Genomic DNA, 282,992 nt, shown 5'->3' with positions numbered 1-282,992 from the left:
TGGTGAGCTGTGCGAGCTGTGGAGCTGAATTAGCTACTTTGTTGGAGAAGCTTTTGTTTCCCTGTTTGCCTGTCAGGCTGCCACTCTGCGGGAAACTTGATTGTCTGCTGGCTTGGGGGTTGCCTAGCAATGCTGAGTCAGATCTCATCTTTCTTATGGAGATTCACTGCTGATTGAAGCTGATAGCTTCATTGTCACCCAGGGGTGTGGAGCCTGGTCTGGCTTGCCAACCATTTTGGTGGCTGCTGGCCCTTCTGGTTGCTCACAGGCTGGTGCTAGGCAGCTGCTGAATTAAGAGCGGCTGGCCACTGCTTGTCAGTTTGATCCAGCAGAATGGGAGAGTCTGTCTCTCTCAGATCATGTACCCAAAAACACCCTGAATGCTTTGAAGGTAGCATTTGGTTGCCATTATTCCTTGAAGGCAGACATGGTTTCATTTATATGCAGCTCGAATAAATCGTGGAGCCTCTGATTCTGTTCCTCTGACTTTGCCATTTCCTTTTCCAATTGAAAAACTTGGTCAAAAATTTTGAATTCCTCCAGCATCTGTAAGATGCAAGATGCCATTAGGGCAGCGTGTTCACTGCTGGGTTTGCTTAGCTTTGCGAAAACGTGATCAGGGTTTTTGCAATTTTGGTTTTGCCCACTCCGAGCCTGGCTGTGTAATTTTGTACCCTGAATTATGGCAACATCGCACTGCTGTGCACCCTGCTCGCCGCACCATCAGTGCGATGGAGAGGTTATTAATTGATTAATATTAAAAGCAAAATATGAAAAATATTTTTTATCAATATAAAAAATTATCAGTAGCTGATTAGTCACTGTTTATATACAGATTCTAGTGCATGATTGTGAGATATAGCCCATAACTGGTTTCGTATTTGCAGATTGAACCCAGTTAGAATATTTACATAATTAATTTAGATTAAAAAACATAAGGCACAATCAGCTTGTCCACCAGATGGTGACTCCACAAGACGCTGTGGCTTTAACTATATACAGGGAGAGTTACAGTCTTTCAGAGGCAATTCAAGTAGAGGCTTAAGCTAGAAATGTCATGCGACTAGGTGCAGGTGCCTTAAACTGAATGGTAGTGGGTGCTGCACACGTGAAAAGATACACTGTGTCTTTGTAGCGAAGTTAGTCGCTAGGTGACAGCAAGGTGCTGCCTGCCCAGCTGGCTCCTGGGCTGGTCAGTTCCACGGGGAGCTCCCTGGGCTGAGGATGCGGCTGCTGGCAGGTCCACAGGGGGGCTTCCATCGCACAGTAACAGGGGCAGCCTTCTCCTCCCATGGTGGTGGGAAGGGGCAAGATGTGATTTCTGCTGTTCCGTAGGGCAGTAAGGCTCAGGCAGTCCCACAGTGTGGCTGCGGCAGCCAGGGGCTGGTCCCTGCCAGAGACTTGGGGCTTGCAGGGCTGGCGCTGGCTCCCTGGGGAGTGGCCCTGAGGGGTAGGGTGGCAATTCCCTGTAGGTGGGCCCAGATGTCTCCAATCCTGTGCTGCAGCAGACAGGGACAGGGTCAGCCCTCATGCAGTGAGCTGGCTGGGGTCAGTCCACACTATGTCGGGGACTGGCCTCTGTGGGTGGTGGCATGAGTGGTCCCAGCAGGATCAGCCCTGGTAGTGTCAGCCCATCACAGCTCTGGATGGAGGTGGGAGCAGCTGCGTGGAGCACCATCTGTCTCCCCTTGGCTCAAAGGAGCTGGCAGGACTCCCTCGGGGTGGTCCCAGCTTTGAGTTACAACCATGGACGGTGCTCTGAATTTCCCTGGCATATATAGGGCTGCAGAGTGGCTAAGCGAATGGAGCAGGGTCATGCAGGATGCGGCTGGGCTCTGTTCCTGCTTGTATGAGCTGGTACACACAAGGTTAGGGCTGCTGCTTTAAGGCTGTGGCAGATGTTTGGACTGACGAAACTCGGGCTAGTCCTCCCACTCTGGGCTAAAGGCTAACCCTCAGGGGTCCAGTCCTCTTTAAGATATGGCAGGCTCTCTTCTGATCTGGTGGGCCTGGTAAATATGATGCTGGCCGTGTGGGGCGTCAGCAATGGACCCTCCTTTGCAGCCTCTCGGGGCTGTCTTCACTTCTCATTGCAGAGGCTGCTAGTTTGCTTGCATGTGGAATGACTTCTTACGAGTAGCTGCAGAGCTTAGGCCTGGATCTTGGTAGCAAAGAGAGAGGGTAACTTGTTTACAACTTGGGCTAATACTTATAAGTTTCTTGAGGCTGGATTTGGCCAATGGGCAATCTTGTCAACAGACAGCTTTAGCCTATAGAAAGCATGATGCTAGAATTATGCCCTTACATGGCAGGAGCACAAGTGTCCCATGCAATGGGCGCATGTTGCTGTTTACCCCTTAGAAGGTAAGTGGGGTTGTTTATTCCATCTGGTTGGTGTCCTGTTTTTTGTTCCCCTCATCTCTGAGCCGAGTACCCACTCCAGAAAAGGAGGGTGGAAAGGGGGAATGTGGCCAAACATGCTGGGACATATTTTACAGTATTTGGGGCATAATTCTGGGCATATGATGCCTTCACCACACCTGCTCCCAGCAGCTTTCATCTTCTCCATGCTGTTGTAACTCCAGCATAGAGGTCTTTCTACCAGTCACAGTTCTGTTCTCTGACTCTCAAGTTCTATCCAGTGAAAGGGCAATAAAGCAGGTCATTGCTACACAAACATTTTCTTTGTCCATGTCCTTTGTCCATGACTGCTGAAAATTTTTATTTAAATGGAAGGAAATATAGGTAGCTCCCATGTCAAAAGCATAATTCCTAGCTGCAGACCTGTAGAAGTATTTGGGCAGGGAATACTGAAGTACAGCGTTAGTAGTTTGAAAGTCTTAAAAACTAACTTGAGAAACTAACGTTTTATGGTTATGTGTTAGCCCCTGATTAGAACAGCCAGCAAGGTCCAGTATTCTTTCCTCTTTTCTGGAACTGGGAGTAACACATACATTACGCCAGTTTGGCTCGGTGCGCGCCAGTTTGGCTCGGTAGCCGGTCAGAACCGCTCCTTCGGGACAGCACCGCTCGCTTTGTGAGTTTCTGCTCGGCTTTTTGCCTTGCTTTCGGGGTTTAGCGGGTCGGGAGGACTCCTCGGGGGCAGGGATTGAGGCGGGCTCGTGCTCTCGCGAGGGTGCACGGGAGCTAGTGCCTGACGTCAGCCGCGGGAGATTTAAATCCCGGGCGGGCTGTGCGCGCGGCGCCATTTTGGCTCGGTAGCCGAGAGCCTTTCAGCTGCTTGGGAGGAAAAAAAAAAAAAAAAAAATAAAATTTTTTTGGTTTTCACCCACACGTTGCACCATGGTCATTACTCGGACCAAGGGTAGAAAAACAGCATCTACCCAGACAGAGTTGTTTCTCCAGCATGCTGGAGTCCAGGCTGCCAGCTGCAGAGAGTGCTTCAGCCTGGCAGTTGGAATAGAGGAAGAGGGAGAGGGTGAGGACACCTGTGTCAGGTGTGAACAGGTGAACTTTCTCCTCAGCCTGGTGGCTGAGCTGAAGGATGAAGTGGCCGAGCTGAAGGAGGAGGTGTCTAGGCTAAGGTCAATAAGGGAAAGTGAAAGGGAGTTAGACTTGTGGGAGAAGGCTCTGCAGATCTCCCCTGCTGAGGGACGGGCCCCTGAAAACGGAGAGGGATGGACACAAGTCCCTGCCAAGGGTGGCAAGAGAAATCCACCCCGGCCATCTCCTCCTCCTCCGCTGCCCTTGCATAATAAGTATGAGGCCCTGCGGGCTGAGGGCGGTGGGGATGAGAGGGCTGAGGAGCAGCCATCCAGAGGGGAGACCAAGGCCAAGCGGTCCCCGCCAGCTGTAATGACCAGCTCCGGAGAGCAGCCTAAGGCCAAGCCTAAGGCCAAGCGGCCACTACCAGCTATAACGACCAGCTCCACAAAGAAAAGGAGAAGGGTTATAGTTGTTGGGGACTCTCTCCTGGGGGGTACTGAGGGACCCATATGTCGTCCCGACCCATCCCACAGGGTGGTCTGCTCTCTACCTGGGGCGCAGGTAAGGGACATTGCAAGGGGAATCCCCAAGCTCATCAGTCCCTCTGACTATTACCCTCTGCTGGTAATACAGGCTGGGAGTGATGAGATCGACAGGAAGGGCACCAGGGCAATTAAGAAGGAGTTCAGGGCCCTTGGACAATTGATTGATGGGGCAGGCGCACAAGTGGTGTTCTGCTCAGTTCCCTCAGTGGCAGGGGAGTACACTGAGAGGAACGGGAGAACCCACACCATCAACAAGTGGCTCAGGGAATGGTGCCAGCGGAGGAACTTTGGTTTCTTTGATCATGGGGCTACTTTTACGGCACCCGACCTCCTGGGTCCTGATGGGGTGCATTTATCTAGAAGGGGCAAGAGAGTCCTAGCACTAGAGTTGGCAGGACTCATTAGGAGGGCTTTAAACTAGGTCTGAAGGGGGTGGGTGAAGACATCGGTCCCTCTGCAGAGGTAAGAGTAGAGCACAAGGTAGGGTCAATTGAGAGCTCAGGAGCCCAGCTGCAGTGCATGTACACCAATGCACGCAGCCTAGGCAATAAGCAAGATGAGCTGGAGGTCCTAATCCACCAGGGCAACTATGATATAGTTGCCATCTCAGAAACATGGTGGGACAACAGGCACAATTGGAGTGCTACACTGGGGGGCTACAGGCTCTTTAGGAGGGATAGGCGAGGGAGGAGAGGAGGAGGGCTGGCTTTGTATATTAGGGAGACACTTTCTGCCTCAGAACTCGAGGTGGAAGATGAGGGAATTGAGAGCCTGTGGGTTAAAATCAGAGGGCAGCCCAACAAATCTGACATCCTGGTTGGAGTCTGTTATAGACCACCCAACCAGGATGAGGAGGCTGATGAATTATTCTATAAACAACTGGAGGCTGTTTCAAGATCATCAGATCTTGTCCTCGTGGGGGACTTCAACCTGCCGGATATCTGCTGGGAACTTAATTCAGCAGAGAGAAGGCAGTCCAGAAGATTCCTGGAGCGGATAGAGGATTGCTTCCTGACGCAGCTGTTAAGTGACCCTACCAGGGGACAGGCGCTGCTTGACTTGCTGCTCTCCAATAGGGAAGGGCTGGTGGGAGATGTGACCGTGGGAGGCTGCCTAGGGTGCAGTGACCACGAGATAGTGAAGTTTTCAATATGCAGGGAGATAGGGAGGAGCACCAACAGAACCTTCACCTTGGACTTCCGGAGGGCAAACTTCAGCCTCTTTAAGAAACTTATTTGTAAAGTTCCCTGGGTACCAACCCTCATGAACCGAGGGGTCCAGGAGGGTTGGACCTACTTCAAACAGGAGCTCTTGAAGGCACAGGAACTGGCGGTTCCCATGTGCCGAAAGATGAGCCGGCGGGGAAGGCGACCGGCCTGGATGGACAAGCAGCTCCTGAAGGATTTAAGGGAAAAAAAGAGGCTGTATCACCTTTGGAAGGAGGGGAAGGCTTCTCGAGGTATGTTTAAGGAAGTGGTTAGACTATGTAGGAATAAAATTAGAGAGGCAAAGGCCCAGTTGGAACTGAAGCTGGCCACCTCTGTGAAAGACAATAAAAAGCAATTTTACAAATATATCAATGCTAAAAAGAAGGGCAAGAAGAACCTCCACTCCTTACTGGACCTGGAGGGGAACATGGTGACCAAAGATGAGGAAAGGGCTGAGGTCCTGAACGCCTTCTTTGCCTCAATGTTTAACAGCAAGGTAGGAGTCCAGGATGAGTGGCCTCCTGAGCTGGGTAATAGGGTCGGGGAGCAGTGTAATGCCCCAGAAATCCATGAGGAATTAGTCCGGGACCTGCTGAGCCACTTGGACACCCATAAGTCCGTGGGACCGGATGGGATCCATCCTAGGGTGCTGAGAGAGCTGGCAGATGAGCTGGCCAAGCCGCTCTCCATCATTTTCCTCCAGTCCTGGCTCACTGGAGAGGTCCCAGGTGACTGGAAACTGGCCAATGTGGTCCCCATCCACAAGAAGGGACGGATGGAGGAACCTGGAAACTACAGACCAGTCAGCCTGACCTCAGTGCCAGGGAAAGTGATGGAGCAGATTATCCTGGCGGCAATAACTGCGCACCTGAAGGATGGCCAAGGGCTCAGGTCCAGCCAACATGGATTTAGGAAGGGCAGGTCCTGCCTCTCCAACCTGATCTCCTTCTATGATCAGGTGACCCGTCTGGTGGACGTGGGGAGGCCTGTGGATGTAGTCTATATGGACTTCAGCAAGGCCTTTGACACCGTCCCCCACAGCAAACTGCTGGCTAAGCTGTCAGCTCGTGGTTTGGACCACAACATTCTGTGCTGGGTTAGGAACTGGCTGGAGGGCCGAGCCCAGAGAGTGGTGGTGAATGGTGCCACATCCGGCTGGCGGCCAGTCACCAGTGGCGTCCCCCAGGGATCAGTGCTGGGCCCCATCCTCTTTAACATCTTCATTGATGATCTGGATGAGGGGATTGAGTCAGTCATCAGCAAGTTTGCAGATGACACCAAGTTGGGAACAGATGTTAGTCAGTTAGAGGGTAGAAAGGCTCTGCAGAGGGACCTTGACCGACTGGACAGATGGGCAGAGTCCAATGGGATGGCATTTAATAAGTCTAAGTGCCGGGTGCTGCACTTTGGCCACGGCAACCCCATGCAGAGCTACAGGCTGGGGTCAGAGTGGCTGGAGAGCTGCCAAACGGAGAGGGACCTGGGGGTGCTGATTGACACCCACCTAAACATGAGCCAGCAGTGTGCCCAGGTGGCCAAGAAGGCCAATGGCATCCTGGCCTGTATTAGGAATAGTGTGGCCAGCAGGAGCAGGGAGGTCATTGTGCCCCTGTACTCTGCATTGGTTAGGCCACACCTTGAGTACTGTGTCCAGTTCTGGGCCCCTCAGTTTAGGAAGGACATCGAGACACTTGAACGTGTCCAGAGAAGGGCAACAAGGCTGGTGAGAGGCCTTGAGCACAAGCCCTATGAGGAGAGGCTGAGGGAGCTGGGATTGTTTAGCCTGGAGAAGAGAAGGATCAGAGGCGACCTCATTGCCCTCTACAACTACCTGAAGGGTGGTTGTAGCCAGGTGGGGGTTGGTCTCTTCTCCCAGGCAACCAGCACCAGAACAAGGGGACACAGTCTCAAGTTGTGTCAGGGGAGGTTTAGACTCGAGGTGAGGAAAAAGTTCTTCACTGAGCGAGTCATTCGTCATTGGAATGGGCTGCCCAGGGAGGTGGTGGAGTCACCGTCCCTGGAGGTGTTCAAGGGGAGATTGGACGTGGCACTTGGTGCTATGATCTAGTTGTGAGGTCTGTTGGAACAGGTTGGACTTGATGATCCTTGGGGTCTCTTCCAACCTTAGTTACTGTGATACTGTGATACTGTGATACTGTGATACATTATCCTGCATATTTTATGAGATCTGGATTCTCCATTAAACTGACCTTCATTTTGTTTTCAAACTCGACCAGGACCCATGACTTACAGCAAGGAATCCTGTAATTTTCTAGCATTTGCCAGATTTGGGTTTGACTGATGATGCCTTTCATAACTTCCACTGTCTCTCGCACTTGCACATAGTCTGTTTGGGTGATGGACTAGCTTTTAGGAGTTCCAGGACATAACTAAGGTGATTAAAACATCTGCTCAAAGAAAATCCCGTTACTCTCTTCATGTCCTTCTTAATATTGATAACCTCAGAAACTGCAAGGTTATTAATTCTCCAGGGCATTTTCTTTCTTATTTTCTAAGCATTAAGTCTGAACAAGCCCCAGTGGTACCTGTTTAGGGAAATGATTGTCCCTGTAACTTTAACACAATGATTTCTTAGCTTAATTTAAACACGTTTCAGATACTCATTTGGATAAGAAGGCAGAAGCTTATTATTAATCTTCAGAAAAGGATCCTCCTTTGGCCAGATTTATGTACATGAATGAGCTCATGAAAGAGCCTGGCACTTCACTTAGGTTATCCATTATCCATAGTCACGATGTTCATGTAATGGGTGCAAGCCTTTTCACTTGTGTGAAGGAGAGCAGACAGAAAGGAGCTGATGAAACATTAATATTCAGGACTACAACGACCAAGTGACCGACAGGTAAGGCTGGTGTCTGTAACAGTTTCTAAGATCAGAAGAGGATAAAATATTTTAGATCATCTGCTTTACAAGCCTGCCAAATTGTGGTTCACTATGCACTCAGCAGGAAACAGGCTGAACCCTGGAATTAGTGGATATTTATGTTATGTGCATTGAATATGATCTCTGATTCTCTCCCCTGACTGCAGTAACAGGCAGACCAAATCAGTCATGCTATCATGGGTGAGACAGCAGTAGGCACATAAAACTGAGATGCTGTAGGCAATGCTCCACAGTTCTCTGTAGTAGCCCTGCATCATATTTAGTGGTTGACTTGTATTCAGTTGAGATGATTGTATAATATCCAAATCCAAAATACCAAATATTTTCAACTTGATCATAAGTTTGTATCAAGATAACTACAGTACAATCTGCTAGGTGCTACACAAAGGTATATTTGAGGTGTAGTTTGAGAGTGTAGGCTGATGCCTCTTAGAGCAAGGAAGATACTAAGATATTCTGTTATCCTGAAAATATTTTACAAACTATTAGGTAGCAGCTGTTGTCTAGAGTTTACTTCTGAGAATGTGAAGTAGCAAGTTCTTTATAATTCTCTTCTTAAGTGAAAATAAAATTGCCCATGGTTTTTTGAGTGATTTTATTCTTAGTTGATGGGCAGATCACGGTCTTTTTTTTCCTCAAGATTAATGGTTTTCCTTACCTGTCTTTCTTCCCACTGTGTTTTTCCTCTTCCCTCCTCCTGCAGAGCCATATTACTAAAATGCAGCAGATGCCAACAAATAAAAAGAACCCTTTATGCATTTTATTTATCGTGAAAGTACTAAAATTTTAGCTTTTTAGCCCACTTAATCATTTTGACAGGATGACAATACAATGTCTCATCACCAGAGAGATGACACTAGAGAGATGACAATACTAATCCTGCAGCAGGGTCTCAAGGGAAATTTTTATTGTAAAAATTGACATACATTGTATCAAGGCGATCATAATACACTTAGGAAAACAGCAATTTGCTACTCTGTGCAGTTCAGTGTATCTCTAGATCTTTATCACTGTTGAGTCAGAGCTTCTGCTAATCTCAGCTGCCTCAGAATTTGGGATCTGGTAAAGCTGGCAGGTCCTTCATGTCAGCCTCCACTTCTGAAGCTGTTGAAATGCTGACAGATAGGAAGTACACAGATGTTTGCTTCATGGTTATTTCCCCAGGGGCTCCTATCTGAGCTGTTAGCAGGGAAATAGGGGAATTACCTTGAAAATTGCTAACTCACTTTCACTGAATGATAGACTGGTGCATTACAGAATAAATCTGACCAGTTTGTGAATGTATGAACTGCCTCCAGGAAGAGAGGAAACTATTCCTAGCATAGATGTTGTCACCCATCTGCTGCTCTGTCAGATCAGTTCTGTTGCTGTTGGCAGGGACTGGTGTCTGATGTCTCAATTGAAGGGAGAGTTCTGTAAAACACACACGACCTGTTGAGTGGTCCTGGACAGAAGATAAAGTCTGAGGAAGCAATTCCTAGGAGATGAGGTGGAAGAGGGTAGGGTGAGAAAAAACCCCAACAGTTTAATTTTTATTTAAAGTGCATTTTCACAAGGCATGGTGATCAGCATAGTGTAAGATTCAGGCAAAGAGAAGTTCTAATTATCCCTTCATGTGATGACTGATTTTCCTGCAATATGAGGCCTGATTACTGTTTTCTTCATAACACAAATACTGGTGGTCAGCAGACCCAGCTGTCTGTATCCTTGGGGCTGCAATCAGGCGTTAGAAGCGTCAGCTTGCATTATACTATGCTACTCGTTTTGCTCCATGGATTACTTGCTGTGCTCACATGTTGAGCTGCTTTTAACTCCTGCAAACTTTGATCTTCCACATTTTCTTCCTGGCATTAGCATTTTTTTTCTGTGACCTGTGCAAGAAACACACAGACCAAGCTGAGAGTGTCTAAGCCTTGCTGATGCCTACCATATGCTGGATTATCCTGAGATACATTTTTCTTGATTTCTCTGATATATTTGATATCACAATCCCCATATGGTTATTGCTTCTTTGTATATCCCAGTGGGAGTATTTCTTTTGCTTTTCAAAGATCTGCCACACAGACTATTCTTAGTGGAATGTCTTGTGCTTGGTTCATCTAATTATCCTCCCTAGTTAGAGATGCATCAGGAGTTGGGGAAGGCTTTTAAAGTTGAAGATCTGAATACTGAACACTGTAGAAACACCAAAGAGTGAACAGAAGGCATCATGTATTGAACAGCAGAGTTCAGAGATGGGAGCTACTGCAAGCAGACAGCTTTGACTTAGTGCTACCTGCAGCTGACTATGCCACAGCAAAATTTGGGGAATCACAGTAAAGAGACCTACCCTCCTCTACAGTAACCCATTACAGCAAACTTATGACATGCTATATGCTTAAGGATCTTTGCTGAGCTATTACAGTAATGTAGTTCCACCCATGCAATATGAAACTGTAAGTTTCTAAACGATACTGACACAAAAAAACCTGGGTGCTCAGGCTTTCAATAAAAGAAAAAAAAAAATCAACTAACCAACCAACCAACCAAAGAAACCCCCCACCAATTTTAAAACAGTGACTTTTCACAGCATCATACTTGGGTGAATGTCCATGGTAGCGAGGTGGTGGGAGAGAAAAAGGTGTATTGGCTTACTTAAGCTTCATCTTGTGGAGGCCAACAGCAGTCAGCGAAGCTGGAACAAATCCTAAAATACAGTCTACAGAAATGCAAACCAGATGGGACTCTTCAGAATAGAGGCAGCACGCTGCTGCTATGCAGTGGTTTCCAGTGCTGAACAAGAACAAATTCAGAGCTCTGAAGGTGCATTTTTACCTCTCATCAACACAACCCTTATCTCCTGTAATCTGCTTCGATGATAACAATACTTAACAATGCATCTGAGTGTGATGATCCCATCCTAATAGGTGTAAATTCTGGGGAAAACACATTACAATACATTAGCCAAGGAGTAACTTCAGCAAAAAGCTCAGGTGTAAGGTCAATACGAAACTATGACTATGAATCAATTATCTTACCCCCTGGAGAATGGCCAGGAAGAAAGGGACCTGGGGGTACTGCTCGATAGTAGGCTGAACATGAGCCAGCAGTGTGCCCAGGTGGCCAAGAAGGCCAATGGCATCCTGGCCTGGATCAGGAACAATGTGGCCAGCAGGAGCAGGGAAGTCATTCTGTCCCTGTACTCAGCACTGGTTAGGCCACACCTTGAGTGCTGTGTCCAGTTCTGGGCTCCTCAGTTTAGGAAAGATGATAGAATACATATACATAGAATAAACCAGATTGGAAGAGACCTTCAAGATCATCGTGTCCAACCCATCAACCAATCCAACACCACCTAAACAACTAACCCATGGCACCAAGCACCCCATCAAGTCTCCTCCTGAACACCTTCAATGATGGCGACTCCACCACCTCCCCAGGCAGCCCATTCCAATGGGCAATCACTCTCTCTGTATAGAACTTTTTCCTAACATCTAGCCTGAACCTCCCCTGGTGCCGCCTGAGACTGTGTCCTCTTGTTCTGGTACTGGCTGCCTGGGAGAAGAGACCAACATCTGTCTGTCCCTTCAGGTAGTTGTAGAGAGTAATAAGGTCACCCTTGAGCCTCCTCTTCTCCAGGCTAAGCAACCCCAGCCCCCTCAGCCTCTCCTCATAGGGCTTGTGTTCCAAGCCCCTCACCAACTTTGTTGCTCTTCTCTGGACTCGTTCCAGCAAGTCAACCTCCTTCCTAAACTGAGGGGCCCAGAACTGGACACAGGACTCAAGGTGTGGCCTAACCAGTGCAGTGCACAGGGGCAGAATCACCTCCCTGCTCCTGCTGGCCACACTGTTCCTGATGCTGGCCAGGATGCCATTGGCCCTCTTGGCTGCCTGGGCACACTGCAGGCTCATGTTCAGCCTACCATCAACCAGCACCCCCAGGTCCCTCTCTGCCTGGCTGCTCTCCAGCCACTCTGACCCCAGCCTGTAGCTCTGCATGGGGTTGCTGTGGCCAATGTGCAGAACCCGGCACTTGGATGTGTTCAATCTCATGCCGTTGGACTCTGCCCATCTGCCCAGCCTGTCGAGGTCCCTCTGCAGAGCCTCTCTACCCTCCAGCAGATCAACTCCTGCGCCCAGCTTGGTGTTGTCAGCAAATTTACTGATGATGGACTCGATGCCCTCGTCCAGATCATCAATAAAGATGTTAAAGAGCATGGGGCCCAGCACTGATCCCTGGGGCACACCACTAGTGACTGGCTGCCAGCTGGATGTGGCACCATTCACCACCACTCTCTGGGCTTGGCCCTCCAGCCAGTTCCACTGGAATTTGTCCAGAGAAGGGCAACAAAGCTGGGGAGGGGTTTGGAGCACAAGCCCTATGAGGAGAGGCTGAGGGAGCTGGGGTTGCTTAGCCTGCAGAAGAGGAGGCTCAGGGGAGACATTATTACTGTCTACAATACATGAAGGGAGGTTGTAGCCAGGTGGGGGTTGGTCTCTTCTCCCAGGCAACCAGCACCAGAACAAGAGGACACAGGCTGAAGCTGTACCAGGGGAGGTTTAGGCTGGATGTTAGGAAGAAGTTCTTCCCAGAAAGGGTAATTGGTCATTGGAATGGGCTGCCCAGGGAGGTGGTGGAGTCACCATTATTGGAGGTGTTTAGGAAGAGACTTGATGGGGTGCTTGGTGCCATGGTTTAGTTAATTAGATGGTGTTGGCTGATAGGCTGGACTCAATCTCAGAGGTCTTTTCCAACCTGGTTAATTCTATTCTATTCTATTCTATTCTATTCTATTCTATTCTATTCTATTCTATTCTATTCTATTCTATTCTATTCTATTCTAAGTAGTGGGCAGCCCAAGAGCCCTTTGAGGGCAGCATGGCAGCTGGCTGTACCTCAGGATCTTGCCTGGAGCAGGGACACCTCTCAAGGGTGCTCCTTGAAGCTGAGATATTCCTTGCTGCAACAGAACCTCGGCAAGTGGCCAACAGCATGCTAAAATTTTGAACTTTCATTAATGGTGTGTAAATTACAATTAATTGTGCACATAATCTCTTAACATAAACCATTGTTTTACTCTGTCCTCCATGCAGTAAACAATCCAGTGTACCTCACCACTGAATCTATTTACAAGTCACATTTACTGTTTCTGACTTTGGAACACTGTTTTATACCAATAAATATATTGTTGCTTCTCTCTTGTGAGTGAAGTGCATAACTCCATCCATGACAAGACCACTGCCGAAAATGAAAACAACAAACCCAACCCACATAGATGCTGCTTTTTCCAGTTCCTGGTAAACACATGACAGTCTGTTTTGTAGCATGGTTTCTTGCATTAAATATTTATCATGCACATCCCCATTAGATTTTTCTATTGTTAGCCATAGTAATAAAGGAATTTCATATAATGTCTTATTGCAATGGCATCAGATGTTGGGAAACAACGCTATGAAAGATGTGACCATGATTTTGAGAGGTACAGGGCATGTGTATCATCCACAAAGATGAGTGTCCAAATTTTGAGCCACAAGCTGCCCAGGGCAGAAGGATAGAAAAGTGATTTTACCCCTTTCCCAGGGAGTAAAAATAAAGATTGCTCCACACTGGGTGGAAGTTTAAATGAAAATTCTATTTACAAGTATACACAAAAGGTATTTACTTGCAGGGATCCATTAAAAAACTAGGCTCAGTCCTTCCCCCAAGCCTACCAGGCCAAAACCTTCCAGAGCCTACCAGAAACCTACTAACACCCTCCCCCCGCCCCTTAGCCTCAGCAGGACCAAGAGCAGGCCAAAACTGCACCACCCCCACCCCAACAGGCCTACTGCAGGCTTCTATTCTATTCTATTCTATTCTATTCTATTCTATTCTATTCTATTCTATTTTACAGGCCTTGTGGTATTGTGGTGGCTAGAAATACCCCCCACCCACCACATTATCTTTACCAGCCCAGCCCAGTTGGAAGGAAATGAAAGCTGTATTCACAAGCAAAACTACAATCTACAATGGAATGCAGTGAATGTGTAGAAAAGATACAGGATTTACAATATTGACAGGTATTTACAATTAACAAACAGAACAAGAACCCCCCTGGTCAAAGACCAGGGGAAGCTATTAGCTTCTCCTTCCCGGCCTCCCCAGACCCCCCTGTACCAAAGGGAGAAAAGAGCAGAGGAATGTTAATACCAAAACAATGCAGCCAAGGTCAAGCAGAAGCAAGTTAGTATCTCTCCAGAGCAAAGAAGTGAGAAGAGAAGAAGAAATTGTTTTGGTGCAGCCAGTTTAAGTTCCTTATCTCTCCAAAGGAGTTGTTTAGCCTGGGGAAGAGGAGGCTCAGGGGAGACATCATTGCTCTCTACAACTACCTGAGGAAGCTGGTCTCTAATCTCAAGCATTCAGCACCAGAACAAGAGGACACAGTCTCAAGCTGCACCAGGGGAAGTTTAGGCTCAAGGTGAGGAGAAAGTTCTTCATGGAGAGAGTCATTCATCATTGGAATGTGCTGCTCAGGGAGGTGGTGGAGTCACTGTCCCTGGATGTGTTCAAGTGGGGATTGGATGTGGCACTTGGTGCCATGGTCCAGTCATGAGGTCTGTGGTGATGGTGACAGGTTGGACTTGATGATCTTTGAGGTCTCTTCCAACCTTGGTGATACTGTGATATTTAGATTTACCTTTATTTTCCTTTTTACACCCAATAGTGATTTATTTACATTTTCACTACTTTTCTGTTCAAGATCTGTGAAAAATTTTAAAGGCATAGCCTAAAACTACCACAGGCGTAGCTAGAAATCCCCTGCCAACCAGAAAGGCATCTCCCCCACAAACCATGAGACAACATCATGTGCTCTTCCCAGGAGGAGAGAGAAGTGAGCTGTTCACCCTCCTTAACTAGTGAGGTACCAGGCAACAGAATAGAATAACAAATTACAATATCCTGGGGCAAAATGTACGCCCCCTTGGGACTTTCAGTCCTTTGGAGGGCTTTTTCTTTGTGATTCTTAAAGGCACCAAGCCTCAAACTGCCACAATGAGTCAATGGAAATAAATGACATCGGTGTGAGAAATTTATTACCTTAACTGCCTCTGGATTATCATCCATATACTTTCAAACCAGAAAATACATAGACAACAGTTATGTTCTGCCCCTCAATGCCCAAATCCACACTTCTTCTTTCCTCCCTTCTATTAGTCAAAATCAGGTGGATACCCAAAGGCTGTAAATCGGGAAAAGGCATGGCCTAAGGTCTGTGGTAAATGCAGTATTTATAGCTATTGCTTGTACTTTATTAGTACTTCACACCTCTAAAGCACCAGATTACAGCAGCATTAAGATAACAATAGTAGGAATAGTAGAGTAATAATAACCATTTTTAAAAGCCCTCCAGAGGTTTTTTTGAGTATAATCAACTGGTTGTAGGTATGGATTGTACAACTACTACTGTGTAAGCTTGTGTAACTCTTCACCAACTTTTGTAGATAAATAAGGTTACAAACACATGAATATATGTGCATGTATGTATGAAAAAATGGAGGTGCAAACACACACATGAGAGCTTTCTTCAATCCAACTCCCCAAGTCTCTCAGCTAACTGGCAAATACGTATCAAAGCTCTAAGAAAGTAGCTAAAAGAAGCAAAGACAATGTATTATATTTACCCATGGTTTCTAGCCTTCCAGTTCTGCCTCGCACAAATCACAGTGTTCGGCAATGTTCTCGCACAGTGTGAGCTGCTGTAAATCCTGCAGTTCTGTATTAAAGCTACACAGTAAGCGCTGGAGTATTACACACTAAATCACAGAGTTTTACCAAAGAAGCTGCAGTATCAGCTGCTTTCCTGCATTGTTTCTATTTATGGGGAGCGCTCATCGGTGATAGATAAGGTCAGTTTGTGCTGCTGTTGTCACTGCCCGGAGACTGAGAGTGCAGTGATTTCTCTGAAATTCTTTTTGCTTCTTGCTGTCCCACTGTCACCTGGAAAATGAAGTCTGACAAAAGCAATCAACAGAGTGGCACAGCCAGGGCAGATTCTAGGCACGTTTGAGAAGGACTTGATCTCATAACTGCACAGTTGTCTGGCTTACTCTTTTTAACGCTTAAGGAAAACTGTTGTGCCTGGGTACTCAGGCACCCTAGAAATGAACACTGCCTGTGCCTAGCTGGGTTAGATAGGTGTAGAATTAAGAGTGTAGCATCACACTGTATGGCTGAATCAACATTAGTTTTATAATGTAGAATGATAGAAAACCCCATTTAAAACCAGAAGGAGGTATCAATGTCAAAGCAATGGCAAAATTAGGTCCGAAAGACAGACATGGTTGGTAAGGAATGTAGTGCTCCTTAATTTATAAATGACATGGCAAATATTGATAAAAATATTATTAACCTTTTATTGATATGAAAATTGCCCAAAGGTATTAGATAGGTTCTATGTACAGTTAGAATATATACATTTACAATGGGATGTAGAGTTTTGAGGCAACTTTAACAATTTTTTGCAAACTGGGAGGAAATAACAGAAAGAGAGAACCCTGGGAGGGAACCAGAGCTTGAGCACGGGGGGGTAGACTCGACAAGAACTGTTAAGCCAAAGAGGCAATGCATTAATTACTCACAGCTGGTTCCACCCAGGTGGGGAGCGCTGCTGCTGTATATTAGAGGCTTTGGGGTGTTCTCATGCACCAGGCACGGCAGGTTGCCAGCTGGAAGGCCACACAGTCATTGATGGCTTCAGCGGATGGCGGGCTGGTTACAACGCTATCGTGACAGCCATGTGCTTTGTCCTGGGGAAACTGAGGCATGGCAAAATCCTGGTTGCAAGGGGAAGCAGGCTTGGCTCTGACTCCTAAGCTTGTGGCTTCTCTCGTAGCTTGCAGTGTGTAGGTTCGTGGCTTTATCTCGGGCTCTCGACTGGGCAGTCAAGCCAATGCAACTTGAGGCAACTTCAAGCCAGACAAGTCCAAGCAGGCTCAAGCAAGGCAAGGCTTAAGCAAGGCAAGGCAACTAGAAATCAGCCTGTATATAAATCTTGCCCGAGATGTGATTGGACCAGTAGGGCAACTGAAACCAGCATATAGTTCCCCAATGAGAAGGGGTTCTGCCAGGCTGTGGCCATAAAAGGCAGAAACAGAAGCCTGGTCAGGCAGGAGCTGTGGCCAGTACACATGGCTCTTACCCCAGAAGGAGAGTTGTTTGCCATACATGCATCACAGTATCACCAAGGTTGGAAGAGACTTCAAAGAGACCTCAAAGATCATCAAGTCCAAACTGTCACCACAGACCTCCTGACTAGACCATGGCACCAAGTACCAAGTCCAGCTGAACCAGCCAATGGGTACTGGATACCATCATGGCTGCTGCATAAGGGCATGATGGTATCCAGTGGGGCTGGGGCGAGTGGGGGTGCTTTGAGCAGGTGACTGTCATGTAGTGGTGAATGGGCTGGGCAGGGTACTGCATTTTTTATCACTTGTTTCATTAGTGGTCTTGCTCTCCCTGATTATTGTTATATCTCTGTGCTTTTCTGTTTAACTCTGCTCATGTCAATCGATGGGGCTTTACCTTTCTTTCCTAGTTCTCCTCCCCATCCCACCAGGGGATGTGGGTTGATGCAGTTGTGTGAGTGGCCGTGTGGGGTTCAGCTGCATCAGGGCCTGAACCATGACACTTATATTAGCAGACAGAGAAGATCTGTATAACTGAAATATTGTAAAAACATTCTGCTTATAGTCTTTTGTGGTGGTGAGAGAAAGTTCAGTTCTCCCACACACACAAAGAAACCATGGCTAACTCAGTCAGAGAAGCAGAACTGAATAAGCTATATTTGCGTAATTAGGAGGAGCAAGTTTGATGAGCTTTTTAGCAAGACCAGTTCCTACAGGAATTTCATCAGGATTCAGAGTTTCATGGTTGCCATAGAGTACCTCTCTGACAGCAAATTCTCTCAGACGCTTAATTCCCTCATCCATGGTAGTCCAGGGTTTAGGATTCCATGGAAGATCATCTCGGGAAGGGTATCTCATGAGAGCTGCCAATAAAAGGCGTATCCACAGAGTAACCTTACCAAGAGACCTGCCTAGATGTCTATCTATTCCATTATCCTTCAAGACAGTTCCTAGTTGAGCTGCTGACTTGTCTCCAACCATTAGAGCTGGAACACCTGAACTGAAACATCTACCAAGCCAAGCTAGAATTGGCTCATTCCCTGCTCTGATATAATCCTTCTGCACATGTCTAAGCTCTTTGTGCGGCGCTGAACAATGCTGAATATCATCTGCCTCCTCCTCTGCCTCCTCTTCCTGAACTTGTCCCCATAATCCTGCTGACACTCTCCTAAGGATCTCTTTAAGCTCAGAAGCACCACCACTAGCTGTTGTCCTACCAGGCCCTGCAATTTGCCTTGCATCTCCATCCAGTGATGGTCTCAATAACTCAGCTATATCTTTAAGACAAACTTTCTCCTCCTTCTCAGCAGACTCTTTTTTAGCAGAAGTTCCCTCACCAGCAGTAGTATCTTGCTGTTTTCCCCCATCAGCTCCTGGATCAGCTTTGCGCTTTCTACTTCTCGTATCTAAAACTGCTACTTGCTTAATTGGACCTGTGTTTGAATTTACATCTGCCTTAACAGAAGCTGACAGGTTTTGAGACGGACCAGCTGCTGTGGAGGACACTTCGGTCCTGCCGAAGAAGCAGTAAATGTCTTTGCCTCTCTAATGGCTGCCAAGGACGTGGGAGCCACCATGTTAGTAGCTGCCGCTGTCGCTGGCTGATTGCCAGAATCACCAACAGCACCGTTCAAGGCAGCCTCCCCGACAGCCTTTTTAGCTCTATCTTTAACTGATACAGATTCTCCATTCTCCTCATCACTAGAAATCTCTGGGGTCGAATTAGAACTATGCTTCCTTCTCTTTGGTCTACGCTTGATAACGAAACAAGCCTTAGATACATTCTTCTCCCAGTGCAGTGCATATAACAAGTACATAATCACTATCACCAGCAGCAGATTCACACACATCAAATAAATCAGCTTTGGATCCCAGCCATCACTTAAAATTACTCTTTCACCTACTGGAATCTTAAACTCCCTTATCTCGATGGGAAGAGTGCTCACTGCTACATTTCCGTACTTATTAAGCCAAAAGAATCCCAGACACCGCTCACAGAGAAGCTGAATCTTATACTTAAACCATAAATATAATTTATACATTAAATATCTACCTAAGCGATCACAAATTAATCCTAGAAGATACTTATAGATCAGGACACTACACATTGAAAAGACTGGATGCTCTAAAATCCAAAACACTTTCATGTTTGCAACTCCAACTCGAGCAGACAATAAATCAAACAAATTTTGCCCTGCTTCTAGACAGCAATTATCTATAAGCCCCGAATTGAGCTGCCAATAAATTGTGTGGCGGTGAGAGAAAGTTCAGTTCTCCCCCACACACAAAGAAACCACCACTAACTCAGTTGGAGAAGCAGAAATGAATAAGCTATATTTACAAGCAGGATGAAATGCAGATTAATATATGCACAATATACAATATTTACAATCTGTACAGAAATATACAGCAAAGAATGTAATACAGAACACCTTTCCCTCCTCCAAGAAGAGGGTTGCCCCCCAACTTTACCTCCCTTCTCCCCCTTCCTCCCTTTTTTCCCAAAAAGGGTTAGAGAGAGAGAAAAAGTTAATTATTAAGGAGGAAATTCTGTTAGCTCAAAGCGTATGCAAGAATCAGTTTCTTATCTGTTAGTTGAAGGTCAGCACCTGCCAGCATGGACAGAAAACAGCTGTTGCTCAGAGAGACTGAAACAGACAGACTGAACTGACTGAGATTCAAACTGAACTACAGCTAAAAGTTTAAAGTTGCATTCTACCAATCTACCAATGAAATTTGTTTAGACTTAGCTTTGTTTTCATTTTACACCAAAACATTCAGACAGAGTGTTCCAGTGACTGTCCCTTTCTTAGAGGCACAGCCTAAAACGGTCACAGTCTTTGCTCATGGTTCACACATATGCAAGCTTTAGAATACATAGAATACATAGAATAAACCAGGTTGGAAGAGACCTTCAAGATCATCGCATCCAACCCATCAACCAATCCAACACTGCCCAAACAACTAACCCACGGCACCAAGCACCCCGTCAAGTCTTCTCCTAAAAACCTCCAATGATGGCGACTCCACCACCTCCCCAGGCAGCCCATTCCAATGGCCAATCACTCTTTCTGTATAGAACTTTTTTCTAACATCCAGCCTGAACCTCCCCTGGCGCAGCCTGAGACTGTGTCCTCTTGTTCTGGTACTGCTTGCCTGGGAGGAGAGACCAACATCCGTCTGTCTACAACCTCCCTTCAGGTAGTTGTAGAGAGTAATAAGGTCACCCCTGAGTCTCCTCTTCTCCAGGCTAAGCAACCCCAGCTCCCTCAGCCTCTCCTCATAGGGCTTATGTTCCAAACCCCTCACCAACTTTGTTGCTCTTCTCTGGACTCGTTCCAGCAAGTCAACATCCTTCCTAAACTGAGGGGCCCAGAACTGGACACAGTACTCGAGGTGCTTTAATTCCAAGTCTAACCCAGAATCCTTTGTACAAGAGGAAAAACTAACGGAGATGAGCCGTAATGAAGGCCCATGGCATTCAGAATCATTGCCAAGTTATGTTCTCTTCTTTTTTCTACCTATTTTTAAGTCACCTCAATGTATTCTAACCACCAGTGCAGTGCAAAATACACTATGGGATTCCTGTCTCAAGAAACTAAATGAAACGACAATTACAGGAAAATGGAAACCTTAGAACAGTGGTCTCTCTCAGTAGAAAACTGTATCACAGTTTCACTGCAGTTTTAAATAAAAAAAAAGCAGGTAGCATGTTTCATCCTGGGATGGCTTTCACTCAAGAAGTTGCAACTATGCAATGACATAAGAAACTTAACTTAGAGTGTTTTTTCTTTGGGTTTGTTTCTTCATTTGTATCTAGAGGCAAGAGAGATTGAAACAGCTGTCTTTCATTTTTCACTGTTGTACTGTTTTGTCTAAATTTCCCTTCAGCAGGATTTAGATTATCAAACAAGACTTATGGTTTCACAAGAGAAAAAACACCCAACAAGACATTTACAGAAGTCTGTGTATTTATACTGATGCTCAGCCTGGTGTGCTTCCAGTAAACATCACAATGACATTCATTCTGGGATGTCAGATTTGCAGTTCATGTAGGTGGAAAAGAACATCTATTTTAAGGAAAGCAAACAAACAAACAAACAAAAACAGGGGAGGAAAAACCAACAAGTGAAATAGGGTAGATTGGATGAATAAATTCTAATCTCTAAACATTTTTGTCTCCTCCTTCCTGGCCCTTGCTACTACTATTTTTTCATGTATTTGGTGCAAGTGTCTCTTTGGCACTAGTATGTGTCAGGAAAGACACATATAACCAGCAAGGATCAATATGATAAGCTGTTTCACCACAAATGGGGTAGCTAAAACATGCCAGATAAACACCTGAAAGGCTCTCAAGGCTGGCAATCACTACATTCAGAAGAGCATTGGATTTTATAAGAATCTTTTTGCTTGACAAGTGCACTAATTCATGATTAAAGGAAATGAGAAGGCTTAGCACATGAAGCAGAGTGGGAGGAAACTGCTGGCATGATTAACAGCTGTTAAAATATGAACTCAAAGTAATTGCACTGTTCTCCATGTTCATGGCCTCTTTCTAATTATGCTGTACGCTTCTTTTGATGACAGAAAGAGAAGCAGCTAACTAACCCACCAGCTAGCCTGAGATCTGTAGGAAATAATTTTGTGGACTCTGATTAAGAGAAAGCACTCTAATGGTTGTAGCAGGGAAACAGCAAACTAGTATCCCTCACCACAGGAATTTACAATCCACAGTTTAAATTCTCTGTAGGATACAAGCTGAGAAGAGGTAAAGCTATACATCATCTGACAGAAGCAAGAGTGAAACTCAAACTTGCATTTCTGACTACCAGACTGGTCTCTGCAAGTCAGGTAGAGGATCTTGGGTGACTGTAATTTGGCTGCAGATGAAAAGTTACAAGCTTCCACTTCATAGATGTAAATTTTACTTGTCAAAATATAGTTTTAATTTTAAACACCCACTCCTGAGATGTCCTGTTTGTTGAATCTGTGTCCGTACTTCTGCCTTCAGACAGGTTTCTCAGCCCATTACCTTATCTAGTACAGCGCTAAGCCAGATCCGAGTTTGCAGCTACTTCATGGTTTGAATGAACAAGCCCTGGAAACAGAAGCACAGAGCTGCAGGTGCAAAGGTGCATGGTATTAGCTCGGATCCAGCTTGGCCAGAGCTTCTGCATACAGCTGTACTCCATCTTACTCTTTTGGCTCTTGAAGTTGTCCTTGCACACTATTCCTGGCAGCCTACCTGGTCCTGCCAGTGTGGTGCAGGCACTGGGATAGCCTGAATCTGGCAAGGTTTATAGCTGAGGCTCCATGCAACACAGAGCAGCTCTGTGATTTCTAAATTTGTAGGTGATATGCTCATGTTCTCCACTACTGCACCTAAAGCTATAATATAAAGCAGATGACGGTCAGCTACTTCTGCAGCCATAGTGTAGATAAACCACAATTTAAATAATCCAGTCTCAGAAAACAGAGAGGTGATTGTGTAGTCATGTCCATGGTATTAATTTCTGCAAATTACAGCTCTGCAAGGCTGAGTAGGTAGAGGAGAAAGAAGATGGATTGCAAAGATATCTTGAGCTGAGCATGGAAAAGTGCTTGTCTTATGTCTTTTGTGAGAGTAAATCAGATACATGACTATGAGTATTTTCAGCAGAAAAACTGGATGAGCTTCTTAGGTCAACTGAAGCATATATGTAGAAGAAGAGGCAGCTAAGTTAAAAACCCTTGAAGGGAATCCCAGGTACTCAAATATTTAGAGAGAACCAAAGCAGGTTTCATTCGCCTCCTAGATACATTCATCTCCCCGGGAGAACATGGAAAGCTACAGGGACATCAGTAATCTGAAACATTTCCCTTCTTGTCTAATGAGTGAGGAAGGAAAATTCCATTAAAATGAATATGTAATCCACCACTAAAATGAGCTCCTTTGTAATTCTACAGACTTTGAAGGAGAGCAGTATTTTCACTACAACAGCTCTAATAGACTATCCTGATTCTCTAATAGGTAAAAGAAAACTGAACACCAGCATGTCTTCCTCCAGAATTACTCCATTTTTCCATCTCCTTGACATCATAGAGAAAGGAACAAGAGGAGATTTTTAGTGAGCAATGAGCTAAATCAAATAGCTCTCAGACAAAGCAAACATTCCAAAATGTTATGGATTACAAGTCTTAGATGTTCTTGGAAAAACACAGAAGCTGAAATTAAAAGTGGAGGTGTTTTTCCCTAATAAAGGACTAATTATGCTAGTTTCATGGAGCCTGACTGGGGAGTACAATTTTCTTTCCTCCTTTGGACTCAGGATGAACTAGTGCAAAAGACTTTCATGTGTCCCACTTTAGGTACTTCAGACCAACATTATACCTGCAGAAAACAAAATCAAAACCAGCCTCCTTTTCCAGTGCAAGTCCAATCGTGGGAACATGAAAAGCCACTGGAGACTTTATTTTCCCCTTTAATGAATACCCAGAATTGTAATATCCAGAGAGATGAACCAGACACAACAGGTGTAGGGCCTCATCAGGCCTTAACAGGAATAGAGTGGCCAGCAGGAGCAGGGAAGTCATTCTGCCCCTGTACTCAGCACTGGTTAGGCCACACCTTGAGTCCTGTGTCCAGATCTGGGCCCCTCAATTTAAGAAGGACATTGAGACTCTTGAACGTGTCCAGAGAAGGGCAACAAGGCTGGGGAGAGGCCTCGAGCACAAGCCCTATGAGGAGAGGCTGAGGGAGCTGGGGTTGCTTAGCCTGGAGAAGAGGAGGTTCAGGGGAGACCTTATTGCTGTCTACAACTCCCTGAAGGGAAGTTGTAGCCAGGAGGGGGTTGGTCTCTTCACCCAGGCAAGCAGCACCAGAACAAGGGGACACAGTCTCGAGATATGCCAGAGAAAGTTTAGGCTGGAGGTGAGGAGAAAGTTCTTCACAGAGAGAGTTGTTAGCCATTGGAATGTGCTGCCCAGGGAGGTGGTGGAGTCACCATCCCAGTATCACAGTATCACAGTATCACAGTAACTAAGGTTGGAAGAGACCCCAAGGATCATCAAGTCCAACCTGTTCCAACAGACCTCACAACTAGATCATGGCACCAAGTGCCACGTCCAATCTCCCCTTGAACACCTCCAGGGACGGCGACTCCACCACCTCCCTGGGCAGCACATTCCAATGACGAATGACTCGCTCAGTGAAGAACTTTTTCCTCGCCTCGAGTCTAAACCTCCCCTGGCACAGCTTGAGACTGTGTCCCCTTGTTCTGGTGCTGGTTGCCTGGGAGAAGAGACCAACCCCCTCCTGTCTACAACCACCTTTCAGGTAGTTGTAGAGGGCAATGAGGTCGCCTCTGATCCTTCTCTTCTCCAGGCTAAACAACCCCAGCTCCCTCAGCCTCTCCTCATAGGGCTTATGCTCAAGGCTTCTCACCAGCCTTGTTGCCCTTCTCTGGACACGTTCAAGTGTCTCGATGTCCTTCCTAAACTGAGGGGCCCAGAACTGGACACAGTACTCAAGGTGTGGCCTAACCAATGCAGAGTACAGGGGCACAATGACCTCCCTGCTCCTGCTGGCCACACTATTCCTAATACAGGCCAGGATGCCATTGGCCCTCTTGGCCACCTGGGCACACTGCTGGCTCATTCATGTTTAGGCGGGTGTCAATCAGCACCCCCAGGTCCCTCTCTGTTTGGCAGCTCTCCAGCCACTGTGACCCCAGCCTGTAGCTCTGCATGGGGTTGTCGTGGCCAAAGTGCAGCACCCGGCACTTGGACTTATTAAATGCCATCCCATTGGACTCTGCCCATCTGTGCAGTCGGTCAAGGTCCCTCTGCAGAGCCTTTCTACCCTCTAACTGACTAACATCTGTTCCCAACTTGGTGTCATCTGCAAACTTGCTGATGACTGACTCAACCCCCTCATCCAGACCATCAATGAAGATGTTAAAGAGGATGGGGCCCAGCACTGATCCCTGGGGGACACCACTGGTGACTGGCCGCCAGCCGGATGTGGCACCATTCACCACCACTCTCTGGGCTCGGCCCTCCAGCCAGTTCCTAACCCAGCACAGAGTGTTGTGGTCCAAACCACGAGCTGACAGCTTAGCCAGCAGTTTACTGTGGGGGACGGTGTCAAAGGCCTTGCTGAAGTCCAGATAGACTACATCCACAGGCCTCCCCACGTCCACCAGACGGGTCACCTGATCATAGAAGGAGATCAGGTTGGAGAGGCAGGACCTGCCCTTCCTAAATCCATGTTGGCTGGACCTGAGCCCTTGGCCATCCTTCAGGTGCGCAGTTATTGCTGCCAGGATAATCTGCTCCATCACTTTCCAAGGCACTGAGGTCAGGCTGACTGGTCTGTAGTTTCCAGGTTCCTCCATCCGTCCCTTCTTGTGGATGGGGACCACATTGGCCAGTTTCCAGTCATCTGGGACCTCTCCAGTGAGCCAGGACTGGAGGAAAATGATGGAGAGCGGCTTGGCCAGCTCATCTGCCAGCTCTCTCAGCACCCTAGGATGGATCCCATCCGGTCCCACGGACTTGTGGGTGTCCAAGTGGCTCAGCAGGTCCCGGACTAATTCCTCATGGATTTCTGGGGCATTACACTGCTCCCCGACCCTATTACCCAGCTCAGGAGGCCACTCATCCTGGACTCCTACCTTGCTGTTAAACATTGAGGCAAAGAAGGTGTTCAGGACCTCAGCCTTTTCCTCATCTTTGGTCACCATGTTCCCCTCCAGGTGCAGTAAGGAGTGGAGGTTCTTCTTGCCCTTCTTTTTAGCGTTGATATATTTGTAAAATTGCTTTTTATTGTCTTTCACAGAGGTGTTCAGTTTCAGTTCCAACTGGGCCTTTGCCTCTCTAATTTTATTCCTACATAGTCTAACCACTTCCTTAAACATACCTGGAGAAGCCTTCCCCTCCTTCCAAAGGTGATACAGCCTCTTTTTTTCCCTTAAATCCTCCAGGAGCTGCTTGTCCATCCAGGCCGGTCGCCTTCCCCGCCGGCTCATCTTTCGGCACATGGGGACCGCCAGTTCCTGTGCCTTCAAGAGCTCCTGTTTGAAGTAGGTCCAACCCTCCTGGACCCCTCGGTTCATGAGGGTTGGTACCCAGGGAACTTTACAAATAAGTTTCTTAAAGAGGCTGAAGTTTGCCCTCCGGAAGTCCAAGGTGAAGGTTCTGTTGGTTCTCCTCCCTATCTCCCTGCAGATTGAAAACTTCACTATCTCGTGGTCACTGCACCCTAGGCAGCCTCCCACGGTCACATCTCCCACCAGCCCTTCCCTATTGGAGAGCAGCAGGTCAAGCAGAGCCTGTCCCCTGGTAGGCTCACTTAACAGCTGCATCAGGAAGCAATCCTCTATCCGCTCCAGGAATCTTCTGGACTGCCTTCTCTCTGCTGAATTAAGTTCCCAGCAGATATCTGGCAGGTTGAAGTCCCCCACGAGGACAAGATCTGATGATCTTGAAACAGCCTCCAGTTGTTTATAGAATAATTCATCAACCTCCTCATCCTGGTTGGGTGGTCTATAACAGACTCCAACCAGGATGTCAGATTTGTTGGGCTGCCCTCTGATTTTAACCCACAGGCTCTCAATTCCCTCATCTTCCACCTCGAGTTCTGAGGCAGAAAGTGTCTCCCTAATATACAAAGCCACCCCTCCTCCTCTCCTCCCTCACCTATCCCTCCTAAAGAGCCTGTAGCCCCCCAGTGTAGCACTCCAATCATGCCTGTTGTCCCACCATGTTTCTGAGATGGCAACTATATCATAGTTGCCCTGGTGGATTAGGACCTCCAGCTCCTCTTGCTTATTGCCCAGGCTGCGTGCATTGGTGTACATGCACTGCAGCTGGGCTCCTGAGCTCTCAATTGACCCTACCTTGTGCTCTACTCTTACCTCTGCAGAGGGACCGATGTCTTCACCCACTCCCTGGAGGTGTTCAAGAGGGGATTGGATGTGGCACTTGGTGCCATGGTTTAGTAGTCATGAGGTGTCAGGTGACAGGTTGGACTTGATGACCTTTAAGGTCTTTTCCAAACTTATTGATTCTGTGATTCTATGATTCTATGATTCTATGATCTAGAAGTCACCAAGGATAAATACTAACAGAAATCGCCCTGGGTTCAGTACTGAGTTCTAAAGTCATAATTTTATTAAAATGTTGTTGTTATGATGATGCCTCTAATTTTTACTTTTAATAGACAGTTATATATCTTATCTAGGAACCTGGATAGCCAAGCTTCTTTATCTAAAGGACTCATGGTTATCTTCCAGGAGGATGCCATAAGATGCCATAAAGAAAGCTGTAGGAACAACACACCCTTCTCTACTCTGTTAAAGCTTGGATGCTGTGCAGCTAACATGTAAGGTATGTGCAGCAAGTAAGCAAGAAAGAGACAGTGTTTTTAATACAGTGATTCGTGTGTGTCTTGGAAATGATGGGATTTTATGCCCTGGAATTTTACACCTTCCTCTGATTTACCTGGCAATGGCAACTGCCAGTACGTGACCAACAGCACTAAGCTAAGCAGGCACACTGTTCTGGAGTTCAGTAAGAAGGGGGGCTGAGCCTTCATGCACCAGTCTGTCCTGATGCAGCAGTTCATGTTTCTAAGGTGCCTTCCTGAATCAAACAAAGTCACAGCCTTTCACCCTGTCTCAGATTCCTCATATTTAAAAATTTAAAAAATGGCTCCAGTCTATCTCACAGGGGGTTCTGAGACTGAATTAGCAATTATGAAGTGTTATAAAATCTCTGGAGAGCTGCTAGACACAGTATTTTAATTAGTTTTCTGCTGTCTTAAGTACTGGATTTGGATAACTCGGCGTGCGCGTGTTCTGCTGCCCTGCTTCAAAGCCACAAAAGAGTGAAGAGCAAGTCAGATACAGGTCTGGAAAATCTTCCACGTTGCTATATAATGAAGGGTAAAAGGACAATGATTCTTTTGACACCATCTTCTGGTTCACGCATGCTAACACAGTTGTGGGTTAGAGATGAGGATTTTGATTGATACCTCTGTGCCAGTATGTCCCTTCCATGAAGAATCAATTGTTTTACTTAACATGAGGCAATAAACTGTAGGAGCCCAGCATTTCACCTTCGTGGACAGGGATTCAGGATGAATGTTAATAGAAAAGTCCTGGTTAAAAGTCCCCAGTTTCAGTGAATGCCCATTTGCTGTTATGTTTGTGATAACAAAAAGATGGTTCAGGAACTGGTAGAAAAATGGGAGTTTTCCTTGGAGGGTGCAAAAGCCAAGTGTGCTCGGAGGGCTGGCAGGAGTGGACCACAGATACCAGTGGCAAGATCCCCACTGATCAGTATCTACTTCACCTTGCTGCCAAGGCTGCCGGAGGCTTCAGGTTTTCTGCAGTGGTCAGATAAAGGAGTTATATTCCTTTTCTGGGTGAGGATGATGGAGGGGAGTCAATAATCATCCCTCCTGTATAGTCAACTGCCTTCACAGCAAGAACCTGTGCACTGGGATCATAGCCAGGCACGATCAGCATGAAACAAGTTTCAAATCACCAAGGTTAGGAAGTACAGTAAGCAACAGGCTAATCACATAGCAGTTCTCTCCGTAGCCTGCCTGGAAGCTTCAGCTGCTTCTAAAAGCTCTGGAAAAGTAAGTTGTATCATGGATACCACCTAATGTGACAATGACACTGATACAGATGTAGACTAGGTTGTTTACCTCTAGCTTCTCTATCTATTTCCCTTTCCCCCGTATCTTCCTCAATCCCCTTCCTCAAAATAAAACCAAGCTTATTCTATCCCACTCAAGCACACAGCCCTTGTTTTTGGCCAGCTTGCAGCTAGCTTATGGCCAGCAACAAGGGTGTTCATACATGTTAGTCCCTAATACTGACATTACTGTGTCTTACAGCAAATACTTCACATTCCCGAGTCACCCTGGTTTTTAATGAGCCATATTAATGCAACTCTCCAGCATCACAATCTCTGCTATTATTTCAGCTGTGTCTCAGAGATAAGGCAGGTGGTAAACAGATCCAGCTGGACAGCACATTTGCCTGCAAAATGTGTGCTTGTTCTTTTGGAAAATTTGGAGAGCACTTGCTTGACTTGCCCTTTAGAAAAGCTTTGTTCTATCAGAGCTTCCTATTTCCTGCCCACAGATTCATGTCATCTACTGGAAGCAGCTGACAAAAGCATCATGTTCACTTTTTCCATAAAGAAAATGTTTGATGCTCTGCTTGTCCTTTATGTTGATCTGCAACATGTAGCCGGACAAGTGGGTTTTATGGGCACAGAGTAGAACAGTGACAGTCTACCCAGCCTGCCGCTGTTGATCTACCCAAGCTATCTGCAACAATTCATTTACCCACTGAGTCTGAGTTTTGTTTCTGAACAGGTGATGGTTTCTATAAGCTGATCTCACACACAGAGCTACTGATTGAGTAGCTTTGTGTGAAGACATTTTAGCAGATACTGCACTTAGGCATTGCTGTTGGGCACTGTAACATTTGCAATCTGAAAACTAGATTGGGATGGGCTTGCTCCATGAGGTCATACAGCTGCTGGAAAACAGCTAGTATCTATATACCAGCTCTCACAAACTAATCATTAGCAAATACTATAAGCGTGGTTTAACTATCTATCTCTAGTGCAGAATGCTCTTTGTGCCTCACAAGTGTGAGGTAGGTCAAAGCAGCCACATTCCCTGTCAGCTGCCATCTGTCAGCTGGCTTTGTAATGTGAAATTTTGAAAACAACTGTTTTTCTTCATTTTGCTTTTTAAAAGGCCATCCTGTAGTGAGAGGTGAGAGTCACTGATCTAATTCCTTGTTAGTAGAGCTTGCATGATAGAAAGGACCTTTGTGAGTGGTTACAACATTCAGTGGAGACTAAGATGCTCCTCTTCTGCCAGCTTCTCTGCTAATGCCTTCCCCAACATGGTGGGATGCTCAAGGTGGTGGTGTTTACAAAGCTGCTTTTCCTAGCGTGAGAGCAATGCCTTAATAAAATAAACTTTATTTTTGTGCTTGTAATGCTCTATCTTGTTGGGAAAGGTGTTGAAATCAGCAGGAGATTTTTGTTTTCTGATTCGGTGTCTAACTAGAGTGAATTCTTACAAATAGACAAGCTCCCATTTTTGTGCTGTTATGAAGTTTTTAAAATGTTTTTGGCACTTTCAAACATTTTCTGTTCTTGTTCTCTGTTTAGCACTGTTGCATTCTCTGCAACATCCTCTGCATAGTATTAATCATAATTATCAGATTCAGCAGTACTGTGCTAGGTAGCCAGAAAAGGTTTGGGAGCTGTTCCTCTTCCTTATATAAACTCCAGAAAGTGTGCTGTTCACCTAACAACTACAGTGAGAAAGAGTATCCCAGAAATCTGTACAGATGGGAGTGCAAGAATAAAATCAACTCCTCATGGTTCAAAAATAAGGGTATTACTGTAAGCATTTGTGGTGGTTTGAAAGGAAAGACTCTGCTTTCCCTCCCCCACTGAGAAAGAGACCACGGCTAAACCCAGTCGGAGAAATGAGATTATATTTTACAAGGAAACAGATTCTATGTAACACAACAAACACAGGTATTTTACAATATATACAGGAATATACAGCAAATAAACTCAACCAGAAACCAGACCCCCCACAGAGGGGGCTTCCCCCTGTGCCCCCCTTCACCCCCTACCTCCCTTCTCCCCCCGAGAGGTAGAAGAAGAGACGAGGATGGTTAGCAGGACAGGGGAAGAAGCGGACAGGCCTGTTACAGGCAGTGAGTTATTGCTTATCTCTTGGCAAGAAGCCCAGAAGCAGATCCAGCCAAAAGGGACAGCGAAGGAAGGAAGACTGAGAGAAAGTTCTCAGCTCCCCTGGGTCCAATCTCACCTCCCACAATCCTACCAATGAAATTCGTTTAGAATACCAAAATATTTTTATAAACATTTAGCCAGTGTGCCCCTTTCTTAAAGGCACAGCGTCAAACGGCCACAGCATTCATGTTGCTTTAAGAGACAGTTTATTGAGCTTCACCTGTGCATTTTGCTACAGAACTCTTGACAAATGGGGCCTTTCTCCTCCCTCACCCTGTTGTTCACCAGGTCCTGCTGCTGTGATGGGATGAGTTGGCATTAGGGGCTGGATTATCATCTGGGGTTTCCACTGAGCCAGTAAAACCACACACAAATCGTTCAGGAGCCAGCAGCAGTCTGTTCCTTAGAAACATCTGTATGTGAAAAATGAATGAGTTTCAGATAAAAGAGAGGATGTTACCTCCTCTAAGTGAATTATTTAAACTCGCAACCTTTTTCTATCTTTTCCATATGAAAAATTAATGTACCACAGGCCCGTTTGCATTTCATGGTAAAACAAACCTTTTTATAGGTTTTTTGCTCTCAAGGAAGAGAGAAAGGGGCTTTCCACAGCCAGTGTCAGAAATTTTAGCTGTCAGTCCTCAGGGCCTGCTGAGTATCTAGGATATTAACATAACAGAGCAGGCCCATTAATCTCCAGAGCACCACATGCTACTGAGAAATAAAACCTGAGCAGAAATTTCTGCTCTTAACGTTTGTGAAGACACGAGGATATTTTTTTCCCCCATGTACCACACAGATCTTGGCCTTAGACGGATATTTGATAATTATCATGGTCAAAACCTTCAACCTGGGTGTGAAAACTATGCTTTTATTTTCAAATTGATTCACTACCTGAAAAATCCACTCTAGTTTTCAGCAGTGCTGAGCAAATGCCCCTCTGATTCATTTCACTGGCAGTTAAGAAGTCCCTGTACCTCTGAAAATGGAATAGTTCTCAAATTTACAGCTCCTCCACTTGAAAATATCCCACTCAGTCTCCATGCATTTAAATGGAGGAATGCAAAGCCAAGGACACAGAGTGATCTAGGCAGCTAATAATGTTTTTTAGCAATGTAACAAATCAATGAAATGCTTAGGAATAATGGCATCAATTGGGATTTAAGTTTCATGGCAGCATCACTTTCCAACAAATGGATGTTGGGCTTTTTCCCAATGTAATTCTGTACCTATCAGGTCTGGCAGGTTACAGTCATGTCTGGCCCTCCACTTCCATCTTCACTTTAATGCTTCTTATGAACCAGCAAGCAGCCTGGGCACCTTACTCACAGCCCATTCTGCAAAGGTTTAGAAGTCCTGCATAACATCTTTGACTTTCTGGAAACATAGCACTAGGGAGAGGTGAGTGTTGCCACTCCTCTCTTGGGGGAAAGGAAAGGAAGAAGGGACAGTTCTATTGAGCAACATCATAGATTTTCTGTGAACTGAAATGGCAGACTGTTTGATCCCTCAAGGGCAGTTGCATGGAGCTCATAATTCAAGTTGGAACTGATTCTCCTTTCCCTCATGACCTGCAGTAAGTATCCATCTGACTACTTCTATGTAAAGCATAGCCCTGGAAATGCCTATGCCTGCATTTGGAGTCTTGCTGTATCTGCCCCAAGCAGTGGTAGCTTTTCTCTTCCACATCCTCCATGCTACACGGCTGTCTGGGAGCAAAGCTGTTTGCTCTTCCACAAGACTGCTCTCTTGGGCATTCCCACATCTTTATGGGCCCATCTTTCAGGACCTTCTGCTTCCTCTTGTTACTTATTTATTGCATTTAGCTGCTTATTTGGCTGACGGTGCACTTTCTGTCCTTGTACACCTTGTCCCCTCCAATGCACCTCATACATTTTAAAGACAATTTTATTAAAAACTAAAAGCAGGTGACTTAAATAACAGTTTGTCTGGCCAAGACCTCAAAGGAAGATTTAGCTGAGCTACAGTATGAGCTTCATGCTGTTATGGAAGCTGAGGCAATATCTGGGTTTGATTCTTTCACATAATTTGTTGCAGAGTATCCCAAGAAAATGCTGGCAACTGCTGGGCAAGCAAAGAATGAAGGGAAAGCAACCTCCAAACTACCTACATACTTTCTGATCTCCACACACCCGGCTAGATAGGTATCAGTAACACACAAGGCTGACGTTGTGAGCTTAATGCCATCACCTCTTTACATAGAATACATAGAATAAACCAGGTTGGAAGAGACCTTCAAGATCACCGCATCCAACCCATCAACCAATCCAACACCACCCAAACAACTAACCCACGGCACCAAGCACCCCATCAAGTCTTCTCCTGAAAACCTCCAGTGATGGCGACTCCACCACCTCCCCAGGCAGCCCATTCCAATGGGCAATCACTCTTTCTGTATAGAACTTTTTCCTAACATCTAGCCTGATCCCCTGGCGCAGCCTGAGACTGTGTCCTCTTGTTCTGGTACTGGTTAAAGGGTTACTATTTTGTTCTAGGATCTTCAGCACAGCGCTGCTGAAAGAACCCACTGGGACTTTTTGGGCACCAGATGAAATTTTACATATAAACTTGCTGTGGAAAGTCCTGTTCTCTCTGGAGATGAATGACCTACAATGGTTATCTATTTCTTTCCTGGGTATTAACAATATGGAGTGTATATTGAGTATTGCTTTGTAGGAAACCTTTTGATATCTTTGTTAAACATTGTCCTTTGCTTTATCTCTAGCGGCAAACCTGGTGTGTTTTGTAGAGACAGAATAAATGCTAAACCAACTTACTCTATTGAAGAACACCATTCAAATTTAAAATGAGATTACTTTTTACAAGAAAGGTGGTTTATCTGTCCCGGGGAGACGTATCTTTACTCTGATCAGATATCACTGTGAACGGCGTAACACAGCAGCACTTCTTAAGAATCCAAGGCGAGGGCCAGGCGGAGCGAAGGGAAGTCCCCGGCGAGGCGATTTCCTGACCTCCAGCACTAGCCGCAGCTTCACAGCAGAGCTGGGGCCGTGCCCAGGAACGCTGGAGCGCCACTCCCATGAGGGGTGCCCCTCGGAGCAGCCCCACTCCCGGCAGCGCTGACCCCCCCTCAGGCGGTGCGCCGCACACCCCCGCTCACCGCCCCCCCCGCTTCCGGGCGCCCGCAGCATTCCCAAACGCGCCACGCGCCGCCGTCCTCGCCCACGCCTCCAGGGCCCGCTCCTGTCCCCGCGGCCGCACACCGCTCGTTTCCACATCAACCGGCAGACCCTACGGCCGCCGTCGCCTCAGAGGGTCTCCCTCACATCCCCCGGAGTGCCTTGCCCGGCACCTCTCCTCTTTTTCCTTCGGCGCTTCGACGGCTGGCGCCGCGCCCGTGCCAGGGCAGGGCGCAGGTGCGGCCCGTTGCTGTAGAGCGTCCATGCAGGGGGCTGCAGCTGTGGAGCCAGCACGGCGCTGCCCTTGTCCGCGGCGCTGTCGGTGGTGCGGCCCCACCAGAGGGAGCTGGAGACCGCCGGCCCAGCGGCTGAGGTAAAGGCGGCGCCGCTGGGGTGAGGGTGTAGTGGCTCCGAGGCTCTTCAGTTTTAACTCTCTTGGTTAAATAAGCGTTTGTCCCTTTTCCAGCCTAAGCAGCTCTACCGTGGCAGCTCCGGGCAGGTGTTCGCAGTCGGTCGCTGTCCCATAGCCTGCACTTTTTGCTTAACACACCATCCCTGCCCCTGATTTCCAAATCGGGTAATTGCACCCGTGCCCAAGGACTGCACCGCACCGAACAGAAACAACACCTGAAAGTGATGTGTCATCTGCTAATGTCACGCTGTAAATGGAGTTGCCTCGGGGGTTCATCCCCAGCTCGCTCCTGGGCCTGTCCGTGCTGCTGTAGCCGCAGCTGGCGGGTGAGGAGCTGCTTGATATGCCGGAGGTGTCCTCCTCCCGCTTCTCGCTTCGTTTTGAGTAATCAATCAGGCTGCTTTGGAGCTACAGTTTACAATCTGTAATTTGTATAATTTGATTTGACAGTAATTCCATCGTTGTTATGTTTATTTACAAGAGATGCCCTGTGATTAGTTCAGTTTTTATCTGTAGTTTTCCTTGCTCTCCCAATCATGGTTTAAAAATTTCTCATCTAATCCTTGAGGGCTGCCACGTGTTATGGCTCCTGAGGTAGTATTCACTTCTTTGTGCTATGCTCCAGGGAAGAAGATGGGTCTGTACAGGACATCATCACCCTTGCATAGATAAAACTACTAAGGTCTAGCCTGAAATATCTTGTTTTATTCTAACATTACAGGTATTTTCTGCTTTTCATCAATTTAGTTTTGCACCCTTTGGCCACTACTTTCATCTTCTTCTTTTTTTTTTTTTTTTTCCTTTTAAAGGATAATCCTAATTTGCTGTGTTTACCTTCAGATGCTTGTTAATCTACAGGAAGGCAAGTAAGTACAGCTTCATTATGTCAGTTTCTAAGAGCTAGGTAGCAGAGCCAATTCAGCATAATGAAGTATGACAGTTTAAATGCCAGAATGCTTTCATTTTTAATCACCTATCCCTGGATTTAAATCTGAAACCTTTAGCAAATCCACTTGCAGTCTTATAAGAAAAGCTAAGTATGTCAAATGACTTCCAGAACAGTGTTTTGAATGCAGGACAGAGCTAACCAGTAGGAAATTCTGAGTAGACGCATTTATTATCCATCCTGTTCCTCTCTAGAATTCAAGTACTTAATTTGGAAAGACTTGGGATATCATCTGGAGTTCTTCACTGAGCAGAGATGCCTACAAATAAAAGAGTGTTTTGTTGTTTGTTTCCCCCCTCGTTGTAGGAGAAAAGATGGAGGTGTCATCTTGGCATACAACACCTTGTCAGAAAAAACATGCAGAAAGTGAGAGATTGTTTTCTTTGCAACCTCATGACTTTCAAAATCACATCTTTGCCCCCAGAAATACTCTTAGCCTGTAGCTTACTGGGAGAGAGGTGGAGCACTTGTTACCGGTGTTACTGAAGCTGTGTCATCGTGCAGAAAATAATACATGGGGAAAAGGAGATGCAGCTCTCACATTGAGTACTTCAATCACCTGGGAGTTCAGAGTTCTGATTCCTGTCTCAGGGAGCACAGCTGTTTTACCAGTTAATAACGGCACTTGGAGCAAAGCTTAAAACTGAATGCTGCCTTCCCCCAGGTGCATATTTGAAGTCCTCAGGTGTTCTATAAAAGCAGACCAGTGGCATCTGGTGTTGATTAGTAATTTGGGATCTTGATGCATTAATTGTGCCCAAGACCAAATTAGGTGGCTGTCATTGTTTTCCTCTTTAAAAGATCAAAGAACTAATGATGTGATCCTGCTTTTAAATATTTCCTGTAAATGTAAATATTTCTGCATGTATCTTCTGCTAGGTATGAAGATAAAAGGTACAGAAAGAACTTCTAAAGTGGGATTTACATACATTAACTTTGTAATTGTATGCACAACAGGCAATTACACAAGAGTTAATAAAATAATAGTAGTAATGATTTGTACCGGGTAATTGAAATTTATGAAGCGGTTTTGGTGTCTCTAATAAAGCTGTGAAGTCTTCAAGTAGAGCTAATGAGTATGGCAGAAATTACTACCATGAACAAACTTAATGTTTCATTTGTCAAAGGTAGTACAGTGTTTTTAAAAGGTGTCTGAATATCAGTGTCAATATATAAGTGGGAAACTGAGGTAGGAATGTAAGTCACACTTTGTTTTGCTGTGCCACTTCAGTCAGGTATTTCAGTCTTTCGTCTAAATAGCCTTTTCTCCTACTCAGTAAAACTTTGGCTATTATTCAGAAATACCATGTAAAGTGCTGGTGTGCTTCAGCATGACTTCCATGCCCGTGGCGTGTTTCCCAAACCACTGTGTATTTAGCAATTTGAATTCCTCTCTCATGTTTGCATCACTTCAGCTGTAACTGCTTGTTACTGTTGAGTTCAGGTGTGTCTGCCTATTGCTTCTGGATCAGGGTGTCACTGTGTGTGCCTGCCTTTTGAGGTCTGTGAAGAAAGAAGAAAATGAGATCTCTGAATGTGAGAATGTTTTTGTTTGAGTGTGGATTACTTTGTAAAGCACTGTTCTTGTGCTTAAGGTTCACATTAAGGTTGGTTTCTTTATCTGAGGGTTTTCAATATGTATTATTTATTTTCTTCCATAAATCCTACCATAGGCTATATTTTCAAGGTGAAAGCAAGTGCTTTTTGTCACTAAAAAATGCTGCAATTTACCATCCACTTTGAATGGTTCTTGCTTCATGTGTTTTGTGGGAGCTTCACCTGGACAGAGTGTTAAGACCTTTGTGCTGTGAAAGATTCACTTCTCCTTATGTTCTTGTTTTATTGCAATGTCAGTCTCCTAAAAAAAGTATGTTTACTGTAGGATAGAATGAAACAGTGTCTGGGTTTGAGGAGACAGAAGCTCTTTTACCCCGTCTCCAGCTGAGTAAAAGAAAAACAGGATAGGAAAGAATCGGAGATTTAAATGGAAGTGCTACTCACAACTATATATAACAGTACAAAACCATACAAAATACACAAATTCATATTCAGCCTCAGCCCAGGTCTCTCCAACCTGAGCTTTACCAAGACTACTTACTAGGCCAACATTGTCCAAAACCTACCCTCCAACCAGTCTGAAGCCCCAGGTCTCAATGCCCACCCCCCAATACTTCCCCATCCCCACACACCAGCTGGGCCTGAACTACATGCAAAAATTGGCCAGGTTGCTCAAGGCCAAAAAGCTTCAACTTCCCCAAGAAAATACCAGAGAGATAAGAGCTCAGTACACTGAGAAGAGAGCAGAGAGAGGAAAGGCAGAACAAATAATTATCCCCATTTATATGGGGGAATAGATGCAGGATTATGGGAATGAAAATAATAAGGATTACACTTTTTCTGGTGTCCATCCACTGAGCTATTTGGTCCTTCTGGAGGACCTCTCTGTGCTTAAGACATCTAGTCTTAAACCTACAACAAACAGCTCTCTTACTGATCACTTTCTCTTGCTTCAGAGAAGTATTGGATTGTAATGGTATGGATGATTGGTGACGAGTGATATGGGGGATGCATTTAAGAGGGACAGGGGAAAACTCCAGGAATTAGATAGTAGAAGAAGTGGCAAGCAAGTCAAATTGTTTTGAGGATGTGGTGATAATAGTTTGGAGCTCTGCTGTCAGCAATGAGTAAGGACTACAGGGGGCACAGAAGTTATAAGGCAAGGTTGACACATTGACAGAATTATGCATCAGTATTTTGAGAACAAGGAACTGGTTTATGGAATTATGTTCTGCTTCCCTTTTCCATTCTTTCCTTGCCTCCAGCTGAGCTCCTAATGGAGAAAGGCTGGGGGAAGGAGAATGGGAAGCAGCAGAAGGATGTTTATTGCTGCTCGGTAGGAATGTAAATTAAGTAACTAATGATGTGCATTGAATAAATGGGTTTGATGGGTTTGGTTTTCTTGTCTTGCTTCTTACTGTGTATTGCTACAAACTCCCCATTTCTGCCTGTCACTTACAGATAAGCATGTGTAAATGTGACCTTTTCCTGGGAAAGTCTCACCAAACTGAGTCCATTTTAAGCCTCTTCCACTTCTTACAGGAGCTCTGTTTCCTGAATCAGGTGTGACGTGGCAAATCTCCACCAACACTTGTCATGTTTAGGACTACAGTGCAGTGTGGGAAAGATGGATCTGGTTGCTAAAGCTCTGGGAACTACACCTTTTTTTTAAAGTAAGAAGGTGGGATTTGAAAGCAGATGGGATGGTGGTGCTCCTCCACTACTCTTTTTATTTCTTGATAAATTCTGACATTTCTGTGGGTGCAAGTCTGGATGATGGTCATCCACTCCAAATGGTCCCCGTACATAAGGAGTGACCTACAGTAAAGGTGTACTGACATACCCCTTTTCCACAACACACCCCACACCCCCCCCCCCCTTTTCTTTAAGCTCCATTTCTGGTGAGAGTTTGAGCTGTCATGAAGGCATTGAAGTGGGAAGGTTCCACACCCTCCTTTGGCAGGAGGAAACTAAAGGAGGGCTTCAGCAGGGTTAATTACTAGGCATGCTGTATTTGGCAAATGACAGAAAAAAGAAGCCGAAGGGTGATGGCAGTAGGTGAGATCAGCTCTAGTCTAGCCACTGATCCTGAGAAGCCAAGCGAATAACTGGACTGAAATGAGCAGTAAAAATGAGTGAAGCTACACATCACTCCAGCTGACCTTGGAATTTAACCTAGGACTTTGCCAGTTTAACCTAGGAATGAGGAAGGAGTGGTTCAGTTCTTTCTGAAAACTGGAGGAGGTGTCAGAGTCCTGTCCCGTAGAGTGAGAAATACAGGTCACCAGTCGGTGTTGTAAAGTGAACATAATTCTTGCTTCAACCACTTTAAGTTCAATATAAGAAGGTATTGTGACACAATATTGGAGTGTAGTCTCATGACTGAGTTATCTCAAACAGCCTTTTTGGAAAGTCAGGCTCAGATAGCTTTCTGATTGGCATCTGTTGCAGGTTCACTCTTATGTAAGATTCTCATTTTTCCTGCTGAGCAATCCAGCCTGTTTCCACCATGACTACACCAGTCAAGCTCAAACCTTCCTTGCTCATGTACACAGGAAACTGGGGCAGTATCTTAAGATTGGGAGCTGCCTGCTGAAAACTGCTTGGCTTCATTCAGTACAAAGACTTGGAAAACACAGTATGAAGCACGTGATTGCTTTAAGGCAAGTGCTACAAAAACATTTTACTAGATGTTTGGTTTGGTTTTGGGGGTGTTTTTGTTGTTGCTTTTAAATCATTTCTTTTCAATTCATTGTTTTTATCTTCTTTCCATGCTTGTTTTACCCCCATGCACAAGATGACCCTGAGAAGCAGGGATTATCTGTTTCTTCCTAAACCACTCTTATAATCCTCACTGTCTCTGTGAGGATCACTGAAGCAGGAAAGTGTAAAGAGAAATAGTGGTGAGAAGGTGTGAAGATGAGAGGAAAGAGTTGTAACAAAGATGCCTGTGCTTTGGCATAAACAGTTACCCTCTCTTCCTGCTTGTTTCATTTCTTTATAAACACTCTGATCCTTGAACTGTGTATTCTGGACAGCATGGCACTTAATTATTTTTTACTGGATGGAAAAAAAAAATAATTCCACTAAATTAAAAATAGAGCTGAAAATGGGCTTGGTTTGATCTCTGTGGCATCTGAGGCAGAGGAACAAGATTAATTCCTGCAATTAGATGTTAATTGATGTCTGAGCATGTCTATTCCTAGAAACAGCAAGACCACGTATAGTATAACTAGCACCATTAAAACAGCATAGCCTACCCTCTGTGCTCAGCAAGTGACGAACTGGAGGAGGTGAAACCTTACTAGGGACCTGAATAGAGCAGTGGGGGATGATGTGATATGAGCAGAACTTGTGATGAGGACAAGGGAGTGCAGCCTGGCTGAATGGTTATGATCTGGTGGTTAAATGCGCAGAGCGAACTGTGGTTTTGTTTGTTAAACATACATCCACTTTATTTTCATTTGGTTGCCGGTCAAGCCTGCTTGAGATTCACATCATAAGCAACTATAAAGGTTTAATACAAACTGATGAAATATCTGATAAAGAAAAAAAACCACCACAGACATTTTCTTTGGCCTTTGGAAAACCATATACTAACAGTTTTTATTAAATGAAATAAGAGGTCACTGAATCTGGTCTTTTACCCACTGTGTGTAACAGCTTCAGCTACATCCATTTCAATAATGAAATTCTGTTTCTGCACTGCCTATGCCTTATATATAACCACCATGCACTGTATATATTTCATTTTGTTTCCACTTTACAATACTGTAAAAATCTTTTTCAACTAGAATAGATGCTAGCCTTGGATTCTGAAGTGTTGAATAGAATAATAAATCCTCTGCATCACTAGCTTGACTTTCATCCAAGAGTTTCAAAGAGCTTTATAAACATCAAGTAATATCTCCGGCATGCCCATCACAACTGGAGAGTATTACCACTGTTCTGCAGCTATTATTACTAGTTTGTATCATTGCATCTAAGAACTCCAACCAGACTCAAGACTCTACTGTGCATGTAATGAAAAGTTAAGACCTGTCCCAAAGACCTTTGAACAATTGTAGAAAAATAGGAGAGGGATACAAGAGGCCTGAGGAATACAGGGCAGCAGTAGAAGGGGAAAGAAAATTGGAACTTGGGAAGTGACCAGTGTTGGAACAGCATGGTCTGTCTGACTGTTGTCATCTATCTTGTGGGCAGTGCAGCAGGGATGAGACCTGAAGAATTGTTTTCAGTGGCTCTGTGGATGTTACTGTGTGACCGCTTCCATGTTCAAAGGCAGCTCAGCAAGGGTATGCCCGAGGCAAACTTGGCTTGATGAGTGATTAAGTTTGCCTCAATATCAGGAGAAAAATTTGTAGCGTGGAGGTAACTGAACTGTGAAGAAGTGGAATGTCTCTCAGTTTACAGCTCCTCTGCTGCGGAGTTAACTGGGGTTATGCTTTCTGGTTTGGGTCTCTCAAGATAAGAATCTACGGGAGCATCTACAGCAGTTATTCATCTTACCCTGGCTACGTCTTCCCACTTCTGAGATGCTCTAATAAATGGCAGAGACTGCACCCCTGCTTCCAGCTATTGAGCACAAAGCATCTGGAAAAGGGAAGTGTTTGTGATCTTTTTGCTCAGCTTCTGTTGGACTAGACTCCTCCAGTTTCATCCTGTGATCCCACCTCTGTTTTTCTTATACTTTCCAGTCACTGGACTGATCTTGGTAACGATGAGGCAGAATTTGGGTTACAGTCCAAGGCTAGACAGTGTCCTGCTTTTTGAGTAGGTTGCCTGTAATACCTAGCTCCTTTCAGTGGTGTAGGCAGGCTGAGGTCATCCCTTGTGTGCACCTGTGCAGAAAGCTGTATCGCTGAAAGTACATCTCTGTACCACTGAAAGTACAGCTGTCTGTAGACTATAAGCACCTATGTTTAAAAACAAAAGGACACCCTCGGAGCACTCACACTGCTTCTGCCAACCAGTCTGCTAGGTCCCAGGTGTATCTTAGGTACATATCATGCTGATGCTTCCATTCACCACACCACCCAGGATTCTCACAGTATATGAGGCTTCCTTTTTGCCATGACTCCAGCTGTGGATGCTGACATTGCCCATACACTCTCACACTGCCAGTCACAGCTTGTTAGCTCAAGTTTATTAGTGTGGACCCCTTTGCCATTCTACAACATCTGCTGTTGGAGAACCCAGATGTTAAGGCCTGCCTCAGTGGCAGGCCTGTGGGTTGGGCAGTGCATACACCTGCTGCAATTGTTGTGCAGGTCTAGCTCTTTGTGCTTTTCTTAAGTATTGTCAGTGGGCTTAGCTGGCTGCTGTGTCAGAGAGCTGGGATTTGTGAATCCTGGTTTGTGATTCTCTGCATGCATTGTATAAAGTAACTGTTTTTAAGTAATTAATCTTGTGAAGTTTGTGTTCCTTGTTTTCTGCCCTGTTTCCTGTCTTCTGCCCTGTAATCTAGAATTCCAGAGATTTTGTCATCTAAGGAGGTGTCTTCCAACCCAAGAATGATGAGCATGATACAAACATGGGACTGTCTTGAATGTAACAAGTCTGCCTGACTTAGACTCTGGTGCTTGGTTCATTCTCATCCTCACTAGTGACTTCACAGAAAGCTACTGCATCTGGATGGAACTTGCACTGCTTAAGGAAAAGAGAAGCGATGCTGTGGGTGACTACTCTTTAACATCAGCAAATGCTGTATTGCTTTTGTGTGTCTTGTTTGTTCATTCCAGTTCAGATCTCCCTGTTGGGTTATAGTATCTGTGTGTTATTCTGAAGCAGTGAGATTTCACAGCCACTTTAGTGCTAGTCTGAGGTAGTGATCAGTGCAGTGCCTGGCTGTTGTTGGTCTCTTTGAAGATGTCAGTAGAGCTGAGGATCCAGCTCAGAAGAAATCAGCCAAGGCTGGAAAAAAAGCCACTGACTGCACAGATGAGAATTCTACCTGACATGGTAGCAAACTGCCACAGGTTGCAATTCTGCTAACTTACATGAAGTAATGCAGGTTCAGGCTTGGTCAGTTCTGAGGTGAGGAGAATGCTAAGGGACAATCTTATGCTGCAACGAGCGTTTAGTTTTGTTTTTTGATGGAGGAGCTGGCATTCCTCCCTCTTTGAAGACTGACACCACTTCAGTGTGATAGCAGGGGACATTGTCCTCCTGGAAGTGCCATTATTCATACATGATGTGAAAACTGCATTGGTTGCTGGTGCAGTTGAAAACCTGCAAGGCTCTGAAAGTCTTACTCTGCACAGCCTGTTCAAATTTACATGTAAACAACTTCAGTGCTGCCTCCCTAAATCTGCGGTCATGTAACAAATGTTTGAGGTATTGTGTGTGAGTAACTGTGTTTGCAAGATGGGGAGAATGCACACAGTGCCTTTCTGGTGATAAATAACAACTTAGTACAGGATTTTAGCTTAAACTGGGTGGAAGTGGTTTTACTTAGCATTTGCAATGGGTTAAGGGCACACGTAGCCTTGCTGTTGTTGCTCAGTGGACAAGCTGTGATTTGTTGTATGCCACAGTAACTCAGTCACTTGTGTTTTTATTCTGGATAGAGACAGCAATCTCATTTGAACATGACTGGGCTTTTCCATGCCAAAGAAATGGGTAGTGTTGCCAGTGTGCTCAGAGGGAGAGCAATTAATCTGTATTTAATCCATGCATTTGACGATTTTTCAGTGTGAGAAGAGTTGGGCTTTGCTTACTTCAGCGTAGGAAACTGAGAGTAAGAAAAGTACTCTATGTATCTGAGGTTTTCTTTCTGCAAAAACAAATTCTTTGTGGTTGGGCCCTTTCCACATGAGGCTAGGTCTAGCAGTAAAATTTCAGTAGTGGAGTGAACCTTTTCTACATTTTTCTACTGTAAAGAATGAGATATACTGGTGCCTCATATCATCTCCAAGAGCATGTCTCGGAGGGTTGTGGCATTCTGATTCCCATGCGTAGTATTTCAGTTCTCTGGTCTGTAACTGTTGGGCACTTAGGGTTTGCATAGGATTTCTTACACTTCTTTGCTTCATTTAGACTTTGGTATGACTGTAGAGAGTCATAGCAAGTACTTCTGATGATGTTTTAAGAATTTTTTGGCTGCCTTTTAAAATCTAAGATGAAAAAGAATGTAATGAGCCATCTATCTGTGCAGTACATGCTGTCCCCTTCATATATACAAAAGGAACTGGATTTTTTAGTTCTCACCACTAATTGACTTGATCCTCCTTTTATACTGCTGAAGGTAAGATGCTGTTATGCATTTGGAACTAGGAGGAAAAATGGCTCACACAATATAGCACAGTTCAGCTACCACTGAGAAATACGTACTAATTACCCTGTTTTTTCCCCCTGCCTCAGAGAGACAGAGGGTGGAGACTCAAGATTAACCATTGTAACTTGTCTTGCCTTTGAATGGGAAGCCTTCTGGGTAATTGTTTTACCTGCTGGGTGACTGTTACACAAAGTCAGTGAAATTATTCCAAATGAGAGAAAAGAGTTGAGCCCAAACACATCATCTCAGACATCCTATTTGATGGTGGCAAGATAGAGGGACGCTGCATAGCTGTAATTAACCAGAAAGTTATGTTTTTTCACAGTATCACAGTATCACCAAGGTTGGAAGAAACCTCAAAGATCATCGAGTCCAACCTGTCACCGCAGACCTCATGACTAGACCATGGCACCAAGTGCCACGTCCAATCAATCCCCTCTTGAACACCTCCAGGGATGGTTTTGGTATTCAAAAGGCACTTCTTAAATTTTGTCTGCTGGGTTCAGAATTTGACAGTGATTGGTTTGTGTGGTTTGTTTCTGGCATTCTGTTCTCTGTGGAAATGTGTTGGAGAAGGCAGAAATGGACCAATTAGGAACCCAAGCCAGCTCCATGCTAACTAATTGATTGTATCTATAAGCAGGGAACAACCCCACTATTGCTGGTGATGCTGCTGCATCAAACAATCATGAAACTTCTCAAAGCTTGTAGATATAAAACATGATGGCAGCTGGGAAAGGAAGCTGTGGAACAGGAGAGATTTAAAAAATGCTTGGATTACAGGTTCACACATCTAATTTAAAAACAAACTGAAAAAATAGGTCTGTTACACAAACCATCTCCCTCTGATTCCCACATGGTACTGAACACAAACCATTTACACTCTTCAGTAAGGAGAGCTCATTCTGAAGGAGCTGTGCCACTGCACTGGTTTTAAGGCCATCCATCACCAAGTGCTCAACTGTCCATCACTTGAGACCTGATGTTACCTCTCAGCTCATGGAGACCTACTGTTATCTCAGTTTCTCCATTACTGTCATGTGTTGACTTCAAGAAATGGAGGTTATGTGAGATGTGTCTAAAACAAACACTACACTTATTGGCAGCTGCCTTCTATTTAGCTCCTTTGTAAAGGAAAGAATATTGTCTTTGCAGTTCTTCATGGCTCGTTCTTAAGTTGTGTATCAAATCTGACAACAAAAATCAAGGTTTAACACTCTCAAATTAAGATAGCTCATTGTTAGCAAGTCTTCTCTTCATGCTAAATGACTTTCTAGTTACTCTTGGCTGCAGGAAATTCATGTTCTTGGGTGTAGTACAGTAATGCAGATTTCGGGCTGTGGTAGGCCAATTCTTGTTGTTTTGGTCATTTTTTGGTAGATGCAAATAGTACCAGATGGAGGGCTTATGCAGCAGAAGTATGGCTGATTGATTTGTTTAGTTTGTTTCAAGCACTGTGTGTTGTAGCAGAATAGCAGTGCCTGTTTATCTTATAGCTGCTGCACTTAGCTGCAATATTGTGGAAGTACTGGCACTGTCTCTCAGAAAAAGAGAAAATGAGCTGTTGTCAGTCAGGAGAATCTTTCAGAGGGGAGGAAGTGCAGTGACATGGGTAGGGATACTCCAGCAGAAGAGACAGAGTCCCTCTCTCTTTCCACAAGGACAGAGTGATAAGGAAGGGAGGATTTACTTTGAAACTCTTTTATTGACTGCCTTACCAAGCACATCTGGTTTTTATCTATTTGAAGAGAGGGCTTACTTTAGAGCCTAGTAAACTAGAACATATTCTAGTTTAGAGACTGGGAGCTTCTCGCTGTACTTTGGTGTGCTCCTTTGAAAGAGAAGATGGGGAGTAGTTCCACATGAATACTCTAACTGATCCAGGGTCCTGTCACAGCTTGTTTTTCTTTGCTCCTTTTACATTAATTGGATAAATGGAAAATAATGAAGAGGGGACATAGAACAGGCTACCTGGATCAATAAATATGTCAAGTTTGGCTGCATCAATGCAATAGGCAGAGCTAATGCCATTTGGCTAAATAAATGAGTGTGTTTTGTGTGGCATCATGGTCATCCAGAGTTCTTTAAAAGCAAAGATGATGACAGAGCTCAGCAGCTGCAGGCTAGTGTGGCCCGGTGATCTTAAAGCAGAAGAGACCTTGCCCAGTTTTCAATAAGAAATGATCTTTATGCCAGTACATTGCCTATACTGAGGTTGGAGAGTGGGTCATGAAGCTTGGTAGGGCAGGGCTGGGCACAGTTTAGCTGTCAAAATGGCAATTCTACCAGTATAAGAAATAATACAAAGATTTTACTGGTCTGATCAGTGCTGCTGCTCCTGTCCTTTTTGCATGGTGGTAGTGTGTTGACACTGAGGCGTTGAGCACTGTTTGACTAGCAAATTTGTAGACAGGAGGTCTCAGCATTGTATTTATCCACGACCCACACATTTAGACCAGCAGCAAGGATTCAACCAGACTTAATGTACACAACTGCAGCCCTAGCACTATTGGCCAGGTTTGCAGTCTAGCTTGGTTGATGCTTTTTGCAAGCCAAGTAATGCATGCTGGGCAATACTCCAGTGACATGCAGATCTGGGTTTGCATCTGAATGGACAGAAGGATGGGCAGCCAACCGTACCTGCACAGACGGTTGGTGTGCCCTTAGGATGGCTGCTTCTCTCCTGGTATCACATCCTCTTGCTGCTATAAAGAAGTGCTTCTGTTTTTGCTTGCTTTATTTCTCACAGCACTTTAAGTAGAGTTCCTTATACTGAAGTGTTGTAACAGCATAATATTGTGCAAATTCAACCTACAGAATTGTTGTTAGTGATATCAGACTAAACCTGTGTGGTCTTTGCTGCCTGATGAGATGGTATAAATTCATTTTCATGGCACTTAGTGTCTATTCATTTATTTTTTTTTAAGTTCAACTAGCCCAGAAATTTACAAAAATCTTGCAAAATATCTCTGATGCTGTACCATTCCCAGAGAGGTTTTCTTTAAATACCAATGGAAGGGGAAAGAACCTTAATGGTCAAACTGAAGGAGCTGCTAGTTTGTCTCAGAACAAGTTTCATTTCAGCCAGCTACCAGAAGCCTTCACAGTTATTTGATGCATCTCTCTCTTCTCAGGTGCTGTAGTTCAATAACTTTGCCCATTGATCATTAGATAAATACAGATGTGAAAGTGGAGTGCTAACAAAGACCTGATCTATGGAAGAAGCAGCCATGTGAGATGGAGAATTTCTGCTTTCAAGGCTGCTAAAACTTAAATGAAAGGAAAATCCTTTAAACCCTGACCTTCAGCTTCTGGGTTTACTTTGTTCACATTCTCCTTCAGGAGCCACATACTGGCTTTATTTATGCTTAACTAAAATAAATACATGTGTGATCCTTTCTTCTACACACAGCTTTTTTTTTCTCTTTTGCCTTTTGTGTGTGTGTGTGGTAGAAAAGGTTCTTTATGCTATCCTGAAATTAATACTGAAGGACAGCCTTTTAATTGTAACAGTTTTTTACAAGTATTTCAGTGCTTTACAAATATGATGGCATGCTTTGATCACTTTCCCAAAGGGCAAATACTTCTGGAAGGAAACAGCTATATTTGCAACATTGCAAGCAAAACAAAATGCTCTCTTAGTGCAAGAAAGAGGAGGATAGTACCCCAGATAACCTTAGGAAACTTAAATGGTGGTAAGAAGTCAGTCTAGTGTAGTCACCATGGCTAGTGACCTGTCCTTTCAGTAACCTTCTGCACCTATTTGTTTTCATTTCTTGTGAGAATCAAATACTGGGCCAAAGCATTAGTTCAGCATGGAGTCAGCGATGTCATACCTTGGCATTGTGCAGTTACTGATGCAGTACAAAATGAAACTGTGGCAGAGAGATCTACAATTTCTATTCCTCATCACAGGTTGGGTCAGCAACTAAAACTAGCTTCTGCAAGAACCTCTGTCTGAGATGATAAAATGAACACTGTCAGTTCACTAAATGAACTGCTAGATTTTGCTCTCAGCCTGGCTTCCAAGAAAGGCTGGTTGTGCTAATCCTAAAAAACAGCAGAGCAATGTCTCCAGTTGCATTCTACCCAAGTCTTGCATCCTCCTCCATACCATCAAACACCAAGCCACCACTGCAACTCTGGACAGGAGTTGATGGAATGTAGGAAGGATTCTTGTGTCAGTCATGTGTCCCCTCACTGATCTCTGCTTGCCAACTATTCAGGACCTGGAACAAGACTGGGGGATGGGAAGACTGAAGGTTTCATCATGGACTTCATCAGTCCAAGCTGGCACAGAGACTCCTACTCTTTTCCCTTCCCTAACATTTGACATAGCATTTTCCAGTCTTGATCAGCCACTTGTATGAGGAGAAAAAGTATGTGGACGGTATTGCAGAGGAGGCCATAGGACTTTTCTTACTGCCAGAGGATTTGGTTTGCAGAGTACAGGCAGATTGGAACAAGTGATGAAGGGGCACAGCATGACACTAATACAGGAGATGCCTCTCTGGATGCAGCGCTGCATAAGTACTTTGCTGTCAGTATCTTACACATCATTCACTCCACTCTTCTCCCGGCTGTCTACCAAAGACAGCACAGCAAATCTTAAAGTGACTCCTCAGCACAGTAGCAGGGTTTTGTGCTCTTCTCCTTGCAGAGAGGTTTGAGCACAGGCTTCAGTCTGGCCCAGGGACTCTGAACTTCTTGTTGTTGCCTATGACTTTGGAGTGATGAGGAACTTGTATGCCAGTCACACTGGGCATTGGTTCAGCATAGTCAGTAGGGACAAACACACAAATGGGGCTTGATTCTTGTATGTATGTGGGCTTGGACTGTAACTCTCTATCAGGGCTGGCTTTCAAATATACTTGGGATCATGGGATACTTTAAAACCCAGTATTATTTGTCCAATTACATGAACAAATTGCTGAACTGCTTTCAGGTGATCTCTGATCAAATAATGCCTCTGTGTGAGACTATCCTCTGAGTGTTCTAGTCCTGTTGCAATTCATGGAATATGACAAGGTTCTGATGTTCTTTCTTTTTATTTTGGGGAGTTTTGGTGGGGGGGTTTGTATGTTTGTTTGTTGTTTGTTTTTTCCCCTCAGTATTTGACTAAATCTTATTTACTGTCTCACCAATACAAAAGTAGTTGTTCTGCTTTCTCCTTAAGTCCTTAATTTCAGCAGAGATGTAATACAAAAGACTGATTAGGATATCATTACCTAAACTCTTTTATCTGTTGTGAACCTTTGAAGTTCAGCTGCCTTTGTGACTGCAAGAGTTGGTGTGCAATGCTTGTAGTTTTACTTGTCTGGTAATGTTAGCACAGGTAGGGCTCCAGTAGTCATGGACAGCAACCTGAATAATTTGTACACAGTAGAAGCATAGCATGAAGAATATGCTTCTGGCTGGAGTGAGTAAGTGCCTTTATCATTGGGGGTTTTGTTGTTGCAGTGGTGTTTTGTTTTATTCTTTTTTTTAAATGAAGACTATTTGCTGGCAGCTCTGAATTAACATACTGATGAATTCTGTGCAGTAAGAGTTTATACAGGTTCCTTGGAAGAATTTACTGATTTTAGATTTCCCTGGTTTTCTCTGTTTAGAGGATCAACCCCTTAGCCATATACTCTACAATAAAGGATAAAAAATAGCCATTCCAAGACTTAATGCTTTCATTCTTCTCACATGCTTTGGAGTAGCAGTTATCTAGTAATGGAATCACACAGAATCCATAAACTGTAGTTCATAGTTAAGCTCTCTCAAACATAAAATTACACTAAGAAATCCATAAGCAGTAAGAACAGCAAGGGTCAGACTGTATTACTGTGAAGAAGCCTCTGGTGTGGGAAGCCTAATGCCTTTTGTTCTTTCTGCTGTTAAATGCCCCAAGCTCAGCTCCCACGGTTCCTTCTGAGAAATGAGAAATGTAGTGTTGTATTCAAAACATTTCAGTATTAGAATTTCATTTTGGTGCATTTTACACAACACTGTAATCCCTATAGTAGATACTTAGCTCTATCTGAGTCATCGTCAGACTGCTCCGAAAATATTCATCCTTCTTGTCTTTAGACTAGAAAGGTGCTGAATGTTGGCTAAGGATGAGCGATCCATGTTGATGTTAACCAAATCAGGGCTGGTGTGAAACAAACAGTTAAAGACTCCATTAATCTTTCTGCCTTGCTGGATGTATACAAACTGCACAGGACCTAATGTTCGTTTTGGTTCCTGTGAAGTGATTCAAGTTCCACAGACTTTCCACAGAATTTCCTTCCCTACCTTTCTGCTATCAGCCAAAGGCTGGTAAGATAAAGCTACCCCAGAAAGCACAATTCAATCACAGATCAGCACTGTCCTGTTTAATACATTATATCTCTTTATAAACAAATTTATAGCTATTTTTATTGTTTCACACAACAAACAAGTTTAGAAAGAGCTGGTACAATATACAACTCGATTGCCTTCAGGGACTTGTGGATGATTGGTTCTGTGAATCTTGAGATCTTTTAGGGCTCGGGATAACAGTGCTGCTGAATTGCACATGCATACAGCTGGGGCAGCGTATGCACATGCAAACAACCGGGGCTTTAACATTATTATCCAGACTGAGAATAGCAAAGGCAATGAACTGAGTCTGATTTATGGAAGAGGTCTGACTTGCAACTATTTGACCCATGGTTTCTATGTCAGTCAAATCTGGCCATTTCAGTAGTTGTGGCATTTGAGGATTGTCTTCGTGAAGCTTGATGTAAAGAAACCAACCCAACCCATAGTATCAACTACATGCCAATAATTTTAACTCAGTCAGTCAAGGAGATTGATAAAGATTTATCATTATGTGGCAAGCGAGTCATAGATTTATATTTTATCCACAGAATAACAACATTAGGCTAACAATAGAAAGGAAAAAAGGCAGAACAAACATGTTTCTGTTTCAGTCTGGATAGTTGTTTGGTACCCGTAGAAGTACTATTAAACACCGCTTGCCTGTCTCTAGTGGCTGCAGTATGAAGCTAGTTGCTCCTTGTGCTGAGAAAGTCCACAGAAAAAGTTAAGAGCAGTGAAGAAGGGGTTTAAATTGGAAGTACAACTCACTCTTAATGTTATTTGCTACAGTGTATTAAGACAGTTCTAGGAATTTCATATACAGCAGTCATTTCACACTTAAAAATAGCATTTTCATTACAGATGGAAGCAGCTACTGGCAGTACAAGCCTCATCTCTACTGCTAGGCTGTGTTCACATAGGCTCTGCCTTTGAACATGGTAATATGGGGGGAAGCACATTGTAGTTGAGGAGGACTTTTAAAAAGGGATGATGGAGAAAGCCTACAGAAATTACAGGAAAGAGAAAAGCCAGAGGACTAAAGGCCTCCATGGGCACTGCAACACTGGCACACTGCCAGAGGTATCAGATAATAAATTTCAAATAGCATGTATTTGCCTGCTTCTACTCATTTAGAAGGAGTTGCTGCCTCAAAGTACTGCTATTAAGGTAGGAGTATGGTCAGTAGCACCTAGGTTACCCTATACATACTCATAAACCTTTCACCCACCCCTTTAACAGAGTTCTATGCCCCTAGAAACAATATGAGACACACTATTAAAAATGTTAGTAACCCAACTGTTAGCATTCACCCAAACTTCTCATCTGTTAGGAGGGAGTATTGTTAAACGGAAGTGCAAATGAGCGTGATGACTCTATGGTAGCTGGTAGTGATAAACTACAGACACTATTACACAGGAAAATGGAGATATTTCCCCACAAGCCAAGCCAGACAAGGAGTGATGATTACATGTAGGTGTGCAGGAAGTGAAAGCTGTTTTTAGCCCAGCAGCATCATTCTGCATCAGCCATTTGATGTCCCAGATTTGTGGGTGCACATGTTGCTGTATGGACAGATCTGTTTGGAACTATTATTTTTGACAGGCTCTGAGACCAAACAGTCAAAAACAGAGAAAACAATGGGTGTGCAATGGGACTTGAAGAAATCTATAGAATTTTTAATTAACTGCTGCTTACTTGATTAATAATTTAATCTCTACAGACATGGTGGGTAATGAAGGGGAAGGCCTCCACACAGGCAGAATAAAGGTAACACCTCTGGCTGCTGCGCACACGTGGCAGGCTATCCAAAGGAGCAGGATTCATGCAAAGCTGATATGTGTGGGTCACAAAAAACATTTTTAGCTGGCCATTACTTTACTGTAGACAAGAACAGTTGTGCTAGCCAGCAGTGGTTAACTTACAGTTTAACTTATGCTTGGAGATGACCAGCTTCTTCACGCTGCTGCTAATACAGAAAATACTATAGCTAAAGCTTTCGGGTATCTAAAGCAAACATACTTAAAACACTGCACTAAAAGAAAGAAAGGAAAACAAAGAGAGACAAAGTATTGCTAGAACGAACTCTGACTTTAGATTATCTTACAGAATGCTCAGCCTCTCTTCACCCTCTCCTGAGTCTTACCTTTATTTGCTCCTTTGAAAAGCAGAGAGATGAGACTAAGCAATTCAGGAGTTAACAATGGAACTTTAATTTAGCTTCTGTAAGGCAGAAGTGCTGACCATGCAGGCCTGCCTTTCACAAGATGATACAAAAAAAAAAAACAGATACACAAAGGCCTGGCTTTAAGGATTATTGGTACTCTGCTGCAGAGACCCTGAACAATCTAAGAGAAAAATCCCCAATATCTTCAAGTGTGCTTAGAACCCTAAAAGGAACTCGCTCCTCCTGGTGTTGCATCTCTTGATACAGCGGATGACTGCAGCACTTTGCTTTCAGAGATGTCAACTTTTCATTTTTTTCTCCCATCATTTTTTAAAAATGCCTGCAGTGTTTAGAACTCTGCAATGTGGTTTTCCATCCTCCCTGAGCATACTTGGTACGGGGAAGGAAAGCGTGGAAGGAAAGTGTCTTCTGCGACTCAGTTAAGACTAAAAGGGACGAAGCGATGAGGAAATAGCGAGTGCCATCTTCTGCCCTCCCATGTGAAGGGAGAGCCGACAGGCAAGAGTAGGTATCTTTAATTTTATTCTCATTACTTACACAGTCACTGCACCATGCTACAAGTTATTAACTCACAGCATCCTATTGCATGTTATTAGCTTTGCACAAACCTAGCAGAAAGGAACATTCTGCTTACGGTTAAACCGTTGCTGATCAACACTTGCGGCTATCAAACCCCCATTTGTTAGAGGATGCAATCACCATCCTTATAATTTCAGTAATTTCCTAATGCTTCAGATATGTTTTGAATTTGAAATCACTCACAGTTAGTCTTGCAAAGTTCTGCTTGTTTTTCTACCAAAGATAATAGCAGCACATTGCAAAATAGGAAAGTCTTGCAGCAAAATAGATATTACTACTAAATGATCAAAACCTTTTTGTAATGATGACAGTCCTGCTTCATTTCTTTGTGTAACATTGCAGAACTGACTCAGACAAACTCTACACAGGTATATCCACAAAGATACAGCAATACAGTTTTCTGCAGTACCGGGTTAATAAAGTCGATGCTACTTGTCGAGAAATGATTTGCCTCTCTACCATTTTATGATCTGAGTTGATGTGAAGAGGAATGTGGATGCGATCTGTAAGCTGTTAGCCTCTATGGCTCTCTCAAAGGACAGCAGAATAGATAAGCATTTAGGCACTTGCCTTGGTAAAGTTTCTCTGGGGACACGCCTCCTATTGGCTGTCTTAATGAGATACCTGGCCAGGGATGACCTGGCCAGTACTTTATGGAAGTCACAGTACCCTGAATCCTGATGAAATTCCTGTGGGAATAGGTCTTGCCAAGAAGCTCATCAAACTTGCTCCTCCTAATTATGCCACTATTCCGGCAAGCAGAATTGTGGCAAGAAATTATGGTGGAGCGCCTCCTACGCTCGGTCATTTTACTGACCAAATGAGACAATTGGAGGATAGTCTCACACGTGTTTCTTTGGTCTCAGCCATTGAAACTCTGTCTGGAGTGATAAAGAATTGCATGAAAAAGCTGAAGGAGGAACTTAAAACCTCCATATCCAAATTGGCGAAGGGAGATGATCTCAATTCTTCTTCTTCCAGATGGATACAAGTTTCAGCTGTTAGAAACAGCTGTCCTCCTAGAAGGCCATTTCAAACTAGATCAAACAAAAAGAGACAATAGAAGCAATCACATGGGAGTATTTGGATAACTCTGTGTGATCAGTTTGGTGAAAACATGAACAGATAGGAAGGTCAACCAACTTCTGCTCTTTTCAGGAGATTACAGGAACTGCAGAGTGGCAGAGCCCGAGGTAGCAATACCAGAAGGGTAGCTGTCACTTCCTCTGTTTCCCAGAACAACTCCATTTGCTCCAACAGTGATTCTGACACTAACACTAGGTCCTGTGTCAACTGTACATGCAGATGTATTCCCCATTATTAGGGGTGCCCTGCCTTCCACCAGGGAGAGGAGAGGAATAATGGAGGTAACAGAATCTATTAGGATGTATACATCCAGTGGCCTGGCACTTCAAAATTTCAGAAGTACAGGGCCTTGGTTGACACAGGAGCTCAGTGCACCATAATGCCATCAAACTATCAAGGATCAGAACCTGTAACTATTCTGGGAGTCATTGGTGGATCTCAAGATTTGAGTAAGTTGCAGGTTGATATAAGTTTAATTGGGAAGGAGTGGAAGAAACACACTGTTGTAACAGGACCAGATGCACCTTGTATTTTGGGATTTGACTTTCTGAGAGAAGGGCCTTTCAAAGACCCTAAGGGTTACAAATGGGCTTTTGGAATAGCAACTGTGGAAATTGATGGAGGAAAGTTGAAGCTGTCCATTAGACCTCAGCTTTTGGATGAATCTGCAGTTGTGGGACAAAATGAGATAGAGGATGTGAAGCTGCCAGTTGCTTCTCAAACTGTGCATCACAGGCAATACAGAACCAACTGTGACTCTTTGGTGCCCATTCACAACTTGATTTGTCAATTGGAAGGTCAGAATATCATCAGCAAGACTCATTCAACAGTCTGACTTGGCCTGTGCAAAAGCCAAATGGAGAACAGTGCCTGACAGTTGACTTCCGTGCCCTGAACAAAGTAACTGCACCCATGAGTATGGCTGTACCAGACATGATGGAAGTCCAGAATGAGCTGGAATCCAAGGAGGGCAAATGGTATGCTACCACAGACATTGCTAATGCTTTCTTCGCTATTCCCATAGCAGAGGAATGCAGGCCTCAGTTTGCCTTTACCTGGAGGGGAATCCAATACACATCTGCGCTGGGTTAGGAACTGGCTGGAGGGCTGAGCCCAGAGAGTGGTGGTGAATGGTGCCACATCCAGCTGGCGGCCAGGCACCAGTGGCGTCCCCCAGGGATCAGTGCTGGGCGCCATCCTGTTCCATATCTTTATTGATCATCTGGATGAGGGGATTGAGTCAGCCATCAGTAAATTTGCAGATGACATCAATTGGGAGCAGGTGTTGATCTGTTAGAGGGTAGAAGGGCTCTCCAGAGGGACCCTGACCAGCTGGACAGATGGGCAGAGTCCAACAGGATGGTATTCAACAAGTCCAAGTGCCGGTGCTGCACTTTGGCCACAACAACCCCACGCAGCACTACAGGCTGGGGTCAGAGTGGCTGGAGAGTTGCCAAACAGAAAGGGATGTAGGGGTACTGATTAACAGGCAGTTGAACACAAGCCAGCAGTGTGCCCAGGTGGCCAAGAAGGCAAATGACATCCTGGCCTGCATCAGAAATAGTGTGGCCAGCAGGAGCAGGGAAGTCATTGTGCTCTTGTACTCAGCACTGGTTAGGCCACACCTTGAGTCCTGTGTCCAGTTCTGGGCCCCTCAATTTAAGAAGGACATTGAGACTCTTGAACGTGTCCAGAGAAGGGCAACGAGGCTGGGGAGAGGCCTCAAGCACAAGCCCTATGAGGAGAGGCTGAGGGAGCTGAGGTTGTTTAGCCTGGAGAAGAGGAGGCTCAGGGGAGACCTTACTGCTGTCTACAACTACCTGAAGGGAGGTTGTAGACAAGTGGGGGGGTTGATCTCTTCTCCCAGGCAATCTGCACCAGAACAAGAGGACACAGTCTCAAACTGTGCCAGGGGAGGTTCAGGCTCGAGGTGAGGAGCAAGTTCTTCACAGAGAGTTGTTGGCCATTGGAATGTGCTGCCCAGGGAGGTGGTGGAGTCACCATCCCTGCAGGTGTTCAAGAGGGGATTGGATGTGGCACTTGATGCCATGCTTTAGTGGTCGTGAGGTCTTGGGTGACAGGTTGGAGTTGATGATCTTTGAGGTCTTTTCCAACCTTATTGATTCCAATGATTCTATGATTTTATTGTTTGCCCCAGGGATGGATTCACAGTTGAAGCATCTGTCATGCAGTGATCCATGCTTTGGAGAAAGGTGGAGCTCCAGAACACATTCAGTTCATTGATGACATCATCATCTGGGGTAAAACTGCTGAAGAAGTCTTCAAGAAAGGTTAACAAAATCATTGGTATTCTCTTGAGAGCAGGTTTCACCATCAAGCGAGACAAGGGCCTGCCAGGAGATCCAGTTTCTGGGAGTGCAGTCGCAGGATGGTCGCCATCACATTCCAATGGATGTGATAAACAAAGTGTCTACCATGGCAAATCCCATAAATAAAAAGGAAACTCTTAGGTTTCTTAGGTACAGTGGGATTTTGGACACTGCACATTCCTGGATACAGTCAGTCTATGAAACCTCTTTATGATGTGACTCAAAACAGTTTTCAGTGGGGTCCTGAACAACAAGCAGCCTTTGACCAGATAAAACAAGAAGTAGTCCATGTAATGCGTTTGGGACCTGTTCGAACTAGTCGGGACATTAAGAACATTTTGTACATGGCTGCAAGTGACATTGGTCCAACCTGGTGCTTGTGGCAAAGAGCTCCGGGTGAGACACACAGATGTCCACTTGGTTTCTGGAGCCATGGCTACAAAGCCTCAGAGGCAAACTATACTCCAACAGAGAAAGAGATACTAGCTGCTTATAAAGGAGTAAAAGCTGCTTCTGAAGTAATTGAAACTGAGTCACAACGCCTTTTAGCTCCCAGATTACCAGTTTTGAATGGGATTTTCAAAGGTAAAGGTTCTTCACCACATCATGCAGCAGATGCCACCTGGTCTAAGTGGATGGCTCTGATAACAGAGCTCAAATGGGAAATCTTAAAACACCTGGTCTGGTGGAGGTGATCACAAATTGGCCAGAAGAGACTGACTGTACAAAACCTCCAGAGGAGAGAGTAACTCGTGCTGAGAAAGCTCCTCCTTAGTTATCTTTCAGACAATGAGAAGAAATATGCTTTGTTCACAGACGGTTCCTGTCGTCTCGTCGGGAACAAGCGAAGGTGGAAGTCTGCCGTGTGGAGTCCAACACGCTGAGTTGCAGAGGCGAAGGATGGAGAAGGTGAATCCAGTGAGTTTGCAGAGGTAAAAGCTGTCCAGCTAGCTCTTGATGTAGCTGAACATGAGAGATGGCCAAAGCTTTATCTCTACACTGATTAATGGATGGTAGCCAATGCTAAAGGACTGGAAAAAATGGTTTGGCTAAAGGACTAGAAAAAAGAATGGATGGCAGAGAAAAGGAAAACCTATTTGGGCTGCTGGTCTGTGGCAGGACATTGCTGCTCGCATGGAGAGAATTCCAGTGAAGGTGAGACACATCAATGCTCACATACCTAAGAGCAAAGCTACTTGGGAACAGCAACACAACCATCAGGCAGATCTAGCTGCAAAAGTTTCTCAAGTAGATGCAAACTCTGATCTCTGTCTTGACTGGAAGCACTGAGCTGAGATGTTCTGAGCTCAGTGGGCTCATGATTTATCAGGACATCTAGGCAGAAATGCAACCTACCAGTGGGCTCTTGACAGATCCGTTGACATTTCCATGGAAGCTATCACACAGGTCATTCATGACCTGTGACATTTGTGCTGCTATTAAGCAGGCAAAGTGAATTAAGCCCTTGTGGTGTGGTGATTGATGGTCCAAGTACAAGTATGGTGAGGCCTGGCAGGTTGACTACATTGCTATCTCATTCTCTTATCTGGTAAACAGTATATGCTGACTATGGTAGAGGCAAGCACTGGATGATTGGAAACTTATCCAGTTCCTCATGCAACTGCATGTAATACCATTCTTGGTCTGGAGACTCACAGAACTCCAGAGAGGATTGAGTCAGACAACGGAACTCATTTAAAAAACAATCTTGTAAAGAACTGGGCCAAAGAGCACGGCATTGAGTGGATATTCCACATTCCCTACTATGCACCAACTGCTGGGAAGATCGAATGCTACAACAGCTTGCTGAAAAGCACTCTCAAAGCCATGAGAGGTGCATCTCTGAAAAACTGGGAGGAACATCTAGCATGAGCAACCTGGCTGGTGAATAGTAGAGGTTTAGTAAATTGAGCTGGACCTGCACACTCAGATTTGCTACAAAATGTAGAAGGCATTCCTGTTATTTGAGAAAAGTATCTGCCAGGGAAAACTGTTTGGGTATCTTCTCCTTCAGGAAAGGCTAAACCTATCCAAGGGGTGGTTTCTGCTGAAGGGCCTGGTCACACTTCCTGGGTAATGCAAGAGAACAGTGAAATTTAGTGTATGCCACAAATCTAACTTAGCTGAGAGAGTTTAAATTCAGAGTGTATAGTACAGATACACCATTGTGCCCAAAGGAAGAATTCATGAGGAATCTACAGTGCACGAACCCTGAGACCCCTGAGAGTCCCTCTTCCTTTTCTTAGTTTCATCTGTGAAGAAAAAAACCTGTTTTCTTATTTCCTCTTTTTAGGACTTTTGAATCCTCTATATCTGAGATAGCCAGAGCAGACTATGAACTTTATTTAATCATTATTGTAGACACTGTTTTAGATTAGATGGATAGTATTAGCAGCCAATGGAATTGTTTAGAAGGGGGTCAACTGTGGCAGTTTTGGGCTATGCCTTTAACATTTTTCACAGATCTTGAACAGAAAAGTAGTAAAATGTAAATAAATCACTACTGGGTGTAAAAAGGGAAAACAAAGATAATTCTAAACAATCCCATTGGAGAGATATCTACCATAAGATCTTGTTCCCCAAAACAATTCTCTTCTGACTTCTTGCCTCTGGGAGAGGTATTACCTTGCTTCTGTTTGACCTTGGCTGCATTGTTTTGGTATTAACTTCTCTGCCTCTGTCCCTTCTTTTGTACAGGGGAGTCTGGGGGAGGCAGGGAAGGAGGGGCTAGTAGCTTCCCCTGGTCTTTGACCAGGGTGGTTCTTGTGCTGTTTGTTGTTGTACACATTCATTGCATTCCATTGTAAATTGTAGCTTTGCTTGTAAATACAGCTTTCATTTGCTTCCAACTGAGAGCTGGTCAGGCAAAGTTAATGTGTGTGTGTGTGTGACTTTCAGCCCACCACAACACCACAAGGCCTTCTGTTTTCATGCCGTCTTTCCTCCTGACTCAACTTCAGATTGGAACATGAGGCAACACGGTTTATTGGATGGTGCATATGAACATCACAGAAGTGACGTTTAAAAAACCTTCACATCCAGAACAAGTAGATCCTCTCTGCATTAAGCTTGTTAATTGAGGAAGTAGCCTGTCACTGTAGTAAAATATGTAAGGAGTTTATCACTTCTGTAGACCAATGTTTGTATTTGATGGGTTGGACGTGATGATCTTGAAGGTCTCTTCCAACCTGGTTTATTCTATGTATGTATTCTATGTATTTATATTGGCTTGAACTAACGTGCAGGGGCTTGCTAGAAGAACAAGGTTGATGCTTTTTTTCACCTGAGGCGAGTACTGAAAAACCCAAAGTAGCAACATTCAAGTATAACTACTTTCAAATGCTCAGATGCACATGCTGACAACCTCAACAAAGGAAAACTGAATGAAGACTAGGAAGGGGAAGAAAAGTATGTCTCCTCACTGATGGCTTTTAAGAGTGACTTTTCTTCAGCAGCACTGAGGTTTGTTCTCCTGGAGAAGCTGCTGATAGTGAGATATAAATCTCACTATGGCACAAGTTGCCATGTTGAATGTGCACTCTGAATACTTTTGAGCAGTTTAATCTTATGCGCTGTTTTTCCAGGGCAGTCCTTTGTGTGGTAAAGTATATACAGACTCAGTTTCAGCTAAGCATAATCTTATGCACTGTATCCTCACACAGCAGCTCCTGCCACGTCAGCTTTTGTTGAACCTCAGCTTACCACTGCTTCTATTGTTTTTGTTCTGTGTGCAGAATTCTAATCAGGTATTTTTGAGTGATGACATAAACATCTGGTACCAATAAATACATTTCAGTTTAATAGTGTTGTCTTAAATGTTTCCATTTGTTTTCTAGGTATAAAAGTTCCCAGGAGCATACAAAACTATTTCCAGTCTGAATTTGCCATCTCTTCATTGTGACATTAAGAGATTACTTCGATTAGACCTTCTCTTTACTGTTCCACTGATGACAACTACACTACAACAAAGAGAATGCTAATTCATTTGTCTGGGCAGTTCGCTGTGTATGCAGCCAGGGTGAGCATTTTATCAATTATAAAAGCTGTATTTTCATGATACCATTAGTGCGAACTTTCTTCCCTGGCGTGTCTTTTATACTGAAATAATCAATGTTAAGATTCTTTTTTTCTTGAAAAAAAAGTGCTTTTATCCCTTAGCGACATGCCTATGCTGGAGCAGAGTTGGAGAAGGAACTGCCGTGATTGCAGGATGAACTGAACACCACAACGAGCACAAAGTTAAATATAAACAGAACATTGTGTTCAAGAGGCCAGGGCGTCATACCTTGTCCAAAAGAAGAAAGTCATGCAAAATACAAGTTTTGAATGTAGATATCATGTTCCATAGAGTAAATAAGCACAGTTAATATTACTTTTGGACAGCTAGGGTATTGCCTGCACTGTTGAAGAGGAGTTCGTATTCTCAGGTACCTCATTTTACAGTTAATGTAGCTTCTCATTCAAGATACTAAACTGCTTCAAAAGAGAAATCACAGCAATTAAGGGCAGGCTCTGGTATAGCAACCTTCATGGGCAATTCATATTTTTCCTTGAAGCCTTGCCTTGGAATTTAATGAAAAGGCAGAGCTGCTTCACATAACTTACCTGTACTACAACACGGCCACCTTGTTTTAAGAATCACACACAGTGCTAGAATTGAAAGTACCATCTGAACTTGAGAAAAAATGGGTAATGGGTGTAGGTGTCCAAGGAATCAGGCACACAGTCGATTCCTAACAACTTTCAAATGGTTTTAAAATAACCACTTTGATATTCTCTTGTCTTTTTAAATTAGCTTTGTGTTTCTAGCATCTAAATGATCAAGAAACGTTTCTTTTATTCGTCTACTTAGCCATTACAAATACAGCCCGCTCTGATTTGGAACACAGCTACTCTAGATGCAGGAGTTGTCAAAATGCACGAAAGAACATTTAAGACATTTTAAAACTTTGATGCCAGGGATACAGTGCACAGTATGCATTTGACTTAAGAGTATGAACAACCTGTTTATTTATCTAATGTCAAAATTAAATTGACCAATATCCAGGCTACAGCAGATTTAGCCAGATCTGCTTACAAAATAAATCATTAAACTCGAACCCATCAGACATCTCTTCCCGTTCCAAACTGACAAAGTACTGCCCGCCTTCCACCAACTGTAAATTCAGCTTTAAGTTACTGGCCTAACATTGGCATTTCTCCCCATTCTTATTTCTTACATGAACTTGCAACAGAAATGGTGTGAAACAGTAAGACCTGTTAGAATAGGCAGAAAGGAATTCAAACTTTAATCTGATCGGTTTAATTATTATTATTGTTTGTTTGTTGTTTTGTTTTTTAGCAGGAGGGAAAAGAATAAAGTTACAAGATTCTTTTAATATTTTCACAATGTTAAACTAAAACTGAGCTCTAGGCTACATGTGTAAGTAAATCTAGAACACAAAAGGGTTAAATAAGATCTTCTTTTAAGATACAAGAACTTAAGCTTTGTTTACGTTTAACAAACTTCACAGAACAGATACTGCAAAGGAACAACCCCCTCCCCAACTTTTTGTTTAAAGTGAACATCGTCCATAATTCACATGAACTTTAAGTAGTGTTCTCTCAAGAGCCAACTTGAAGCGATCTGTGCACTTATAAGAAGATTAAAGAGAATAGTAAGGAGGAACAAAATAGCATCTTCAGTATTAACGCAGAAAGTCTCGTGTATCAATCAGAATGCCCATCAAATGCTATGGTAGGATTTCGTAGGAAAAGAAAGTGCGTATCACAGCAGCCGCCAAAATCCACGGTTTCTTAAACTCCTCACAGCAAATGTAAGTAACATCCTTGGACAGTCCCTGTCACCAGGACCATTTCCTGGAAACACAGCATCTTAACAGAGGATTTTGCTGCTGGTTTCATATTCTTGAATAATAACAATAATAAACAATAACAACAACAACAAAAAAAAACAACAACCCCAAAACAAAACCAGCTTGCACTTTATAATGATGGGACACTTTGATTTGCTTCATGGTTAATTAATGCTTATACAGTCAGATGCTGAGTGTGTGTGTGTGGAGAGACATATATATTATTCCTTTCTTTTCTTTTTTTTAAATTAGTTGTCTCCTTGTTAAATGCTCCTAGCTGGCTAGCAAAGTAACAATATAATTTGGCCTGTAAGGAGTTAGTTACCTGTAACATATAGAACAGAGGATGACTCATACAAGTTTAGTCCTAAAACGCTGGGGTTTTTCACGTGACATGTTACTTCACCCTATCTGCCCAGTATTTGAAGATGCAACAAAAGTATTTCCCTCCCTCAGGTTTTCTAACAACTTTCCCTGATTGTTAATACCTTACTAATAGACTGAGAAGCTAAATTCACTCAGGATTAAGCTGGGCCACATCAGTACAAATCCTTGTGTGCAGCAGGAGATGTGCCCATTATTATGTTTGCTGTTTCGTGCGTCCAAACTGACAAGCCTGGTGCAATCCCGCTCAGCTCAGCGTGACACCGTAACACAGAACCGCAGGTGGAAACGGATCCAAAGCATCCTACTCCATGTAATGCTTTTCACATTCACTTGCTATGCTTGCTTTGCTTGCTTTGCAATCGATGTGGGCAGAGATTTTCATGGGAGCATTCAGCTGCATAGAAAGAGGGCTGACAGAGCCCATTTGATTATCTCATTGACACTCTGGCAGTGAGGAACACAAACTCATCTGATAAAGGGTGTTTTTTTACCGGTTGTTCCCCAATACTGTTACTGAATTCCGTTTGCTACAAAATGTCCTTTTTTTTTTTCCCCAATATATAACTCTAGCTACAGAAAGTCAGTCTGTAGAATCCAGCCATGGCTACTGTGCTGTGAATTAGCCTTATTTGATCAATTATCAGATACCTGCACTTAGCAAAAGGCAAACAAGAGCCAATCAGGTTTCGGGCGGTGGGAATGGCTGCACTGCTTAAGTTATGCGTAATCTGTTCACATAACTCATAGAATCTCTGTGGATGCCATGTAAAAAGTATGCACCATTTACTGCTCTGGGATGGAGTTGGCTTTAAAGTGAGGTCATAATTTAACTGAGAAGGAAAAAAACCAAATGAACAACAACAACAAAAAAAACCCACAACCAAACCCTGATAGGTTCTCTATAGTAAGATAGATATAAAAATTTTTCATAAGAATCTCTGTCCCCTTTTCTTTTTTGGCTTCCTGGGAAGAACCAGAAAGATGTTCCTACCCCAACAGAATCCCTGATGCTGGTGACACTGCCTAACTCAAAAGCCACACGCGATGAAGGCACGAGTGACCAGTCAGGTCTTCTGGGCTTAAGCAGCTGCAGTTGCTGCTCTCAGTAGTATTTCACCTCCTCAGGATTCACTAGCAATGAAGAAGTGAAAGGCTGCACATTAAACAGTTTGTCCAAAAGCCATGTGCATAGCAAACTTTTACACCAGCTTCTATATAACTATTTGTTTTAACTCTGCAGCTGGAATGTTTCCAGCATAAGGCTTTTAGAGTGACTCCAGCAGTAACAAGAAGCCTTTGGATTTTTCTTGTTTTGTTTAAATCCACTAGCCATGCTCAAAAATAATATTTCTTCATGTTTTTTGTTTGTTTGTTTGTTTGAATACGGTGGCTAGCAGGCACCTTAGTAACCAGCCAGAAATCAATTTCAACCACCATCAACCCCTAAACTACAGTACCAGGACGGTTGGCTAAAGAAAGGAAACTGATTGGCTGTAGTCTGAAACTTGCCTAGTACAAGGTGTCTGGCTGACTTTGTCCTAAATAAGGCTAACATTAGTGAACTAAGAGAACAGCATTTGGTTGCAGTCTTGCACTCAGGAACATCCTTCGCCAATGCGCTGGCAAGATCTCCCTACTTTCCGATCCAGTTTCACCATTTTCATAATGGCTTCCTCACGCCCACGTCCCATGTGGTCAAACGTGCAGTCATGTTGTTCAGGCAGGCGATGTAACATACAGAACACATAACCTACCACAGAAAGGGAGAACAAAAAAACAACAAAAACAAGTTAGGGACTTGGTTACAGCGGCAGAATCTTACCTGAATCGGGAGCGTAGGATCACCTACTGTGGGACTACTCGCTTCTCAAGAATTAATGCCACCTTTACGTTTTTATTTACCTTTCTTACAGGCAATAATATCAGATAAAATACTCAAGAGAATTCAGTAATTATCAACACAGGATCAAAGCTCCAGTCACACTAGGTTTGGAATTTTTTTTGCCATGCTCTCATCACACAGGGGAAGCCCCCAGATTATCCACATTAGATATGCCCAGATAGCAGCAAAGCTAACATTGGAAAAAGGCAAAAAAAAAAAAAAAAGGGGGGGGGGGGGGGGGGGGGCAAACCCACCAGAAAACAAAACAAAACAACCCCCCCCCCCCCCCAACAGAAAAACACTGATCACCTTCAGGGAAACTGTTTCTACTTTATGTGGAGTTGGTTGTCGTTTCTTACATTCATGCCAACAGTATCAGGTTGAGCTCCCAACCAGATATTCAAATCAGAAGTATTAAATCTAAACATCTTGCTTCCTCCTCACTGCCATCACCCCAGTTGGCAGCTGCTGCAGGAGTGGTCACTGCTCCACTACTATTCCAGTTTTCAGAAGCTTCTCTTTATGAACTGTTCTGACACTAATGACGGGAGACAAACAGGCATTTGATGTAGGAACATGTCATGCCACATCATCTTACTCTGCAGCTGAAAAGATGTATGCTATTGTCCCTTTTTCTAAAGTTAGTCAATGTTAGTCGGTTTTCCAGGGACCATGTGATCCAGAAACACATCAACTCTTTTTCCTGCAGGTGAAGAGGGCATCTTCAGTAGCTGCCTCTTTCTGGTCTACAAAGAAAATCAGCTTTTTTCTTATTTGGCCATAACACTTTATAACAGTAAAGAAATTACCACTCATTTCCTACCTCTAAAAATGAATGTTATACAGCAGTAAGTAGTATTAAGATGATAATTACAGGGCTTGTGTCGGCCGCCATACATGAAATCAAGCTTGGCATTGCCGTTGCTGCAGTATTTATTCCTGCCTGATGACTCAAAGAGCATCACTCTCCCTCTCACTGACTGCTCTACATTGCTCCTGCTGCTGCTTGAATGCACAAAATATATTAAACCCACAAAATCATGGTATGTGACAGATGGTAAAGGGTAAAAAAGGGGTGAACAACTAAGAGTGTGTGTTTGTGCACATATACACACGCATATATGTATGTGTGTATGAAGCATTTCAAGCTCCTGGACACATGAATTGCAGGGGAATATGGAATTATTGGAAAAAAAAAAAAAGGAAGAAGAAGAGGAGAAATTCATTTGTCTTTGCTCTTTGTTTCAATAGCACCAGCTATGGAAAAACTTGTCTGTTATCTGTGGCTGGCTTTGAAACTCAGTTCCAGGAACAAAGGGAAAAAAAGACAGGTTTTCTGTAGTGGTATATGTGATTCAGAAATACGGATGGAAAGATACAGATTGAATTGATATCTATCTTCTCTTGTGATCATTGCCTCTGCTTCAGTCTCAGTTTGGGTCATACCACGCTCAAATGTGACAAATATCTTTCTTGAGGTGCCCAAAATTCAAGGTCTGATTGTTCAAATGAAAATATCCTTGGACTATAGTTTTAATACTAAACAGGCATTTCGCTCAATTCTCTCTTACAGAAGGCACGGACTGAAGGCTTCCCTTAGTTCTTGAAATAAGATTTCAAATTACTGAACCAACGTCCACTGCACGCACAAGAATACATAAATACCTGACTAGATGAGCTGAAAAATCCAGTTCATCATCTTACCTGCAATGCATGTGTAAGGAGCAGATGGAAGAAACTGCAGATACAGACTGAGCTGAAGTAGTTTCAGTCCCTTGTAAGTAAAAACTAGTTTTAAATGCCAGTGGTTTTACAGGTCCTCTTCACATGTTTAACAAGTGTATGTGGAAATGCTCTTTAATGCTATCTAAAAGAGACCTTGAACATGTACACAATCTTCTACACAGCTTCAGCAAGACCCTTTTGACAGTTCTATGAATCTAGTAAGGAAAATGCATATACAACACGATTTATCACTTTTGAACATGACATTTTAATTGCCCCATCTGTTTACTTTCTACAAAGCCTCCTGCCTTTTGTAGACCAGTGTAACTTCATTATGTTCTTTTCTATCTTGCCACATCCTCCCAATACAATATATTCTGTGCTTTGACATAGCGGCAAGAACTGCGCACCTGAAGGATGGCCAAGGGCTCAGGTCCAGCCAACATGGATTTAGGAAGGGCAGGTCCTGCCTCTCCAACCTGATCTCCTTCTATGATCAGGTGACCCATCTGGTGGACGTGGGGAGGCCTGTGGATGTGGTCTACCTGGACTTCAGCAAGGCCTTTGACACCGTCCCCCACAGCAAACTGCTTGCTAAGCTGTCAGCTCATGGCTTGGACAGCAACACTCTGTGCTGGGTTAGGAACTGGCTGGAGGGCCGAGCCCAGAGAGTGGTGGTGAATGGCGGCCAGTCACCAGTGGCTGGGCCCCATCCTCTTTTAATATCCTCATCGATGATCTGGATGAGGGGATTGAGTCAGTCATCAGCAAATTTGCAGATGACACCAAGTTGGGAGCAGTTGTTGATCAGTTAGAGGGCAGAAGGGCTCTGCAGAGGGACCTCGACCGACTGGACAGATGGGCAGAGTCCAACAGGATGGCATTCAACAAGTCCAAGTGCCGGGTGCTGCACTTTGGCTACAACAACCCCATGCAGAGCTACAGGCTGGGGTCAGAGTGGCTGGAGAGCTGCCAAACAGAAAAGGACCTGGGGGTGATGATTGACAGCTGCCTAAACATGAGCCAGCAGTGTGCCCAGGTGGCCAAGAAGGCCAATGGCATCCTGGCCTGTATTAGGAATAGTGTGGCCAGCAGGAGCAGGGAAGTCATTGTGCCCCTGTACACTGCACTGGTTAGGCCACACCTTGAGTCCTGTGTCCAGTTCTGGGCCCCTCAGTTTAAGAAGGCCCAGTGAAAAGTTCTAAACTTTTTTCATTAGTTAAGAGTGGATATAGTTAATTAAATTGCTACTGCTATATTCACTCCTTCCTTCTTCACTGGTCTGGAAGTCAGAATGGACTTTCTGTGGTCTGCATGAGCACAAGAGCCTGATGTTTTCACAACAGTTCCATTATTAATTTTTGTGTGCTGGGGCAGAAGGCCAATATATATACTTCTATTTTGATCCTTCAAACCAATCCATACTTAGAGGTGAAACCTTCTCTTCTGAGAACTCTGCTTTTATGGTTATAAAGCAAGTTAGATAAATGAACTCATGGTGTATTTACTGTTAAGTTCATCATAGGAAAGTATCAAAACCAGGTTGTTACCCCTAAAGGACATTATTGCAGAAATGCCTCTTTTAGCACACTGTAACTAAAAGACAAATAACTTTCTGCTAGGGGGAAGAGCATTGGAAAATGGAATCCATCTGCCAACTGAAGTTAGTTTACCCTAGTCATCAACCAAAAGTATAGCAGACTTCTACTCCAAGCATAGAAAATGTCAATCTAGAAAATGTAATAAATATATCTCACAGCTTTGCAATTGCTGTTTTCTGATGTTAGAACTATGAATCATCAGCTCCTCAGGCTTCTAATGTAAACATCTTGCAAAACCATTATTAGTGCCTCAAAAGTTCTGAGCTCCTCTAAGCATCTCAGAAACTACTTCACAATGTATTATCAAAAATTCACTTCCATTTCATCACCAGAGCACAAACATATGCCTAAAACCATAAAGCAGTGTACTGTCTCTGCCTTACTTTTACACAGATAGATGAGTCTTTTGCATAGGGCATGCAAAACCCCATCACTTAAAAGAGGTCTAAGATCACACGCAAGCAACTGTGAAGTTGCTTTCATCAAACTGGAGAGGACAGAAACTGAAATAATTTTCAAGACCAGAGGACATCACAGACCTACAGTTTGCTCTGTGTGGGTGATGATGAGAAATGACCTCATTTTCCTCATTGTTATATTCAAGAGTACTTGCTAGGTGGATGCATGGAATGACAATAAGCGAATGTTTCAACTAAACACTACATTTAATTGTCAACTTTCTACCTTCAATTCTGCAAATAGAAAGCCACTAAAATACCAATACAGTTGTAAGTGAAGCGCCAGAAACAATTCAACTGACTGGCATAATAATCCAGAACATTTAAAAGCAAAATTGTAATTTTGGAGGGGTCCTTGATTTTATTAATTTCTTGTCTTTGTTAACTAAACGGAAAGTGGTCAGACCTTGTCATCAGGGGAGTCAAAGTTGAAGGCAGCCTGGGCTGCAGTGATCATGCACTAGTGCAGTTCACTGTCCTAAGGGGTATGAAGCTCATGAGAGGCATAGTTAGGACTCTAAATTTTAGGAAAGCAAACTTCAAGCTCTGCAAGGAGTTAGTAAATAGGACCCTGTAGGAAACAGCCCTCAGGGACAAAGGAGCAGAATACAGCTGGCAAATCCTTAAAGATGCTTTTTATAGAACACAAGAGATCTCAATCCCCACATGTAATAAATCAGGCAAGGAAGGAAAGAGACCACCATGGCTGAGTGGAGACCTGCTGGTTAAAATAAAGGACAAGTTGGGACTACACAGCAAAGGGAAGAAAGGACAGGCATCCTGGGAAGAGTGTACAGATGTTGACTGGTTGTGTAGGGAGGAGGTCAGGAAGGCCAAGGCACAGCTGGAACTGAACTTGGCAAGGGATGTAAAGATAAACAAAATAGGCTTCTACAGGTAGGTTAACCAGAAAAGGAAGGTTAAAGGCAATGTAACCCCCTGATGAGCAACAGTGGGGAACTAGTGACAACAGATGAGGAAAAGACTGAAATTCTCAACAACTTTTTTGCCTCAGTCTTCACTGGCAACCCCTCTCCTCATGGCTCTCATGTTGATGGCCCACAAAAGGGAGACCAGGGAGACAAAGTCTCTCCCACTGGAAGTGAAGACAAGGTTCATGATCATCTGAGGAACCTGAAGCTATACGAGTCCATGGGACCTGATGAAATGCATCCCAGAGACCCAAGGGAATAGCTGATGTGGTTGCCAGGCCACTCTCCATGATATTTGAAAAGTGCTGGCAGTCAGGTGAAGTCAGGGACTGGAAGAAAGGAAACATTACACTGGTTTTTAAAAAGGGTAGAAAAGAAGACCTGTCAGCCTCACCTCTGTGCCTGGGAAGATGATGGAACAGATCCTCCTAGATGCCATACTGGGGCACATGGAGGACAGGGAGGTGATTCAAGACAGCCAGCATGGCTTTTACCAGGGGCAAATCCTGCCTGACCAACCTAGTGGCTTTCTATGAGAAAGTGACTGTGTCAGTAGATAAGAGATGACCTATAGATGTGATCTGTCTGGACTTCTGCAAGACTTTGACACAGTCCCCCACAACATCCTACTTGCCAAGTTGAAGAGAGATGAATTTGATGGGTAGACTGTTCAGTGGATAAGGAATTGGCTGGATGGTCACATCCAGAGGCTGGTGCTCAATGGCTTGAAGTGCAGATGGAGAGCAGTGACAAGTGGTGTCCCTCAGGGGTCTGTACTGGCACCTGTGCTGTTTAATACTTTTATCAATGATATAGGCAGTAGGATTGAGTGCATCATCAGCAAGTTTGCAGATGACACCAAGCTGAGTGGTGCTGTCAATACACCAGAGGGATGAGATGTCATCCAGAGGGACAAGCTGGAGAGGTGGGCCCAGGTGAACTTCATGAAGGTTCTGCACCTGGGCTGGAACAATCCTCACTATCAATACAAACTGGGGGATGAGGTGATAGAAAGCAGCCCTGTGGAAAAGGACTTGGGTGTACTGATGGATGAGAAGATGGACATGAGCAGACAGAGTGCATTTGCAGCCCAGAAGGCCAATCACATCCTGGGCTGCATCAGAAGATGCACTGCCAGCAGATCCAGAGAGGTGATTCTGCCACTTTACTCTGCTCTGGTGAGATCTCACCTGGAGTACTGTGTCCAGGTCTGGAGCCCTGAATACAGGAAGGACATGGACCTGATGAAGTGGGTCCAGAGGAGGGCCACGAAAATGATCAGGGGGATGGAGCACTTCTGCTACACAGACAGGCTGGGGGAGTTGGTGTTATTCAGCCTGGAGAAGAGGAGGCTCTGGGGAGACTTAATAGCAGTCTTCTAGTACCTGACAGGGGCCTACAAGAAGGATGGAGACAGACTGTTCACAAAGGCCTGGAGTGATAGGACGAGGGGCAATGTCTTCAAACTAGAGAAGAGCAGATTTAGACTGGATGTTAGGAACAAGTTCCAACACTGGAACAAGGTTGCTTGGTGAGATAGTCAAAGCGAGGCTTGACAGGGCTCTGAGCAACCTGATCCAGTTGAGGCTGCCCCTGCTTACTGCAGAGGGGGTTGGACTAGATGATCTTCAGAGGGCCCTTCCAACCCCAACCATTCTATGATTCTAGAACATGGCACAAATGCCCAGTAACTGGATTACTGCAATCTACCAATGAAGAAGCACAGCACACTGGTGTGATTAGTCTAGTGGATGTTCTTGGGTAGGCAGAGAGTCCCAGACTCTTCTAATGCACCGCTGGAGAACATCACACTGTTACATAAAATATCTCATAATTATAATGGACCTTGATTCATGAATAGCACTGTGACAGAAAGGAATGTCCTCCTTTTTCTCCCACCTTGAGATACTGGTCCTGATCTCACTGCTGAGACATTCAGAAAGCTGCTAAAAGACAACAGATTTGATTTTGTTTGTGAGCACATTTTGAAAAGTGGTAGAAGTGCCAAACAAGCTTATTTAATACTTACACACCTTACACATTTACCAAGTGACCCACAAACATTTAAAAGCACCCCTGTTTGAAACATTTTGATGTATATTACCTAAAATTAGTCTTCTGCTGTGATGATTACCCTGACATTCAGTGTGTTTGCGTTTGTCTTTTAAGAAGAGAGCGTATTTGGACTTTGCCATACAATGAATGTGTAATGGTTAACATGGCAATTCCATCTATTGAACCTTGTTTATGTAGAGGTACATTTTTGTGCCTCTAGAAGATAAATCTTTCAAATATCATTGCAGACATGAAAAGACAAAGCCCTTCATTACCAAGTACTATCAATCATCTTAACTGTTCAAGCTAGGCATTTAAGTTTTCATTGCAGGCAATAACTGCTCAGAAAGTTTAGCCATCTATACTACAATGACCCCTTCTGATTCATTCAAAGAAGCTCAGATGGGTAGGTCAAAGAAAGTGAAGTCAATATTACCACAGAAAATCAGACATTCCGACACTTTAAATCATCTTACCTGCCCAATAATACTGCTATTTATCATTTTCATCCCCAAATGAAAAGGCAGAACTGACAGAATTTGCAGCTTACAACATTTCCAAATTTTGTTTAATGAACAACTTGCATTTGAATGGATCCCCTACGCAAAGCCTACTCGAAGTCTCAATAATGGCATGGCTGCATGCCTCTGCAGAGTTTTGTGCTGTGTGCTTTGGCTTCTTCACATGCTTCACAAGACATTTTACCTTTCTTGCTAATTTGAAATTCTAATTAACAAAGGTTCAAACAGAACTTAAAAATACCTTGTAACATAAAGAGATGAAGGCACTGCAAAAACTCTCTACCAAAGGTGTATTATCTAACAGCACATGTGCGAGTCTGGTTTCTGTGCAAGAACAGATTTTAATGTATCTTTGAAAGATGAAGATATCTACAGGGTATCAAACACAGCAAAACCAGGCAGATTAGCCAGCAGAGAAAATTAGCTCATGCAGTGAGACATGCTGCTCCAGCACTGTTCCAAATAATTGGGCATCATTTGCCAAGTGTCTATCAATCCTCAAAACAATGTTCATGCATCTCCCCCTTCCAACTGCAAAGATAACTAAAGGTGTTGTAAATAATACTAACAGTAAAGTGCTTTTTAAAATGTGTGGGAGTGAATATTTTTTTCCCAAGGCATGAAATAGGTAAGAAATGAATGTAAGAGTAGAACATACAGCTACCAAGATACAAAGCAAGATCCTAAAGACTTGTACATCAGGTACCTCAGAAAGTGCTCTCTGGATTACAGTATCATCCTGCTTGCTCCCTTAGTACAGTCCAGCCTAGCAAAACTTCCAGTACAGCTTGCATGCACTACTCATTTACAGTATAAAAATATTCTAGTCTGCTGACATCTTGCATTATTCTCCTTCTAGACAGCCTCATTCTCTTCTCTCTACTTCTGTAGATAATGCTCTGCACTGGCACTGTCAGCTTTCATTACACAACTCAAGGAATATTCAGCTTTACATGACACCTATAAACCAAACAAAATCCCAACAAGGTAAACAACAAGCTTTTGGAAACAAGTGAGCTAAACTATTCTCCTGTTTACCATTCCCAGCTTTGCAAGATGCCATGGTGCTAAGTAATCCAAATAACCTGTCTGAGAATCTTGTAATTCCTTCCCAAGGGGAAAGAGGAGTAAGCCACATTATGGTGATGTGTTTTAACCAAAGAGATGCATTTATTAGAACTCCACAAAACATAGCTTGAGGCAGTCCTTTCTACTATTTCCACTCCAGGAAGAATAGAGGGAGATTGTTAACCTCTAAGCATTTAAAGTTTGAGGTCTCTAAATACTAATGCACAATATCCTAAAAACTACCCTATTGAGGCATTTCAGTTCCATGTTCCTTCACAAACAGCAGAGCTGCAAAAGATTCAAGGAACACAGCACCAAGAAGTGACCATAATTTAGCTTAATAATTGATTTTTCTAACCATTTGCTATGGTCACTACAACTTGCCTTTTCACTATTTTCTACAGACTGTCTCTAGTTACTCATGAATTCCAAAGCAATCAATAACTCAATCAAAAAAAGAAATGAAATCTGCCAGTCTGGGACCGGACTTGGGTCTTCTGTCCTGTTCTAAAGGCAATCTGAAGGAAGGTTGTAGCCAGGTGGGGGTTGGTCTTTTCTCCCAGGCAACCAGCACCAGAACAAGAGGACAGAGTCTCAAGCTGCGCCAGGGGAAGTTTAGGCTCAGGTGAGGAGAAAGTTCTTCACAGAGAGAGTTGTTAGCCATTGGAATGTGCTGCCCAGGGAGGTGGTGGAGTCCCCATCCCTGGAGGTGTTCAAGAGGGGACTGGACGTGGCACTTGGTGCCATGGTTTAGTAGTCATGAGGTGTTGGGTGACAGGTTGGACTTGATGATCTTTGAGGTCTTTTCCAACCTTATTGATTCTATGATTCTACGATCATCTCAGGTTTCATACTAGATGCACATGGCTCTGAGACATCTGTCATGCTATATAAAATTTCATGTCTACCGACTCTGAATGCTTATGAGATGCTGCAGATTAATTTTGTAATTTTACTACTGGGTTTATGCTTTGGAGGAAAGCGAACAAGGAGGTTTTTTTCCTTTCTTCCTTAATTCGCTGCCTACCATAAAGAGAGTAAAGCAATATGTATGAGCATGCATTAGAGACAAAAAAGCTATTAGTGAACAAAACTGCCTAAGAAATACACAGAAGAAATTGTATATGGAATAAAGATGATGTCATCATGATCCTGTAACAGCCACTGGTTAAAGATTCTGCAAGAATTTCTCAGATTATAAGGAGAAGACTTTATATTTCCAGGTTTAGTCACGTGTAACCCGTGTTTCAAAGTGTTTTAGGGAGCACACAAGAGATGTGGTTTTCCACTGTAGAGACTCTGCAAACAAATACATTTTACCCCAATTTGTCCTTATTTCAAATTCACTTTGCTGTTTATCTCACTACTTGAACAGAAATCTGTCAAACTGTTTTTTCCTACATTAAATGTGACAGAGTGTTGAATACAACTTACATCACTTGTGGACAGAGCACAGGCTGATTTTTTTAGCCATTTTTTGTTCTGAAATGACAGTTCTTAAGGACGTTCTGCATAAGACACTATTGTACCCCTTGACTTCGGAACTAGGAAGAACTTAAGTACTATCAACACCTCTGTAGGTTAACAATTTTCATTTCAATACATATAAAGGGGCCTGCTTTGCAATAGTAAATTGCAATTAAAAGGTTTCCTGTGGGTCAGGACTTAAAATAACGCAGGTCTCAGTCAAGATCATATGTCAGTTGTGCTGTACAGCAGAAAACAATGCTGGTTAAATCTTTCATTTTGGACCAAGTATTTTTCTTGTTCTACAGAACACACACATAAGAATACTAATTCTGCGTCACAACTTCTTCACTCCACTAGGGATTCATGAGTTAAGGGCAACATCTATCAGATGAGCAACTTAGGTACATAATTATTCCTGTGGATACAGCATGCAATCAATACTCACTTCTAAACTGTTTCATGCCTCAAAAGCCACTGACCTATGCACCAGGGGAGGTTTAGGCTGGATGTTAGGAAGAAGTTCCTCATAGAAAGAGAGACTGGCCATTGGAATGGGCTGCCCAGGGAGGTGGTGGAGTCACCATCACTAGAGGTGTTTAGGAAGAGACTGGATGGGGTGCTTGGTGCCATGGTTTATTTGATTAGATAGCGTTGGATGATAGGTTGGACTCAATGATCTCGAAAGTCTTTTCCAACCTGGTTAACTCCTATTCTATTCTATTCTATTCTATTCTATTCTATTCTATTCTATTCTATTCTATTCTATTCTATTCTATTCTATTCTATTCTATTCTATTTGTCTAGTCTAGTCTAGTCTATGCATTTCATCTGTAGGCTTTCCTTCCAACCTTATATGCTGTCCTCAATATTTTGTCTAAGTTGCAATCCACTGCAGTTAGGCTTAAGCAGTAGTTGTGACACTACTATATTGACTTAGCAGCTAGCAAAAATGGCAGCTCACTGCTGTTGTGAAACCTCTGTAGAATTGGGGTATGATCTTAGTTCATCTACGGTGATAGATACAACTTCACAGAAACTAGACATTTGAATTTGTCACACATTTTCTCAGTATAATGGATGGCAGTATTTTTCTCCAAGACTTGTGCCATTTTTGAAGCACAAAGGCATTAAATGGTTAAAGTTTTACAGGAATTTTCAAAGAAACCACTTTGCTCTCATTGTCTTGCAGCATCCATGGTACTGCCAGAAAGTGAACAGCAATGTATGACTAACCTGAGGGAGATAGGGGAGTTTTCAAATTGTTAAGTTCAAACTTTAGGTAGGTGAAGAGAGTTTGCTTTTTTGAATAACCATGTCATCTTGCAATTATCTAGTCAGGAGGAATTAATATCATGGCTATACTTGTAAGACTGACATAGAGTTACTGATTGACAGCTGGCTGAACATGAGCCAGCAGTGTGCCCAGGTGGCCAAGAAGGCCAAGGGCATCCTGGCATGCATCAAGAATAGTGTGGCCATCAGGAGCAGGGAAGTCATTGTGCCCCTGGACTCAGCACTGGTTAGGCCACACCTTGAGTCCTGTGTCCAGTTCTGGGCCACTCAATTTAAGAAGGACATTGAGATTCTTGAATGTGTCCAGAGAAGGGCAACGAGGCTGGGGAGAGGCCTCGAGCACCAGCCCTATGAGGAGAGGCTGAGGGAGCTGGGGTTGTTTAGCCTGGAGAAGAGGAGGCTCAGGGAAGACCTTACTACTGTCTACAATACATGAAGGGAGGTTGTAGCCAGGTGGGGGTTGGTCTCTTCTCCCAGGCAACCAGCACCAGAACAATGAGGACACAGGCTGAAGCTGTACCAGGGGAGGTTTAGGCTGGATGTTAGGAAGAAGTTCTTCACAGAAAGAGAGATTGGCCATTGGAATGTGCTGCCCAGGGAGGTGGTGGAGTCACCATCCCTGGAGGTGTTCAAAAAGGGATTGGATGTGGCACTTGGAGCCCTGGTTTAGTAGTCATGAGGTGTTGGGTGACAGGTTGGACTTGATGATCTTTGAGGTCTTTTCCAACATTATTGATTCTATGATTCTACGATTCTATGACATTCACTGCCATGTCTGCAGGGCTGAGAACACCAAAACAATGCTGCACCCCCCATACTCCTAGTTTCACAAGGTTATGTCTTATAGGATGTGTGAGAATGAATCCAAAGAATATGCAGTAGAAAAAGAACAGTCATACAAAAAAAGCATGCTAGTGTCCAAGAGCAGACATCTAATAAAGTAGAGGTAAACCATAATAATAGGCAACATTACTGCAAATTGTAGAACTCTCATAAAATTAGATTTTACATAGTCTGTACTAACATATAAAAAAGGATTTGTTTGCTACCCAGAATCATTTGATTTGGATTTGAGAGTGGTATGAAATCTTTGAAGAAGTCTCCTGAGAAAGGGTAAGTGGATGGCAGAGCTATCCCAGTGTCAAAGCAGGGCCTTGTGCAGAGTGCCTGACATTTTAAAAAGAGCTAGATGAGTATTAACACTTCTAGAATTCTCTCCACACCAAGCCCACCTGAGCTAATACCCTTCTCCCAGAAGCTGAGGATTTAATTAAAAGCCAAAGTGTACCCAGTAATTTAATTAAAATAGCAAGCAATACTGAGTGATTCAATAATGTATGTGTATCATTTTGTTTGGCCCAATGAAAATGCAGGAAAGAAGAACTAATAAAGAACTGGAATGAATAATTAAAGGGTATCTACAAACACACTGTACGTGTTGCATTAACTGTTCTTTTGTATGCTACATGTATTTTGACTTCAGATCCTCATATGCTGAATGTGATTCCAGGTTTGACTTCCAGCATATTTCCTGAATTATATTATTTATATCTTGGGTTTAAATAGCTTTCTAGAAGTCACACCATATTGATCCCCGATCTCACAGCAGTGAGGTTAACTGGCCAAATCACTGCAGAGAAGGAGCTCTATTTCTTTAAAGCCTAAATGAAATTTATTTTATGTCTTTACCCCCTGTTTACACCTTATGTCCTGCAGTCTGTTAGATTACAGACTCTGCCCTGTGCAATTCCTGTAGCCTCTTGCAGTCCAGGTCACCAGTAATTCTTCTTCTAACCAAAAGGAAATAGAGATCTGTTATTTATTTATACTATAAAGGAAAACAAATGCTTAGAGCCATATATTAAAATAGAATAGAATAGAATTAACCAGGTTGGAAGAGACCTTTGAGATCATTGAGTCCAACCTATCATCCACCACTATTTAATCAACTAAACCATACACCAAGCACCCCATCCAATCTCTTCCTAAACACCTCTAGTGATGGTGACTCCACCACCTCCCTGGGCAGCACATTTGTGGCCGTTTGACGCTGTGCCTTTAAGGAAGGGGCACACTGGCTAAATGTTTATAAAATATTTTGGTAGTCTAAACGAATTTCATTGGCCAAGGAGGTGGGAGGTGAGATTGGACCCAGGGGAGCTGGGAACTTTCTCTCAGTCTTCCTTCCTTCGCTGTCCCTTTCGGCTGGATCTGCTTCTGGGCTTCTTGCCAAGAGATAAGCACTAACTCACTCCCTGTAACAGGCCTGTCCGCTTCTTCCCCTGTCCTGCTAACCATCCTCGTCTCTTCTTCTACCTCTTTGGGGGAGAAGGGAGGTAGGGCAGTGAAGGGGGCACAGGGGGAAGCCGCCCCCTCTGTGGGGGGTCTGGTTTCTGGTTGAGTTTATTTGCTGTATATTCCTGTATACATTGTAAAATACCTGTGTTTGTTGTGTTACATAGAATCTGTTTCCTTGTAAAATATAATCTCATTTCTCCGACTGAGTTTTAGCTGTGGCCTCTTTCTCAGTGGGGGAGGGAAAGCAGAGCCTTTCCTTTCAAACCACCACAACATTCCAATGGCCAATCTCTCTTTCTGTGAAGAACTTCTTCCTAACATCCAGCCTAAACCTCCCCTGGCGCAGCTTGAGACTGTGTCCTCTTGTTCTGGTGCTGGTTGCCTGGGAGAAGTGACCAACCTCCGCCTGGCTACAACCTCCATCCAGGTAGTTGTGGAGAGCAATAAGGTCTGCCCTGAGCCTCCTCTTCTGCAGGCTAAGCAACCCCAGCTCCCTCAGCCTCTCCTCATAGGGCTTGTGCTCCAAACCCCTCACCAGCTTTCTCTGGACACGTTCCAGCAACTCAACATCTTTCCTAAACTGTACACTTCCCCTGTCCCCCTTTTTATTGAGTGCGAAGACATACACAGCATTCCCTGCCCCAGCTTCTTCAGAGTATGGCAGGGCACCCTGTACACCACTTATGCATATATTTGAGCAACTTTCAGCAAGTCAGAAGCATGTCAGGACTGTGAATGCCTCTGTAGGCAAATACTTTCATTTCAATACAGATAAATATACAGTTAAATAAATGTATTACTTTTTAAAACCTACTGAAGAGAATACTGTACCTCAGTGATTTAAGAATACCTGTAAATGGGAGTTTTTCAGCTCTTGAAGCTTTCCTCCAAGGCCAGAAATACTTATTATCAAAAGCCCCAGACACAGACTAAAACCATTCTTTTAACTTCTGTGAAAACTGATGCACACTGATCTTTATTGCATTTACTTAGAAGGCCCACAGCAACCTAGCAGACAACTAGGGGGAATTAGGTAGTCTCAAGCCCCAGGCCCTACCGTGGTATTTAAGACCATAGCTGGCATTTTCCTTTATACAATATTTTAATTATTTAGTTTGCAGAGAGAAAAATATCTCTAGCCTGGAAATAATCTTGACTTCTCAAAGCAAATTTTGACAATTCCTTCTGATGCAGCAATTGCTGTGATTTCCACCCCCCAGCCCACTTCTTCCTATGAAGAATTTAGACTTTTACCAACAAAGTTCACTGGGCATCATTCTTACCTACCTAAGCCTTACTTCATGGTTGAACTAGCTGGTTCCCTCAGGATTTGTCAGATTGTTGTGGCACGTTTTTGGGCTGTGTTGACTTCATGTATCAAACATGTGAGTAAAATCAGTAACTGTGTGCATAGCTATTTGTTAACATATGGACAAATATGTTTGATTGACTTTGGGGGAACCCTTTCTTGGCATTCTCTTTCCTTTTGAGAACAGGCTGCTGCAGCCTTGTGCCAACCAGCAAAAGCCTTCTAAATGCACAGTCCTGGCAAAGCTGTAGTGTGATGCCTGTGGGAGTCTGGATAAATAAAGACACTGTCTTTATTTAAGTAAAGAAAGAATTTTGATTAGAAAAGGTAAGGAACTTTAACCTTCAAAGATGTTTAGCCTGGATGCCAGCAGGTAGGTGGCTATTATCTTCATTTTTCTGATAAGAAAAAAAAAAAGACTCAAAGACTGAACAAATTACTTCCCTAAAGGTACTGAAAGGGATGGAATTAGAAATAAGGTAGTTTCAGTCAGATTTTTATGTTCAAGTTCAATAGGTTGTATGTCTCTTGTGTATATAAAAGCATTAAAAATTGCATAATCTTTTTATTTATGCATATGCTTCTTTCTTCTGCTAGAATAGAAGAGAAGAGAATAAACCAGATTGGAAGAGACCTTCAAGCTCATTGTGTCCAACCTATCATCCAACACCACCTAATCAACTAAACCATGGCACCAAGCACCCCATCCAGTCTCCTCCTAAGCCTCCAGTGATGGTGACTCCAACACCTCCCTGGGCAGCCCATTCCAATGGGCAGTCACTCTCTCTGTGTAGAATTTCCTCCTAACATCCAGCCTGAACCTCCCGTGGTGCAGCTTGAGACTGTGTCCTCTTGTTCTGGTGCTGGTTGCCTGGGAGAAGAGACCAGTCCCCGCCTCTCTACAGCCACAGTACAGGTATGTATGGAAGAAGAGACTTAATGTGGCACAGCAACAAAATGTTCATTTTTTTCCTCATACTTTAGTTTTCATGCAAAGAACCACCTGAAGTTTATATATTGTAGGACTTAACATATCAGTAGTGCTAAAATAAATTCTATATTGTTTTGTTTTTTAAAAGTAATAAAACAATTTAGTATGTTTAAGGAGAATTTGAGGACCTAAAAGACTGACCCATTTTGATTACATGTGTTGTTTGGGACTATAGGAAGGTAACTAACAGGCTCAGTAAACATTACTAAATCAAGAGAGGTGCCTGTTACAGGACTTTATGTAGCACAGTGGTAGAAATCAAAACCAGCATGTGCTGTAATAAACCCACACCAGTTGAAAAAGCTGGGGAAATCTATGAAAGCCTATTCAAATAGTATCTCATGTTCCCTAATTATAAGCAGATGATAAAGTCTATCTACACTTCTAAACCTCTAGACAACTTTTCTAAAGCCTAAGCACTAAAGTATTTTTTGGGTCCTATCCTTGTGGTGGTGTTAGGTCATAGGCTGGACTTGATGACCTCAGGGGCCCATGATTCTGTGAACCCATGACACACTGATTAATCAACAGCTATCAACTGTTTAATTTCTGGTATTTTCATAATACATATTGTTCAGAGAGATTTAGAAGTTCCTATTCTCTATCAAATTACAATCTTGGGATAACACCTATGTAAAATAAACCAAACCAAAACACCAAATACCCCAAACCAAACTTCAATAATTTTACTTTCTAAATAACCATCTTAGAAGAATAGTCAGCAGAAGATAGCTGAATACTGTATATCTTAAAGCGTGGCAGGAAGATCAGCCAGAATTATAGTATGTACCCAGTTACTAATTTCCCTTTCATTCTTCTTATTGAACTACTTAATTCATAATTTCCAGAAGCAGTGTGTGTATTTGATTTTAACCAATGGAAGTGCTTCTGTCATACCAATACATAATCATGTCCTGAAGCAACTTCGGTTTGCAACAGATAAATCTTACCCATCTAGAAAGCAAATTTACCAGTGCCATTACAAAGTCTGCTCCACAGGAAAAGGTTCCATGGAAACAGAACCATCATTTAATATTTTACCCAGTTTTAAGAGAAACATGACCTTCAATACATGTTCAGCTACTTTGTACAAAGATGAAGCAGCTGTCAGGGTGCTTTTTTTCCCCCCCTTTCTCCTACCCCCCCTTCTTATCTATTCAAGTTTGTTTCTTTCTTCCTGTCCTTTTGAAGATAGTTTCTGAATTAACTGAGTAAATCAAATCTTTCCAAATTTATTCTGGCACAATCCAAACAAATGTCTCATCTCCTGTGTTTATGAACAAGCAGCTCTGTTATACAAGTTAAGAATCTGCAGCTGTTTCTCTTCCACCTGTTACATTACTGAAACAGTGAGACTTGCTGCCACAGTTATCTGTAAGAAAGGTACAGACTCTTCTGTGTGAACACACTTTGTTACTGATGGCCAACAGAACTGCTCAATGCTAGACATAAGTCATCTTTTCTATGCTTAGTGGAAGACCAGAAACATAAAGCAATGCATACTTCAGAATAATCTGAAGAAAAGAATTCTGCCAGGTTCTTACAGTTTTATATAAAACTAAAATAAAAATAGGGATGTGGGAAAATAATGCTAGGAACATACCCAAACTTACTTTTTAATACTTAATAAACATACTTATGTCTGTGTATACATATATAATTTTTTATATCTAAATATATATAATCTGAGACAAGTTTCTGAAATGGCTTAGAAAGTACCTTGGCCAATTATTTTTAAACATTTTGTTCCTGTCCTTGCCAAGACTACAGATTTTTACAACTTGTTTATAATGCTTTCTCCTGACAGCTGGATCTCCTTTAATCTGCATTTACTCATTAATGTTGTCAAAACCTTTCCCCTGTTAATATTTTTCACAGAGATATATATAGGGATATATAAAATTGGGAAGCACCAAATTATCTTTAGAACACAGGAGACTTAAGTCAGGAGATAGTTTAGGATGTAAAATATTTTGTAAGAGACATCATGACAATTTATTTTTAACATTGTCCTACTGCAAGATTAACGTCTTGCCCTTGGGTTTATTCCCTCATCACCTCCAGGCCAGCTTTCCTTTTAGTGACTTTTTTCAAATGACTTCTCAATTGTTCCCTTGAGTAACTTCCCTCATGATCACTATCCACAGACAATGGTATGTGGTGCACTGATATAAATATAAAAATTACACCGAAGACTTCACATGCATTCTTTGGAAATATATTTATCAGCTGCCTTAAGTTTTTTCACTTACTTTAATCGTCAACCAGAGTACCTCTGGTTCTGTCAATAATTCCTTTGAACTAGAATTAACCAGGTTGGAAGCGACCTTGGAGATCATCAAGTCCAACCTAACATCCAACACCATCTAATCAAATAAACCATGGCACCAAGCACCCCATCTGGTCTCTTCCTAAACACCTGCAGTGATGGTGACTCCACCACCTCCCTGGGCAGCACATTCCAATGGCAAATCACTCTTTCTGCGAAGAACTTCTTCCTAACATCCAGCCTAAGCCTCCCCTGGTGCAGCTTGAGACTGTGTCCTCTTGTTCACCAGAACAAGTGACACAGTCTCAAACTGTGCCAGGGGAGGTTTAGGCTGCATGTTAGGAAGAAGTTCTTCGCAGAAAGAGCGACTGGCCATTGAAATGTGCTGCCCAGGGAGATGATAGAGTCACTGTCCCTGGAGGTGTTCAAAAAGGAATTGGACATGGCACTTGAAGCCATGGTTTAGTAGTCATGAGGTGACAGGTTGGACTTGATGATCTTTGAGGTCTTTTCCAACCTTATTGATTCTATGTTTCTGTCTATAAATGTGCTTTAGTAGTTAAGATCTTAATGACAATTGAGCAGTGGACAGTGACCTATATGGATAAGGTTATATTCACATAAAATTCCAGATTAACTAGGCAGGACGGTAATGACTGCATAAAGGAGCAGCCTGTGGTGTGCTCCAACAACATGCTATGCCTGCATTCTACATGTTCAGCACAGCGAGGCAGCACTCTAGCTAACCAGCAACATCAGACTCGGATCCTGATTGCTATAGAAGCTGCTCATGAATGTGCACCCCTTCAAATCAAGAAAGAGACAAAACATCAATACGTGTCAACACCTCACAAAGAAAAAACTGCAAAGCGACACGTTTTGCCTTCACCCATGCCCGAGGTTAGCAGTTACTGCAGAGTCTCCATCAAGAGAGCACTGAATGCATTAACTGTTCAGAGCTATCCACATTCTGGGAAATTGTTGCTTGTTGCAACACAACCTAGGCCAGTAACACTCCAAGACAATCTTTTCTGTCCACATGGCCAAGAAATACTGCTGTCAACGGATCAATCAGATCGCACCACAACCAAGCAGTTCAATGCCGTCTGATCAAACTGGAAAGTTTCAGCATCTTCCCATCCTGTTAAGATCACTCAGGCCAAAGAACCCAAAAAAGTGGAGACTCCTATCTAAGAACCACACAAATCAGCAATAGCTCTCTAAGGTACTGTGGTGGGTTAACACCCATTCTGAAAAGAAACAAAACAGGGTGGAGGGCTTGTGGGTGCTTTGCCCTCCCTGCAGGATGTTTCCCCCCCTGGGAAACGGAGTCTGTTCCACTCCCCCTTCCCTGCTCAACTACTATATAAAAAGCAGGACATTGCAGTCATTAGGCCTCCTTTTGGCTCCTGCCTCTCCTGGATGAGAGCTACTGCAGCTGCCGCCTTCCTGCTCCTCTGCCACGTGGTCAGGCCTGATCCTTCTCCCTGCTGCCTCTGTGCCTCTTCAGAGAGAGAGACTGGTTTTGTATTCTTCTTCTTTGTCCCCCTCCCATCCATCCTTGTTCCTTGCCCTTGTGAAAGCTCTTTACCTCTCTACTTCCAAGCCGACTCCAAATTATTGTTTGGTGGATTTGTTCCTTTCCTTTTTTTACCCCCTCTCTGTTGTGAGGGGGGAGGGGGGAGCAGGGGAGAGATTCTCAGCCTTGCCCCCATCTGAGCTCTTAACTCCCAGTTAAGGCTTAAACCACCACAGGTACTGCTAGTGTGGAAGCTGAAGACAGGCTTACTTTCCAGGGGCCGTTATTTTGGCCAACCCATTGATTGCCAGGAGTTCTGGATAGGTGAAAGCTGAGCTACAGCCGTGTCCATCAGGATGTGACCAACACGTAGCAAACCATTTAACCAAAGCTGGTGAAGAGTTGGCACACTGTACAAATTATTCTTTAATTGCCAACTAGGACTGCAGATGTGAAATTGCTTTACTGATCATCTAGAATATCCTCACACGTCTTCTGCAATTCCAACAGAGTTAAAGACCACTGCAGAATTCTCTGTGCTGGATTTATACAGCAAATGATACCGGAACTACTTTTTGCTGTAGAATACTAAGCCTCTGCCATAAAATTAAACTATGCTTTTCTGTGCAAATGATTTCTATGGCTTTTAAGTTTACAGCTCAGTATCTTTTAAAAATGTACACGACTTTATTTTAATAGTGCTGTAAATCTAGTCAAGTAATTAAGACAAGGCCTATAAATTTATAGTGTGATTTGCAAATAATCAACCTGCCTTTCTCTAAAATACATTTCCAGAACTCTCTGTTATACAGTTATATTTACTCATAAATTTGCTGTCCCTAGTTTTAAAGTAGTGATGCTTATCACATCACTGAACTGACAACTTAATTTTCAGATCAAGGATCATACATGACTGATTTAGGGCTGCTTACACATCCAGAGAAATGCTGTAACAGACTGTAACCTGAAGAATATGATTCCCATAACTCCTGATGATATAACTGCTACTAAGTCTAATATTAAATAATTACATTATTTCAGTATGATAATTACCATCACGAGACACAAAACTATTGGAAGACTCACCAAAACTAGGGGAAAATTGCTGTCTGGAAAGCATGCCTAGTTGTAACTGTCATCTAGAAACGTTTGATAGGAAGCTGGTTTTCTCCTGGTAGTGTTGATTTAAAGGTTACCCAGTCAGATAGGCACAAAATGAGAATTCATTAAAAAATTTCACTTTCTCACTGAAGCTTGCAAAGTGCATCAGCAATTAGCAATTCCTATCACTTTCCCCAGTTCACCACGTGAAAAGGCTCAGAACTCGTCTTACAAATTGCTCTTTTGAAGATCAAAGAGAAGCTGAATTTGTCTGTGTGCGCTCTGGATGAGTTTGTAATTTACTGGAACTTTCAGAGGCAGCTTGGCAGCACACTCATTTGACAGCCCCAGGGTACAGGATTCAGGGGAGCTCTGTGACTCTTCCCTTCTAAGTTCCTTCCTTGCCTTTAATTGGCACCTCATTAGAAATTAATGAAAATGACATCCTCTGTTCTTCCTGCTCCAGGCACAGAATGCTACAAAAAAGCCCATCACAATTCATAACACATTCAATTTATATAGCAATGGCTCTTAAGCATTATTTATGAGATGTGAATTTCTTGTCAGCAGTTAATAACTTGTATAGAGGGGAAGCAGAATAAAAGAAAGATCTTGAGAGTATGAGTGTATGAAAATAAACAAGCCTTTCTGCAGTTGAAAAATGTTGTGTTTGAATTTGAAGAACCCTTGCTAGAACTCCCTTCAAAGTAGGGAATCATTTATCTTTGTGCCAAAGCCTTGCTGCTCTGTCCAATCTGTCTAAAATTCTATGTAGTGTCAAGGGAACAAGTTCAGCAGCATCACCTCCCTGGACAGGTCTTACTGGAGGATAGCAGACCAAATACAACAGGTTCCCAAAGATCTTAGAATTGGTATTAAACCCTTAGGTCTAAGGAAGCAAATCATTCTCTCTGTCCCTCTTTAAAAGGTTGTGCTCCATTGGACAAATCCTAGATACTCTGAATTAATATCTGCAGATTTATCTATATTAAAACATTGTCCAGTACGTATAGATTTGTCTTTCTACTGTGTCCCACATCATCTCACTGGAAGAGTCACCAGAAGACACATCAACAAAAAAGGAGATGATTTCCCAGGCTTTTAACATTAGGACAGCAATAAAATTGCTCTTCTGTGGAGTCTTAAGAGTCAGTTTGGATTTTAACACCAGTGTTTGGAACTATGTAATGTTTATGTGGTTAATCCTTTCTCCGTACATCCAAGCAAATCACATGCATTTGTCCTTTTAAAGATGGCACATGCCTTTCTACTGATTCTATCACAATTTCCTGTGATGTTTGAAATTGAGGTTTTTTTCCTTGCTTTTTTGCATTGCTTTAGTTAAAGATCAATATGCCAATGAATTTGATAGCAGCGGTCCAAAGTCCAGATCAACCCATGTTTTACCTTGGCCATTACTTTCAAGAACATACATGTTTATTTTACACCAGTGGATTGTATTTCCAACACTTCCAGTTAAGCATATGTCATCACCTGTGCTTTTCAATATGAGAAAAAGGCTTACCTGATCCAATATGGATTTACAAACACTTTAAATGAATGAAAATTTAAACACATTTATTCTGTCCTATTTCACATCACGCCCTTCCCAGGGTTTTTGATCTGGCTGGTTGTTCATGACCAAAGCAACCAAATTTTACAGATAGCAGAGTAAAGTTAGTGAGAATGGTGTCTATAAGGCAGCTTCTTTAAAAATGACAAAAGCTACATGCTGCTGAATACTGAAAAAGCAGTTTTGCTGACATGAAGCTGAGAGGACACATTCTGGTCGGTGGTATGGTTTTGTTTGCTGCTTATTATTAAAAGCAAACAGTGCAGGGCATGTCTGTTTTCATGTCACATGAGAGCATTTCATTACAGATAACACAGAAATACTGAATACAGCATTAATGAAACATTACAGCTGCACAGATCATAGAATCATAGAATCAATATGGTTGGAAAAGACCTCAAGGATCATCAAGTTCCACCTGTCACCCAACACCTCATGACTACTAGACCAAGTGCCACATTCAATCCCCTCTTGAACACCTCCAGGGATGGTGACTCCAACACCTCCCTGGGCAGCACATTCCAATGGTTAACAACTCTCTCTGTGAAGAACTTTCTCCTCACCTTGAGCCTAAACTTCCCCTGGAGCAGCTTGAGACTGTGTCCTCTTGTTCTGGTGCTGGATGCACCTATGATCTTCAGACTTTTCAACTGTGTTATAAACCTGGAAATAAGACCCCTGCTTCCCACTTCTCTCATTGACTGTGTGGGATATGAATGTTTATTATACATCCCATATAGGATGTAATACGTAAAGCAGGAATGCAAAGATTCATTTCCTCATTTATTGCTGAGGATCTCATAATTTTGTGTTTCATATTCATGTTTTATTAACACATGTTATGAACGTTAACAGATGTCTTTCCATAAAGCTTTATATATCTAGGAGAAACTACTCAAAGAATGATTTCTACAATAGTCTCAAGCTGTGCCAGGGGAGGTTTAGGCTGGATGTTAGGAAGAAGTTCTTCACAAAAAGAGTGATTGGCCATTGGAATGTGCTGCCCAGGGAGGTGGTGGAGTCACCATCACTGGAGGTGTTTAGGAAGAGGGTGGACGGGGTGCTTGGTGCCATGGATTAGTTGATTAGATAATGTTGGGTGGTAGGTTGGACTCGATGATCTCAAAGGTCTCTTCCAACCTGGTTAATTCAATTCAATTCAATTCAATTCAATTCAATTCAATTCAATTCAATTCAATTCAATTCAATTCAATTCAATTCTGTTCTATTCTAACAATGTTCAATTATGGGACTACTTTCAAGGAAACTTGAGATGATCCAACTAGAAGCATTTATTAAAAATATAAAAGGGCAGGTCAGACACAATGTAGCACCTAAACAAACCTCTCCCAAATGTATGAATACAAGCATGGTCAGAGAGCTTTCAATACATGACTATGAAAAAATAATTAGCAGGTAAAACTACTATGTGCATTTTCTCTGGCTATGACAAGCACATTTAAACGAGTTCTGTACACAATTGTTCCATGAAGGACAGAGCATCTCCTCTGGAATCTAGGCACATTAATTATTGTTTCAGAAAGATTATTTGCATGCAATGTAACCCCCCAAATTAGCTGCCTGCATGAGATTATCAGCCTCAATTCAACCAGCTGAACAGTATCACCAGCGTTTGAAAAGCCGCACTGGATATTTTTAAGTCTTCTACCCCTGCGTCGTTAACTGTGAGAATGAACACATCTTCAGTTAAAGGGCTATTCTTGTTTTAACTTTTTAATAATAACATCATTATAAAATGCAGAATGTAGATGCTGACCTATGTTCCTTTAAGCTCTGTAAAAACTCTGTTATCTTTGCATATTTACTGATGTGCTTTGTGTTTCTTCTCCTGTCAAGTGGGTATGATGCTCTCCCGCCTTACAGGGACTTCTGAAGCTAAATTCATTAACATCTGAGATCTCTTGAGACAAGGCAGTACATCAAGGCCAAAGTTTTAGAGGGGAAATTATACAGGAACTAATTATAACTTTTTACTACCAGTGGAAGCTACAGCTTCTGTTTAAAGTATCTTTGAAAGATTAAAAAAAAGCAGGTGTTCTGTGTATTTCCACCTTTGATACGGATGTGAGCATGGCTGCAAAAAAAAAGCCAGATGCTACTGACAAACAGTACTCACCACAGCGACATGATCCCAGTTCCTGCTGTACTAGCTCCAGTTTTGTTTGGCACTGGAAGCATCGGCGTCTACTCTTCTGTTTGGATCGACTGGTTTCTTCGGGCCTGTCGTTACTGTCATCCAGTAGCCGTGGCCGTTTCACAGGAGAAGCCTCACTCTCCGACTGTGAATCTGTTGTATTCACAACAAATATTTTAGGAAAAATATTAGAACTTCCTTGCTGAGGCATCCCTTTGGGCAGATTGAAGGTATATTGCTTTCAGCTGGGGTCACCACCAAGCAGCACGATACTGTCCATTCTATTGCATACACATTTCTTCTTAACAATCAGAATGAGCATCGAGCAAAGGACAAATTTTCTTTGTTCCCTAAAAGAACCCCTCCTGCTGGCAATATTGAATATAAAATGAACTGAACTGATTAGCTTTCTTCCAGCCATGGCTGGGTCATACAGAGATACATGTAGAGTACACACCATCCTAAACAACGGCAGGCTTCATCTGTCATCTCATTCAGTTTCTCCTCTGTGCCTTCTTCGTTCTCCCTGCACAAACTAACTGAAGTAGCCTGCTGCTGAAAAACAACTCAATACAGGTTTGACCTATTTCCTTCCTAGGCAGAAGGGAGATTTTTAAGGCAGAGAATATAAATTACATCTTTTATGACCATACTGTGCTTTCCTCTATTTCCACATGGGTAACAATTTAAATCTAAATCAGGAAACAACAATACAAGCTCAAACAAAATAAGACCAACTTGTCTGTGCACGCTATAAATTCAAAGCACTCAGCCATTTTCAAAGAATTAGTCAGAATACTATTTGCATTAATAACATCATACATTTCAGCTTATAAGGAAAGTTAAAGTTCAGGACAGTGTTAACTTCAGGTAGTGTAGTGTCTTTTGTCTGTGTTGTCTTTCTTTCACAATGGAGAGTACGTTGACCATGAAACCCACATTACTGAGTGGAATACGGGATACCCAAACCTCATTTTGTGGCATGTCAGAGGCAGTGAATAGACTTTAGGCGTGCAGACTTTGATCGCTTCAGGGATCTGATAGCCAAAGTGTGGTGGGACAAAGCCCTGGAGGGAAGAGGGACCCAGGACAGCTGGTCAGTATTCAAGGACCACCTCCTCTGTGTCTAGCAGCTATGTATACCAACAAAGAGAAAAGCAGGAAAGAATGCTAGGAGGCCTGCCTGGATGAGCAAGGACTACTGGACACACTATTACTTAAAGGAAACTATACAGGAAGTGGAGGGAAGGACAGCTAGAACAGGGGGTATATAAGGAAGCTGCCCGAGCAGCAAGAGGCCTGGTTAGGAAAGCCAAAGCAGAGTTTGAACCAGGGAGGTTAAAGGGAACACTAAGAACTTCTATAGATATATTAATGGGAAGAAGAAGGCTAGGGAAGGTGTGGGCCCCCTCAGAAAGGAAACTGGTGAAATGGTCACAAGTGATGTGGAAAAGGCTGAGGTACTCAATAACTTCTTTACCTCAGTCATCACTGCAAGGGCCTCTAGCCACACTCCTGAAGTAATGGAAGACAATGCCAGGGACGGGGAGGAAGAACTGCCCATCGTAAGTGAAGATCAGGTTTGTGATCACCTGAAGAATATGAAAGTGTTCAAGTCCATGGGACCTGAGGGGATACACCCACAGGTACTGAGAGAACTGGCAGATGAGGTTGCTAAACCCCTCTCTATTATATTCCAAAAGTCATGGCAGTCTGGGGAAGTCCCCACAGACTGGAAAAGGGGAAACATTATTCCCATTTTCAAAAAGGGTAAGAAGGAAGAACCAGGGAACTACTCTGTGCCCGGAAAGATCATGGAGCAGATCCTCCTGGAGGCACTGCTGACTCAGAAGAATAGTGAAGAGGTGATTGGGAACAGTCAGCATGGCTTCACCAAGGGCAAATCCTGCCTGACAAACTTGGTGGCCTTCTATGACAAGGTCACAACATTAATAGATGAGGGGCAAGCAACTGATGTTGTTTACCTGGACCTGAGCAAAGCCTTTGACACTGTCCCGCACCACATCCTGGTCTCCAAACTGGTGACACGTGGGTTTGATGAGTGGACCACTAGATGGATAAAGAACTGGCTTGATGGCTGATGGCTGATCCTTGTGGTTCCTTCCAACCCTGACTGATACTATGATACTATATCAGTGGATCTGCTGCTCTGCAATGTGAGCCAGGTCAAGCTAGAAAAGACCTTTTCCCCTTTCCAAACTTGTGCATAGCAGAATCAGTTCTGGATTCTTCTTAAAAGAAGCTGTAAATAAATTTAACCCATACTAAAAATTAAATCATTTGCAGTTACATTAGTTCAGTTAAATTCATTTTGAAAGAACATAAATGCAACAAATAACCAGATAACAATATCTTTTTGGCAGAAAGATAGCCATATTTTCACCTTTAAGTTTCCACTGTGTGGTATCCTGTGCCTATTGAGAACATGCCTACTTTGTGTTAGCTGTCCTGGATTATCCAGGAAAAGATAACTGCTGAAGCTACAACATTGTCCATATCCTCATTATTTAAATGAGTGTATCTGATCCACTGCTTATGAACATGCTTAAGCAAATCTCTAATGACGTCAGACTAGGAATACTTGGTAATGTCTCCCTCTGAGGTATGCTCTATATGGTTTCTCACATGCAGTATAAACTTTATCCACTTTTCTTACCTGTATTTCAGGCCTTGCCTCACAGTGTTTTTCCAATTACTGGGCTCCAATCTTACAGCCATTTGCGGTGGTTTAGGCTGGGTGCCTTCTGCTGCTACCACAGAAGATACACCTTCAGTGCCCTGGGTGTCCAGCCCAGTGGGTAGACACAGGAAGTAGCATATTTCATTCCCATAATGTCCTGCTTCCTATAAAACCACCCGCAAAGTCTTACGCTTCCTCTTTCTTCCCTCGCTGCCCTCGTGGGAGATGCTCCCTGTCTGGCAATGGAGGGGGAGTTATCTCAAGGCCTTTTTAGGCCTGGCTAGGCTTAATGCCAAGAGGAAAAGGGGGAAGGGAAATCTCAGATCTGGCCAGCTGAGATTAGCCTAACAGTGGAGGGGGGGAAGAAAGAGCCCTGGGGATTTTGGGTGTACCCTCAGGTGGGGAGAGAGGAGTGTTGGGATGCTTCTGGGTATGTTTTGGGATCTCCTTTGTCACTGTGCTTGTGGTTTTCTGTAAAACACTCACTGCTTTTCCCACTTAAACTTTCCGTCACTTCTGCAATCCGTTTGTGTGAGTCTCGGGTTTTTTTTACCCTGGTGGGAGGCAAGGGAGGATTTGTGTCAAACTGCAACACCATTACAAATATGTAACTTGCCACCTTTGGGTTTGCTTTATTTCTGTCACACTGCTCTTAAGATATGCTGAAAATGCACCTGGCTTTACAAGACGTACAAAGTTTCTACACTGTACATCTCATACAAAAGTGCTTTCTGCTCAGTATACAAGTGGTAAGTTTTCATTAGGCTGCAGTGATTTTATCTGACATGTGCCTCAACATAGCCTTCTCTATGATCTATTTCACAGATTACAAAATACATCTATTAGGGCTAAACTAAGATTTGTACATAACATGCTACAATTCTGCATGCCTGAGCATGCAGGAGCTTTGATGAGAAAAATAAAGTAGTGCAAAATGAATTAATACATTTATGGAACAATTACCTCTGTCTTGAATTAAATATCTATGGAAAGTGATTCAAGAGAAAGACCCTCTGAATAGACTGCCCAACTCTCAGAACAGAGGTCCCAACTCATACTCTAAGGCAACAGTCTTATCACACAGACACTCGTTTTCAGAGTGCTAAGAAAAGTTGGCTAGTCTTGAATGTAGTAGGGTGCACCTGTCAACAGACAGCTTGTGTGCTCCAAGCTGGTCAACTTGGAATTCAGCAAAACCCTGTTCCAGTCCACCTTGTTGCCAAATATGGGGAACTATATAATTTGATGTTTATTCATTACTCAGAGAAACAGATATTTGGAAATAGATAGTTCCCAAACATCTTTGCTTCTGGAAAGGTAAGCTGTTCTGGTAGTTCTCACAAGCGTATCTGGCATTCTGAATTAAGCTGATGGAATCCATTGTGGTCTGTTTATAATAAAGGCCAAACAAGGGATTCATGTCTATGACTCAACCAATGTGTAATCACTTAACAAAGCCATATGTTTTAATGAGAAAAATAGCTACCCCATGTTGGGCTAGTAGCCCTATAATTAAAGTACTTCATTACACATTTCCTGTTAATTGGCAATGACTACCTGAACATTAACATAAGTTGGTTAAACAACTAGAAATGAAAATTTAGGTATCTAATTTTTTTTAATGCCCATCTTTTTGTCATAAATTAAGCAATGTTAACACCAAGACACACTTAGCCTGACTCCCAGGGACAATACCAGATATCTGATCAGTGACTGCACAGCACCTTGAACACACCAGCCCAAGCTAATACTCATTATAGAACAGACCAACAGTACACATGCTTGTATTTACTCATGGGCAAGTACAAAGAGCAAGGAGAAAGCACAGAAATCAGAACTTTTAGATTCAATCTTGTATGGATTTATCATGTTGTCAGGGCACAAAGCATCTAGACTCTTGTAATATTACACTTCAGAGATCTGAGAGCAAAAGGAAATTGTTTCGCATGGCTTTACTACCTTGACTGCAGAAGAGAACCGTCTAGGAACATGGTAGAGTGCTGCAACTAGACTCAAGGGCAAATTCTCAGTGTAAACTATAAAACCATAAAAAAACAGCTACAGAGATGAGGATTCCTTCAGCCAGTGACTGACAGTGGCTTCTGTTAGAAGGATGGTTCATCCTTCTAAGGATGCTTTTAAGAAAAATTTTCAACACTCAGCCTGCATTTTAGCATTACACCTAGACCCACAAATACCCAGTCAGACAACAAAAAATAGGAATACTTGCATTTTACCTGCAGACATAAAAACCCAATAGAATAGAATAGAATAGAATTGAATTAACCAGGTTGGAAGAGACCTTTGAGATGAAATGCCCCCAAAATTTCACAAAGAAATTGCTCAGCAGAGTAACTGCTCCAAACACTCTCCAACTGCAATTTTCATTCAGACTTAGGAAATAAGGATTTATCTATACCTGATGACGCAGATTCTTTTAATTGTGGTGATTCTATCAAATTGCCTTTTGGAAGAAGAGAAAATTAATTTAGCTGGCAGAACTAAAACTGGAGAGGCTTCTCCAGCAACAAGAAGTAGAATAGTTTTCTTTAAAGTTCTTTTATGTCTTGGCCAGAAACTCACATTTGTTTCTTACTGTCACAGTTTGTCTTCATTACCTAGGTTTGCCCCTCAAAATAAAATGATGTCACAGCTGCCAGAGCTGAACCGCACTCCTACTCTCCAGCCATGAAGGAATTTTGCAGGCTGCATGCACATGGTTACACTAGCAATCATGTTCTTCCACAGTATTTTGGGAAGAAGTTGGGAAGCTTTAAACCCAGCAAACATATGGGCTGAGAAAATGTAACAGGGAAGGATGAGGATGGAAGAGATGGAAGGAGGAGCCCTCCTCTACTGTTGCTTGCTTCAAGAATGAAATGAATCTGTTTAATCTCTGGTTCAGTGACAGCTTTTGAGGCACTCAGGTTTTTTCTTTTCATAAAGAACACATAACACTGACAGACTGACAGCTGTGATCTCAGCTGCCTGTGCAAACATCAGGAAGAGCAATAATTAATGAACCTTCAAACATCACTGCCATCTCCTCTGAAACTATTTTAAAAGGAGCTCAAGCTGTTAAAATCGCTGGCCATGGAGAAATTTGTACGGTCACAGGCAATAACTATATCACAGGGATTAACTAAAGTCTGAGCAGTATCTTGTTGCCAGTTTCTAGCTTTCAGGGGTTTTTATTTCCTTCATAATTCCATTTTTAGATAAGAGATTACTTAATTTCCTGGCATTTTGACCATGCATTAGAAATTTAATCTAGAAGAAACTGTCTCTTTACAGATATTTCCTATCCCATTTACCAAAATCATAATTTCAAATCATCTCCTCTACTTCACATAAAATGAACACACAGTTGTTTCAAAACCCATTTGCTTGTTGTCTCCTAATGAAAAGAGAGAAATTCATGATTAACATCTTATGAGCCAAGTTTGACAACCATGACCACCTCAGTTCCTCCCCATTACAGGATAACGCCATGGAAATACTTATTTTTGAACTCTGGTAGTTTAATTGAGATTAACACCTCATCCTCTCATGCAATCATGACTATCTCAAAGCTGCATCAGAAACCTAAGTGTGCACCTCTTTGGAAATAGCCATGCTCATAAGAAATTAATTTCTTCTGTGAATTCACCTCAATTTTTCTTAAAACACTATAGACAGATGTCTCAGAAACTCTTACATAAACCCGTTGGTAACATTTAACCAGGCCATCTCTTCAGTATGATGGCAGTGCCCTCAGCATCACCATTTCACTGATTTATGTTTTCCCCTCCATAGAGCTTAACAGCAATTGCACTAAAACTCATCGTCCCTATACAATGAGGAGCAGGGAGACTGCCTAGGAATAGCCCCTGTAGAACTCAAGTCTCATCTTTCACTCACTTGCCTCAGTGTGAAATCACTCTGGAGACCGTAAGTAACTGCCAGAAGTTGCACTACAAAAGTTATTATTTCTTATCAACTATCAAAACCATTCAACAGTAGTTGTTTCCAGCTCTAATAAGTAAAAACAAGCAACCGACGACGACAAAAAAAATCCCACAACTTTTACCCTAGCTGTTTGAGATACCTAATTGAAAGAACTGCTTTAAGACAATCCAAATTCAAGGCATTACAGATGTGTTAAAGATTCTACCAGCAAAATTTACCTCCTCTCTTTGCAACAGAGATGAAGAAAAAGCTTCTGTTACAGACAAGTGACTTAGTGTTGCTTTTTATTTTAATTTGATGAACACCAACAGACAGCAAAAAAAAATTAAATTGAGTATGTGTACTGCTCTGAGTGTGAACAGTGTTTCTGAGCTCAACAATAGTATGGTTTAATTTCCCCAAAATGAGAGATGGCACATTGCAATGAAAGGAGAATCAAACTAATTTGTACCAAGTACTTTGCGGGCACAGTAAACACAGGCATTTGTAAAACACAGAGATGAACTCTGCAGAGCAGCACAAGACTTGTGGACGTGGCCCTGTGTTGTGGGTTTAAGACTGGATGTCAACACCATAGAGAAGAAAAGTCCTCCAGGGCCCAGGCAACACAGGAAGTGGACACTGGAAAAATGTAATCTTTTGTGATTTCATCCCATCATTCCTGCATCTCCCCTATATAAATGGACAGCACAGGCTGTTCTGCCCTTTTCCTGTCTCTATCTCCTCTCAGTGTGCTGAGCTGTTATCTCTCTGGTATTGTGGTGTGTTGAAGTTTCCCCCCAGCATTAACTTTGTATAGGCTCTGATGCTAGATAAGCTGCCAGGGGGAGGAAGGAGATAATGGAGATAACAGAATCACTGTTAGAGCAGAATATATCAAATGCCACAAAACCCAAACCAGCTTCATTTTGCTTCCTTAATCTGAGCAGGAATTAATCAATCAAGCAATTGCCCCATGTTGAATAGGTGCCAATTATTTTTTGTAATGTGGTGGGGTTGAAGTTTCCCCCCAGCATTAACTTTGCCAAACCAACTCAGTTAGAAGCAAATGAAGCTCTATTTACATGCAAAATCTACACTCTACAATGGAATGCAATGAATATGTATAAAATATACAGGATTGACAGGCTCTGGACACAGCCCCCAGCTCTGAGCAAGGAGGCTGAACCACCAAGGAGCTTGAACATGGAGGCCTCTTCCATTATCAACCACGCTGTAAACCCAGAGAGATTCATGGATGGGGAAAAAAACCCACCCCTTCCTACCTCTCCTATTTTTTGTTTTCCTCTAAAGTTCTATTGTTGGTACTACCATCTGTCAATAAAGAACTATAGTGAACTGCAGTGTAACTTAATGAGGCTATTAACTACCATCTCTAACGAAAAAGTGGAGACTAACCTAGTGCCAACAACCTAGATGAATGAAATGCACATTGAAAGCTGTATGATGAATGGTGAACTACAGAGGCTACTGCATGCATTTTAACTAAGTTGTAATTACCAAAAGTATGGAAATGTCTATTATTCTTTCTTGTCAGTAAATTTCAGAATTCCTACATTAAGGGAAAATCTAATTAATTTCCATCTCATACTTAAGCTCCTATACTACATGTTTTATACTCAAATTCTTACATTACTCCCCCCTACAATGTTTGTGAAGTGGGAACAGGTTGTACAGTTCAGCTGAACACTTGGTCTGGTGCTTGCTGTCCATCTCTTGCTACAGGAGTAAGAAGCTGAAGAACACACAGAAGGACACAGTCTCAAGGTGCGCCAGGGGAAGTTTAGGCTAGAGGTGAGGAGAAAGTTCTTGACAGAGAGAGATGTTAGCCATTGGAATGGGCTGCCCAGGGAGGTGGTAGAGTCACCGTCCCTGGAGGGGTTCAAGAGGGGATTGGATGTGGCACTTGGTGCCATGAGGTGTTGGGTGACAGGTTGGACTAGATAATCTTTGAGGTCTTTTCCAACCTTATTGATTTTATGATTCTATGAACATGTTTAGAACCAGCTGCTGACAGTAAAATCATATGCAGACAGTTGACTGCTAGGGCATCCAGACACAAGACTTGATTCCCTTTGTCTTGATTACTCGGGACAGTTTATGCTGTGTAGAAGCTTGATGCTATTCTAAGGATGTTAAAAGAAGTTGGTTTGGGTTGTTTGTTTTTTTTTTTTTTTTTTTTTAAACTGCTGACAAACAGCATCTCAAGCCATTCATACATTCAGACTACTATAAGGAATGAACCTTGAAAAGCCCATGGGAGAAAACAGGCCACAACACTAAAGTCACCAGTTAAAAAAATAAATAAATTAGGGGTATAAATTCAAACTTATGTTCTTCTTATTAAATAATGTCTTTTAGCAGCGCAGGATTAGGGTTGAGAGAGGGTCAAAGGCAGATTCTAATGGCAGTTAAAGCTGGAGAACAAATGATACCATAAGTGGCCTAAATAATCAGAATGGGATTAAGGATTATTGAGTAAAGGAATAATGCACAAATACAGATAGCTAAATGGAAAACCAGAAAAACAAGAAGGTAGAAAAAAAACCCTGTAACATGGGAATACACATAATCAAAAACTTAAGGCAAATCACAAACATTCTGGTCATTCCACACTATCTGAAGACTACTTACCAATATTCCAACATGTGTATTTTTACATGTGAATATGTATATGCAAATACAGAAAAATTTACACTGGTTCTGATAAAACAGGAAATTAAAAAGCATTCAGAAATATCACAGTTTTATTCTTGCTGATTTTAATGAGAGCCCTCTTAGGCTTTGTGAAGTTCCCTAATGCTGGATTAACAAGAATAAATTAGGCTACAAATACTGTATATTCACTAGTCAGCTCAAGAGTGCATAAATAAGTAGTGCTGCTCTGCTTCAAAATCCTAGTAGTATACTCCAGCTATGTCCTCATCAATCAGATGGTTTATGGGATTTGGGAAAGTAATTCTTCAAACTAATAGCCTAAAACCAGTTCTATATAGAAACTACTTGCTCTGTTATTTTTCATTCATACACTGAGTTTTGCTTAGCACATTCTTCCCCCTCATTGGTGTAATGAGGGTTTTCCAAGGCTAAGTCACAGATTCAGAAGAGGAATCATAAAGAACTCTTGCCTGGTAGCAGTGGGGAAAAAAATAAAATACATATTTTCTGTATTTACCTTTCCAAACACTTATTTGTCATTAGCTGCTGAACCTCAGGGATGCCATAAGGAGCAGAAATTTCACAATGAGACTATACTTCCAAGGACTGTAACTGATTAATGTCAAGGAAGATAACTAAGAGCTCATGTATTTTGATAAAGATTTTACTGAATGCATTAAGAGTAGATTCTGAAATTTAGAGCTAATCTAGCTTCAAAATACACTTTCTTTTGATTCAGTTATTTTGAAGCTTAAAAATCAGTTTATGTTTTGATTGTGCTACTTTTTCTAGGTATTTTTGTGAGGGAAAAAGCCCAGCCCTGGCAAAGAAGCCAATTTCTGCACACCTGATTTCTGTCTACAATGCATCAGAAGTCAGGCTGGTTAACTGGGTAGTTCTTATTGTTTTGAATCTAGCTGGAGGAGGAGGTAACGCGTGCTGAAGAGGCCTCGCCTCTACCAGATAATGAAAAATAGTATGCCCTGTTCACTGACGCATCCCATCGTCATTTTGCCCCTGTACTCAGCGCTGGTTAGGCCACATCTTGAGTACTGTGTCCAGGTCTGGGCCCCTCAATTCAAGAGATACTTGTGAATCATCCCCACTAAACTGTATCAAAGACCTGCACAAGAACTGCACAAAGGGCAAGGTAGTATAGTTGATTAGATAGTGTTGGATGATAGGTTGGACTCGATGATCTCAAAGGTCTTTTCCAACCTGGTTTATTCTATTCTAGTCTAGTCTAGTCTAGTCTAGTCTAGTCTATTCACATCTTGTCTCTTACTTGACCCTCTCTGGCCCCAAGATGTTGGTCTCATTGGTTATTCCATGAAGATTATGTTATGGAAAATAATTTGAACAGGAATAGCAAAAAGAGATAACTTGTTTACATACCAATTCAGTGAACATACAAATATTTATAAACCCCTCACTCTGTAGGGAGATTCACTTTCCCCTGTGTATGCACTGGCTTAAGCATATTTCCAAGAGGCTCTATAATTGCTTCCAGGTATTTTTAAGGTCCTTATAAAAATTAACATCTAAATGGAACACAGTGAAAACTTGTACTTAAAGGCTGTCTGATGCTCACTGAAATCTTTAGTCAGAATAGAAGCCTTCAGCAACAGTCAGATGAAAATTTTGGGGCACTGCCCTGAAATCAAAATGCACAGGAGTAACTGGATCATGAATTAGTGTGCTGCAAGATACACATGTCTTAACTTAAGAAATATATATGGCTGTATGATTTTTAAGTGTTATCTCAGGCCAGTTATTTAATGCTAAACTTGTTTTAAAAAATCTTTAGTGAGATAAAATAACAAATTTGGAACTATAAAAAGCTATGTCACATTTGTTAAATCTTACCAGTAAGAAAGTTGCCTGATCTGTACACATCTGATCAAGGTGCTGACAAACAATCTGAAGTAAAATCAGTTCCATTCTTCACACTGACAGGAGCAGAGATCCTCACAGATTTTAGAGTTGTTAAATTCAGCTATTCTTCAGGACATTCTCCATATTGTCTTGCCATTGGACAAGCTCAATTGAAATTAAAGCAAATCCCAAGCTCCCCTGATCTTGTTCCAAGACATACTTTAATTCAGTTTTAGGAAAAAGTTGCAGGTGGGAAATGCAAGACATGCAACCCTGGGAAATGGTTTGGAAGTAGAGAAGAGTGGATTTAGATTGGATGGTAGGAAAAAACGCTTTACACGGGTGGCTGAGCATTGGAACAGGTTGCCCAGAGAGATGGTTGAGGCCCCATCCCTGGAGATATTCAAGGTGAGGCTCCACGGGGCTCTGGGTGATGTGATCTAGTTGAGGATGGCCCTGTTCACTGCAGGGTGGTTGGACTAGATGACCTTCAGAGGTCCCTTCCAATCCAGGTGATTCTATGAACCTTGATTTCTTTGCCTTTGAATTTAATGGAGACACAGTTTATTTGAAGTTCTGAGCTGTGATTTTGTTGCTTGAGAATGGCTAATGGCTTTCCAGCAGTCTGTGCATGGATGGTGGTAATGAAACAGGATATTCAGAGCTTTTGGGAGCATAATGGGAAGTAACCTTAATAGATGTACATTCTCTACTATAAACTATATACCTACTGTCAAAGATCAGTTAAATGATGTTCACAGAGATCCTGATAGTTCTGAAAATTAAACATGGCATGAAACTACTTAAAAAAAAAAAATCAGTGTAGAAGTTGTTTCATTTTAGTTAAAATATACATAAAGAGTTAAATACTTACTTTTCTATTTCAGCAAATTCAAGACCAAATCCTTTCTCATAATTCCCTAGACTTTAATACAATTCTAGTGAAATTTAAAAGATAACAACCTTTAAAGCATGTAATTTTCTATCAGGCAAGAATTTCACAAGCCAGACTGAAAACCATCTTCAAGGACACAGAAAAATATTTATCATATTACATAAAACTAGTTTTAATTCTTAAAGCTAGAATCCTTTCATTAATTACTTCAACAGATTGATTACAAATGGAGTTTTTCCTAAATGAGAATTTTATAAACATCTTCAAAACACTGTCTGTGTAACACTTCTAATTCATCTATACAGCATGTGAAATAGGGCTTCCATAGCCACATTACATTTTTTTTGTCCCTTCAGCCACTTTAACTATCTGGCTTCCTTACTTTATGAACAACACAAAGAAAAGGAACCCCCTGGGAACTAGTAAGCATGAAAGTTAATGTCAAAGAAATACTGACTATGAAAAGGATGAGTTTCCATTCATCTCAGTTTAGTGTACTTTAACACAGGCAGATGTGAGTATTTCTGTCCTAGTATCATAAGATGATAGAAAAACAATCTATTTATTTTATCTTGGCTGTACTGAATAGACAAGATAGGAGTCACTGTTGTCACATCCTCCTGCTGCACACTTTTTAATTTCTGAATGTTGCATTTTTTTCCACTACTCAGAAGAAAATTCTCTTCTGAAGTAAACAGCATGAGTGATCAATGTATGAACTATGAAGATGCTTGCAAAACTGCTCTTTAGATTAAAGAAAGTACAGGCAAAATTTCAAGGCATTTTCTTTCACTACGGTTTAGAAAAGAGATGATTTAGATGTCTAGGACAGAAATGTGCTAGACTGTGATAGATAAAAGATCAAGAAAAGCTTTTGGGGGAATATTACCAATTATCGCGTGCTAACAAGCTCTTAAAAACCTTCCCAGGAACAGCTGAAGTTTTAATAAATCAGAGGCAAGCTCTAGCTGACTTTCATCAAAATGTTTTGATGTAGTGACCCCCCCCAAACCCATCTCTTTAGATTCTCCAACCACATTGGTTTTAACACATTTAGTCTAAAATGCATGGGATGCATTTAATGTAAGAGACCATTCAGGTGACTATATCCACCACTTTTAATGAGTGAGAGTGATTTTGTAAAACTGAACAAGATGATACTGAAAATAAATCCTACAACTAGTGAAAATAAATCCTACAACTGTAGGAAGTCCTTAAGCTTGTTTACAGATGTGACTGTTTTGGTCCTTACCATTAGGAGGTTTTTAACCTACAAAAATCACAATGCTTTGAGAAGGCTCTTACACGGCTAGTACTGGCAATGAATGCAAAGTATACCTGCAAAAAAAAGCAAGCTTGAGTGTATCTCTTCGAGTTCCTTTGAGCAGGAGAGGAAACCAATCTGTCCATCCAGATAGATATAGAAGCACGGAACACATAATACAAACACACCACAGAAATAGGCAATAAGATGAGACAGTAAAAACCCATCAACATACATCATCTGATCATGGTACAGTGTCATCTTCCAGCCTCTGTTTAGCTCTTGCCACATCAGTGCAAGTCCCAGACACTTTATCCTGTTTATAATTGCTGATGAGCAGTAATAGGGCCTCCATGCCTCAGCTCCTGTCCGTTCCACTTCAGCGCCCACCTATTAGGTTATAACTTTTATTTACAGCCTTGCTTGATGCACTGTTCTATTAGTGCAGCTGGAAACTGAGCAGCGGGGGCAGGGAGGGAGGGGAAGAGAAAAAAGAAGAGTGTCCCTAATGGGCACTATTACTGCCAGGACTGGGTGATTTATTGTGTGGCTTGAAGGCTGTTCTATCATTACTTTCCTGTTGGTGAGAGAGCTCCAAGAAGGTTGGATTTCTAACACAATGCCCTCCAGAAGTCAAACACTAAAGAATACCTTAAAAGTCTCTTGGAACACCAATGAAAAACCTATCTCAAAGTGGTTTCAATGTTATAAACTCCCTTCAGTAATCTTTTGTATCATTTTTTTGCTCACATGCTTCACAATCCAGAGTAATTAAGAAATAAAAATAAAATAAAAAAACACCTACTCAGTGGTTTACCAGGTCCCTTTGTCCTTACTTAAACACACAGTGACAGAAAAAAAATTGCAGAATCACAGAATGTTAGGGGTTGGAAGGGACCTCGAAAAATCATCTAGCGCAACGCCCCTGCCAGAGCAGGATCACCTATACCAGCTCACACAGGCACACATCCAGGCCAGTTATACCCTCCTGGGCAGCCTGCTCCAGTCTTCCATCACCCTCACAGTGAACAAATTTTTTGTCATGTTTACATGGAACTTCCTATGGCTCAACTTCCACCCACTGCCCCCTGTCCTGTCATTGGGCATCAGTGAGAAGAACCTGGCTCCATCCTCTTGGCACTCACCCTTTCCATATTTATAAACATGAATGAGGTCACCCCTTTGCTTAGCCTGGAGACGAGGAGGCTCAGAGGACACCTTATTGCTGTCTACACCATAAAGGAGGTTGTAGCCAGGTGGGGGTTGGTCTCTTCTCCCAGGCAACCAGCACCAGAACAAGAGGACATGGTCTCAAGCTGTGCCAGGGGAGGTTTAACCTGGATGTCAGGAAGAAGTTCTTCACAGAAAGAGTGATTGGCCATTGGAATGGGCTGCCCAGGGAGATGGTAGAGTCACCATCCCTGGAGGTGTTTAAGAAGAGGCTGGACAGGGTGCTTGGTGCCATGGTTTAGTTGATTAGATGGAGTTGGATGATAGGTTGGACTTGATGATCTCGAAGGTCTATTCCAACCTGGTTAATTCTATCCTATCCTATCCTATCCTATCCTATCCTATCCTATCCTATCCTATCCTATCCTATCCTATCCTCCAAACTGAAAAGTAATGATTTGTTGGGTTTGGCTCTGGCTCAAAATTTGTGTAGTTCTATTCCCACAACCTGCTCTTTTTGTAACTCCAAAAAGGCTGTCGATTGTCTGGGTACAGCCTCAAAGAAAATTAGATTTCTGGCACTGCAGCAGTCAAGCACACACCTTACTATATGAGCACTGATAAACCCAAAACTTCAAAATGGACCATACAGCTTTGCTTGAACAGTGAAAAAACTGCATCTTCTAGACCCAAGTTTTACACTAGAGAAAGCACAAAGCACCAAGACAGATAATGTAATCATGTACAATATAAATACTACCACACCCAGCTAGGACAGCCTGCCTCATAAAATGTGAGCTATCTGCACAGATACCTATATAAAATATTAAAGATGCACGTTTCTCATAAATAGCTGCTGAGAAATAAAGTACTTAAAACCTCACTGACTTCATGGATATAATGCATGAATTGATTGTGTCATTAAGGCATTTTATCTGACTGTTTCTACCACATTCTCCACTGCACAATTAAAAACCAACTGAGTACACTCACACAGTGCCACCCATTTTTTTCCAGGTATCTCTAATCTGCATGAAAATGGTTCAAAACCTGGGTGTTTAGAATTGTGTATTAAATCATCATTAAAGTTTCAGAGCAGAACAAGAAGAGTGATATGCCATTTTGCACTGCACTTTCACAACATGGGCACTCAGTATAAATGGGATCTGTGTGCCCTACTGACTAGAGTAAGACTCCCAGCATCTGCCGTAAATCATGACATTACCTAAGCATTAAGAACCAAATCAAAACACGTCAGCAGCTATAAGCTAAGCCACACAGTCTCACCATTTTTCCTACAAAGTCTTCAGACTGCTGGCTCCCAAAATCTTTGATGCATCATCCCAGCTAATGATTGTGAGGCTTTATTAATTCTTTTCACTATAATCCTTGTACTATGGGCACATTTTTGAATAGAAATCCTTTTTACCACAGCGATGATTCTGGTGAACAGGAGGGAAAAACTCACTATTTGATGTAATACAACAATTTACCTGAACAGCTCCTTCAGCATGCAGGTTGATAAATGCATGAGGTAGAAACTATTTTTTGTAAAAGAACTTTTCCTGTGTCTTGGCAGATTTATTGTTTTGATCTTTCTTCAATAGTTACATTAATGCTAATAAAATATGAAAGGTTTATATCTTCCTTAATATCCTCTTGACAGGAACCTGCATGCAAGACAAGTAGGTCAAGTTTCTAATTTTCTGTCTCAATGCTGATATATGGCAGACTTCAGGGGAAAAAACTATGTTTGAAGGGGGAACAAAATTACACAGATGAATTCCATCAAAATATTCCTCCTTCAAAGCTCTTCCAAGCAGAAGAAATGTGGAATACTGATAGAAGAGAGGCTTATATGCAATGTGTAGTATTGACAAATACAGCTTGTATCACTCAAATTGCTTCCTGGGAAGGGGCACTAAAGTGAAGTGAATGTAGTGTGAAATAGTCACCTACATAGTCTGCTGCTTATGCCCCTAGATATCACATAATTTCTGAGTCATATTTTGTAGCCAATATTTTCTTGTCAATTCCCACATTTATCCATACTCCAAAATGTGAACTTTGAAAACATGGCCATTTATTTTAAAAACTGAAGTTTTCTCTGGAGAAGAAAGCTGCAACTCCTGGTAACAGGTTTGTTAGTGTAAGGCACTACAAACAAAATATGCATATCACTGAACAAATAATGCAAAACGATTTTGGTGAAATTGAGGCAATATAAAATCATTACATTTAGCTGACTCAGGATGGAGCTTGTGGCGTCAAATCTCCTTATTTTCTTGCTAAACACACAAATGATTAACACACAAGCACGTAGGGACTAAACATTAGCATAAACCAAAACCAAGAGAAGTACTGAGCAACGCCAGCCAACCATTTAATGTGCATTTTTCAGTATGTCCATTAGCCTTATCATCTTTATTCTAACAAGGTTTCACTTTTGCCATTTGCCACTTCACATGGCAGATTGAGTTGCTTTTTTGCTGATGACATTTTTTAAAATAGTCACATAGTAGTCTCTGTATACAGGACCTACCCTACTCCTACAAAGAGAGGTGAATAGAGTTGGCATTGTTCAGCCTGGAGAAGGCTTCGGGGAGACCTTATAGCAGCCTTCTGGTATTTGAATAGGGCCTACAGGATAGTGCAAAAGTGACTTTTTACAAAGGCTTGTAGTGTCAGGATAGAGAGTAATGGCTTCAAACTGGAGGAAGCTAGACTTGCATTAGACATTAGGAAGAAATACTTCACCATAAGGGTAGTGAGATACTGGAACAGGTTGCCCAGAGAAGTTGTGGATGTTTCACCCCTGAAAGTATTCCAAGCCAGGTTGGCTGGAACCTTGAGCAACCTCGTCTAGTACGAGGTGTCCCTGAGCATGTCAGAGGGGTTGAAACTAGATGATCTTTAAGGACTCTTCCAACCCAAACCATTCTTATGACTCTATGACACTCTCAGTTTTCAGTATCCATAGCATCATAGAAAGCTTTTAAATTACCCTGCAATGAAAACAGTTAAGTATCACAAGAGCTAAAATATGAAGAAAATACAATTAAGTAGTATCATGAGCAAAGCAGATTAGTTTGAGTAGCAAACATTTTTGTCTTGCTTAGGTACATCTTCATGGCTACCTAGAAAAGAAAATCCCCAGTTTTCCTGTTCTGGACAAGTTGGATCCAGTATCTTCCAGTGCCAAACATAAAACATCCTTTGACAAACAGTACTCACAGCACTGTCACAGATTATCCAGCATTAATTGACAGATCAGCACCAAATGCAAGGTAATGTAGCTTCTTCATAATCTTCCTTTGCTGCAGACCAAGCCAACTTGAAACATCACAAATTTGCTGCAAGCTAACAACATGCATGCATGGAACAGCTACAATTCAGCTAAAAATACAGTAACTTGAAACACTTTTTGAAAAAATTACTTAAGAGGAAATTTACCTTGAACTTCTGAAAGAGTAAGAGCCCTTAATCAGACAGTAATGTCCTTGCTTTCTGCATACTCAGTATAGCTCCATTGGTACATAAATGCAAGTACTGACCAAAATTATTTTGGAAACAGATGCTAAAAGATTACAACTACCTGCCACTGCCATTCCACAGGTACTTGTGGCTTCCCACAGTGGTGCTGGTGGAAAGGATCATAGGAGGTCTCCTTAATCCACGCAAAACCAGCCTGAAAAAGATCTGAGCCAATGCAGGTAACTTGTCTGCCTGCTTGAATGAGTGCTCATGTGATTCTTTGTAACAGATCTGCTGCAGAAGCAGCAGCTTCAGCCTATCAATGACCTAACACGTCATTAGTAACACTAGCTCGGCAAGAGATCATCCATCTATATCCCCCATGAAGAAATAAAGTCATTGAAAGGATCCAATGAAGGTAGAACTTATTGTCAACACCAAGATCACCTATCTATAACGCATTTTCGATCAGGGAAAGTAAAGACAATATACTCAAAGCAGTTTTCTACACAGTACTTTGCATTTAAAAGCTGAGGATTTTCACTGTCACAATTGTTAGAATTAACACATACAGAAGCAATCAGTTTATGTTTACAAAGACTAACTAAAAACATAGTATATGTGTGAAATTGTTTAAGAGGACTCTGAATTACCTGCCATACGATTCCTTTTATATACACACACTTCTGACAGCAAAGCAACAATATTTATTTTCATTTGACACTTGTCAGATCTAATTAATAGCCTTGACTGCTAAACTATAACCACACAGTTAAATATCACACAAAATTTAATTCCCTGGCCCCCACAAAACACATACCTGAGTCGCAAGATCTTTTGGTTGGTGTGGTTAATGAGGCATGAGCTGTACCTGTGCATGGCCCACCTGGAAACAGAGAAGATCATATGTCTCAAAACACCACCTATATTTAACATTTATAACCACATCAAGATAATACCCAGGAATATAAAACGCTGAGGAGCACTTGGCTTTGGAAAGCACACAGGGAAGTAGTCTACTATGTTCAGTATTTCTGTCCCAGTCAAACCCAAACGTCTTGTGCTGAAAAAAATAGATGAGAAGTTGAGACAAAAAGACAAGTTATGTTATACTTCATAAATATTTCAAGAGTTTTAGGAAAATACAGTACTGCAACTGCAATTTCTCCAGCACTGACAAAGGTATCATTTACGTGGGAATACAGCTAGAAATGAACTTAACTAACCCAAAAGTACTGCAAGAGACAAAGTGATTGCTTCCCTGATGCGAACAGAAACCTCATCATTGACTCCAATGAGATACTGACTTTTTCTCTTATCTTGTACTCAGGATGTTTTCAAAGTGTGGCACAAATCTAACAATCTCTCCACATTTAAGGTGTTTTTGCTGAAATCTGGATTCTTGCCCACTCATCTGGTATCTGCTTGGTAGTAAATTGCTCTCTGGCTTTTTTCTTAACATGCATCATTGTTGAAGAGTTCTCCAGAGATCTTGTTAAAATAGCAACCAATTGAGTGTGCTCAGCAACTTGCAGTAAAAACAGATAAATAAATAAAAATAAACCCCATATAGTGAAGCCAAGACAAATTGACAGGAGCATTGCCAGTGGTAATAACACATCATAGCTTTGATAATTGGATATTATAAATTGGATGATGCTGAGGAGCCTGAAATTAGGTTAGACCTAGTAAAGTTTGGCTATCAAAATACCAGTAATCAAGTTTGCACTGAACTGCTGGTGACATAGTACTATGCTGGCAATAAAGCAGAGATCAGCATGAGAGGATAATCTTCAACATAAGTCTACATGCCCTAAAAATATACTTTCACCCTTAACATTTTTTTTTTTCAGTCTCTGCACATCTGGAAAGTAGCAAAGTGGCTTTGGCAATGCTTTTGTCTTTTCAAACCTTTTCAGGTCTAGCCTGGTAGTAAACTGTTTCTTTTCTCTTCTCTTTGAGATGCTTCTCCTTCAAGTTATTTTCAGTAAGTATCAGATCTTGGGTTACTTCACCTGCACTTTAAAACTTACAGCATGGTAATGCTACCAAAAATGATAAAAAGGAAAGAGATGGGAAAAAAAAATTCTGCAAGTGGGAGAGAAAGACGTGAGGAAATTATTTTGGTGCATTTTCTAGGTGATCCTGCCCTGGCAGGGGGCTTCAACTAGTTTGATCTTTTGATGTCCCTTCCAACCCCAAACATTCTGTGATTCTCTGATTCATTTTTTTTTAAATTATGCACTTGGCAGTAAAGTTCTCACAAGTTTACAATCTGTTTTCTAGAGAAGGACTGATAAACTTCCTGAGCTTTCTTTTTTCCCCAAGAAGTCCCTCGGCAACACACACCATTTCTTAACTGCACAACAGATAATCTTTACAATGGCCAACAAATCAGTTCTTGGCCTGCAGGCAAACACTGAGACCACTTATTAGGGCCTGACCTGATGTTACACAAAGTAAACATGACTACAAAATGTAACGTAAGACATTGCTGCATTGCAATAGGCCACAGCATAAGCAGCGGGTAAGAATTACAGTGTTGTGAGGGACAGCTGCATTTTTGCAGGCTGAGAAGGAGGGGTCTGGTGAGAAATGGGTGAACTCCCCAGGTAAGTGGAAGGCAGCAGTGGGGACTCCTCTGCAGAGGCAAGCCTGTATATGTGAAAAGTGAAGCTTCCTTTTGCAGTGATGACAACTGGGAGGCATGGGGTAGATGCCTTTCCTGGCCAACAGAAAGTGTCCCAGTTGGATGGATCAAACATTCTGGTATTGCTATGTTGGTGCCTGCTCCAGGCCTGACAGCACTGCACTGGCAAACTATTGGTTTGCAACAACCAGGAATGGCCAAATAAGCTCAAATACTTGATTTTATTTTTTTTCCTAGGCTGGAGAAGAGGAGGCTCAGGGGAGACCTTATTGCTCTCTACAGCTACCTGAAGGGAGGTTGTAGCCAGGTGGGGGTTGGTCTCTTCTCCTGGGCAGCCAGCACCAGAACAAGAGGACACAGTCTCAAGCTGCACCAGAGGAGGTTTAACCTGGATGTTCACAGTATCACAGTATAACCAAGGTTGGAAGAGACCCCAAGGATCATCAAGTCCAACCTGTCCCAACAGACCCCACAACTAGACCATGGCACCAAGTGCCACGTCCAATCTCCCCTTGAGCACCTCCAGGGACAGTGACTCCACCACCTCCCTGGGCAGCCCATTCCAATGACGAATGACTCGCTCAGTGAAGAACTTTTTCCTCACCTCGAGTCTAAACCTCCCCTGGCACAGCTTGAGACTGTGTCCCCTCGTTCTGGTGCTGGTTGCCTGGGAGAAGAGACCAACCCCTTCCTGTCTACAACCACCTTTCAGGTAGTTGTAGAGGGCAATGAGGTCACCCCTGATCCTTCTCTTCTCCAGGCTAAACAATCCCAGCTCCCTTAGCCTCTCCTCATAGGGCTTGTGCTCAAGGCCTCTCACCAGCCTTGCTGCCCTTCTCTGGACACGTTCAAGTGTCTCGATGTCCTTCCTAAACTGAGGGGCCCAGAACTGGACACAGGACTCAAGGTGTGGCCTAACCAATGCAGAGTACAGGGGCACAATGACTTCCCTGCTCCTGCTGGCCACACTATTCCTAATACAGGCCAGGATGCCATTGGCCTTCTTGGCCACCTGGGCACACTGCTGGCTCATGTTTAGGCGGGTGTCAATCATCACCCCCAGGTCCCTCTCTGTTTGGCAACTCTCCAGCCACTCTGACCCCAGCCTGTAGCTCTGCATGGGGTTGCCGTGGCCAAAGTGCAGCACCTGGCACTTGGACTTGTTAAATGCCATGCCATTAGACTCTGCCCATCTGTCCAGTTGGTCGAGGTCCCTCTGCAGAGCCTTTCTACCTTCTAACTGACTAACATCCGATCCCAACTTGGTGTCATCTGCAAACTTGCTGATGACTGACTCAATCCCCTCATCCAGATCATCAATGAAGATGTTAAAGAGGATGGGGCCCAGCACTGATCCCTGGGGGATGCCACTGGTGACTGGCCGCCAGCTGGATGTTAGGAAGAAATTCTTCACAGAAAGAGTGATTGGCCATTGGAATGTGCTGCCCAGGGAGGTGGTGGAGTCACCATCACTGGAGGCGTTTAGGAAGAGACTGGATGGGGCACTTGGTGCCATGGTTTAGTTGATTAGATAGTGTTGGATGATAGGTTGGACTGATGATTTCAAAGTTTTCTTCCAACCCGGTCTATTCTATTCTATTCTAGCTGAAAATTCAATCTTGATCTATGTTAGTAATATCATTGTAAAAGGCTCAAACACTGCCTAATCTAGGGTTTGGTGCATTTGGGAAGAAAATCAATACTGTGGCAGAATTCTTACCAAATTTTCTATTGAAGCATTTTTGGATGCTCAGTAAGTTATGCAGCAGGTCTGTTAAATCAGTCTCAGTTTTTGAAGATCAAGTATACAGCACTTGGTTTCAATATAGACTTTGTGTAAATGATACATACAACAGGATATGGAATATATCAAAGTATATACAACAGGGTAGGGAATTACAGTGAACTGAATTTATACCACAGCTGCCTCTTAAGATGAAGCAGCTCTCATTTAAATAGTTTTAGTTACATTCCCCCAGTTTTCACCTAACAGACACCACAGGCATCATCACTGCGGATTATCAAATAAGACTAATCCTGGTAATTATTGTACAGTAAATATTTCCAATAGTTGATACTTTCAGTATTCATCCAAGCAGGATCACACTCTCTGAAGTACAGTAACTTGGTATGTAGTCTGCACTTCCCTATGTCATTTTTTCTTCTATCTTCCCTCATTAGGTATTACATTCATATAGCTTTGATTTGTATAGCACAGCACCAGAGTTTCAACACAGAACATCCTGGGATTTGCATGCACATACACGTGTGCCTAATAACCAGAGAATGCAACATGTCCTTTGCAGCACTGCTTTCTGCTACTGTTTTTGATCCACCATTAAAACCATCATGCATAATTCAGTAATACACAGCATCGGCTTGACTGTGCCATTCTACATGGAAGTCATTATGTTGAATCTTTTGGTACACATAACAGCCAATGCAGGCATGTTTGTAGTGTTTGAAACGGGGCACTGTGTTTCCCACAGCTTTGATAAAATGCAGCATGGAAGAAAAGGGAAGGCAGATAATGTTAGAACACCAGTCCTTGGCTTATAATTTAGTAGGATCCAGGATATATCTGTCCCTTCATTCACAAAAACAACCCCAACCCCACCACCCCCCCAAAAACCAACCAAAACCCAATCAACCAAAAAACCCCACTCCACTCCAAAAAACAACCAAAGAAAAAAATTTCAATTAATTTAACTGTGATATATAAAATACTTCAGGGCAGAGTGAAAAGCCACACATCTAGCTTCTAACATATCCCACTGGGCTGTGTTTCTCAGCACAAACAAGTGACTAAAAAGGAAGAATAAAGATATCTTTATACTCTATATTCAATTAACAGATTAAACAACAGCTTCTGCTCCTATGCTTTTCCAGTACATGGTTTCTGGCATTTGCAACTTCTCTTTCAAACAAAAGAAAACTTGCCTAGAAATAATGTAATCCCAACAGAAGATGATTAACGTGGCAAAAATACTAAAAGCTACTGAAGAAATTGGAAGAATTGTGAGAATCATTGGGTTTGCAAATTCAAACACAGAATTAATGAGGACAAAACAATATCCTTTAATTTGAACATTACTACACATTAAAACAAAAGGTCTTGTTAATATAGCCACCTAGTTTTTGGCTTCTGGTAACCCTATTTTTCTAGAACTTACTGTTAACTGTACTCTAAATATATTGCTTTGGAAAAGCTGGTTCCAGACCAGTTTCTCGTCTAACTCTCTAAAGTGGTAACATTTTATGTATTGCTTATACTTCTCTACATATGTTAATGTTGTTATTTACTATTACAGACTGTTATACTTTCTATATAAAATTTACTTTTAGAGTGTCTTTCTGCATTGTGCATTTGTAAAAATTGCCATGTACCGTTGTCCTGCAGGCCATACCCTGAGGCAACTTCTTGTTGCCCCTTCCTGAAGTCTTTCTCTAAAGTGACTCCACTCAGTCAGAACTTCCTGTGCAAGAGAAAGTGAAAGACTACAGAATAGAATAGAATAGAATAGAATAGAATAGAATAGAATAGAATAGAATAGAATAGAATAGACCAGGTTGGAAAAGACCTTTGATATCATCAAGTCCAACCCATTACCCAACACTATCTAACCAACTAAACCATGGCAGCAAGTGCCTCATCCAGTCCCCTCTTAAACACCTCCAGTGACAGTGACTCTACCACCTCTCCGGGCAGCAGATTCAAATGACAAATCACTCTTTCTGTGAAGAACTTCTTCCTAACATCCAGCCTAAACCTCCCCTGGTGCAGCTTGAGACTGTGTCCTCTCGTTCTGGTGCTGGCTGCCTGGGAGAAGAGACCAACCCCCACCTGGCTTCCCTTCAGGCAGCTTTCTTGCTGTTTGACAAGGGCTAATTTTAAACCCAGAGTATGTGTGTTAGATGTATTTGAACAGGACTTGGAAGCACTTTCCAAGCAGAGGAAGATATGCAGAATAGAATGAACCCTTACAGTAATTACAGTGAACACAGTAATACAGTGAAACAATTACAGATAACACAAAACCAGCAAGTCAGATAATGAGCAAACATGAAAAAATAGTGGAGGAGCCTGAAGCTCAATAATACTTGATCACAGTAACATATACACATCCATACAATACACAACAGAGCTTTCAGCACTGTCATGGTTGCTTCCCTGAAAAGCCATACCAATGCCCTGAATGCAGCGGGAGGGGCTGGAAGAGGCTGGCAAGAGTGAGCTGAATTTCCTTACAACAGCAGTGTTGTTGCTAGAACAGGAACAATTGCATGACTATTGGCAATACAGGAAAGAAATCACCTTTGGAAACCTATCCAAAACAGTATTCAAGTTTTACATCTCCTAAATTGATACACACATAATCTAATTAGTCTACGCAGTTGAGTTTGAAAACAGTCATTGATTACAAACACCAATACATAAATAAATGAGATAAGAAATCTCTAAATTCAGTCTGCAAAGACAAAATACGCTCTCTTCAAGGAAAAAAAAGGCAGACCTTTACAGCACTTAGGAACAGCTTCTTTGCTACAGAATGAATAAGATGCATAATTAATTTATGCCATTATTAAATAGCTAATAGAATAGAAGAGTGGAATTAACCAGGTTGGAAAAGACCTTCAAGATCATCAAGTCCAACCTATCACCCAACACCACCTAATCAACTAAACCATGGCACCAAGCACCCCATCCAATCTCTTTCTAAACACCTCCAGTGATGGTGACTCCACCATCTCCCTGGGTAGCCCATTCCAATGGCCAATCACTCTTTCTATGAAGAACTTCTTCCTAACCTCCAGCCTAAACCTTCCATGGTGCAACTTGAGACTGTGTTCTCTTGTTCTGGTGCTGGTTGCCTGGCAGAACAGACCAACCCCCAATTGGCTATAACCTCCCTTCAGGTAGTTATAGAGAGCAATAAGGTCTGCCCTGAGCCCTGCGGGCTAAGCAACCCCAGCTCCCTCAGCCTCTCCTCATAGGGCTTGTGCTCCAAAGCCCTCCCCAGCTTTGTTACCCTTCTCTGGACACCTTCCAGCAACTCAACATCTTTCCTAAACTGAGGGGCCTGGAACTGGACACAGGACTCAAGGTGTGACCTAACCAGTGCTGAGTACAGGGGCAGAATGACTTCCCTGCTCCTGCTGGCCATGCTATTCCTGATGCAGGCCAGGATGCCATTGGCCTTCTTGGCCACTTGGGCACACTGCTGGCTCATGTTCAGCCAGCTCTCAACCAGTATCCCCAGGTCCCTTTCTGCCTGGCCGCTCTCCAGCCACTCTGACCCCAGCCTGTAGCTCTGCATGGGGTTGTTGTGGCCAATGTGTTGAACCCGGCATTTGGATGTGTTAAATCTCGTGCCCTTGGACTCCATATCACATACAAATGCATACTTTTGAGAATCTAATTTTACAAATTAGCCATTATTTACTTTTGTGGACATCCATCTACATGCAGCTTTTGGAGCAGGAAGGGAAACCTGGCTTGCTTTGCTGCTGCTGAATATCTGGTAAATTTAACTGTAACAAGTAAATGGAGATAGGATTCAGATTCCACTGTCCCCCCTGCTATTGTCTCCTTTTCCTGCTTTCTCTCACTTTCCTCATTTGTAAAATAGACATACTGCTTCCCTACTTTATAGGTGCACAATAAAGTGTAAAAATGTGCTTTTTGAAGCCAGCACTTAAATTACGTTTTTATAAATAATTTTTAGGTAAACTTGATAGCTGTGCAGCTCTAAGCCACGTTTTTCTTACATGACTATGTTTGTGTTTCATGCTCCATGGGGTCCTTGCACTTTAATAAATGGGACCCTAGGATACACTGTCTACTCTGCAGTGTGAAGCGACTATAAATCAGACAGCACAATTAACAGTGGCACTATTCTGCTGCTCTTCATTATAGTTCAAAATTATCATGCCACAGACGTGGAAAGAAGTGTTAATTTCATAAATCCATGTGCCAGATCTTTGCTTAAGATGTTAGAACCACCAGAAATGTTCTTTAAATGAATCTTGGACTGGAGGGATTAGATTGACGCTTAACAGAAAGATGCTCATGCCATGAAACAAAAGGATGAAGGGGACACTTCTACTAGAGACTCTTCTGAGCAAATTTCTGCACTGGCACTTAATACTACTGGCATTTTGCAAAAGATAGCTCAGCCCACAGCTCAGTACAGTTTTATATTTGAGAGGATTCTTGCAAAACACCCTGAAAAAACGTTAGCAACAATACTAAAAAAACTCCAACAAACTCAAAACAAACAAAAAAAACCCCCACAACCCAAACAATAAACAAACAAAAAACCCCAACAAAACAACACCCCCCCCCCCAACAACAATGAAAGATGAATATTAAAGAAAATCCAGGTCTGATGTTAATCCAAATGAATAACTGAATTACCATTAATTTTATCATTAAAACAAGTACCAAAAGCTTATTAATCACAGAATCAACAAGGTTGGAAGAGACCTCAAAGATCATCAAGTCCAACCTGTCACCACAGACCTCATGACTAAACCATGGCACCAAGTGCCACATCCAATCCCCTCTTGAACACCTCCAGGGATGGTGACTCCACCACCTCCCTGGGCAGCACATTCCAATGGCTAATGACTCTCTCAGTGAAGAACTTTCTCCTCACCTCCAGCCTAAACTTCCCCTGGGGCAGTTTGAGACTGTGTTCTGGTGCTGGTTGCCTGGGAGAAGAGACCAACTCCCCCCCGGCTACAACCACCCCTCAGGTAGTTGGAGACGGCAATAAGGTCTCCCCTGAGCCTCTTCTTCTCCAGAGCGTAGTATTTCATAAAAGGAAGGCTAAACCCCCAAACTATTCAGATGTAAAGCATCTTTTACTATTATCTAACTTAAAACAAAAAGCTTGAACAAACAGCTAATTCTTATTCTGCAGCACAGAAATCCAAATGTATCAAAAACCAGACAGGTGCATACTCTATATCAGAGGTATGTCTGTCCTCTATTGCTTTGATACAAGACACACAAAACTGAATGCAAGAAGAAACAACACAGGACAGACAATCTTGTCATCACCTAGCTACAGCTTTCTAGGTTATGTCTGGGTCCAAGTTTAATTGCAGCATTAAACCATGTGGGTCAGGTAGGCTAGTTTTGCAGCACAGCACTTCATGCTTTCTTTTGGATCAAAGGAAAACATGCAAATTTGCAACAGAATAAATCAAGTTAGCAACAAAAGAAATTATTTTCTATGATTATCTACGACAAGCAAGATAAAAAAGGGCCACCAGCTTGGTCAGATTACAAATTTAATACTATATAGAAGTGGGTATACATTTAACTTTCAGTCAAGGATGAGTCAAACCCCAAAGTTTCCCACAGTCAGAACTAGACAAAAAAAAGACAGGACATATAAAACTGACTCCTACTACAATGAGCAACTGAATTCTCAAAGCCATGGCATTCAGAAAAGCAGCCAAGAGCAACTGCCATTATAACAATCATTGCCCTTAGGTAAAATGCAATCAAGGATATCACAATAACAATTCAAAATATGAACTACTTTGAGGGCATGTGTAGGAAAGCTGTGATCCCTGATTCTCTGACAAACAGGCAAAATGCAAAAGCTGTGAAATGTTATAAATTGGTAGAAACCTCTTGCATAGTGTCAGAGAGAAGGCCATTCAATAAAAAATAAAAGAAAGGATGCACTTGTTTATCCATTTTTCATAAGGTTATGTTGAAAAAAAAGGACTGAAGATCAGGTTTTATATTGCAAAGACAGAAAAAAAACCCCAATGTTACTTTTTAATACTATAGCCTATGTGGCTTTTTACCCAGTCATGCTTCAACAAACCATGAAATTCAGAGTATAAGCTTCCAGTAAGTGCACCAGAAAAACAATCTCTCACCTTTCTGCCAGAGATCTTTTACAGAAACTTACTGCATGTCTGCCTCAGATGTAGTGCACTTTATGTACATAAAGTAACTTCACCAAAATAACTTCATAATCAGGGGTATTTCAGTATTTGCAACAAATGCAAATACTTAGTAAAACAATGGCTAAAGCATTTTCCAAACTTACCTTGCAAATTTAAGTGTTAGCTAACAGTTTTTGAACACTTAGCTTGACACAGAACAGTTAAAATTCTGGAGGGTATACAAAAACGAGCCAAAATTTACAGATACTCAGTTATGGGAATTCATATTTAGGAATCTGAAACTCAGCACACACAGAGGTAACTTTTGGCCAGTGATAATCACCTTCTTTCTCATCTGCAATCTACAGTGTCTTTTTGACATTTACAGCAATATCTTAGATCTTTGTGTAGCTTATAAAGTCTTCAATGCAGAAATGTAGAGAGTTGAACAGTTCTACAAAGATCAGATATTTCTTTTGTCCTTTTTTCAGTTGTGGCTCTTACTGATTCAAGGAGGCCAGGAAGAGTTAAGTACATCATTAAAATCACATTGGCCAAGGCTAAGAACTACTGAAATACCAACCCTGAGCCAGCTGCCAGAGCTGGAGTTGTTCATGTTGACATTTCTTCTGTCATATAACACATTTAGTTCTAAAACCTGGGCAGTGTCTACTCATATAGTGACAGGAAAATAATGTGATACCCCCAAAAAAGCAATGAAAGTCTGAAACTAAGCAAAACTATTCCATGTACCGTGTGATCTTTACCAAAATAACAGAAATTTCACTAATAAGCCAGGTTTTTTAAAGACTGCTGGTGGTTAGAGGAGCAGAAGGAAAAGTGAGGGCCATTGTGCTGTCTGTTAAAAATAAACAAAACCCCTACTCACCCAGTAAGAAAAGGAAATCTTTGACGGAGCTACAGTATCATTATTTTCTGTGTGTGCAAAAGTTTGTTTCAGAAAACTTAAGGCAGCTGCCCAGACCTGAAGGCTCTGGATAGAAAAATATTAGAAGGTTTTTTCCTCTCCTAACTTGCAACTGTTTTGTTTTGGTTTTCTTTTTTTTTTTTTTCCCATTAGTGCTAAGTAATACTTCCTATAAACAAAACACATGTGAAGGAGATTAAAAAAAACCCAAACCAACAAAGTCTTGAAGCTTGAGTCACTGTCTCTGGGCATAAACCTTCAACACACTTTGTTGACTATAAGATTGAGAACTACCTTTCATCTACTAGAGGGAGAGAGATTAATCGGCAAAGCAAGCACTGGGGTAGGTGACTGTTCAGAATTTAGGGTAGCAGGAGATAAGTCCCTAGAACCTTGCTGTATATATAAAACACCCAGGAATGCAAATGTAACTCTCACAGAAAATCAAAAGAGTAACAAAAATGGCCTAAATACTTGCACATTGTCAAACCGAGCTTCTGCAAAATCCAGTCCAAGGAAATTTTCTCCTGTGTCATTCATTCTGTGTTAAAAAGGGAAATGGCTACTTGAAACAAGTACAAAACTCACCCTTTCTCTAACACAGAATGAGAATTTTACCACATGAGCTTTCTATGGTTCTCTTTGGTTGCTGTAAGATGAATGGAATTTGTTAACTGCCTAAATGGCTTGCTGCAATTCTGTCCAATTTGTTTACTGTATAGACTCAATTACTGTGGCAAATGCCTTGATGTGAGACTCTCCTCACAAGCTTGAAAGGGAAGTGGAATGCACAATGAGAATCCTTCCTGAGTATTCCACTCTTTTCACACTTCGATAAGGATTATCATAATGACCCCATACATTGATTTCTGGTGAATAACCACTATTCTATGCAGAATGGCACATAGCTGCACATTGTCACATGGCACTGCAAGACACCAGTCTTTGAATAACACAGCTGTAATGAGAGCAATGCATGCTCTGTAGAACTTATTGCAAAATAAATATTGCATAGAAAAAGACATTGTCAAATTAAAAAAGACATTTAAAGTTTGGGTATTCTTCATTACAGGAAAAGCCTCCATGCTGAGGCCATTATCCACCAGAAAAGCTCCATCTGTGTATAATTATTTCTGATAAATGATATTAAGCTTCATTAAAAAGGTAGTGGCGATGTGGGAGAAGATAGAGAGCTCAAGCTATAAATAAATCTCCCCACTGTATTTCACTTAGTATCACCCCAGAAGGAAGTCATGACAATTTTTTTTTATAGGTAATATTTTCAAATGCTCTGCAGGCTGTGCTGCCTAATATCCATCACCTTCAGTGTATGTTCACAAGCTTGCAGCAATTTGGGATGAAGGACACTATTTAATTCCCTGTGCTACTTCCCATCTCTTTAATCACCTTCCTACTCACCCTCAAGTCATTCTCAGCCACAATAAAAACACATTGTTGTAACACAATTTAATTCCTAACTGAACACATTTTCAGAAAACTTGACCCAATAAGCACTGGAGAAGCACCAAACAGGAGATCCTGACTAATATGACAGCAGAGCTGCTGAGGCACCCTGCCCTGTGAAGGCCAAAACGTTTTGCTGAAGCACAGTATTTTGCTGAATTCTCTAAGAAGGTTGTTTTAAGGCCTTGTTTTCACAGCAGACTACAGGTTTCCCATGAAGTTCTGGACAGAAGGAAGAGATGATGGGTGGTCAGCAGGCAACTGTGTATGCGAAGGAGAGACAAGAGTTACATGGGAAGTTTACTCTTTATTACAAGAACTGGTATCAGCACATTCACATTTGAATCCTGATGTATTTCTGACAATATTCTCACATACAGATGGAAAACAATAATTCAGTTAAATTTTATTTTAGTTAGTGTAATAAATTACTACAATCCCAAAACAACACTTTGCATTTTATCCACAGTCAATCTGTTTAGGTAAAAGAATTTATATAAAAGTCTACCTACTTGTAAAGAGGATAAATACTTCAGCAACTCAGCAAAACCATCCTGTGTAAATAGTTAACTGAAAATAGGTGTGGCACATGAAAGGTTTTTTTAGTCCTAGTGTTTTGTGAACAGTATTATTCCCTGCAATGGCCTCAGTGTAGAAGAACCAGAGTAGCTCTTGGAGAGCTCCTACTGACAAATAAGTATGTTTTTCTTGCAATGTTTACAACTATTCACCACAACAAAGTGAAACTCAGCTCTAGTGGCATTCTCCCCATAAAGCACCTTCTAAAAATGAAATTGCACATTTGAGCTTAAGTTGAAGAATGCAGATTTTTAAAGCTCAAAGTATTAGACACAAGATGAACTTTTAACAGAGGTTTAGATTGCTTTGAAACAACTTTTATCTCTTCATCTCCCTGTGTTTGCCAGTTTTTAACCTCTTAGCTTAACTTCAGGGAGAATTTTTGCCTGACAGAGTTCAGTAAAGAAGATGGGTCATGAAAGAAAAGATGGATCATCCCACAAAACTTAAAGTTTTAAGCAATTAAACTAGCAGCAGTCTAGACAAACATGCATTAGACTCAGTACGATGTGCAAGTGCAATAATTGAAAAACTAACGTTTTTAAAGTCAAATTTCACAAGATATTGCTACCTTTCTTTGAATACATACATTAGTTTATCAGTAATGTGAGAAGGAGTATCTCAAAATGACAGTGCTTCAAAATCATGACTGAATTGTATACTGCAGTTCCAATTTGTATACTGCAGTTCCAATTTCCAAGTTGGTTATAAACTCCTGCAACCTCTTTTAATTAGTTCTTTGGTTAAACCATCAATGTCTATTTTGCAAATGACTTCTAGCCTTTCCCTTTGCTGCAGAACCCAGACCACTTACTTCAGAGAAACTTAAAACTAAGAACAAAGATAAATGTTTTTCCCCCCTTTGCTGTCAAGTTATGACTCATGCACTTACATTCCTCTTTGCTCGGTGAAGTCACATTCAGTTCTGTCAAAAGTTGCTGGTTGGAATTAGCGGCCTGTGTGGTTAGAGAGGTATTGCTGTTGTCACTATTCGTTTCTCCAGAGAACAAATCTGACTGGTTGTTGCTTGTGCTGGGAGTAGAGTCATCATCTGGCTGCTTCTTCTGGAAATCTGTCAAAACCAAGATTTCATGTGTCATCCCACTTGCTCAATCTCATCATCCAATTTTATGCTCAAGAGTGTCCAAGAGCTTACAGCACATGGCACCTTACAAAAAACATAGTTCACACAAAGTCTATATGAAAGCACAAAGGAACAAACATCTGATGAGGGAAGAACTAAGGCATTTAATATTAGGAAATGCTATCCTTTTCTGAAAACAGCAATATCAGTTTTGGCAAAGCTAGCATAGACTGCTGTGGTTCCAGGTTAGCATGAGGGAGGTGGTGAGAGACTGCCTTTGCATCACTTGTTTGATGTGTGTGTGTGGACTTGCTCTGTCTTCTTCCCTTCACTTACACAGACATTGCAATGAAAAGTTTCTCCCTGATCTACATTATGATCATATAATTATGATCTCAAAGTTGTTTTGTTTTTTGTTTTGTGTTTTTTTGTTTGTTTGATTGTTTGTTTTATTTTTGGTGAGCAAGTCACACTAAATCTCCAAATTGCTCCCATAGTCCAAATTCCATGTCTTTGATAGATGATTATCATGAGGCTTTACCTTCCCTTCAAAGTAAGACTCAGGTTTGAAGGGAAATATGCTTTTCCTTTACAAGTGCAAATTCTCCCTTGAGGGTTTTCTCCTGAACCCACAGTCCTCATACCTGATCAGTTATAGCATTAGTCTCAGTTCCTACCAGCTACACTACTGAATTTCAGTCCAGCTCTGCCACAGGATGCCTTCAGGGAACACACTACCAGTCAAGTGGCTTTTGGTTTGCTTAACATCCAGTTACTCTCACAATGAAAAGGCACCTTTTCTTTTTACAGAGACAGTTGCAGATGAAGTGCATCACCTTGGTGTGTTTAAATACTTTAAATTACATACAAAGGCAGAATTTATTCATTATGCAAACACAGAAATTGGTACTTGGTTGCTCAATATTATGTTGTGACAGAGAGGAAAAGAGAGCACTCCATAAATACTCACAGATGACAATGTGCTAGAACATGGGTTGCCAAGATGACTCACTGGGATTGGGAAGCACTACAGTGAAACAGTCCCTAAATGCTGATTTAGGTTTTAAGCCATTTGCCAGAGAAAACAAGCTGTAATTTCTGCTGTGGAAGAGTCAGCCAGAAGTCCAGCTTGGAAAGGAACAAGCTCAAAGCCAGACAAGACAAGCTCTTCCCTGAAAAAACAGTGTGATGTTTTTTGTCACAGATGAGTTACTGGACCCAAGACGTCCCACTCAGTTCTTACTAGTTACCAACAAAGCTTCACCCAAGCTGGGTCCCAAATTACAGTGTCTGCACAATCAAGAAAGCTTCAAATACTTGTGCACTAGCCACAGCTGCAGTGATTAGAAGTGGAACCCCCACCCCAAAAGATAAAATGCAACTCTTCATGCATCTACAGTCCTGACAGAAGGGGAGCCCACAGCTAGAGATACATAGAATACATAGAATAAACCAGGTTGGAAGAGACCTTCAAGATCATCACGTCCAACCCATCAACCAATCCAACACCACCTAAACAACTAACCCATGGCACCAAGCACCCCATCAAGTCTCCTCCCGAAAACCTCCAATGACGACGACTCCACCTCCCTGGGCAGCCCATTCCAATGGCCAATCACTCGCTCTGTATAGAACTTTTTCCTAACATCCAGCCTAAACCTCCCCTGGCACAGCCTGAGACTGTGTCCTCGTGTTCAGGTACTGGCTGCCTGGGAGAAGAGACCAACATCCGCCTGCCTACAACCTCCCTTCAGGTAGTTGTAGAGAGTAATAAGGTCACCCCTGAGTCTCCTCCTCTCCAGGCTAAGCAACCCCAGCTCCCTCAGCCTCTCCTCATAGGGCTTGTGTTCCAAACCCCTCACCAACTTTGTTGCTCTTCTCTGGACTCGTTCCAGCAAGTGAACATCCTTCCTAAACTGAGATGTGAAGCACTGGTTGATAAATGAAAAGTACAGAAAATAAATGAAAATCTCACAAGTTGGCTGAAAATATAAGGTGGCTACAAAGACTCTTAAGTTTTATTCTACCCAAGGTAGTTCACAGCAGTAAAGCTGTGTTGTGTGCACCTATCAGAGAAACTCCATCTTCAATGAGCAGGGCAAAAATAATAGTTATGTTCCACATTACACACCATGAGTAACCTACACAATGCATTAAGAAAGCAAGTGTAGAGTTACAGACAGCAATAGATATTATGAAATACATTATAATTCAGCAAGTCAAAAATTCTTAGTGTATTTTGTTTTATTTTCAGGGTTTGTGTTAGGGATTTTTTTCTAAGTAGCTGCACCATCCCGTTGTCATCCATAAAATGTTCTAAATAATGAACATCCAGGCAGTTCTAACCATAGTACAGAAGTACTAGTGCTACACTGCGGCTCCCAAAGCTGCAAGTTTAAGAGCACACTGACCAATGTGGTTTGCTGTTTGTTAGGTTTGGTGGTTTTTTCCTCCTGAAAAAACTATTCACTTTGCAAGCTATCGATAAACTCTCCATCTTCAAAGAGCATAAAAAGCTGACAAAAGTGGTCATTTGGTGACAGCATCTCCCAACAAGCATACTAGTGAAACAGCTCAGCCATCGCACAGCAGCAAAATCCAGCATGGCAGTTAAATGCTCTTTGCCTTCATGAATTCAGCACCTCATGTTCAGAATTAGCATTTACTCAGACTGCAAATCAACTTTCAAAAAGAGCCTTTGCTTGCCCAGTTCTGTGGAACATCTCCCATTCCTGCTCTTTAACCCCTTTTTCACTGTAGACATGAGTACCTGAGGAAAGTGTTGAAACTGCTGATCTCAAGCACCTGAGATATACTAGCTGCAATTGAGCCTGCACTACTTATTTACATTACAGCAATTAACAGCTGCCTTAGCAATATGGTGTCAACAACAACACAGGACCTATTCAGTGACAGAGTTTACATAATGAATTTGACCTAAATTATCAACAGATTTCTGAACATACTGCTTTATGATTTGTAGTCTAGTATTCACCTGGTACAAAGACATATCTAATGATAAACTGGGTGAGCTATATAATATTTCTTCTATGTACTGGTGAGCATCTAGCTTTTGTTTAGCAGCACCCTCATGTAACTTGCAGATCTCCTCTCCAAAGCACAATAAAAGCTGGCAACAACTACATGGATGCAGTGTTTGACTAAACCTAGTTAAACCTTAGCTGCGTAACAAAACTAAAATATACACACAATACAGGCAAGACCCTGGCAAGTTTAGAAGGGGAGGCTTTATACTGATTAAATCAGAATGCAATTTGGTTGTCAGAACAATGGCCTTTCCTCATAATCTTCATGAGGTTCACAGAATCATCAAGGTCGGAAAAGACCTCAAAGATCATCAAGACCTCATGACTAAACGATGGCACCAAGTGCCACATCCAGTCCCCTCTTGAACACCTCCAGGGACGGTGACTCCACCACCTCCCTGGGCAGCACATTCCAATGGTGAACGATTCGCTCAGTGAAGAACTTTCTCCTCACCTCGAGCCTAAACCTCCTCTGGCACAGCCTGAGACTGTGTCCTCTTGTTCTGGTGCTGGTTGCCTGGGAGAAGAGAACAACCTCCTCCTGGCTACAACCTCCCTTCAGGTAGTTGTGGACAGCAATAAGGTCTCCCCTCAGCCTCCTCTTCTCCAGGCTAAGCAACCCCAGCTCCCTCAGCCTCTCCTCATAGGGCTTGTGCTCAAGGCCTCTCCCCAGCCTCGTTGTCCTTCTCTGGACACGTTCAAGTGTCTCAATGTCCTTCCTAAACTGAGGGGCCCAGAACTGGACACAGGACTCAAGGTGTGGTCTAACCAGTGCTGAGTACAGGGGCACAATGACTTCCCTGCTCCTGCTGGCCACACTATTCTTCATGCACGCCAGGATGCCATTGGCCTTCTTGGCCACCTGGGCACACTGCTGGCTCATATTTAGGTGGCTGTCAATCAGCACCCCAAGGTCCCTTTCTGTTTGGTAGCTCTCCAGCCACTCTGACCCCAGCCTGTAGCTCTGCATGGGGTTGTTGTGGCCGAAGTGCAGCACCCGCACTTGGATTTGTTAAATGTCATCTTGTTGGACTCTGCCCATCTGTCCAGTCGGTTGAGGTCCCTCTGCAGAGGTTAAAACAGGACAAGGGGTGGCAAGTTACCATCATCTGCAGAAGACTTTATTTAGGATGCATGCAAAACGCTTTCCTTCCCCCCCCCCCCCCCCCCGAATGTTCACTGATATGCTAGCAAAATCTGTGCCAAACTCCAAAATGACTAACCAAAAATCCATCAATTCTGTGTTCCCCTTTCCCAGTAACTTTTCTTTGTAACTTTTTACAGAAACTTTAACTGGTACAGGGTTTAGTGGAAACAAACTTTCTCCATCTGTCAGATAATATGTTGGGGTTTTTTGTTTTGTTTTCAAGGTTGTCACCTTTTGCCTACTGCCTTCAGATTTGGGTTATTTTTGGTGGCTGTGGTGGCTGGCTTCCTTTTTTTAAGTGCAAGACATCGTGGTGTTAGTTACAAAGTGGAACCAACACCAAAATAAGATGGGAAAATTAGCAGTTTCTTGCATAGGGGAATAAGACAAGAAAAGAGTCTAACAATAAAATGCATGAAATACACCCAATAAATCATTACTGCAAGTAGTAAGCAGTGACACTGCCAGTCTTCCAGCTCCAAAATTCTTTAGCTTTCTTAAGGACTGCACCCAGCATCTCAACTAGCTGAGGTAGGGCTCTGATGCGCTGGATGTTAGTAGTAGGAGTGTTATTTTGGGGTTGCTACTCAGGATTTCTTTGTAAACAAAACAATGACTATGTGCCTATACAGGCATTATAAAAACTGTATATAATTCATGCAAATGGTTTAGAAGGAAAGAAAGGCAAGAAGCCAAATTTGTTTCCAGACTTCAGAAGACTAGTTCTTTTGCAAGACAGTATTTTGTCCGTTTGTGCTCAAAAAAGAACATCAATAACCAAAGTCACTATCTCTACAGCTTCTGACTCTAAGCCATAAAACTAGAGGTGCCACACAAAATCACTTCTGCACAGGACTAAAATTTCCTCATACACTTGTCTGGTTACTGTTACCAGGTTAGGGTAAGCAACCAGAAACAGACTATCTTCCCAATATGATCTTTTCACCCATTACCTCAAGATCCAAATGACAAATATTTAGAATATGTGTCCTGCTTTGAGGCTGGACAGGTCCTCCACTGCCCTGAGAGGGATGAAAGAATGACACTCACACAAATGGACTGGAAAGCGATGGGAAGTTTAAATGGAAAAGTAACTGGTGTTTTACAGAAACTACAAAGCATAGTGGCAAAGATATCCCAATGTGTACAGAATCCCTTACAACACACCCAAAGGTCGCCCAACACTTCCCTTCTCCTCTCCTGAGGGTATACCTAAAACCCCCTGGGCTCTTCTCCCCCCTGCTCCCCACGGCTAGGCTACTCTCAGGCTGGCCAGGTCTGATGCTGACCCTCTCCTTCTCCTCCTGGCATTAGGCCTTACCCGACAGGGAGCATCTCCTACAGGAGCAGAGAGGGAAGGAAGAGGAAGAGAATGACTTTGCAGACAAATTTTTAGGGTGCAGGATTTATGGGTAGGAATACACTGCTTCCTGTGTCCACCTTATTGGGTTGGACCCTCAGGATACTGGAGGTGCAATTTATGTGGCAGTAACAGGAGGCACCTAGCCTGAACTGCCCCAATTTGAGCTCTTCAATCACTTAAAATGCTCCTGAACCTGTGACCCACAAATTTACTTTAGCCATTGAAATCCAACAAAATACCTAAGGAAATAGCAAGTCCTCAACTTTTGATTAACTGTAAGAGGTCTGTAACTAAGCAAGGAACAACCCTCCAGATTCTAGAATGTAATTTCTGTGGTTAAAACTTCAGGGAAATGCAAACCCAAACAATACCAGTGCATCATAAAGCACTTTATTCTGAAAAAGACAGGCATGTCAAACTATTACATGAAATGATTTAATACTAAGCCAGGGCTGCCTCTCATTTGCATTCACGCTATAGTATAAGAAATCATAAAAGTTATGAAACTCTCCAAGGGAGGAACTTTCCTTTGGGCTTATTTTAAGGATCCAGGTTAAAACCCCTTACTATTCTCTGGTCTGTAACAGATTTTTTTAATTAATATGGGTTCATTCAAATAAATTAGGGATGTTGCAAGAAGCATCAGAATAAACAGCATTCCAAGGGGAGAAATTTAAAGCTTTTAAAGTAATTATTTTGGGTGACAGGCAGTATTACACAATTCCTTTGTTTTTCAGTCCTACAGCTCCCATAACTTAGCAGTGTGACTAGCAAATAAGTTATTTACAGAGTGTTCGCCTCTTACACTGCATTATATGTGCAATCTGCACACTTTTTATTAACAAACTATCTTGTTCTTTTACAGAACATAAATTAAGAGTGGCACATCAAATGTCTGCTAGCCCATCAGTCTCTCAATGCACACAATACACCTTTATGTTACTACAGTCTTGTCAGAATACAGTTCCATGCTTAAAAGAACATAATGGTTTGAGTACTCCATGGGAAGTAATACAAATACTGACACTGCTACAGTGAAATGTTTATTTTAAGTTATTGCATCACTTTATTTTACTTCTTCACATGCCTGGAAATAGTACTGACCTGGAAAATAGTACTGACCTGGAAATATTCAGTATTCAGTATCACCAAGGTTGGAAGAGACCTCAAAGATCATCGAGTCCAACCTGTCACCACAGACCCCATGACTAGAGTAGGGAGGACAATAGTGCCCACTGCAGGCTTGAACTCACAAGCTTCCCATTAAGGGTCTTAAATAGTACTTCATGTGACCATGGAATAGAACTGCAAGTCTGAAGATTTTATTTACTTATTTGTTGAGAACTTTCCTGGTTCATAGCTCACTGAAGACACTTCAAATATCATTAATCTATAACTACATTTTGCATAATAAATTACCGCTAAACAGATAAAAGCTTTCCTACAAGGAGATACCTGAATGCAATCTAAAGCTCCAATAATGGTCTGGGAATAAAATTCCACTTGGGAGGAATTACTTATTTTTCTTTTAAAATAACACACAGACAGAAAGATACACTAGCCCACTTGCAGAATAAACACAAATATCCTGCCTTCTGGGGAATGCACTGAAGAATTTGCACAAGTATTTGTATTAGGAGAAGACAACCAAAGCAATAAAACTGAATCAGAGGTAAGTAGTGTACAAAATTGCATTTATAAATACATAATAAATGGCATATACAAAAATATATTTCTTCATACAGCCACAGTAATAATAGCTATAGTAAGTGGATGAATAGAAGATTAGACTGGAGAGTTAAGAAGTAACTATCACAGTATATTGTTGTATGAGCTATCAGCAGAGCTCATCACTTTCACAGTAAGGCACAAAGCACACGGAGAACTAACAAACCAGTAAAAATACTAGAAAGATTACTTTTTGTACAACTGAACTTTAATAAGAATTGTGATCACACATGGTACAGGAAATCCTTTCTGCTCTTAGGGGATTTATTAATAAATACAACTCTTCCATTTTTTCCCATGAAGAAAACCTGAAACGAGTTCTTTATGCTCAGTTATCCTACATGATTGCCATACTTTTTTAAACAGGAGCACATTATTACTATGTCAAATAATATTGGCATTTGGATGTTGCATATACCAAGCTTTTCATATACATATCATATTCTTTTCAAGTAAGCCATAAAAAATACTATAAGAAGGGTACAACAAACATTAAAAAAAGAGATGGATTTCCAAGGGTAGTAAACAGACAGCAAGACCATCACTATAATTACATGTATTATTCAGGAAATTAGGATCACACTACAGTAGGACTGCCACATTTGTAAAATTAACATGGTAAAATTGGTTTTGTTTTCTGGTTGATTTTTGTTGGTTGGTTGGGGTTTTTGGGGGTGTCATCTGTTTGTTTGCTTGTGTTGGGGTTCTTTCAGTTGGTTGCTTGGCAAGAGAAGAATGGAATGGAATGGAATGGAATGGAATGGAATGGAATGGAATGGAATGGAATGGAATGGAATGGAATGGAATGGAATGGAATGGAATGGAATAGAATTAACCAGGTTGGAAAAGACTTTTGAGATCATCAAGTCCAATCTATCATCCAACACCATCTAATCAACTAAACCATGGCACCAAGCACCCCATGCAATCTCTTCCTAAACACCTCCAGTGATGGTGACTCCACCACCTCCCTAGGCAGCCCATTCCAATGGCCAATCACTCTTTCTGTCAGCCTAAACCTCCTGTGGCACAGCCTGAGACTGTGTCCTCTTGTTCTGGTGCTGGTTGCCTGGGAGAAGAGACCAACCTTCACCTGTCTACAACCTCCCTTCAGGTCGTTGCAGACAGCAATAAGGTCTTCCCTGAGCCTCCTCTTCTCCAGGCTAAGCAACCCCAGCTCCCTCAGCCTCTCCTCATAGGGCTTGTGCTCCATACCCCTCCCCAGCTTTGTTGCCCTTCTCTGGACACGTTCCACCAACTGAACGTCTTTCCTAAACTGAGGGGCCGAGTTATAAGTTATAAATAAGTTAAATAAGTTATAAATAAATGCTAGCAAGACAAGAAGCATAAGATTATTACAGATGTCCCTCAACTTAAGATCCAGGTCTTTAATAAATGCATATGCAGACATCTTTTAAAAGAATTTTTTTGTATAGAAGTGAAAAAAATCTATGGCAATCATATTAACCTGGCTTATAAGACCTTAAACTATACTTTCTTTAGCCTGGAGAAGAGGAGACTCAGGGGTGACCTTATTACTCTCTACAACTACCTGAAGGGAGGTTGTAGACAGACAGATCTTGGTCTCTTCTCCCAGGCAGCCAGTACCAGAACAAGAGGACACAGTCTCAGGCTGCGCCAGGGGAGGTTTAGGTTGGATGTTAGGAAAAAGTTCTATACAGAGAGTGATTGGCCACTGGAATGGGCTGCCGGGGGAGGTGGTGGAGTCACCATCACTGGAGGTTTTCAGGAGAAGACTTGATGGGGTGCTTGGTGCCGTGGGTTAGTTGTTTGGGTGGTGTTGGATTGGTTGATGGGTTGGACGTGATGATCTTGAAGGTCTCTTCCAACCTGGTTTATTCTATGTATTCTATGTAAATGATGAGCATGAAAAAATTTGCCATTTTAACAGCCACATGATCTCAGCATCTCCAAAGTAGTTGTGAAATCCTGAATTGATGAAAAATAATTTTATTAGTGTATACAAAAGTATCCTCTGAGGCCAGCTTCCCCACAGAACAAACACTGCTTGATCTGCCAGATAATAACAATTTGCTTGTCATAATTACGTAAGTAGTGAAACCTCACATAAATAATTTAACAAAACCTTTTATCACATTTCCTGTGCTTACTTAAAGTAGCATGTTTACATTGTGTCCACCGAAATTTCATTGTTACATAAAACTCTAAATTTCACTGTTACATAAAACTCAACAACATAAACAAGAAAAAAAAAAAATCATTATCTGTCACCACAGACTCCAAAGTAGTGAGGCTATGAAGAGTAAACTATTTTGACAACTCACTTTAAATTTCCTGGTACATTTAGACTTTAATTCATTTGAGAGCACATAAAGTGAGAAAGCACCACATAGATGTACTATTATATTGCAAAACCTAAACCTAATGAGTGGATAGCTATATAGCACCTGCATCTGACAGTGGAATTACCAAGTGTAGACAATTTATTCCGCAACTAATTGAGACTGTATAGATTCTTGAATCCGTACCAAAGGATATTGGTAATAATCCCACCCAAGGGGAAACTAAGAACATTAAACATACTGTGGAAAATAAAGCAACCACTCCTTGATCACGATTGCAAGAGATACTTTCTTTTTCAGTTATATGTAAAGTGGGAATTCATTAGGAAGAGCATTTACCAAAACAGACTAGCAGTAAACTGAGTAGCAGCTTCCTATATGTTGCGACTGTGAAAGGCAACAATGACAATAATTTGACCAACTCCAATGAGAAACAGGAAGAGAAACTCCAGTACCCAGCAGCCAGGGAAAGTAAACTGATACAAAGCTATGGAGCTAGCCTGTAAATTTAACTGACTGCAGCTATTTGAAGGATCCATTGGGCACTTCAGAAGGACAATCATTTAACATGATCTAAGGGTAATAGAAGAGTGGAGTTTGAGCAGTATCAAACACCAGATGATTTTTTACAAGTACTTAGGGAAAATATCTAAGCAGCTGTGATCGACAGAATTTATTCTAAATGACAACTTGGAAAACATGCAATATGAGCATTTAAAAACAGACAAGGCAAAGCTCTAGAAAACACTCTGAAGTGTAAGCAGCACGTAACCTACAAAAACCACTGCTCTATCACTCCCCTAAACTTATGTCTGGCATTCTTTTAGTACTAGTATCCCTTTATGAAACTAAGCAGATCAATAAGAAATGTCCCACTTCAAATTAAATTCATGGAGTGACATATCCAAATTCATGTTCTGAAAGGAGGAGAAACATTCATTTTGATCAGAAGAATCTGACCCATAAACCAAGCACTCTGCAACCACCATGAGTTATATGAAGCAAACTAATGAACTCAACTTCTTGAGGTATTGTTGTAATAAATGAGACAACCTGAAAATGGAACAGTTAACCGATAGAAACAGAATTTAATTATCATTCATATTTATTCTAGACACTTCATTCACCAGGCACGTAGGAACTAATATTGTTTTAATAAAAGAAATGTTTCAATTAGCTATTCTTGTACTCACCTTATTTCCAATACCTAGAGAACCCTCCAATTTAAAAACTCTTGTCTATCATTTCTAAATTAATTTCTCCAATCTAATTTATATGGTTCCAATTAAAGTGAATATTCGCCTCATTTTCTGTCAGTAAGTCACATTTATAGTTCAAGCATTCCCAAATATTTGACTATACTATATATCATTAGGATTTTCACAAGGAACAGAAAGTCTCTACAGTGAAGAAAGCCTTTCTAGTACTAACCCACAAACTCTTCATTAGCTCCCCTTCCTTCCCCTCCAGTTAATGCACCGTAACTACCATTACCGAAACTCTCAAAACGTCCGTCAGAATTACTCATTCATCAGACTCATTTCCTCAGCCTCCTTTGAATAGCTCAGAGGCAGAGCTAAAAGCATTCTGGAGGAGAAGGAAGAAAAAGCACTCTTATTTCCTGACCTCACTTCCTAACTAGCCAACCTAACCCTCTGAAATGTGTGCCTGTTAGGAAGTATTTTATTGCTATTTAGGTTTTACTAGCAAAGCACTAAATAGCAAACTGAAGTGTAAAGTGCAAGTTTCTTCCAACTCTTCTCTGTCCTACTAGAATCTGAGGTTTTGTCTAATAAATAACTGCCTTTCATATGCAGTAGCTAGAGAAAAGCATGGAGAGGAAACTCGAAGTCTGACAGTCCTCAGTTGTGGCAGCAAAAACTTGGCAATGGTTGTAGTTATGATGAGGAATTTGTGAGTGTAACATACAACAATATGAGAAAACCCAGGTCATGTTTTGACCAAGCAAGTAAGAAAGCTCACTGGAAACTGACACCCTTGTTTACATTTTCACTTCATGTTCCACATTATGCTAACTTCGCAAAGGAGCTGGGGAAGTTAAGGGTCTCCCACTTACCATCCTCTCCATCCTATTCTGTAACCATACAGAAATGCAAAAGAGCGATGCTCAATCTGCCAGCAAAAAACTGCAGAAATTCCAAAGACCAAGGAAAGGAAGGTTCATCTAGATTGAAGAATCCAAAAGGTTAAACCACTCACTTGATGAAGTTGTGGCAAACCACTGTGTTACACTGAATTCTGACTATGAAATACACGGCTCAGAAAGAAAGGAAAATTTACTTATTTTCAGCAAACTTGAAATACATTTATTTCTTTTTCAATCTTTTAGAACAAAAATATTAATAGAATAGAATAGAATTAACCAGGTTGGAAAAGACCTTCGAGTCGAGTCCAACCTATCATCCAACATTATCTAATCAACTAAATCATGGCACCAAGCACCCCATGCAGTCTCCTCCTAAACACCTCCAGTGATGGTGACTCCACCACCTCCCTAATATGTGCAGATGTTAAAGAATTGCCTAGATAAGATAAGCATTGGTTAGGCTTCTCTATGAGTAAAAAGACATGCTGAAATTTTGATTTGATAAAAATACACTTTTCTTTACTCTTACTTATTAAAATTATCTTCTAGAAGATGATAGTTGAAACATGGAATTCAAGTCTCATTTTTTTTTAGCTAATTAATGTCAATTAATGCCGAAGAAAAGAGCTGGAATATATCTCAACATTTGAAATCAGTATAAAATTAGGCTGGATGTTAGGAAGAAGTTCTTCACAGAAAGAGTGATTGGCCATTGGAATGTGCTGCCCAGGGAGATGGTGGAGTCACCATCACTGGAGGTGTTTAGGAAGACTGGATGGGGTGCTTGGTGCCATGGTTTAGTTGATTAGATGGTGTTGGATGATAGGTCGGACTCGATGACCTAAAAGGTCTCTTCCAACCTGGTTAATTTTATTCTATTCTATTCTAAATTGGCTGTAAAAATGTGAGGTCATATCTAACACTTTCGGTTTTTTAATGGCTTTTTTTTGTTTTTCGACAAATGATGACTGATTAATTTTTTAGATGCTTCTCTAGTTTCTTTACATTAAAAAAGTGTAGAAAACCAAAAGGAATGGAAAAACTACTCTCCTCAGATGCATTTTTTTTCCCCCAGTGGAAAAGATGGATAAATACACTTCTCAATTCACTTATTTTTGTCTAGCAAATACATGGGAACTTAAAGCACCTCTTGTGATGATGAAGTGACCCTTTTGCCTGTCAGTTCTGGAGGATCGCTGCTGGAAGTGGCTAAAATACAAATTCTTGTCTGTGCTTTAATATGGAAATAAAGAGAAAGTGCTATAAACAAAGAAGGCATGAGAAGAAAACAATCATTTTGCTTCTCACACCCACAATTTGTGATTTGATCTGATCTGACTTCTTGCGTTGCCATTTGCAAGTTAATGGAGATAAGAAAATTTAGCCCTTCACCAGTGCTGTTTCTAGAGGTTTGGTTTGTAAATTGGTGTTATTGAGCAAAACAGATTTGAAGACCTTTAAAGTGGAGTCCTTGCTAGCAAAGCATAAATCTCTACATCAAAGGAGCCACATGCTAACTTCAAACAGTACATTAATTAAATGTTGGTGACATTGGGGTCCTGCACATGAAAACAGATTCTGTGGCCAGTCTTCCATGTTCAAAGTTGTTGTTTTTTCCTAGCAGTTTAGCAGTGTCACAGGCATGGAATTAGGACTCCTACTCATGGAAAGATTCCTACTAATGGAAAGGTTTCAACGTTTTTGCTTTTCATACAGAGCCTTAAGAGAAGATTTAGGAGGTTTTGTAGATTCTTCTACTAATGACATTACAGAAGAAAGTGAAAATTATTTTGAGGGTTCAATCTTGGAGGGAGCAGGAGGGGGAGAACTGTTTTACTTATGCTCTGAAAGAACAAGTGAAAAACATCCTTAAATGCTTACTAAACAGGAAGGAAAACAGGGATGAAAAATGTTATTCTCACATGGCCATGAAAAACTAAGAACCCAAATAGGCTTTCAAGTACTGTTTGAAAACATTCTTTCAAGCATCTTTTGCTATCCCTAAACAGAGCTAGAAACAGCTATTATATAGCCTCTTCAAGGGCGCACATGCTAAAGATCAATAGATTGAACCCGTCTGTGGAAAACTTATAGAGACTAAAGTCTTACAAATTATCTGTTTCTTGCATTAATAAACTACAAGATAAACAGTTAATAACAATCTTTCTCTTCCTTCTAATTGCAGTTCAAGTACAAGTAATTACAAGCATTACTTCTGAATCTAACTGGGGACCGGCATATAAAATTCAGATCAAACAGCTAAATATGAATAAACTAAAGGATGAATACATTTTTAGGAAAAGTGCCAAATGATTGCTTGAAGCTATTAGCCGTTTCATGCATACTGTTCTGATTACCTCCTTAAAGCACACACATCCATAGAGCCTATCCTTAGAGCCCAGCAAAAACGGCAAAATGCAACTGATCTCAGCAGCTCAAGGGAAGGATAGGAGAAAAATCTGAGTAACTGACAAACTTGGAATAAACCGGGTCAAGCAACCCAACTCTGTCCCACATACTCAACGAGCTTGAGTGGAGAAAACCCTACAACTCAGTTACCTTTAAAAAAAAAGCAACAGTCTGAGAGGCACCTCCCACCATGAAATCGTTCGTTCAGGGTATTGATACAGCAGGTTAAACTATGTCATGTCTACCACTAGAGGGAGATGTTCTATTAGACTCAATTTTCCAAAAACTTCCATTCCTGCACATTGTCTTAAATTTTATTTGATCATCATAGTAGAGAACAGGTTTCCTTCTTTCTGTAAAGGCACTTTAAAGAGTTATGCATATCCACTTTAGATTAATTACTGCTATTTAACAGGAGAAACTTGGCAACTAATGCATTATTTTAATCTCAAACATTCAACAAACCTTTTATCCTCTCTTTCCAGGCCCTAACACAATGACAACAGAAAAGGGCATCTTCCATATCACCAGAGACCATTACAGATTCTTTCCAAAACCAAAACTACTATTGCTTTCTTCAGTGCACAGAAATAAAGAAGTGAAGTGGTATCACCTTGCCATTTGACATGGATCAGTTCAGTGTATCATTAAAGAAATATAAGTAGAAGAAAAAGAGGGAGAATTGCAGAAGCACGACTTTGGTAATTCTGCTGTGGGAATAACCAATAGTACAGTTCCCCCAAAGACAAAGGAGTGGTGCCAACAATGTCTAACTACAAGCATTTGATTTGTGTTTTAGTGAGAGTGGACAGAAGCAGGACATGTCTGGAAAAGATTCAGAGTGCCAACAGGGTAAGAAAAACAACTGCAATATAAAGAGCCTAAATCACTCACTTGAAATTCATGACTGTTGACTACAGCAGGCAACACAGCTGCCCAAGAAAAAGAAAAGAAGAAAAAAATACAAAATCTACAACCCAGCCATCTTGCTTTACAGTGATTCCACCTATTCTGCACACATACGGAAGAAAAGCAACCCCACTGTGTTAGAAAAAAGTGACATACTTCCTCTGCTACAGAGCTGAACAGCTAGTATCTACGAGACTTCAAAAGGCAGCAAATAGATTTGAAAAAAAAAAAAGGCATTAGGTTTTCCTGTGTGTATCACTGCAAACACAGGGTGCACCAACTCCAGTATTCAGGAGAAGAAACCTGCCATCCATTGCACTGGCTATTTTTAATTAAAGCCTGGAAGTTCTAAGATATGTGAACTTTAGCTTGTAGCTTCTATCAAGATACTCTCCACTGCTAAATCTGATCTTGCTGGGGAAACGGAAATATAACTAATAAAAACAGGGAGGGAAGTTTTACCTATTAAATGGGTTTTGCTTGGAAACAGCAACAGTAAATCTAACAGATAGTACGCTGTGGCTGACTTCTCACTGTTCTTCCTCATTTAGATGCTGTAAGGTAACATTTTAATGTTGCTTAATTGTCTATATATTAAAATATCTCTGAGGCAAACAACTTCAGAAATCGTTCTTCTGAAGGATGGATTGTATTCTCATAATCATATAGTAGGACCATAGTGACAGATGGGACACCAAATATGTCTTTATGCCTATATGTAAAATTAACTTCAACAAAATAAATACTTAGTGCAGACCAAAACGAAAGAAAAAAGAATTATTATTTTTTTAAAATATGGAAAAGAAGCACTAAAACCATTCCTTTTGTTAATAGTATGGTCTTGGATTACATCTACGAACACTACACACACACAGACATGGGTTGCACTATATATTGTACAATTCAACTTCAAGGAATATTCACAGAATGACAGAATCACCAAGGTTGGAAGAGACCTCAAAGATCATCAAGTCCATTCTGTCCTCATGACTAAACCATGGCACCAAGTGCCACATCCAATTCCCTCTTGAACACCTCCAGGGATGGTGACTCCACCACCTCCCTGGGAAGCACATTCCAATGGTGAACGACTCTCTCTGTGAAGAACTTTCTCCTCACCTCAAGCCTAAACTTCCCCTGGAGCAGCTTGAGACTGTGTCCTCTTGTTCTGGTGCTGGTTGCTTGAGAGAAGAGACCAACTCCTTCCTGGCTACAACCACCCTTCAGGTAGTAGTAGAGAGCAATGAGGTCTCCCCTGAGCCTCCTCTTCTCCAGGCTAAACAATCCCAGCTCCCTCAGCCTCTCCTCATAGGGCTTGTGCTCAAGGCCTCTCACCAGCCTTGTTGCCCTTCTCAGGACATGTTCAAGTGTCTCGATGTCCTTCTTAAACTGAGGGGCCCAGAACTGGACACAGGACTCAAGGTGTGGCCTAACCAGTGCTGAGTACAGGGGCACAATGACTTCCCTGCTCCTGCTGGCCCCGCTATTCTTGATGCATGCCAGGATGCCATTAGCCTTCTTGGCCACCTGGACACACTGCTGGCTCATGTTTAGGCAGCTGTCAATCAGTATCCCCAGGTCCCTTTCTGTTTGGCAGCTCTCCAGCCCCTCCGACCCCAGCCTGCTTCACTTTCACTTCACGACCCCAGCCTTCATTTCACTTTCTCTTACTTGTTCAATGTTCCTGTAAACACCTATACATTAATATTCTTGGAAAATGATAGTGGCAGCTCAACTGAAAACAGGAGTAAAATGAATGTATTTCAGATGATCGCATCAACACACACCTAATGTTCGAGGGTTTTTTCCCCTAAGAATTAAATTCCAAGTTGATTCATGTTTTTCTCCGAGACTTTAACCATGAATTCTTTGTAGCCTTGCATATTAAGAGCATTGATAGTGCACATGAACTCAAATCGAGTTAGGATTGAACATTTGAAAGTTACATAGTTTCATAAAGGCAAGTCATCTGCAAATCTCCCACACAAGATTTTACAAAGACCCAGGAACATTCCTGGTTATGCCCTCGGTTCTTCCTGCCAAATTCTGCAATGACTAAGAACACATTGGCACTATAAACACTATGGTATGAACCCCATGTATCCAATTCCAGCAATGTATTCCCTTGTTAATTAATTTGTGACCTCTGCCACACACTCTGCAACTTTTATCTACAATCTCCAGTTCCAGTTTCAGAACACAATTCAATCTTGACTGCAACAGTGGTCTGGCTTCCTGCTTATTCCTTGAATTCCAAGCTCCCCAGGCTATATTAGAGCACGTCAGCTGCATCTGGGATACATAGTGTGGTTACAGAAGCTCAAGTTTCGGTTACAAGATTTCAGTATATCACATTTAATTTTAGGAATAATACCCATTTTTATCTTTGTAGACATTTACACTAACAGCTGTGCTAATTCTGTTTCGCCTAGCCTGTTCCAAGTCAAATCCTCCATTATTAAATTATTACCAAACAGAGTTCTGGTTGTGATGCTGCCTGAAATAGATTTAAATTTGCACATTTCAAACTTTTTTTTTGGTTGTTAAACAGAAGAGAATAAATCAGTGCTCTAAAATAGACCATGGTGGCAGAGGTGATATGAAACCCAAGTATGTTCAACTGGATTATTTCAAGCTGCTTTATATGAAACTGTACACCATTTAGAGTGAAAAGTGTCCCATATTACACATCTGACGGTAAAGTTTCTGTTTATTGTTGAGTCATCATCTCAGCATTTGCAAATACAATTCCAATGCTGTCAGCCAGATTTTCATGACCATTTTGTAAGGGTATCCAACTGCCTTTAGAGATAGGAAAAAGCCAAGTATGAAGAAAATTAAGCCACTTGCCCAATTTCATGCTGGAGATGCATGACAAAGTCATGAAGCCTACATTCATTTCACATCTAAGATTTTTTTTGTTGAGTATTTTTAGAAGTTTTCAGAACAGTTTGTACTGTTTTCTTGTAGCCTGGCACCCTTGGACAGTATTGGTGGCATGGTGTGGGCCAGTCATAGCTTTAGCTGGCCCTGTTTAGAAGTTTTTTCATTCAATTTCATGAATTATTTTAGGAATCATTCACTTGTGCACTGGAAACAGTTTGAAGAGAGCAATCAACGCTGTAAAGAGAATAGAGCTGAGGAAAGCAGAACAGAAGGCAAAGAGAGTATATAGCTGAGAGTATACTGTGCCATAAATCCATCCAAATATTCTGGCATTAGCCACTTTGCTTGCCATTTATATCTTGCTTAATCATACTGGTCCTTCTAGACAAACAAAACTTGTTTTTAAAATTTATTTCTGTAAAAGAGCTCACTCAGTCCTTCAGGAAAGAAACAGCACTTAGGACATCTTTATAAACATTGCACAATACCCAAGTAGCTTGTTATTCTGCAACCACCAAAGAGACTAGCATAAATTCAAATAAAGTAATGTCGTGACTGACATCAAGAGCTTTTCAGTCCCTGATTTTGCTCTCTTTCTCCAGAGGACCCTGAAGTAACTCATCAGTGAGAGGCCTCAAGCACAAGCCCTATGAGGAGAGGCTGAGGGAGCTGGGGTTGTTTAGCCTGGAGAAGAGGAGGCTCAGAGGAGACCTTATTGCTGTCTACACCTACATGAAGGGAGGTTGTAGCCAGGAGGGGGTTGTTCTCTTCTCCCAGGCAACCAGCACCAGAATAAGATGACACAGTCTCAAGCTGCTCCAGGGGAGGTTTAGGCTCAAGGTGAGGAGAAAGTTCTTGACAGAAAGAGTTGTTGGCCATTGGAATGTGCTTCCCAGGGAGGTGGTGGAGTCCCCATCCCTGGAGGTGTTCAAGAGGGGATTGGATGTGGCACTTGGTGCCATGGTCTAGTAGTCATGAGGTGTTGGGTGACAGGATGGACTAGATGATCTTTGAGGTCTTTTCCAACCTTGTTGATTCTATGATTCTATCACAATGTATAGAAAAATTACCACTTTCTGATTCTAGAGCTTCTATTATTCTTGCCCATTAAATCTGAAAGCTCTTCCCTTTTTCACACTCACTCACACGAGAAAAAAAAGGTAGGTTTAGAAACATGAAATTTCTACTCTCTGGTCATTTTAAAGATGATTTAAACAGTCTGTGTTACCCACCAGACTTGCTTTACAAGAAAACTGTATAATATTGATTTGCAATGCTGTGAAAATAACTGCATCTGTCTCAAAATCTGCAGCAGTCCTGCAAGTTGAGGACACAGCACTAATATTAAGACTCTTCAGACTTTCAGTTTCACATCATAATTAAGCAGCAGAAAATTAAAGACTTTTTAAAACAGTATTACAGTAAGACTGTTAGGAACAGGCTTGTCTGTCAAATTCATTGCCATGATAGATTATCAAGCTTTCTCTTAAACTGATGCTAAAAACTGAGGCAGTCATTGGTCATTGGGTTGTGATAGCTATACACAGAATCATAGAATGGTTTGATTTGGAAGGTACTTCTAAATGTCATCTCGTCCAACCCCCCTGCAGTGAGCAGGGGCATCCTCCATTAGATCAGGCTGCTCAGAACCTTGTTGAGCCTGATGTTGAATATCTCTGCCAGGGATGGGGTCTCAACTACCTCCCTTGGGAAACTTGCACCAATGTTCCACCACTCTCATCCAATCTAAATCTACTCTTCCCTAATTCAAAAACATTGCCCTTTGTCCTATCACTACAGGCCTTTGTAAATAGTTCCTTTACAGCCTTTGTGTAGGCCTCTTTCAGGTACTGGAAGGATGCTATTAGGTCTCCCCAAAGCCACCTCCTCTTCAGGCTGAACAACCCCAGCTCCCTCAGCCTGTCTTGCTCATCATTTTTGTGGCCCTTCTCTAGACCCACTTCATCAGGCCCATGTCTTTCCTGTGCTGAGGGCTCCAAAGGTGGATGTAGTACTCCAAATGAGGTCTCACCATTGCAGCGTAAAGTGGCAGAATCACCTCGCTCAATCTGCTGGCCCTGCTTCTTCTGAGGTGGCCTAGGATGCAATTGGCCATCTGGGCTGCAAGCCCATAAATGATGTGTCACCAGCTTCTAGACTCAAGAATCATGTTTATGATTTTTTGCATTACTTCTCTAGCAGACTTCTTTCAGTGCTGTAAAAGCTATTTTATCTTAGTGATAAATGCTTTCTTTTTATCACCTATTTTTAGTGAGCCAGTATTAGATCTTATATTGATGAACACTTCCTGCAATTTTTTCCCTTCTTTTTGATGATATGACCTAGCAAATGGTATCTTAAAGATATTCTCCAAAAAGGAAGTTAAGACTGCTGTCGGTCATATTTGTACTGTCTTATCACTGGAAAAAATTCTACTTACTTTTTCTTTAGTCATTCTCTCCTGCTATCAAGCACACAGGGGAAAATAATAAGGCCAGGAGCAAGTAAGAATGACTTTATTCTTAACATGCTGTGTCAGCAAAACATGCTAAATCTAAGCAAATGCAAAGCAGTCCCAATGCCCTCAAATCCTGTCAAAAGCAGAGCATTCTGACAGTACCACATTTAGGAAGACCTGGAAATTCAGTAAAGGTACAGAGCTATATCTCTGTTATGCCAAAGCCATTTTCATAGATCATTTAAGGAAAGAAATCTTAGCCTGCTATTCTGATGCTGAGAAAGTAGCATTTCTGTTACATTCATTATCTGATCAATGACAGCACACTGAAAGGATTCCATCGAATGTCATATGGTGAAAAACAGAAAGCTGTAACTTTCCACCTGGGTGCTTGATTAGTACTAACATATCTTCCAAAACATCTGCTTTTAAAAACAGAAGTTGAAAGCATAGGTCTCTACATTAATACCAAATGACTAAATCAAAGTTCAAATTAAACTGATACAAAACTGCTAAACTACAACTGCTAGGTAGATTTTTGTCTAAACTGACAAAGCTATAAACTATTTTCACATAGCAGTTATTCCAAGAGAAAAACTGTCTCTTTAACATCTTTGTTGATGATTTGGATGAGGGCATTGAGTTGATCATCAGTAAATTTGCAGATGACACCAAGCTGGGGGCAGGAGTTGATCTGTTGGAGGGTAGAGAGGCTCTGCAGAGGGACCTCGACAGGCTGGACAGATGGGCAGAGTCCAAGGGCATGAGATTGAACACATCCAAGTGCCGGGTTCTGCACATCGGCCACAACAACCCCATGCAGAGCTACAGGCTGGGGTCAGAGTGGCTGCAGAGCAGCCAGGCAGAGAGGGACCTTGGGGTACTGGTTAATGGTAGGCTGAACATGAGCCTGCAGTGTGCCCAGGAAGCCAGGAGGGCCAATGGCATCCTGGCCTGCATCAGGAACAGTGTGGCCAGCAGGAGCAGGGAAGTCATTGCGCCTCTGTACACTGCACTGGTTAGGCCACACCTCGAGTACTGTGTCCAGTTCTGGGCCCCTCAGTTTAGGAAAGATGTTGACTTGCTGGAACGAGTCCAGAGAAGAGCAACAAAGTTGGTGAGGGGATTGGAGCACAATCCGTATGAGGAGAGGGTGAGGGAGCTGGGATTGCTTAGCCTGGAGAAGAGGAGACACAGGGGTGAACTTATTGCTCTCTACAACTACCTGAAGGGAGGTTGTAGCCAGGCAGATGTTGGTCTCTTCTCCCAGGCAACCAGCACCAGAACAAGAGGACACAGTCTCAAGCTGCACCAGGGGAGGTTTAGGCTGGATGTTAGGAAGAAATTCTACACAGAGAGAGTGATTGCCCATTGGAATGGGCTGCCCAGGGAGGTGGTGGAGTCGCCACCACTGGAGGTGTTCAGGAGGAGACTAGATGGGGTGCTTGGTGCCATTGGTTTAGTTGATTAGGTGGTGTTGGATGATAGGTTGGACGCGATGATCTTGAAGGTCTCTTCCAATCTGGTTTATTCTATTCTATTCTATTCACAGACCTGTAGCACTGATGCCTAGATGTTCCTCAGGACCTACACTTGCTCATTTTTCCAGGAGTCTCATGCAGCAAGTCTGTAAGTGAGAATTCTGGACATTTTAAAATAGAGGTTGGATGCCTTATTTAGGCAAAGGACAACATGCTGCAAGCAACAGATTTTTTTAAAAATAACATCCAAGATAAAAAACTAGAAGTCACATCAGAAAAGCAAACACTAGAATATACACATATTCAGTTAAGAACAGTCCCTGATTCTTGACAATGTCCAGAGTATGTATCATTATCTTACACAGTTTCATTAACATCCACCAGATTTTACATAATTTAATTATTCATCTCTTAGGAATCTGCAGGTGCAAATAAAAAAAAGTAGTTACATGATAGCAACCTCAAGTATTTTTTCCTACTAAAAATGTTGTAGCAGTTTGGGCTGGGCGCCCCCCTGCTGTGACCACATAAAGACACACAAATACATACATAGAATAAACCAGGTTGGAAGAGACCTTCAAGATCATCGCGTCCAACCCATCAACCAATCCAACACCACCCAAGCAACTAACCCACGGCACCAAGTACCCCGTCAAGTCTTCTCCTAAAAACCTCCAGTGATGGCGACTCCACCACCTCCCCAGGCAGCCCATTCCAATGGGCAATCACTCTCTCTGTATAGAACTTTTTTCTAACATCCAGCCTGAACCTTCCCTGGCGCAGCCTGAGACTGTGTCCTCTTGTTCTGGTACTGCTTGCCTGGGAGAAGAGACCAACATCCGTCTGTCTACAACCTCCCTTCAGGTAGTTGCAGAGAGTAATAAGGTCACCCCTGAGTCTCCTCTTCTCCAGGCTAAGCAACCCCAGCTCCCTCAGCCTCTCCTCGTAGGGCTTATGTTCCAAACCCCTCACCAACTTTGTTGCTCTTCTCTGGACTCGTTCCAGCAACTCAACCTCCTTCCTAAACTGAGGGGCCCAGAACTGGACACAGTACTCAAGGTGCGGCCTAACCAGTGCAGTGTACAGGGGCACAATGACCTCCCTGCTCCTGCTGGCCACACTGTTCCTGATGCAGGCCAGGATGCCATTGGCCCTCTTAGCTGCCTGGGCACACTGCAGGCTCATGTTCAGTCTACCGTCGACCAGCACCCCCAGGTCCCTCTCAGCCTGACTGCTCTCCAGCCACTCTGACCCCAGCCTGTAGCTCTGCATGGGGTTGTTGTGGCCAATGTGCAGAACCCGGCACTTGGATGTGTTCAATCTCATGCCGTTGGACTCTGTCCGTCTGCCCAGCCTGTCGAGGTCCCTCTGCAGAGCCTCTCTACCCTCCAGCAGATCAACTCCTGCCCCCAGCTTGGTGTCGTCAGCAAATTTACTGATGATGGACTCAATGCCCTCGTCCAGATCATCAATAAAGATGTTAAAGAGCATGGGGCCCAGTGTCCCAAGGGTCCAGCCCAGTGGGTGGACACAGGAAGCTGCGTATTTCATCCTATAATGTCCTCCTCCCTACAAAACCACCTGCAAAGTCCTACACTTCCTCTTTCTTCCCTCATTGCTCCTATGGAGATGCTCCCCATCTGGTAATGGAGGGGGAGTCATCTCGAGGTCTCCTGAGGCCTGGCCAGGCCTAATGCCTGAAGGAGAAAAGGGAAGGGCAGTCTCAGATCTGGCCAGCTGAGATTAGCCTGACAGTGGACCGGGCAGGGTGGGGAAGAAAGAGCCCTGGGGGTTTTGGATGTGCCCTCAGGTGGGGAGAAGGGAGTGTTGAGATGCTTCTGGGTATGCTCTGGGATCTCTTTTGTAGCTCTGCTTGTGGTTCTCTGTAAAACATTCACTGCTTTTCCATTCAAACTTTCCACCACTTCTGCAATTCATTTGCCTGAGTCTTTTTTTTTCTGCCCTGGTGGGAGGGAAGGAAGGAAGGATTGTCCTTTGAACCCACCACAAATTTAAGTGTAACCTAAATGTTACATTTACTTAAAATCCCATTCAACAACTAAATATAGGCAAGAGAGAAGAGAATAAACAGAGAGCAATTGACTATGCCAAGACAGAAAAGATGCTCCTTAGGTACTGTGCATCTGAAAGTAATTTTATCAGAAAATAGAAATCAGAATGGGCATCAGAATGAGACACTGCAGTAACAACATTCAATTTACATACTGGTTTTATTTTAAAAATAATAATGTGTCATCTTTAAGAAAGCACTAAATAGTCCTAGGTTAATTACGGTGAAAAAAAATTAAGTGGCGTATATATAAACCCAGCACTCCCTAAACTAGTCAGAAAACCCAATTAGTTTGTTCACTTTGCAGAAAAAGGTACCAATAAATTTATCTTTAATGATGTTTATACATTTCTGTTTCTCCTAAAAATTATCCGGCAAGTAAAATTTTAGTGTGGAAAACAAATCAGTCCATTCTCATCTCTGTTGCCCCTGCAGACTTTGAGCAGGCTGGGACACACATCTCCTTGTCTAAACTCTATCACAGTACTCCTTTTCAAATGCAAATGGGGCATGAGAGCAGAACTATCTAATTCACCCATTTAATCCTCTTAATATTTTAAATATGCCAGAATTCAGTCACAATAAGGAAAGCTTTTCTCCTGTGGCATAGTATTACCTTTATCTGCTGTATTTCAGTATCTATTTTCCATGTTCATTCAGCCTAATTGGGGCTTCACTGAGTAGGAAGGTAACAATTACTGGGTTCTCTAGCTAGCACAGCATTCCTTTTCTAATCAACATGTTATAAAAACATGAGACCCAAAAAAACCCCAAATCCCTGAAAACAAAATATCAAGTGATTCTAACCCAATACCAAGACAGGCAGTTGTTATTGGAGAATGTGATACTGCCAAACCATATTCTTAGTAAATATATGAACTAGAACTACAAGAGATGCGACCCTGCCCTTTTAAAAATCCAACTGCACGCTCCAGTTCAAAACTTGAATTTTCTCACAGAAATAGGAAGCAATGAAAAAGTGCAAGAGAGCGCTGACTTACATCTGGCTTCAGAACTTCTACTACTTGAATTATTTTTGTTTACTTCATGACATCTTACTTTTCCCGATTTAAACCGTCGCCCCTCCAGTTCCTATACTGTTTATATACTTTCCACTGAGAAAAGCTGGTTTTTGCACACATGTGAAGGCAGCAAGCTGCAAAGAATGTTATTGTTGTTTTTTTTCTTCAAAGCTTTATTTTGACTTTCTGTGGCTCCACTCAATATTGCACAAATTGAGTCAGCTACAGAATTCCACTAAGATTTTAACCTTTTACATGTTCATTGATATTTCGTAGTCTTAATTATAGGGAATTTTTAAAAGAAAGCTCTCAAAGTGTTTCTGTGTACACACACAGAAGAAAAGCAAGCTTCAGGGGATAGTGTGTGGCAAAGAACTCTGTAATAACACTAAGCCACTGAGGCAAAACATGCCTCCAGAGTTAAATTATTTCTCCCCACCTCCCCTTTATTTTATCAGGCTCAAAAAAATGAAGCAACTTCTTCACTGCCGCTTATTGTTTCACAACTCACATTGTTCATCTGCAGATTTCTGGAATTTGAGAGCAACTTAACTATCCATAACATCTTCTACCATTTACATTTAACATAGCCATAACATGTTCACAGCACTTGGTGAATCATGGTCTGATGATAAAAAGAGGGAAGGGGAAGAAAAGCAATTTGGAAAACACTCAAGTATTGCGATTATGCTGGCAAAATCTTCAGGACTGACAAGTTACTGATCACACCTGATATTTGGAGTTAATACTTTGCTCTAAGATCTGACTATCAATTTTGAAGTTCAATCAGTAAATACATGGATCTCTGTCACCTATCAGTTAAACATTCCTCAGATTTCAGTTACAAGCACATAAATAAAGACAAGTTAAGTTCAATTAGTATTGAATCAGTACCTTTCAACTATGGAACAAGTCCTTGTACTAGCAAAGCATCTTGCTTCCCAGTGCTACAGTCTCAAAGATCTTTGATTAACATATTTGTAATCTGATGGTTTGCTATTTCCAATGCCTTAACCCCTCTTGCTTAAAGCTTCCAGAGTTCAAAATTTTCCTCAAGTCCTAGTCGCGTTCCGAGCACATGATGTAATCGGCATGCAGCTGAGTACGCATCAAGCTCCAGTTTACACAGCCAGGAGAACAGGCTTGTCATATGGGAAAATAATAAAACTACTTTTTCCTGCTTGATGAGATACTATGCTGCTAAGTGCAAAGAACATTTTATGCTGATTTACGTAGTACTCAGGATAGTTAAATGGCACTGATTCCTCATAAGACACATTTTACAAAGGAGATACAAGCAGAGAAATTAAATAGTTTTATTCAGGGCAGCAGAGACATTTGTGAGAAATTTCAAACTAATCCTTCACCACTGAATCCTTTCCCTACTTGCATTTCTTTCTTCTATTATACTGATTTTAGTACCTCTTTTTACAGACTTAGGTGTCTAGGTAAGAGCCTGATTAGTGTCTACAGTAAATGTAAAAAAATTAAATAGCAGAGAACCTAAACTATTACAAACCCAGTAGTCTTACCAAATCTACCATCTTTAATGCAAAGAAATGTAAAAGTCTCTTGTGAAAACATGACTTTTCTATTCCTAATGGACAATCTGCACATAACAGAGCTCTGCTTTCACCTCTGAGAGACTCAACCAATGGGAAACAGTTACCATGGCCATCCATTGGCTACAAAGGTTTTTTATGTCTAGGTGGAAAACAGTCTTGGTTTTAATTGTATGTAGGTTGAGCAAACTCAAGTAGAAGAGAGTCTACAGATCATGGAAGGAGGGCCTGGCCACTTGGGAGGAGTATAAGACTGTTGTCAGAGGATGTAGGGAGGCAACTAGGAAGGCTAATATCTCCTTGGAATTCAACCCTGCAAGGAAGGTCAAGGACAACAGGACGGGCTTCTTCAAATACATTGCAGTAAAAACTAATACTAGAGGCAATGGAGGTCCACTGCTGAAAGAGGTGGGTGCCTTGGTGACAGATGATACAAAGAAAGCAGGGTTACTGAATGCCTTCTTTGTCTCCATCTATACTGCTGGAGACTGTCCTCAGAAGCCCCAGACCCCGAGGCCCCAGAGGAAGACATGACAAAGGAGGAGCTTTCCTTGGTTGATGAGGACAGGGTTAGGGAAGAGTTAAGTATAGACTATAGAATAAACCAGGTTGGAAGAGACCTTCAAGATCATCGCATCCAACCCATCAACCAATCCAACCCACCTAAACAACTAAACCATGGCACCAAGCACCCCATCAAGTCTCCTCCTGAACACCTCCAATGATGGTGCCTCCACCACCTCCCCAGGCAGCCCACTCCAATGGGCAATCACTCTCTCTGTATAGAACTTCTTCCTAACATCCAGCCTAAACCTCCCCTGGCGCAGCCTGAGACTGTGTCCTCTTGTTCTGGTACTGGCTGCCTGGGAGAAGGGACCAACATCTGCCTGTCTACAACCTCCCTTCAGGTAGTAATCTGAACATCCATAAATCCATGGGTCCTGATGGGATGCACCTGTGGGTGCTGAAGGAGTTGTTGGAGGTCATTGCCAGACCACTCTCCACTGTCTTTGGTAAATCATGGTGGGCAGGAGAGGTGCCTGGGGACTGGAGGAAGGCAAAGGTCACTCCAATCTTCAAAAAGGGTAAGAAGGAGGACCCAAGTAACTATAGACCAGTCAGCCCCAACTCCATCGCCAGAAAGGTAATGGAAGAACTTATCCTCAGTACTGTCCTTAGGCATATCAAGGATTAGAGGGTCAGTAGGAGCAGTCAACATCATTTCACCAAGGGGAATTCATGTTTGACCAACCTGATAGCCTTTTATGAGGATAGGTGATGGTAGAGCAGTGGATGTAGTTTATCTTGATTTCAGTAAAGCATTTGACACTGTCTCCCACAGCATCCTTGCAGCTAAACGGAGGAAGTGTGGTCTTGTTGATCAGGTAGTGAGGTGGATTGAGGACTGCTTGAAGGAAAGAAGTCAGAGAGTTGTGGTCAAAGGGACAGAGTCTAGGTGGAGGCCTGTATCTAGTGGAGTCCCTCAGGGGTCAGTACTGGAACCAGTACTGTTCAATATATTCATCAATAACCTGGATGAAGGAACAGAGAGCACTGTCAGCAAGTTTGCTCATGTCACAAAACTGGGTGGAATGGCTGACAATCCGGAACATTGTTCTGCTATTCAGTTAGACTTAGACAGGCTGGAGAGCTGGGCAGGGAGAAATTGAATGAAATTTAACATGGGTGAGCATAGAGTCTTGCACCTGCGAAGGAATAACCCTATGCATCAGTACAGGCCGGGGACTGACCTGTTGGAGAACCGTGAAGGGGAAAAGGACCTGGGGATACTAGTGGATGGAAAGTTGACCATGAGCCAGCAATGTGCTCTTGTGGCCAAGAAGGCCAATGCTCTTCTGCAGTGTACATCCTGGTTGGAGTCTGTTATAGACCACCCAACCAGGATGAGGAGGTTGATGAATTATTCTACAAACAACTGGAGGCTGTTTCAAGATCATCAGATCTTGTCCTCGTGGGGGACTTCAACCTGCCGGATATCTGCTGGGAACTTAATTCAGCAGAGAGAAGGCAGTCCAGAAGATTCCTGGAGCGAATAGAGGATTGCTTCCTGACGCAGCTGTTAAGCGAGCCTACCAGGGGGCAGGCTCTGCTTGACCTGCTGCTCTCCAATAGGGAAGGGCTGGTGGGAGATGTGACCGTGGGAGGCTGCCTAGGGTGCAGTGACCACGAGATAGTGAAGTTTTCAATATGCAGGGAGATAGGGAGGAGCACCAACAGAACCTTCACCTTGGACTGCAGGAGGACAAACTTCAGCCTCTTTAAGAAACTTATTCGTAAAGTTCCCTGGGTACCAACCCTCATGAACCGAGGGGTCCAGGAGGGTTGGACCTACTTCAAACAGGAGCTCTTGAAGGCACAGGAACTGGCGGTCCCCATGTGCCGAAAGATGAGCCTGCGGGGAAGGCGACCGGCCTAGATGAGCAAGCAGCTCCTGGAGGATTTAAGGGGAAAAAAAAGGACTGTATTACCTTTGGAAGGAGGGGAAGGCTTCTCGAGATATGTTCAAGGAAGTGGTTAGATTATGTAGGAATAAAATTAGAGAGGCAAAGGCCCAGCTGGAACTGAAGCTGAACACCTCTGTGAAAGATAATAAAAAGCAATTTTACAAATATATCAACGCTAAAAAGAAGGGCAAGAAGAACCTCCACTCCTTACTGCACCTGGAGGGGAACATGGTGACCGAAGATGAGGAAAAGGCTGAGGTCCTGAACACCTTCTTTGCCTCGATGTTTAACAGCAAGGCAGGAGTCCAGGATGAGTGGCCTCCTGAGCTGGGTAATAGGGTCGGGGAGCAGTGTAATGCCCCAGAAATCCATGAGGAATTAGTTTGGGACCTGCTGAGCCACTTGGACACCCACAAGTCCATGGGACCGGATAGGATCCATCCTAGGGTGCTGAGAGAGCTGGCAGATGAGCTGGCCAAGCCGCTCTCCATCATTTTCCTCCAGTCCTGGCTCACTGGAGAGGTCCCAGATGACTGGAAACTGGCCAATGTGGTCCCCATCCACAAGAAGGGACGGATGGAGGAACCCGGAAACTCCAGGCCAGTCAGCCTGACCTCAGTGCCAGGGAAAGTGATGGAGCAGATTGTCCTGGCGGCAATAACTGCACACCTGAAGGATGGGCAAGGGCTCAGGTCCAGCCAACATGGATTTAGGAAGGGCAGGTCCTGCCTCTCCAACCTGATATCCTTCTATGATCAGGTGACCCGTCTGGTGGACGTGGGGAGGCCTGTGGATGTAGTCTACCTGGACTTCAGCAAGGCCTTTGACACCGTCCCCCACAGTAAACTGCTGGCTAAGCTGTCAGCTCGTGGTTTGGACAGCAACACTCTGTGCTGGGTTAGGAACTGGCTGGAGGGCCGAGCCCAGAGAGTGGTGGTGAATGGTGCCACATCCAGCTGGCAGCCAGTCACCAGTGGCGTCCCCCAGGGATCGGTGCTGGGCCCCATCCTCTTTAACATCTTCATTGATGATCTGGATGAGGGGGTTGAGTCAGTCATCAGCAAGTTTGCAGATGACACCAAGTTGGGAACAGATGTTAGTCAGTTAGAGGGTAGAAAGGCTCTGCAGAGGGACCTCGACCGACTGGACAGATGGGCAGAGTCCAATGGGATGGCATTTAATAAGTCCAAGTGCCGGGTGCTGCACTTTGGCCACGGCAACCCCATGCAGAGCTACAGACTGGGGTCAGAGTGGCTGGAGAGCTGCCAAACAGAGAGGGACCTGGGGGTGATGATTGACACCCGCCTAAACATGAGCCAGCAGTGTGCCCAGGTGGCCAAGAGGGCCAATGGCATCCTGGCCTGTATTAGGAATAGTGTGGCCAGCAGGAGCAGGGAGGTCATTGTGCCCTGTACTCTGCATTGGTTAGGCCACACCTTGAGTCCTGTGTCCAGTTCTGGGCCCCTCAGTTTAAGAAGGACATCGAGACACTTGAACGTGTCCAGAGAAGGGCAACAAGGCTGGGGAGAGGCCTTGAGCACTGCCCTGTGGGGAGAGGCTGAGGGAGCTGGGATTGTTTAGCCTGGAGAAGAGAAGGATCAGGGGTGACCTCATTGCCCTCTACAACTACCTGAAAGGTGGTTGTAGACAGGAAGGGGTTGGTCTCTTCTGCCAGGCAACCAGCACCAGAACAAGGGGACACAGTCTCAAGCTGTGCCAGGGGAGGTTTAGACTCAAGGTGAGGAAAAAGTTCTTCACTGAGCGAGTCATTCGTCATTGGAATGGGCTGCCCAGGGAGGTGGTGGAGTCACCATCCCTGGAGGTGTTCAAGGGGAGACTGGACGTGGCACTTGGTGCCATGGTCTAGTCGTGAGGTCTGTTGGGACAGGTTGGACTTGATGATCGCTTGGGGTCTCTTCCAACCTTGGTTATACTGTGATACTGTATTGGAAGGGGTGTGGCTAGTAGGTTGAGAGAGGTTCTCCTCCCTCTCTACTCTGCCCTGCTGAGGCCACATCTGCAATATGGTGTCCAGTTCTTGGCTCCTCAGTTCAAGAAGGACAGGGAACTGCTTGCAAAAGTCCAGCGCAGAGCCACAAAAATGATGAAGGGAGTGGAACATCTTCCTTATGAGAAGAGACTGAGGGAGCTGGGGCTAAATAGTTTGGAGAGGAGGAGACTGAGGAGTGACTCCATTTATTTTTATAAATATTTAAAGGGTGAGCACCAAGAGGCTGAAGCCAGGCTCTTCTCTGTGATGCCCAGTGACAGGACATGGGGCAATGGGTGAAAGCTGAGGCAGAGGAAGTTCCATGGAAACAGGAGGAAAAGTTTTTTCACTGTGAGGGTGATAGAATACTGGAACAGGCTGCCCAGGAGGGTTGTTGAGTCTCCTTGTCTGGAGATATTCAAAATGTGCTCAGATGCATTCCTGTATGAGCTGGTATTGGTGATCCTGCTCTGGCAGGGGGGTTGGAGGGGATGATAGTTTGAGGTCCCTTCCAACCCCTAACATTCTGTGACATTTTATAATGCCATTTTCGTTGCCTGCACTGCAACAAAGTTGTGGATACACACAGACACATCTGCTTAAACACATGAGAGTGTTGTAGGATTAAATTGATCTTTGTTCCCCATATAACTTCGAAAATGCAAAATGGCCAGCTTTAAAGGCATTCCACTAAAGACTGCAGTGGCATTGAGGCTGACAGATCTCTGAAAGAACAGAATACTTTTAAAATAAAAACACAGCTGAAATGAAACAGGCAAATCAGTCACCAAGATCTGCAATGAACTCCCTCAGGAACAATGAATACACTATCAGCTCACTTCATTCTGTGATATATGCAAAGTATGGGTTTTTATCCCTTCTAACATTTTACATAAATACACCCTTTCACCTGCCCAATCCCATCCCTTCATACATACAAAGGTTTGGGTTGGGGGACTGTAAAGTCTAGTTCAGATCTTCCTGCCATAGGCAGAGACACCTCCTACTAAAGTAGGTTGCTCAAGGCCCTACCTAACCTGATTTTGTATGTTAGATGCTCTTCCATTTTTTGATGCTTCTTTAGATCAAGTCCACATCGACTCAAACTGCTTGATTTTATCATTTGAATTTTTGAATTATTTGAGTAATTGGTAAAAACCCAGGTATGAACATTTGTCAAATAAGAAAAGTTACTTATTTTAAGTAACCTTGAACTAGTTACTAATGAAATATAACTAAATAATGTATATTACATAGAATCATACAATTGTTTTGCTTGGAAAAGACCTCTAAGATCATCAAGTCCAACTGTTGACCCAACACCAGCATGCCCACCAAATCATGTTCTGAAGTGCCATGTCTACCTTTTTTGTATAACCATAGAACTGTTGAGGTTGGAAAAGACCTCTGAGGTCATGAAGTCCAAAGGCTTGCCTCCAGCTTGCAATCCCAATACTACTACTAAGCTACTACCACTAAGCCATGTCACTCAGCACCACATCAGCTCACCTTTTGAACACATCCAGATGGGGATTTGAGCACCTGCCTGGGCAGCCTGTTCCAATGCCTGATCACTCAGGAAATAACTTTTTCCTAATATTTAACCTAAACCTCCTCTGGTGCAACTTAAGGCCATTTTCTTGCATTCTATCACTTGACACAAGGGAAATGGGACCCACACCCACAACATCTAGCTGTGGTTTGTCTGAAGCAGTTTATTATTATATCAATAATTGAATGGATGCAAATTTCTCATTTCAAGCCCCGAGTCGTCCTTGACTCACACAAAAGCAAGCTGAGAGATGCATGAACTAGTAATGGAGAAGAGGAGGCTCAGCAGAGACCTTATTGATGTCTACAACTACCTGAAGGGAGGTTGTAGCCAGGAAGGGGTTGGTCTCTTCTCCCAGGCAACCAGCACAGAACAAGAGGACACAGTCTCAAGCTGTGCCAGGGGAAGTTTAGGCTTGAGGTGAGGAGAAAGTTCTTCACTGAGAGAGTTGTTAGGCATTGGAATGGGCTGCCCGGGGAGGTGGTGGAGTAACCATCCCTGGAGGTGTTCAAGAGGGGATTGGATGTAGCACTTGGTGCCATGGTCTCATAGTCATGAGGTGTTGGGTGACAGGTTGGACTTGATGATATTTGAGGTCTTTTCCAACCTTGTTGATTCTATGATAGTACTCGGCCTTTCTTGATACGCATCCAACATGACACTGATAAACAGCCACACTCCAAAAGGAAACAAGCTGTGGCCATCACAGTCACAGTGGCTCAGTTTCTACATCCCTCAAAAAATAGGAGAACAGTTTTAGAGTGGAAAAATGACCACAATGTGTAGGCACCATCTCAGGTACAGAATCACCAGCCCAGCAGTGGTTTGCACCTTGCAGCCCTGCAGTTGATAGACCTTGCTGCTCCAGCCTGCAGGCTTCCCAAAACCTTTCGAACAAAGAACAGCTATATTGCCTGCATAAGATTTTACCCCAGACAACGGAGTTTCCAGTAAGACAACAGCATACTTTCCCAGTGTTGTTGGGAAAATGTTCAAAATACATAGTGACATGTGTATAAAACCAAATGTCACACAGATGTGCCCTAGAGCAAATTTAATTCTAATGCAGGACAAGATGGAACAGTAGGCATCCCAGCGCAATATATCCCATTAAAAAGTTTATGAAGTATTAGTCTGCAGCAAAACTTGAAACAGAAAATGGAACAGGTGAATGCTAGCATTTCTTAAAGTGTTGGGGGGGTTTTTTGGTGGGTTTATTGGGGTTTTGTTTAAGTTATACACAAGTAGAGTACACCAGAATTTTTGAGCATGTTCAACAAAATTTAGAAACCCGAAAGGATCTTTTCTGCTGTTATCAGAATCAGAGTACATAATATTCATAAGATTCATTCTTCTAAACTGGTGCATGCACCAGAACATTTTTCTTTATTACCTATCATGTTTCACCCATTAAACTATGAACTTCCTTAGAGGCTAGGAAGTTTAGGGGGTAAAAGCACCAAGAATAATTATGAATGCATACAGAAACTCAAGAAACAGTACATAGACTAGATTAGAATAAACCAGGTTGGAGGAGACATTCAAGATCATCGTGTCCAACCCATCACCCAACACCATCTAATCAACTAAACCATGGCACCAAGCACCCCATCCAGTCTCTTCCTAAACACCTCCAGTGATGGTGACTCCACCACCTCCCTGGGCAGCACATTCCAATGGCCAATGACTCCTTTTGTGAAGAACTTCTTCCTAACCTCCAGCCTAAACGTCCCCTGGTGCAGCTTGAGACTGTGTCCTCTTGTTCTGCTGCTGGCCACCCAGGAGAAGAGCCCAACCCCCACCTGACTACAACCACCCTTCAGGTAGTTGTAGAGAGGAAGAAGGTCTCCTCTGAGCCTCCTCTTCTCCAGGCTAAGCAACCCCAGCTCCCTCAGTCTCTCCTCATAGGCCTTGTGCTCCAAACCCTTCCCCAACTTTGTTGCCCTTCTCTGGACATGTTCCAGCATCTCAACATCTTTCCTAAACTGAGAGGCCCAGAAGTGGACACAACGTGTGGTCTAACCAGTGCTGAGTACAGGGGCACAATGACCTCCCTGCTCCTGCTGGCCACACTAATCCTGATATAGGCCATAGGGATAGAACAAAACTACAAATTGCTATGAGAGATGGTATTGAGGATCTTAATCATTTTTTAAAACTGCTTATTTCACCAATATGCTATAGTCATAAGCAGAAAGCTTACCCCCAGCAGATTTAGCAGGAGGAGAAAAATATTTGATCATTCAATAGTACTCTTCACTTGCTGCTTGAAAGGCAACATTGAACAGCTCTCAAAAGACCAATTCAATGTTCCTCAGCAAGTAATACAAAGAACAGAGATTTTGAGGAGAACATCATTGGGTGAAGAAATTGTGGTCCTGCAGAGTGTAAGAAGACAGAGTAAGCTGAATGAATAGAAGAACTTCTGCTGTAGTAATTTTTAGAAGACTGCACCATCCAGCACAGAGGATGCATAGTTGTATTAAAGCACTTTGTGTTATTCTGCTCTTCAATACTGCCTTCTGGGTGATGTTGCACAAATTGCTTCAACTAAGTTTCTTTCCACTTTTTCCACATGCTGGTCATGTCTAATTAGCTTGCAAACTCATCAGCACAATGACTTGCTCTCAGAATTCACCTATGAAGTATGCTCAGGAAAGTTAATTCAAATTAAAATGAATTTAGCGTGAATTCACAGAGCATAAAGCTAAATATAGTAAGGCCTCACAGAAAATTTGTTAAAGATATCAGATATTTAAACTTCCTACCTCCAGCCAATACACTTCAGTTTTCCCATATTTTGCACTGGCCTTCTATGCATGCTCACCAGCAGATTTCCATAGTATTTTAATAAAAGCCCAGATATACAAAATTACTTAAAATTATTAGTAACTGCTTTTCCTGCTTTGAGTAATACAAAGGAATTTTCACACAAAGGAATTTTCACCCCTTTGTCTTCAGAACTAGAATCAGAAGTTCCTACTTTGCAAAAATACCCCATATTAATGTGCAGTAAACTAGCTGCAGCCCATCAAATTAACATAGCATTCCTTCTCCATTTCAGTACATCTGCTGGAAAGCTTCACACCAATAACCCTACTATATACTGCCTTTCATGGACAAATTCTTAATTTTTTCCCACACTGCTTATCTCAACTAGAATAATGTTTGATCTAATTCTAGCAGATTTTCATTTCAGAACCAATTGTAAATCTCAGCATGAGATTATATACAACTTCAGCGAGCCAGGCTCATCCAAGAATCTGCTGCTGTGAAGTTGTTTAGATATGCAACATTTTCCTTACACAGGTAGGAGTTCAAGGAGAAATGTTAGCTGAAAAAAGAAAATCTAAAAAGAAGTGACACTTCTTTCCTGCTAATCATATTGATATGACTATATATGAAATCTGACTTAACTGCTCATGGCATTTCTATTTACCTTTAGAAATTTCAAGGTAAACTCTGCATTTTCTTTTTATAGATGCTTTTCACTGCATCTAGTGAGTTGCAGCAATTAATGCAAAGCAAGAAAGCAGCTCTGTAAACCTGCTGACAGCTGTTTAATGGGAGAGGTGGCAAGTGGTGGACATGTCCTGGCAGTGTGCTTAATGGATACACAAACACCCACAGTCCTCAAGCTAAACTGATACTGGCAGGAAATTAACTGAGAGATACAAAGCTCATTTAACAATGAGACCCACAGCAATCTGGACAATATAAGACTGTGTAAAGGTTGGAAGAGGGAAAATGAGAAGATGCATTTCTTCAAGGAGGTGGCAGTCTCTAATTTCATAAGTCATTTTACTTAGCCTTGTTGCTCCAGCGCACAAACCGTCACCCCTGCTTTGCAAAGCAAATGCTTTTGTACAGATCTGTAAGCTCCCCGGATAGAGCATGTCACCGACGTGCTTGAGTTAAAAGGAGATTTTCATGTTAATAACACTGCCACCATATCATGTTTTTTTCAGACACTTCAGAACGTGGCTGTAATAGAAATCAGTCTCTCTCTCACATTATGACCATTTCAAAATGCAAACCACAACTACTGTCAGACCTATTACAATTACTGCCAGAAAGGCAAATCACTGTATTGACTTATGTCAACTATTGGCATTGGGAAACAATGAGAGAGACCTACCAATAATGCTTAAATTCCAACCAAAAAATCCACCAAACCAATCTTTTACTACATGCTCAACTAAGAAAAACAAGGATTCTTTATCCTTTCATACTACAGTAATAGCTAGCAGCCCACACATGGCAGGGCTGCTGTTCTGCCATACAAGGTGCAGTACAGTCAGAAACAAGACTGCATAAAGAATATTTAGAATATTCCAGTGGACTTTAAATATTGTAATGAAATCTCAAGCTCAAAACCTTCTGTAACATTTCTATGGGTTTCTGTCTTTGTGGTCACTAAAATAAAACTACACTGGTTTATAATCTAGTATAAAAGGACAATCATCCTGTTGATTAGCATTTCTAAGTAACTTTCTGCTACACTGAGAATATGCTGCCTATTGCAGAGTACTGGAATTTCAAGTCCATGAATGCTTTGCAATAATTAAAGCAAGGGAAATGTCAGGCTGCCTGTTTCGTGGGATCTGACATTTCTCAACAAAGAACAAACTTGAAGAGATCTGTATATCTACTACCTGCTCTACTTCTGTAGACCTTATCTTTGAACTATGTGTATACCAAGAGTTAGAAAGAAGCCTATAACCCCCCAAATACTACAACAGTATAAATAGCCAGCATTCCCTAAACTTTTAGAATTACACAGTTAATGGTAAGCCTTACCATTCTCATTATGCAACATTAAGAAAGAAAGAAAAAGGTTTTACATGCTGCAATAACTACATTTTTTAAAGGTTTTATCCTTAGCAAAAATAAAATGCCTTTGCTTTTAAAACACTTTTCAAACACAGTTCATCCAATTTGTAGGTGAAGATGATACTATTCCTCAAACTGGAAAAACAAACAAATAAATCCCCAAAACACCCAACAAACCAGCTACAAACCTAAATCTATCCCACACGTTTATCTACATGAGCCAAAAGCCTAAAACTCTGTCCAATGCAAAAATACACTAAGCACTAGCCAAACTGAGATGACTGCATCATTTAAAAATCTCATCTTGAGGGGAGAAACACAACACAGCTCAGAAAACATTTCTTTTAACAGCTGCAGCAGTTTAAGGAGCTCTCCCTGGATGTTCCTCAGCCTACCATCCTATCCTGTGCCTTCAACTGTGCCAGTATTACAGTATGATGAAGCACACCAGAAAACTAGTGTGAATTTGGAAAAAATACACCACCTTCTCTCGTCCCAGATAGCCTCTCACACCAGAACAATTACACTTTTGTCACATTTTTCTGACTCTAGTCAGCACCATGTAGTTCCCCGCACAGTTACACAACAGAACTTCAGGCGCAACACTGAGAAGGGATAAAATTTTCAGAGAGTCCTAGAAACTGTATCAATTTCAGAAGAAACCTACTTCAACCCCTGGATTTAGTTTCATGTATCTGGAGAATTACACAATTTTCAGAGTAGTTATATGCTCAGTATCTGAAACTGTTTACAAAAATCCAGCAACTTAGTTATCTTTGCTTCAGTCACTGTATGGGAAAGTTCTCTTAAATTTCACCCTCCTCCTAGACAGACACACCTATTTAATGACAATGAACAGTGCAATACTTGAATGCACTATGTCACAACACCCCTCACCTTTCCCCCTCCCCTCTATGTAGCTCCTAATAGCAAAACTTTAGAATACTTTTACCTTTTGACAGTCTCAAATGAGACCTTAAATGGACTTTTCATTTAGTACTAACTCCACAAACCACAACTTACTGTCTCTGACACAGTCAAGTTCTTGTAAGAAACATTCCAAAATCAGCCATGCAACTTCCACAAATGTCCCTTCTTCCCCTTTTTAACTAAAGGACAAGATTCCTTTCTTTGTAAATATGCATGTCTTTGCCAGAGGTGTCATGGTAATTGACATTTTAGAAAGATTTAAAAGCAGCAACATTGCAATGCTTCTATCTAAAAAAAATAAATAAATTCTAAATGAAACCCTCCTGCTCCAGAGGGAAATCAGCTTCCAAAAGGGTCAAAAACAAGTCTCGTTTTGCAATCAGTTGTGCATTTTGTGCTCTAGATAATTTTTTTTGCCCCTTTTCTTAGTAAAAGTCTGGGATGTCTCCTGCTGTAGACAAGGTTCTGAATGCAGTTCAACTCAGTGTAGTAATATCCATATAAAATATTCCCCAATTTCTTTTGGCAATAGGAAAATAATCAGTAACATTTTACCTTCTGGCTTTCACTACTGTGTTACTTTGGTTGGGAAGCACTCTTAAGCATTGCCCTCTCCATAACATGCCACAACATGTCTGTGTTGATTCCCTTTTTCTAGGATGCAAAGATGACAAAATCAATACACCTCTAGTTATTCCTAAACTGACTTTCTGACAATATAGTCTTAGTTTGTAATTAGCTTATTAATATCCACTGCCTATCCATTCCAATCCATGTCCAATTGTCCCCTCTCTTGTGGTCTCAAAGCTATTGTGGTGTGGTAAAATATACCAAAAATCAAGAATCTTCTCGTTCAGGTGTTTACATTTTGATGGGCTGTTTTCCCCTCAGCTCAGCCAGCTGTGCAGCCCAAACAGCTATACCAGCAGAGGGAAATACCAAGTGAGGCTTTCTAATTCAGTTTACCTATAACCGTTCATATTGGTGGTGAAACTCTACAGTGTACCTAAATTTTGAGTTAAATTTGAGCTAGCTTGACTCTTCAATCATCGAAATATAGAAAGCTTGATCATGTAGTTTCAGGTGAAAATTCCCAGTACTGACCCTGGAGCCAGCTACTGAGAGTAGGATTGGTCCAAATACAGACAAACTTGCCAAAATAAAAAACAAGGCTGAGAAACCTGAAGACTAAAATGGGCAACTTGGCAGATTAAGCATTTTAAAGCACAGTTACTGTTCAGCAAGTAAAAGCAACAAAAACCAATTTATACCATAAATTGTCTTAACTCTATGTGACATGTAAGGTTACGTCCAAAATTAAAGTAAAATCGTAAAAATTACGTCTAGAGTGGAAAGATACTAGATAGAAGCAGCTATTCAATCAGCAGACAGTATAGGCCTTCTCAAAACATCTTACTGAAAAAGTAGTAACCTGAAACATAATATTATGTCTCTAGAAGATGGTCTTATCTTTGAGATTAAAAAAATTGAACACATCATAGTGTCTCTCTGCTGTCTGCTGAGAAATCTATATTCTGTTGTCTGTCCTATTCAGAGAACACCACTAGGTGAAATCTGAGCAGTGTGCTGCAGAGTTTCCAAGAGGTGGTGTGATTTTTCTCTTCTTCCTTTCAGGTTAGGCAGTAACTACAGAGATGTGGAATTTTGTTTTCCTCCCATTCCTCCTGCATTGTCAAGAGACAACAGAAAACGCTTCAAGAATAAATATACATTTCAGAATTTATGTGCAAAGTGAAGAGAGGCAGTTAAGTGTTTTCAAAAACAGGAACATTGATACAGTGGAACTAAGCAGATCAAGCTTTCAGACTTTTTTAACAGTACTGAATACATGGCTGGCTGGTCACACTAATAATCAGCTTCAAATAAAAGATGAAGTAGCTCTATAATGGAAAACCAGCCTAACTAAATAAAATACCAAGCAGAAGAAAACCAGCTTATTTTTCCATTAGTCGCGTTTGTTTGTCTGCAAAAGCCTCTACTAGAAGCTTCTGCTATCTGCTCTCCATCAGTAATCACACAGAAAACTAATGAACACAAACCTGTGTAAGTGAAACTTCAGAACTGTGTTGTGCACTGGGCTAATGACTCAAGTTGTATTTCTCAAAAATACCCTATTGTTTTGGTTACAGTCATCATTTAATTGTCAACATGGGATACCCAAGCATGTTCTTATGGGGTGTTACTGTAGTACCTTTCTCATTAAATCTTTCTCTTTATCTGGGCACAACACACAATCCTGACTATATGGAGTAATCAAAGTCAGAAGAAAAGAATAAAATTGTGAATCCTATGTATCAATGCAAAGTCTAACAGATATGATCACCAAAAAGCACTTTTAAACAATTATGGCAGAGCAGTAGGAATTAAGAGATATACCACTTATGTAGATTACAGCAGAATCCAAAGTACATCTTGCCTCCATAACTGGAAGGCTAATCTTGTCCTCAGAAAACTCTCATATTGTCCTAGACACATAAGAAGCAAGGGAATTATTGGCAAGTAGTGAAAACAACAGGATAGGCTGTTGAACACAGGCATATTCATTTGCACAGAAAGACAATGTCCAGTGCTGGCTGTCACTCAAGTTCTAAACTATGTTTTCAGGGAGAACATGCTGGGATAGAAAGTATATAGCATACGTTTTTTAGCAGTGATAGGAATTAAGGATTTGTAATTACTCGTAGTTAGTGAAATATACTTGTAAGTAGCATAATGCAAAATTAAATGTTCCAAGTAAGAAAAGCAGCAGAGCTTACAAGATTTTGATAACTATCCAAATATTCATCACATTAGTAGTAGGAAGCATGGCAACAAATGAGAAAGCTGTGGTCTCCTGAAGAGAATTAAGAGTTTACAAGATGATAACAGAGATCTGTAAGCATAGAAACCCAATTTGGCAGGTTGCTGCAAAACTGATGTAAAATAGGTATTTTAAAATGTTATATTGTTTCACTTGTTATTACAAACTGCAGTATGTTTGTTTGAGTTGCAATTGATGAGCTGGGAGATCTGTTCTCAACAGATAACATGGCTGTTTTGGAAAGGATATCACTGTGCAGAGATGAATGGTGAAGTATCACATACAACTAACAAACACTAGTTTGTGCAAGAGAGGTTATATAGGACAGTGCTTCTTCCATTTGCACACTAGACATTAGAAAATATTTTTCCCAGTGGCATTATATAAAACACATTCAAACAAACAGCAAGCATTGTCATACCAATAACAGTTGCTTGTTGTTTTGGAAGGCACAGATGCAGCTATTCTCCTTACCCTCTTCTGTTAGTATGACATTAATGTTCAGTACATGAAACTCTGGATAACAAGTGTAAAATAATCAATAGCAATTTCCCTTAAGGGGCTGATAATCTTTGCTCCAGTAAATCAAACAGTACAAGTAATCTTTCATTCTTATAGAACCCCTTAAAAAGCAGCCCTTGGAGCACTTAAACGTCTTCTATATGAGGAAAAAACACAACCAACCCCCAAAAACAGATATGCAAGAATGTTTTTCCCTATCACTTTCCATAAAAAGAGGAATCACAATAAAAATCTGACAGATGTTATCTGAGCTTCTTGATAGGTATTTCTGTTCTTAAAATAGTTTAAGTCCAACAAATTCAAGGTGATTTTGTACTGTAATTCTGCTCAATCAGAAGACAAAATAAGTAACCAAACAAATCCAGCTTAAGAAACACAGTATAGACTTTCTCACTCACAGAATTTGGCACATGCTTTGAACCATCAGAAAAAGATTCCCATTCCTCCTTCAAGAAGATGATTTTATTATGTTTAATACAATCATCAGCTTCTTTGGAAAACAGCCAACACCACATCAGCTTTCCATTAAAAACAGACAAGTCTAATATTTCACACCACTAGTGATCAGTCATTATTAGTGGCACAGCTACCCTGCACTGCTTGAAGTGCTCTCTAGTACATAATGCACACTATCCAGAATTTAGTATTTTTACTATAATTTAGTATTTTTAAAGCTAAGTATCAAGGTACCAAAAGATTATGAGTTCTACCACTCATCATGTGGATAGCCTGTTGTGGTCAGCTGTGTCAGTAATTGACATCCCTAAATGAAGGGTACATCTATTTTGCTCACCCACAACCAGGAACATGATTTTAAAATATTTCCTTCTTGCAGATCCAGTGTTTCTGAACCAAATAGTTTATCTGGAAACAGCTTTCCACATCATGCAGCCAGTTCAGATCTTATCTGACCAACAGTATGTTAGAGCAGTCATAAAAATGATTTAGTACTCCAGCCAAGAATATGGGCTTGTTTTCTTGTTGTTTCCCACCAATTCCTTGATATAGGGGAAAAAAATGCATGTTTTGTTCCTAATAAAACATTATTTGCTCAGTTACAAGTGACCAAACCCCATACAAACGAATACCCAATGAGAACAACAAGGAAACCCCAAACACCAAAAAAATTCCAACTCAATTCAATTCACATTTATGCCACGGCTAGCTCCTATGCATACCAATCCCTTATGTAGCTCACTGCTGTATGTTTGAACCATTAATAAATCAAGTTCAACACTCCATAAACTATGCTCACAGAATATATATATGTACACATATATCATTTTATGGACATGCTTCCATTTAATCCGAGGTCTAAGTATACTCAAGAAATGAACACTATTTTGATTATAATACTTCTAAGGAGACCTTCCAAGTAAAGCATTTCCCCTCCAATACACTGTCAGCTTGAGGTTAGTTTTCAACTAATGTGGAAACCTGAAGTAACTTTGATTTTTTAAAAGTGGTCTTGTATTACAGTTAACAACCACCATCTCTAGAGGGCTCTTATTTATGGTGTATGACTTCATTCTGGAAGTTTTTCAAATTAGCTGACATTAGCTGACACAGTAAGGAAATGCTGTTTATTCCATTAGCATATGGTGCAACCTTTATGCTGTCCATTGAGGAATACAAAAGCTGCCAAGGGATAGGTTCACTTCTTCATTTGTTTGCGACTCTGAAATGAATACCTTCATCACCTTATTTTGTATGTGGACAAAATTCTCCTGAATTCTATTTTCTGGTGATTTCTTCCTGAGGATTAACCCCAGGATCTCAAACAGCAGTTTAAAAAAAATAATTACACTGAAAGGGAAATTATCAAGATTTTTTTAAAACTATGCAAGATATTATGCAACTACTGAAAGTAAACCAAGACAAGTAACCAAGACAAATCAGTCAAGGAACAAGACAGCAGCAACTCACTAGGTACCTCAGAGGCATCACTTGCAATGAGGTCCCAATTCAACTCACTCATGAAGTTACTTATCATCCCTTCAAGTTGTATCACTCAACAGAAGTGAATCTACTTTGGAAATTACTTTGATTAAATCTCTGGATTTATTTAATTTAGAGGGAGCATTCTTTTAATTGCAAGAGCCTTTTCATGCTTTGCATGAAAAAAGAAACAATTAGAACAACCTGAAACAAAGTGAGTGTGAAATTTCTCCACCATCCCACATGCTACTGCAGCAAGTGCAGAGACATGTAACAGATGGTCAATTTAACTAACATTCTCAGTTATTAAACATCACCTGCAGGTCCATTAAACTGCTTTTCTACTGGAAACACTATATAAATTACTTAGTATCCACAATGCAGAGGATTATCTTGACCTTTCTCTAGGGCATGATACATTGCTACTCAAAGACATTCAAATAAAAAATCTAAATTGATATTAGCTGTTCTTCTAGTGCTGAATTTTACAGTTCCATCTTTAGCAGATGAGCTGGACAGTGTCAGTCATCAACCTTATTGTTTCTTTATGACAAACACCATGGAGTAATGGATACTAGAAAAAGCACAGTGACAGATTAAGATAGTATAAAACAGTTGTGTGAATTTAGGAATTGAAAATCCTGTCAGCATAAGGAGAGAGCAAGACTGAAGTATTGTTTTACACTTGCTCTCCATGCCTGTTGCATGCAATTTACACAATAGCTTTTTCCTGTTCTTATAAACATGCTTCAATAGCTCCTGGAAATGACTATACTGGGCCACTGTTCTTTATCCTCTGCCTGTAAAAATTAAAATACTGAGAACTTAATCAAATACTGCTTTTACCTGAAGTCATTGCTTGTCTTATGGCAAGCTACAATTTCTTAACTATGTACATCACATTAATTGTATGTAAATCAAGATGTCTTCTGAAATCTATCTTTACAGCGAGCCTAATTATTTGACTTAATGAATCCAGAATCCTGTAAAGAGTATAGAGACACAGCAAGTGAAAAGGAATACTGCTAGGCATCACAGAAAGATATATTTGGCTAGTATACTATTATGCATCTAGATATGATCCTGTCAAAGCAAAGAGAACTTTTAAGATTTTGTTCTTTCCATGTCATGGCTTCAAAACACAACAGCCCAAGGAAGCAGTAAATATTCCTTGAAGCAATCTGAACAATTTAAAATCTAGCTATATTTTTTCCTCCTTCTTCACAACCAGCTCCAGGTGGCCCTGCTTGAGTAGAAGGGTTTGGATTGCATGACCTCCAGAAGTCCCTTACAACCTCCACTCTTCCGTGAAATACATGTCAGTCTGACCAATGATGAAGAAGCCCCCTCTATGCAAAGCAGTTCTCATGAAGTGCCAGTAGAGCTATCTATCAGTATTAGGATTGTACAACATGTGGAACATCAAGTCAACAGCATCCATGAAAATCAGGTATGATCATAAGGAAAAGCTTCTTTACTTTGAGGGTGACAGAGCAGTTGAACAGGCTGCCCTTTTCCAGAGACTTTCAGAATCTGCCTGGATGTGTTCCAGTGCAACATGATCCAGGAGTCCCTGTCTTAGCAGGGGGATTGGACTAGATTATCTCTGTACATCACTTCCAACTCCTATCATTCTATTATCTCCTATTGTCAACTTAAAAGAGAAAATTATGCCAACATCTATAGGTAAATATGATCGTTAAGAATTGGCTACAGCCACACTACACTAGGGGAAGCTGCATCCCATCTATTGGTGATGATGTGGCCTCAACTACATTCAGCTCTGTCATACTCTGAATGCTCTACAGCAGTACTTACAAACCCAACTGCTCAAGTAACTACACTAGTGCTGAGTTTAGCAGTTGTCATCATACTGTGAGCAGGACATGAAACCTATCCATACCTCTATAGTAGTTTCTCATAGAGGAAATTCAGGTGAGATCTCAGATCTTACAACTTCGAATTAACCAGGTTGGAAAATACCTTTGAGATCATCAAGGCCAACCTATCACCCAACACTATCTAATCAACTACACCCTGGCACCAAGCGCCCCATCCAGTCTCTTCCTAAACACCTCCAGTGAAACCCAGTTATCTGCCAACATGGCATTAGAAAGCATCTGAAGAAAAACATGCAGGGAACCAACACACCACAAATTGTCTCAAAGACGACTGAAGCTCACATGCACAGCACAGACTTTTCGCCACAGTGAATTCAATTCTGCATAATAAATTCCTACAGAACTACTACAAATATTATCAGTATCCTCTCTGGAGGCAAGGTATACTTTGGTGATCTGGCTTTCACCAACATAAATATAGAACAGAGAATAAAATAATGTATTTCCTAACAGCCCTATAGGATTTACCTTGGGGAGAGAACAAACCCCCCACAGCAGATACTGAGCACATTGCTTAATAATTTCAGGCATTACAGTAGGGACAGTTATGTATGAAACAGAAACTCATACCAAGGAGGTAAAGTCATTTCAAAATGTCACATTTGAGCCAACACAATTAACAGTTCCGGACACCATGAAAACACTGTATTTGATGCAGACAAGCAGATATGATGGAACACAATATCCTCTAGAAGATCATGCAATGCCACAGAGAATTATGAGAGCCCCTATGCTGTTGCTGGGTAGAACATTTACATGAAGGACTGCCAAAGGTTTGGAAGCAATATTCTGCAGATATTTAAAAACACAGATAGACACATTATAAACACTTAAGGCAAGAGTATTTGTAATTCTTGAAATATTCCATGATAACAGTATTAAAACAAATATATAGGTAGATATATACACACATAAAAAAAAGGTCAAATACTTTAGTATTGACAGAACGAAAAGTCTCAGGATTTTTCTGAAAAACACCACGTAATATTATTTAATTTCTCTCATGTTTGAAAACACTCCCCTGTTAAAACAGAATTTTATGTATTTTTTTGTTTCATTATCCATTACACTGGAAACTAATTCTCAATTTTGTCTTATAATATTGACAAGCACTAAAAGGAATAAGCATTAAGATTTGAAAGTGCTCACAAAAACAAATTATTTGCATGCTTACACTTCATGACAACAGGCTAGATTCTATTCCAAATTCTACATTCAATACTAGGGTATGACAACCTGGGATTTTTTGCACATGTGGTGACAATGCCTGATACCATCTTCACTACCACTGTCCTTGTCGTTCATCTAATGAAAATTTAACTTTGGGAATAACACCTAACAAACATATAGTTTTAGTTATTCTCAGCTTATTTTAGCAACTCTCATCTGTCGACATGTTTCTATTGTTTAATCAGTACAGCAAAGAGAAGTGTCATGCATAAACTCAAGAAAATATATATTTCTTGGATGAGACATTCACAGCAGAGTAAAAGGAACATTAAAAAAAAGATGCTGTGTATATGAGAATATGTAAGCACTATGCAATAGATTTAAATGCCATACAAGTAGTGTAAGTTTATCTTTTAATTTGCTGCTCAAAATCAACAAGTAAAATGTACAGTTTTAATTACATCATCATCAGTGGGAAAACTGCTTAGAACTAGGTCAATTTCTGTCTAAAGATAGCAGATTCTCATAAAGGAGAATGAAAGTCCAGCTTAATGTTGTGTGTCAAGATTCTTATACAAATAGGAATTGTCTTTTTCTCCTCTCCACTTTTTCACTAAACAATTGTCCAAGGTACATTTTATACATTCTACATACAAATCATATCTTCCAGAAGAGAAAATCCATTAGCAGCTTGGACATACATTCATACACAGCAGAATAAATGCATGCTAGAGAAAGCACCAAACAAAACTCACTGTAGAAATTTTTAGCTTCATTTGCCTAAGCCAACTGAAATAGAGATTTATGCTCAAGAAGTTGAACTAAGATTCTGAATAAATCATCTGATACAAATTAATTTCCTCACACCAACTCAACAGAGGCAAAAGGTCTGTGTGAGGTGAGCAAATTAAATTTCTACTAAGAAGCTTCCAAAACTGAGAAAAATCTGGTTAATGAAATCTGTGCAAGAGTCAATAGCTTCCACTATGGCCCAATCACAGAAACAATGCATCAGTAAACCTAATATTCTTTTAATAATATCTCTAGCATTATCCTGCTGCCAGCTTCCCGTTTGTGTTTTCACCTCTCACTGTCCCATTCATCCACCGACACATCCAATGTAGCTGATCAGTTGTTATTTCACTAGCAGCAAGAGAGCTATATTCTTTTATTTTTTCTTTTCCTAGGGAAGGATAGCCAAAACAGAGTGGGGAAAGAATTTGAGAAGCATCTCTGAATACTCGTGAGGAAAACAAAGATAAACAAATGTGTGCATACACATGGGCATATTCTTCCTTATCACTCCTACATCAGCCACAACAGTCTAGTATATTTTGAAAACCAGAAAGACATCTACTTCATCAAAACATGCCAAATGAGCAGTTGGAAAGAAGATGCTCTCCAACTTAAAAAATATGTTTTATCCTAAGAAGAAATAAAAAGGCAATAGCTTCTGCCTTCAGTGTTTTCAGATGCTATTGCAACCTACGTGGCTTCACAGGACAAACATGCCTCTTAGGCCATTAGGCAGAGAGCAGCCTTCCCCAGTGATAATTTCACCAAGACCTGCACTTCCATTTCCCTGACAAATCCTTGCTTGTGTGAATGCAAGAAAATTTGAACACTTACTAAAGGATCTACTGTTCAGAAATCAAATAAAATAACTTTTTGTTTAAGGCAGCTTACTTTAATAAATCCAAACCATGCTATACATAGGACCATCTGATAAAAAAAAAAAAAAGGAAAAAAACCCCAACCTGATGTGTACATGTTCATAGACTTTAGGAGCACTAGCTCTAGACAATCCAGGGTTTAGCTCATTAGTAAAAATCCTTCATCCATTATACTCTTCAATGAGTTTTGTCCCTTGCTTTAATTCACACATATTTTTCATTAATTGTTCCCCTGTATGACAGCAGAAGTTAAAAAGAGAAAATCATGGAATTATAGAATCAATAAGGTTGGAAAAGATCTCAAGGATCATCAAGTCCAACCTGTCACCCAACACCTCATGACTACTAAACCATGGCACCAAGTGCCACATCCAATCCCTTTTTAAACACCTAGAATACCTCCAGGGATGGTGACTCCACCACCTCCGTGGGCAGCACATTCCAATGGCTAACAACTCTCTCTGTGAAGAACTTTCTCCTCACCTCGAGCCTAAATTTTCCCAGGTGCAGCTTGAGACGGTGTCCTCTTGTTTTGGTGCTGGTTGCCTGGGAGAAGAGACCAACCCCCACCTGGCTACCACCTCCCTTCAGGTAGTTGTAGAGAGCAATGAGGTCTCCCCTGAGCCTCCTCTTCTCCAGGCTACGCAACCCCAGCTCCCTCAGCCTCTCCTCACAGGGCTTGTGCTCAAGGCCTCTCACCAGCCTTGTTGCCCTTCTCTGGACACATTCAAGAGTCTCAATGCTACATCCATTTATAAGAGAGGCAGATGCTGTTGTATAGGTGTTTGAATCACCCTGAACACAGGACAAGATGTAAGCAGGTGAAGATACATAGTCTTTTTGAAAGCACAGGTGTCACATCTTAATTGGCTATTTTCTACTGGCATGTGTGTAATTAAGGCATACAATAGGTTAAAATAACAAAACAATATTTTAACACATCCAAACTCTGCCTATATTTTCTCCTTCAGTTACAAGATGTTTACCTTCTTCTCCGAGTCACAGACTAAACATAGCCTTCTCTAATTTGAACAAAGGTGATATTTCTAACCAAACATACATTTGTGATCAAAACTCATCTTGCTCTCCTGCATTGTGTAGGAAATTCCCTTAAAAGCTCACATGGAGAGGAGGAAACAACTCATGGACTCAAAAAGAAAACTTTTTCCATGTAGTCTCTTCAGTTCTCCATGCTCTTGTTCAGGATCACAACCAAAGATAAGATCAATGGTCATTGAAATATGCCAATGAACGTCTATAAGCAAGGTGAGCACAGACCAAGGTTTAGTAAAGCACCTATCCCTTCCACCCCTTCCAATGACAAGGAAATCTAGTCTGTGCCTCTCAACCCTGAAAGTAAACATAATTCAGTTATTCATGTTCCACAGCAGACAGATAGCTAAAAATATCATATACAAATGCTTTCCACTAAAAATGCAAATGCAGCTTTGATTCAACAGTTGTTTTAAAATTTTATCTTTTAAAAACACTATTTTTCAAAATTCAACTCAAAATTCAATACTCAGAACTTTATTATGCGTGGAATATTTTGCTACTGACATGGAAGAGAGAGAATTTCAAGAAATACAGGACTTTTCTCACTGCAAGAATCCTGTCTCCATATTCCTCCTACCAGTGGCCTCTGCCCCCTCAGCATACTACCAACCAATCTCCTGGCTGGCACACTTGAACTCAGACTGTGAATCATCACTTTTATGGTATAGCAAACAACTCTGCTTTCGACTGAAGCACATGGAAATCACAAAGTCAACTGCCTAAATAGTAGAAAATCCACACAACAAAATTCCATAAACACTACTGCTGTTGTAAAATGAAATTTAAATTGACATTCAGGTTTTACCATTGTTTTTACTGGAGATCATCTAGAAGATTGATTATCATGACTAGAGAGCACTAAGAAGCAATTTTTTCAGGCTTGCTAATAACTTCATCACCAATGGTATCATGTGGTACCACCAATTCCTGTACAGTCAGTTGTTTTTACATTTACTAATTACTGAATAGCTTTAATGGGTTCCAAAAGAAGTGTGGTTTCCCAGCCCAGCTGTCAACCCTACATAAGTGTAAGCAGCACTATTGTTTAAGGCTTTCAAGACATTTGACAGGAGTGGCGTGACATACTGGCATGCTGTAAATAAAAAGCAACTCAGATTTTTGTTACATGATTTAGACTGAATCTGAAGAGTCAGTAGAAATTATCAAAGTTTTTTATTTACATACTTTTTTCTCATCTCTTCTGCCATCAAGCTGCACCAGGGGAGGTTTAGGCTGGATGTTAGGAAGAAGTTCTTCAAAGAAAGAGTGATTGGCCATTGGAATGGGCTGCCCAGGGAGGTGGTGGAGTCACCATCACTGGGGGTGTTTAGGAAGAGACTGGACAAGGCACCTGGTGCCATGGTTTAGTTGATTAGATGGTGTTGGGTGATAGGTTGGACTTGATGATCTCAAAGGTCTCTTCCAACCTGGTTAATTCTATTCTATTCTGTTCTATGAATGAAGTTCTGCATATCCAATTTGCTGAGAAGTGGCAGCAGAGAGACTTCAGCTGTGATTCCCCCAACTGTACCAGAGAGCTGGTACAGGCCACTGAACATAGAGAGGAATTAAGCATTAAAATTTTTCAAAAGTGAGCAAAGTTTCTCTACAGATTCCCCTCCAGTTAGATACTCTGCCTTTCACAATTTGTCTGCCAGTACACAGCAACTTAACCTTACCCTAAATTTTTAATCATGGAAGAGTCAAATATGACACACACATATTATTGCCAGGTGAGTCAAGACTGATTTTCAGTTCCTTTGAAAAAGTAATAAAGAATACACGTAAAAAAGAAAATATTTACCCTACATATAGCCCAGCACATTTCAAGAATGAACATATCTGAAAGCCTTGATCAGAAAGCAAAAGAGTTTTGAAATCTCATTGGAGGAGTTAAAAGGCTTGCTCAATTTAAACACCAGACAGCACAGATGCACAAAACTTCAAAATGAAACTCACATTTACCATTTATACCAACACAGCAGACAATGACGGGGGGGGGGAGGGAGAAGCATTATCACAAACGATTTTCACATTAACAAAGTATAAAAACTGTTAATGCTTCACTTGTTTTCTCTCAGTGAAAAACACTAGGAGCACACACATCTGCTTCTTGGAGAAGTTTCGTAATATTAGTTTTACAATTCTTGAATACAGTGGGTTTGATTTAAAGAGAATGCCTGGTTTGTAAGGAACACTTCCCACTGATCATACAAGACGGGCAATGCATCACACCCCAGGGATTAAAACTGCTTCTCAGAAAGCTATCAGATACAGATGCTTTCCTTTAACCTTCTTGTACTGCAGTCTGTAAGGTATTACCACACTGACAGATGCCTATCTATTGCTGATCTTCAGAAGCAAACCAGAAATCAATAAAAACAAGCAGTGGGACAGTGACATGACAAAGAATCGTCTAGCATAAGGGAACTGTTTCCAGCAGACACCTGTAGCCCTGGCAGCACAAACCATTGCCATCTGGAACACAGAGATCCCAAACTCAGTCTTTCATTTAAATAAAGTGTTGTTGTTTTTTTTCTATTCAAACAGATGGCCCATTTTCTGCCATGCAACTTTGTAGATCCAATTGAAGAATTTAAACTTTCACAAAACTCTTTCAAAATAAATAAATCCAGTCATGAGTACACTCCGCCTAAGGCAGGAGCTATGCTGGCTAGGCACAAAGTTAGAGTGACAGTGCTATGAGAGTACTTGAAAAAATGACACCTCCTAAGTAAGGTACAGACCTCAGATTCTTTAGGTCAGTTGGGAGCCAAGCTATACCAAACATCCTGTGAAGGTCTCACTGCTCAGAAGGAGAAAGATTTTTAAAAACCAAACAAAAATACCCAACACCTCACACTTGTGTCTTGCACATTTTTGGTAGGGTAACATATGCACAAACCTAACTGTTTTTTGGGGGGTTGGGTGTTTTTTGGTTGCTGTTGTTTTGTTGGGGTTTTGTTTGTTTTGTTACAAACTCTCTAAAAGCCTCCAGGACAAAGACTAGATCAAGTGAAAAAAAATCATGGTCTTTGACACGAAAACTAAAGGGGAAGAAAAGCCTTTTTCTTAAAGAAAAATATTAGGATTTTAAGTATATGTATTCCAGTTTCTGGATATGGTATCGCATTGAGGAAATGGGCAATTTTCCTTTGCAAGTCCATTAACTTACTTGCCTTTTATACTCAAAGCAATTTCTGTAGCCCACATCACATGACAAAACTAGATCAGAGAACCTGTATTGTCTGCAGATGGACTAGGTGATTAAACTGGATTTACCTCACCAATTTAGGCCTTCTTACAAGCCAAAGCTTTCTTCTTCATAAATGCCATTACAAGAAGTGAGTCCCACCACATGAGACACAAAACTCAGATTTCTGGCAGAAGGGTTTCCAATTATCTCATTCATGATCTATATTTCAGCACACCAATCAGAAAAAATTAAGCTAACTCTAACTAACCCAAACTTTCATATCTCAACCTACCTCTTGGGATGGTGTGTGACTTCAGTTTAACAAGCAGTTCACATCAGTTTAAAATGTTTAGGGAGAAAAATAATGAAGCTTCTTTACACTGGCTTTACTTTAATGTCTGAGCCAGATGAACATAATTTGAAGACATGAGTTTTAACTGCATGTGTTAAAAAGATATGCAAGATATTCCTGGAAAAACATAACTGTCCCACACAACAAACTGAAGGTAAATTGCTTCTTCCTCAGCTATCATGTGTTCCTGGTCTTTCTACCAGGAAAAAAAAAAAACAACAAAAACACAGAACAGTAAAAGCAAATAATTACTTAACTAATGAATGTAACAGGTTCTGAAAATGGCCAATTTAAAAACCATCTCTCAGAAAATTGCATGCTTACCTCTAGGGCTGTAATTGGTGAAATTACTCGCCATTCACCTATTTTTTGCGTAAGTTCTGGTTTCCTTGCAGTCGTCATGCCTCTTGGCACAAAGTCTGTGCTCTGCTACTTCTGTCAAATTCCAGCTATACCTAAGATTTGTCTGAGGGAATTTAAGTCTCCAAGTAGGGTGTTGGAAATTACCTTAAAGGCAAAACAAAGAACTTCTTTCTCCTTTCCCAACTTCAACCTCTTACTGGGTTATGCTGAGCACTCTAGCTCTGGCTCAGTGGACATACCTCTTTTGCCAAATCGCAAAGCATCACAAGGCAGTTACTGAAAAGGGCATTATAATGCTGACTAAAGGCAGAACTCTCAAAAAAGTTCCTTCTCCTTGCAAAACCCACACAGACAGACACAAATGTCCCCTATTCTGTAGTGTGGCCTTTCCCACTGCAATTTCAAATCATCCATACCTCCTGCAGTCTCCTGACGCCCTCAGTGCTCCAAGAGCACTTCTAATACATGAAAGAAAATCTAAAGCAGAAATTTGCCTTACATTATAATCCTCTACTTCAAGCAAGGTCCTGATTATCAAATAATTAATTTTAATATTCCAGCAGTAAGATTTTTCCCTTTATGCTTCAATCTGAAGACAAGAACAAATCCAGTAACAGAATGTCAACATTAATTTAAGAGGAGGTGAAAAATGACTTAATAACACTGCAGCAGGATAACATTCTCCAACAAGTGATGGAGGCATAAAATCTTCAACACATTTATTCCTGAACTAAAATATATTCCCACTAATATACCAGGGCACAACTGAAAAATTCTTAATACCTTGCTGCACAAACTCTCATAGCAGAAAAACCTGCCAACTTTTATAATCTCGGTTGCCTCAATCAGCAGTGAAACTGGAAAAGAGGCAGGAAGCCTCTTACTTGCTTTCCTGTGAACCAAGGACATAAAATTAGTTCAGCTAACTACAAAATTCAACCCCATATTAAGCTGTTAATTACTACATGACACTAAATAGTGCCACAGAAGAGTTTTAGCAAAGAAAGTTTTAATTAGAGAGACAGAACAGCACAGGCCAAAAAAGCCATGACAGTAATTTGCTACTAGTTTCACCTTCACATGCTACCACTTTTCAAACCAGAAGCTGCGGTACAGTCAAACTCAGGAAGCTTTCCCTTCATTAACCCAATTATGCATGAATAAGTGTTTTGCAAAGGTGCTCACATCCTTACCACAGTACAGCCTTTTGTTGTAGGCCATATAATAATAAAAAATAGAAAACCTAATGTAAAAATATGGATTTCCTAATACCAAGCAGAAAAAATAAAGGGTCAACAGTTTGGACAAAGTAAATGTCATGCCACTGTAACTCCTCCCTTCATCACAAACCTTTCCCAGCACAGGGAGCCAAAGAGAAAGGTTGAGTAGAAACCAGCCAACATCTCAGCCCTTGCACTTAGATGCTTACACAGGTTCTACAACTACTCAGTCTCAGACTTGATGGAGAATGCAGAACAGAACCCAGGATTTCATCACGTGCTCAGTAATAAAATCTCACACTACATTCTGCTTTTCTTCAATTTTCAGGTCCTGAACTTCTAAGAATTTCACTAGGAATTGAGAAATAGAAGAAACTAGCTGTAACCTGGAAAATCTGAAAAGAACCTTCAGGTTTTAAACTTGGTAAATGTTGCAGTATTGTTCTTTCTCAAAAGACTGGTTTAAACCAAAATATTTTATAAATTGAGCATCAGTGTAACGTTACTGTTCATATGTGAACACATCAACTTCCAGTAAAACATGGTTTTACACTAAATTTAGCCATTTTTTTGGTTAACTAAAATAATTAAAGTATATCTACACTTGTAAAATAACGAAGGTTAGTATTTGTCCTGTTTTGTTGGACTTTGTTTGATAGCTTATTTGTCTGGTCATAGTTTAGGAATACATATATGAATGCAAACTGGAAGTCAATAGAAAGTTCACAAATACTTGGTTAAATAAGTTACCTTAGATGCTTTGAATTTAGTTGTTTGGGGTTTTTTAAGACAACATTTTGTATACATATTTGGAGGAACTACTTCTGTTAGTAAAATTGCCTGAGATTGTCACATACTGCATGATATACTTTCCCAATAAAGATTAAAGTACGGAGGCTATGAAAATTTTCTTTCTTACTGCTTTGCTATTTCAAGTTAATCAAAATAATTAATTAAAAATTAGTATTTTCTATGCAGTTAAGAAATAATTTAATATTTCAGTACAAGTGCTTAGCCAGTGACCTCTATAACTTCACACCATATCTGCTCCTATGTAGCATCTGGCCAGTCAAAGATAGTTGATCGAAAATAACGTAGGTGGGACTAGAGGCACCAGGCGAGGCTCAGGCTGGATGCTAGGAGATACTTCCTCACAGAAAGGGTTATCAGACATTGGAGTGGTCCGCCAAGGGCACTGATGGAGTCACCATCCCTGAAGGTGTTTAAGCAGCAGGTGGACCTGGTGCTTATGGACATGGTTTGTTGTTGACCCTTCAGTGCTGTGTCAAAAGTTGGACTGGATGATCTTTGAGGTCTCTTCCAACCAGATGTTTTCTGTAATTCTGTTTAGGACATCACTGAGGTCTTCCAATTTCCAAAGGACTATTTTGATAAGGAATGTGACATGCTAACATAGAAGTCGAAAGAGTAGTTAACTTCATGAAAGGAAATATTTAGCGTATGATGCAGAGGAAAAAAGTAACTTCAAAGCATTTACATAAAATATAGAGCACGTATCTTGAGAGAATGTATATACTTACAAAAATACAGAATACATATGTACATGTGCTACTTGTTTATATAAACATAGACCAACATTTTAGCTTATTTCCCCACTAAATATGCAGACATACAAAACCCATGGTCCAGACTAAAGGAATCTCTATTCTTTCTCATTGGAACAACACCCTAGGGAAGAGAAATCAGCATAGAACTTCACTGTTTTTCTACATGTTGAAAAAGAATAAAAGTCTACATAGACAAGAGCATTTATTATGGCATTATTAAGCGTAGTCTAAGATGATGAAAGACTTCTAACTTGGTAACACAAGTGTTGAAATGCTACCCTCACACACATCTATATGGCTAAATATATTTAACATTTTCAAATTTTGTAATGTTTAGAAAGGCTTCAAAGTTTTCTTCTTAACTAAACCCTTAGAAAATCCATGCAATGGATCCTGATCAATTTTACCGGAGTGTAGAAAGAGTTACAAACTGGTTTTGTTTTTCAAAGAAATCATCTTTGAGTTTTTATGATCTATGTGTCATCACACCAGTAAGATTATCTGGGAGGTTTATTGTGTTGTTTTGTTGTGTTTGGTTTTTTTTTGTTTGTGGGGGTTTTTTAAGTAGCTAGACACTTATTTGAATACCTTGTTAAGCTTAACTATAGAACAGGTTGCCGTAATAGTATAGAATATTTTCTGAAGTCTCCTAAAAGGAGAGACACTTTCAAGTCCTATTGACAATATCATCAAAAGTCAAAAGAGAGTGAGCTAGAAGCTTTCCCTCCCTGAATAGTAAGGCATCATTTAGTTTCTGTGGCTCAGGTGCATGTCCATAAAGAGTCACAACTGAGTAGTCATTCTCTCCACAGGGAGATACTTACTGAATTTTGCTGTGTGGAAGAGATAACTATTTCAAGGTAAAACCAAAACAATTACTTCTGCTCTTCTGTAACTGAACATTTTGTACTTTGCTACAATACCAACAGAAGAGGCTCCAATAAATATCTTAAAATTCCTTTCACCACTTACTAGGGCAGGGTCAGCATAATATGAAGCTGCTCACAACGTCATATGTTTATGCAGTAGTAACTCACATTAAGTATCTTATAAATCAAGAGGAAAATTAGCTTTCACTCTGTCAAAAAGAGCTCAGATGGTAACAAATACATGAAATCTGACCTTTACATCAAAAAAGCTCTTTTGGTTACAACCAAGAAAAAACATGTTCTGTTACAAAAGCTTACAGCACTATGTATTTCTAAGCCTATTTGAATATTCCAATATATTTTTCCCCAACTCAGGTATGCCAAGACCTTTTCTTTTCTTTCATTGGGAAAACAAAACAAACAAAAAGATTAACTGAAATCCACAGCTACCAGATGCACTGGAGACCTACTGCTATCCATTTCTACCAGACATATTGATATGGAGAATATTGCCAGTCATCTTGATTTTGGATTCAGGTACACTTTTTTCAGTTCAGTTGTTCATAGATCCAAAAGCCCAATTAAAACAACCACCAAAAAAACCTACAAACAAGCACAAAACAACAAACAAACCAACCCAGAAAAAGACCAAGCAAACAGAAATCCAACAAAAAACAGTTATAGCTATTCATTTTGGAATCCATCCAGTTACCTCTAACTAGCACCAGTCAGGCATCAACTATGATTTTTACATGTTGATTAATGAAACAGGTTACTGTTATGTTTATCTTAAATGAAATCTTGGGTTATAAAATTACTGTATACATGGAGACTTCTCTCTTTTAAAGTTATAATTACAGACAGTAACAGAAATAGTGCAGAATAAAGACTAATATTTGAGGTACTTCTAGACATCAACTTACCTCTTTCAGCTGGGTAGATGTCAACACCCATTACAGGCTTCTGCATTTCTAGGATTATTTGTATCTATTACAGTTTTCACTATATACTACTGAGTTCATTTAAAAGAAAAAAAAAAGTGCCAATATCCAGCTTTTAAATTGCTGCTCAAAGCTTTTCAGCAGACAGGAGTTCCACAAAGGACATGAAATGATGTAAGGACTCTGCCAAGGCAACATTAAGTGTCAAAGGAGTGCACTCTCCTATACTGGGATCAGCTTTCTCATTCAGGGAAAGCAGCTCCACAGACAAAGACCTTGGAGCCCTAGTGGACAGCAAGTTCTCCATGGGACAGCAATGTGCCATTGTGGCCAAGAGAGCCAATGGTATCCTGGGGTGAATCAAGGAAAGTGTGACCAGCAGGTCTAGGGAAGTTCTTCTCCCCTTCTACTCTGCCCTGGTGAGACCACATGTGGAACAATGTGTCCAGTTTTGGGCTCCCCAGTTCAAGAGTCCAAAGACCACTACTTGAGCTGCTTTTACAATCTCAGAAAGTGGACCATATAGATGACTGCCACCAAACTGTTTATTCAGCTTCAGCACTTCTGATCCCAAGTGAGACAGAGCATTTGAGTCTAACGTGTGACCTGACTGCAGCCCAAGAGTTCAGAATCAACACTCCTGACTCATGGTTTCCAAATGCTTTGTCCTGGTACCAGTTACAGAGCAACATAACTGAGTATTACACTAGATGAAAGTGGGGGAGGAAAGAGTTGTGAAGTGTAGCATTTCATGATGGCAAAAACCCACACTAAGCTTGAGAAGTCAAGCAGTCTGAAATCAGAAAGTATTTGAACTATATTCATTTACTCATAATTGTGATTTGGCCTTTTAAATTTATTTTCATAGTGCATGCAAGCAAGCAATGACTTAACTTTCATTTTAGGGGAGCCCTAATTTGCTTACTAGATTTAAAAAAAAAATAAAAATAAAAGGAAAGAAGCAACCAGAATTTTATAGATAGCAAAGCTCCTTTCTGATGGACTTGACTTTGTTTTAACTCCCAGGAAAATTCTAACAGGAAATAAGTGAGAATTAAATTCTGCCCACTGACTGCCACAGGATTCTTACATGACATTACTCTTATCCTTAATTTCAAGATGTTTAAATAGATATTCTTGGGTCCTCACTAGCAGAAGCATTCAATACTCTTGCAGCTCCATAAACGTAGGGAGTGTTCAGTGGTTTAAGCATCATAAATTATGTATTTCAAGTGAGAGAGATTATGATAGGATTACAGTCCCAAGGCTACTCAAAGTTGATATCCAGTATCTGTGGATGTTTGACATTTGTGCCGTAGATTCTTATCTATATCTAGTAAACCTTGACTCACAGAAATGTCAGGATCGTAAATTAACTTATTTTCTTGAAGCACTAGGGGGCTAATTAGTTTTTTAAAGAAATTCCATAAAGAAAATAATTATTCTCTATTTAGGTCAACGTGCAAGTGCTGTAGTAAGAAGATATAGGGCATGACAATGTCTTAACATTGCTTCCTATTCAGTACAGTGAATGAGTCCAACTCTAAGGAAACATCCTTACAGTGTTGTAACTGGAAATGTGCACCTTATTTTCTAACTTAATAGTGAGGGAAGTTGTTCTTTAGAAATACTACTGACTGCTGTGCATGAACAACCCCCAGTGTCTTTACATTAGAAGAGAACGTGTTTAAAGGAGGTATTTTCAGCAAACAGAGCTAGATGTTACTTAATGACCTGTGATTTAAACCAGGAGATTAGGCCACTAATTGTATGCTTTCTTGTACTATTTTATCCTTTCAGCATAATTAAAACACAATTATAATGCATACACACAGATTGGACTAATTATTATGGCACCATAACCTGTCTTGCGATTTCCTAAATCTTCAGTACCAGATTCAGGCAACAGGCTACACTTTTTGCAAAGGAAATGAACAAAATCTTACACATTCAGTTACCAGAGGTGCAGATAGTTTCAGTATCTTTTCAACAAAGGCCTCATCTACAGTCTTGCAGTCTTCAAGTATAAGGTTCTCTCCTTCCCAGTTATGGAAAATCACCTGCTCACAAGAAAGGTTAAAGCCAGATCCCTTATAGAAACTATTTTAACCTGCTATTACTCTTTTGAACTAATAACTATATGGTATTTTGATGTGACCAAAAGAAAAAAAATAATCTGAAGGAAGACCTTTTTTTCCCCCCTAAACGTTGGCAAATTAGTCCAACAGTTAAAATGCTAACTTTTAAACATTCCCTCTCGTTCGACATCAAATACTAACTTCTCTCTCTCCAAAGAAGACAGGCATTATACTTAGTTTCCACTAGTCAACGCCACGAAGAAACTCTTCACAGACAATACTGTTTTGTTTGGGATTATTTATTTTTTATATAAAAAGTAAAGCTACAGTTGGGTTCACTAAATCTGCATGAGTAGCTTGCCCTCTGGTGACTTTGTGAGAACATACAAGTTTTGTAACAGATACATCAAGGTTGGTATGAATAAAGAATGACTGGAATGTCATACTGCAGGCTCCACAAGAAACAGTATTAAAAGGTTTAAAAGAAACAGTATGCATTAATTGCAACGGCACAATGTGATTTCATTTAAATTAAGAAGAGAAGCAAACTGAACTAAAGAGAAAATGTCAAGAAGATGAAGGACAGAACTGCAACTGTAGAATAGTCACATACCAGAAAGAACTGAAATTCCAGAATGTTGCCTAAGACTTAAGAAAGCTACAACAAAATAAGGAAACCAAAGGTCCCTCATGGCATCTGTCCCTCAAGGTTATAAAAGGAAGTCTTAGTGAAGGCTTAATAGCCAGAAATCCTTGTTCTTTGTGTCTCACACAAGTGATGTTGGCGGACTACTTGAACATAATCACTTTGGAGCTTGTGAGTATATGGGTGTGAACACAGACAAAAATCAACCATATTACAGATTATTTGGGGGAAAAAAATTTCCTTCCTCCTCAGTAAGATCTGACACCAATTTGTTACACTAATTTCCTGCACTATCACTAACACTATGCTAAAGTTGAGGGGTGGGAGTGGTGTGTCAATCTGGATCACATACAGCCAAAGGATGAAGATTCTGTCCCAGGGTTTGGGCAATTTACTCAGCCTGAAGGCCCTGACTGACTTTAAAGGCAGCCAATTTCCATTTTGATCGAATATTAATAGCATGCTAGCTTGAAGTTGATTTGAAAGAGGAAAATACCTCAATATGACCTTTTGTTTCTCAACACAGAGTTCCAGATTTACCTCAGCTCCTTAGATTATCACTGAATGGCACTGAATATCATATATATTTTAGCTTCTAAAACATTCAAGTGAAGCAGGGAAATCATAAGTAACTCATGAGGAAGAAAAATGGAAACCAGAAAAGGGTAACTTGTGTTGTATCGGAAATAAAAGTTCCTAGGCACCTGTATAGCTGCTAGATCACATTCCTTTAATAGAAAATGGATAGACAATTGAAAGTCATCAGTTACATTTTGTTCTACTATGCAAATCATGTTTGTCCTGTACACCTGCTTACCCAACAGCTTAAAACCTTAGCAAACAGCTGTATTTCCCTTACACCTAGCTTCTGAGCTAAAAGGTTTTCACAAGAGAGGAATTTCTTGATCTTCCCTTGCTTGTGTAGCAAGGACTGTTGAAATGTCTGAGTTAATTGCTATGACTGTTCATCTCAATTCTTTCTCAAGTGTCCTTAGCTGAAAGTTGGTGGACGGTAACTTCTCTCTGAAGATACACAAGCATGTAGAGTTAGCTTCCAAAAGTGTAATTGTGTCTTTTCTTGTATTCACCAGGAAACTTACTTACTGTAAAGACCAGCAGAATTCTAAATAATTTCTGCAGCAATCACAAATGTTGATGGTCATACATGTACCCTTTCCCAGTTACCTCCAAACGCTAGAATAACAATGAGCCCCTCCTCACACGTCACCTAGACCACAACCTTTGCACTTTTATTTAGTTAAGTATTGCTTATGGATTCTTTCCCTTGTCAAATACATTTTGAAACTACCTCTTCTACCATCTGGCACTATTCCTGTCCTACATCAGCCTCTTGGGCAGCAGAACAAGCAGAAAAAGAAAGGCTACCTGCTAGTCTTGCACAATTTTCATATGGCATTAGTGATTAGAATCCTAGACGACGTGCGGTCAACTCAACAGCTTCCTTGTGCATTCTTAAATATCCTGCATGCAGTACTGCATAACACTTGCCAATGGTAAATCAAATTGTATTTACAAGGTGAAATATGAATCTGCATTGTACTTCTCGAAGGAATAACTTGAATGTTTCTAAAATATGCTCCCTAATATGACCTCTCTTCTCAGAGAGAAAGAGTTAAACAACCATTTTTTTACTCCCCAAAGGCTGCTGGTCCCACAAAGAGGTGGCATGTTTTATTTAAAACAGGCTCTCTCTCAGTAACCACTTGTTCTAATTGGCAAGGCAAGGCTGGGTCCCCAAAGCACACAGCTCGTTACATTCAGTTTGGATTACAAAAACACAGTGAAACAAACTGCATCAAAATGTACAAATTAACAGCTCAGGAGTGCACGACACGGACACGGAATTAGATTGTAATATGGAACAAACTCCACAGGGAGGCTAAGGAACAAATCACTAGTGTTTCTATAAACTAGAGAAGGTTTCCAAATGAGCAAATACACAAAACTGAGCACAAACTTTTTCTATAAATCAAGCAAATTGCTAAATGGGAAAAAAAGAAAAAAACTTTCCCTCTCCTATCTTATCCATGCATTTATAGGAGAACAGAGCTACAAGAAAGTTTAATAAATTAAACCTATGGGTTGCAAATTGTAAATCTGTAACTCCACTTCCATGCTCTCAGTGTGCAAACATCATGGCAATTAAGACATACTTCTAAACTTTTTTTTTTACATCAGAGAACATATACACAAGAGACTAAAATACAGCTGGTGTTTCAATGAGTCATTTGGAAAGGTAACAAGTTAAAAGGTGAACAGCATATTAACAAAATAGAAAGAAGCTGGCTTTACCATAAAGAAGAAAACATACTAGAAAACAGAGCTACAAAAAAAACAACCTAAAAATAATGCAAGCTTGAGACAAAAAAAGGGCAAAGGTCCTTTCTTTGCTTGTAGATCAATCTGTACAATGGGACTGGGAATTCCCTGACATAAAAAAACCAAACCACATGGAAAACAGCAGTGATATTTTTTCAAGAGGGGGTAGGGGGGAGGGAATTAAGACTATTCAACAGTCTTTTCAGGTAGTAAGGTCATATTTTTGTTAAAGCATAATTAGTATTTTTAACAAATGAGCACCAGGCTACTACACTATGAATTTAGCAAGATGCAATCCAATGAAATAGCCATTAATGTCCTACACAGAAGTCTACTGATAGGACTGATCAGCTGTAAAATGTTAAAGACCTTAATCAAAAGGCATTCAATTTTCTTGCCCTGTGTTATTGAAAAGACTTTCAAATGTGACTGGAAAAAGTCCTACTGGCTTGAAGTTAGTAGCAGCCTGAAAGAAGGAAACTGAAAAAGAAAATCCCTGCCCTCTTCAACACACATTTATATGCCAGCTGTGAATGAAAGTCTTTTTCTTCCACTAAAGACTGTATATAAATAGAAACACTGCATGGGTCTGTCCTCCATTACTGCTTGCCCCTTCTAAACATTTTATATGGGGAAGTATCAGGGAGGTGTAAAAAGAAAAAAAATAAACTTGAGCAAATTGAACTACCATCTGAGCCACTGACTCTACTGACATTCTACATTGCACTGTTGTGCACACAATGCCTTCATGCAGCCAAGTCCCAGGCAGCTGGGACCTGTCTTCCACACAGCCTCTTAAACACCTTTTCTATAGATAATGCATGACAAAATCATATCAGTATTGGAATACCACCGAAAAAAGAGTGGTCTCCCAAAGTAGTATTACACTAGCTTCACTTAACTTCACAGTCTCAAGGCGCACCAGGGGAGGTTTAGGCTGGATGCTCAGAAGAAATTTTTCACAGAAAGAGAGATTGACCATTGGAATGTGCTGCCCAGGGAGGTGGTGGAGTCACCATCACTGGAGGTGTTTAGGAAGAGACAGGATAGGGCACTTGGTGCCATGGTTTAGTTGATTAGATAGTGTTGGATAATAGGTTGGACTCGATGGGCTCGAAGGTCTTCTCGAACCTGGTTAATTCTATTCCATTCCATTCCTAAATGTGATCTCTATGTTAAGTCCTAAAAATCAGTAGCCTAGAAAGCTTGAGATATTCTTCTCTCCCATATTTTCAATTTTGTGTATATTGAGTACCAGGAACAGGTAGCATTAACATACTCCATTGTTTGTTTGATGGTACTATTTTTTGACAGAAGTAAAACAATTAGCCTTAAGCTTAGATAATGTAAGTACATTTGAATGAACTCCTTCTCTATTACTTTCTATTTCCTCATCAAACCTTTAAGACAGGTTAGAGGAGAAGGAGTCAAGTAAAAACATCTAGTATTTTCTGCAGAATAACACAAACTAACTTTTTGCAAAAAGCCTTTTTGGAGTTAGTAGTGCAAATCAAGCTTATAACTAAGTGAAGACAAATTAAAGTAATTTATCCTTCTTTTTTTTTTCCTTAATGATATTTCTGGATGATTGCCTTCATCAAGCTTAGCATACATCTCACCTTCTCAAGTTTACTAATTCTGTTAAGACATCTTTACCCTACCAGCTTTCCTCTTTAAAAATTCTTTGAGTACAGAGCAGAAGAAATTAAATGAATGCCAAACAATATATATGTTTGTACCTGGAATGTTATAGTTCTTTATTAGCGGATGCTCTAGAAACTAGAAATATTTGTTGCCACTGTAACCAGCTATACCAATTTCAAAACAACTATTTAGCCGCAAACCTGACTGTCTAATAAAACTGGTAGATGAAGCTTGACTACTTTGACGTGCTAGCCAGCAAGCACTGTTTTCTGTAGTGTACATTCCATGTACTTCAAAACACAAAGACAGACCTGAATACAGCAACCAATTCTAGCCTAATGAAGCAACAAATTGAGGCACCAGTTTCCATTAGGAGCCAACAAAGGAAATACCATACCGAAAAAGAAACATTTTGTGTACAGATAAACTAGTACACAGTGCTGTTTTCAAACTTCTGAAAATGCTTGCTGCCTCTCTAGCAAAATAACCACAACATGTGGATTCTCATTAGAAATTACAAGGATATGGAAAACACAAACTCATAAGGGTTTCAATCATTCATTTAGGAATGAAAACTTAATGAAGAACTGAATAAAGAATAATTTATAATTTATCATACAGCAGGATACAGCAAAATTTGGACTAGCAGCATGCAAGATGCACCTACTGAAAAGGTTTTCAGTGAGCAAGCTGAAAGCTTGACTGAGGATCAGGTTAGTAGTTGATTAACTGCAAAATCTATTCAGGCAGGAATGCTGATTTTTGCTAGCTTACGCTTACAGTAGGTGCTATTACTGCCAGACAAGGCAGCATTCTAAATAGGATTTGTGAAGACTGAGGGAAGAAGAAACTGTGTTATTGAAGTGATTCTGAGTCACTGTAAACATCCAATTTTGTAAGCTCTGAAAGTTATGGGTGGCTTGGCAGGGCAACATAAAAGTCTGCTCAAAAAAGTAAAAGGGTCAAGATGCACAAAAACATGAAGTAACTCTAGAAGCAAACATCTGAGTGAGTCCAAGAAACAGAAAGAAAAGCAAGTAATTTGAACTTCCAGAATCAGATGATAGCTGGAAGTTATTAGGGTTAGGGGTTTTGTTTGATTGTTGTTGTTGTTTTGGGTTCCCCCTCCTCCTCTTATCAGATCTTGCATATTCAGGAGAATGAAAGATAACACTGAAGCTACAAGATTTCTTAATCTGACATAGAGCTAAGCATATATTTTGAAAATACATACGTGGTTCCAGCAATACTGATTTCCTACTTGACAGATGGAGACAGGAAAAATACAGTCATTTTTACTCAACAAGATATTCAGATGAAAAGAAAGGTGCTGGATTTCAAACTGAAAAATAAAACTGACCTAGGAGTTGAGGCCCCTAAAACTCAAGAAAATTCTTTGGTTATGAAGTATTTTCTTTTCAAATTCAGTGATGCTCATCAAGCATTTCACAGAACAAGAACATAAACACTGCATAGCAGGATTAAGAGATGGACACCCACCTCTTGAAGTTTCAATTACACCTTCAGACTGAAGGGCTATGAAATTGTCTCATAAATCCATGAATGCTCTATCATTTTATCTTCCTCCACCTTCCCAAGTGCATCACTCCACCAACTCATCCAATGGTGTACTTACCTTCAGGTTCACATACTATTGAACAGCTGAAATCCACTGCCTGCACCACTCGTCCCAATGCTGACAGCACCACAACAAATTAAAATTGGTAGACTTGTAATCCAGTGGCTTCAAGGCAGACTGCATTTCTTTGGCTGATTTAAGTACAAAGTCTACTTTTAACATTTTCTCAATTTAAATATTTGTTCTTACTCTGTAATAGTTTGTTCTGTACAGGACTGTTCCCAGAGGTACTAATTAAAATAGAGTTCTTGAGGTACCAGGTGTTGTTTCTGTGAAGGTCTGTAGAATTCCTGCCTAAAAGACCCTGCTCTGTAAAAGTGGCTTTTCAAAAACACTCAGCAATATCCCCATCTGAAGCTGATATTAACAAAATTCATAAATCTAATGGGAGTAAAGATAGATTAATAAAGAGTGCTTCTGAAAATTTTCACTCATCACTGTCCTGCATTTTAATCATTCAGATTTCACAGTTTACCACATTGGAAGAAGGGAGGTTGCAGTATTACCCAAAGATGTGGCGACACTCAGGGATATTCTCTGGTCACAATTTGCATTTTTCCACTTACTAGCCTAGCTTCTGATTTATTTTAAAAAGAAAACTCATGCTTTATTGCACTTGGATTCTAGATAAGCAAGAAGTCTGAAGCAACTATGCCTTCACCATCTGAAGAGCAAATTTATTTGAAGCAATTTAATATGTAGTATTACACTTATACTGTATCTGGAGACTTTGCAGCATTGCTAGCACACGGTCAGCACCAAATTGGAGACAGAACGTTGTAAGGTACTTTGCAGAAGTACAATTAACTTGAAATTATTTTGAAGAGGCTCTTGAACATTTCAGAGTCTGCTGAATGTTATTTAAGCCCTGCTTCTACAGGGCTCAAGTAAAACACATCAGGTATTCCTTCTTGGAACAGGCAGATGAGGTGAAGAGGAGGCAAAGCTGGCTGAAGAGGATAGCTAATATCATGCTTCTCTCAAGTATTTATCAACCATTATTTGCAAGCCAAGAACTAGTTTGTGGCAAATGAACAAATCTGTGCTTGTACCAAAGAGCTCAGTGATTCTTCTAGATCTAGGGCAAAACATTGGGCTCTTCCAGCAAAGCACTGCCGGTAACTGTGCAATACACAGCTCACTCTTGCCATAGAAATCTGAACAACGTAATCTCTATAATAACCTGTGAAAAGTATTCTCATGTTTAATGCAAGAAAATATGCAGTCAGACAAAACAAGGAATTCCAGTCTCCAAGCTACATAGCTGGACAAATGAGAGTGAAAATTCACTGAATTTGTCTTGATAATAAATTTAGAAATCACAAGCATTTGGTCAAACAAGAAGGCAAACTAACAGCCTCTGACCACTACACCCTTTGCTCTACTTCAGTGCTAATTAATGTCACAGACATGAAACTATGAAGAGAGGATGGGGAAGAGAGGAAGGACAGAAGCAAGGAAAAACTCATGATCATGCATTTACAGAATTGTCACAGTTCAGAAAGTCTGACAAACCAGTAAAGATAGGAAGGTTCAATGTAATAATTGAGATTGTAATATAAACCAAACATTGTATGTTGCATTATTATTTATAAACAATGTTTTAATCTCTCAATGACTTTTTTGCCCTTTCCCCTCTATATATATAGGAAGGTAATGCTTACACAAATGTAAGGGGCTTTGCTGCTACGTGCATCTGAAATTATTTTTTTCATAGGAATATTGGCTTCTATACCTTTTAACAAACAAACAAACAAAACACACCCAGTCATTTAGCAAAGGTACTAACCTTTTTCGTTGTGTGGATTTCTTTTTTCTACAATAAAAGAGAAAGGAAATGACAGTCAAGAGAAATAGTAATTTCCAACTTTCCCTCACATACAATTCTTCAATACATTTGAATTAATAATTTGCTCTATTAAAAGAGAAACAAGAAACACCTTTTTTTCACATCACATCTTTGGAGTGTGTGGAATGGTGAAGAACATCTTGCAACACCTTACTTGCTTAAAATACTGCTGTTGTGGTGATCAAATTTACAGGAATACAAGTACACATCTTTCTATTTCAATACTGTGTCTGGAAATCCAGTATAAAAAAAATGTTTAAAATATTTCAGTAACATCACCAAAAAAATCCCAAACCAAACCAAAAAAGCTTGCCAACAAAAAGCAACTAGAAAAAAACTTCAAAGCCAAAAGGACGTTGGGATTATGAAGTTACTACTCAAACAGAACAGGTTATTTCAATGCTACTTGTTAAAGAAATCATAGTTAAGATCTAAAAAGTAAATCTGTCTTTTTCCACAAGACTGGTTTGTTCCAACTAGCAGTAGTTTAAGATATTCAAACTCTTCAATTCATAAAAATAAACAAGCTGTAAGGAAAGCCTTGAAGAATTTTAGAAGTAAACTTCCCTCCCCCTGAATAAGCACACAAATATTTAGGTATCATCTTGTACTTTTACCACAGGAAAAAAATGAACTTGATCAGAGGTAGTGCTATTTCAGGAACACTACAGAATATAAACCAAGAGCCCTTCTTGTTGTTAAAAAACCCCAACCAAACAAAACTAAACAACAAAAAAAAGGAGGGGGAGAGGGAACCCCAAACAACCAAAACCAACACAACCCTGTAAAACCAAAATAAAAGATGCTTTGCTTAATGTCTGGTTTGCTGGCTGTGAAGTTTTCTATACTCAGTTAAACTCTGAATACAAGAGATGGGACATTTTAGTATTTCTGAATCAGAAAATCCAGATTTCTGAGGTACACATACAGTTCACAGTTCCAATATGAACACAACAGTTGTGCTGAGTCAAAGACCTAGTAGCTTGTTTATGACTCTGGTCAGCTGGGAAAGAGTACAAGGAAGTACTTGCCCTTTTTCATTAGACCCTTTCCTGTGATCCATGGCTTTGGAAAACAACCAGGTAAGTGCATGCATCATTTTACGGAACACCCTTTGACAATTTTTATTTCTAATGTGTTTGGCTAATAAAATTATGCTGAACCCAAAATCTGAAATCTAGAAGTTAAAATTCATTTTTTTGTTAATAACAAAACACAGAAAAAAACCAACACCAACACCCCCCACCCCCCCCCAAAAAAAAAATAAAATTCAGAAAAAGCTTTAAAGTTTTAGTTTTTAATCTGAAATTTACTATTATATCTGCTCCCTCAAAAGAAAGTAAAAATCATTAACTATGACAGCACTTTAATTACAAATAAAAATAAATTTACAATACTAAGTAATACCCCCATAATTTAAGAAAGGCAAGGCTAAAAGATGCTAACAGGAAAAGGTCAATAGGAATTCCTAACATTTTTACACAGTAGCAATGACTCTGCAATAAGAAAATAATATGCTGCAATTAGGATTAGCCTACTCATGAGATACTGACAATTCAATGTGCAAGGGCTGCAAGTTAAAAAGAAATTGAACAAGAAGTGTTCTATACCAACTTTCATCATTTTTTATCCATGCCATATGTCGGAGGTTATAACAAAATAAATCCTACAAAATGCAAAATTACAACTCAAGATTTCAGCATTTTTAAAGCCTCATCATCTGTATAGGAGCTGTGCTGACGGTGGAACTCTGTAGTTCAAGGGCATTCCAGAATTACATAAACTTCAAGAACAGTGTTTGATTGGTGCATTCACACAAGAGGTGATCAGCAAATAAATGAAGCACCAAAGTAAGGGAAATCTGATTACATATACACACCGAAGGAAGAGAAGCCCATGCATAAATCCTGGAAGAGATGCCAACAATGTGGGTTCGATAATCTAACAAAAACACAAAACCTTTTACTGCACTTACCAGCAAAGCATTTGGAACAGAGATTCATAGTCTTGCTGGACCTGGGGCAAAAATAAAAAAAAAAAAAAAGAGCTAAAAAATTCATTATAATTCTAAGCAATATAGGGAAGTTTTTGGGGAATGAAGCAAGGGTACAGAGAGGGTAAGAACTGAAATGGCTAGGAATCAAATGTAAGGGGCTAGAAGTGGCTGAACTAGGAACAGTGACACGGGAAAAAAGACTTTGTATGGGCAATCTCTTTCCAATTTAAAGAGTTCCAAAACATGACTTCCACACATTTACCTCATATATGAAAATAAGCTCACTTTACCATTCCGTGAGTATTATACACTAATTCGTATCTTTCTCTTGCAATATGATAATAATGATAGACAGGAAGAGCCAACACATTCCACTTGAATATTAGACTCCCCTTGGCAACCGCTCTGCAGTCCTGACAAATCCTAACTACAGTACAGCAACAGAGAGATTACAGTATTGGAATTATAAGGACATAGACAGATGTGCTCTTGGAAGTCTAGCCAGAATGACTTAAGAAGTTCTAACCTCAAGCTGTTCATTAGTTCCCTCAGATGCATCCAGCAGTAATTTAAAATAACCTGGCTGCCTTTGCACTGGCATGGACTAGGATAGCTCATATGATCCATTAGTGTGGCTCAGCTTTGAGGACAGGAACCTTTAGCTAAGAGAAAAATCAGCTGGAGCAAGACAGCAGTATCTTAAGCCTCCCAGATGTCTTCTAAGTGTTTGTGCAATTATGTCACAAGTGCTCACCCTCATAAAGAAAGCCAATATGATCATATCAAATAAATAAATCTATAGACCTCCCTAAGGTTACCATGAAATTTTCCAAAGCAATACAATACGGGAGAATAAGTTTCTCCCAGTTTATGAAAAGTTTTCTTCTAACATCACAACATCTCCATTGCAGAGTGAGCTGAAGAATGTTTTCTGAAGTTCTTCAAGTGTTGAAATGTCTTTAGGTAAGAGCAACCCAGTTTCTGTTCCCAATATTTGATTTGTTCGGCGTTTCTGAATCAGCTCTGCCATTACATATAAGCACTAACACCATCTATGCAAAGTAATTCTGCATACACAAAACCAATTGAAACTACAAAAACAATTGTTTTCTATTTGCACTACGTACAGAACTTTGAGATGAGATCTGCATCTTACAATATGCATGCCATAAAAATCAGAACTGCTTACTATCTTGAGAAGTCTTAATAATTTTTTCAATACAATTATACCACAAATGAACACACCTATCAGTAGTACTATAGAATTTGTCCCTTTCCTCAGAGTTTGCAAAAGGGTATTTTGAATGACCTTCAGGTAACAAAGTCAATTCAGACTTGGTCAATCGTATCATATTATTAGTCACATCAAAACATTACAGATACTTTTCAGTTCATGCACATTTGAAAGCTGGTTTATAACAGGCTCAAAAATTCTAGGAGAACACAATTCACTGCAGATATGAGACATAAGCATTTGCCAGCTATAGCAAGAGCCACAGACACATGAAAGCTAGTTTTAAATGCAAACAGTAAGTGCACAGGACAAAAGTTAATTCCCAAGAAAAGAAATGCGGAACAACATTTGTAGCCATACAAATACATCATCAAATTGGTATATACTCAAAGATTCAATATCTATGTTGACAGTCTATGTTGACAGATTATCTACCTTCAAAAGAACTGCAATTAAAAACAGCATGGTGAGTCAACACCTACAGCATTAGTGTGCTGCAGTTCAGTACTCACTGCTTATGGGTTAGACCTTCTGGAGCAGCTCAATATGCCAGGCAGGAGCTTCTCTGCAAAGCCATTAAACCCCAGGGGCAGCAAAGAAAAAGAAAGGCAGAGTTCAGATGGTTCATATTGGTGACATTGGAATGGGCAATGACAAATGTTTTCAGTGGTTTAATCAACCATCTCAGATGTTAAATATCAATTCAATGCCGCAAACAATATTTACTTGTCAGCACATCAACAGTGGAAAACACACACACACACAACATCCAGCTAGGTATGTGGGGAGAAAAAAAAAAGGGGGGGGGGGGGGGAAAGCTGCCAGTTATTCATAATACAAAAAACACCCCAGATTTTCTGAATGGGCAGTGCTATTAGAAAAGTGACCTTGTGAGCTAAATAACTTCAGTTCACTGTTACAGTTTCAAGGATCACTTTCTCTCTAATCCTTTTCTATGCTTTTTTAAGGCACAGAAATCAGTCTGAGGCTGCTATTTAACATAAAAGTCTAAACTATGAGTGGTTTGTTGGTTTTAGTTTCTTTTACACAGTCACTTATGTCACTGTGGATCCATCAACATTAAACCAGAACTAAGAAAATTACATTTTTTATTAAAGACAGAGTAACAATGTTGATCAACAATCAGCTCCTTTTTGAAAGTACAATATTTAACTAGAGTAAAAGCTTTACAAAGAAAATGCATTAAGCAGTTTGCATATGTCAAACTCGCTAGGTATTATCTGAGAGTCATGTCAAAAATATGTTTTACTTGACAGACATTGACAGCTCTTTGTTAGACTGCAAATCCCTCCTCCCATTGCTACAATTCCTTCTTTACAGGAGGCAAGATTTCTCTTACCGCACTCTCAAAACTGAGCAAACCTGCACATTGCTGTTTTCTCCATGAAATAAATCTTGTTAACCACATAGCCATTTTACATTAAAAACTTGCCATTGACTCTAACATTCATTAGAAACTCATGCTTGCCAGGCAGGAACACCAAAATACAACATTTATTTGCTACTGGTAGCCTTTTCAAATATATCATACATCTGCAACATCTGTTCTTTCTAGAGGTAATTGTATTTGAAACACTCAAATCTACTGAACGGTTCTGGTCATGACACAGCCCTGTTTCCACATGGTAAGAAAGAGACGGTCACAGCAGACAACTCCACTTAGAGCAGGTGATTTGCAGGGAAAGCAAAACTATTCAGATTTCTAGGAACAAGTGTAAAGGAGAGTAAGGCACAGTGAAGCTAAAATTCAAAGTCAGTCCTGGCAACAAGAATTGTGTGTTTTAGACTGCAAGTTTTTATGCTGACAACCAACGTTTTGACACCCTGCTGTCAAAGGTTGGTGGTATTTGACATGCTCCTGAATTAGATACAGAATCACCATGTTTTTTAACCAGACATATGAGAATAATTACCAGATTTCTCTTATAAAAGTCAGATTCATGCTTAGCAACACCTAATCCAGAATTACTTCAGTATACAATTTATATGTACAATATCCCTAGACAGCCAGTTTTATATTGATAACTTACAACACAGAATTTAAGATGGCATTCAGAAATACATTCATATTTATGAATAAATCAAGTCAAATAGAATGGTATTACCTCCAAGGCAGAGCATAAAGTTGAGCCCTATTTGAAGGTACTTCCATCTGCCAAAAAGAAACCATTCAACTAGAGGGTGACACAAAATTATTATGCAGATTGGAAACCACACGGTGAAGCGAGCTCAGAAGGTCAAATAGCAGAGCAAGTTAGAGGCAGAGGACACTTCGAACCTGCTAGAAAACCCCAGAGGCTATAGAATGATTGCATACAGTAGTTCTATAGGGCTCAGTCTAAAATGGGTGTAGGTGTTTAAAGTGCTTCCTTTTTTTAAAGAAAAACCCCCACCCCCTTAATAACACAGCCATGAAAATAGTAAAAATTACATAGCACCTTTGAAAAGAAGAAATTTACAGAAATGGGAAAACCAGGAAGCTGTATTTATGCTTTAAGGTTAAAAAAAAAAAAAAAAAAGGGGCTATTTGAGGCTATTCAAACTATCATCCCCTACTTGCACTGCTGTGCAACAAATGTCCATAGCAAAAGAAACTATTTGAGCTTTTTTTGAGCTTTCACACAGATGTACAAGCAGAGCACCATAAGGTCCTAACTTCAGCGCCATCACTACCTGCACCTCCAGTTAATGGTGCATAATGCAAAGTGAGAGTCAGCAAGAGGCATTAAATATCAAAAATAATATACTTCAAAGTCTATGTATTGATATATAACTAATTGCTTCCCTGATCTCATTTTCACCTGGTACTTCCAGTACTTTCCTACATCTAGTCCACTAATAGCACTGAAAGTTATTTCCTTAAATTTATACCCTCTATACACTATGAATTATTCCTTTTCTTTCTTGTCATTTAGGAGTATACCATTGCAAGGTACCATTCAAATCAATGTGCATTCTTCTCTGCTTCACTGGAAGCTTGCTTTTCCTTTCCTCTCTCCCAGTACATGATTTTATTATTATGAAACCCTATCTACGGTAGTATTGTATGGAAACATATAGAATGGAGTTGAAATTCTAGCCATGAATCTTGAAGACTCTTAGATGTAGAGTATTTGGTTCAGAACAGCCAGAATCTACAAAAATAATCAATCTTAATCTGAATATTCAGAGAGTTAAAAGTAGTACACAGAAATTTATCTGATCTCAGGACACTCCATAACACAAATGCTTTCTACCAAGAAGCTTAGAGTAGCACACCTAATAAATACTGAAGGTTTTGTAACACAGTCCTGCATCTTCCAGGTAAGCACTTCCAAGGGTCCTCCATCCCATCTTTAAAAGGAAAGGAAAAAAGCAAACCACAAACGCCAAAATCTACTACTAGCTTAACTCCACACAAGTGCCAAAGAGCAATACAAAATGTGCAGTTTCATTTGTACTAGGATGTCTCCTACACTAAGGTAATAGTGAGCTGCTTTATTGAAGTAAATTCCATCCATAGCAAGAATCGTGCAGCTGCACTAGAGTCAAAATAAGTAAACACTGCAATATAGGTAGTATATTCTCAATGCTTGATAAACAGCAGCAGAATAATAGTCATTCTTGAAAATACATAATTTTTTTTTACAGGAGAGAATAATAAAGAGTTCAGAGAAAAAATGCTTTCATATAGCATACATAAATTAGATATTTAAGCCACATATGCTAATTAAGTAGGACTGCAACATCACCTATTCTTCATTTTTATTGGGAACAAGGTTTTCCAGCATATCTAGAAATAGCTCCTTAGGATTCAGTCTATGACTTAGGAGTAGGAAAACATATCTGCACCACTGGCACTCTAATTGTATTAGGGATTAAATGCATCATGTTAAATGTTTCTTGGTCCCCTTCCACTACCACAATTAGAGTGGAATCACAGTCACTGCAGCACACATGTATCTTAGCCCCTGTCCAAGATTGTCAGGGGCTGCATGTTTAAAAATCATTAATGCAATATGAATCATATTATTAATTAGTTAAAACTACAAAGAAGCCTCCTCCCCATACATTCAGTACATACTGCTTCATGTATTTAGCAACACAGGACAAATATATGTTACATCAGTGCATTTTGACTACTGTAGTTAATGGTCTGTCACCATTTCCATTATAAAGCAATTTCCAAAGGTTTATAACTCTGTTGAAGAATTCACACTGAGCTGTATCTTGGCATATAGCAAAAGGAAAGCTATAGCCCACATATGTTTACCTTCATGCAATCAGGCTAGAGGATTATTTATCATTAAAAGAAAATCGATCCGATTTTCTATTGCCCTTACACTTTTCATCATTCACTTACAGCGTACAACCCTTTACCTTGTACAGGAAGGAAGTTAATTAGACTGTGTTAATAAGACCCTCAATCGTGTTTTGAAAGTTCTGTATATCCTGTATGCGCACTTCTGAAGAAAGCAGTTTTACTTTTATAAATCAAAAGTCACCTCTTTGATTTCATATATGCTACAAACCTCATACTTATGGTTCCTCAATTTATGATCTTGCTAAGGGGATACAGGCAAGGCGTTTTTAGACATTTTAAACAACTATTCATATCTTCAGACTGAGGCAGCTCAGTTATTCTTCAAGAATAACATATGCCAAATTTCTTTCAAATCGAAGAGCTGAAGTGGAGCGTGTCAAATGCAGCTGGACCTGTAAAGAACTTGGCAATCAGAAACAGAATCACAGAATGTTAGGGATTGGAAGGGACCTGTAGAAATCGAGTCCAACCCCCTGCCAAAGCAGGATTACCTACAGCAGGCCTCACAGGGTGACATTCAGGTGATCTTTAAAAGTCTCCAGTGAAGGGGACTCGACAATCTCTCTGGGCAGCCTGTTCCAGTGCTCCATCACCCTCATCAAACAGGAGTGTCTCCTCATGTTGAGGTGGAATCTCCTGTGTTCTAGCATGCATCCATTGTTCCTTGTCCTATCACTAGGTGCCACTGAAAAGGGACTATCACCTACATCTTGACACCCACCCCTCAGATACTTATAGATGTCAATAAGATCCTCTCTCAACATCCACATACACTCAGATTTTTAAGTGAACTATAACCTGAAATTCAGTATTGTTCAAATGCAGACAATGCTCTCTACTTCTTCAGCTGTTCTATACCCCCATGCTCAGTAATGAGAACTCTAGCTCAATTAGAAAACTGTTATCAGTAAAATTGTATTATTTCTATTACAGTGGGGGTTTTGCTTGGAAAACATACAACTATTCCGGTTTTGGACATCTCATTTTCACCACGAACAATTTAAGTGTCACATAGCATTTCTAGATTTTTTTGAAGCTGCTGAAAAAGATGCTTTGGTTCGTGAGTCACACATTCATCAGGCCCTCAATTTGAAATGAAATGGAGGGTAAACTTTATGCACGGCACAGTGTGGTAGTGCAATGCCCTTCTGGCAGCTTTCCATGCTCACAAGATATGCTGATGCATCCCAATGAAGTAGCTGTATCCCAATTTATTTATTTTTCCAATGGCTACACTAAAGCATTTTTTTAAAACTCTGTGGCTGAAGCACTTGTCATGTTTTAAATATACAAAGACATTGAAGTGCTTTGTTGACAGTAAGAGCACAAGTACACAAGAGCAGGATGGGGAAATGGGGAAAATACAGAGCAACGAAGCAGCTCCTTACTTTTACAAAACATATCATGGGGTTCTGACACAAAAGCACTGACAGAATTTCAATTTGAAGCCTTTTCCAACAATTAATACAATAAACTGCAAAGAATCCAATGCATCTAAATGAGGCAAAGCGGGTTGTAAGAACTTAACATTTTATTCAATTCAGTTTCTACCTGAGCTTACAAAGTTCTTGCCTTCCAGCAAAGCTAAAACACTTCATAATCCCATGAAATATTTCCACACTGCTAAAAACCAACCAAACAAAAACCCCACAACACAAAAATCTCAGTAGCAAAATCCTGTACCAAACATTCCCCTGCAACTCTCCAACATATTTTTCACAAACATGTAGTCTGCTATTTAAAGGACAGTGAAAAAGTTGGAATGCCAAGAACTGGCAGAATTTAAGAGGCCTTCATAAAGTAGGAATAAAATTTGAAGTTTGTGATCTACCCACCTTCCACAAATTCCTCAAGGTCATTATTATTTATGTATCTTGCAGGCAATAACTAACATTGTCCTATGACAACACAATAATCTTCTTCAGACTTACAATATGAAATCATATCAACTTTATCTTTTCCTTCAGTTCAGACACTCCAGTGATAAGCAACACTTGGAAACCTACGCCATTTGTGTTACTCCTTTTTACCACAGGGTCAATGACAGATACTAAAACAGTAAAACATTGTTAGGCAAAGGAAAACAAATGCTAGAGAAAACTTCAAGAAAGTATCCATTTTGTCTCCTGACTTACAAGACATGGCTAATTATATATCAAGCCTCCTTAAGAAACTTTCTTGAAACAGTTCCTGACTGGAACTAGATTTAGCTTAGAAAATACAAAAACTTTGAAGTCTTGCTCATGTTAAGCCCAGTGTACCTCTGCTTTATGCCAAAGCACAGAGAAGCATTTTATTTTTAAATCAAAGTTATTTTTCTGTATTAAGAGAGGGGGGAAAAAAAAAAAAGTACTTTTAAATCCCTGGCACTATAATGGGTAAGAATGGTTAGAACTTTTGAATGCCAGGATTAAAAAAAAAAAAGAAGAAGAAAAAAAAGAAGAAAAAAAAGAGCCTTGCAAAGTATTTCAAAGACCTTGCCTGTTGTATGCATATTAAATATCACTGACAAGGTCAACTTATGTAAACCAGCTTTTAAACAAGAAAAAAATAATAATATCGTTGCTTAGTATTAACAAAACACACTAACAAAGTCTGGTTTAAGTATTGTGTCATATGTGTTCTCCAAAAACTAACACAATAACAAAGTAAGATAAAATCCTTTGTTGCAGAGATCGAATATGTATTAAGTCAAACACTGCACAGGCAAAAAGGAGTTTAAAAGGCTGACCATCCCAAATAAGAAGAGAGAAAGCACTTGAAGGTGCACTATATGCAAGAGTCAGAAGCCCAAGTATTATTTTGCCTATTCATTTCCATGAGGTAAAGCACAGGAAGCTAGGTTCAGAAATAAGGCAGTCAGAAAGAAGAAGAATGAACATCTGTTGGACAAAGCAAGAAAGCATTGGTGTTCCAGGACTTGTAAGGAGCGCTGTCCTCCTATTCAGTAATGAGCAGGTTGTCCAGCAGGACACCTCGTTTGCAAGGACCTCCTTAAGCCACCCCAAAAAGCATCAATGTAACAGTGTATTTTTGTGAATAAGTGACAATCTCACTTCTATAGTTCTTTGCACTCCTCTGCCTATTAAACCCTTCTGGAATTGTATGCTACAGTAGAATTATAGCACTTCCTGAAGAACTTTCACAAAGTGCCTGCAGTTTTCCTGTGTGACCTGCTCTAGGTGATCCTGCTCTGGCAGGGAGGTTGGACCAGATGGTCTTTCAAGGTCCTTTCCAACCCCTAACATTCTGTGAGTCTATGTTATTACACTGTTCATAAATACATATCTATCTGTAAGAAACTAGTAGTATGTAAGTTAGCAGACACTTTTTCTCCTCCCCATTTAACACAGAATTCAGTAAAGTCTTAAAGAGGTTAGCTGAAGGCTCACCATGGGAAACTGACTTTCTTTCATCCTAGCTAGTCTTGTACCCAATTGTACATTAAGAAAGCAGCATGGCTCTTACCTTAGCCAGTGCTGCCTCTACATGTGACTACACAGCCATTTTCAGTTCTCAGGTGGGCAATTGTAGCAACATCTCATGATACTGCTCCAGAGAATGAGAGCACTTCAGGTCCTCCTTTAGGACTTTGAAATGAATCATATCAAGGATGTGTTGACACTAGGAGTAATCTGTCAGCTAATTATCAAACAAACCATTCCTAAAAACAGATTCACCTGTAATGGCAGAAGACAGTTCTGCCCTTCTCGTACAACAAAATTAAGAGAAAAGAAAAACAAACACCACCACAAAACAAACAACAAAACCAACAAAACACCAAATAAAACCAAAAAAGGCAAAACTGAAACAATAAACCCCAACAACAACCAAACATCCTAAAGTAACTTTCAAACATGGAAGAAACCACTGGAAACTCATCATAACCAGTGCAAAAACCACTGAGGTCCTTTCTAGCAGACTGTCAGTTGTACTTCAACTACCCAGAACTATCCTGCCTAGCACAAGCATGCTTATGTTAGTCACACAGAAATTTTGTTTAACTTCCTAATAGCACCCAGGGAAAAGTCTGTAGCAGATTTCACATCTCTCAGGTACTGAATGCAGACTCCTATAGCCTCAAAAAACACCCCAGAGATTAAATAAAAAAGAGAAAGAGAGAATGCCACTCATTTGCTATATTGCAGAAATGTTATAAAGTAATATTTGCATCACACTTCACACACAGTCTTAGCCCAGAAGAACACTTTGGATATTCAACCATGAGAAGAGATCTCCTCTCATAAGTAGCTTCTGGATTTTCTACCACAAAGCCAATTCAGCACAATTCCAAGCAATGCAGCATTTCTAACCAGCATAAAACTACTCTAAAAGTGTGGACATGAAACACTACAAGACTGAAGCACTGACATTTTAGTATGCACTTATCTCATAGGCTTAAAAGACTCACTATTTGAAAATCATTTTAACTCCCATTCATCACTGTAGAAGTTCCTATGCTTCTACTATTATCACAGAATACATCCAGTTGGAAACTCAAAGATCATCCAGTCCAACCCTCAACCCAGTACTGAAGGGTCAACACTAAAACATGTCCTTAAGCATCAGGTCCACACACTGCTTAAACAACCTCCAGAGATGGCAACTCCACCCCTGCCCTGGGCAGACCTTGACATGGAGTAGCACACTGTAGATAATTCCATATGCTGTACACATCAGTACTACTTCCAATCTACTACAAACATTCAAATCACCTACCCACAGGCATACTTCCAGCTACCATCCATCAAACCTGAAGACCACCAGAATTTGTTAAGTTAGAATCAGAAACATGAACATCAAAACTTACTGCTTATTTACTTATCAGCTAAAAATGTACACAGACCAAAATTCTTTGATCAGAAATCAAGTCTTTATTCCTTAGAATGCATTAGGGTGTCTGAAAGCAAAAGAAATTACGCAGGGGTTGTGACGTGTGCAACTACAGCCAATTTTTAAAATGTCTTTTAAAAGCAAGCATTTTTTTAAAATCACTTATTTTCCTCAGAGAAGTTTCTAGTGTAAGCTAGTATAGTTGAACTGAAAGTTTCTCAGAAAGATCAGCTGTGTCCCATGATGCTCTCCACCAACACAAGAGGTTAATTTAATCACCTTTCTTTTTTTGAGCACATTCTATGAAGGACTGTCTAATTATTTCAGTGTTTAACTGACCTTTTCAGCAAATATGGCCTGGACTTCAAATCTCAGATGAGCTCCTGGCATAAAAATTCTGCAGAGCTCTTGGGGGGCGGGGGGGAAAGTCAGACATGGCAATACAAAAATGGCAAAGGCAGCTGGGGAGAGACTGCTCATCTCATGTTAGGCAGTGCTTACTTCCTCTTGGCCTTCACACACAGCTAAAGTTTGAAAATTAAGTTGACCGTTTATTCAGTAAAAACTCCGATGATCCTATATACTTTCAAATACACCATAGGTACAAACACCAAATGGGTTGTACTCACACCTGATGAGGCATCACAGAAAAGCACCCACACAGGACAGAAGTTAGCACACTTGCTTTCTGCTGTGTTACAAACTGCACTCTCTGGGTCTCTGGCAGTTTGCACTGCACATTTATAATGCTCTAGGTACCCTAACATCTGTGAAGCATTTTGTAACTCAAACTATTAGCACACAATGGTTCCTGCTGTTGTAAACACTGAATCAGCTGAACTACTGGAAACACTAGTGAAAATTTACTGCATAAAAGGAAATGTATTACAGAACAGGTTATCATGCTTTAGTATCAATGGATGAGTCACAGCAGGACTTAGAACAAGTTCAGACGACCATCCCTCAGTTCAACAAAATCCAAGTTAAATCACAGCCTGCTCACATTTGAATTGCAAAGCTGCAGTGAATGCCATCTGCAGTGGGCACTACTATATGATAATCCAGCCTGCAATACCTGCAAATAAATCTATAGGGAATAATTACCACTCCCAAAAATCGGACTCTCCTATTAAATGCCTATCAGTAGTACATAGTAACCAAATACATTTATTGATATAGTGGTCTTGTACATTATTGATAAAAGAGGAGATGTTGACTACTATATTAAGAGAAGCAGGATAAATCTTACAATTCATTACAGGATTCAGTATCACACATGCAAAATAAATCAGAAGATTTCACAGTAAATTAAAAAAAACAAACAAAAAAAGGTAATCTACACAAAAATGTATTTGTTTGCCTCCTCCATCACAAGAGTTCTGGTCTGCTTTTTCCTGCTTCTCTTTTCAGCTTAAGAACTAGCAAATCAGAAGATGGGAGAATGAATACATTGGGAAGTTATGGCCATGAAAAAAGCACCACCAATTTAAAGTAAACATGGATATTTAGTACACTTTAACAGAATAAGAGAGGCATTGACAAAATGCTTGAGCAGTGAACAATACCATATATTTCACCTCACTTCCTGCTCCCTCAGCAAAGGTTTGGGAGAGCTCCCACTTTTGCTCTTGAGACTTTATTAAATTCAGCAGAAGCAAAGAAGTAGTTTGACAGTCCCAGCAGTTCTATTGATAAATTTAAAAGCTTTTAAGAGTCTCTGTAAAGATTAAATCAACAACAGAATAGAAAGAAGAGACACTTTCTTTCAGCAATCCCTTTTTAAAAGCCTAAGTGGCTCAGGCTTTTCGACTGGCTGAAGCTTCAGACTTCAGAAGTAAATTTTCCTCAAATATTCATTTGTGGGCCATCTAAGAATTAGAATTATCAGAATTCCCAAACACTGATAAATCTATGCATCACACAAGAAATGACCAAATTTTGCTTCCCTTTATCCCAAAGTTTAGAAAAATATATCTTCTTTGCTGAAGACAACTATACAGAGTAAATGTTTGAGCAAATAATAAAGTACTAAGGCACATGGCTTCAATAAGAGATTTAAGATTTATATGTTTAGAAAGTAGATGAACATTCTTAGTATCACCAATTTATGACTTGAGAAACATGTTGTGGAGAAACCCTAAACTGACTAGAAGTCATAACAAACAACATAACACACTGCAACAATCAAGATCATGCAGTCAGTTCTTGGTTTTAGTAATATAGGAGATGTAAAGATACATTGCTTAATGGTAATTTTCTCTGACAACTTTCTAAACATACTTAAGAATGACATGGTTCTTTAAACCCTCACATTTGACATTAAATGCCTTAAAACAAATTCTTTTTTCTTACACTGCTCATAATGGGGAAAAAATGAAAAACAAAACACAAATCCTCCCCTATCCCAAAGAATCTCATACTACTACTTCTCCCAGGCAACCAGCACCAGAACAAGAGGACGCAGTCTCAAGCTGCACCAGGGGAGGTTTAGGCTGGAGGTTAGGAAGAAATTCTTCACAGAAAGAGTGACTGGCCATTGGAATGGGCTGCCCAGGGAGGTGGTGGAGTCACCATCACTGGAGGTGTTTAGGAAGAGACTGGATGGGGTGCTTGGTGCCATGGTTTAGGATTAGATAGTGTTGGGTGATAGGTTGGACTCAAAGGTCTCTTCCAATCTGGTTTATTCTATTCTATACATTTTGTTATTAAAACTGATTTCTCTTACTGATTACCAGCCAGTGACCACTTTCCTAAGCCTCAGGTTGCAAGTACAATTCTAGCTTTCATTTAACTAGTTCACTGGTCATAGTTTACCCATCAGCTACAGCAATACAAGCATCACTGTCTCAGCAGTTTCAAAGAAAGAGAAGTTATATTAATTTTTGTATTCCTGCCACTGTGCATGAAAATCATAAATATGCTTCAGCAGTTTTAGTTTTTCCCTCATAACACCTATACTAAACCCAGTTACACTATACAGGCAGAGATTGTTTCTTTAATACACTGTGAACATTCCATCCCAGAGCATGCAAGAAGGGACAGAGGCCTCCTCACTGACACAGAATGGTCCAAACCAAGATAGGGGGCGGGGGGGGGGAATATTTCTGACCAAACTGCATCTTTCCTCTCAGCTGCCAATGGGACAGACTGTCATATCTCTCTTTCCTTGTACTGGTTTCTGTTCCCTAAAGATAAGCATCTTATTTGGAATCATCACTTTTAGTTGGAACAAAAGAATTACACAGGTTAAAGAAAAAAGAAAAAACAAAACAAAACAAAACACTATGAATTGGGCAACCCAGATGAGCACTCCAGTCTTCACTCTTGAGTGAAGTTTCCCTCATGTACAAAATTGTGCCCTTCATGTACCAGGCCCAAAAGTTTTGACAATTTTTATCTTACCGTTACAGAGCTGAAAGTCAGTGATTGTAGCTGTACTGTGCCAGGGGAGGTTTAGGCTGGATGTTAGGAAGAAGTTCTTCACAGAAAGAGTGATTTGCCATTGGAATGGGCTGCCCAGGGAGGTGGTGGAGTCACCATCACTGGAGGTGTTTAGGAAGAGACTGGATGGGGTACTTGGTGCCACGGTTTAGTTGATTAGATGGTGTTGGGTGATGGGTTGGACTTGACAATCTCAAAGGTCTTTTCCAACCTGGTTAATTCTATTTTATTCTGGCATTTATAGTATACAATAAAAAAAAAAACAAAACAAAAAAAAAAAAAAAAAAAAACCACCACAAACCACAACATAACTTTATAGAAATGTCTCAAATAACTCAAAAGGTTAATCAAGGGATTGCCAACACCTAAGTTATTCCCCCTACAGTAGCCAATGTTTTGTTCCATACTGGAAGCAATGTACTTTATTGCCCAACCAAGGAAAAAATCCTGTTGCTACCAGGACTCCCCACATGCTTTTACATCATGCAGGCTAAGGCACAAGGAAAGGTGTTAAGGATGGGAGAAAGTTTCCATGAGATACTTAAACATATTGTAAGATAAGGGTATGTAGAAACTCGAACTGGAGTTAATATGCAAGAGGGGAACAGATCTACTAAATTTTAGATTTCCAAGTTTTTCCAAGTCTTCAATCTTGTAGACCATTTTGTGGGCTGTAAACATACTGATGCAACTAATCTGCAACTTTCTACAGAGTAAAATTGCTGTATGTTTTTGAAGCACAACAAATACCTGAAGTCATTTCCAACACAAAACTATTTGGAGATAGGATAAATGACACAAAGTTCAGGTATGCTGCTACAGAGTCTGTCAAAAAAAATAGTGATAAATAGAATATAAACATAGTGCTGAGAATGTATTTCTCCCAAAACAGTTTGTAAGCAGAAACAATAATAAATTACTAGGGAGCAATGCATCTTACTACTGGAGAAAATGTATTTTTTTAATACATGAGATTATTTCTGCCAGTAATTGAACACAGAGAAGAATAATAAGTGAGAAGGAAAAAAAAAAAACAACACAACCCACCAAAAACCCCCACATCCTGCTTTATGAAAATCAATAATTACTGCACATCTACAATGAAAATAGTAACACTTCTGTCCACAGCCATAGAAAAACATTTCCTATTGAGATTAAAAATACTAATAACATGTCACCGTGTGTTTAGGACTCAGCTTCACATTTGCAAACTATAAAGAGACCTATGGTTACTTATCCCATTTTATGCATTCCTTCATTTGAAGGGTCTGAATTTTCACCACAAGACTGAATGCGAAGTACAGAGGTAAAGATACCAGAGTTTTTGCTCTGCTGTCTTGCCAGTATTTATTCCAACATGTAACTCATTTTGAAGTTCTTACCAACTGGTACAATATTAGATATATACATGGGTTAAGAAAAGGACTACACAACTACATTTCAAATGTACTTAAGTCATATACAAGCCTATAAAACACTGTGTCTGTTAGTGAATTAAGCCACCCCACTAAGACAATCCACCAGAGCTCTCTCTTTGACTTCAGTCCTACAAGTGACTTTCTGATTACCCTACGTAAGTATGAAACATTTTCAAAGGCTCTCAAGTATCAATGGAATTTGATACACAAGTCATTTAAATGCTCTGAAATAATCCATTATATGTGGATTCTTCAGTGAAGGACACTTGCTTACAAGAACTGTATTTGCCTTGTTAGCCATGGAAGAGTAGGCTTTGATATTAATCTGCTCATGCTACTTTCAGGGCTCCTCTAACTAGGTTCTCCCTGTGAAGAAATGAAAACTTTCGCAAGACATAAAACTTTCCATTACATGATCAGAATTCAGATGGGTTTCTTTCAGTCACAAGATTTTTCAATATTTCAACATGTACCAAAAGGCTAAACAATCTGAATGAGATAAACCCAGGAAGCTAAGATTGCAGTACTCTCTTGGCTGAAAACCTCTATTGATTCATGATCTCTTATCAACGTAACTTTTCTTTTTTTCACTTTTGTGCTCCAAGGTGTATAAACAAGTTTCAGCTATTTTATAATGACACATGAGAAGTAAAATAATTTTGAGTTCTTTCTTACTGTTTGTCCCCCAAAGCTGAAGTTTCATAGCAACCATCCACTGCACCAAGAAAGCTGCACTTCATAGGTTGCACAGCATATGAAGAATCCTGCCCTCTACTCTCAGGAAGTCACCATTCAAATGGTGCTCCTGTAAGTAGCAGGTGATGTATCCAGTGGAGAGCATTCAGCACTCCCTATACACACCTTCCATTCATAAATCTCCCCTTATAGCAAGATTACCAGTAACTTGGTTTTCAATCTTCTATGCATTTTCCCCAGCTTCGTAACTAGACTTTTGCAGTTGGACTCATTTATAGGTCCAAGCCCCTCTGCAGCAGGCAGGGGCATCTCCTGATCTATGTTGTATCACCTTTCTTTTCCCCAACTACTTTGGGAAGTAATGCCATTTCAGGCTTTTGAGTTATTACAGTGCAGAACACTCTGATTTATTAAGAACTGACAATTTCACATAATGTCAACATGATAAATTATGTTTCCAGTTTAAGGGGCTCTTAGTACAAATAAATATTTTCATATGACTGCTGTTCCAAATTTAGGTTTACCAAAATCGAAGTTTTAATGAAAAAGGCATTTATCTTATATTTTAGTCTCTTTATGGCAGCTCTGCAAAGCAGAATGTACATGGCTGGTATGTACAAATAATAATAAATTATATAAAGCTCACAGAAACAAGTAGAAAGATGTAAAAAAAAGAGAAACAAGCATTTCCTTACTTTTATAATCTTAGCAGTGCAGCAGTACAAGGAAGTGTTATACAATATGATGCCAAAACATAAATAAAACCTGTTGAGAAATACAACTAAGGAAACGCCATGCATGCTAAATCACAGAGGGGTTACTTAAGTGTTTTAGCTTAATAATCAAGCACACTATCAGCAGCAGTAAGTCTTATTAGGAAACAACTTTGCCATAAGCAAATCTGGTAAGCTAATTAATGACCCACAAATCAAAACTCCCAAATTTCAGATCGATCTGCAGCAACTCATTTTCATATTTTAAGCATGCAAGTTCTGTTAATACAAGTCAAACACTACCTTACTCTTCTGAACTATATAAAGTTAAATAATCAGGATCTCAAACATGTTGAACATTACACTCCAACATGCTACCTACCTACTCCCTCAACATCTACAGTACAATTTTAGAGAGTCCTGGTACTTGCCATTAAACGCATCTAAGTGCTGGCTTCTACACACTGGCCACAACAACCCCATGCAATGCTACAGACTGGGGTCAGAGTGGCCGGAGAACAGCCAGGCAGAGGGGGACCTGGGGGTACTTGTTTGCAGCTGGCTGAACATGAGCCAGCAGTGTGCCCAGGTGGCCAAGAAGGCCAATGGCATCCTGGCCTGTATCAGGAACAGTGTGGCCAGCAGGAGCAGGGAAATCATTCTGCCCCTGGACTCAGCACTGGTTAGGCCACACCTTGAGTCCTGTGTGCAGTTTTGGGCCCCTCAGTTTAGGAAAGATGTTGAGTTGCTGGAATGTGTCCAGAGAAGGGCAACAAAGCTGGGGAGGGGTTTGGAGCGCAAGCCCTATGAGGAAAGGCTGAGGGAGCTGGGGTTGTTTAGCCTGGAGAAGAGGAAGCTCAGGGGAGACCTTCTTGCTGTCTACAGCTACCTAAAGGGAGGTTGTAGCCAGGTGGGGGTTGGTCTCTTCTCCCAGGCAACCAGCACCAAAACAAGAGGATGCAGTCTCAAGCCGCACCAGGGGAGGTTTAGGTTGGATGTTAGGAAGAAATTCTTCACAGAAAGAGCGACTGGCCATCAGAATGGGCTGCCCAGGGAGGTGGTGGAGTCACCATCGCTGGAGACATTTAGGAAGAGGTTGGACAGGCTGCTTGGTGCCATGGTTTAGTTGATTAGATAGTGTTGGGTGATAGGTTGGACTCGATCTCAAAGGTCTTTTCCAACCTGGTTAATTCTATTCTATTATGTGTACTTTGCTTTGTTGTAATACAATCACACATAAGAAATAAGTGGGTTTTTTTCCTAACAAGTATGAGTTTAAGCAGTATGTAGGAAAGTCTGCAGGGTCTCTATAATTAACAAGATAGATCAAATTTTGTGCCTAGCCACTTGACATTTTCCTTATAAATTTATAACTACAGCCTTTATGCAAGTACAGCAGATCTAAAAATTAACGGCTGGAGCACAGAGAACAAGGTCACCCAAAATTGTTGAATCTGATTCTCTAACAAAAATCAAAATACCTAGTTTTTCCTTTTTTTACTTCTGAGGACTTAAAGGAAAAGGTAACAATGACATTAAAGGAATAATCATAATGTGAACATGCTTCACCCTCCCTACTTCCCACCTCCTTCAAAGTTATGCCACAGTCTAAATTAATTCTGGAATACAGATGTTTGTCACAGCCCCTCTCATGTTGTGCCTTGAAAGTTCAGCACTGCTCTTCATGTGGCAGACCCCTAAAGAAGAGTGCAACTACCGCAGAAGGAAGCTGTACACCTAGCTCACTTTTCTCTGCTATGTTTGTACTGGTCACCTACCCACAAGAAATGAGCTTCTGTATTTGCTGTTCAGTGGACACCAAGGCAGAGAGTAGCATTTTTCAAACTGAGATTCAAATGTTAAGTTGGGAAGAGACCCTCAATGCATTGTGCCTTTCTCCTGTTTCACACAGTGCACTTCTCAGGTCTCAGTCAATTGTGTTTCAGTTACTAGGGTAGTAAGAAATCAGCACATACATTTTGCTTTAAAGTTCAAGGGTTTTAAATACTTAATGGAAAAAATAATGCTTCATCCCATCTCCTTCCTTCCATGACAGGAAAAGGAAACCTTTACACAAATTGGTATTTCAGCTTTTCCATCTTTGGTGATCCAGATTAATGCAAATAGTCATCTTCATAGCTGTAATTTTCACAAGGTAACTTTTACTACTTTCTAAGTGTTTAAAGTAGACACAAACACACACAAGGGTATCACAGCACTCACAGAAACCATCATACTATTCTCACAATTTTCCTATTTTGAAATAACATGCAGAAAGTGTGGGAACATGCCTCAACTTCTTATTTTCCTCTGCTAATAAAGACAAGGGATCAATCACAATCAATGCACTTATATTTCTTCTAATTCAGATGGTGGGAAATCAGGGCCAAGTTAAATATTTCATTTGCATGCATGCAGAGCAAAAAGCAAAGGCTCTTAATTAGAATAGAATTAACCAGGTTGGAAAAGACCTTTCAGATCGAGTCCAACCTACCATCCAACACTCTCTAATCAACTAAACCATGGCACCAAGCAGCCCATCAAGTCTCTTTCTAAACACCTCCAGTGATGGTGACTCCACCACCTCCCTGGGCAGCCCATTCCAATGGCAAATCACTCTGTCTGTGAAGAATTTCTTCCTAACATCCAGTCTGAACCTCCCCTGGCACAGCTTCAGCCTGTGTCCTCTTGTTCTGGTTCTGGTTGCCTGGGAGAAGAGACCAACCTCCACCTGGCTACAACCTCCCTTCAGGTAGCAGTAGACAGCAAGAAGGTCTCCCCTGAGCCTCCTCTTCTCCAGGCTAAGCAACCCCAGCTCCCTCAGCCTCTCCTCAAAGGGCTTGCGCTCCAAACCCTTCCCAGCTTTGTTTCCCTTCACTGGACATGTTAGATCAGCTTTTTATGCATTTCTGAAGTTAAGCTTAGGCAAAGGCACACTAACGAAACAAAGAGTGATCATTAACAGCAGATAATAAAAAAACGAGCCCCATAACATTACCTCATCTTGAGCTCTCATCCAAGCCACATGTAACCTTCCCAGTATACAAGGAGAACAAGCGAGGTTTAACTACCTAACCACTGTGACAGGCTGCAGCTGCAAACTGCTTCATTAACTATGAAGATTAATGCTGAATCTTATATAGAAGCAGGAGTTAAAATAAATTTTTAAAATTAAGCAAGCAGGCAACAGTATCAGCATATAACCCTTCAGTCATTCTTAGTCTCCAAGAAAAAAACTAAAAAGGCAAATTAATGTTTCCATGTTTCTGCTTGACTTTAGGCTTTAAATCACACATCTCTGCAGCTTCTTCAGCTGCACCCTTAACTCATGGAAGACCCCTTCTGAAAGGAGGCCACACAATTCTTCTCTCACTCTCCATTTGCACCAAAGCACCACCAGAGTCTGGAAAATTACATGGCAGGTTATACAATTTCCAGAAAAATAAAGCATCTCCAACTATGAAACTAATTAATAGCAAATATGTAAATTATGAACTTCACACACATTTGTCTCTTGCCTCCCTTACTTCCCAATACTTTTAATGTCCTATTCCCTGCAAACAGCAGACTAGCAAATTTAAACTTTGGATTTTTAGCTTTCTAAACATCATCTTTATCAAGAAAGTTTATGTAGACATTTTTGTTCTCTTAGGGGAAGGTAAAATGCTATCTACACACTTTTAAAGAAAATGTTTACTCTTGACTAATTCAACTAGACTCAAAGTGAATTAAACACATCTGTAGCTATTGTTAATGGTACAAATTGAAGTAGGAGTTTCTGTCTCTTGTGGTAAGGATAATACCACATTCAGTGTTTGCTATGTATTGTGCTACACCTTTTTAGCAGAAACAACAGGTTCTGAAAAACATCTACAGTTGAAAACAAACATAGAGAAACATGAACTCAGGCCATCTGTCCAGCTAGCTAGAAGACGACACTTGTCATTAATGTTCTGGTAATACTTTTGTTGCAGTCATGATGACCTAAGGATATAGGCAAGCTTGATTCTGGAGACAGAATTAATATTTAGACAGACCATCAGACCAGTTTCCCCAAATACTGAACAAGAGCCTGTGCCTTCAAAAGCTGGTCTACTTTTCCCAAACTAGGTACTCAGTTATGCTACTAAAAAGGTAACCTCTACCTTCAGAATTTGTCCTACATAGATGGTAAGAGACAAGAAAGCTAAGCAGAAGAATATAAACCACCACTGATTAAACAGATAATAAATTCTAAAATGAGGATCATGTACACCATTTCCCTTGCTGTCTTCTTAACTGCTTTCATGGACACCCAAAGAATATCAAGCCTCTGAAGCTTCTGTTTGAGTCACCATCTCATTACGTCCTATTAAAAATTATACAAATTTATTTGGACCATAAATTAACTAAAATATTTATGTTTGAGTGGCCCTAAGTAGTCCTGAATAAAGGCAACTTAAAAAAAAATCTCTAATTTTAGTTTTATGACATTCACACCAGGAAAATTAGAACAGTCAAAATCATGTTCAAAATAAAAATGTTTCTTTTAGACCTGTTTTTTTTCCTGAAAGTTGATAAATACGTGAGCATTTTTCTCTGCTCCAGTGAATCATTAGCTACACAACTGCTCTATATGAATGCTGCCAAAGCCATTTCAGTTTTTATAATTCTGTATCAAAAGTTGTTAAAGAAATTAGTTACATACGTGTGCATATATATAAAAATATAAATCCACATGCAATTTCAACATTTCCAACCACACCATAAAGACTACTTTAAAGGAATAGAATAGAATAGACCAGGTTGGAAGAGACCTTCAAGATCATCACCTCCAACCCATCATCCAACACCACCTAATCAACTAAACCATGCAACCAAGCACCCTATGAAGTCTCCTCCTAAACACCTCCAATGATGGTGACTCCACCACTTCCCTGGGCAGCACATTCCAATGGCCAATCACTCTCTCTGTGAAGAACTTCTTCCTAACATCCAGTCTGAACCTCCCCTGGTGCAGCTTGAGACTGTGTCCTCTTGTTCTGGTGCTGGTTGCCTGGGAGAAGAGACCAACCTCCGCCTGCCTACAACCTCCCTTCAGGTAGTTGTAGAGAGCAATAAGGTCTCCCCTGAACCTCCTCTTCTCCAGTCTAATCAACCCCAGCTCCCTGAGCCTCAAACACTATACTAACAGAAGTCAGAAACCCGATAACACATCAACAAGCTGGAATAATGACAGACAGAATGCAAATAAGAAAACAACTAAATCCCTTTCCATCTCAATGGCATCTAAGAGTGTCCTGGGAACCTCATCTGAGAAAAGAAAAAAGAAAACAAAGAAAGTAACAACCTCTTAAAGCTGTAGCATTAAACTTCTCGAAGTCCTGGTCTAGATCATCTTAGTTTGGGTTTCAAATTAAAGCCGTTTGAAAAGCAAACAGTAATTTCAGTTATCTGAATTTTGTATGCACTTCAGAAGACATGTTAGCTCAAGAAACTGAATTTGAACCTGCAATGCTATGGTTCTCATTATGCCAAGTACTTCCAGTACTTTAGTTTACTTGGAAAGAATAATATATCAGTTTAGTTTATTGTACAATGACATCCATCACGTGGTCTTCCTTTACCTTTTGGATCTGTCTTTACAAGCCACGTAAGCAGGACAGGAAGTGTTAATTATTCACCAGAAAGATTTCTGGTCTTTCCTGAATTAGTCACAGGAGAACATTAATAGTCAAAGGAGAGACTGCATCACAGAATAATGGATAATGATGGGGTCCTATGTTCAAGAGAGTGCTGCAAAACCACCTGAGACTTGCAGATGTGTAATGCAGGCGGTTCTTGCTCTTCTAATTGCATAGCAACTCTTCTGATTAAAAGAGACTTCTTCCGCCCACCACAAACACTTCCTTCTACATGAACATCCCTGGAAACAACATATCAATGGGGCGGTATCGTCCCAGAGCACGTTCTGATTTAAAAACAGCTCTCTCTAAAGGACAGAACTAGAGAACCCGCCAATACTCCTGGCTACCATGTCTTTCATTCAAGGCTCCTAAAGCACTGTGAAATTAAAAGAAGAGTGATAGATGATTCACCTAGGAAGAAAAGCACACAAAGGGAAAAGCATGGACCAATTACCACACAGCATCAGCAGCAAAAGTAGCAGTAAATCCTTTTCAAATATTAACGTCAAAGAAAGGATTTTCATTTAAAAAAAAAGAAACATGACACTACCTTTGTCTTTATGCATTTATAGTCTCTAACCTCTTGTAATAAATGTAAGATGCATTAATAAATTAAAAAAAAAAAAAAAGAAAAAAAGGCCAACACTAGAGCACAAAGTCTGTATGTATGTTTGGACATTCAATACTATATATCTGGTGACAATTCTAAAATAGGCATGTTAGAAGTATCACATACACTACATGTATGACAACACCTGAAGTTATAAGCAGAGTTAATTCGCTGTCTTAAACAAACTGAGGAGTATAATTGCACCATCTTCATTATTTATTTCCAAAGAAAGTTTCATTTCAATTATTTCCCCATAATTACAAACCCTCGTGCCACAAAAAGGTATTTGAAGCACTCAAATGCTTTGTTAAAGGAGTTAACACCTGGGGAAGTACTGAATATGTAGAAATAGTAAAAGCACTTTATCACTTATAGCATAGCTGACAGCTCATCCACACATCTATGTATGAATGAAAAAATAAGATTTCACCTATTCCAACAAGCTGCTGCATTTTAGACCCTCTGAAATTCCAAGCATTTTTAAAGATTAAGTCATGCTTTCCATATCAATTTTTTCCTATTAAAAATTGAATAATTAGACTAACATACTGGCGCATTAAAATTGGACACAATTGGACACAGAAATACACCATGTTAAAACTACTTTGACTCCTTCAAAGGAGCATATAGTCAAAAGCTAATTTTAAAAATATAAATTATCAGATTTTAGATTTATTAACTTGTTAACAACTCAAGGGAACACTTGAGACCTGTCTGCATGAATAAGCAAGCATTTGTTGACACACAATTTTAGAAACCATTATTGTCCATTAGTTCACTGAAGATTGGTTTAAATAAGGTAACACTAAGACATGAACAAGCATTACTGCATCTGACACTAATGCCTCTTCTTGCAAACTAGTGCCAGCAATACTTCCCCTTTCTTCAGCTAAAAATGCATTTTATTGAGTAATATTAGATACTTGTTAAAAGAACAAAGACAGTTAATTGATTTATCAAAAAGCTAGGCTCCTCAATATTGACATTATTGCCAACCAAAACAGCATCTAATCAACAGTTAGCAGGAAATACAATTTCCAATACTGCACAATTCTTGTTAAATGACAGAATTCTGCCTACTTTATATATGCAACTTCCTCTGAGACACTTCTAACAACATATAATTAGAGATCAAAATGCTGTTATGGTGACAGGGCTGATCTCACTAACAGTCATACTGTGAAGGCCAGTTGCGTTTCAGCAATTAAGTCAGTGAGGACATGACTTTGGATTCTGCTTTTCCAAGCACACAGTTTGGAGGTTATCATGGAACTAGCCTGGTTTGTTTTTCTACATTCAATCAAGCACAAGTTAAATATATACATTGCTGAAACAGGCACTCAAATTAAACAACTCAACAAGCACCAGATACTACACAGACTAAAGAGCTAGAAAGTATAGAGAACTGTCAAAGTTACTTCTTTTTCTCTGTTTCTCTGACAGCTTATTAAAATTCCTTTAGGAAAAGCAATTTATGCCTCTGTTTAAAATTTTTCCATCATTTCTTGTTAGGCTCTTTACATTAAATAAGCATTGGAAATCCAACACTAGCCGAATTTATTAAAGGACATAATGCCAATTAAAGTAATTAAGAAAATTAATTCCTTTAAACCGCTAATAAAAATGCAACAAAATTTAGAAACTGAAATTTATCTTTGTCCCATTCACCTCCACTGTTCAAGGTCAGAGCATATGATGGCCAAATTAAACAGCAGGTATTGAACAGGATACCTACAATTCTTTCATAAATAACATAGGACAGCATTCCCTGCTTCAGGGAAGACCCCAAAGGGCAGATTAAAGGCAAACCCCCATCAATTTCCTAATACAACTTCTTTGTACACTGCACTGCACTTACCACAATGCTACGACTCAGATGAAACAGACAGAGAAACTGAACACACAACTGCAAGTGTCTTCTTTCTCCAACTCATTAAATACTGTAACTTTTCAATTAATACATTTTCCTGAGTACAGGCAAAGAATAATTTAGAGCAACTGGACCTGTGTATTATGATATGCTCTCTGACTTCCAAGTTATGAGTTAAAATGTATTTAAAGGAAAAAAAGGTTGAAACACCGCATTCCTTAAGCATATCAACTGCATGCCAATTAAAATAAAAGATCCATCCCCATTATGAAAGAGAAGTGTTACATAAAAATCTTAAATGTGAAGATGATTCAGCATTTTTGCAGAACCTAAAAATCCCAACCCACTTCTACTGAATGTTCATGTCTTGTCCACAGTCTAAAACCATTGGTCACAGTCACCCACACAAAGGTTTCATTTTCAGAAGCGTTTGTCATTTATTGCACATAGTGTCCTCAACAGTATTTTCTTACGTGGCCTTCTCAGTCCATTTACAAATCTGACATCTAGGTAAGTCAATTCATGCTGCAGTTATTCCCTGATTTTTAGTTCTTCCAAAACCAGAGAAGGGGACGCCATGTTTGTGAACACTGCCTATACAGGAAGGCCTTTTGCCATTTGTGAAAAGGAAAGGAGACAAAATCCAGGAAAACAGATGTACCTGCCTAAACTGAATATAAAGATTATCTCCAAGATCCAAAAAAGGTTTTCAGTAGAATCAAGATCAACTACTGTCCAAGAACATTCACAAGACGCTAAGATACAAAGTTAGCCAGTGAAAGCTGTATATTTGAGAAGATACAGGAGCACTGTGAAATTTTAAACTTGTAAGAATATAAGCAGTATTTTGCTGAGAAAATGTAGCACATTCATACCAAAAGCCTCTTAAAGATGCCTGTGTCTATTTATACACACAAACTTCTAATTTAAAGTAATTTTAAGATGAGATAATAATTGGTATATCATGTTAGTGATAATATTCAAGTCAATACCAAACATCTCCAATGAACACATCTATCAAGGACCATTTTCTCAAGTTAATGTTTAGCATCACTGATTTCAGCATCTTAAAGGAAATAGTGAGTCATGATGCTTCCATCAATTCCAGACTTGAGTTCTCCAAGCTCAACATGCTTCACCAGCATTACCATGTCAATGAAGTTCGACACAGTGGTTCAAATTTATGCAATTAAAACCAGCAGAAGTAGTTCCTTAAATCTGATACCTATACTACAACCCTCTAAAAGAATGCACTTACTATTAGAAGCTTTTGAAGGCCCAAAGCACGTTCAATAAAATGAAGCAATATACAAAACACAACATACCTAGGTTACCTTACATTAACATTTTACTAACTAGCATTAAGACAGACACTTCACAGTAGTAACTGTGGAACAATTATTAGCACTGCCCAAATCCCAGTACCTTTCACTAATCACAGTTTACATGAAGAAGGTACAACCTGACAGGAAGATAGAAAGAAATCCGAGAGAGGTGACCTAGACACAGTAACTTCTATCTCCTCCAAACTTCAGAAAACTTTGTTTGTTCCAGCTATGACACCGAATTTCACTCTGACTGACAAAAAGAGTTACAGTAAGATTAAGTAGTGGTGGATATGTCTGTCTATAATTAGCACAGCACTCATTTGCAATGACAAAATATTTCTAAAACATTTTATCTAAGGAATTTGAATAAATTCACGGTGTAAGCATTTGTTTTCTCAAATTCTGGCTTCACTGGAGAAGTGAACAGACATTTTTAATCAAGCAAGCCTATTTCTGGATTGTATTAAACCAAACACCCTCATACACCAGCTGTCTGAATTTATTAAATTCTTAGAATTATCACACAGCAAGATTAAAAGAAACAAAATCAATTGCCTTTTTTTTTTTTCTTTCCCCAGAAAGAGAATGGTTAAATTATGGAACTACTTGCTGCAGGATCTTGTGAGGGTCAAGAATACACATGGATTCATCAAGTCATTACGCAAATTCATGAAAAAATAGGTAAGACCTGCTAAACCATAAATCTATAAAACAGATGACAACCTTATGTCAGACTGCCAGAAGCAAAGGAGGTATACCAAGATAAGCATCACTGCATGCTTGCTCTGTCCTTATGCTTATTCACTCGGCATCACTTATCACTCAAAACAGAAACAGAGCTGGATGCATCTTTGGTCTGATCCAGAACAGCTGTTTTTCATTAAGTAACAAAATCTTCTCTCTGTTTTGTCAATTCTATTAAATACTGCTAAAGAAAGCATTGTTTTCACATTCCTAGAAAAGAGCTTATTACAGTTAAAGTAATAAATCCAGTTCATCTGCTTTTACTTTGAGTGCCAATAACCTCCACTCCTAAATGTAAGCTCTGCAGCAAACAGAAAACTTAGTCATGACCCAAAGTGCGTACCTTGCAACCGTCGTTGCAAGAGGCAATTGCTCACTACAGAAAAAAGTTAGAAGAACATCTATCTTTCTGCTTTAGTTGAGCTGTTCTTCTAGTTCTACTACGACTGAGTGAAATCACAAAAACCTCACAATTTATGACTCTCCATTCTGCACATTCTTATTCAAGCAGGGAACATGACAAAGTTCAATTCTGCACCACTACCACCACTTTCTTCTCAGACAGAAGTTTCTCTATGTCTCATAATTCACAGTATTTTCCAAAATTAAGACCCAAGTATAAAATTCCAGTGTCTGTCCCATGCCTGCTACCATCCCCTGTAGCACTTTCTAAGAATCATAGAATAGCTTAAATTGGAAGGCCATGGGCAGGAAGGTTAGAGTAGATGATCTAAGGTGCCTTCCAATTTAAGCTATTCTATGATTCTTGTTTGCTTCTTGCTTGTCCCCTGGGCAGGGACACCTCTCAACTAGACTTGGTTGCTGAAGGCCTCATCCAACCCAGCCTTGAACCAGTCCAGGGAGGGACATTCACTACCACTCGGGGCAACCTATTCCAGAGTCTCACCACCCTCGTACTGAAGAAATTCTGCCTAAAATCTAGTCTAAACCTAATCTCCCTCAGCATAAAACCATCCCACTTTGTCCTATTGCTAGACACCCTCATAAGAAATCCCTCTCCAGCTTTCCTGTAGGCTCCTTTCAGGGACTGGAAAGCAGCTACTATGTCTCCCCAGAGTCTTCTCCTCTTTAGGCTGAACAACCCCAGCTCCCTCAGCCGATCCTCATAGTGGAAGTGCTCCAGTCCTTGGATCATCCTTGTGGCTGCATAACATAACAAAGCACAATATTCAAGTATTTTTAAGCAAAACAAAGACCACAGTAAGCAAATTACTTGATTCCAACCAACTGCAGTTTTGTGTGATCAATAGCCTTCAAATATTTGCAATAAATAAAAGCAAACAAGCTTTTACTTTACTCCCAAAAAAATGGCTTAGGTCTTTTAGTATTAACCTTCATAAAACCTAAGTGTTGTTAATTGATTGATTTAAATCAATTTATCACTTCAGAGGGAAGAACTGACATTTCTGATGATCACACACTAACTGCAGAGAAAACCTGCCTCTCAGAAAGCAATACCCATCCACAGCTATCCAAAAGCAATTCATTTCATGCTCACAGCTTATCATTCACTCAGGACCTTAGTTAACACTGAGATCTAATAAACAATAACCTATTTGGTAGCATATATATGGTCTTGCATAAACTGACATGGCTTATTCTAGCATGTGATCCAATGCTCCAGTAAGTGAAAGCCTGGCTAAAGAACCACATGATCCAACTCCAGTGACAGCTAATTCTCAGAGGGAAAGGTATGTATTTCAACAGTTTACTTAAGCCTCATTAAAGAGCACCTATGTGAAGATTCATCACTAAATGAGAAGTAGGTTTATGCAGCCAATATCCATTCATGATGACCTACAAAACCTAGGAGATAACTAAGTATTTATTAAAAGGATAGTCACTCAAAGTTCACATGGAGTGAACAGCTGTAATGACCAAAAAAAGACAGGAAGGAAAAGACTAACCAGAGAATAGTCTTCTTAATAGCATGCACATACATGTGTGTGTGTGTATACACATATACATACACATTCATAGTCATTATTTGTTTAGAAGCTAAAAGCAAGCTTTGATGATATAAAGTCACAAACTAATCATGTTTACATTAAATGATTCACTGTTTGATCGAATGTTTAATTTTAGTAAACAAAACTGAGAAGACAGAAGAATCTGGACCTGGCAATAACATAAGCAACTGGAAAATCCAGACTCAGAAATAAACTTTGGATTGGGCCTGCACAGAATGCTTGGGGCACAGTGTCTCATCATAACATACGATGCATGCAGTGTCAGAGAAAGGCAGAACAAATGGTAACATCCTGCAAAACCCTGCTGGCATGTTCTCAAACGATACTGCCATCAGTTTCAGCTGACTATAGCACCTTATATTTGCCAGAAATAAGATGAGATGAAACTAATCATACTGTGTTTTCAATCAACTTCCCGCTGGCTGCCACCATTTCAAGAATGGAATTAATTTGTTTTACATCCATTAATTTGTTTTACATTCATTCACATATTTCCTCCTTTTCTGTTTCTAAGGCTCTGAATCCAATAGTATGTCTGGACCATAAGAAAAATAGGCAGTAATCACTACAGCACAAATTGTAAAAGTATTATCCTCTCTGAAATACATCTTCACAGTATATGCTTCTAACAGCCAAGGAGTATTTTATCTTACAAGTCTCACCTATGTATATAACCATTTAATAGCAAAAGCCCCAGACCTTTGATGAGCTATACACAAGTAAAACCTTTGTGGGGTCCTTTAAAATCCAATGGGGAACTGCCACCATGTAGCTCATTAAAGGATCGTGCCTCACCTCTAATATGCAAAATGGCTTAATTGGAATATCTACATATAGTGATATTTTCATGTATTTATTAACTTAAGATTTAGAATTTTATATAGGCTGTAAAATCTAAGTTTCACAAACTTTCAGGTTTATGAAACAAACAACATTACATGCTCTGTTAAAAAGGAAAAGCATTTTTTTTCCATATCATAAGAAGTTAAGCACAGCACTAATTCTAGATGAAGTAACCCGAAATATCAGCTTACATACTGCACCCTTCCCACTCTTCGTACACTAAGACTACTCTAATAAAAACCAAGATATTTATAACTGACTGAAGTTGAAGACATAAAAATAGGAAGAATGGCGAGCAAGATATTTCCAAAGAGTAAGTTCTGTGAATTCTTCATAAATAAGATGAACAGAGATGAGGTTTCCCAATTCAGGGGAACTGAAATCATTTTGTAAAACTTAAAAGATCTCAGTGGTCCATTTGAACTTTGAGTAGAACTGACAGCTTGGACATTCTAAAAAGGGCAAGTCTGCAGAAGATTTAAGGACAGATTCCATGATCTTCAACAAAAGGAAAGCAAACATTAGCCATTGACCTTAAGCAAATGTTTCAGAAGTTCTGAACACTCTTAGTCTTTTCTTTCAGCAGTCCATTTTTCAGTCTCATAGATCTTCAAACATCAAGAGTTTAGTGGTTCTGCAGTCACTAGAAATTCTTGAAACCTACAGGATCCGAATTGCTAATATAAACCCCAGCCTTTTAAAACAAGAACCTCTCCAACTTTAATACAGTAATATATACCAATTTTCTCCTGTACTCTCTTTGTATGCCGCCGCTATCCACATGCATCTCAGGAGCTACTGCTGTCATTGTTCACCAATAGCCAAGTTTTAGCCCCGAAATCCACAAATTACTTCAATTTTAATGCTTCTTCCAGTACTTTCTCTAGGATTTCTTATCTTTGTGGATCACTGCAGAAAGTGTACATGTCACTATAAACAAATATTACATAATATGAATTTTATAAAAAAACAAACAAACTAAAAAAACCCACCACAACTTTTACATTTGGCAAAATCTAGACCTTATTATCTGACTCACTGACCCCCAGTTGTTCTGCTACCCACATGGTTTGGACTCACCCAACAACAACCATGAAAGGATTTTTAGGGTGTCAGGTAATGATAGGACTTGGAGGAATGGGAAAAAAAAAATAGAAATGGGTAGATTCAGATTGGATGTTAGGAAGAAATTCTTCACCATGAGGGTGGTGAGACACTGGAACAGGTTGCCCAGAGAGGTGGTGGAAGCCTCATCCCTGGAGGTTTTTAAGGACAGGCTGGATCTAACTCTGGACAACCTGATCTAGTGTGAGGTGTCTCTGCCCATGGCAGTGGGGTTGGAACTAAATGATCCTTGAGGTCACTTTCAACCCTAACAATTCTATGATTCTCAACCATTAGACCAACGGGGACTGGGAAACAAAGCCACGCTATTCCTGTACATTACTTACAAATTTCATAGAAACTACTACATTAAACTAAATGTTTCAGAACTCTTCATAGCCTTAAATTTTCTAGAGATAAAGAGCCAATAAGGCCCTGCTATTTCAAAATGACTTGACAGACCTACGAAAGTGACACAAAAATCACAGACAAGACTCCATCCAAAGACACGTTTCTGCTAGTAACCCTAGCTGACACCTAGGGAAGAATTCCAGCTTCAGATGCTTATCTTTTTGCCATCATGATTTACTTTCATCAGAAAGCTGATATAAACCTCTGACCCCTCAAGTACTCCCACCAATGCAACTTCACTAGAAGGGCATGTCTACATAGATTTACCAGCTGATCATTTTCTCAAGCCCTTGCAAGGCCTAGGTAAATAAGGACAAGAAGAAACTTAGGTTTCCTCAGAATTAAGAAGTACAACAAACTGTTAACACTCTGGAAGGTGACTGCACAGGTTTGGGTTTTGCTGGGTTTTGTTTGTGGAGTTTTTTAAGTGAAAAACTAGATACATAGTTTGCCATGGTGTATTGAAATGCACTGGGCAGATGCTTAAACTGAAAAACAGATTAATTTATTCATTGTATTGGTGGATGAAGCAAGGTTTTTTTTCACAGTGCTGTCTTTCAAAAGTATCTTGCAAGAAACAATAATGCATGAATCACACATCGAGGTGAAAAGAAAAAGGACAGATGTTTGTGCAAAGGAAAGATATGATAAAAAAAGAGGGGGGGAAAGTAACACCATTAAAGGCAATAGGTTTTCTTGAGAGCCTCCTGTTATTGTTAAGCAGCACACTGAACTAGCTAAGAAGTTCAGACCGAAGAAAAAGTTCATTTTCAATTTTCCTGCAACTCTCCTTTTGCATCCATATCATGTTACAGAAATCAGTATGCTGCATTAGAAAAGCAGTACCTTGATTTCTGCTACATTACAGAAAATACCAGGCCCAAAGATGGGAGCCTGACAAAAGGAAAATTAATAAAATAATTTACTGTATATTTATAATCTGTCTTTCAAGATCACTCCCAGCAGGGCCATGGCATTTGTTGCAGTTCAGGCTTCTGTCATAACTCAAAAGTGTGATTTCATTTAAAATTCTGCCACTCCAATAAACCAACCAAATGCACAGTGACATCACTAAATCACTCTTAATGCACCTCTTCTCAGCCTCCTCTTCCCCAGAGTATCTTAAATTGTATGATATAAATCTCAAGAAGGTACAATCACAGACAAATGTAAATCTCAGGTGGCTCCTCAAAAGTCTATTTAATCACATATTTTTTGAATTTTCCATAAAGAAGAACATTAGGGACTAATGTCCCTGTGATATACATTAAAGACACTTTATCATCACGTGTATCTGCAAGTATACTGTCTACCCTGATATGTCTAATTTACAATAAAATAAAATAAATCAGTAACTGGAATGTCCTCAGAAGACATGATCACAGAGGCAGGTGGTAAAGGAGTAGAGGAGTTTACAAAGGAACAGGCTTACTGGTTTTTTTTTTCCACCTCTGGCTAACAGGAATGACCTTACTTCTTTCTAAAAAAGGCTCAGCCAACAGCTAACAAGAACCTTATCTGTTATCAGCCTCCCTGTCTTCAAAGAGCTGGGGAAAGAAGTGTATTTTTGTCCTTATCCTTTCCCCTTCATTAGTTATGCTGTCCTACACTGACCTGCATTTATAGCAACGACAGCTTCCCGTTGCCCGGTGCAGGGCCGGGATGTGTTGGGCACCCAGCTCCAGGACACTAAGCCGGGCAGCCAAGGGCCCGCATTACTCATCTGCGCCTCTGAGAAGCTAAAGGCAGGCCCAGGAGCACAGCCCGCAGACGACTGCCACCCCGCAGCCCCAGAGGAGCAGCCGCTCCAGGAAACCTGCGCGTCTGTGGAAGCGAGTAGGCCTACCCCTGCCGAGGTGCCCGAGCGGCGGGGGAGGCTGCGGGGCTGCCGCTCGCAGCCAGGCCGTCCGTATGTCCCCGCCAACAGTGCGTCCGGGAGGAACACAGCCACCTCCCCCCCGGGTCACCCACTGTCTCTAAGCCAGAAACGGCTGCCAGCCTCGCCTGGGCCCTCCGGGACGCCCCACACCCCACCACAAGCAGGGAAGCGGGGGGACACCCCTCTCCCCGACTGGGCACCCACTGCGACCCGCCCAGGAGGGACCAGCGGCCGCCCGCACCCCAGGGCGAGCTGCGGGCTTGGCCCCCATGAGAGGCCCGAGTCCCAGGATACGGTCTGGACCGGCGCCCCGGCCGACCTCTCCGTTAAGCCTGACCAGACCAGACCAGGCCCGGGGCCCTGCCCCCGCCTGGTCGCGGCCCCCCACTGCCTCGCCCTTCGCCGCGCTACCCGCCCCCCTCCCCGCGCCGGCCAGGCCGGGCCGGGCCGAGCCAGCTGCAACCCAGCCCCCGCCTCGCCCTCGGCCCTCACTTACCCCCAGAAGCCGCAGGGGCAGCGCGGTGGCAGACTGGGCGCCTTGCTGCGCTCGCTGCCGGCGTCTCCCATGGCGGGGCCGGTGCGCTGGGCGGCGGGAGCGGTGGGCGGGGGGGCGCGGGGCTCCCAGCCGGGATTCCAGGCCGGTCAGCTGGAGCCGGACGCGACCACTAGGGAGGCTGTGGAGGGGAGGGAGCGAGAGAGGGGTGGCCGCACCCTACCGGCCGGGCCCCCAGGGGAACGGGGACGCGGCACAGAGCTCTCTGCGACTACCCTCTCTGCCCGTCGGTTTCTGTGACGACCCCGCTTGTCACAGTGGGGCGCGCCCACCCTCCCCCACCACCTGGCCCCTGACTCAACAATGCGTGTGTCCCCCTCCCGCCGGCGCCTTGTCTCCCCCTGTCCTGAGCGGGATGGTTTCGCCAACACACCGGATCAGCTGGGAATGGCATATACCATAGCTCACCCTCGGGGGGGGTTAGCTTAGATCAGGGCCGGGAACTAGGAAAGACGCAAGTTCACAAAGCCTCCCTAGACTTAATAAGGGAACAGCTGCTCTATAAGGAGGCTTAGGTGCGTCTGAGGCTTGCAGAGCTGCCCGAAGCCGTTGGCCACTTGTGTCTCTACCCACACGTTAGGCGCATAGTGGTACAGCCAGAGAAGACCAGTGGGGTGGAGGTGCTGACGTTGGTGGCGCATGCGGGGTGGGTATTCGACGCGGAAGTTGGTTGACGGCAAGAGGCTCTCCGGGGGCCTTATCCACGCTGCCCAGGGTCAGCGGTGGTCGGTGGGTCTGCACGCCACCCCTCCACCCCCTAGTTCTCCCAGGCCCGGACTTGTTTGAGCCTCCGGAGATGGTCGTTGTCAGCCAGTGTGCCGGGGGGGTGGATTGCCAAGTGCGCGCTTGGGATCTGTCCCGGACGGGTGGCCGCCCGTGCGGTACCCCAGCGGCGATGGCGCCAGAGTGTTTTCCCCGTGCCTCCGTTTGCTTCCATGGGAAGCCTTGCTGCCTCTACCTGGGAGGGAGGGATGGAGGTCGGGGAGTGCTGTGAGGGTGTCGCTCCCCTTTGCTGCGTATTCTGTGGGTGTTTGTCCTGTTTCCTTCAGTACTAAATAAAATCGGTTAGGTGCCTAACGTACGCAGGGATTTCTTTGCCTGTGTTAAGCAAAACTTCCTGCCTCAGGACACTGAGCTAGGGGTTGGCTGAAGCCGAGAGAAAGCGGGCCACCTTGGTCCTTGTGTTTTGGCCCCAGAGAAAGACCCGCCAGGGTCCTAGAAATTGCTTTGTGGTCTGAGTGACAAATGCTGTGTGGGCAAACGCTGATGTGGCAATACTGAAGGTGGAATTTTGATGTATTCTTGAAGTGCTATTACCCAGCTGATCCTTTGATTCGCGCTTTACATTTAAAGCCAAGTTTGTTGAAAGTTGGAGTAGATACTCTCTATTACCCCTTCCAACCTAAGCCGTTGTATGAACCTTAACAAAGCTCAGTATATGCAGGTCTTTGTGAGCAACTAGTGAATTCTGCTAACGACTTTCTGAGATTAATATGCAACCTCATTAAAGGATTTTATATCAAATTCATGGCAGAGAAAAACAGCAATGGCATCCATGTGCACATCTACTTCAAACTTCTTGATGAAAAGTTGGGATTTAATTGAAGTCATTGGAGTAATGTAAACAGGATTCTTTTGAAGAGTGGTTTGTGACAGATTTTACTAGTACTGGTTGCTGTATCAAACTTGAGTCTGATGTTACATAACACCCTGTTGAAGTGTCAAGCAACAGTTAATGCTTTGGTATCTCAGCCATGACTTCAAATGCAATAAAAACGTTGAGTCCTAAGACAGATGTGATACAATGGAAATGGCACATGTGTTGAGAGTTTTCATTCATATTAACTGGTCCAACTGTCATTCCTCTTTAAAATGTGGCTGCACCATAGCATGAGTGCTTCCTCTTGGCACAGCTTTCTGAGAAGCCTAACTACTTGAGGGAGCATTGCTGAATGTACTAAGAGAAGTGAGTACCTGTACAAAATAGGCCTGGCTTCAGTAACTCATCCTTTTAAGCCAGCAAGTCAGCTGAGAATTAAAATCATGTCTTGTGTGCTGGCTACCTATACTGCTGCTGGATGCTGTAAACTCCCCTCAGACAGGCAGTACCTACTGGGGTTTTGAAGATTTGATAGTTTGTGTGTCCTTACTTGCTGTTACAGTGAACTCGCATTGAGTCAGTTTTCAAGTATTAAAAATGTGGTTTCAGGTTTTCTTGCTCAGTACTGTTGTGTAGTTTCAAATGAATTTACTGATTTTTGTGAATTTATGTTGGGATAATGTAAAAATTCTAGTTTTCCAGGCAATGCAGATTTTTACCCACCCAACAGGGGTGTGGTAATTCACTCCAAAGTTAAACATAAGTAAAACATGATTTTAGAGATAATGTTGTTACAAAAAGCAAACACAATTTAAGCATGATGGTGAAGAGACTGAACAACTCTAATTCTGCCTAGTACTAATGCCCTAATGAGGAAGGATAGGATAGGATAGGATAGGATAGGATAGGATAGGATAGGATAGGATAGGATAGAATTAACCAGGTTGGAAAAGACCTTTGAGATCATCAAGTCCAACCTATCATCCAACACTATCTAATCAACTAAACCATGGCACCAAGCACCCCATCCAGTCTCTTCCTAAACATCTCCAGTGATGGTGACTCCACCACCTCCCTGGGCAGCCCATACCAAAGGCCAGTCACTCCTTCTGTGAAGAACTTCTTCCCAACATCCAGCCTAAACTGCCCCTGCCGCACAGAGACTGTGTCCTCTTGTTCTGTTGGTGGAGACCAACCCCCACCTGGCTACAACCTCCCTTCAGGTAGTTGTAGACAGCAAGAATGTCTGCCCTGAGCCTCCTCTTCTCCAGGCTGAGCAACCAGAGACCTCACAGGATCAGGAAGCAAAATTCCACCATATTTAGAAGTGGTGATTAAATATTATTGTATCTCAAGTACTTTTGTTTTTTGTCCCCAGATACATGAGAAAAGTTCATGCCTGTATGTAATCAAAACATTTGGGGTTGTTTATTTTAGTATAAACATGATTGCTTGATTGAGATACATGTGCACAACTGTAAAGTGAGGCAGGTGAAGTATGTCACAAGTATTGTACATCTTCCCTCTCACCTTGCATCTAAATTGCCATCAAATGATAAAACTGACTCCTGAACTGATTGAAATAATCACTTTTTACTCCAACCCAATAGCTAGCTATTATTAGTGAAATCTTTTCTTTTGGAATACTATTCTTATTAAACTCTGTATTGAGGCTAAAAAATAAAATGAGCATGTGGGAAAGGGCAATGGAGAGGGCATGTCTCAGGTCTAGTCATAGCTAATGATAAAGGTGAACAATTACAATGATTTGCTACAGATCATGAAGACACTAACCTGCATCACTTGCTAGTCAGCAACACAGATATGACCCCAGCAACTGAACTGTGCCAAAGACTGGCTGAATTGGGACCAAGGCTGCCAGACTTTCAAATGCTCGTTCTTTGATGTGTAGCTCATCTCATTTTCTGTATTTGTAACACATATTTTAGTTTTTGTATGCACCTGGCACAGCAGGGTGGCATTCAGCCGAATGCCTCAAGATTTGCTTATTCATTTAGTTTAAATTAGGTGTCAGTGCAAACAGTCTGAAGAGAGAAGAGCCCACACCTTTGCCCCTAGCTTGGGCCTTGAGAAATCTGACTGTGGTTTTCTTTGCTGATTGAAGGATGTCTCCAGATTAAAGAAGGCAAGCTGAGTTCATCTTGGCTCAGCATTGGTTGTGTTGTCAAAGCATACAAAAGACAAAATTAACCAGCTGTGAATTAGCAATTTATAAATCATGTAGATTAGAAGGCTTTCATAGCTTTTTTTTTTTTTTCCTAAATATAAAACATACCTATGAAAACGAAAGGACAAGTTTAAGTAAGTACAGCACTGAATTTGGAGTCAGAACTTTGACATTCTGGTTGTTTTTAAGTCCTTCTGTGCCTCAGTTTCTTTTTCAGGAATGATAAGAGTAGCTCGGAGGCAATTACAGAATCACAGAATGGTAAGGGTTGGAAGGGACTCTGGTGGTAGGGCCAAATGGGCCCAGCACAAACCCAGACAGGTTCTGGAATGTCTAGACATGGTCCCACTCTCCCCACTCCTCCCTGCAGGAGTTGGTGTAACGCAGGAAAAGGGACAAAAGAACAGGCACCAAGGAGTCTGGTAAACAAGTCTCCTTTTGGGGTAAGAGCATGTGTACTGGCCACTGCTTCCCCCAGACCAGACCTGTGTCCCTGCCTTTTATGGCCACAGCCTGGCAGAGTCCCATTTCATTGGGTAATTTTTTGCTGGCTTCAGTTACCCTATTGGCCCAATTGAATCTCAGGCAAGTGATAAATACAGACTGAATTGTATTTGCCTTGCCTTGCCTACTTGGACTCGCCTTGCCTGAATTTGCCTTTGCCTGGACTGGCCTGCTTGGACTCACCTTGCCTTGAGTCACCTTGTCCAAGACCTGGGATAGAAGACACAAGCCCTACAAGCCCTACTTACTGCCAAGGGATCAGGCCCAGCCAGCATGGATTTAGGAAGGGTAGATCCTGCCTGACCAACCTGATCTCCTTCTATGATCAGGTGACTGCCTGATTGATGTAGACAAGGCTGTGGATGTAGTCTACCTGGACCTCGGTAAGGCCCTTGATGCTGTCCCCCACAGCAAACTCCTGGCCAAGCTGTCAGCCTGGGGCTTGGACAGGAGCACACTGCACTGGTTTAGGAACTGGCTGAAGGGCCAGGCCCAGAGAGTGGTGGTGAATGGTGCCACATCCAGCTGGCAGCCAGGCACTAGTGGTGTCCCCCAAATACCAGTTCTGGGCCCAATTCTGTTCAATATCTTTATTGATGATCTGGATGAGGGGATTGAGTCCACAAATAGTAAGTTTATGACACCAAGTTGGGAGCAGGTGTTAATCTGTTAGAGGGTAGAAGGGCTCTCCAGAGGGACCTCGACAGGCTGGACAGATGGGCAGAGTCCAGGGTCATGCGATTTAACACATCTAAGTGCTAGGTTCTACACATTGACCACAACAACCCCATGCAGTGCTACAGGCTGGGGTCAGAGTGGCTGGAGAGCGGCCAGGCAGAAAGGGACCTGGGGGTACTGATTGACAGCTGGCTGAACATGAGCCAGCAGTGTGCCCAGGTAGCCAGAAGGCCAAGGGCATCCTGGCCTGCATCAGGAATACTGTGGCCAGCAGGAGCAGGGAAATCATTGTGCCCCTGGACTCAGCACTGGTTAGGCCACACCTTGAGTCCTGTGTCCAGTTCTGGGCCCCTCAGTTTAGGAAGGACATTGAGACACTTGATCGTGTCCAGAGAAGAGCAACAAGGCTGGGAAGAGGCCTTGAGCATAAGCCCTATGAGGAGAGGCTGAGGGAGCTGGGGTTGTTTAGCCTGGAGAAGAGGAGGCTCAGGGGAGACCGTATTGCTGTCTACAACTACCTAAAGGGAGGTTGTAGCCAGGTGGGGGTTGGTCTCTTCTCCCAGGCAACCAGCACCAGAACAAGAGGATGCAGTCTCAAGCTGCACCAGGGGAGGTTTAGGCTGGATGTTAGGAAGAAATTCTTCACAGAAAGAGTGGCTGGCCATCGGAATGTGCTGCCCGGGGAGGTGGTGGAGTCACCATCACTGGAGGTGTTTAGGAAGAAACTGGATGATGTACTTAGTGCCATGGTTTATTTGATTAGATGGTGTTGGGTGATAGGTTGGACTCGATCTCAATGGTCTTTTCCAACCTGGTTAATTCTGTATTCTACTGCAAGCCTGAGAAGCCACGAGCCTTAGGAGCCAAGCCTTACTTCCCCTTGCTACTGGAATTTGTGCCTTGCCTCTCAGTTTACCCAGGAAGACGCAAAAGTCCTTCGCGGAAGTGCTTCGTACAGCCCACCGTCCTACTGGAGCCAGATCAGCCATCGAGAGACCGCATGGCATCCTGCCAGCAACCAGCATTCCTCTCTTGCCATGCCAGGTGCACCAGAAGTGCCTTACAGCCGTAACGGTTAATATACAGCAGCAGCAACCCCCCTTCTATTTGGGTGGAACTAATTTGTGAGTAACTAATTCATTGCCTCCTGTGTTTAACGGTTCCTGTCGAGTCTCCCCCTGTGGTCGAGCACCATACTGCGCCCAGGGGTTCTCTTCTCTTTCTTCTGGTTTGCTTAAAATTGTTAGAATTGTTGGCTTGCCTAACTATTGTACATTCTCACTGTAAATATGTATATCCCAGCCATACTCTGAACCTATTTGATACGTTCTTGGCATTTTTTCATATTAATAAAAAAGTTATTAATTAATATTTTATTAATATTCATGTTTACCATATTAACTTTCATAAATTCATAAATCTACAACAGGGAGCTCTGGAGACCCCTTTGCTAGATCATGTTGCACAGGAACATGTCCAGGCAGGTTTTGAAAAGTCCAGAGCCATTCTGCAGTCTCTCTCTTGGTTGCCTGTTCCAGTGCTCTGTCACTCTCAAGGAATTTTTCCTCACGTTCAGGTGGACTTTACTGAGTTCCAGTTTGTGCCCACTGCCCCTTGACCTGTTGCTAGGCAGCACTGGAAAGAGTCTATCCCCATCTTCTTGGCACCCACCCTTTATATTGATAAGAATTGAAATGATCCCCCTCGCAGTCTTCTCCAGGCTAAACAGACCCAGGTTTCTCAGCCTTTCCTCATAAGGGTGATGCTTCTGTCTCCTAATCATCTTTGCAGCCCTTGCTGCAAACTGTAATGGATTGTCTCCAGTAGTTCCCTGTCTCCCTTAAACTGAAGAGCCCAGAACTAGACACAATACTCCAGATGTTGCCTCCCTAGGGCAGAGTGGAGGGGGAGTGTGACCATCAACCTGCTGGTCACACTCTTAATGCACCACAGATACCTTGGCCTTGGCCACGAGGTACATCGCCACCTCATTATTAATAACACATTCATTTCACACATGTATTACTTCCCCTTCCTGCCCCTTTTCTCTAAATACCCAATCCAGGGTATTTAGAGAAAAGCATAAATGCAAAACAATAATAAAAAAATGAGTGCAATTAAATATTGTAGGGAAGTCTAAAAATGCCAGATAAAACATATGAAATAAAATTTAAACACCAAAACGTTAGGCATGATGTAACAGAAGGAAAGAAGATGCCTAGCAAACAGAAGTGGGTAGTGACCCCACACAGATGGGACAGTGACTAATACTGAAATCACTCACAGAAAAATAAACCTGCAGATGTTCTACATAAGCTGAGACTTTTAGTATTGTTGCTCTAAACCATGAGGCTTACAAATGTGAATGATGATCATCTTGTGCTTGGCATTTCCTGAGGCTGGTTAGCAAACTCAGCTAAGAGCATTCTTAGCCTTTGAAAGATCTTCTTAGCAAATGATCTCCAGCACCTCTTTCTTTAATAAAAAAAAAGATAAGACAATGACAAGCACTGTTACAGCAATTTTGCCAGGAGGATTGAAGCCTTGGAAAGTGGAACAAGCTTCTCAGAGTCACGCAAGAAGGCACCTGTGGATCTAGTAATAGCATTCAAGTTACTCAGCTCCCAATATAGCAACAAATGCAGAGTCTGTACCCTCCTGCAGAACTCGTGCTTCGGGTGCTGCTTTAGCAACCTGCCTTCTCTGCCCCAGGGCTCAGAATCACATAACAGTGGTGTCCCAAATCATCTTTGCTGCAACTAATTGATAAATTAAATAACTATGACTTAGTATAGTTAAATAATTAAGTATAGTTAAATAATAGTTAGTATAATAGTATAAATAGTTAGTTATAGTTAGTGTAAATAATAGTATAGTTAAATAATTACTAACTAACTATACTCTATAGTTAAATAATAACTATAGTTAGTATGGTTAAATAACTATAAGTTAGTATAGGAAATGTATAGTTACTAATAAGTAACTATACATTTCCTTCCACTTGAAAAAGGAGCTTATGCCAAAACAGTATGGGAAGGTAGAAGTGGGAAGGTAGAAGACCAGTGATATTTATGTATTTCCTCTCTTTTCTTTACCTAGTTTCTCTTTGGCATTTTCATAATGCCTCACACAAAGGGACCTAGTCTGCACCTACGTCTTCTGGGTCCTACTGCAGCACAAATAAACAAGCATAATAAAACTCCAATCTTCTATAAATATAACCCAGTCCAGCGTTCATTAGACAAAGGTGCTTGCCCCTGACAATCTGTTTGAATATAAGCTATTTCTACTCGTTTCTCTGCTGCTCTGAAGATATTAGACTGGGGACTTGGCAGCTGAACATGTTTTCAGTCACCTCAATAGGTTTGTCAATTCTGTGACTTCTGACCTGATGTTTCTGAGCATGGCTGGGATGAGCAGTAATTCCCTCACAAATGCTCCAGTGTCAGGGAGGCTTAATTACTCGGCAGCATGAGAAACTGTTCAGTAGTTCAATGACAAAAGGTCTTAGAGAAAGTGAAATGGGAGCTGACAGTTCTCCCTTGCTGCTCCTGCCTGCTCCTCTCCATAATGTATCTAACATTTAGTTTTTTTCCAGGACTGTGGCACTACTGTTAGCAGAGCGAACCCTGGTCTTGCTGTTTAAGGTATCCATGTGATCACAGCAAGATCAGAAGTCTTAAGTGCAGCTTAGGTAATTTTGTGAACAGCAGAAGCACCAATTTCTTTTACAGCAAGTGAAAAAAAAACCCAACAAAACATTGCCTCTGGAAATGAAGAGCATACAGAGCAGCTGTTTCAAATTTGTCTGACACTGTAATAAAACAAGTTTAAAATGTTAACAGTTGTACCCATGGCACAGCTTCCCCTGCTGTGCGCACGCTGACAGCTTTCCTCTATGCCATACTACTCAGCTGCCACGTTTGTGCTCAGTCCCCTTGTCTTTCAGATCAACTTCGTGAATCATTTCCCCAGCTGTTGGCTACAACTGACTGGGCAGACTCCAGGTGGACTTGCAGGCTGGCAGGCAGGGATGATGTGCAATCAGCCACAACTGTCATGCCATGCAGGAGCATCTGTTGGGTAACCAGGAGTTGTGGTGGTTCTCAAACCTGCAACTCCACCCTGTTAAATCTGTGCTGCCTTCTGACCCAGGCTAGGAATGAGCTCTCCAGCATGCCAAGATACTAAAATGTTTTCCATTCTGCTCATTGCATCAAGGTGATGACAGTGTACAAGCAAGAAAGGCTGGAGGAGGTAGTGGCCCTGAGCAGCTTGATCCTCCCCAGGCTGGAGAAGCAGCTACTGGCATTGGACAGAGGCTGAAGAGGGAGGAAGAGGAGATGCACTAGTGAAGGGCTCCTGGGGAGTCCTTCCCTGTGTTCTGTAGTAACATAGCTGCTACAGTTATCCCTACTCTCCCCTCTCTGTGCTGGAAACATTGAGAACTGAGGGAGTCTTCCACTCCAAGGTAGAGCTGCAATTCCAGTTTGGAGTAGTTGGGCTACATGCCAGAGAGTTGAGGGATGGTGCTATTTGAAGGTAAGGAGAATGATGAAGTTTTGAATTTTCCATAGAAACTGTCACACTTGGCCACCTGGGCACACTGCTTGCTCATATTCAGCTGCTTGTCAACTAGAACCCCCAGGCCCCTTTCTGCTGGAAAGCTTTCCAGCCACACTTCCCCAGGCCTGTAGTGTTGCTTGGGGTTGTTGTGACCCAAGTGCAAGACCTGGCATTTGGCCTTGTTGAAGCTCATCCTGTTAATGTTGGCCCACTGATCCAATCTATCCAAGTCCCTTTGCAGACCCTCCCTACTCTAGTGTAGATCAACACTCCTGCCTAACTTGGTGTCATCTGTGAACTTACTGATGACACTCTCTATGTCTTCATCAAGGTCATCAATAAAGATGTTAAACAGAAATGGTCCCAACACTGAGCCCTGAGGAGCACCACTTGTGGCCAGCTGTCAGCTGGATTTAACTCCATTGAGCACCACTCTTTGGGCCTGTTTGCCCAGCCAGTGCTTTATCCAAGCCAGTTTGTCCATGAGAATTCTGTGGGAAACAGTGTCAAAGGCTTTTTGAAAGTCTAGGTAGACAATATCCACAGACTTTCCCTCATCCAACAGTTGGGTTGTCTTGTCATAGATGGAGATCAGGTTGGCCAGGCAGGACCTGCCCTTCATAAACCCATGCTGACAGGGCCTGACCCCCTAATTGTTCTCTATATGGCATGTAATGGTACTTGAGATGATCTTCTCCATGACCTTCCCTGGTACTGAGGTCAGACTGACGGGTCTATAGTTTCCCAGATCCTTCTTTCTTCCTTTCTTGTAGATAGGTGTTACGTTTGCTACCCTCCAGTCCATTGGGACCTCCCCAGTTAGCCAGGACTTCAAGTAAACAATGGATAGTGGCTTGGTGAGCACAGCTGCCAACTCCCTCAGCACCCTCAGGTTTAGCCCATCTGGCCCCATAGACTTGTGTGTGCCTAAGCAGTGTAGCAGGTCACTGACCACTTCCTCATTACTTGTGATGACCTCATTCTGATTCCCCTCCCTGACTCCTAGTTTGTGAGGCTGAGTGTCCAAGGAACTGCTGGATCCAGTACTAAAGACTGAGGCAAAGTAGGCATTGAGGACCTGAGCCTTCTCCTCATCCTTAGTCACTATGTTTTGCTCTGCATCCAATAAAGGATGGAGATTTTCCCTAGTCCTCCTTTGGTTGTTAATGAATTTATAGAAACATGTTTCGTTATCCTTAATGGCTGTAGCTAGGTTGAGCTCTAGCTGTGTTAATTTCCTCCCTGCATGGCTCTACTACATCTTTATAGTCCTGATGAGAGACATGTCCCCTCTTCCACAGGCCATAGACTCTCCTTTTGTTCTTGAGGTCCAGCCAAAGGTCCCTATTCAGCCCAGCTGGACGCCTTCCCTGCTGACCCATTTTCGGCACACAGGGACAGCCTGCACCTGTGCTTTTAAGACTTCCCTCTTGAAGCATGTCCAGCCTTCCTGGACTCCTACATCCTTCAGGGTGGCTTCCCAAGGGACTTTGTCAATCAGTCTCCTGAATAGGCCAAAGTTTGCCCCATGGAAGTTCAAGGTGGCAGTTTTACCAACCCCTCTCCTTGTTTCCCCAAGGGTAGAGAACTCAATCATCTCATGATTGCTGAGCCCTAGATGCTCTCCAACCTTTACTTCCCTCACAAGTTCTTCCCTGTTTACAAGAAGCAGGTTAGGGGGCACCTTCCCTGGTTGGCTCCCTCATCAGTTGTGTCAGGAAGTTACCCTCCACACACTCCAGGAACCTCCAGGACTGTTCTCTCCCTGCTGTATTGTATTCCCAGCAGACATCAGGGAATCAGCTTGTTGTGGTTTAAGCTTTTCCCAGAGTCCAAAAGCCCAAATGGGACAGATTTGGACTGCCTCCTCTCTCCCTTTTTCCCTGGTAGGGTAGCAGCCAATTAAGCAGGAGAAAAAGAGAGGTAAAATCACAAAACAAATGGTCTGAAATCAATTTGGAAGAGAAAAAAAGTAAGTTTAACAAAATACAAAGAGCATTTGAGTAACAGGGAAAGTTACAAAGGTCTAAGGAAAAGGCTAAACAATAAAATATACAAAACCAGGCTCAGCTGGTATTGGGTTCCCTTGATGTAAATGTGGATTCACTTTGGATGTAGTCCTTAGAAGTGTGGATGCAGCACGGAGGCAGGCCACATGGTAACTGCAGGAAGCAAGGGCAGCAGAGATGTCTGTTGGGCAGGCAAAGCACAGGAGCAAAAGAAGAGTCAAGCAGATGGCTCCCCTTATATAGGCTTGCTGGACAGGAAGAGAGAGTGGAACAGACCTTGACCTGGGGACCCTCTCCCCAGGAGGGGGAAACCAAGTCTCTCTGCCCACCTGGGTCATGTTTCTTTGTCCACCTGCGGCTGGGTTCTTTTCAGCCCCTCCAGGGACTGGTGTAACCTGACATAGAGCTGTCCTCCTTTTCCTTCCCATGGCAGCAGGCGTGGCAAGCCCTGTCTGAAAGTCTTTTGGACCCTCCACCCCAGATTGCACAGCAGCAAACACACACCCCAAGTACACAGATGGTCCCAGTCACAGCCAGCAGCTGTGGGAAAGAGGACTTCTTAAGAGCAGGTTGGAGGGAAAGTGGCTGTCAGTGTGTATGGGTAGGGGATGTAAGGCTCCTAAATTAGGGGAGGGAGATAAAAAGAGGCTCATAACAGCTTCCTTACATCCCAGATTGCACAGCAGCAAACACACACTCCCAAGTACACACCCCTCTAGCTTCCAAACCCTATCATTGACTTCAGCAGTGAGTCTGACCCATATGGGCTCCAAGTGTGTGGATTTGTAGGACAAATGAGAAAGTGGAGCATGAGTCTGTCCAGAAGACCAGTGTGAATACCCACATTCAGGTTTGGAGATGAAATGGAACACTAAAATGATTGTGTATGTCACCCCTAGCTCATGTAGAGGAGAGAGGTTGAGTCACTATTTGGGTTTGCAAATGAGTTTCAGGAGGATTATTACATTTTACAGACAACATTACAACAGAAGGACAGGTTACAGGATACATCTTGCAGTCTGATGACAGGAAGAGGTGGAACACGGGGTCAGTGGTTAACAAGCTGAAAAAAGTTTAGTGAAATACCACAGGCAGAAACCACAGCAGTGGATGAAAGAGTAGTAGAAGGATAGGAAAAGGGAAGATATCAGCAAGCTTTTGGGAAGCAATATGAAAACCGAGAGACTTCTGAGCAGGGATTCTAAGGCCATTACTGTTGTAATTAGCCTCCCAAAGCTGGTCAGTGTTGCTGGGACTGTCACTTGTGTTGCCTGCTGAGTTTACACATGCCTTTGTTAATGTCCCCCCCAGCAGTGGTTAACAGGGACATGAGAGGTCTAGGGAGGTTAAAGGAAAAGCTGGCACGGTGGCTTTGTCTGTAATGGCACATATTTCTGAAGCAATGTGACAGTTTCTCTTAAACACCTTGAAATGGGATCTGGGACAAGCTGCTTTGTTTTCCTGTTCTGTAACTCACAGTAAAGGCTGGATTAAGACCACTTCAGTGTAGGGCAATTTCTGATCAGTCGTCCAGGGAAGAAAGCTTTCTGCTTCCATGGGCTGAAAGAAAATTTAGAAAACCCTGCTCAGAAATTTCTAATGGCTTTTGAAAGCAATTTATAGACTATAGGTTTGAGGTGTGAACTAGCTGTGCCTATTAGTACAGTCATTACCTGCAGTTGGTAGGAGGGTCTCCTTAACATGAGCTCATTCACTTGTGTGATCAGAGCTTTGTAGTAGGTGTTAGGCAATGCTCACTCTCAGTAGTGGCTCCCTGCATTTCTGGGATGAGCCCCAAGGGAAGGCCACGCACTGTGACCCTCTCACTTCTACCCCAGTACTTTTTGGCCATGCTGATTTATTGCAGACAAGAAAGCTGCTTTCACAGCCAGGGTCTTTCACCTGACCCTTGGATGTGGTCGGAAGAAAGGCTACAGAAACCAGGCAAGGGAACCTGTGTTGTATATACTGCAAGCTGAGCAGCCATTTTTAAGAAAAACAGATTGCTCTGCTCTGGTTCAAGAAATTAAATGCTGAAATCAAAGCCCCTAGGAGCAGGCAATTTATACATGTTGAGCTGACATTGGTGCACACATCTAGTGCACTGAAGGCACAGCCATGCTGCCTGCAGAGCTCACTGGATGCAGCTTATATTTACTGTGGCACAGTGCATCTGCACAACATCTGTGAGGTCAGGAGTTCTCCAGCAAAGGGTTCAAAGCCTTGCTAGTTTGCATGCATGCATGGACAACCAGCAAAGGCACTCATCCACTGTGGCTGGACCTAAGTGTCAAAGGGGTGACCTGTGCCCTCATAGTCAATATTTTAGGGTGACCTTTGTGATGTTGTGATGCTGCATACAGCTGTCAAGGGCAGAGGAAGACATTAAACTTCTTTTTATACTTAGAGTGATGTTTCATTCAAAAGCTTTGGACACAACCTCTTTATTATTGCTTCTTTCTCCCACATATATGTACAGATCTACTGTCCAATACACCAAATTTATGTAGGCATAACAAAGTTTTCAAATAACATATATGACACTGAAAGTCTTCACAGCTGCCAATAAGCAGTATGCATTGCCAAGAATGAAGCAGAAGAGTACATCTGGTGTGAAAGCACCTGTGACACCAACTGATGTTTCACTGGGTTTGTACAATGCCAGGTCTGCTCCTGTGGTGACAGAGAGTGACAGAGCAGTGAATAGGCACTTTTGCCTGTGTGAAGGGGATTCACCACCAACACCACCTGTTCTCCATCTAGGATGTGGAGATTGCTCAGTTGCTTTGGCAGGAGGTGATACTCTCACAAATGCTGTAGCTGGGTTTTTTTACTTGATGCCCCATTTAAATTTTGAGCCATTCAAGCCTCTTCTGCTGCTGTTTGTCCTGTTTCTTTCTCTTCTCACCCGACATAGTATATACCTTCCTGCCCCTACTCTGCCTGCTCCTGTGTCCTCTTTCACTGTCCCTCTCTCCCTCCTGGTATACGGGCACGTGTAAAAGCCACTGTATTTTCCACACATGTCGCTCCTTTTGAGCTCTTTTGCATCTCTCTTCCTGAGTTACAAATCTCTTGATGAAAGGTCAGAATGGCTGCCAGGCTGAGGTGGCAAGTCCTTTCAAAACAAAGAGCATATTATTTTTTGTTCAGAGAAGGAAAGAAAATCCTATATTAAGCCCTAGAGCACAGCATGGCCAGAAGTTAGTATTTCTGCTTACTAGGCATGCCTACGTTTAATTGCCTAGCCTGTTCAAAAGGCATTAGTAGCCTAGTGACCAGCAGCAGCTACACCTATGCTGCTATCATAGTTTCAAATGGTTTTATTAAACAAATCTAGGAAAAAAGGCAAGGGGAGTAGCTTGAAATGTTAAAGCAATCAGATGCAGGGCCCATTGCCATGGCTGTTAAACTGCTTTTCCAGCCCAGGGAAACCCTGCAAGGATGACATTTTCCTGTAGATCCATATACAAGAGAGTGAATAACTTTTCTTGGGATTTTGCTAGAAAACCAAGTACTCATTCAGAGGGAAGATTTCATCACCTTTTAAACACTGGAACAGGCTTCTCAGGGAGGTGATTGAATTACCATCCCCAGAGGAGTTTAAGATATGCATAGATGTGGTGTTAAGGGGCATGGTTTAGCACCAGACTCGGTAGGGTTAGATAACGGTTGGACTTGATGACCTTAAAGGTCTTTTCCAGCAAAAATGATTCTATGACCAGTCATCACACGAATAAATGGGGAGAGCTAGCTGGCAGCATTTATCTTGCTTATGAATATTTCAGCTTGCAGCAAGTCTCTCTTCTGTGAATGAGAAAAAAATAAATAAATGGGAAGCATCCAGTTAGGAACAAGGAACAATTGGGAAGAGCATCCAAGTAGTGCTGAACTGAGATACCGGAAGATGGGTTAAAAAAAATTCTTTATTTCCATCTTCCTGCATTATTCCCAGTCAGCAGACTGTGAACAAATAACCTCTGGAGACTAGTATTCCTGTCAACAGTTTCATTTAGTATAACCCTGAGACTTATAACAGCCAGTGTGGGACAATGTTACACCATTAGTATTGGCACATCTGTCTAACAGAGCACTGACCTGCGAAAAAGAAAGGTACCCATGCAGGCCATGGTTCTCTGTTTTGTTTTCCAGGCTGACAAATACAGCAATAGCAGTCTATGTAACTACAGATCCAGCCCTGCTGCTGCTACTATTCTAAGCCCATTTCCCAGGAGAACTTTAAAATACAAACATCTTCAGCTCCACTTAATCACACAATCTGTCCCAAGGTCTGTTCCTGCATTTTTGGTCCTCCTGTCACCAAGGTGCCTCCCAGGGTACTCTGTTTTTTCTTGCCTTTGACCCTATATCAACACTTGGCCATGTGCCTTGTCCGTCACTCTGCTGTGGGACAACCTCATGGTCACTCTTGCTGCTGCAGTTGTTGCAGTACTTTGTCCTGTAAAGCAGATAGTGAGATGATCTAATTGTATTTCATCTGCCCCAATGCAGAACATCCACATGCCCAAGCCTTTTGTTTGCCAGCCTCCCATGGCTGTTTTCATGAAGGTGTATCTCCATTTTCTTTCCTCTTCTCTCACCAGTGAGCATCCAGGGCCAAGCACTTATCCCAGCAAGCAATCCATCCAGGCAGTATCTTTTCAAGCTGTTGAAGAAAGCTGAGTGGTGAAGAAATAGAATAGAATAGAATAGAATAGAATAGAATAGAATAGAATAGGAGTAGAATAAACCAGGTTGGAAGAGACCTTCGAGATCATCACCTCCAACCTATTATCCAGCACCACCTAATCAACTAAACCATGGCACCTAGCACCCTATCAAGTCTCCTCCTAAACACCTCCAATGATGGCGACTCCACCACCTGCCCGGGCAGCCCATTCCAATGGTCAATCACTCTCTCTGTGTAGAATTTCTTCCTAACCTCCAGCCTAAACTGCCCCTGGTGCAGCTTGAGACTGTGTCCTCTTGTTCTGGTGCTGGTTGTCTGGGAGAAGAGACCAACGCCCACCTGGCTACAACCCCCACCTGTCTACAACCTCCCTTCAGGTAGTTGTAGACAGCAAGAAGGTCTCCCCTGAGCCTCCTCTTGTGCAGGCTAAGCAACCCCAGCTCCCTCAGCCTCTCCTCATAGGGCTTGTGCTCCAAACCCCTCCCCAGCTTTGTTGCCCTTCTCTGAACATGTTCCAGCAAGTCAACCTCCTTCCTAAACTGAGGGGCCCAGAACTGGACACAGGAGTCAAGGTGTGGCCTAACCAGTGCTGAGTCCAAGGGCACAATTATTTCCCTGCTCCTGCTGGCCACACTGTTCCTGATATAGGCCAGGATGCCATTTGCTCTCTTGGCCACCTGGAGCATGTTGTGGTATTTTGAGTTTCAGCTTTGCTAGAAACAAGCAGGTGCCTTCTAGTAAACTGGAGGATAAGGAGGGGCAATAGAGAGGCTGGTAAATACAGGCTTAGGAGACACAGCGGTATTGAAGGACTACTAAAATTAAACTCTGCTCTCTAGGTTTCAGCTGTGTCCAGTTTGGGTTCAGCTTACACTGAAACCTAGGCTCTAATTTACAACCCTGCAATATGTCTATGGCTAGCTTTTTTTTTTTTTTTTTTTTTTTTTTAAGGAAGATTAAAATAAATTTCAAAGCAAAGTGCTTCGAATCTGCAGCCATAAGCGAGCCAATACAAAAATGGATAGGAGGGAAAGTGTCAATAGTCAGCTGTAGCTTAATCCATAATTATTTACTGCAGAATCTCTTACACCCGCATTTATCTCATGTAGCCTATTTCTGGAGACAGACTGTTAGACATTGGTAAAGCAGGTGGTTTGCTTATGACTCCCACATTGTATATTGATCTGTTCCGCTCTCCCTGTTTCTGACTGGTAACTTTATCAAGGCAGAACGGCCTTGGTGGCTTATGTTTTAACAGTGCCCAGCAGTACTGTGCTCCTGAATGAAATACATAAAATCCTTTTCATGTATAAAACCACTAAAACCCTAAGCTGAAGCACCCACTTATTAAACAACCACTCCCCTCTCTGGCCCTCCCGTGCCCTGCCAACTCTGAATAAAACCTTACAAAAAGCTCAACTCTTCCCCAAAGAATCCATGAGTGTCCCTTCTCCTCTGTCAAGCTTCAAGGCACTAAAGCTGCTTCTCAGTCCCCAGCTATAACTCCCTGTCCAGCATCTCTCAGGAAGAGCCACCCGATTAGAAATTATCAGTCCTATAAATTAGCTATGACTTTTTTTGGTGTTTCTTTTCTGCTGCCTGCTCCTTTTCACTGTTCATAACCCATCCCAGACTGATTTCCTCTATTTCTGAGTACCAGCATCCACTTCTTGAGGATTATTTGTCATGGCTTTGGGTGTGTTGACAGAAAATTCTGTGATTCTATGATTCTAAAAGATAGCATGCAGCTTTTTTTTACTGCCTGTTTCCCAGCTTGTGCAGCCAAGGAGAGCTCTGCTATGCAGTGTGCCTCATGTTTTATGCTATTTCTCTGTGGTGCTTAGGCATTTAGAACAACACATCTCTTCATCATTTTCCCATCTGAATGGCAAGGAACTTGCACTAATACTTCACATTTTGAGTCTGTTTAAGCCAAAGAAGTACCTTCTTCATTGGATAGCACTGGCAGTGGTCCTTAAAGTGACAGAACTGTGCCTTTGATATCTGTTATCTGATTTACCCAGCTAGATTCCCCTGTCACCAAACAACTGTAGGGAAACCCAAGGGCACTGGTTCAGCATTTCAGTTTCCAGAGTCAGGCTGCAAATTTGTGGATTAGGTGCAGGGTACTAATTGGTTCCTAGCCAGACAGAGCTCAGGCAGAGCTATGTCCCTCTTTACACCTTCAAAAGTCACACACATACACAAAAAAAAGATTGTAAATAGCTTAATAGGAGGCAGAGGGGAGAACGACCTTGGGAAAGAGTGGAGTTCATATATTGGATGATCAGAATAGTTTAAATCCCCAGACCAATTTTTTTCCACTGCTTGAGTTTGCTTAGATGCTTCCTTTTTTTAGAGAAAAGCTCTTTTTGTCTTTTTTGTGTGTGTGTGTGCATACTTTTTGCTCAGTCATACCCTCCTCTTCCAACAGCTCATTTTACATGTCACCTTATGCCTAGTAGCAAAATGTCTGGGAATGTTTTGTAAATCAAGGAGGGCAATCTTACAGCAGAGAAATAAAAATGCCTTATTTTCAAGATCAGTCCTGCATAATATCTATAAGCTGCAATCATTTATGCTGTCTGAATTAAAATAATTCATTACCATTATAAAAAAATATCTTAGGAGATTCAAATGGGAACTTGCAGATAGATGCACTGATTGCTCACAGATTTATTAGACATGTGACAAGTAACTCGAGGATAAGAACATAGCTGGAATCATTTGAAGATGCATTTAGCTTTTAAAGATATGGAACCAAGAGGTATACATTTGTTGTAGTGATCAGAGAGCATGTGCCCTATTTCCTTTTGGAAAGTGTAACTTGACTTGAACTTTTGAGCCACAGTTCAGAAGCAGCTTTCATTAGCTCATGTGGATAGCTAAGAAATAGGTTTCCTATTCCATTAAAAAAGAGGAAAACTCCCTTACCAGGGTGCTTATAAATGTTCTTAAGTCGAAATGTGCTTATAAATGTTCTAAACATTTCAGCATCTCCTTATATTCTTCTTTCAGGTGGTCTGCAAGATGTCTCCAACTTGTTTCACTTATTGCCACAAGATTGGAAGAGTTGGGATTTCTGCTTTCTTGGCTTTAAAAGCACAAAATCCTATTGATGAAAAGACAACTGCTTTACACCTGTTCAATCATAGAATCAATAAGGTTGGAAAAGACCTCAAAGATCATCAAGTGCAACCTGTCACCATAGACCTCATGACTACTAGACCATGGCACCAAGTGCCATGTCCAATCCCCTCTTGAACACCTTCAGGGACAGTGACTCGACCACCTCAATGGGCAGCACATTCCAATGGTAACAACCCTTTCTGTGAAAAACTTTCTCCTCACCTTGAGCCAAACTTCCCCTGACACAGCTTGAGATTGTGTCCTCTTGTTCTGGTGCTGGTTGGCTGGGAGAAGAGACCAACCCCTTCCTGGCTACACCCTGCCTTCAGGTAGTTGTAGACAGCAAGAAGGTCTCCCCTGAGCCTCCTCTTCTCCAGGTTAAACAACCCCAGCTCCCTCAGCCTCTCCTCGTAGGGCTTGTGCTCGAGGCCTCAGTGATACAGTTTCTAGCATTATAGTAGCCTTAATAGCACATATAACTATACTTAGTATTAAAACCAAAATGAAATCATGATTGTGACACATTGGCCTCTGAGTATCAGAAATCTTTGGGGTAGGTGAGGAATCTGAGAGCCATAGCTCCTGGGTTTCTGCTATTAGTAATACCGTGGGCTCATTTGCACAGATCATTTGGTCTTCATTTGATCATTTGTGTCTTAGTTTGTAACAGCTATAATGCTTTTGCTACCAGAGAGGCGGAACCCATTAATAGTTGTAGAATGCTGTAAGGTCTTTGTATAGAAGGTACTAAACAAAAGCTCAAACTTACACACAACAATCCATGACTTCAGACTTCCCATTGCTTTTCTGGATGATTTATTTAATTCCAATGGGTTAAGCAGCTGTAAACATGCAACTGTTGCACGGTGAACAAAGGTTTTCATTCCTGGGTTCCCATCTAGGTGTGTGGTTGTAAGCTGATCAATTCTGCCTCTGCTGATCCTCCCCTGGTTTCTCCCCTAAAATCCATTCCAGCAGTGATGAATTCACCTCTTGAAATTAATAATGTCAAGCTTGTCAATATTTTAAAACTCAAACTTAATTTTGCTCTCTTGAGCCTTGCCTTTGGCTTCTGAAAGCAGACGCTTTAAACTCTATTATTTGGGAAGTCTACTGGGATGCCTTGGTGTGGCAGCTGCTACATAAGTTTAGTGCTGCACTGCTATTAAAGTCCATTAAGAAGGATCTTTCTGGGGCTGTCAGCACACTGCAGATTAAAACCAAGAAAATAAAGGCACGCTCAACAAATGCTGCTGTAATGGTTCAGATAGCTGCAGAGCAAGGACTCATCTTTGGCTTGTGATCAGTTTACTTCTGGGTTCAATGGAAAGGTTGTTTGGCTTCTTGGGTAAGCTCTGAGAAAAAAAAAACATATATAAAAAAAAATCAATGTGGAGAAGCTTGGATGAAAGCCAGAAGAAATGCTGTACTGAATCCAGAATATAGAAATCCTTCACAATTTCTATTTTCTGCTCCATACAGGTTGTTTGTACTCTAGCAACAACTAACCTTTACTTTCCAGTACCACTGCAGGGTTGTATAGAATGTGAATAAATTGTCAATTTTTATATGGTCATTTAAAAATACTTATCAAAATCCCCTACCAAGATGCTGTTACAAAAGGCAAGGTGGGTAAAATGTGAGAGGAGGACCCGTCTAACCTCTGCAAAAGGCCTGACAACAAAACATAGGAGTAACTGACTAGTTTTAAAGTTGATGAAGATCTACTGCAAGATGCCTCCTTAATCCCCCTGATTAACTGTTTGGAAAATGGAGAAGACAGTAGGGTGTAAGAGGTGGGTCTGACACTGCAATGGAATCTCCTCACACCTAAGGAGGATGGATCTATGACAGATGCAGCCTGTGGGAGCAGGCAGTGGTATTTGACCCATTCCTATGCTGGCACATCCAGGGCAGTGTCTCCAGAAGGTGTGATAGTGAGCACTCAGGCTGCCTAGAGATGAGACAAAGCAGTCTGTGATGGTGATAACACCCTTGCTTAAGTCAATAGCACACTCCTCTTGTCCTGATTTCCTCTTTTGGTAAGTATATTGAATAAAGCTCTCACACACAAGTGACAGGAATTGTCAAACCATGTGCATATGGTATTTAAATGGGGAAGATCTGGAAATGCTGAAAGCTGTATGCCAGAGACGAGGTCCCTGACTGGGATGTGGAAAATGTGGGTGGTAGAAAGATGGTAAAATAGATGCCTCAGTTCATCCTCCCAGAATAAAAGCACAAGAGGATGTTCAGTGGAAGCAAAAGGCAGAAAATAAAACACTGTTAAAATAAACCATGTTTTATACAATGCTTAATTAGTTCATTCCCATAAGATATTATTAAGCCTAAGAGATTAGTAGGATTTTTAAAAAGGATTAGACATTTATATGGATAATGTAATTGGGTATGTTCTCATTAAATAGAATACACATTTTCTTTTGTTATGAAAGGCTATAAACCCTCTTGCTTCAGGGTTTAGGCTAGCCATGAACTGATAAGTATTAAAAAAGAAACTTCCCCTGTTGGCAAGTCATTCCCTACTTGTCTTTTGCTAGGTTCTCTGTGCTTCATCTTGAGTGTTTCACCATGAATTATCACAGTGGGATTATTAAACTATATGGTCCATATGTTTAGTATGGCATGGCAATTCCATTTCTTCATAATCAGATATCTCCTTGTGACAGATCACAAAAATCCCAGTGGTCTGAAACAGAATCCTTTTCTTCTGCTGCTTGCTCCATAGTGGCATCTTCGAAGTCATCTACAGGGTTTACACAAGATCAGTTAAAGAGATAGCAGGATACCAAAGGCCCCACAACTTACACTATTTCAGAGAATGTTCTCCCACAAATGTGAATGTGGTTTTCTCGTCGATGTTGCAGGCTGTGAGAAGCTGCAACAAAACACATTCAGGTGAAAATGAAGCAATCATAATCAGAAGGAGAAAAAAGTGCATTCAAACTCTTCCTTTCACTTCCAGGTAATATAGAAAAGGTGCTGGTATTAGCCTAGCCTTCCTATTTTGAAGCATCAGGAGGCCATAACTAACCTGGCTAAAATGCAATTGTTTTGCATTGTCATAATTGCAATACTCCTGTCTTCGCTCTTGCCAAGTGTAATTTCAGTCTGTCTGCATCCCTGCAAAATACTGCTGTAAATATCATCCTCCTAATCCATCAGTTTGAGGATTTTACACGTTTTTTTTTTCCTCCTCTCTACTACATTCCTCTTTTTTACTCCATCAAACACATGCTATTTATCTTTGCTGTCAAGGCCCTTCCCACTCTGCCAAAAAGCTCTTCTTTGCTATGACAATGTCATTTCCCTTCTCATCATTCTGTCAGTCTCCACGTCTCACTTGTTAACATTTTTATAGAAACACTTCTGTGCTTTTTTTTCCCTTACTGTTATTCAGAGTAATCTTGGTAAAGAGGAGTGAAAGACCCTCATTATCTTTCCAAATCTCTGTTGAAGCTCCTCCTTTACTATGCTGCCTATGAAGAGCTTGACAATGGTTTGGCCACTCCTCATTGTGTTGACAAACAGAAGTCCATTCGTTCTATTGACCTTGTCTGCCCAGATACATCAGCTGTCTTTTAGATATTCACATCTGGAAGGTAAGAGTGGCCTTTTGGTTCCACAGAATGTCATCACAACAGCGTCTCAATTTTGACTAGGATTTCAAAAGGCCTGCGCAAAACATTGATATTCTTCATTCCTTTTCTATCAAGCGTCCAGGCAGAAAGGGACCTGGGGGTACTGGTCGACAGTAGATGGAACATGAGCCAGCAGTGTGCCCAGGTGGCCAAGAAGGCCAAGGGCATCCTGGGCTGTATCAGGAATAGTGTGGCCAGCAGGAGCAGGGACGTCATTGTACTCAGCACTGTACTCAGCACTGGTTAGGCCACATCTTGAGTCCTGTGTCCAGTTCTGGGCCCCTCAATTTAAGAAGGACATTGAGACTCTTCAACATGTCCAGAGAATGGCAACAAGGCTGGGGAGGAGTTTGGAGCACAAGCACTATGAGGAGAGGCTGAGAGAGCTGGGGTTGCTTAGCCTGCAGAAGAGGAGGCTCAGGGGAGACCTCATTGCTGTCTACAGCTACCTGAAGGGAGGTTGTAGCCAGGTGGGGGGTGGTCTGTTCTCCCAGGCAATTGGCACCAGAACAAGAGCACACAGTCTCAAGCTGAATGTTAGGAAGAAGTTCTTCACAGAGAGAGTGATTGGCCATTGGAATGTGCTGCCCAGGGAGGTGGTGGAGTCACCATCACTGGAGGTGTTTGGGAAGAGACTGGATGGGGTGTTTGGTGCCATGGTTTAGTTGACTATATAGTGTTGGGTGATAGGTTGGACTGGATGATCTCAAAGGTCTTTTCCAACCTAGTTAATTCTGTTCTATTCTATTCTATTCTATTCTACTCTACTCTACTCTACTCTACTCTACTCTATTCTAGGCTCACTGGTACAGTTTACTTGAGTCCTGATGCTCTTGTGTTAGTAAAACACCTGAGTTATCGACTGCTTTCTGTAGGAGCTATTCATGGAAGGTCATTGTGCCCTGCAGCTGAGGTCTCTTCTGAAAATGCATGTGGTGAAAAGTGGGCTCCAGAATGGAAGCATTCAATTTATCTCTGTTCTAGGCAATGTTGCCTTTCCTTCATTTGCTAATGACTCCTGCAAATTCTTCAGTCCGAGAGGATGGGCATTGTGTTCTTGTTTATAACACTCTTGTTGAATGTACTTAAAGTCAGTCCTGCAGGACAGTTTCAATCAAACTGTCAATTTATTCCAGCTGAATGTGTAAGTGAAATTAATGGTGCTGTACTTGTATCCTGTTACAAATATAATAATCTTGAAGCAATGTCGACTGTAAAACCTGATGATGATTGTAGAGTAAAAATCAACCTCTAGAAAAAAACCACAAAATTTGATATCTGCAAGAGCAATCAGGGATACATTTAATCCAGAGGGTCTTTTTCATCATATTTGTTCATACTGCTGTTCTGCTTCACCAGAATAAGAGGACACAGTCTCAAGCTGAGCCAGGGGAAATTTAGGCTAGAGGTGAGGAGAAAGTTCTTCACAGAGAGTTGTTGACTATTGGAATGTGCTGCCCAGGGAGGTGGTGGAGTCACCATCCCTGGAGGTGTTCAAGAGGGGATTGGATGTTTCACTTGGTGCCATGGTTTAGTCATGAGGTCTGTGGTGACAGGTCGGACTTGATGATCTTTGAGGTCTCTTCCAACCTTGGTGATTCTGTGATTCTGTGATTCTAATAAAAGGCAAGCATAACTTGGTCTCCTGTAGCGGTTATGTTTGGTTTAACAAATATGCAGAATACCCTCTATCTGCTCCCAGCTCACTGTCTGGGGGCTTGCAATGGTATTGGTATTAATATTTTTACATTTATAAGACATCTTTAATCCCAAAGCACATTATAAATCAGGGTCAAGGTCTAAAGTGCTTAGTTAGCACTGTCAAAATATGTGTAAGTTCTTCCAATTATTCAGTAACCGATGCCAGATTTTGTCCTAAAAATCGTAAATATTTATATTTATGTGGCAGAGTATCTTATCTATTGAACACATTCCCAGGAAATTCACTCCCCAGAAGGTCTGGTGTTCCTGCCAGTTAGGTGTTTGGATCGTTCCTGATCCAATCATTACCTCAAACCACTGGGGAAAACCCAGCTTTCACCACCAGCATGACAAAACTTACTGCTGGCATATTAGTCAAGCACAGCTTCAGGATGTGATGGTCTTACCTGAAGCATTGGAGACAGGAAGATAAGCAGACTGCAGTTAAGCAACTGGGAATAAGTAACTGAATTGGCTCAAGCCTCTGGCTCCAGGGAGCCCAGGTATTTTGAACACTTCACATCTCAGCTCAGAATTTGCCCATCTGCAAGCTGCTCTACTTGGAGCTGCTGGCCCTGGGAACAGTTAAGAGCCCAGCCAGACTTTCACATACTCAATCTGCATATTTTACAGGAACATCAAGGGCTTAGTGGTACACAGACAGACAATTCCACAAACTCAGGCAAAAGGTGCAAAAGTATCTGGGCAGCACAGGTGGAAGGAAGAAGAAAGTGAAGCTGTGTGGACAGATCTTCACTCCTATCCCATCATGAGATGGGCCAGCTGTGCTGAAGAGGCCTGATTTACCCCTTCAGAGCCTTTCTTTTTCTTCACCCATGTTGATTTGTTTCTAAAGGCCTTAAAATAAATAACACTCCAAATGTCAGTGGATCTCAGGTCTTTACATCTGAAGCAAATTGTCTTTGGTAGGGTAAGCAATATCAAGTTACCACAAAGTCAGGTTGCCAGCAGGCAAGAAACTGTTCTGAACTATTAACAACATTCAGATATTAAGGACATCTGGGTTCCAAGACCTTTGTGACCTTGAAGTGCTTGGACAACCTCCTTCGACAGTCCTGTCAGATCATCTATGAAACCTGGTGTTTGAAGTGATACAGAAAATATTAAATCAGGGTCAGTGTTGATAGATTAAAAAAAATAATAATAAAAAAATGAATTGATGTCTTCATATTCCCTCACTTCAAATCCTTGCCTAGAAAGCTTTCCAAGTTCCATTCAAACTGGAACAAAATTAATGAATCTGCAGTCATACCTTTCTTTCCATTTTATGTTTCTTTCACAACTACCAAGTGCAGTTATGTGGCCTCAACAAGAGAGGGCAAAATCAGCACCATGACAATGGAGTGGAAGGCACTGGGAATATGCCAAGGGCACATTCGGTCCAAAGGATACCAGCCCAAAGTGCTGAGTTAAGGTATCCTCAATATATCATCCAAGAACCATAGAGGCCTTTCGGTAATCTTTTACTTTTAATTAAACAAACAAGCAGTTAGTAGATTAAATACATCTTAAGAGGGAGAAGCTCTGGCATTCCTTCTCATCGCCCTCTCTTTTGAGGCTCACATGCTCTCCTCAGTTATTCACAGCCACATGACAAATGCTGCCTAATGGCCAGCTTACAGAATCACAAAATGACAGAATAATAGGGGGTGGAAAGGACCTCCACACACATCAGAGTATGTTCACATTGAGAAGGTTGCACAGGATGGTGTCCAGGTGGGCTTTGAGTGACTCCAGAGATGTAAACTCCACCACTTCTCTGGGGAGCCTGCTCCAGCTTCCATCACCCTCAACAAAAAGAAGTTCCTCCTCATGTTTAGATGGAACTTCCACTATTCAAGTTTGTGCCTATTACCTCTTGTTCTGTTGCTGGGCACCACTGAAACAAGACTGGACCCATCCTCTTGACACCCACCCCTGAAATATTTATAAGCTTTGATAAGATCCTCCCCACTCTTCTCTTCTCCAGGCTAAAAGAGCCCCAAGTCCCTCACCCTTTGTAGGACAGACCCCCTAGTCCCCTGACCATCTTTGTATCCCTTTGCTGTACCCCCTCAACCAGTGCCTTGTCCTTCTTGAACTGGTGTGTCCTGAACTGAACATAGTACTCCAAATGAGGCCTCACCAGGGCAGAGCAGAAGGGGAGAAGAACCTCCCTTGACCTGCTTGCCACACTCTTCTTGAATTGTGAACTGGAGGTAGGCAATGTCCACTGTTATGCCCTTGTCCAGTCATGCCCTCATAGAAGGCTATCAGTCAGACATGACTTCCCCTTGGTGAATCCATGCCGACTACGTTGGATAACCTCCTTTTCCTCCACATGTTTTTAGATGCTCAGAACAAGCTGTTCATCATCTTTTCAGGGATGGTGGTGGTGCTGACTAGCCTGTAGTTTCCTGGGTCTTTCTTTTTGACCTTTTTGAAGACTGGAGTGGCATTAGCTTTCCTTCAGCCCTCATGCACCTTGCCCCTTTCTCCATTCAGAGATGATGGAGAGCAGTTAAACAATTATTTCTGCCAGCTCCCTCAGCATGCAAGGGTGCATCCGATCTGGACTCATGGATGTGGGGTTATACAGTTTATTTAACTGATCTCTAACTTGATCCTCCTTAACCAAGTATTCCTTCTTCCAGGCTTTTTCTGTTGTCTCCAAAGTCATGGACTCCTGATGGCTGACCTCAGCAGTAAGGACCGAAGCTTTTGTAATAACCTTTTGTTACAAACCTGAAACACATTGAATTCACATGGTCAACAGCACATCAATGCTCACTTTCCATAGACTAGATTCCTTTAAAAAAATCATTATGTGAAAATCTTTGGATGTGCTACAGTGTATTAAGTTTTGTGTGGACACGACACCACTGTGAACTCTTGTGCCTGGCCTCTTGCTGATGTCCCATATGACAATGTTTCATGCCAGGGTTGATTCATCTGCTTACCTGTATGCTCTTACTGGATCAAGGGTTAAGCTAATAGGATTCAGCTAATGGTGTGTGTAGCCCCAAAATAGCCTGTGAATATATATTCTCAAAATCTCTTGTACTATATCATGTCTTGCAGCCTCCTTGCCCAACACACTTGAGTGTTCATCCAGCAGTCATAGGTCATCATACTCCAAGGGAAAGCAAGCTGTTCAGATTTGTCTGGAATGACCTGGAAGTATAGAAGCACACACAAAAATGATACAGCTCATTGCAACAAGGAATGAATGAAACACTGGCAAAAACTGGGGAAGCCCCCCCCAAGGCTGTGAACAAGGTAACAAAGTCTCTGGCAATGTTCCATGTTCTTCCCCAAGGCTTTGGGTCTGATATTTTGTGTGAAAGGTGGTGTGCAGGCTGTGGTCTGTGCTGGTGTTTCTGGTTTCTAACTCCCATTTTGATGCTATATTTGCTGAAGGCAGCATCCATACCAGGGAGGTTTTGTTTAGTGATGATTATTCTCTTAAAATTTGCATAGTAATTTCATACCATCATTTACTCACCATCACTTTTCTCCCAGCTTTTTCATACTATCCAGACCAACCATTGCAGCATATGCCTCCATCCCAACCAGTCTAATGATAAGGCAACAGTTTCAGATAGATAAATGCTGAACAGAGCCATCCAAGTCTACAGATACTTCAGCTAGGGAAAATTTGGACAACAAACAAGGAGCTTTGCTATTTGATGGCCACTACCATCTTTCACCTCCCATGACATTTTATAAGGTACATTTCCCAAAACAAGATGTGTGGAAATGGAAAGACATTAAATGTCCCTTGTCTGTTCACAGTCACACTCCTGGCACCATCAGAGCTTAGGTCTAGTAAATTTCTTGTAGGATCCAGCTTGACATCACAGTTTGAATGCGCTACCTAGTGAAATGAGGGAGAACAGCAAATAACAGTGCTACAGCCTGTCACCAAGACTGCAAGACAAAACGCCCAGAAAAGTTGTTGGTGAAGCAATCCACACCTGTGAGAAGACTGGTGGGCCAACCCCAACAATTCTGTGATTCTATGAAGTAATCACATCTCCCTTGTCTGTCTGCTTGTGGTGGGTTGAAAATTCCCCCCCAACATGAAATTTGCCAAATCAGCTCAGTTGGAAGCAAATGAAAGCTGTATTTACAAGCAAAACTACAATCTACAATGGAATGCAATTAATACATACAAAATATACAGCATTTAAAATATTTACAATTAATAAACAGCACAAGAATCCCCTGGCCAAAGACTGGGGGAACTGCAACAGCTTCTTTCCACCCTGCCCCGCTCCTCTCCCTACACCCCTTTGTACACAAAGGGACAAGAGAAAAAGCAGAGAAGTTCTTAATACCAGTCACAACAAAGCAGTGCAGCCAAGGTCAGTAAAGCCAGAAGAATAGAATAGAATAGAATAGAATAGAATAGAATAGAATAGAATAGAATAGAATAGAATAGAATAGAATTAACCCAGTTGGAAAGGAGCTTTCAGATCATTGAGTCCAACCTATCATCCAAGACTATAATCAACTAAACCATGGCACCAAGCATCCCATCCAGTCTCTTCCTAAACACCTCCAGTGATGGTGACTCTACCACCTCCCTGGGCAGCACATTCCAATGGCCAATCACTCTTTCTGTGAAGAACTTCTTCCTAACATCCAGCCTAAACTTCCCCTGGTGCAGCTTGAGACTGTCCTCTTGTTCTGGTGCTGGTTGCCTGGGAGCAGAGCCCAACCCCCACATGGCTACAACCTCCATTCAGGTAGTTATAGACAGCAATAAGGCCTCCCCTGAGCATCCTGTTCTCCAGGCTAAGCAGCCCCAGCTCCCTCAGCCTCTCCTCATAGCATCCCCCAGAGCCAAAGAAGCGAAAAGAAAGATTGTTTTCCAAACTAAACCTCGTGGTAGATACCTCTCCAATGGGATTGCTTAGAACTATCATTATTTTCCTTTCTACACTCAATAGTTATTCTGCAAAAAGTTTTTAAAAGCATAGCCTAAAACTACCACACTGCTCCTTGTCAAATCGCTCCCTTCTCTGGGAGGGTACAAAACTTAGAAGGTCCAAAGACCAGCTAGAAATTAATCTGGCTTCGGCTGTAAAAGACAACAAGAAATTGTTCTACAAATGCACTAGCAACAAAAGGAGGATTAAGGAGAATCTCTGTCCTTTATAAAATGGAGTGAGGAACATAGTGGTCATGGATGAGAAAAAGGCTGAAGCTTTGATAGCTTCTTTGCCTCAGTCTTTAGTAGTAGGACCATCTGTTTGCTGGATACCCAGTCCTCTGAGCTTGAATGAGAACAGAATGAAACCCCCATAATCCAAGAGGAGATGGTTAGCAACCTCCTGAACCACTTAGGCATACATAAATCTGAGAGAAATGGTGGTAGTGCTCACTAAGCCGCTGTCCATAATTTATCATCAGTCCTGGCTAACTGGGGAGGTCCCAGTTGACTGGAGATTGGCAAATGTGAAATGTAATGCCCATCTACAGAGAATGTCTGGAAGGGAGGTTTGAGGGACTACAGACCTGTCAGTCTGACCTTGGTGATGGGGAAGGTAGTGGAGCAGATCATCTTGAGTGCCATTAACATATGCAAGGCTAGTCAGGCCCATGTGTTCATGAAGGGCAGGTCCTGTTCAATGAACTTGATCTGGACTTCAGTAAACAATTTGATGCTGTCATTTGATGCAGCATTGTCCTGGAGGAACTGGCTGCTCATCACTTGAATCAGTGTACTCTTTGCTATGTACAAAACTGGCTGGATGGCCAGGCCCAGAGAGTGGTGAACTGAGTTAAATCCAGTTGGTGGCCAGTCACAAGTGATGTTCCCTAAGGCTTGGTACTGGGACCAGTTAGTTCTCTTTAATATCATTATCAATGATCTGGACAAGGGGATTGAGTACTTCATGAGTAATTTTGCAGATGACACTAAGCTAGGAGGGTGGGTAAGAAGGCTCCATAGAGAGACCTGGACTGATGTGCTGAAACCAAAATTGTATGAGATTCCACAAGACCAAAGTCTGGGTCCTGATCACAACTCCATGTAGTGCTACAGGTTTGGAGCAGAGTGGCTGGAAAGCTGCTCAGTACAGAAAGCCCTGGGAGTGTTGATCAAGAACTCTACGAATATAAGCCAGCAGTGTACCCAGTTGGCCAAGAAGGTCAACAGTATCCTGACTGTCACAGGGAACACTGTGACAAGCAGGACCAGGTAAGTGATTGTCCTCTTGTACTCAGCACTGCTGAGGCCACAACTTGAGTATTGTGTTCATTTTTGGGCCTCTCACTACAAGAAAAACTTTGAGGTGCTGGAGCATGCCCAGAGAAGGGCAACAAGCTGGTGAAAAGTCTGCAGAACAGGTCTTGTGAGAAGTGTCTGAGAGAGCTGAGGATGAATATTCTATTCTATTTTAGCCTGGAGAAAAGGAGGTTGGCAGGAGTCCTTGTTGCTCTCTACAACTCCCTGAAAGGACATTGTAGCAAGGTACGTGCATTTCTCTTCTCCCTTGTAACAAGTGACAGGATGAGAGCAAATGGCCTCAAGCTGTATCAGAGGAAGTTTAGGTTGGGTATTAGAAGAAACTTCTTCGCCAAAAGGGTTCTCAAACACTGGAACAGGCTACCCAGGGAGGTGTTTGAATCTTCATCCCTGGAGGTGTTTAAAAGGCATAGATATGTGGTGCTAAGGGGCATGTTTTAACACCAGATTCGGTAGAGTTAGGTAATGGTTAGACTCCATGATCTTAAAGGTCTTTTCCAACACAAACAATTCTGTGATTCTACAAAGATATGATTCTGGTCCTTGGGGCCTTGTTCAGGCCAAGGTGACCTCCTCCAGCAAAAGGGCAGTACTTTGACATACAGACAAGGCTGACTGCACTCCCTCTCAATCTGTACACTTTACCCAGCTCTTTAAACTACATGGATTTCTCCTGCCTAACCTTCCAATGCCCCTCATCCCCACCACTTTCCAACCTTTAGGGCTGTTTTGAAAAGGGGAAGCAGTGTGCGAAGCATTTTATTGTTTCTAAGCCTTCCCTTGTCTGGAGAAAAGACTTGGGAATGCCATTCCAAAATCATGATTTTGGAAATGCTGTCATGGCTGCTACAGAGATCCCAGCCAACACAGTAATGACTTAATAAATTCCTCAGCCTTATCTTGCTGTCACATCACAGTCTCCAAAGAAGATGGAGACTATCAGTTTGCAGAGCACCAGACTGACCTCCTAGTACATACATACATAGAATACATACATAGAATAAACCAGGTTGGAAGAGACCTTCAAGATCATCGCGTCCAACCCATCAACCAATCCAACTCTGCCCAAGCAACTAACACACAGCACCAAGTACCCCGTCAAGTCTTCTCCTAAAAACCTCCAGTGATGGTGACTCCACCACCTCCCCAGGCAGCCCATTCCAATGTGCAATCACTCTTTCTGTATAGAACTTTTTTCTAACATCCAGCCTGTATCTCCCCTGGCGCAGCCTGAGACTGTGTCCTCTTGTTCTGGTACTGCTTGCCTGGGAGAAGAGACCAACATCCGTCTGTTTACAACCTCCCTTCAGGTAGTTGTAGAGAGTAATAAGGTCACCCCTGAGTCTCCTCTTCTCCAGGCTAAGCAACCCCAGCTCCCTCAGCCTCTCCTCGTAGGGCTTATGTTCCAAACCCCTCACCAACTTTGTTGCTCTTCTCTGGACTCGTTCCAGCAAGTCAACATCCTTCCTAAACTGAGGGGCCCAGAACTGGACACAGTACTCGAGGTGCGGCCTAACCAGTGCAGTGTACAGGGGCAGAATGACCTCCCTGCTCCTGCTGGCCACACTGTTCCTGATGCAGGCCAGGATGCCATTGGCCCTCTTGGCTGCCTGGGCACACTGCAGGCTCATGTTCAGTCTACCGTCGACCAGCACCCCCAGGTCCCTCTCAGCCTGACTGCTCTCCAGTAAAAAAGAAAAGGAACGGAAGAGATCAAGAATTTCACATCATCTTGATGGTATTGTGGAGGATGAACAAAAGGGGAAAAAAAAAGAAAAGAGGAGTAGAAGGAAGCTCTCTGAGCAGAAATATAAGGTAGTTTTTAATTTGAAAGGGTGGGGGGAAGACAGAAAGGAACAGCAGAAAATTAAAAGCTACTACAGCAACAAAGAAAAGCCCTGCAGAATGGGCTTCTGGAGTGGAGGCAGAAGCAGAGAGCTGGTGAAGGCTGTGCTTACGGCTCATTCCTGCTCAGAATGTCATCCCCAGCCAGTCATGCTCTGAAGCCTAGAGGGACAAGTGCTTATTATGGGCAGCAGTAACTTGCTGAAACCCAAGGCTGAAGCTCTTTCCTTCCTACTGCAAAATCTAGGGCAACAAAGCCAGCAGATGCCCTGCAATTCCCACACTTGCAGTCAGGCAAGGACATTGGATGGAACTGCCACATCTGTACTCCACCTGGGAGCACTGCAGCCTTACTGTGCGCACCCAAGCAGCTATCGCACTGCTTTACAGCACAGATTTCATTGACAGTATTTCACAGATTGTTTCGTGCATGAGTCTGTGCCCCTGCTTGATGGAAAATTTTGGCTGGATGTGTCTGGTGGGAGGTTTTACTACTTGTATTATTTGATTTTCAGTAAAGACTATTTTTGACAAAAATGTTAAAGATTCATAAATTTATATGCTATCTCATAAACACCATAAAATGCCTTTTTGACAAATCTAATAAACATAACAAAATGCCCTTCCAATAAAAGAGCTGAAATCTTGCCTGGCTGCATAAAGTTGCATTTCGGAATGGTTAGCACCTAGGTTTAAAGAAGGAATGAAAAACCACCCTCACCTTGAAGCTATGGTTTGTTGTAGTTTGCTGACCTTAACACATTCAAAGATCCTGAGCTTCACTTTTCTAGCAGCCAGTGAGGCTCAGGACTAGGTTTAGTTTTGTGGCAGAAAATACAGTAGATTCACATTTGCACAGGAGCAGGTATTACTCAGCAGCCCCCAGCTTCATCATAGCATCATGAACCTTCCAAATATATACTTCATATGCATTCCACATTGACTATTGGTGTAATTGAGCAGGTCTTATAGAAGTGTCCTGGAAAGTTTCATGGGCTGGGGAAGTTGATGGGCAAATTGTTTTCCTAGAACAGTAAAAAGACACAACACCCTCACTGTCGAAGTATTGTTGGAGTGAGAGGAGCTACATCTCTCTCTCTCTCTCTCTCTCTCTCTCTCTCTCTCTCTCTCTCTGTGTGCAATCCCATACTAGGTAGTTGCCAGCTGGTAGTAGCTGTGAGAGATAAATTTGCATCATGATGATGTGGTGGCATCCATGACCACAAGCAGAGAAGGAATAAACCCTCTAGGGATATGCGCCCAGAATTACAGAGCTCCTATTTCGCAAGAGCTGCTACAGCCTTGCAGTGCCGTGGGGAACAGAGGAGGAAGCTGGAGGAGCAGACGTGGTGTGCTTGGACCAGTTACACTGACAAGTGTTGCAAGCAGCTTAAGGTGTGAAAAAAAATATATCCCAGCAACCCTGCTCCCTAACCCCAAACTATGTGGCTGCAGGGCATCAAAGGGCACTCCTCCCATTCTCAACATCAAGTCTTTCATAAATAAAGGCAGATGTTTCCCAGAGAGGACTCACTTGTCCAATTTAGCTGAAACCCGAGCAAAACTGTTAGACACACTGACTCAGCACCACTGGGTTCTATGTGCAAATAAACTCAAATGCAAGTAGCACATGCCAGGAACAAACTCACTCCTGGAGAAGACCTAAGATGAGCCAGTGGGCTCTAGATTGGCAGCTGATAGCTGAACATAAATGGGAACTCCTGCTTGCAGTGCTAAAGATAAACAGCAGGAAACAATAAGAGTGCATCTCTGTCCTACATCCTTCGGCATTCTCTTATTCTTGCTCCAATTTTATGGAATGTATTTAATTACTTTGCATTATAAATGAGACTTAAATTAGACAAATGTGCTCAGAAATCTTCCCTTCACTGCACAGCTATATTAACTTTATGATGTCACAAATGTCAGAATAAAACATTTATATTATTCTCTTTGTTCGCTAAAATTTGTCTGTGGTTGTAAATCCAAGGAACTCAATTAGATTACACCAGATAATAATTTGATCCTGTTTGTCTAAGATTCTGAAGTCAAAAGATTTACTAATGGTTCTAATTCTCTTATTTCCAGAGTTAGTTATCAAGCTCACTTAAATGATATTCTGCCTTCAATTTCATGAGTGCTATTACCAAAAGTGGAGGCAGAAGAGAGTCAGATTCTACGTGGAAGATTTCCCCCTCTGTGCTAAGATATTCACAGCATTATCTGAGAATGCGACATGATGAAAACACACAGCTTTTGCCTGGGCTCCATCTGACCCAGATTCTCTCTTAGGCTGGTATACTGCGTATATTCCAATTTCATATTCACTAGGTCAGGCCATTAATGTGTTGTTGGAGACTTATGACCCACCTTACACCTCACAGTATAGCACGAGCAGTGAGATTTTCTAATTTTCACCTGCCAAGCGTGACTTTTCTCAGACAGCCTTTTACATTCATTCACAGCTTCACTTGGAGGTGTTTGCTGGGTGGTCAGCAGGTGAAGTTGTTGTCCAGAGCTTCAAAATGAGCTGCACAGGCTCCTGGAAAGGATTTCACAGAAGGGGCAAGCAGAGCAAGGCTGCAAATGCTGTTCTTGAAAATATCTTTAATAAGGTCCCATACAGCAAAAGAGAGTCAAAGCATTCCACCAGAGTCTTAAAGTGGATTCCTTGCTGTCTCCTTTGTGATGAAAGGTCCTACAGAAATGTGAGATGTTATTGCAACTAACTGCATCAGTACGGCTCAGTACCTTGCAGGGAGGCGCTGTTTAGAGTGACACTGAAGGTTTGCATAACTTTTGCTGGCAAAGGCATCCTATTCTGGAGCTTATATGGAGAATCTGGGGAGGTGATGAGCAATGCTGACTCCAGTTGTCTATAATTTCTTCTTTCCAAATGAGATGGACACAAGATATATGATAATATCAATGTAAATCTTCAAGACCACAATTGAGTATGTGAAAACAGGCCGTGCTACTGTAAATCTGCTGAGGTATCAATTAATGCAGTGGATTTATTCTACATTTACTGTTACTGGGACCAGAATCTGTCCTGATTGTTATTCACTGACTAGTAGGGTCAGAAGTCCTCTCTGTCTGTGAGGGTCTGCACTTATAAGTATAGCTATGCTACTAAGCTCTCTGTAGGCATGTCAGCACCATATTGCTGGCATAACTGCAAGAGATGAGCATCATTAAGCTAGAGTGCTCCAAAACACCTGTTCTAGAAGTTGTCATTATAATATACTGCAACCTGCAACCCTTGGCCAGTTATATCTCTTTTGACCTAGATCTCATGGGTCCAGTTCAACTTAGATCTGCTTTGCCCTGCAGCCAGGCTTTAATTGAGCAAAGTCCTCTGAGCTCATTTCAATGAATATTGAGTGGATATGTCAGTGAGCTTCTTTCCAGGCCCTCAGAGGTCTCATTTGCTCTGGCATCTGTAGTCTCCATCAATTTTACTTTGTCTAGCCTGGAACGTATTTGTACCCATCCTTTCACTGCTTTGTACATAAGTGAACAAAATGCCAAGAGAAGCATTTCATACTCTGTCCATTTTCTGTTTACATGCTCCTTATTTAAACACATCTCAGAACTTTCTCCAGAAGGAGCTCGAGAAAAGACCGAGTCAAAACTGAGCTAAAACCTCAGAAAACTGGGCATCACTACATGCTTTGTTTGTTCCTCTACAAATAGCTCTGCCCTATAGACATAGTGCTGACACCAAGGAAAAACAAAGCGAGAAACTGACATGGAGAAATTGGAGCAATGTGGCAGTGAGGTTCTGCAATGACTTCTGACACTGTTATGTACTCCAGACCAATCCCAGAGGAGCATCTCCTTTATTAGTTTCTAGGTATCTGTAATTTTCTGCTATTTATGTTATTGCTGATCATTATCCTCAACTTCTTTTCAGGAAAAATGGAGGAAAAAGGAGAATTAAAGAATAGGAAGGCAGAAGTGCTCGCAGTGAGGCATAAGCAGTCTCTTTCAGTATCTTGAAGCCTCTTCCTAGAATAGCTGGCCTTTCCAGGCTTCTCTCACAGGCTGCACATTTACTACAGTTCCTCAATCCCAAATACCCAAGGGAGGTGTTTCACGTAAGAAAGAAGTTTCTCAGAATGAGCAAGGAAGCCCCAGGAGGTTGTTTAATTCAAATACCCCAAAATATAAGTGTGCCCTAAAAGAATGAAAAAAACTTTGGATGTTTCTGAACGCTTTCAGTCACTTTGTCACCAGGTGCCCTGGACTGTGAAAGACTCTGTCTACTCAGTACCCTTTTTCCTTACACCTGAAGAGAAAACCTACAGGAGACATCACTTGCTGCAAAACTCTCAGATCACTAACTATGTGGATCTGTGTGTTTTCATCCTGGAATAGCTTGCTGCTTTGCTACTTCTGTACATCCTGCTCATAGGGTGATGTCGAAGATGTCATTCCTTATGAAAGCTAGGAGGAAAGGACAATGTCAGTGTGTGTTGTGTAGAGACTGTGACAGGGAGAAAGGCCATAGACAGAGGTTTAATGGCACTAATAATACATGAGGCAGCATAATGGGAGGTCTTTGGAGGGAAAGGCAGCACTTAAGGGATTCTGTACAGGTGGAATTCAGTTCTCCTTTGGGAGTTAATTATGGCAATTGGCCCAATAAGTCCCGATGTTCTTTTAAGAACAAAGAAGGTGTTCTTTGATATATTACATCATTTCAAACATTTAACCTTGAAATGACAGAGCTGCTGTAGCTGCTTTTGCATGGTCTTGCCTAATAAATTGAGAGTAGGGAGAGTCAGCTTGGAATCTCAGGCTCTGATTCTTGCAAGGATGCTGTTTATATTGCTGCAGGAACTTTCCTAGTTGAGATACATACTGGAAAAGATCAGTAATCATTCTGATACCATAAATTTTAAGCTACTCAGATTCTTTATTCAGTGATACCTTAAACTCTCATCTTCTCAGCCACCAATGACTCTTCATTTGGAGAACTGATTTTGAGCACTGTACCTGAGATATGCAGTGACTTGCTTCATGCAACAATTAGACATTTGGGTATAGGGTGGCTGTAGAAGAGAAGTTGTTCCAGTACAATCCCTGCCAGCTTGACCCACTTCCTACCCATCACACGGGGACAACTGCTGGAGGGAATGCAAAGGTAGTAAAAAAGTGTCTTTTGTCTCTTTCTTGAGAGGATACTCCAAGAACCCAAGGACTCAGTCATTGTCTAAATGCTGTACAACTCTTAGTAACTAATTTTGATTCTCTGCTATTCTGATAAAGCTATCTAGTTTTGTTTATACAGTGAAGGCACTTTCCCTACCTGGTTATGTTAAAGTTTGAACGAAGACCATGGGATGTTCTTTAAATTAGAGGGGAAATATGGATGTCACATTCATCATTGAATTGTCATGTGAAATTTGTGATTATGTTTGTGTTAGTGGGATTGCATTAAAGTATTTGGTTTATTTTCACACTACATTAGGTCTCATACAACAGTCATATGCTCATCAGGTCTCTTGTGGAACTCTAACACACTGTTGTCAAGACAGTCAGACAGCTTGCTCCGGAGCCTTTTGTTGCTGGCTCTGGGAGTCCTGCAGGACAGCCAGCACAATTTAATGACCTCCTGGTATCTCCCCAAGGAAGCCATTGCTGAACTACTCTGTTCCAGCGCAGTGTTGGTGCTTTCCTGCTTACCACCATTCCCCTCTCTGGTACTCTTCCCTCCCACCAGTATCTACAGTTCACTGTGTGCACCACCAGCAGGGCTCAGCTCTGACTCCAAGCTCCTTCTTGAGAGCTTCCTGGCATTTTTCCTGGAATACTAAGGGGGTCTGTGAGTGAAAAATGTCTATTTCATAGAGCATAAAAGGCAGAGGGCAGTGTTCATCCTCCCTCTTGCTAGATCAAACTCAGCTTCACCAGGCATGACTTTGCTTAAGGTCTTTCTTTTTTTTTTTTTCAGTGAGAACGAGGCTCCAGCAATTGCATGCCATTGAAATCAATGTCAGACACTCAAAGGCAGCTCTAACATTTGGCATCTAAGCAGGAACTCCCCAGTCTACATGGGGGAGGCACTGGGCAGCATCCAACTTAGAGCTCTGCTTGCTGCACAAGTAAACATTGGTTTATTTAGCTTTGAGTAGCCTTGGAGCTAGACACTTATCAGCAGATGCAGCTTGCTTTACATAGCACTGGCCTTGGAGAAAGCTCTGAACCAATCACAAGGCTCTTGTCTGCAAGGTTCCTGCTGGTTTTATATCTCCATGCTGTGCTCAGAGATATTGCATGGCAGGAATAACAACATCTCTGACAGCATTCGCTGGGAGACCCTCAGCAGCTGAGCAGGCAAGCTGGTGCTTTCGGTGGGCTAACCTGTGTTTCTCTGGGAAGGTAAGGGCTGAGTGTAATAGAAGAGGAGGGTGGGTGTGTCTATTTTGTATTTGGGATGAGCCCCAGTTTTTGCTCTTTATTGGAGCAACACTCACCTTTGGGGTCACATCTGTCATTCTCCGTCCCTTTGCATGGCTTTCACATCAGTTAGCAGATCACTCCTTCAATCTTCCCTGACAGGTGAAAACAGCACCGATTAAATCTTGTGTGCCCTGTACTCAGCATGATGGTTGCCCCCTCCGGGTCAGAGCGACTCGAACACACTGATATTGCTGGATGAACACACTTTATGGCACTGGATCTTGCAATACTGCAAGCTTCCTTCCTTTTAGCTTAATTTGACTTTGTGTGCCAGCACCAGACACAGCTCAGCTTTTAGCATGAGTTGCTGTCGGGGAGGGCTCCAGCACTAGGAAGTCACCCCACCACCACCACTTCCCTGCTAAATCCATCTAAACCACATTTTCTCACAGTGTTGTTTGAAACAAAACCATTGTAACCACATATTTATTCCTTTCTGACATCTCTATTGCTCCTCCTCTAAGGAACTCAGCATGTTTTGTCTGAATTATAAAGATTACTTTAACACTGTGTGTGGATGGTGTTCTGAAATGCTTCTATTGTTGTTCTACAGTGCCCCAAGTGTCCTGGCTGCAAAGTGCTGTGAGTACAACTGGATTATTTGCTTAGGTAAACACCAGAAAATAGGTTTACTGATATTGCTAAATGCACTGGAGCAAGCCCTGAGTACACACGCAAGCACACGTGCCAGAGTTCACATAAATAGTCATCAGGTTCATGCACGCCCATATATACACACCACAAAATTGTATTTGTGCGCTTGACAGTTCAGCAGATGTCATGCAAACATGCTGAAAAGATCACCTCAGATTTCTCTGCTGTTGAGGACGTGAGGTTGAGTTTGAATGCAAATATGAACTCACCCATTGCATGGATTCTATAAAAGGCTTCACTTGCTTTTGTGCAGCTGCCTCAAACCAAGAAAATATTTCTCCTTTCTGGCTCGCATAGCCTGTACCCACAATAACAGGCGTGTGGAAAATCTTGTTAAACCAAGTCAGTTTTCTGTTCATGTAAGAGAAAGTCTGGGGAGAAATGCTCATTAGCTTCTGGCAGCAATAATTCAGACGGCAAACCAAATCACATTGTGAGACACCTTGGGCACTCTCTCATTTACTTTCTTTCTCCTGAATACCTACCCCCGTGAGGCAGGAAAAGCAAATAACAGTCAACTCTCAGCGGGCCATGCATGCAGATGCACAAGGAAAGACATCAAATCTACCTCGCTTCCAGGTTGGACAGGCACAGTCACTGAAGAAAATACAAGACGTCTCTACTACGCTGGTGGTTGCTCATGTAATTACAATGATGCTGGCACAGAAAAAGGAGGGTGCCTGAAGCCTTTGCCTTTCCAGAAGCAGATGATGGTAGAAGCTTTTTAGGTTGTTGGGGGAATGGAATAGGGTTGACAGATTTTAATTCAGTTTCATTTTTTCGCTCTTGGCCCATGGCTCTTCAGATATATATATGAAGAGCCTTCAGATATATATATGAAGAGCCTATATGTATATGTGTGTGTGTGTATATATATATATAAAAATATATATAAAAAATCTATGTATATTAATATATATATTATTTTTTCCAGGTATACCGCATTTGGCCTATTTTGTCAGAAATCCTGGAGCTGTTTCTCTCTCCAATGTTTTGATCAGATTTGACTAGGAATGAAAGCATGGAGTTGAAGTGATCGATAACAAAAGGAGCACAGTTTAACTTAGGTTGCCAGGCCTCTCTCTTTGCTTTTCTTTTGTCCTGTCTTGAGTGTTGTTACATGTAACACTGCCTGCAGAAATTCAATAGGAATTAAAAGTGCCTCCCAAGAATCTCAGCATTGTCCTTTACTGAAGTTTCTTAGACCTTGGGAAGCAGAAAAGGAGAAAATCTTGTACTATTCCCTCGTTCCTTATCTCTACTGTAAAAATGCCAACATGACTGAGCTGAGACCATGACTATTTTGCAACAGTACAGCCCTAGCTTCTGACAGTTACACTAAAATATCACCTAAAATAGATCTGTGAGGGCCCAAATGATGTGATCATGTGACAGAGGTAGCACTGTTGCTCTGTCTGTCATAGTCCTGCTACTCTCAATGCCGTTGGTGAAGCTGCAGAAGCAGCAGCATGGTTTTAACAAAATAAAGATCACTGAAGCCCTCTGAATATATTGGTCTATATGGACCCCTTCTTAGGAAGGACAGAGGGTTTATTTAGATTCGCAGACTGGATTGGTGGGAAACAACAATGGGCCTTGAGCTTTCTCTACTCAGGAGAGGCTCAAAAGCTTGTTCTGCTTAAAAAGCTAAGTTATTCCTTAGCTTCCTAGGCAAGGCAAATTTGAATGAAATTCAACCAGAGGAGCCAACAGTCACACTGCATCAGAATAAAATTCTATTCAGCCCAGCAGTCTGTCTGAGAGTGGCTGTGGTAAATGTTTCAGTGTAAATGTAAGAATAGAACACTTACGGCTTGCCTGGTTCACTTCCCCATCCTCTGGCAATCAGCAGTTGAAAACCTTCCCTTTTTCCTAATCTAGGATTTATTTCTAAGACTGAGCCTTCCAGGAAAAGTTCCAGGAAGTTTTTTCAGGCATATGTAAAGGTGTGACAGCAAGAGAAAACAGGAGCATTGCTTTGTTCCTATCAGGCAGTTTAGGAAGGCTGCCTGCTGTTGCACTTAATCTTTTCCCCTTCTCTTCCTCTGCCTCAGCGAATCAGATTTTCCAAAGCTCTAGATCCAGACAATTTCTATTCCCATCTGTACAGGAGGTTGATCTCTTTAGCTGGTAAGATCAACCACCAGCTGCCTTGTGGTGGTTGATGGGATATCCATTTACCTTCATGACAATTAGAAAAACATGTGGGTGGAAAAAGACCTAATGGTTTACTTCTAAGGTAGAGGAGCAGAAAAAGCTTGAAGGTGATCTGCCAGCACTGAAATATTCCTGCATCTCCAAATAGAAAGTTGCAAGCCTCCCTGTTAGCACTGATGTTCTTGGCATGTGCTCCTGAACCTTTATATGCTGTGAGCCAGCTGTTTCCAGCAAGACTTTGTGATATATAGGCCAGAAAAGCAGATAAGACACTGGGTGATGGACAATAAATGTGAAGATTTAATTCTTGGCCTTTTGTGTCCTGACAAGGATCTCTTGCTTATCAAATTACTAAAATTGAACTGAAAGAACTGTCAGGCATCCTAATTGCTCTATGTAGAAAATAAGGCTGTAGCATTACCATCTCCTCACAATAATCAGACCACCCCCATCTTTTGGGGTTCTTTGCTAAGTACCTTCAGCATCCTCTTCATTCCATCACATTTGCAATACTTTCCCTGCCTTAGCTGGCACAATTTGTTATCTGTTTGCAAGATCCAGCTCTCCTCAGGAGTGCTTGGATGTGTAAATCCAGCATCTCCCTTTGTTTTTGTAAGCCCAGCCTCACAGCTGGATTTTGCTAGCATTTGACAGATTTTTGATCTCATCTGGGGGAATTCATCCCACAGCAGATAATTTTCTTCAGTCTCTCATTAAACAGTGTGTCCAATTTACTTATGTGGTTAATTCAGTAGCTTGTGCCTTGGCGCTTTTTGTTGCCTTGTTATATTCACATTTGGCCATAATGTGTGATCTCCCAGAGCTGAGCAATGTGCTCTATTGCTCTGCAGTATTCCACCTAAGAAGATGAAAAGGGATCAGAGCTTGCTCTCATGGAGAGCTCATGTCCAGGTTTTGACAGGTGAAATGGCTTCAACTTTGGATGCCAGTGGTGGTAGAGGTTAAGTGAGTCAGCACCCCAACTTTTTCATTCCTAGAGGCAGCAGGGCAAATCCAATCCAAATGGTAGTTTGCTTTCATTATTTACTTTCTTTACACATTTTATTCTCTCATTAGCCATATTAGAAGTCTCTCTGGAGCCACATGTCTGTCTTTTAATAACACATATGTCCATGGCATACAAACATCCTTCTCCAAGCACCCTTTTGTAGCTTAATACCCTTTTGTAGCTCAATACCTGTAAGGCTGGAGATGAGGATTCATCAGCAAATAGGCAGCAGAGCTAAAAATGACCCCAAGGAAGATCTGAACTAAATCTTTCAAAGCTTTCAGGTCATGATGTTTTAATGAGCTAACAGACAGCTAAGCTAGTGCTCTGGGCTCTTGCAGCATCACCCTGTATCCAGCTGCTTTCCTGGGCCAAGATTACTTGAACTAGGAGAAACTTGGGAGATTGTAATCTCTTATCTCTCTTGCAAACTGTGCCATTGGTTTTGAACGAGACATTTGGTAGTGCACCAACAGCACAGCATAAAATAAATTAAAAAAAAAAAGGGGGGGGGTGGGGAAGAAAAAGAGGAAAAAACCCTTCTCAGACTCTGAAGAATAGCTCCTGCCATTTCCCTTTTGTAGCCACTGCTGAGGTATTTGAAAAGAGCAGGAGATAAGTAGCCTTATGAATGCTACAGATTAACAGGCTCTGAGGTACCAAACACGTATTGCTGCTGCTGCTGGGTGTATAATGGCTGTTGATATTCACATTTATACAGACATTTCCATGGTGGCACTGTGTGGTGGTTTGGCCCTGGCCTAGGGACCACATGCCCACCAAAGCTGGTCTATCGTTCCCCTTCTTAAATGGACAGGGGAGAAATATAACAAAAACCAGTAATAAGATGGAAGCAATCTAATAACAATAATAAGCAAAAGCAATAGGCTGCACAGAAGCAAAAGCAGAGAGAGAGATGTTAGTCTCTACTTCCCATCAGCAGGATGATGGTCAGTCTCAGGAAGCAGGGCTTTCTGAGCTTGGTGGCTCCTTAGAAGGACAGACACCATGGATGAATCCCCCACTTCCTTCTTTCACCTCATTCTTCTATCTGAGCTGATGTCATATGGCATGGAATGCCCCTTTGGCCAGACTGGGTCAGCTGGCTCAGCCATGTCCCCTCCCAAGACCTTGCACACCCCTCAGCATACTCTTGGGGCAGCAAAATGTTGAAAAGACACAGCCTGGATACTTACTCAACAGTAGCCAAAACACTGCTGTGTTATCAAATACTGCTGCAAAATGCAGCACTAGAGAGATGCTGTGAGGAGAATTAACTCAAGCTCTGCCAAACCAAATACACACTGCAAAGAGCAGGCTGTGTGGAAGCCTACTGAGGCCATGCAAAATAAGACAAGGAGCAAAATACCTGTCACTGAGAAACAGCAGAGGCACTGAACAATTCCTGCCATGTAGAAGAATCTGACTTCAGATTATGGATCTTCCTCAGACACAAAGGATACACTAAAGCTTGGAAGATTAATGTCAGGAGCTCTCTAGAGGGGAGGGAACACAAGTCCCTGACCTGCAATAATGAGTGACAAACTGCTGTCCTGTAAGGCTCTCTGAGGCACATGATATGCACTGAGAGACTTCTGTCAGGTGAGCCAGAGAAGCTCTGGAGGACAAAGGTACAAGAGTTTTGGGATTTCTTCCAGCCTTTAATTTTGCTTATGTTTTGTTTTGCAGAGCACATTGGACAGGGAATGGGACTTCATGTGAGAGGTGCAACGGCTTCTTCCCATTGCAAGGTATGTTATGCATTTGTCCCAGATACATGGGCTACAACATGCCATGTCAAAATTTTCATGTCATCATTTTCATAGAATTATAGAATGATATAGGTTGCAAGGGACATAAAAGATCATCTACTTCCAATCCCCCTGCCAAAGGATACCTTCCACTAGATCGAGTCACTCAAAGCCCCATCCAAGCTGGCCTTGAACTCTACAAGGGAGAGGGTATCCACAACTTCTCTGGGCAAGCAATTCCAGTGCTTCACCACCCTCACAATAAACCATTTCTTCCATACTTTTAAAGTTTGAAGCCATTACTCCTCATCCTACCACTACACTCCCTGACAGAGTCCCTTGCCATCTTTCCTGTAGGTCTCCTGGAGCCTTCTCTTCTCCAGGTGGAACAACTCCAACTGTCTCAGCCTTTTCTCATAGTGGAGGTGCTCCAGTCCCTGAACATCATCTTTGTGGCCCACCTAGACTGAATTGATGAGGTGTATGTCTTTCTCATGCAAGGAGCCCCAGAACTGAACACAGAACTGCAGGTGAGATCTCCTCAGAGTGGTTTAAAAGGGTGGAACTGCCTCCCTCAACTTGCTGGTCACACTCGTTTTGATGCAGCCCAGAGTGTGACTGCCTTTCTGGACCGCAAGTGCACGTCACTGGTTTATAGTCACTTCTTCATCCACCGACACCTCCTGGAACAGGTTCCCAAGAGAGGTGGTGGAGGCCCCATTCCTGGAGACATTCAAGGTCAGCATTCAGCAACCTGATCTAGTTGGGAATGTCCCTGCTTACTGAAGGCAAGGTAGGTAGGTGACCTTTAAAGGTCTCTTCCACCCCAGTGCATTCTATAGTTCTATGATTCTATGCTACTCAAGCAACTCTTTTACACCTAAGGAATAACAATTCAGGGTAATATCTTGTGCATTTGTTTACAGAAATCCGAGATTATATAGAAAACTGAACTTCTACTACATAATGGTTGTATCAGTTCCCAAAGAAGGCACTGTAATAAACTGGGTTTTGATATCTAGTTGCAGAAACTGTAACCCTTCCTCTGTCAGGGGAAAGGGGCAAACTCTCAACCAAACTTTCATGTTTGCATCTCTCTGGAGAGTAGAACTTGCACATTGTTGATCTCAGTTATATTCACACATTTCTCTCCAGCTGCTTCTATTACTTGGCAGAAAAGCATCACATTGATTTTCATCTCTTATGTCCTTTTCATTAACTGATCCCTAAGGAGAAGAGGGATTAAAAATCCCATCTGCAGGCTTCCAAGGATATGTCCTGGACAAATCTGTTCCTCCCACACCCTCCTGTTCTGCAACTTTCTGTCCTCTAAGTACAAGGAGTTTTCAGTGCATAAGCAGAATATTCCAACGTGTACGATACTTTCGTGTTATGCTTATCCCACCAGAAGAATGTGTTCTCAATGCTACAACAGTAGGAGCTGTAGGTCATGACTGAGCAGCGTTGGCAGAGATCTGTGGTGGTTGCACTGGAATACCAACATGAGATGGGGGCCAGAAATGAACAAGTTGGCAGATGTTGGCGTGACAGAATTTCCTACCAGATATTTCTGTCAAAGAAGCATGTCCTTACTCCGCGGGAACCATTAACACTCGGGGCAGGTTCGTTGTCAGAAAAGTCAGAGTGTCTTCTAGAATTGCTAAAACACAATATCAAACAATTAAAGGTTAAACGTAACCCCACACCTGTGTCTATTCCTCACTCTAAGTAAATGTTTACTTTCTTTGTCTCCGTGTTAGTGGCACTGGACAAAGTCAGCAGTCAGGTGCAGCAGAATTGAATGAGTTATTGCTTCAGCTCCCAGGGTCAAGCAGAGCACATAAATATGATGCAAGAAGTGGATCTGGAGGGACAATGTGGAAATGATCTCCAGGTCTACAAATAGAAAGAAGTGTTCTCATAACAGTTGAGGCCACCAGGCTGTCTTATTAAGGTCAGATCTAGTGTGTCATGTTGAATGTAATTATTCCACTGCCTATAATTTCAGTACATTTGATTCTGAATATAAAATGAGGCCATTTTCTTCCTGGGGATAAGAGAAATGTGTGTCTTTGCGGAACATGAGACACAATCACTCTCAGACCAACCAGCTTTATTTCTTCCTGATGAGGCACTGACTCCCCAGGGAATAAGCAGAAAACAGTATTTTCAACAGAGAGGGCAGAATACAAAGAAAAAAGTTTTTCTTCTGCTCTCAGGGGTGTTTTGCTTGGATGGTGGCCTGTTGCAAAGTGGCCTCATGGGAATGATTCCCACTAGGATCATAGCTGTGTGTCCAGGGATTTAATTTCCTTTAGACGTCTTTCATCTCTTCATTCAAGTCCTAATGCTGTGATTGACCCTGTAAACTATTGGTTGCCCTCAGCTACCATTCTTCCTGTTTTAAAAGCAAGGCTGATAGGAACATTTAAAAAACCCAAACAACAAACTCTTCAGACCTGGCAAATTTTATCATTAGGTGGTGCAAAATATTATACCCCCCACCCCCCCTTTTTCTTGTGAAGTGAATGGGATTGGATTCTTTGTTGCCTTACACATAATGTTGAAACATATGCTTGTGCCAAATGCTTATAAGGTGCTGCCAAATCCAAAGAGTAGCATTTTGTATGTCCTTTGTTCAGGCCTGAATGCCTGTGCAAGGTGCAAAGCAAGACTAACTCAGATACTACAACAGTCCCCACCACAGAATGTTACTAGCAAATGCTAAAATATGGTACCATGTTTCCTTAGCTCTTCTGCCTCTTGTCTGAAAACAGGATCACTGAGTATAATCCTCAGCCTACAAGTGACAAATTTAGAAAGCTACTAGATAAAACACAACTTGTTCCTTTGCAACATGAAAATGAAATCCATTTTTTTCAACATTTGAGTCCCTAGAAGGATTAAAACATCGCCAGTTTGTACCCTCAATAATTTGCATCTGTCCTGTGATCACCTATACCTGCAGTGTGCAATGCATGGTGAAGGATTCAGTACACATGATTAAAACACCTGCTACCTCTGATCCACCATTGGAATGTGCTGCCCAGGGAGGTGGTGGAGTCACCATCACTGGAGGTGTTTAGGAAGAGACTGGATGGAGTGCTTGGTGCCATGGTTTAGTTGATTAGATGGTGTTGGGTGATAGGTAGGACTTGATGATGTTGAAGGTATTTTCCAAGATGGTCTATTCTATTCTATTCTATTCTATTCTATTCTATTCTATTCTATTCTATTCTATTCTATTCTATCCCTTTCATACTTCAAATGGAGTGAAACATTTTTATTGTACAGTGGAGCTGCCCATTTGTGGCGCAGTTGTTTTTTTCTTGTGTTTTTGTCGTTGTGTGCTATTGCGTTGTTTTATTTGTTTGCTTTTGTTGTTTGGGGGTTTTTGTTGTTGTTTTGGTATTTTTCTTCTTTAAAATGGTTTCTAGTTCTGCGAAATATTGTGGGTGATGATAGTGCTGACAGCGGTGTGTCCTCAAGAAAATAGTTCCAAAGGGAGTGCTCAGGTTATTAAGAACAAATTGATTCTTGGAGGATGAGAGGAGGTAGTAATTGTGGAAGAACCCTTTAAGTGATTGTATTTGTTACTTCTGCTAGTGAAGTCATATTAATAGAATAGAACAGAATTAACCCGGTTGGAAAGGAGCTTTCAGATCATCGAGTCCAACCTATCATCTAACACCATCTAATTAACTAAACCATGGCACCAAGCGCCCCATCCAGTCTCTTCTCTTCTCTCCTCCACTGATGGTGACTCCACCACCTCCCTGGGCAGCCCATTCCAATGGCCAATCTCTCTTTCTATGAAGAACTTCTTCCTAACATCCAGCCTAAACTTCCCCTGGCACAGCTTGAGACTGTGTCCTCTGGTGCTGGTTGCGTAGGAGAAGAGACCAACCCCCTCCGTTGTCCTCAGAAGGACATATATATGCTGTCTGCTAGTCCAGATCTGGAGGCCTTGCATTTGGTATTGTGAGCTTAGGAAAATGAGAATGATCCTTTCCATCTCAGCATTTGGGAAGAAGGACCTTAACCTGTAAAAATACATGGCTGGTGCTAAGAGTTCCCAGTACCTTTTTGGATGAACCCTCACCAACAGTGGTTATCCTCGGCAGTGCTGTAAAGACTGTAAGGGAGTTTGCACACTGGTGCTTCTATTTCTCCTTTCAGCTCTACAGAGACAGACTTGTAGAAAAATAAAGGGAGTTATATTCTGCTCCTTGAAAAATAGAAGTTTTGCAATTGAATTTGTCCACACAACAGCAAAGCCTGAATTTGGCATCTGCTTCTTAGATTCCTGACCTGGAAGAGCCCCCATTCTTAGCTCTAAGCTCCTGTGTTAACTTGAGGGCCACTTCTTAAATTGATCCAATGAAGAGACAGGTTCTGACTTGGCACTGAGAAATAGAGAGGCTGCAGTGAGGTGGCTTGAAGGCCAATCTCAGGGTATAGAGAAACTCCCTCAGCAAAAATTGCTGGGCTGGGATCCTGTGATTTGTATAAAAACACGGTGTTGAATTACTGCTAAACACATGAATAAGTAGTGATGGGATTTACTGAGAGCATCAGTATCTACCACAGGAGCTTGCTGAGCTTGGCTCAGTCTGTAGCCTCCCTGGAGATCATCTGGCATTTAATTTTGATCACTGCAGAAAAGGGAGGCTGAGCTTGCAACAGTGACTGATTTAGCTGATGTATTTGAAAATGTTATTAAAATAGGAAAATCTCTCTCCAAGTGGATTCTGCTTTGCTGTTTAAAAATCTCATGTAAATGATACACAAAGGATTTGGAGTGGGGGAACTATCAGAGATAATAATAAGCTATTAATATGAACTAGTCAAGTTTCACTCAGCAGGATTAAGACTGTTGTGTCTCATTTAGGAGTGTAGTATGAAGCTGTCCTTCAGATATGACAAAGCTTATTTTTTTCCCTGAGTTGTTTCCAAATAAGGAGGGAAATCTCAATTAGTTTATTATTTTGCCTGCTGTCAGTCCTGCCTCCGTGGGTTAGGGAGTTCAACCTGATGCAATAACCTACAGCAACAGTGATGGATGTAGGTTTATCATTGACAAGGGATCAGCAAGTACAAAAAAGGGGTGCCAAGTATGGGAAGGATTATCTGAGGAAGGGGCACTAAAAGGAGTGGGGAACTTACCACCCCATTCTCTGGGAATTCAAAGTAGCAGTTTATTTTACCTTCAGGAAAACAGAAATGTCTTTTTTATTCTTTTCCCCCTAGCATTAGCTGCAAGAAAATCATAGCTATATGTGGAAAAGACCAACTCAGCATCCCTCTAGTTGCCTCTGTGCAGAGCAGCTATCAAACGGGATGTCTCTGCCTAAAAGACGTGCTTCCTACCTCTTATCTTGTGATTCTGTTCCTTGGCTTGGCAGATCCCATTATTACAAGTTCTCTTTTTTCAAAATACCTCACATTAGCTATCCTCCATAGGATCTCAGTACTTTATTTTTACAGCCCTTCTAAGCAGCTCAATCAGGGAACTCACCTGTAATGTAGTTAAAATGTATGGCATGCATGAGTCCTCACCGTGTTGCAGCTGGATTCACAGACTTACTCAGCTTTGCGTAACACAGATATGTTGTTATAATCAGGTACCATTTACATTGGCCTCTCTCAGCTCTGCTATATATGATCTTCAAATACGTGCAGGACGCTATTTTGTCCTTCTTAGATGTCACTTAATATTCAGCATCAGCAGAAGTGGGGCCATGTGCTGCAATCTCTGCATTGTTGTCATTATCCCAGATACTGTGGCAGTTAGAGATTTACTGCATGAGCAGGATGTGATCTGACTTACCTTCAGTCTTACAAAGAAGTGTGCCAACTAAACTCAACAAACCTCCAGTCATTAGCACTGGAGATATCAACCATTTGAGACCCTTAATCAACTTGCCATCGGTATTTTTGGATTCAAATGAATTTGCTGGGATTGTCCTCTTTGAGGTCTCTTCCAGCCTTGGTGATTCTGTGATTCTTCAGCTTATCCAAAATATCTGTCTGAAATGCCTTCCATGTTAAGGGGTATAAACTCAGACTGTTGCTCTCCCCACAAGTCTACCCTTAATTCTGATTTCTCTAGTCTTTTACTGTGACATTTGCAAACTCTCCCTCATTACAGGACTTGGTTGTCTTTGTCCCTGCCACATTCTTCCAAGGGGAGCTGAAAGTCAGAGCCCCCAGGAGCACAGAGGCACACAGAAATTCTGTGAAAAGGAAGAATTTCCTTGCTTGGGAATTTTAGCTGGTGTGTGGTTTACTTACGTTGCTTTTTTTCTAGACACTGAGTTTTGAATCTGTAATGAAATCTGCCTTTGAAAGCCATAATTAGCAATTAATGATTAATGAAGGACACAGTTAAGGATAGAGAAGTTGATTAACTTATCTAGAAAGCTCAACAAAACTAGTACCATTTCAGATGCTGAATTTTTGCAGCAAACATCTTGTATGTGAACGACCTGCAGGTAGTTCGAATCACCTGACAGGCTTACAGATACAGCTTCAGATTACTCGTTTTAGAGAAAAACCTCAAACCAGTGAAGAGGGATTTTGTAAAGCATGAACAGGACTCTAAGATAAATATAATTCAGTAAGTTTTTTTGTGTTAAGCAATTTGCTCAACCTCACTGAACTTTAGCAATCCACCCTTTCAATTCTAGCCGCATATAATCACGCTCACATAGACTCTCACTGCCAGTGGATGATTTAGCGCTTGCAACACTTTGTCAATTACTCATAATCGTTAGTGCCACGGTCCTGTTACTGTTCCGGTTCTCTCTCACCTTTCCTTGCTCTGCTTGTGCACTAGGGTGATTCCTCTCTGTCTTGTAGAACTAATTTTAAACATGGAGACTTACATGCTTCAGTCTTTAGATGGCACCAAAACTGAATGCACTAATTAGGGAAGCTTTATGATTTCTGTTATTTCCCAGACAGGCCTGGTTTCTAGCACTTTTGAAGGTCCATGAGCTCTGGTTTGGCAAGGCTTTCTGTGAGTTCTACATATATGCTGTTTGCAATGTTAGATCATACATTGATTAAAGGGATTTAAATAGAAGCAATTGCACAGCAGCTTTGAAGTGCTCTGCATGTTGCTGAAAACTGTACTGAATTGAGCTGCAACTGACAACAAAATATAGTTAGACTCTTGAAAAAAGAATAGCATAGCATAGCATAGAATAGAATAGAATAGAATAGACCAGGTTGGAAGAGACCTTCAAGATCATTGAGTCCAACCTATCATCTAACACTATCTAATCAAATAAACCATGGCACCAAGCATCCTATCCAGTCTCTTCCTAAACACCTCCAGGGATGGTGACTCCACCACCTCCCTGGGCAGCACATTCCAATGGCCAATCACTCTTTCTGGAAGAACTTCTTCCTAACATCCAGCCTAAACCTCCCTTAGTGCAGCTTGAGACTGTGTCCTCTTGTTCTGACGCTGGTTGCCTGGAAGAAGAGACCAACCCCCGCCTGGCTACAACCTCCCTTCAGGTAGTTGTAGACAGCAAGAAGGTCTCCCCTGAGCCTCCTCTTCTCCAGGCTAAGCAGCCCCAGATCCCTCACCCTCTCCTCACAGGGCTGTGCTCCGAACCCCTTCCCAGCTTTGTTGCCCTTCTCTGGACACCTTCCAGCAACTCAACATCTTTCCTAAACTGAGGGGAGCTGCCCAGAACTGGACACAGGACTCAAAGTGTGCCCTAACCAGTGCTGGGTATTGGGGCAGAATGACCTCCCTGCTCCTGCTGGCCACACTATTCCTGATACAGTCCAGGATGCCATTGGCCTTCCTGGCCTCCTGGGCATACTGCTGGCTCATGTTCAGACAAGTAGAGACCAGCACCCCCAGGTCCCTCTCTGCCTGGCCGCTCTCCAGCCACTCTGACTACAGCCTGTAGCACTGCATGGGGTTGTTGTGGCCAAAGTGCAGCACCCAGCACTTAGATGTATTAAATCTCATGCTGTTGGACTCTGCCCATCTGTCCAGCCTGTCAAGGTCCCTCTGCAGAGCTCTCCTATCCTCTAACAGACCAACACCTGCCCCCAGCTTGGTGTCATCTGCAAACTTACTGATGATGGACTCAATCCCCTCATCCAGATCATCAATAAAGATATTGGACAGGATGGGGCCCAGCACTGATCCTTGGGGCACACCACTAGTGACTGGCCGCCAGCTGGATGTGGCACCATTCACCACCACTCTCTGGGCTCAGCCCTCCAGCCAGTTCCTAACCCAGCAGAGTGCTGCTGTCCAAGCCATGGGCTGACAGCTTGGCCAGGAGTTTGCTGTGGGGGACAGTGTCAAAGGCCTTGCTGAGGTCCAGGCAGACTACATCCACAGCCTGCCCCACATCCACCAGGCGGATCACCTGATCATAGAAGGAGATCAGGTTGGTGAGGCAGGACCTGCCCTTCCTAAATCCATGTTGTCTGGGCCTGATCCCTTGGCCATCCTCTAAGTGCTGTGTGATTGCACTCAGGATGACCTGTTCCATAATCTTGCCTGGCACTGTGGTCAGGCTGACAGGTCTATAATTCCCTGGCTCATCCAACCGGCCCTTCTTGTGGATGGGCACCACATTGGCCAGCTTCCAGTCCTCTGGGACGTCTCCACTGAGCCAGGACTGCTGAAAAATGATAGAGAATGGCTTGGTCAGCTCATCTGCCAGCTCTCTCAGCACCCTGGGATGGATCCCATCTGGTCCCATGGACTTGTGGGGATCCAAGCAGCTAAACAGGTCTTTAACTACTTCCTCCTGGATCCCAGGGGAACTGCACTGCTCCCTGACTCCATCTGCCAGCTCAGGAGGCCAGTTGTCAGGGAGACAACCTATCCTGCTATTAAAAATTGAGGCAAAGAAGGTGTTAAGTACCTCTGCCTTTTTCTCTTCGTTAGTTACTATATTCCCCTATATGCCCACCAAGGAGTGGAGGTTGTCCTTGCCCCTCCTCTCGTCATTAATATATTTGTAGAAGGATTTTTTGTCGTCCTTCACAGCAGAGGTCAGTCTAAGCTCTAAATGGGCTTTTGCCTCTCTAATTTTTTTCCTGCATGAAATGAAATCCTGAGTTTGTCCAACGTTAATAGTGGTCCTTCCAGTTCCTTTCTATTCAAGTATGTGAAGGAGTCAAATATTTTCTTTTTATCTTGGGGCATTATTATCTTTAAGGAGTTTGTGTACTGACTTCAAGCTGTCTAGATGGTATTGACTGAAACAAAGCAATGCATGCAATTGTATTTCCAAAGGACCAGTGCAAAATGATATGAAATTAAAATAGATGGAGACATTAAGTGCTCCCCAAGGGCAAGAACACTGGTACTTAATGGTCAAAGATGTACAAGAGAAAAACTTGGAGTTATTTACTACATAAATCCTTACAGACAGACTTCTGGTAACTGGAGCTGTGGTGAAAGAGGCTCTGAAATTGTTGCTTTCCTTCAGTGTTAATGCTGATCCCAGCATAGTCCATACAAAATGAGCCCTTTCTGGTCCTCAGACCTTCCCATAGTGCCATAAATTATAAGGCTACACCTGCAGGGAGGAGTGGAGGGATGACCAAACCCTGAGCAATAAGGTATTCCATTCCATATATGTCATATTCGATATGAAGATGATGGATCACAAAGTCTCTTCTTCAATGACTAGCATTTGAAGAGGACTCAGTTCATTTTGCCTTCAGTCCTGATCTGTGTATTCCTGAATCCAGCTCCTGAATTCAGTTCCAATCAGCTGCTTAGTCCAGTCTGGGCCTTCTCCAGTGCCTGCCCTGCAGCATTATTGCCAAAGGTGATGTGTGTGTGTGTGTTGTGTTCGATATTGGGGTTACATGTATAAGTCTCACCATTTTCATTATTATTAAAGCTGGTTTAGTTTCCCAATCCATAAGCCTCTCTACTTTATAACCTTTGTCTTCCCATTAGGGAAGGGAGAGAGAGCATCTGTCATTCATCTAGTGGCCAGCCCAGCCCTAACCCTTGACAACTTTACTGCTAAATACTGAAATCTTAGCTTGGTTAGCGCTGAAATTACTGAAACAAAGAAAATCCAGTGTGTGCAAGCATGTTGTACTCTCTGGTCACTCTGTCTGGATCAACTCACAGATTCAGCTAGCTCAAAAAATCATGCTAATTTAAAAAATACTCCAAACATATTTAGTAACAACCATCATGAAGAGGTAACAAGTCTGCTATAGTATTGGCCTGAGCTAACAGCTTAAACATGAGAGAAGCAGCACACTTTTTATCTCAGGTGTTACTATTTTGACAAATAAACTATACTTCTTAGAAACATCTCAGCTTTCCCCAGGAATTCAAAGGTCTGTTGCAGCCTCTGCCTCTCTCCCTCAGTGGGAAAGGTCCAAAGGACCACATCAGCACAAGAGCCAACAAAATGGTGACAAGATTTATGAGATAAGGGATTCACCTGGGAGTTCTGGGGAATCTCTCTTAACTACACTTAAACTAGCATGTGGTAACCTGCCTAGTAGAAAGAGGCTGTTATTGAAAGGTTCAGTCCTTCTCCTGTGCCTGACTGTTCACATAAACATCAGCACTTGTGAGATCTCTTACAGAAGTAGCTCAACACTTAGGTAATAGAATAGAATAGAATAGAATAGAACTAAATTAAATGAAATTAAATTAAATTAACCAGGTTGGAAAAGACCTTTGAGGTCATCAAGTCCAACCTATCACCCAACACTATCTAATCAACTAAACCATGGCACCATGTGCCTCATCCAGTCTCTTCTTGAACACCTCCAGTGATGGTGGCTCCACCACCTCCATGGGCAGCACATTCCAATGGCCAATCACTCTTTCTGCAAAGAACTTCTTCCTAACCTCCAGCCTAAACCTCCCTTGGTGCAGCTTGAGACTGTGTCCTCTTGTTCTGGTGCTGGTTGCCTGGGAGAAGAGAACAACCCCCACCTGGCTACAACCTCCCTTCAGGTAGTTGTAGACAGCAGTAAGGTCTCCTCTGAGCCTCTAATGCACTTAGGTTATAGCTCTAATGCACTGACTTTGGCACTGGTCTGACCTAGACTGCTCATTGTTCCTCATTTCTGCCTCGGTATCCACACTGACCACCCCCATGTTGTACTGTGGACCTGGACCCCTTCAAAAGGTCATGAAAAGACAATGGGGTAGGTAATCCGATGCAGACACATTATCTAGCAAGGCAAATAATACTGTAAGACTAATAAAACCATTGGTAGCATGATGGATGGTGAAGGAGTTCTTAAATCCTCTTGGTTTCAAAGAGCAGCGTGGCCAGGCTTCTGATGAGGGATGCTCTGGGAAGCTCTGCACTCACAATTGTGGCTTTTTGAAGTGAATTGTGTTACAGATCTTTTTCTCTCTGCATTTCTCACTGAATGGTTCCACAGACTGACTTATGCTTTCCTGGGAGTTAGCATCCTTGATGTGTTTTGTAGTTGAAGAAAGGCTTGAAATACCAATTCACCAGCGCCTTGTGGGCATTAGAGTTTTCTTGGGTAGATAGTGAGCCCCAAGCCCTGTTTTCCATGTTCAGCCTTGAAAGCATAGCTCAAGACATACCTGCCGCATAGACCTTTGTTAGGTTGGTGTATTAGCCTGCAAATTAAGCAGCCAATCACTGGAACAAGTCTCCAGAAAGCCTGTGGTATTGCCATCCTTGGAGACTTCCAAAACTTTTGTCAACCTGATCACTTTTGAAGCTGACTTTGACCTTGTGTTTGGATTACATGGACTCCTAAAATTCTTTCAAAAATGAATTATTCTAGATATTAGGATGCCTGTATGTGTATTGGTTTTACATATCAGCTCCTTTAATTTATTCTCTGTCTGGTCTACCTTAAAAGTATCTACCCTTTAAAATATTATCTTTGTCCTCCCCAAAACAGAAAGGATCCCCAGAAAAACACAGATGACCCAAGTGGAAATTTTAGTGGTACCATTACATCAGAGGAGGGCTTTAATTAGTAGGCCTGCAGTAAAGATAATCCATTCTGCCTGTATCTGTTACAGACACGTAAGAGGGAAGCTAAACAGATGGAGACCATCATTTGTTAAAGTGAAAGATGTCTTCTTTAACCTTGCAAAGCTCTCTATTCCAACACAGTGCTTATCCTCTTGAGCAGCTCAGCAGGGCAGTAACTGTTAAGGAAAGGAAGAATACCAGAACTCAGAGAAGTAGAACTTATGGAGTGAGAAACTACACACTTAATAGGTGGGCTTTAACCTTTACCTTGCTGGTGGGTTCTTTCTCAGGGAACTGCACAGATTTAGCTTCACCTATAAGGAAGATATTGAGTCCTTATGGATTCAGCCACCAAGAAAGGCATTGTGCCCTGCTCTCATGTGGAAAGTTTGGGCAAAGGAGCAAGGGGGCAGGGCTCCAAAATACACTTTTCAATGGAAAGATTATTTCTT

At 41.6% G+C, this 282,992-nt stretch overlaps 1 protein-coding gene across 2 annotated transcripts; it reads right to left on the bottom strand.

Annotated features, from left to right (window-relative positions):
• Positions 1–62,983: 62,983 nt before the first annotated feature.
• Positions 62,984–225,861, bottom strand: ZFAND3 (zinc finger AN1-type containing 3). Of its 2 annotated transcripts, XM_054162415.1 has the most exons (8): positions 225,627–225,858; positions 193,772–193,824; positions 192,005–192,045; positions 189,970–189,996; positions 121,768–121,947; positions 108,164–108,229; positions 89,341–89,511; positions 62,984–64,888 (listed from the first exon to the last, which is right to left on the bottom strand). In XM_054162415.1, the coding sequence occupies exons 3-8, from the start codon at positions 192,030–192,032 to the stop codon at positions 64,734–64,736; spliced, it is 627 nt and encodes a 208-aa protein (XP_054018390.1). In that variant the 5' UTR covers positions 192,033–192,045; positions 193,772–193,824; positions 225,627–225,858; the 3' UTR covers positions 62,984–64,733. The 2 variants fall into 2 exon arrangements, with proteins under 2 accessions (XP_054018390.1, XP_054018389.1); XM_054162414.1 differs by lacking the exon at positions 193,772–193,824 and having other exon boundaries at positions 225,627–225,861.
• Positions 225,862–282,992: the final 57,131 nt, after the last annotated feature.

Source organism: Dryobates pubescens, chromosome 6 (assembly GCF_014839835.1).
Source record: "Dryobates pubescens isolate bDryPub1 chromosome 6, bDryPub1.pri, whole genome shotgun sequence".
Taxonomy (NCBI): Eukaryota; Metazoa; Chordata; class Aves; order Piciformes; family Picidae; genus Dryobates; species Dryobates pubescens.
The sequence above is the reverse complement of the archived record's forward strand: the minus strand, read 5'-3'. Positions and strand labels throughout refer to the sequence as shown.

What these genes read in the sequence shown, in the direction of transcription:
- ZFAND3 (XM_054162414.1), bottom strand. Translation starts at nt 225,697, where the DNA reads ATGGGAGACGCCGGCAGCGAGCGCAGCAAGGCGCCCAGTCTGCCACCG. An exon ending in CTGTTCCAAATGCTTTGCTG is followed by an intron (nt 189,997 to 192,004) that starts GTAAGTGCAGTA and finishes CTTTTATTGTAG; the next exon opens with AAAAAAGAAATCCACACAAC. An exon ending in TTCACCGAGCAAAGAGGAAT is followed by an intron (nt 108,230 to 121,767) that starts GTAAGTGCATGA and finishes CTCTGTTTCCAG; the next exon opens with GTGGGCCATGCACAGGTACA.